This window comes from Manis pentadactyla, chromosome 3 (assembly GCF_030020395.1).
Source record: "Manis pentadactyla isolate mManPen7 chromosome 3, mManPen7.hap1, whole genome shotgun sequence".
Lineage (NCBI taxonomy): Eukaryota > Metazoa > Chordata > Mammalia > Pholidota > Manidae > Manis > Manis pentadactyla.
In genome coordinates, this window is record NC_080021.1 from 156,439,221 (window position 1) to 156,727,578 (window position 288,358).

The 288,358-nt window shown below is 41.4% G+C and overlaps 2 protein-coding genes across 9 annotated transcripts; one reads left to right on the forward strand and one right to left on the reverse strand.

Moving 5' to 3' along the window:
- Window positions 1-818: 818 nt before the first annotated feature.
- LOC118933767 (WAS/WASL-interacting protein family member 2-like) lies at window positions 819-48,457 on the reverse strand. Of its 2 annotated transcripts, none has more exons than XM_057498615.1 (3): window positions 47,878-48,457; window positions 44,023-44,082; window positions 819-1,922 (listed from the first exon to the last, which is right to left on the reverse strand). In XM_057498615.1, exons 1-3 carry the CDS (start codon window positions 48,455-48,457, stop codon window positions 1,903-1,905), a joined length of 660 nt encoding a protein of 219 aa, XP_057354598.1. In that variant the 3' UTR covers window positions 819-1,902. The 2 variants fall into 2 exon arrangements, with proteins under 2 accessions (XP_057354598.1, XP_036784348.1); XM_036928453.2 differs by lacking the exon at window positions 819-1,922 and adding an exon at window positions 33,457-33,908.
- Window positions 46,874-208,619, forward strand: SMARCA2 (SWI/SNF related, matrix associated, actin dependent regulator of chromatin, subfamily a, member 2). 7 transcript variants are annotated; one of them, XM_036928446.2, is made up of 34 exons: window positions 46,874-46,989; window positions 60,524-60,784; window positions 63,888-64,017; window positions 69,675-70,052; window positions 76,856-77,111; window positions 83,376-83,502; window positions 85,431-85,604; window positions 86,719-86,892; window positions 89,145-89,315; window positions 97,275-97,328; window positions 100,016-100,146; window positions 100,372-100,429; window positions 102,538-102,638; window positions 103,843-103,990; window positions 107,534-107,697; window positions 109,070-109,136; window positions 109,918-110,028; window positions 112,696-112,938; window positions 114,276-114,389; window positions 121,559-121,666; window positions 122,242-122,328; window positions 125,337-125,383; window positions 127,726-127,892; window positions 132,701-132,864; window positions 137,589-137,816; window positions 140,863-140,940; window positions 145,440-145,658; window positions 172,229-172,446; window positions 180,314-180,367; window positions 189,137-189,242; window positions 189,686-189,787; window positions 194,207-194,339; window positions 206,344-206,486; window positions 207,767-208,619. In XM_036928446.2, exons 2-34 carry the CDS (start codon window positions 60,560-60,562, stop codon window positions 207,800-207,802), a joined length of 4,716 nt encoding a protein of 1,571 aa, XP_036784341.2. In that variant the 5' UTR covers window positions 46,874-46,989; window positions 60,524-60,559; the 3' UTR covers window positions 207,803-208,619. The 7 variants fall into 7 exon arrangements, with proteins under 7 accessions (XP_036784341.2, XP_036784345.2, XP_036784343.2 ...); XM_036928450.2 differs by lacking the exon at window positions 46,874-46,989 and adding an exon at window positions 47,542-47,733; XM_036928448.2 differs by lacking the exon at window positions 46,874-46,989 and adding an exon at window positions 47,784-47,803.
- The last annotated feature ends 79,739 nt before the right edge of the window (window positions 208,620-288,358 follow it).

The window sequence follows — 288,358 nt, forward strand, 5'->3', positions numbered from 1 at the left end:
TGTACATGCACGCACACCCCACACATCTTTCAAAACTTTCAAAAAACACAGTGTTGGGACTCCGCTGTTTCTTCTAAAATTGAAAAGAGACATTTTAGGTACTCCACTCCTCATTCCACAAGAAAGCCACCCTTTTTCCTGTGATGAAAACAAGCTCATTGAAATCCAGATCCTCGTAAGATCTTAAAGCATGGCCACAATTCATTGACAGGTGCACAGATACTCTGTCTTATGAGCTGGTTGGAAGCTCACATGAAGGACAGCAGGTAGGGTAGAGCATTTCTCCCCTCCTCCTATAGGTCTGCCTTTCAGGGCATACAGGGTCAGCTTCAGATGGAAACCGAGGGGTTCCTGGAGTCTCTCCAACCTTCCTCCTCTCTCTTCTACCCCTCTGTCCTTCCCCCAGCCAGGGCTCCACTTCTCTAGATGGATGCTTTGGAGATGTCTCGTTCCTGGTTCTATCCCGGAAGTGTGTTTTGAAATGTCTGTTCTATACCTTTTTAATTATCCCCAAGAGTAAATAAGATCCTTATGTCTGAAGCATCTACAAGAGGAAACTTTCTCTTGCAAACAGTGATAACTTGGGGGCCTTATTATGCTAAAAGAACCTCTTTCCATCTGCACACATCTCACGCCACCACCTGGACTCCTGCCTCCGCCTCTTTCCCAGAAGCATCAAAAAGGTCATGAGGAGTCTAAAGTCTCGTTTTGCCATACTAACTTTAGGGAATTCTTTTTCCTGATTGGATGATGGGTTTCTTCATTAGTCTGAGTGGTTTCATAAAATATGTTCACTTTTCTTGTTTATAACTAAATTGTCTTAATACTTCTAAACTTCTATTTGGTTATCTATAGCTGCATAAAACTATGCCAAAATGTGGTAGCTTGAAACAGCAGTGTATTCATTTTCCCACATGTATGGGTTGTCTGGGTTCTTCCTGCTTCAGATTTCTCATGTGGTCCTCTGAAGGCTCCGCTGGGCTAGCCAGCCAAGACGGTGATCTCACATGGCAAAATGGCAAGGCACGGGTGCTGGCTGTTGGCTGGGTGATGAGCTGGAGTCCTAATTGGAACACCTGCCTCTGGCCTCGCGCTGTGGCTCCCATTTCTAACAGCACGGCAGCTCGGTTCCGAGAGGGAGTGTCTCAGGGAGAGCCTTCCAGGAGCCCCAGGCAGAGGCTGCAGAACTCTTAGGACCTCGTGTGAGAAGTGTCAGCATGGCACTTCCCACTCCAACCTGCCCCTAAGACCACCCAGACTCAGGGGGAAGGAATTAGCCTCCACCACCTGGTGGAGGTGAGAAGCAGCACACTCCCACCAAGGAATTGACAGGAGACACGTTTGGAGACCAGTGCAAAATTTCATCTCTTCTTTTGTGTTTTGCTAATGAAATTGTAATCATGCATTTATGCTATCATTATTCAACAATCTGCTTAATGTAGCAGAAAGAGCACTGGATTCAGAATGAGAAGGCCAAGCCCACAGTCCCAACCAGGGACCCAGCCCAGCCAAAGTGGCAGCTGGGCTCTGAGGGCCCTGTGCCTCCACGTCTGGCACCGGGACACTGGGCATTTCCATGCCTTATAATCTGACACTGGACAGGTGCAGAGTTAAGAACTAATCTAATCTGCAGGTGTTCATCTCCATTTTAACATGTCCCATACCCTGACAGACCAGGGGAGGGGAACGAAGCTGGCAAATTTACCTCAAGAATTCTGGGAGAATGGAATAGAGCCAAAAAGATGGCCCCATGTCAGCCACAGGAGTAGAATGTAAGTAGGTCTCTTTGATGGCAGAGTAGTTCCCCTCTCCTTTCCAAAGGGCATTGTCTGGAGCATACGAACAGATCAACTTCCAATAATCCCCGCGCAGTCAGGTCCAACCTCTGTGATCTTGGATCAGTCACTTTGTAAATCTCTCATCTGTGAGATTACATGGGGAGAATAGGTGTTTCAGAGGCTAGAGGGTCAAGATAAATAAGGTACATGAAAACATAAACAATAAAGCCCTAGTTTCAGGTAAAATATTTTCCAGAGACTTGCGTTAATGAGGGCAAACTTTCTCTGTAAAGGGCCACATCATTAATATCTTCAGCTTACTGGACTGCATGGTCTCTGTCATAGGTGCTCAACTCCACTGTTGTAGTGAGAGTGAAATTGGCCTTTGACAAAAAATGGTAACAAATGTGTGTGGCCAGATTTGGCCCTCATGCCATATAGTTTGCCAAGCTATGGTCTAATTCATGATTTCACCCTGGAAAAGAATGGGGAGAAAAATCAGGACTAGTAAATTTTTAATATGTTTTATTTATACTTAACATGATTCAGACACTGGGCATGGTATATTACAAATGTATAAAGAAGTGGAAAAACCATTTGATACTAACAGTTGACACCAAGACTTCTTCCTAGAAAGAGAATAGTAAGGAAAATTATTCTCACAAAAAGAAGTGAGATTGTGGGACCTTGGCGTGAGGAGATCTGATGACTGAGAGAGAAGGAGTAGTATTCCATTTATTCCAGACAGGAATTGAAACAACAATGGAAGCCTGCATGATTCTCAATGTGGCCCGACCCTGTGAACCTCCAAATCCTCACTAGGGTCATTTAACTCATGTTTTAGAGTGAATGTTGTTTTGTGTGTTTGTTTCATAGAAATCAGTGAAGAGATTTGGGCCTCACATCTGATTGATTTGGAGCAGACCCTCGGTGTATCATACCAGGATCTTGGAGTATAGAGGCAAAGAAAATCACATAAGTGTAAGTTCTAGAAACACCTAGAAATCACAGGGAGGCCTTTGGGCTGTCACAAGCCATGGAGATGGGGGTACAAAAGCATTTAGCCAGATGTCCAGAGGGCAGGGGCCCCAGATGGAGTCTCTGGCAGAGACATGGAACATATCATGATGTAAATAACAATGATTATAGCAGTCTTATAAAACATGCCAAATACTTTCTATTAAAATGGTAATTAAAGTTTTTTTAAAGGTCACTACCCCCACCCCATTGATGATAATTTTACATGATATTTAATGGAGATTTATCCAAACTTTACCATTCTGGGACACAACTGTTTCCTTAAGTGATCAGTTCTTTTTTGTAATATGGTTTCTGATACATCAGTTCCCTGCAATCACATTTCCAAATGGGCCAGTGCCAATTTTGTTTTAAAAAAAGTTAGAAATTAGCAATTAGTACTAAGCAGTTGAAGAAAGAGTGTTCATCATAATAAAAGACTCCAGATAACCCTTGTGTAGAATAGTGACATGTAAATGTGTGTGTTCACTTCTCTGAGGATAAATGGTATTAAGAGTGCTATAGCTAGCTATGTGTTCACATTTTCTGGCATATACTTGGCACATATATTTAATCCTTGGCTATAGGATTGGAAGAAGCCACTATTAATGATGGCTGAAGAAAATGTCTTTATTTTATAGAGAAGACACTGTGGTAGAGAAGAAAGACATCTCATGAGGAAATGAGGGATCTGAATTTGAGTTTGAATTCTGCTACTTCTTACCTCTGTGTCCAAAGTTCTTACTAGATTTCAAAGAGCTTCAATGTCATCATCTACAACAACATCTGGTAATCGTACCTATCATTTGTACATTATCTGGTTGTTGTGAGAATTAAATTAGAAAAGGTAGGCAGAAAACATTTATAAACTGATACAGAAATATAAGTTCCTTTAAACTGATGATTGAGATGATACTGTAACTGTTAGATATTTTATATATATTTTCAGATTTTACTTAGTAGGATTCAAGCATGAATCTACTTAGAATGTGTGTATTATCAGTATTTCACTAGTGTACATTAAGCGTGATATTGTCTTTGCCCCAGTCTGTGATTTGGTACAGAATGGAATGAAACTAAATAGCAAGTTGTGTGTTGTGTGGTTGATACTGTTACTTGCCTGCCTAAGAACCATCCACCCCCTTTCCCTTCCCTGTTAACAAAGCCCAAGTTTTATCTGTATAGAGATCCATGTCTTTAGCCCCCATTTCAAGGAAAAATACTGAGTTTTCAAAGCCAGTCACAGTAATCTCATTCCCTTCACCAGTGATTGATTAAGGGATGGACATGTAGCTCAATTAGGACTGTTGAATGCATGATAACAAACACTTTCTCAACACTTACTATATGCCAGGCACTTTTCCAGGTACTTTATATATATTAATGCTAGCCTTAACAACCCTGTAAAGTAGGCTGTATGACTGCCTGAGTTTTGCAACTGAGGAAATTGAGAACCAGAGAAACTAAAACTACTTGCCTAAGGAAGTATGTAAATAGAACTAAAATACGAACCCAGACAGTGTAGCTCATTGTCCATGCTCATTGCCACTATTTGGTACTAAGGTAGAAGTCTCCTAAAGGCTTTTGGGAAAGGTCTCCTCACTAATAAAAAAGAGTCAAATAAGATACAGCCTGTTTCCTTCTTCTGGACTTCTGATAATTGCTTGTGATGTCTGGAATAATGGCAGCCATCTTGGGACAATGAGGGGAGCTAAGCTGATATGCTGAGTATAGATGAGTGAAAAAATGGAAAAATCCTGGGTCTTTGATGTCATGTTGAAACACTGACTTTACAGACTCTGAAACTTGCCTACTTCAGCACTTCTTATTAGATGAAATAATGTATTTTCATCTTTGTTTAAACAAGTTTGAATTGGAGTTATTTATTACTTGCAACTAAACATATCCTAGCTGAATTAATACAGACATGTTATTAGGTATGGTATATCCAACCAAATGATTGGCTTCCTTCTGGAGTAGCAATTTACTATCACTAAAATATATCAAGGATACTGAAAGGGGAAGACAACTTTGGGAAAGCAGGATAAACAAAATGATTCAAGATACCTTCCAATTCTAGGTTGCTGATTTTAGTGAAATTCTGGCTTTCCCTATCAGTAGAATCATTAAGATGGAAAGGGTTAAAATACAATTGAACAGCTTTCTGGAGAAAAATGTAAATACTTGAAAGAGAAAGAAAGAAATAGGATATCAGCAATAATCTAGCAGATCCTATGATTTAGTCAAGGAACTGAAACCAAAAATAACTTGGAAATTCAGAATTATCCAAACTTGATCTAGGGACTTGCTTTCTCAGTTTCCTCCTTTAAAATAAAGCAAACAAAATTCACAGTCCCTACGTCAGCTACCTTCATACCTTCCTTTTACCCTTATCTATGACTTCTAGGAGATCACAAGACCTCCTTACTAATTTCTATAAAAATTGTTATTGTGTAGTTTCTATTCCCCAAATGAACTGTGACCCCTCAAGCAAAGGTCACTAAAAACTTAACTTGCAAATCCTACGGCGTGTTTTCAGTCCTTAACCCATCCGGTCTCTTCATGGCATTTGGACTCAGTTTTCACCTCTTGCTCCATCTTTCATCATCTCTCCCTGAATAATCTCATCATCCCCACTTACACAGTCCTGTTTCATGAGCCCAAAGCTTGCTCCTAAACTCCAGACTCCTAGTTAACAACCGTCTTCTAGACACCTTCTTTATACCCTGGGAAAAAGAGAAGTCCTCTTGGCTCCTCCGACTTGCTGTTCCTCTATATTGCTTATGTCTCTTGTCAATTCAAACCCCAAACCATGTCCTTCATTTGTTTTTGATCCATTTCCATGATCCACCTCCAGGTCTTCATCTCTCATCTGGGCCCCCAAATGGCACAGCATCAAATTCCATGCTGGTCACCAACATGATCAGTCTGAAGCACAGCTCTGATGGTTCTGTTTCACTTTTCCACTTGGGATGATTCCTTATTGGTTTCAATGGTTATTGCCTTCAGAATAACACCATTTTTCTTAAGGTATTTCTCTAACTGGCCCCATCCCACCTGCCAGCCTCAGCTCCAGCTATTATTTCCATGCACCCTATGGTTTACCCATGTGAAATTGCCTGCTTTTCCATCTCTGTGCTGTGCACTCATGCTATTTCTTTGAGTGAATTTTTCCCATCTACCATTTTTTTGACCTGGCAAACTTATCATATCTCAAAGCACATCTCAGATTGTGCCTTTTCCCTTTATGTTGCCCATCACCATCCAGACTTTTAGCTCCCCATGTTTCTATAAACATACCTTCATCCAAGCATGCATGGGAAAAGCAAGAACTGCCTGGATAATGCAATCTCTCTCACACACACACACACACACACATACACACACACACACCATAGAAGTGCTCAAGGCCTGAGGACCTAACTGCAGCTGAATGAAAGTGTCCCTTTCTGGACATGTTTTGATTTGAGACCTGGCACTGGAACTCTCTGCACCCTATCAGAAGGGTGGAGGGAAATGATTATCCTATAAAGGAGCAAATTAAACCCAGGCTCAGACTGCTATAAAAGACAGAATCATTATACAAAACTCCAGAATTATTGATTTTTGTCAAAATTGAACACAAATATCAAATTAATTTTAAGTAGAAAAGAGAAATAAACATAATTAAAATATTGATCTGGATGTAAAACTAGAGAAGACAAAATAGAAAATGAAGGTATTCACATTAAATATTATAATTAAGCAGTTTTTGAAGTTCTGGCCAATGCAGTAAGGTAAGAAAAATAAATGAAACACAAATGAGAAAATGATTATCATGATCTTTGGTTGATATTATATTATTTAGGTGAAAAAAGAATCATTTGAAACTAATAAAGTTTATTTAGCTTATTATATGTGAAATGAATGTGCATATTGCATATACAAACTTTAGGAGTTTTTTCTCAGCATCAGCAATAACTGAGTAGAAAATATTGACAAAATGAACTGTAGTAATTACAATACTTTGGGGTAGAGGTAAAAAAAGAGATAGTTCCTAACAAAAGGGTATTTCTCCTAAAAGCAAAAGCAATACTAGGCATATAAAAGTAAGAGTCACCAAAAAATCACTAATTAGAGTAATCAAAAAATATATATAATACCTAAGAAAAAAAATCTGCCCAAAAAAGAAACTTTTTGCAGAAGACAGCAAATTTTTACTAAAAAGCAAATTGACTGTATGTAATGAGTGGAGAAACAGCCACAGGAAGACTAAACATTACAGAAATGTCAATCCCCCATCAGATAATCCTTAAACTTAATGAAATTCACTCAATCGCAATATATTTTTTTCTTGAAACTTAATGATATAATCAAAATAAAACAATAAAGAAACAAAACTTTTTGAGAAATAGAGTAATGAGAGGAGATACCGAAATGTGTTACAAATCTATAAAAATTAAAATACAGCAATGATAGCATTTTCTAACCCTGGTTATTTTCCTTGCCTTCTTTGCCTACCATAATCCTGACCTACTCAAAGGTCAAGATTTTCTACGAGACTTTCTTGGACCACCCCATGTAGAAGTCACTTCTTTTTGGTCATTGAGCCCATACTCTTGGTCATGTAACAAAATGTGTACATGCCTTTTCTCCCACAAAGACTAAGTTTTGTATTTATCATCTTGTTTTAAAAGTTTTTTTCAATATCATCAGTGGTGGAGAACAATGTGAGATTTAATAACATAATGATGCCAAAGCTTCAAAGTTAAATCTGGGGACCACCAGTGACAGCAGCACATGGGAGCTTAGAAATGCAGAATTACAGACCCCGTCCCAAATATATCATTCAGAAGCTGCATTTATATATGATCCTCAGGTGATATGTGTGTACATTAACTTTTAAGAAGCACTGCCCTAAAGAATTTCATGAAATGAAAATATGTCATAACTCTCCTGAAGCAATCAGACTTAGTTGGATATCTTCTTGTGCTATACACTAATAGAATTACTCAAATCTTATGTTTCCTTGATAGACAGAATATGTGGGTTCAGGGCATGAGATAAATCTGATGATAAAGGCAGACTGAGGGGGCATGTGTATGTGGGGATGCAACAGTTTGTAATTTGAAGATTATGTAATATCTGGTTACTTTTCCTACAAGGATTTCTAATTTCTCTTTCTGACTCTGCTCTCCTTATTAAGACATTGTTCTTTACCTGCCTAATCTACATTTTAACCTAACATACCCTAATCTCTCATCCAGCTCATTATCTTCTTAACCAAAACAATTCTCTCTCATCAGGTCCCTTGTTCCTATAACTTAAGCCAAGTCTCAGATCATCCACCAGAATGTATTTCCATGGCAGCACAGAGTGTGACTGTCTGGCTCACTTGCTGTCCCTCCAGAGAACAAAGTAGCATCAAGCACATAGTAGACATTCAACAACTGAACGGTTAAGAAACGAATCTAAGCAAAACAATTTGAACAACCTTTATTATTGCAGGTCCTTCCATCTGGTGTAATATCTGAATTGATTTATAGTCCGTCACCACATCTTGGAAATAGTGCTCATTTTACACTATAAGTTCCTTAAAGTCTATTTTCATCATATCACCACCATCACCATCACCTCATGCCTGGACTATCATAGTAAAATCAGAGATCTCTCTCTGTCTCCTCTGATGCTCTAGTCTATCTCCAAGTAGCTTGTTATAGTATACTGTTAACCAAAGATTTAAATCTAAACACTTTTCCCCAGCACTGCCAACCCAAGCTTCCTATCTGGTCTTATTTCACAACTTCTCAAAGGGAGCCCTTCCTTTGAAACCAAGATGACTGAATCATGCTTCCTTACTATGCATTCCTTGCTAAGATCTATTTCCCCAAAAGGAAATATCTTTCCCTGTCATATCAACCTATTAGAACCTACCCTTTCGTCAAGACTAGGCTCAATGCATTTTCTCAGTGAAGTATGGTACCTGACCACTCTGATCTGACAAGATTCACTTATTCATTTCCAAGGCTCTCTAGTGATCTCTCCTCTGAAGTCTTACTACAGTTATTATCTACAATGCCTATCACTTACAATGTATGTTCCTTTGAACATACATCCTTCTGCCATGTGTTATACATATGGGTAAATGAAGAGGTCAGTCTAGGGTAGCCTGAGATTAAAGCCTCTTTCTACCATGTAGTAATGGTGTAGCATTAGGCAATGATCTTTCCCTCTCTGGGTTCCAGGGTCTTTATCTGTAAAAGATACCTTACAAGATTGAGGTAATTAAAATAAATCACATATCTCAAAAACCTCTTAGCAGGGTGTGGGGAACATAAAGAGTACTCAACAATATTGGTATCTCTTCCCCAGGGCCCCTTCCTTACAGTTGGCACTACTTTACATTCTTAGGTATTTCAGTACATCAAAGTATTTATTTATTCAATTGATAAAGGTCAGTGTTAGGTATCAATACAAACTTTTCACTAAAAGATTTTAAGAGAAAAATGTCTTACTCCTTTTAGACTAAGTAGACAGTCTTCTCTAAAAAGAAATATATTGGGAGAGTATATGAAAGAGAGAGAGAGAGAGAGACAAAAAGATAATGAGATTAGAGTCCTATCTTAGATCACTCACTCTGTCTTTGATTTCATAAGGGAATCTGGTTTTGCCATCAAAACTATCCTAAGAAATGGAATATGGTGTTAAGAAACCTCACTGCAGAGCCTTGGACAAGTAGCTTTACCTCTCTAAGCCTGTCCCCCCATGTAAGAGTGAGATTAGGCCAGAGGAGCCCCAGTGTCCCTTGGAAAGCTATGAAGGTATAGTGGCTTTGCTGTAGAGTACAAGGTTGCATTACCTCCTTTATCACTCATCTGTGCAACAGCCCTAAGAAATATCATTCATGTAAGCAGCAAATCATTACAAGATTTATGTCAAATTATAGAAAAACAGTTCTACCAATTGTAAAATATTAGGTTGTCATTAAATTATTATTAAAGCCAAAAATTTTCATACTTGTTCTGAAAAAGTATCATGCCTTGTTTGTTTTGATTGAAGTATCATTGATATACAATCTTATATTGGTTTCAAGTGCACAACACAGTGGCTCAATAGTTACCCATATTATTAAATCCTCACGCCCACTAGTGCAGTTACAATCTCTTAATATGGAAAGACGTTACAGAATCACCGGCTATATTCTCCATGCTGTACTACTATCCCTGCAGCCAACTTAAATTATGATTGAAATTTTTGTGCCCCTTTATTCCCCTCACGCTCCACATCCAGCCACCCCATCCCCTCCCCCATGGTAACTACCAGTCATTTCTCAGTGTCTATGAGTCTAATGCTGTTTTGTTCATTCTGTCTTGCTTTATTTTTAGTTTCCACAAATAAGTGAAATCATATGGTATTTGTCTTTCTCTGCCCAGCTTATTTCACTGAGCATAATACCCTCTAGCTCCATCCATGTTGCTGCAAATGTGACACCTTGCATTTTAATAAATGATAATAATGCTCACTCTTACTTTACTTTGGAAAAAGGAAGATTATTATGCACAGGTTGGGCAATTTAACCCAAATTCATTAATTTTTATTAATTGGCCAAAATAAAGACAGCCCATGGGTCTCCTAATTTCTACTTCATAATTTTACTGAACACTACACATGCCCTTCAAGTCTGAATTAGAATTACATTTTAATATGGCAACTGTCAAGTATGGCAAAGTTTGAGTAGGATGCTATCCTTGTTTATTCAGTAATACAAAAAACATTTGCTTTTGGGTCTCATGCATGCCCTGACTTGACAGGTGATGTTGTGTTTAAAACTCATATACTCACACATTTCCAGCAAACCAACATCCATGCTCTAGGTGACACAAGATATGAGGGCCTGTCTACACTTGCCTTTGACATAGATTTGTTGGTATGTGGGGGAGGAGAGTCACAAATTGATATTTACTTCCCACCAACCTGATTTCAGCGTTCTCTTGAAGAGTCTGTGGAAAGGCAGCTCAAAGCCCCCCTGTGGCTGCGGTTATGGTGACTCAGTCAGTGGCCCATGAGGTGAGCGCCACAGACAGTTCCCAGCCTCCTCACTAGGGGAACTGCTGAGCACGGAGCCTGGCATGTGTGGGCCTTCAGAGAGTCAGGAGCACTGGACTTAGAAGCTGGGTATCCCATTCACCCCCAAACCTTAGTCATGGTCTTTTCAGCAGCGGCTGGATCTTGTTTTCCCATCTCATCTATCTCCATAGAAGAAGAGTTCGGGTATGACTTCCTCCAGGAGCTCGTGGGAAATACGCTCTGCTTACTAAGGACTTCCTGGGCCAGGATTCCCCTGCAGCAGACCCCACAGTGGCCCCCTTATTATTGTACAAGGTGACAGTGTCCAGGTGACACAGGAACACAGTGGAGTTGGGGGGGCTGCCTGTGTCCTGGTGCTGTGGGGCCATGTAAGATGCCCTGATGAGGAACATGTGGTCTGCCCTGGGAGAGCTGTACCCCTGAAACTGAGGCTGTCAGCAGGCTGCTTGTTGTGGGTTAGACAGGGCTCAGGTGTCGGTGGTTGAGCAGTGAGCGAGCCTGTGACAACAGCAAACCTCCGAATAGCACAGGAGGCCACTCACTGTTAAGCAATCACACTGCCAGGACATCCACTGCATTTTCCAAGGCAAAAATGGCCCCAAACTGCTATCAGAAGCATCTTCGAGGATCCCTCATCTCTGCAGAGGTATGAAGTTTCCTTTTATAGGGAGGCTGTCCCATTGAAAAGTCAGGCCTGGCTCCACCTATGTGGGTTCCGCAGCAAGGAATTTGAGGAGACTTTCCTCCCTTGTCTGCAGAGCACAGGGGCTCCGGGCAGTGTGAAGGTTCTCTGTCAAGTTCATTCGGGAATCAAGGACCACCCCATAGGAACCCTTCTGGGAAAGGTGGGAAAGCTTTGATTTGTCCTTACTAACCTTATTTGTACAATTCTCCCAGCAGCAGAGACATGAAACTCTCACCGAGATAGGGGACCCAGCAAATCCATCTGACTTGAACCATATGCCCTCAGCCCCAGGGACAGAACTGTTTGGTTTGAGTCTAGAAGCACCCCCAACACTCATGAGACCCTCACCTGTAAGTGTAAGTGTATCTCAGAACCAACCAGTGTATGTTTTCAATAGATAAAAATAACTGTCTCTGTCCCTAGAGATTCCTGGATCCGAATGCAGGAAGGAGAGGTGCCATCTTCCTTTGATTTCCCTCTGCAGTCAAAGATCAGATCATCATTTTGCCTGGGAGAACAATGACTTGGCAGACTTCTCTCTCCTTTCCTACCCTGTCCGGGCACAGGGGCCAGTGATGAAAAGGTATTGGGCAACTTCAGTGCCATCACAGACGCTGGCCACCACTGGCCAGCCTTCCCTCTCCCTCACCACCCCTCCTGCTGCCTGAGTTAATGTGCAGGATCCGCAGGACACAAAGCTGTGTGTGACCCTTCCTTGGGCCAGACACCGTCATCTGGCCACACACGCTGACAGGCGGGGAAATCTGGCTGGGCCCAGCATATGGGTCTGTCTCAGCATATGGGTCAATCACTTGAAGTGACTGACAGAGCTCTGAAACTTCACAGTTTCTGTGATGCTCCCACCCCAATACCGCACACACTGTCACATGCTGATGCAAAGACCTTGGTGAGCAGTCTTAGCTTGGTTACAATTCATGGCTTTCATAAGAGGAACATTTTCAAATTGGATTTAAACTCCACAGTTCCCAGGAGAGCAGAGCTGGATGGATCACTTTATCCTGGAAGGAACTGAGGCAGAAAATTTAGTGATCTCCACCCCTCTGCCCCCCAAAAGGAATCATAGGCCCCTTTTGAGGAGCCTTTGGCCCTGACTTTCAACCCAGTGGTTTTCCAGCTTTCCAGTGGATGCCCCTTGTTCAGTTCTACTTCATCTTCAAAATTGGGCCCCTCAGAACCTTTCCTGGAACTGGACTTCTGAGCATAAATGGTTTAATGCACACTTTTGGGAAGGGAGAGTCACAAAGCTTCTTAGTGGTCTTGATCAAGTTTGCCAATATTTACAGCATAAGATAATCTGCATAAACTTCATAAATGATGTAAATTCCTACAAAGTAAGTTAACCATGAGCTTCACGGTCCTTTGAAAATATCCATGTTATGCAATCACCCTGGCAAAGTTAACAACACCGTCAAGTACCCAAGGTAACCACTGATTGCAGTCACCACTATTGACCATTTTAAGTGTGACTATTTTAAAAATACTGTATGCCTCATTAAGCTGTGCTCTGAAAATGAGAAATTTGCTTTAACTGCATTGTTTTGAATTGCTGAGAGAAGAATCTATCAACCACAAGGTGCCCTGCTGCTGAACTCAGCCAAAAAGCTGTTAATAACTCCAGCAGATGTTCCAGCTTTTGGGGCCAATAGACTCCCTCTCTCCCTGCCCGCCCCTTTCCAGAGTCCTGTGCCAAAATGACTAAACTCCAGTTATTGTGATTGCTGCCTCAGCCGCCGCTGCTGGGACCAGGGCTCCTGGTGCTGCTGAGGAATGATTCTTTAAACAACCAGTGGCGACAGTACCTCAGCCCTTTAAGGTCAGAACATTATTGCTTTTACCATCGAAAGTTTAAATCTTCAGGGGAGAAATGAAGGTAAGGACACAGAATCAGTATTTCGTTTGGTTATCTTCATTTCCAGTCATTTTGTTTTGCTTGTTATGGCTTCTCCCAACACTGAAAGTCCACTTCTCAGACCAGTCAGAGTGTCGGCCCTGCAAGGTCAAAGGCCATTCATACACGAGTGCCCCTGTGGGTCAAGGAGAGAGGATGTTGCGCTCACAGCTTTACCAAGGGGGTCTCTGTGTGATCTGCAGTTCTGTGCAGTTGCCTGCCTGACAACAAAAGGCTCAGAATGCCCTGACCTTAGCAGTTCTGCAATATTAGAAGTGTGTATTGTAAATATAGCTGCATCCCTGTGAGACAGGTAGAATATGAGGGCATATGGGGCCACTGCTCTCCTGGATGGGGGTGTGTCAACATCTCTGGATTGGGATGAGCCTGACATCTTAACCTGAAATCAGCTCTGTGTTCCCCACGCTTTCCAGATGAAAAGAAATTAGGAAAAAAGTGGAGAGTGGGGAAATCTACCCCCTTTCCCTACACTCCCGCCCTTGCCTCCTACACACTTATTTTGAGGAAAGTGCTTTAAGGTACCCCAGTAACAGCAGGGTGACCAAGAAAACACAGGTGCACCACATTTATGGAATATCCCATTGGCTAGAAACACATCTGAACTGCACATCTATACATATTATCATGCAGAGAATTGCCATTTCAAAGGGGAAAGAATTGAAAGGCAGAATTAAGTTCATAAATATTTTGTTTCCTTATTTGATGCAACACAAAAAGGCAGACTATCCAAGACTCTGTGTCAGCTTCAACATTTGCCAGCCACAGTAATTCAAGCCCAAAATCTCTGCTTTATGCCACACAGGCTATAAAACATAAGTCCCTTTTCCCCATGCCACTGCCACCATACCATTCATACACAGCACTGCATATTTCCCGTTCTTAGGAAAAGCTCGGGAAAGGGATGCAAGTCTTCTTTTTTTTAACTGGTTAAAGTAATAGATTCCATTCTGACTTGGTCCACATCCTTTTCAGTACCCTTGCAGAGCGCTCATTAAGGCTGATGGAATTTACACGTATGCATTGAAGGGAAGATATGTTGCCCACACCTGCGTATTCTTCACCCTCCTATCAGGGCAAGCACAGCGCTGTACACTTGGGGGAGTTCGATCGCATCTGTTATCTCTAATTCTGAAACATAAGTAACTCAGATTAAAAATTATCCCATTTGTTCTGAAATATGGTGCTCCCACTAGCAAATGGGATGGGCATTTCTACTTAGGTTACTATGATTCTAAGAAGCCAATACCAAATGATAACTCTTAAGTAAACTAAACAACCACATTGTAATAATACAATAGGCTAAAAAAACACAAAATCTCCCTACTGAATCAGTAGAGAATATATTCTCTCATTATTAAAAAATTCCATATTAAATTACCCATATGCATCTCCAGAGAAGTGAAAACACCAGATGAGGAGAAGAGAATTGAAAATACTCATTGTTAAGTTGAAATTCTAGACCTGCCAGCAGTGAATACTGGCCATGGGCATTAATAAACTATGTGGAGGTGTCTGAGGCTCATGTAAATCCAGACCATATACTTCATTAGTTCTTGAACTTTACCTGGAATCTTCTACTGCAAGAGATGATTTCCAAGCTATTTTGTTCTTGATTATTTCCAGTCCAAGTAAAATGGACAATAAAGAAAAGATGCTTCTGTACTATTTCCATGATGGATGTTCACAACCAAAATAACTTCACCAGCTCATGTATTTCACAGTTTTAAGTTAAAACAGACCTAGTATAATATGCTTGTACATCTGGCTCAGGTGCTTCATTTGCCATATGCTTGTGAAATAATCCAAGGAGATGTTACAATTGTACATTCCCCTTGGGACCTGAATAAAATGTGCCCACAAAGAGTTACCTAATTATTCATTCCTGCCAACAACATCCTTGCCTAATAAAAAGGGGTGCGTAAAATGAGACAATAGTGCTTTCAGTCTTGAGAGATGTCCAGTGCCACTTACTGTTTCAGAAACCTAAAGACTTTTGCATTCTTTTAAGTAAGAAAAAGATCCTCGGCCTTTAGAGCAAATAGAATACTCAGCAGGTGGTATAGCTGGCATTCTTGCAGGGGCAAATTCTGCAGCGCTGATCAAGGCCAGCACTCTCTGGAACTCTGTGAACGGAGCCACGCAGCCACAGTGGGAATTAGTGTCCCGAAAGCTGAAGTGGCTGCTCCAGGAAGCACTAGCATTTATGGAGAACTTTATAATTGGCAAATTGCTTCCATATATGTTATCACATTTAATTCTTCTAACAACCTTGTAAAGCAGATAGAAAAGGCATACCTTATTTAGCCTTGCCAGTTGAGGCCCTGATTCTTTATAGCGCTAATTAGCCAGAAGTATGAGCATCGCTTTAAAAATGTTAACTTTTTTTCATCTTGACCAAGGAGCAGCGGTTGCCAGAGTGCACAGGGCTCATTTTCAGCCCCTGACAATTTGCACTGTTATCCTCTTTCCTGCTACATGCATCCTGCTATCTCATGCCTCTCTTTCTATTTTTATGATTCTCTTTTGATTTGAAATGAATTAATTTGATTTTCCCTCAAGGGTTGAAAAAAAATAGGAGGGGAAATTAGTATAATGATTACAATACAGCTGACCATGACAATACAAATTTTAATGAGACTCTAGGCCAGATCAAAGGTCAAACAAAATCATGCTCTCGGCCTAGCTTTATCCACCGTTAAATCATTTAAAAGAATGTAGCAAAGATGGGGATATCAGCCAATAAATCTCTAACAGTGTGTTAATTGTATATTGGCTGAAAGTACAAACAATAGGAGAGTTGCATCTCCAACAGGATTAGGCTAAAAGACCTAAATAGCCAGATTAGATTAGAGGTTCTTTTTCCCAGCACGTAAACCTCAGAGTCAAACCAGGCACAGAGGGTAAGAGAGAAAATAAGAGGACTGCCTCAGGTTACCTCCCCTGTTATGGGTATCCCCCATTTATGGGCATCAACTCCTGGCCATTGGCCTCCACAGTGCTGGTGTAAGACAACATGGAAATACAATCAGCCCTTAGTTCTACTTTTCTAGTAGATCTTACTAGTTTTGGATTGTTCAGTAGATAATATTTTCTGTATATACATTCCCCATATGGAAGAGAGAGGGTTATTATGAGTAAGTTATTGAATATTAGTCTCCTGTTGAGGTAGGAGAAATTTTTTAAAAGTTCATAGAACAACAAGTATGACAAATCACACTGAAAACCAAAACTCCACAGTCTTCCCTATCTGAACACACTGAGACCAGGTGGAGACAGCTGCAGTAGTTTAACGGGGCCTGTGTGTCCTTGGCCTCCTGAGATGTGACAGATCTCAAATGATTGTCTGAAAAATCTATGGGAGTTGAGGAGTCTCTTGCCAGAAATACTGCACCCCGTCTCCTTGAAGGAGAGTGTCGAGGCAGAGTATATGCACTGACTTCACCCAATCCCTCCCCCAACACCTACTTCAGCTAATTCCTTACAGTTGAACTCCATAGTCAAGGACATTAGGCACAATCATAACCATGATCTAGGATTCTAAAAATGTATACACATATGTCCTATAATGTTTTGGAAAACACATTCTTATTATAGCATAAATTGTAGTCAAGATATAGCCCAGTCTGTCTCAGAAGTTATATGTATAGTCAAGAGGGCATTATGATTTTAATTTTGGCAAGGCATGCTTTGAGATTCTCCAGGAAAAATTTTTCCCATTCATTGCCTCTATATATATATTTGAATATATATACATTTCCTTCACTCACTAAATGTTTATTGAGTGCCAAGTAGTACTCTGCGGGCTATGGATGCAAAGTTGAGATAGCAAGGTCCTACTCACGAGGCATTTAAACAAATGGAGAAGCAGACTTGCAAACAAGCAAATACAATGAGATTTACTGAATTGGGTGATCCACAAAGTTGAGTGGCAGATTAGGATAACACATTTAAATCTGTCCTGGAAAACTTTCCAAAGGAAGAAGAAATATGAATAGGTATTTTCCAGGGAGACAAAAGATTTTAAATTGTACTCTGTGAGTCATGAGATGCTGATGATCAATTGTAAGCAAGGGAGTAACATATTAAAATTTTGTATTTGAACTCTGGGGCTCCTAGGAAAGGGGCATTTAGCAATGGGAATTCCTGGAGGCTGGGCACCTTTCAAGGATTGTATTGCAGTAGTTAAGGGAATTGATGGACCTAATCAATTAGAGTGGTGGCTCCATTAAGTATGAGAGATATATAAGGAGAAAAGTAAATAGGATATGTTGTTTGGAATGTGAGAAAGAAATCAAGGGCTCCCAGACTACTGGCTTGAGATACTAGGGGAAGAACTGGTTTAGAACTCAATAACATAAAAAATGTAGGGGAGAAGGCAGGTTTTGTGGAGTAATGGGGGATGGTCATAAAAGCAGAGATGAGCATGTTCAATTCTGACATGCTAAGTTTTCAGTATCTGTAGGACATCTAGGTGGAACTGTTTAGAAAACAGTTGGCCATATGGGATCAGAGCTCAGGATAGAGATTTAGATGTAAAACATTGGTAGGGACAAGATCACCCCAAAAGTGAACAGAGTGGAAAAAGAAAGCCCCAACACTGAAGGAGAGGGCAGAGAAATAGAAACCAATCAAGGTACCAGAATAAGCGTAGCCGTGCAGAAGTGAACCAGGAGAGTGAGAGAGAAGGATCATGGAAGGCAAAGCCGGACCCCCAAGAATGGAAGAATAGTCATCAGGACAAATCATGTAAGATGGGAACCAAAAATGCTTATTCCACTGGATGAGGGCAGTCTCAGTGCAGTGATTTGCAGAGAGTAAGGCTAGAATGACTTAAAGAATGAGAGGGTGATGTGGAACCATAGAGGACGAATCTAGGTTCCCCTTCATAAAAGGAGGGCCATGAAAGAAAGAAACAGGAAGGTGCCAAAACAACTGACCATCACGTGCGTTTTGTTTGTTTGCTTGTTTGTTTTTTAAATGAAAGGCTTAAAAAATGAGCTTTTTAAACATATTTTTGCTAAAGGGACCAACCAATGGAGCACTGAAGGTAAGAAAAGGGCATTCTTGATAAAGCAAATTTCCTAAGGAGGCAAGATTGAATAACACCCATAGCACCAGTGGATGGCATTGCCTTTGACTGGAAAACCATCTTTTGCTAGAGAAGAGGACAAAGAAAGAATGGCTGTAGATGTAGATGGGCTTATGGGCAAAAGGCAGGAAAATGAAGCCACTCCTGATAGCTGCTAGTCTCTAACTCAGAAACAAGGTCATCCCAAAGAGAGAAGATTGAAAGCTTTGAATAGTGGCAAAGGTTTGGATAGCAGCTGGGGGAAATAGGAGAAGCATGCGTAATAGGACTGAAGGCACAACTAGATTAGTTTCACTCCAGATTTATGGTCTCCCCATTCTATATGGTTGTGATTTTTCTTTTTCTTCCAGCAGAGCAGTGCTCAAGGAATGTTTACAGCTAAGGAGGCTCCATGGAGGATTGGTTGAAGGACATGCAGTCTATCCATCTCTCCAGATAGTTCAGATCATATTTCAAGATCAAGGTAAAACATCCAATCAAAATACTTGAATCATACTGTTTTGGCCCCTTTTGCTTTAAGTCACTTTCACAGAATTGTATTTTGGCATTGGGCCTCAGCTTGTACTGAGGGACCCAACCAGAAATAGCCATACACCTGCCAGCATTGTTAATACTGTGGAGGGTGTTAAGAAAGGCACTAGTCTTTGAACCATTTATGTTCCACTCATGAGTGTGCAAAGAACCGTTTCCCTTAGACCCAAAGGCCAGGAAGCAATTGCTTTTTCATTAGTAACAATAACATGTTTACCTGGAGTAAAGCTATGGATGGTCGAGTATGCCCTGGAAACCAGAATGCTTGGATGCAGATCCAGCATCCATCCCATACTAGCTGGTTGACCTTGAGCCTTTTAACTTCTCGTGCTTCATTTCCTCATCTGTAAAATAACCTAAATAATCATACCTATTTTGTAAGGCTGAAGTGTGCATTCAGTGAGACAGCCAATGTAAAGGGGTTTAGCACTATTGTCTGGCAAATCCTAACTTCTCAGGGGATATTAACCATTATTGCTGTTACTATGTTATCTTAAACACCTGCTCTTTCTTGGTGTCAGTTTTGTGTTTTGCCTTCATCTTCACTGTATCATGCATTTACATGTATCAGTTTACTTCCGATCTCCACTAAATCATACTTTTTCCTTTTGTTCTCTACCCACACATCACTTATTTGCTGTCTGATATCCTCCTAGCATGGTTTGGAATGATGCAAAATACAAGAAAGTAAACTAAAGAAGGTCTTACAGCAATCAATAACTATAAAGACTGTTCTGTCTATTTCTGTTTCAGCTTTAAGTCTCAAAGATGGTGAAAAAGACAGAACTTTCTTATCCCACAGTAGTTTGTAGAAATGCAGGTTGCCAGGAAGTCCATTTCCCCTGATAATTTACTTTTCTTATAATCATTCTTGATTGGCCCCTGTAGAGACTTAGCCTTAACTCAATATTTGCTCAAATACTTCTCATTTTTAATAAAATGTGTAATTTTAAGTACAGAGAGGAACAGATTATTGTAGTTTGAGAAACAGCTACAGTTCTGTGGCAGGATGAGGGCTGGAACTGGTAGGCAAAGGACTTGGGTTTGGCACCCAGCTCTGCCACATACTAGCTCTTTGTCACTGGAACACGCTGGCCTCAGTTCTTTTATTGGCTAAGTAGGGCCAACAATTTCACAGAGAGGTTGTCAGAAATAAAGACGGTGCTCAGCAAAAATTAGTTAAATCTGCATTTAGTGCAAGAGGGATCATTTAAGTTGTCCCTCAAACTTGTACTTCAAAAACTGGAACAAATAATTCAATCTCTCTTACGTATGTTGAAAGGCAACCTGAACACACTTACATTCTCCAACTGAACTATTTGAAACACATATCCTAGCCATTTAGGAATATTTCGTCAAAAGCCAGCACATAAAGCTTTAATTCCCTTCTAAGAACATCTGAGAAATTTTATCTTGGTAACAGAATTATCAACTAGGCCTGTAGGAGAAACATGAAAAATGCCCGAGCTCATATTCTCTGCTTTCAACTGAATAGTCAAAAGCCCTGATACACAAGTAAGTCTGCTTTATCGCCTGGTGGGTAATAGCTTCCTAGTTTTGTTTTGTTTTTCTTACTGTTTTTGTTATCGTATTTGCTTCTGCACAGACCAGTAAGTAAGTAGGTGCAGCTGAAAGGCAGGTTTTGTTTTATTTCAACTCAAGGTATGTGTATGTGTGGAATGGTTTATCCCATGTGTTGGTATCAAAAGGGTAGCAAAAGGGTTTGGGTCAATTCTCCAGGGAAATAGGAGGACTTACTTCTCTGACCTCCCTCCCCCTTTCAGACCCAGAGTTAAAACCTAGGGTGTGTGTTGGCTGGCCACTCCCACGCCCACATCCCTGAGAAATTGGAGCCGGATAGCACAAAAAGAGCCCAACTACAATGGTTGGTCTTCAAAGGGGCTCATTTATTATATTGCTCAGTGCCCCACTGACTTGCTCCAAGCTCATAACTGCCACTGATTTCAAAGAGAGCTCTGAACTTGCCCGCGCTTCACAAGGCATGGTGCAGGATGAGAAATAGGCTGAGTGGCTTAAAGCCATGTTCAGACATTTTTTAATGTTCGAAAATGTCTTTGGCACCATCACTTTCACATAGAAACCCACTTACCTCCTGCTGCAAAGTGTGAAATAAAGCCATTTTCAAGCCTGGGTAGGGGATGGTCTAGAAAGGGGACTGAATCTTAAAACTGCAATGAAGACTGAAAATAGGATTCACAGGCTGGAGCTCAGCTCTCACGAAAGCACTTCTAAGGTCAGGTCACCATGACACTCGGCTCTGCTAGATACTATTAGTGTGACCTTTAAAGGGTTAAGACAGTAAAATGTGATAATTTTGTAGCTGCAAACTGAAAGCCCCTAGCTCTAAGGCATCCCAAAAGAGGTGGTCTGTGGGACAGGATGGAAACACTGTTTCAACTGGAGCTCGGTTAGGCTCAGCTGGTACTGCCCTGGGGAAACTCAAGTTAGGAGCTGGCATTTCCTACTACATTTCTCTCCCTCAGGAGATGCTGTGAGTACCCTCTTGGTCCAGGAGGTCTGTGGGAGATAGATTAGGAACCACCAAAGACTTTCTCCTTGACTTCCTGCAGAAAGATGAGCCATCTACCCAATTCTGTTTCTATGGCTCTGTGGTCACCAAGACAAGGAGAAAGAGGCCCCTTAGGGACTCAGAAGTGACTATATATGTTCTAGGAAGCCCAATGGAGGGCCCCATGAGCACCATGCTTTTGGAAAGATGAAGAAAAAAAGCTTCCCTGTTCATGTTCACTGTCCAATAAACATTGATTAAGTCATGGGCAGTGTGTTATATTGGGCATCATCTTTAGTAGGAAACAAAGTTATTTATTTGGGAAATAAAGGGAGTTAAATAATAAGCAGATGGGGTTTCTGGAAACCCAGAGGCGCCCTCTACAAGTTTGAAACCACATAGTCTCTTCTCAGAAATTCTTCAAGAAAATATTTCTAAGCGTTTATCTACTACAAATCCTCACTATTCCTTCAACCAATGAGGAATGCTGAGCGTCTGCTAAGTGCTGATGCAATTCCACTGACTGGGATTCAGCAGTGGCCAAAGCAGACTGAAGTCTCTGCTGTTGAGGGGCTGGTGTCGAGTAGTGAAGACATATGATAACAGAATAAATAAGAAAACTCTCCAGTGTCTCTGGTGGTGATAAGTGGTATGGAGAAAATGAGCACAAGTTGGGGACCAGGGAATGACAGAGTCGGGTGGGGATGTGCCTTGAGATGGGATGGCCGTGTGAGGTGGTGTGGTCATTTGAGCACAACATTTTTAGGGAGACTTGCCTTTAAATGCCTGCCTTTCTTTCCTGTTAGCTCAAATATTAGTAGAAATAACTGAATCGCTTACTAATTTTTTTTAATTAATCTTCTCAAAATTTAAAAGGTAAAGCTAGCTTGCCAAAGATGATCAGGAAAAGCAGCCCTGCTCTCAAGTCCTGGTACCAGATTGGGCTGTGCTGTGGTACAACCATGAAGCAGACGCCATGGAGACAGTCATCGTAGCTGGCATCCTGTTCTGCACAGCGCAAGTGCTCAATAAATGCTGTCATGTAAACATGAGATCCACCATCTTAGAGCAGATCTGAAAGTAATGTTTTTAGACAAAAAGTATTTCTCCATGTTTTTGTCTCACTTCCAGGGGCCTCTGAGTAGATACAGCCATATAGACAGATGAGGCACCACATAGTTTCTAGAAATTTATCAAGCCATAATTCACATGGCATTCCTAAATTTCTTCCTCATCAATGTAAACACCTTTGACTAATATGTCTTCACTTACTGCTATCTTTAAATATTCAATGCAAAATGCCAACAAGCTGCCTCCCTTATTTCTATCACATCTCCTTATCTCTAAGAGGAGACAGCCAGTGGAACCCCTAAAACACAATGCATGTCTATGCTTTGTCCCTTCCATCCCCCTTCTCTGTATCCCTCCTTTTCTTCCTTCAGTATCTATGTTGCACCAGGCATGTTGCATTCCCCTTTGCACACTAAAAAATTAATTCTTAATAAAGGTACTATTAGAAGCACTGAAAAGAGCACTGTAGCATGGAAAGATGTGAAAGTCAGTAGTGTTATTTATTAGAGAAAATTTCTCAGTAGGAAATATGAATATTGCTGCTACTAACGGCACTAATTTCTACCTGTTTTACCACAAGTTTACACGTTCTTTTACGTGTATAATATCTCATACAGTTCTCTTGATTTTTTCTTTTCAAAGTGTGGTCCATGATCAGCAGCAGCAGCATCTCCTGGAAGCTGCTAGAAATGCAGAATCCCAGGCTCTACCCCAAACTACTGTACTTGACTTGGCATTTTAACGAGATCCTCAGGTACTTTGAACACTCATTGAAATTTGAGAAGCTCTACTCGAAATAGTCCTCTGAGAATATCAGACCTTCCCTTGCCTATTTTACAGATTTAAAAAAAATAAATAAATAAAAACTGAATTTCCAAGACGTTCAACCAGCTCTTGGATAACAAGGCTTGGAGTCAAAGACCAGTATGTTTTTCCACTACACTATGCCCACCCCCACCTTTGGATGTTCTTGGAAGAAACTGTTGCATACCTGTTTTGGGGTCTAACATCATCCAGCCCACTACTTCTAAAGGAAAATCTGCACAGTAACAATAGCCTGGTATTGTGCCCTGGTGGTAAGTAGGCAAATTTAACCTCCCACTTGATTATATATTCCTCATGTAGGCTGCTCTTGCTACCTCTTGTCTGAAAGGTCAAAGATTCATTACCTGCAAGAAGTTTCATGTGTAGAAATTTCTCTGGTTTTCTCCAATTCCTTACCAAAGAAGAACATGTTCATGAGTTAACAATTTTTGAGGTTTTGAGGGCAAATTTTCCTTCCTAGCATGCTCTTGCAACACTTAAGCAGGCTCTTAAGTGTTGCATCTGATCATCTCAGCAGGAAAGCAAAAAGCAACTAACACATAGCAAGTACACCTTTGTCCACCAAGCTCAGTGCTCTTCTGTGTATCTCATGATTCCCAGAGAGACCTATGTGGCCTGTGGGCTTTGCTGTGTTTCCTAGGTGTGAATGCTAAGACAGTGGTGGCACCCATGGCCATGCTGGGACTCGAGTCAGATTTTGTCCTACCATGCTGGCTTCCTCTTCGAAGGAAGTCTTGCCTGGATTAGCATGGAGGGTGATGCAAAAGGGAAGGGAAGGAAGTATCATTACCTTCTGACTTCTGTCACCATTGATGATCTGGCAGGTACTATCCATCATATTTCTAAAAGAGAAAAGTGGTCGCCAAACTCTTCCTGGTTGTCAGGGTGTGTAGTTAAGTAACTGGAGTGAAATCAAAACAGGGAGGAGTCAACTAGAGGGATACAAGGTAAATGCATAGAACCTCCTAAAAGGGACTAAAAAATTACTGTTGCTGGGTAATATACTCTGGAAGGTCTACATCAACACTATATAAATAAGCAAAAATCCATACATAGAATCTAAGCAAGGCCCCTAAATGGGCTGCTTTTAAGTTCTTCATGCTTAACTGAGAAGCAAAGAAATATCACCTTACCCTTTAAGAAGGAGGATGAATAGATTTCGCAAGCTGGTGGAGCGAGAAACATATCTCCCAGGCTCTCTAATCTACAACTTCTCAAAACTACAGCTTTCTCCACTCAGTCTACCCAGACACATTGGATGGAATGTCCTCCTGGTTACTCTCTGAAATCTGCAGACAGTCTGTGTGAAAGTCTACTAGTCTTAAGGAATTAAATATAATATAACTTTTCAGATTTTAATATATGCTACAACTGTTTTGCTGGCTTGGCATTTAAGGATGCAAACTTTCCAATCTCTTCTAGAAACACGACACTATAAAAGGAACTCCAGTAATTAGGAATAAAACTGTGCAGTCCTCATTAACCAGAAAAGCACTTTCTAAACCCAGGGAGTCTCTACTTTTATTTCAAGAAAAGTCAGCCAAATGGTGCTGCAAGAACCCAGTAAAGATTTTGGGTCAACTTGCATTTGCTGGCATTGATGGGGGTTGATGGAAAATTATTTTAAAAGGCAAAGAACAACAAATACTTCCAGCAGAAGAGATCTAAGCAGGGAAAAGCCTGAAGAATCAGTGTATGTACGCCTCAATCTTATTTGACATTTCATTATTATTTAAGCCTTCATTGCCCAAGTTCATTCAGTTAGTGCCCTGTGATAGAGCCTGCCTTTATTAGCCAACGATGTTAGGGTAACTGGTGGGAAGGCTACTTACTGCTCTCCCGGTTACAAGGTTCCAACGTGTGACCAGACAAATGCTTTCTGCATTGAGGCTAGGAGTGATAAGTCCCTGGTGACTCAAAATAGCTAAGGAGTGTATATAAAACCAGGCACAAGCTAGTCTCAAAGATGATTGCAGGCTTTACTTTAGTTCTTTAATCCCCACATCCATTTCTGTCCTGCCAGAACTGTCTACACTGGGGCCTCACTATGGCATTAGTCCCAGTAAGAGTCAAACGTGTTGTAAGCCTGTGCCTTTTTTTACCTGTCTAAGGGGATTTGGTCACTTACATCACTGTGAGGCAGTCTCACACATAAGAGGAAGACAAAAGCATTCTGAAGGAATGTGATTTATTTATGTTTTCTACATAGATGTCATGATGTGCCTGCTTCCTGGAAAAGCTACATGGATAGTTTGCAGATAGCAGAATTATCTAGCTCTTATTCTCTTTTAGCTGAAGTTCTTATCACCCATGTTTCAAAACCTAATTAAGCTATGGTTCATTTATAACAAAAGGACACTGGACAGTATCTGGGCTCCTGTCTCTGCTTTATCACTAACCAGCTCTGTGGCTCTAGGCAAATTAGCTCTCTTTGGGGACTCTGTGGCTTTATCTTATAATAATAATAGCTATAGTTATTAAACACTTCCTCCAAATTAGGGTTATACCAAACACTTTAACTACATTATCTCATTTAAACCTCACATAAACCCCGTGTGTCGTTTCTGTTACTACCTCCATTTTGCAGATGAGGAAACAGGTATGGAAGGGCTCAGCTTGTCCAAAGTGACACAAAAGAGCTGGGATTTGATCAAGTTTCCTAAGCCTGTGCTCTAAACCCCTGGGCTACATGTTCCTCTAACTGCCCCACTACCCTAGCCCAGGGGGTTGTTTTCTTGCTCTAGAAATTCCCGGTTGTACTTGGAGATCATTTGGCTTGACTCAGGTAGCACATCTCAGCTGCTGTGTCATTTATTTTTTAAATGTTTTTTACTTTTTCAATCTTGTTTCCCTGACTAAGCAAAATGTCTGAATGAGTCCATGGAAAAACCACTTCCTTTAGATTTTGAGGGAGGTGTTCTGCCCTTTATAGATTCCCCTCTGCATGAAGGAGAGTATAATGCCTGGTTTACAGGTTGCTCTGAAGCACCAAGCAAAATGACCATAAGGCGAAAAGCGCTGTAGGAAGAGAATTTGTTCACTAGTATTTAAAAATAACAGCTCTTTCAGGGAAGACTTACTTACACTATGCATTCTCTATAGCATGGAACACACTATACCCTCAAAGTTGTAAGATGCTAAAGTGGATGTGTTGATCATTACTTTGACTGTGGTTTTCAATTACAACAAGAAGTCTTAAATGTATTCTTATTTACCTTTGCACCATCAATTGATGTAGCAAGAAGAACAGTTTCATTGGTGATGGTGAAGCAGAGATAACTAACATTTATTGAGTGCCTAAATTCATCCTAGGCGTTATCTCACTGAATTCCCACCATCTCTCTCTGAGGGAGAGGTGAGAAAACTGAGATGAAGAGATGTTAGTCAGCTTCCATTGGACGCATAGCTTTTCTCAAGAGCTAGGATTGAAACAGAGGTTTATCTGTCTCCAGAGACCAGGGTTTTCACCGTGTCATACTGAAGATGAATTTTCTTCAAAAATTTTGAGCTTAAAAGTCTGTATAGTGTTCATATATCATTATATTAAAATATCTAACTTAATAGTCAACATTTTCATAACAGATATTATAGTGATAGACCATCATAGCATAAAGCTAAAAATCATAAGGATCATCCCAATCACACATTGGAAAAGATCTTAAAATTAGCAAGTTCAACAGCCAATCTATTGGTTTTCCAGCTTCAGCCCCAACATCTCCTATGATGTGGGACTCACTGTCTCCAGTGACAGCTTCATCTTTGAACACTCTGAAAGTATTATCCCTAGGCAATCCCTGAGGAATCTCAAACTTAAGATGCTCAAAACTTAATTCATAAAGTAGTTTCATAATTTTGTTTACACTTAACTGGGGAGCTGGGCTTACCAGAGCAGAGTGAGCCCTAAGGAAGGAAACATTATCCCGTCAAAAATTAACTAGAGACTATATTTTAAACATCTACTCACTTTTTCATTACTAAGACCAAAGAAAAAGGTTAGTAAAAATTGTCATACCCTATTTCCTTGAGATGTTTCAAGATCATCTTGTCAGAGCTTAGTGTTTCATTTGCATTAGAAGACAATTGTATCAGTCAGGGTTCCCAGCAAGAACTTGAAGCATGTTAACGAAGGGACATTTACAGAGGCATAGGCAGACGTCAGGAAAATCAACTGAGTATGGTGAAGCATCCCCAGGTTAGCAATACTAGAGAACCATTAGTAGCTGTGGCCCTGAGAGGGTGGGCGGAAGGAGCGGGTCCCAGAACCTGGGAAAGTCACCATAGAAGACTACCACCCCAAGAAGAATTGTGACCTGAGGTGGAGGCATGCAGCCAATTGGAAGTGCATCAGGAAATGGGGCATCCTGACCTCACACCCCCACACTCCCAGAGTTTCTGCTGATGACTCAGCATTCCTGCCAAAGACAACTGAAAGACAGAAGACAAGGGAGCTTACAAATGCAGCCCAGGAACAAATGTTAGCCTCTTGCAGGACACAGCACAGATGAGCAGGCAGCGGGCATGGGGAAGCAAATGGAGAGTTGCAGCACTATAATATTCCATGTAATCCTATACGTGCCCTGAACTTTACTTTTCCTTCTTACTTCTCTCTTGCCACTTACCTCCACCATCTCCTCCCGTTTCCATCTGCTTAATCAGCAACAGGAAGGACAACTAATTTCAAAGTAGCCTTAGGTCATGGGAGATAATGATAATCCTGTAGTTCTACTAGATTTTGCCATGAAAGAGGTTAGCATTTATCTCTTATTGTGCAAACTAATTCAAAAAGAAATTGTGTGACCTTCCTTCCATATTTTTATGTCATAATTAAAAGACCAAACCCACTAAGAAATACATAGAGACACACACACACTCAGAGGCTATTTAGCATTCACACATCAAATAAACTTTTTTTCTTTTTCTCTGATTTGTTTCCGAGATTTTATCTAATTGTTCTTCATTAAAGCCTTAACTAAGCTGTAAACACTGGTGATATAAGTCCAAAACTCTGAATTACTAGTCTAATTGCTTTCCCCATCCCCAATATGTTCAAAGCCTTGCCTCTGGGGAATTATGTCTTAACTAAAGTTTCTGAACAACGGGTCTCAGAACAAGATTTTTCCAATGGGATCTTCTTATGGCCTTGAAGATAAGAGGTCTGATGAACAGAATTCATTTCAGACAAGTCAGGTCCAATGGGGGGACAAAAGGAAGTTTTCCAGTTTGTTGTGAATACCTTGAGATGGAGTTGACCTAACAGGAATGGTAAGTTCAAGGAGATTTTTACCATATTACTTGGGTGTTGATGAGATAGTCTCTTTATAGGTGTTTGGAGCCTGAAATAGTTTTATCCAGACTCATATAAATCACATATGAGTCTATCATGCACGAACATCACCAATCAAGACCAAACCCCTCAGTAAAAAAGGTGACAGATTCTTATACAAGCATGAGCACAATAAAGGCAACGGTTTGTCTTAAAAGGTAGCTGAAACTTCAGTAAGTTCACTAGTTGGGGCTTCAGAGTTCCATAATTCTTTAGGGTGTGTGTCTTTTTCCCCTTGATGTTAGTAGTGTGGCACGTGCACTGAGAAATAGACCTTTTTTAATTCACGTACACATTTATTCAAGTATTTATTACACTGCTCCTTTGAGGCAAGTATGGCAATAACCATCCATTCCCCCTGTGCCATGACACTGTGTGGTCCAGACACTCATTACGCCTCATATTGAGCAGTCCAGCAGTCTCCTAACTAGTTTCCTTGTTTATACTTGAATATCTTCCCTTTATTCCCCCTAAATCCATTCTCTAGCACCCCTGTAATGATCTTTGTAAAACACGAATCTGGTAGCCACATTTCTCCCACCAAATGCTTCACATTTTCCCATGTTTGCCAAGATAACATTCAGTCATGCTCTTGAGCACCGCTGTGATCTGATTGCAGCAGACTTTTCAAATTCCTTCCCATGGCTCCTGCATCTACCACTTTTTGTGGATACTGCCATTGTGACCTGATTTGCTATACCCAGCCCCATGCTGCTTCATGCCTTAATGCCGCCATGCTTTCATGCACAGTCTCAGACAGCCTGGGCCACTCTTCCCCTTCCCTGCCTAGGTCAAGCTCCATTTCTCTCCATCTCTGCCTGCACCTCACAATCATCTCTTCCCTGGACAATTGCAATAACTTCCTAAACAAGTCTCCACCTTGCATCCACTCTTGCCCTCTTTCAGTCTGTTCCAGACTGCCAGGATGAAGGTGAAGCATCCTCCATTCCCTCTCTACCCACTTCCTATCACCTTTTAAGATAAAGAACCAAATCTTTACTAGGTCCTGTCTAGGAGACCCCACCAGGCCTGGGTCGTCTCTCCAGCCTGATCTCCCCCATATGCATCTTGCTCCAACCACAGCAAGCTTGTTGCCTGTTCTTGAATGCCCTTGATGTTATGTTTACTCCTGCTATGGGCTCTGCACATGCTGATCCCTCTTCTTAGACAGCTTTCTCACCTTTCCTACCCATTCTACACATCTCAGCTCAAGAATTGCTCTCAGAAGGAAGGCTTCCCTGATCTCTGGCCTAGGTCAAGTTTCTTTATTCTGCTATCTCATTAAAGAATGTTCCTTTTCTTCATAGCATCTACTTCAGTTTGCAGACAATTGTGATTAATGTCTGTCTCTGCCCCAAAAGCAAGTTTCATGAGAGATGGGCACCATCTGTTTTTGTCCATCATGAATTCCTGGCCTGACACAGTATCCCATACAAAAAGGGCACTCAGAAAAATAGTGATCAGTCAATCAGTTCTCCAAGACTCTATTGCTTTATTTGGAAAGCGCTGTCATCATTATTGCTATCATCATAGGTGGGATTGGTCCCCTGTCTGACTGTATATATCTTCATTCAGTATTTGTTTACTTGTCAGTCCCTTCAAGACCTCAGAGTTCAGAAAGAGAAACAATATATTAATCAACCGTACATCCACTATGCCTGACACATAGTGAACAATGTATGCATCAATGAATTTTAATTGAGGTAAAATTCACATTACATTGAATGCACCATTTTAACCATTGTAAAGTGTGTAATTCAATGGTATTTATTATATTTACAGTGCTGTGCAATCAATATTACAATCTAGTTCCAGAACATTTTCATCATCCCAAGAAGAAACCCTGCCCCCATTAAGAAGTCACTCTCCACTCTCTCCTCTCTCTAGCCCCTGTGAATCATTAATGTGCTCTCTGTCTGTATACATTTTCCCATACTGGACAGTTCATATAAATGAAAGATACAATATGTGATCTTTTGTATTGGCTTCTTTCACCTAGTGTAATATTTTCAAGGTTTATCCATGGGATAACATGTATCAATATTTCATTTTTGTGGCTGAATAATACTCCATTGTATAGATACTCCTCATTTTGGTTATCTATTCAGCTGTTGATGGGCATTTGGGTTCCTTCCACCTTTTGGCTACTGTGAAAAGCACTGCTGTGACTTTCATGAACAAGTTTTTCTTAGCATGCCTGCTTTCAGTTGTTTGGGGTATATAACTGGGACTAGGATTGTTGTTGGGTCATATGATAACTAGGTGCTTCACTAATGAATGAACCACTTTAGATTTCACCAGCAGTGAGCGAGGGTTCCAATTATTTCTCCACATCCTCACAAATACTTGTTATTTTCTATTCTTTTTTTTTTTCAGTTATTATTATTGTAGCCATTCTAGTCACTGTGAAGTGATAGCTCATTGTTTGGTTTGCATTTCCCTAATGGCTAATGGTGCTGATCAGCTTTTCATGTGCTTGTTGGCCATTTACATATCTTCTTTGCAGGAACGTCTATTCAGTTCCTTTGCCCATTTTTTGACTGTTTTTTTGGTTTCATTGTTGTTGAGTTATGAGTTCTTTATATAATTCTGGAAACTAGACCCTTATCAGATATATGATTTGCAAACATTTTCTCACATTCTGAGGACTGTCTTTTCAGTTCTTGATAGTGTCCTTTGAAGCACAAAGTTTACATTTTGATGAAGTTCAACTTACTATGTCTTGCTTTTGTTGCTTGTGCTTTTGGTGTCACATCTAAAAAAACATTGCCAAATCCAAGGTCATAAATACTTAGCCCTATGTCTTCTTTTCGTAAGGTTCTTTTGAGTTTTAAAATTCTACAATTTCAAATATTGTTGGGCACCTATTAGAGACAAGGAACTGTTGGGATTTCTGGAGAAACTAGACATTGCAGGCACAATAGAATGGACTTTACTTAAAGAAATCATTTTCATGTTAGAATTAGATCTCCAGATTGAAGCTTCAAAAGTGCCAAGATGGAATTTAGTTGTAAATAGACTGAGAGATTTAGAATAGGGGTCCTTTCAGGGTAGCTGAAAGGACCTCTAATTTAAAAAGTTAAAACAAAATTGCAAAATACGTAAAGGCTGATAATATGCTCTCAGGAAAGCTGGGGGGAAATCTGGCAGATGCCAAGCAGCAGTGCTGGACTAAAGAACACAATGTTAGCTGTGTGGAGGAGGAATGTTAACAAATGCTGCATACAGTTGTAAACTGAATATAAGAAAAGCCATCCTAGATAATAAGACAAGGAAAATCTTGGTTTCTAGTTGAACTCTATGAAATATAAGATGAAGACTTTCCCTATATACAGTAAAGGCTCTGAGTAAGGAGTTTGTTGGATACAAAATGAAATTCCTAGAAGAACAAATGAAAACTGTACAGAGTAAGTGATCAAGAATGTGTTTGTTGAATGAAAAATAAAATTCCTACAAAAAAAGTGAATTTAACGTGGCCAATATAAAAATACCTCCATTGAAAAATGAAATTTCCAAATAGATTATTGATCAGGAAGAAGTAAGAAATCACATTTCAGAAAGTAGCTTATCTGAGAAGAAACAAAAAGAAAAAGGAAAGAAAAGTAAGGAAGAGAGCAGGCAAGTTAACCTATTTACAAGTCTATACGCACAATATAGGGAGAAAAACTTTAATAAAGATAATTATTCACTTCACAGAGATCCAGCCATTTAATACAGGTGGAGGAGAAACTAGCAATCATATGATAATAGTCTATTACTATTCTTATTTAAATATTTCAATTTATTTATTTATTTTTTAATAAAGTATAGTTGATACACAATATTATATTCATTTCAAGTATACAACGTAGTGGCTCACATTATTAAACCCTCACCCCAACTAGTGTAGTTACTATCTGTCAACATAGGAAGATATTACAGTCACTGGCTATATTCTCTATGCTGCACTTCCATTCCCAGCACCAACTTATCTAATGACTGAGATTTTTGTGCACCTTTATCTCCCTTCCCACCCATATAACCCAACCCCTTCCCAATGTTAACCACCAGTCCCTTTCAGTGTCTTTGAATCTACTGCTGTTTTGTTCCTTCTGTTTTGCTTTGTTTTTAGATTCCACATGTAAGTGAAATCTTATGTATTTGTCTTTCTCTGCCTGGCTTGTTTCACTGAGCATAATACCCTCTAGGTTTATCCATATTGTCCCAAATGGCAGGATTTCTTTCTTTTTTATGGCTGAATAATATTCCATTGTGTATATGCACCACATCTTCTTTATCCATTCATCTATTGATGGACACTGGTTGCTTTCTTATCTTGGTTACTGTAAATAATGCAGCAATAAATATTGGGGTGCATATATCTTTTTGAATCAAGGATTTTGTTTTCTTCAGGTAAATTCCTAGAAGTGCAATTACTGGGTCATATGGTACTTCCATTTTCAGTATTTTGAGAAACCTCCACACTGCTTTCCACAGTGGCTGCACTAATTTACATTACCACCAACAGCGTAAGAGGGTCGGTCCCCTTTTCTCCATACCCTCACCAACACCTGTTATTTCTGGTCTTTTGGATAGTGGTCATTTTAACTGGCATGAGGTGAGAAACATACTCTTTTCTTTCTCTTTCTTGTCTTCTCCATTCCTCTTCTCACCTTTCCTATCTCTATTTTGTATTCTAAAGAATCTTTTAGCATCAATAAGAAAGGCCAAGAAGACAAAGATTGTAAGCAAGAATACAGATATGGGAATGATATTGTTCATTATCAATAGAGCTAACAGTAGTATATATACACTACTGTTTTCTGTTTTATTTACTAAAGATAGGGAAGTCAAACAGAAACCCTTAAAATGCTCTATATGATGTTTGTGGTTGTGGTTTCAATACTGTCAAAACTCACTGAACTTTACACGTAAGTATAAATTATACCTTAATAAAGCTGACAAAAAGGAACAGAAATGTCAGCCATAAGCAGGTTAATTGTAGTTCAGGAAGAAGAGGCTACTGATCTCCAGCTAGAGAGAGATGTTTACAAAACTGGAAGGTTCTGCAAGATGGTTTTCACTGTGGAAAAGTAGAGAGAAAGAAACCTATTACAAGCATGTTACAGAATTCAAGTCAATTCTGAAGTCTCTGGTCTCATCCTGGAAACAAAGTCCTATATCTCAGCACAAAAATGAGAGGAACAGCAACAAGCAGAAGTCAAGAGATTTTGAAAACTATGAGCATGGGATCAAGGTAGTGTAACAGAAATTTGACATTCTTAGCTTTTTTAAAATAAAATACAAGTTTTTATTGGAGATTAGTAATAAAAAATGATAGGTAATGCCACCTCACATCCATTATGATAACTACTATTAAAGAATAAAAACCCAGAAAGTAACAAGTGCCTGTGAGGATGTGGAGAAACTGGAATCCTTTCGCACTGTTGGTGGGAATGTAAAATGGTGTACAAAGAAAAACATACTTTTATGGAAAACAGTATGGTGGTTCCAAAATATTAAAAATAAAATTACCATATGATCCAACAATTCTGGTTATACACCCAAAAGAATTGAAAGCAGGGACTGGAACAGACATTTGCACACCCATGTTCATAGCAAAATTATTTGCAATAGCCAATAAGTGGAAGCAACCCAAGTGTGCATCAATGGATGAATGGATAAACAAAATGTAGTATAGTATATATATACAATGGAATATTATCCAGCTTTGAAGAGGAAGGAAATCCTATCACATGCCACAACATGGATAAAGCCTGAGGACATTATGCCAAGTAAAATAAGCCATGCACAAAAAGACAAATGTTGTATGATTCCACTTATAGGAGTAGTCAAATTCATGAAGACAGAAAGTAAAAGGGTAGTTTGTAGGGTCTGAAGGGGAGGAGGGAGAAGTGGTAAGCAAAATGTTGGGACAGACTTCCATGTTCTCAAAATGGTGTTTGGATAGGATTGTAGCCTCAGTGTTTCACTGTTTCCTGTATTCCTCCAACTGTAAAAGGAAGCTCCTCATAATCTGAAGATGCCTTAACAGTTGAAGATGGCTTTAGGCATGGCATTCAGGAAAGAAGTAACAAATTAATAGCAACAGGAGGGAAGGAAAAATGTAGGAAATGGCTGAGAAGGAAGTAAAGTTCACAAAAGTAAAATTAGAAACCATCTCATGAGTGGGAGAAGCAAGTAAGTTCAGAATTTGTCAAAGAGAGGGGTGATGGTGCAGCTGAGCCAGAAAGGAAGATATTCTAGAGAAAGGAGTGAGGGTCTGGTGGCTCCAGCTGATGAACAGAGCTGTGGGCTGATCAACTTTTGATATAAGGATAAAAAAGCACCTTGCTTTCTATAGATAAACAAGTACTGTCTGACTGTCAGTTCTGATGTTACACCCAGCAAATTGCAGATACCTGCTGGTATTTCATAAGTGGAAGGCATGGAAATATCCACAGAAATCAAAAAGCAGAAAGTCACACTGTTCAGAGTCATATATTTTGGGATTCTTTTTTAATAATAAGTGTCGGGAAGAACACCAGGGAATAAAATTTTTTTAAAAAGAAGCTATGTGAAGTATAATTCACATTGCTCCCCCCCCAAAAAAAATAAACAACAAAAAATAACTGGGCATTAAGTAATTGTATCTGAATAAGCTTTCATATGTAGTTTTCAATTAAGTACTTAAAATGATTATTTCTTAAAATGATTATTCAGGGAATATTTTGCAGTTGGGATTATTTATTTTTTATAACCCTTTCTTTCGTGATATGTGGGTTTTTGGTCAGTCCACTTATTCTTAGAATGCTCAAAAAAAAGGTGAATGAAGAAAAGGAAAGGAGATTCAAAGATGCCAATGTGGCTGCTGGGCAGTAGTAAACATAACGAGTGAATTAGAAAAAGGCTGAAATGAACTAAAATCATGGCAACTGCTTTTTTCAATAGTATTTGCTATTGCCATCTTCCATTTCCACAGAAGAAGGCAAACCAAAATAGTATAATAAAAATAGCTAATTTTCATCCAACTCAGCATACGATATGCCAGGGCCAGTTCTAAGTGCTTTGCTCATATTAACTCACTTCATCTTCACAACAGCCCCTTAAGGAAGGTATCCTGTAAGAGTTCATTGTTAAGTTTTCAGAAATTTTGTAAGTCTGTTGGTAGCTTGAAATCAGCCATTGCAGGAGGATTTGTTTACACCATGGAAACAGACATATCTACAAACCAGGGCTGTCAGGGGGAGAGCGGATTGTTAAACACTTTCTAGAGCACCATTGTTATTGTCCTTCTTTCACAGATTGGGGAAACAGGGACACCGAAACATTAGGTCAACTTTCCATGATCCTGCAAATAGTAGCTGATAAAGTTAAGATTATATACGATGCAGCATTACATAAGAGACCAAGCTTCCAACCAACACACTATATGTGAATAATATGACTGAAATGCATTGGCTGTGTTCACAAAGCCTAGAGCTCTAATTTGGACTCCTTTACTATCTACTGTTTAAACTGTCTTGGTCTCAAGACATTTTATAAGAGAGATGTTTACACTAAGAATGGTCCACACTTATCTCTGCTATATCATACGTGAAATAGATGGGGTGAAAACCCAAAATAATCCTTGATTATCGTTTCCCTCCCTCCTTCCTTCCAAACTTTACGCCTTTGCTATTGGAGTAGAATGTATGCAAAACTCTTAGGGTTTGGGCAGCATTTAAGGAGGACTACAGTGAATTACCTCCCTGATGCTCCCACATTGCTTTCCTCATTATCATAGAAAGCGGAACAGCTGTGCTGACAGTGGGTGTCATCGTCATCATTAATAAATATTTATTGAACATGCCCTTTGTGGTGAGCTCTGAGGACACAGAGAGGTAAAAGATATGGTCCTAGACTTGTCCAAGAAGTGGCTCAGGTAACAAGTAAAAATTGCTAAAAAGAGAGAGCAACCACAATGATTGGGGCAGCTGAGGAAGCCTTTCTAGGGGAGAAAATAGCACCTAAGATAAAGGAAGGGTCAAAGGAAAGTGGGCATTATAGGCAGGCAGAATGGTGGGAAGGAATGCACTGGGCAATTATCATTTTTGTGTACAGGATATAAGTTGTGCAGTTTGGCCTAAGAAAATATTCCATAATAGGAGGTGAGGCTGGAATATCCCCTGTTTGAGGAGGGCCTCTGAGACTGACCAAGGAGCCTGGACTTCAGTTTTTAAACAATAAGGAATCACTCAAGGTTCTTGAACACACACAAGATGTGTAAAGCAATGCTACGAAAAATATTGAAGTTAGCCAGGTGTGTACTATGAACTGGGGGACAGTTACTGGAAATAGAGATCACGGTAAAACAATAATCTATTATTAAAACTTTTTCAACATGGAAAATCCTATGGAATAATCAGAATTGTAAGCAAGATACAATTAGAATTGCAGTTGCAGACTGTGGTTACAATGGCTCAAAAACATATGCTGTGGGAAAGGCTAGGGAGAACTATAACTGAATTATCATGGTGATTGAGTTTCATTGGTGGAATTATGGGTGATTTTTTTTTCAATCAAATTTTTGGTAATGTGGTCATAGTTTGTCATTACAAAAATATTCATATGAATAATTTAGAAATTCTTGGCAGAAAAAGATGCTTGAAGAGGACACTAATTTTAGATAAAATGATGAATTATGCTTTAGACACAATAAGATAAAGGAAAGCCATTCAAATATGAATGGCTTTGGGACAGCTGGAGATACAGGACTGAAGTTTTGGAGGTTGGTCAACATTTGATACCCTGTGTTTTGAGTCATAGGAGTGACTGAGAATTTGGAAAGAGAATTCAAAGAAAGAAGACTTTAAGTGTGGGGGTTTGCTCAAGAAGGTATAGAAGAGGGGGCATAAGTCCAGTCCAGAGATGGGATTGAGAACGAGGAGTTAAGACCTTTTAGGACTTAGAGACTGATGCAAGTTAGTACTTTATAAAGTAGTTGACCTCTTCTGAGAATTAGATAAGAATGAAGACTGAGAAAAGTTGCTGGTTCTAACTTCTAACTTCTTGGAACTATGAAAAATAATAGTAGATGTATTTGTTGTTTTCCTCTAGGTTAGCTCCATGTTATATACATTACATCTATTGTCTTTTATAATTCTCATACAATGTCTTGTGTTGGGTGCCATTATTACATCATCCCCATTTTGCAGATGAGGAAACTAAGACACAGAGATTTTAAGATGAAAGGAATCTTAGAGATTATTTGGCACAAATACCTCCATTTTATATGTGAAGTTGAAAGGGCTCACAATTCAAGGTCATATGACTTTTCAGGGTAGAACTTCATTTGAAGAAGAGCTTGTGCTGGAGAGAGGTTATGCACCCAAACTCCCCTCAGTGGTGGCCGACCTAGCTCCCAGGGTTGCTGAGCTCTCCCATAATTGGCTAGGGATTTTCAAAGTTGATACTGAAAGGACTTGAGTCATATTTTCTCATACTTACTTTCCACATTTTCTTAATATGTAAATTGTACAAATTTTGATGCTCATGTCACTTAATGTTTTGGCTGCTCTAAGTAGCTTTCCTATTTCATTATTAGTAGCATTATATTATGTGTTATATATGCAAATGCTTTTAATTAAAGCCTGGTAATAAATCCATCAAAAGCAGGAATTTTGCTCTGGAGCAGGGGCAGGGTGGATGTTCAGCAGAGAAGAAAAGTTGTGATCATTCAGCAGAACACTGTTCTACGTTGATGTTATACATTGATGATCCGATCCTACGATAGAAAGTGTTTAGGTGATAAGTTGCCTACCTGAACTTCTCTTTCAGTGTTTTCCCTAATAGAGTCTTTGATGGAGATAGTTTCTAAATAGTCATGATCATGAGACCTGTGTTTTAATAACCAGACCTAAAAAGAGAACACTTAGGTGAGGGCAAAAACTTTTCAAAATATGTGTCCCCTGTTGGTCCAAAGGGCATTTTTCAAGTTATTGTGAATTAGGAGCCATAGTGGGGCATTTGCAACATAAAAGAAATAGAATAGAAAGTATTAGCTTCAGAGGGCATTGCTCTTAGTAAGGGTGAGAACTGTTTGAAGAAGCTGTTTTAGTTACTGTGTCTGTTGGTCCATTCCTCACTTTTTTGCTCAGCTTTGGAAGACCAGTGTAGGCCAACCCTTGGGAGCACTTCCCAGGCTCCTGGGCCAGCTGCAGTCAGCCCATGGAAGGCATTGGCTAGAGTCAGAACTGCTGGAGGACAGGAGGGAAGGCAAAGGCAGGGTGGTCCCCCCTTCTGCTTCTGCCTCTAGCTGTTTCTCTAGCAACAGCTGTATGTCCAACTGTGAACCATCACGGTCTCAAATTTCACTAGGAGACCCTGATCACAGGCTCTGTGAATTCTGCCTCATCCCTTGGTTCCCTCAGCTCAGGGTGTTATAGTGACTTCTTACTCTTGCTACTCTCAGTTCCCTGTTTGACCTCTCAGCTCTTCCATCACCTGCGTAACCAATTTCCTGAAGTACATGCCTGTTTTCCTTGTTGGACTCTGGAGTGATACAATTCACTATGCACCTAAACTAAGCTTATGTATATTGGGTCATGATATAAAACATTTTGTACTGAGAGAAGCTGTTGAAACAGTTTGAAAGCTACAGTCTATGAAAATGAATTTGACAGCATGCAGTGGGTGGTGCTGGGCCCGTTTCTTCAGTTGGGTGTTGATGGCTATTCCTGAGCTGAAGAACACGAACTTGGAGACTTTGTTTTTCTTTTTTGAAAAGGGAAACCAGTGTGGTACAGGTGTGGGAGTACAAGGCAACTGGGAGACCAAGATTCTAATCCTGGTGGCCTTGGGATAGCCATTCAATCATGTGTCCTAGTACCTTATGCTTACTTTGTGCATGGCACCAGAGGTTCTAAGATTGGTATGCATTTTTAAACCAGAAACTGCTAGAAGTTACAGTGTCACCATTCGAAGTAAGATCTTGATACATATTCTGTGACAGCTCAAAGACCAGTTATATTAGCATTTGTAGGCTGTTTAAAAGAATAATCACTTACCTAAATCATTAAATTATGCTTCTACTATTTAATTATTTTCTTCAACTGGTAAGTAGTTATTTAGTATGTTAGCATTAGAAATAATAGCTCAGCATTCTGGTTTTAAGTTCTTAGGAAAAAATAAACATGGTATGGATCATGGGACCTGTGGAATACCAGGTAATGGTGCTTACAGTCAGTCATTCATGTCAATAAATATCACACCGTAAAGTGAGGTGTCACAAAAAGACAAATGCCCCTGATAGGTGGATATATTCTTTAAGTAGTTCAGAAAAATATAAAGTGAACCTCTTTAGGATTCAGACACACCCCCAAACCCTAAGTCTGAAGTATTAAACAAACAAAAAATGTTGTATGATGATGTTCTTCACCTTTTCAGTGAACCCCTGATTTCCCCCCATATTTAAGGAAAATCTATTACCAAAAGGCCCCACGTAGTTTTCAAAATAGTAAAATTCCAACAGATATCCCAGTGTCTCTGGCAAGATAAGCAATTGAATACGCACAATTCCAGGCCAAATGTGAGCTTTTCCTTTATGACCAACTCTCATTGAACTCAGTGGCTGCTCAGCTGAGTTTATCTGAAGGGGAGATAAAAGCTTCCTGCCCAGCATTAAACCTTGCCCCATACAGAATCCAGACATTTGCAACCCTTTACTTAAACTTTATATACTTGTTTTATACATTCATCACTTACAGTAACACCACTGCAAAACAAAATAAAGTCACATTGTTATGGAATGTATTTTATCCTTACCTGTTGGAGAGACTGACTTTTTCCCCTTGGCAAAGAAGATTATTTATCTCAATTTCTTTAAAGACCCATCTAATGTAATTTAGTGGTTATTTCTATTTTTAGATTTTCCTGGCTTATTTTCTACTCTTCCCTTGAATTTACATAGAACTTCAGGCATAGAGAATTGAGTGAAATAAGACAACAGCAGATTGTACTATTGTATTTTGAACTCGAAGTTAGAATCTGGTTGATGACATAAGGCAAATCAGGCTGGAAAGCGGTTGTATATGAATAAAAGGCAATGAATGGTAGCTGAAAAGAGAAATCCAGTAAAGCTGAAGGTGGTCTAAAAGTATAATGCTGCAATAAAATCAAATAAAATAGCATATTCTACTAGGGCATTTGGTTGAGGGCCTGGAGGTGAGTGTCACATTCATACAGAAGCATACGATCATTCAGAAAAATACCACTCAAATCAAAGCATAGTGGGTACAACAGCCTGCCAAATAAAAGTTAAAATATTTGAACAATTTATGACAATTAACAAATTTTAGAGTCTGAATGCATATTCTAATTACTAATATACAACTTCCCAAGGTTGTGTCAAAACTTCAAAAATATGTTGATGACATTTATCTATAAGATCCCTTCTTGTCTAGCCAACAGTATACAATGGAATATTATAGAGAAAATCCTTCAGGATGAAATTATCCTCAGAAAGCCTATCTCCAGAGACAAATGAAGTCTTCCTTTGGGCATTTAGCATGTTTTTGAATTATCTAGAGAACTATTGAGTTCTATAGGGTGTTTCTAAGGGTAGGCATGTTTGGATGTATAAAATGGGCACCTTTAGCTTTATAAAAGTTGCAGAAAAGACTAATTTCTTATCAGAAAAGTATCCTAGGTCATTAATGCTGCTGAGACCTCTCTATCAGTAATTCTTATCCCCTTTGAGGAAGATCCCATTGAGAATCTGATGAAACGTACAGAATCTTACTGCAGAAAGTACACACTAACATGATCATGGGATTTTGAATACAGTCTCAAGGGTTTCTTAAATTCTCCAAAGATCATTTATATCCCACATTCCCCCTGTCCCATAAAGAACCCTGTATCAGTGACAAATTATTGGGCAGTTTTCACATGAGCAACACAGATCTCTCTGAGTCTGGAGTTTTATCAAACTGGGTTAAAAATTCTGACTTCATCATTTAGTCATTTCCAAGTTATTTTATCACATTCCCTTGCAGTTAAAAGGTGGAGGGTGGGGTGGGGGGAGGGAGGAAAGCATAGACAGAGCATGATTTATATATATTTATTTGTAATATATATATTCATTATTAATACATTAAGTACATTATAGAACATACACAAAAATAGAATTTATAAAAGAATGAGATGAAGATAGAACATTTTTAAATATCTTATTAAACATGATATGATGCTGTCAATATCTAATATCTCAAGGTAAAATATATGCTTAGGTCAGTATGCATCATTTATGATAGTTAATATAAATGCAAAGTCTTGGATAGTTGTGCACGTTTTTTATTTGTTTCTTGTCAGATCTAATTAGACTATCATTATTTTCACTGCTCAATATGGTTGGCAAAGAACTCTTAGAAGTTAAGTGGCAGATTTGATTTTGATTTTCTACTGTTTGCATTATCAGATTTATTTCAATCTTTGATTTCTTTGAAGGATCTTTTTAAGCCACTTGTTTTCCAAATAAGAGGTTTGATAGGTTAAAACCAGATAATATAATGAGTGGACACAGTAAACCTCAAGGTCAATACCCTGAAAGTGGAAGAACTAGAGGGGGTGCCACTGTCATCCCCTGGCAGGTGCCTCTGAAAGTATTCCTCAGTTACAGTACTTGGGGCCATGTAAAGGTCATAGGGAACACGACTTTATTAACATTTATAAGGCTCTTTTTTTTTGGTCATTACAGTTTTTATTAAGCATTTAGGGAAAAATGAAATAGAATTTCTAACATTCCTCCTAAACACACTGAATTGCCTTGCTCCCTCCACTCTGGAGATCCCTGCCTTAGGCAGATTACTGCCTCTCAGTTTCTCCATCTGTAAAATGGACATATCACATATTTCATAGGGTTAAATGGATTAAATGTGACATATTTAAAGGCTCTACAAAAACACTGGCATAGTACTTAAAGGAGAAATAAAAGGGAGCTGCTATTATAATTATTACTACTCTATTACACAATTGCCATGTATGCAGTCATGTTACTCCTAGTCTAATTTAAAAACCAAACAAAACTTCTTCTCAATGCTCTTTATATGACTGCAAGAGTTGTAGCTTCTCCTTACTTCTCATCTTCCCCCAATCCTAAATAAAGCAAAACCAAAAACCCAAAACATATCAGCCTTCTTATCTTGGAAAATAACAAAGATTCTGAACACTTAGTATTCTTTTTCATTACCGTGATGATTACTAATAGCAAAGACCTGCTAAATTCTCTCTGTCAGATAGCTTTAATATATTCTCTCTCATCCTTTCATTCAATAACTTTTGTTTTGTTTTTAAAAACAGCATACAATGTGCTAGACATCCAGCTAATTGCTGAGGCTTCAAAAATGAATTGAACTTGCTCTACACCCCCCAGGCACTACTAACTGGCTAGTGGAGGTTACCAAACAAATAATCGCATCAAAGTGGTAAGTGTGATAATGGAGGTACACCGGTTGCTATGGGAGCAGAGTAGTAAAAGCCGCTTCCTTTGCCTGGGGAGTACAAGAAGGGCCCCTAGGAGGATGCTGGACCATAGCTGAGCTTTGCAGAATGTGGACCAGGAGCATGCATTTCGGTGAGAGGGAAGAATATCCAGGATGGCTCCTTAGGAACCAGCTGATAGACCAGGTTTCATGGCTCCAGCGTTTGGAGGAGGCCAACAAGGCTGGCAGAGATCTGTCAATGCACAGCCTTGGAGGTCATGCCAAAGATCCTGAAATTTATCATAGCATGGATGGGTAATAGACAATGGCTTTTAAACTAGAGAGTGATATGATCACAAAGAGAATTGGGGTACTAATTTGGAGGAATGAGTGTGGAGAAACAAAATCTATTGGGACTGTTGACTGGAAAAAAGGGAGAGGGGTGTGTAATAAGTGTACTTGCAGATTCTAAACTCTTCACTAAATTAAACGTAGGCTGACTCACTTTGTCAAAGGTTAGGTTACATTACTGTAGATAAAGTACTCATTCCCTAATGGTAGCATTACTTGCTCCCGTTTGAACAGCTAGGCATCATTTCAGCCAACAGTTCGCCTGCTGGGACCAGAAGCTTCCTAATTTTGTGCATGGAATTTGTCCTTATGTGCGTGCTGTAACTAGATATCCATTTTCAAGCCCAACATCTACTCTGTACAGAACTTCAACCACAGTTGACTTACCTAACAGGTGAATGTGGCCATCCAGACAGGAAAAAGAGACTTCTATCTCTTGATGCCAAACTAGAAAGAGAAAAGCACGTCAGAGGGCACATTATGACTCATCAAAGTCCAAAAGGAAAAGCTTTGAATGGGTGCAGCATTATGGGCAGCTCTTGGAGTCCTTTTAGCCTCCAACCATATTTGCTTTTGTGTGATTTTCTGCAAAACAAAAGAAACTTATCATCTTCCTCTTTGCGTGAATTGTTAAATATTACTTTACCTTAGAGATGAAGTTCATGCTATGTGTTCTACAGTCTTTTTTTCATACTCAGTGTATGGTGCTGCCTTTTCATTTCTCCCGAGGGTAGGCCTTATTTTATAAAATTCCTGCTTGCTGCAATGCAAACTACAAACACGATGATTCTTCAGAGGAAAGATCTGAAGGGAGAGGTGGTGCTTTCCTAGACCAATATGAGGGGAAAAGGGGAGGTGATATCTATATTTAATCTCCACTCCCAGTGATAGATTTTATTTTTCAATTCCCATAGTTGTGAATATAATACATGGACACCAATCTCTCCAAGTGTGGCACCAAAATTTTATATGGGCTGAATAATATACACATATAACCAAGGGAGTGTTTTCTTCTTTACTTCCCCTCTGACAAAATGCCAGAAGGAACAGCCAGTCTCTTCCTTCAGCATCTGACTAAGATGATTGTTCTCTTAGAAATTTGGTGTGGCAGTTGAAGGTGGACTGTTACAGGGATACAGAACACTTATTCACAGGGGATTAAAGGTGAGGCCATCAATTTCTGACAATTGGCATGTGAGGTTGGCATGCAAGGGAAAGAAATTAGGTCCCCTAAAATTAAAACCTAATATTACCTAATGTAATAAGTAAGCCTTGTCATTAAGTTAAAGCCCTCTTATAGACAACTGGGTTGTCTGGCTATGTTATTAGTGGCAACTTATTAGGCAGTTATACTTTTACTACATTGTTCATTTTGCTTGGGCTTTCTTAGTGGGGTTTTTCCCAGCTGAACCTCAGGCAGAGAATAAGTTCTTATCCTAGATTCTTCAGGGTACACTTTATCTATTTCTCTTAAATGTATTATGCTTTGTTGTCTTAAGGTTCATTTGGGGCTAGAAAATGATGAAGCTGAAGTTAACAAGCAAGTAACAAGGCCTTACCAAACTACAGGGTGGGTGATGGAATGGATACTCATTGCCACCTGCAAATGGTGCCTTTTCCAACTACTTGCATCAGCAGTGGACCAGCAATGCAAACAATTCTTGCCATTTAATGACCACATGTAGTATTTGGTATCCCTTCCATTGTTTCGTGTCTTCAACTTATCCAGTGGATAGTTTTCAGCATCCTAAAACTGCATTTCAGGCCTTGTTGCTCAAAGAGTCAATTTTGCAGCAGTAAAATGGTCTTAAAATAGGATTTAACTCTAGGGGGAAAAAATTCTCAACCAGTCACAGTGCAATTTGAATGACTAATTTAAGCCATTATATTACAAAATAAGGGATAAATCATAGTTTTCATAACACTACCTTATAGGAACAGTTTTAATTTTAAGAGTCAAGCATCTACATTAATCTGAGTCTAAAATAATAGGTCCCTGATTTAAAATCTCCTAACGTTCTTTCACACTTCATAAAACTAAAAATAAAATTGTCTCAGCAAACACTGACCTATTCGTCCAGCCGAAGTACGGTATTTCAAGGAAAATTGGAACAAGAGATCCCAAAATTGCAAAGCGCCCGCAGTTTACTATCTGCAGCTTTAACTGGTCTTAAATGTGAGGTGGGAGTGAAGAGACTACGGACTGTGGAGAATAAGAGATTTATTTCCCTCGGTAAATCAAAAGCAGATTCCATGCTTCAGCTGCCCCCTAACCCACCCGCCCCACCCCCACGGGATTGCTTTTCCATATTTTTTATGTATTTTATATAAAGATGACAGGTGAGGGAAGGTTGAAGAGCTCTGTCTGGTCCACAAAGTAAACAGAGGGGTTAGGGCGGGTTTATTTATTTACAAGACGTTCAGCCTCTCAGCTGTTTTTCCCTCATTGGCATTTGGAAGCTTGCAGTCCTTTAGAAAAGAGACAGATTTGGCAGGAATGTTCTTTGTGCCCGCCTGCCTTTTTTTCTGGGGGAGAATGGGGACAGATTCATAATTACAGCCTTGGTAGGGGGACAAGGAGGGAGGGAGAAAAAGTTTCAGCCGGCACGACAATGCCTGATTTTCTTTTAAGGGTCAGCACTGCCACAAACAGCTTTGGTGCCACTCGGCGCCCTCCCCTGGCTCCTCCCTTTCCCTCTGCAGGATCGCTCTGGCCGGCAGAGGCACAGTTAAATTCCAGCACCTTCCCCATATACCGCCCCCCCACCCCCCACGCCGCCAAACTACTACGCGCTATTACTACGGCTCCTCTCCCTTTCGCTTCGCCGCCTCCGTTTCCCCAGCCCCCGCAGGGGAGCGCCGCAGCGCCCCTGGAAGAAGACTGCCGGGAGAGGGATATCGAGCGCCTAACTTCAGCAGGGCCTGGGGCTTTCTGCGTCCTGCGCAGTTTCTCTGCTCCAGGCACAAACACGGCCCGAGAGCCGGCGCCTTGCAGACACACACGGATCCACGCATACAGTAGAGCTGTCTCGATCCACATTCTTGCACACCGCCCCCTGCTCCCCCCCCCGAGCTCCCGGAGTCGCCGAGCGGGGCGAGTGACAGACGCGTCCCGCCAACCCGCGCCCGGGCGGGCAGGGAGGAGCGGCGCGCGGGGCCAACTGCGGCGCGTCTTCCGGCGCCCGTGGAGGCGGCGAGGGTGGGACGCGGGGCGGAGCCCAAGTTTAGGAAGAGGAGGGGATGGCTGTCATCAATGAAGTCATATTCATAATCTAGTCCGCTCTCTCTCTCTTTCTGTACTCTGGCTGACTCACAGAGGGAAGAGATTCAGCCAGCACACTTCTCGCGAGCAAGGTAAATATAACTTACAACTCCTTTCTCCTCTTTCCCCTCCCTCCGGCCTCCCGGCTGCAGCCGCCGCGCAAACCCCTCCGGCACCTCACCGCCTTCGCCGGGGATTATTCGTTATTATCCTAATTATTATTTATTGAGCATGCACGGAGACCAAAACAAACAGGCTGGCCAACCGCCGCAACCAAAAAACGCCCGCCTCCTCCCTGCGGGCCTCAGGTGGAATGTTCTAACGACAGACAGCTCTGGGGCGGCTGTGGAAGAAACGAGAAAGTTTCAGCCGAACCTTGCTGTTCTAATAATAACAGTAATAATTACTACTTCTAGGAGACAAGGCGGGGAAAACCCCAACAAACCATAGCTTTGACCCCAGGTAGGCAGTCAGCGATGCTCTGCCAACTCAAGGTTGCAACACACACACTCGGCAAGGTTGCCTTCCGACCCCCACCCCGCCCCACTCGCTTAAAAACTGCTGGAGGGGGTAAGGAGGGGGAAGGCAGGAGGACAGGGGAGGAGGATGGAAAAGGCGACAGTTCGCCCCGAGGAGTCCTCCCCGGAAGAGTTGGAAGGGGAACGGGAGAGGCGGGCGAGGAGCCCGGGCTAGCGGCTGGGAGCCAACGAACGCTGCTGCCACCCGCTTCCAGGGGACTTGTTTGAAGGGCTCCGGCTGCAGAGACGCGAGCGGTTCGCGGCGGGAGAAGCCGGAACAGGAGCGCCGAGGTGGCGGCAAGCGCCGCCGCGGGGCCGGTGCGTGCCGGATCGGAGGTGTCACCTCTACTTTGCGCGTTCCCTTGGGCGGGGATGGGGACGCTGACCGGTAGGCAGGCCTTTAGGCAAAGTGGTTGCTGGGGGATGCGCCCGGGGCTCTGCGGACGTCCCTGCCCTTGGTACCTGGCGGCCGCGCGGCTCGGGTGTTGAAGTTCGGTGTGTCCGGCCCGGGCCGCACTGATAGGAGGGAGGGAGGAGACCCCAAAAAAGGAGGTCGGAGGTGCCCGCCGGGCTCAGTCACCCTGCCCTTCCCATTCCCCGGGTTTGTTTTCTTTTGCTTAGCGTCTTCCCTTGGCTTGAGTCGCGGGAACCGCAGGCGTGGGTCGCCCGCGATTGTCCGGGTGATGGGGGCGCTCTGGAGCTCAGGAGAGCCATGGGGGCTGCGGGCCGGGGAGGCCATGATCCGGATAATCCTCTCTGCCTTACTGTCACAAACAGGACTCGCGCGCACCCGGGCAGCGGCGGTGGCGTTCGCCAGAGAAGGGGAAGGGCTGCGGAGGGGAGGGAGTGGGGGTTGGCGAGGGCGGGAGGCGGGGAGACCGGGTGGGAGCCTCCTCCCAACGATGACACGCACCCCTTTTTTCTCGTTCCCTGCTTGCGAGTTTGCTTTATTCCCATCCCACCCTGGTTTGCCCCTTCCTCTGCTCTCCCCCTCCATCCGGCCGTCTTCCCTTCTCCCGCGTGCGTTGCAAAACACGGCCATGCCATCTGCAAAGGTGTCGCGATGCACTTCCCCAAATAACCGGTCCGGCGTGCCAGCCCCTAGGCGCCCTCCTGCTGCGGGCGCACACCGAGCCCGTTGCCCCGCACCAGGCCTCGCAGCCTGGGCCAGGTGCACTGCCCGGGGCCGGACGCAGCAGTGCGGGCTCCAGGGTACACCCGCACCCTGATCCGGGCCCTTGGGCTGGTTTCCGGTACACGCGGGGAAATCGCCTCCTGCCTGTGTCCGCGCGCTCGTCTCTGTCTCCGCCGCCTCGACTGCGTTATTTTATCCGGGTTGCAGTATGCGGCCGATTCTGGTGAGCGCCGGGCTGGCCGGACTGCGGGGGGTCGGGGTGAGGGGGTGGAGGGAAGTTGGACGAGGATCAGGCAGGAAAAAAAAAGTTTGGCAGGGCGGCTAAGCAGGGAGGCGGATGGGAGGGGGCGGCGAGCTCCCACGGCTCGCGGCTCCGCGCCCTCGGGGCCGGCGTGAATGTGTCTGCGCGTGAGTGTGAGTGTGTGTTGTGCGCGCCGGGCCAGCGCGTCGCGAGCAGCGGCGCCGGCAGCCACTCCTGCCGCGCCCTCCCGGGAGGCTCAGAAGGACCAGGCGAGGTTTAGTGGCGGGGGCTGGTGGGGGTGGCGTGTGCGTGTGGCCGTGAGTGTGAGTGTGAGTGTGCGCGAGCGAGCAGCAGAGAATCAGGAAGTCACAACAGCGAAGCGCACAGACATGTTTGATCGCCGTGACATGACGCGCGCGAGAGAGGAAGCGGCGGCGGCGGGGGCCGGGCCGCGGGCTCGGGCGCGGGCCTAGGGCTCCGGTGGGGACACCCGCTCCCGGCCGCCGACCGCGCCGCCACCGCAGTCTCGGCGAGCCCCGCGACTCTTTTTGTTCCGCGTCCCCCAGGTAAGGAGCCTGCGCCGCCGCCGCCGCCTCCCGCTGAGTGCGGAGCTTTCCAGCCGTTTCCCGGCCGGCCCCCTTCGGTCTCCCGGCTCGCCTTCCCTGCAAAGTCAGGCAGGCGGGGGAAACGGGCTCCCTGCCCGCCGATCGATCGCGTGGAAAACTTTACAGCGGGAAGCGCCGTGTGGGGGAAGGAGAAGGCCTTGTGCTGGCTGCTGTCGCTTGTCAGTTTTCTTCTCCGGGTCCGGAGAGAGGAGACTGTGCCCTGGGGCTGTTACACATTCAAACTTAGGGCCTAAACGTGCCTCCAACTCTCGCAGGATTTACTCCAGCCATAAAATAAATATTCAGAGTCGTCCACCTGGTCTTGTCGGGCATTTGGGTTTTTTGAGAGTAAGAAACAAGCTTGGGAATCGAGGGAAGTGGGGGTGTTGTGCAGAATCCATTCCTTTAATGTCTGCATCGGGTGTTACGTAATTTTAGTAGCACATGGGTGCAAAACCCTTACTGGGCTTCTTCCCTCCTTTGTTTATGCAACTTTTGGGAGAGTTTTGCAAGGTTATCCCCTTTTTTTGCTTCCTCCCTAACCTGAAGAAGGGAGGTCGGTGTTTTTGAAACAGTAAAGCCAGCGGGTTAATATTTTAAGGAGAGGTGTCATTGTGCCTTGGTGGTTATGTAGGCTGTATTCCCAAATGTGTGTAATGTTAGAGCTTAAGGTAGACATTAAAGGTACAAGTTTGTGTACTGCATAACTTTATTTTTATCTGTGTGTTACCAACAGCAGAGTTAAATTTTAAACTTCCATTTCAAAGGACTTTTTTTTTTTTATTTACACCTTGTTGTCTCATGCTGGTAGCAACAGATAGTTTGTATGAACAGAGAAATTGTTCCTTGCAGTGGAACAGAAGGAGATTTCTAACCATTTAAGACTCAGAAACCCCTGAGAGCTGTACTAAAAAGCTATACCCAATGTTATGTGTGTGTATATTTTCTGAAGTGTGCACATTCAAATACTTCAGTAATATTTTCCACCAGTTATTTGGGGGACCACTACCTCAGGCTTGGTGTTTGCCAACACCAGACTTGGTAGGCTTCCAGCCTACTTCCAGCACACTGGGGAAGTGTTAAGAGGTGTGGCAGGTTTGAATCCAAGTTGGTGCATTGTTATGCAAATTGAAACACAATTTTTCTGTTAGGAATCTAATTGCCCTTTTATTTTCCTGGACCTTTTTTTTAAGCTCCCTGACAACTCAAAATTTTTGCTACTGGAAAGAGGGGGTCTCAGGTACAAAAGAGATTTATTGAAGTGGACAAGAAAAAAAGACCAAACCTGTAGACCCAGGTGCATCTACTTTGTTGGGGGCATTAAAAAGCAGTGCCGTATTGGTAAAGAACATTGTAAAATAAACGAGGAGTTTGGGGAATGAGAACCCTTGAAGAAGCCTTCCATGCAGCCTTTCTCTTCGGAGTGACATCACTTCCATCCCAGCCTGGGAACTAGCTGCACCGAGGTGTTTCGCAGAACGTACTCACGGAGTGTTCAAAGCAACCTCAGATCTTTTCTTTTGTTTGTTTTTAAAGTGGTTTTGAGCATTTCTCATAAAGTTTCTTGAAAAGTGCTTTGACCAACACACCTGAGGCATGGAATTGACAAAAAAAAAAAAAAGGTTCCTCTGCTTGTATTATACTGTTAGTGCCTGAATTTTGTTTAAAATATTTCTGGCAGTGTAACTACAAAATCACACGATAAATAATTGAAAACTTGTTCTCTTTGATTAAGTTTAAGGTAAATCATTTTATAGACCAGTATAAAAGCACATCCCATTCTTTTCTAGGAAATAATTATGATAGCCTTTATGTTACTGTAATGTTTTGACATTTCACTTTAAAGGCTTATTATATATTGCAATAAGACCATAAAAGAAAAAACTTTCATAAATTATAGAAGTGATGCTGTCTTCCAGTGTTTTTATGGTTCCCCCCCCAACCCCCCTTAGAAGTCTTCCTTTGTAAACAAGGTCTTTGTCAAACTCTCCTAGGTCAGCAGCTTTTTGATACTCCAGAGAAATAATAAATCATGATTTATGACGTCTTGACATGATCCCATGAGCTTAACCTGAATTATCACAAATATAAAGCTATGGAGTGTTTCTCAGCACTGACATATTGAGGGGGTGTAGTTAGGACCAGAAGTTTTGATTCTCATTGGTCTAGGTGATTTTAAGGGAAGTCATGGACGATTTGTTGCTTAATATGAGCAGACTTAGAAAACTTTCTGTAAATGAGTCACATTTCTGTCATATTTCTGGTGAACAGATGAGAAAATTAACCTAATGTGAAAAGCCACGTTTGGGAGCTGCTTCTGATTTTTTCCTTGTCACTTGTTTCTGTGAAAGAATTATCTTCTAAATTTCTCCTTTCCTTAAATGTGTTCTGCAGGTTGTTTTTGACCAATTGAGGATGCTGAATTTTCTGTCCTCTTTGGAAGAGTTCACATTACACAACTTTAATCTCTAGTCCATTAATAAAGTCATGGATCATTCCATAAATAGTTGAGAACAGAAAATACAGATGGTGGTGGTAAGCTATTTGGAAGAGTATTTAGGAAGGCTTGGGCTGTTTGTTTTTTCTACATAGAAAGTCATGATTTCATATTTACCATGGAATATAGGAGTCTAAAACTTAGTTTTGCTGGGGTCACTATGAAAGATTGCATATTTATTTATCTAAGATATCTATCACCAAGTTAAATGGGATCTTGCAATGCAGGGTTTGAAAAAGCTTATATCTTTATTATTGTTTATTATGATTTTTTTTTCTCATTAATATAGCACTTTTTCTTGGACGTGTAGGATAGAGTGAGATTTTAAGTGATACAATTTGTAAAGATACAGTGAAAGATCCTTGAATAATTATACTTTAGCAAAACATACAATGGAGCTGATGAAATTCAGGAGCTAAATAGGTCTTTTGAATTTTGGATGTAAACATTTAATTTTAATTGTGAGTAACTCATTCATTCACTGATTTGGAATGATATTTTGTGGAATACAGGATTTTGACTGAAATATTAATGTAAGTAGTGCCCATCTGGACTTCTGGATTTATAATTCGTTGTGTAACTTAAGACTACTATAAATTGTGATGTTTTATTAGATATTATAAGACTTTCAGAACATTCAGACAGTTATAATCAGGCTATAAGCCTGTATGATTTAAAACTTTTAAAAATATTGTAATAGTCTATTGTAGTTTTAGGAACAACAACTTTATAAGCTGCAACTTATGCGTCAGTTTTATACCAATATATCATCTTCCTCCGTGCAAGCACTAGTGTTTTAGAAACTTTTTAGAAACAAATCTGATTTGAACATGGGCTGACTGATTTGTAAATCAATGAATCCATAGAAGTTGAAGTAAATGTGAAGTTTAAAAAAAATTATTATTGAGTTATAATTACTTAGAAATAGAAAGAAAAGGAAAAAAGAGAGAAAATCTCTGACCAAAAAGAGTTTGTTGGTTTACAGGTAGTCCAAGGGCAATTCTGTATTAGCTTATGTTTAGATTATGTGTTTCTTGTTTAGAATGATCATACATTCTTTACCTACTTGATATTGTGTATTCTGGTTTTTACCATCCCCCTGGGACATACATAAGTTACTGAACTTGGAAATTAAGTATCTGTGAGGAAAGCCCTCTCCCATATTTCCCCTATACTTTTGAACCTGGCATGTAATAGCTTTGTAAATATTTGCAACCCTTTTGTAGTTGGCTGTTGTGCTGTATTCCTGCATACACTAAAATTCTATTAAGCAAAGTCCATAATTCCTAACAAATAAATGATCTGCAATTGAGAATTTGTGTGTTTTGAAGACTGCACCTGAACATGTAGAAAACATGCGAATAGCAAATGGTAAACTGCATAGGCCATGTGACACAGGGAGAGATCAGGGTGAGCTCTCTTGGGTCCCTGGAGGAGATAAAGCTTTGAGATAGGTTAAGGTTGCGCTCAGAGGAGGGCAGGGATGGGGGTGGGAGTGGTGGGGTGCTGATTTCCCAGTATCAGAAAAAAGCCCTGAGATCGCAGGACCAAACCTGAAGTGCCTGTGAGAAGACTGTGTGCCGGTTTTGACCTGGTTGCCCAGGGCAAGAGGTTCCAGTTGGGGAGAATATTTCAGAAGATAAAGTTGGAGATGGTAGACTTGGTTTCCAGGCTAAAACATGAATATTTTACCCAGTGTCTTTCAGAAGTTTTAAACGAGATTTCATGAAGAAAATACATTTTAGATTAATTTGGCAAATGGTGGATTCAAGTCCAGGGTGGGAAATGAAGCCATACAGGAATCCTCGTGGTAATATCCATTTTTATATTGATCACACGGTGTCTTCATATGTGATGCTTTATTTGATTCATATCAAAATTGAGGTTGTAGCTGGCTACTATTATGCCTATTTTGTAGATGAGGAACTTGAAACTTAAGAGGCCATGTGACCTGTGTGGGTGATTTCTTTTAAGGGCGTAACAACATCATAAATGGCCATTATCCATTTTAATTGCAGTGGGCATGGAGGGTTCCTTGAATTTTTGTTGCTCCTGTGAAATTTGGGGCATGTGGGCATATCAAAGCCAGATCATCCCATACCTGGGTTCACTGAGCGTTTAATGGTCGAGTTTTACTGCTATGTCCAAGTGTGCCGTTGCAGCCAGAAGGGTTTTTGAAGTAGGTTTTTCAGACTCTTATATGTTTAGTGTATAAATACCATTATCATAGCAGAAAAGGAAGTGGCTCTCCTGGATTCTTATCAGCGTGCCAGTAGAGGTTGCCTTGCAAAGGGGCCTAATAGAATGTAAGAAGGTCCCGTGTCCGCTGTACGTGTAAGTAACAAACAAAATGTTCCCGCTTTGAAATTAGCTTTTGTGGTTTTGGTTTGGGTTGGTTTGACTTGGACCAACTGCCTAGCAGTTTGGGTTCAGTTGAACTTTAGAAGTGATAGTTATCCTTGATTACCTTAATAACTACCAGTGCGCATGAGTCCTGGACTAGTGGGACGTTCTGCTGAAATGCTTTTTTTGTTGAGGTGCTTTTAGTACTTTGCGTTTTTACGTTTTTACGTAAAACACCCTTTTTCAAAGACTTTTTTCTTTGTGGAAGTAGTGTTGTCCTCATTGAGGAGTTTCATCGCAGGTAGAGTCTTCTAAGACGGCAACTCCTGGTACCTACAGAGCAGTGTATGAAGAGCAGGTTCCCCTTGGGGGTGTGCCAGGGGACCACGGGCAGTAATTAGGCACAGAGTTTGTTACCTTTTGTGTCACACAGAGCTGCCTCAGAGCCTTTGCCGGGCCTGACTCTGGGCAAGGACTGGTCCCAAGGCAGTTTATTTAAAGTGAGGCAGCAGCTCACATCCTGATTTGTTTCCTGGACTAAATGAAGAATTTCCAGAGGCCCAACAAGCAGAGCACAATTTTAATCCAACCACTTTTTAAAGCATATTTGACTTTGAATGGTAAACTGACAGGAATACCTATGAGAAAAGTGTCTTCCAAACTCTTTCCAGAGTTTGGGTCCAGTAACATAGAATGTTAACTTTAAGCCCCGTGTGGTTTTTATCCATGGTACACATCAGATTGGGTCCCGTTTCAACTTGCACATCTCAGACCAACAAGCACAAGGACATCAGTAGTGTTGAATCACTTATCCAGACAACCTTGGCCTCTAAAAAAGAAACATCCTGATTTTCCTTGCTGTTCTTCTTATCCACCCTCCCCTCCCCCATGAAGAAGAGTAGGGCTAGTGTTCCTGTTCTGGAGATGTTGCTACTTCTTGTGGAGAAATTATCAATTCCTTTATAGAGAAAGCTACACAGAAAACAAGAAGCCCCTTCAGGTCAGGAGAGAGGTTCTGAATCAGCAAACAGATATAAAAAGAGCTCTTACCTTAACCGTCTCCTGAGCCTTATTGTTCTCCCCTAACAGCCAGAAAACTTTAGAAAGACAGATATTCTTAGGGATGTGAACTGGGCTTAATATCAGACCTTTGGCCTGTGCCCACAAAGTCGTTTTATACATCAGAAGTGGTGAAAGATGTGCTGGAGATCCAAGATTTCCCCACCCTTCCTTACTACATTTGGGGAAGAGCTGTTTAAAAGGTGTTCTCTGATCAAGATGGTTTACTTTCCCAAACTCTTATTGTGACTAGAAAACAGTTTCTAGGAAATACTCATTCGTTCATTCATTCATACTTAAAGGCCACACTAAAATGCCACCTTCTCCAACAAGCCCTCCCAGATTCCTTTTCCTTCCTCCACCCTCCAAGCCACAAGCAGCCTCTCCCACCCCGTGACTGCATTGGACACTTTAGCTATACCCCTTCTTGCTTGGCAGGAGCTTCCTTTTTTCTTTTTTTTTCTTCGCACTGCTATTTATGGATAAGTCCTGTTTCCCTATCAGACTTGCAAAGCCTTGGGGTAAGCCCTCTGGTCATTTTTATACATCCTACAGGCCTTGTGCCCAGTGGAGATTCAGTACGGTTGGAAGTAGATATGTAAACGGGCTCTCTGGATGTTTGATTAAACATCACTGCCCTTTTAGTTCATGACCTTGTCACCACCTCATATTCTCGCTAGGGCTTCTCTTTACTTCTCTGTCTGTCATAAATGAATCTGTTTTCACTGCCAAACCCCAATCCTTCCAACATACCTCTGCCTTTGTTTCCATCTTTGTTTCCCAGTCCTCTGTGTGCCGCTCCTGTGCATTGTTCCCATCCAGGTGGAAACTTGCCCTGCTGGTGGCCGGCCTCACACTTGCTGGGTGGGCACAGTTAGTCCTGGGCTGGCAGTGAGGAGAGAAGGTACACTTACAGGTGTGACTTTCGGCAAGCCTTACGTGGTCTCCTCCTGACTTCCTGCCTGCATCTTTTAAATGGGGAATTGACAAAATGTACCCTCAATCAGGCCGCTAGAATTACTATGAACTACGCCTGTGAGTGTGTTTAAATATCACTCCATGTGTGGGGGCTTTGGTGTTTCAGCTGACCGCAGTAAGACACCAAGGTGTCTGTCGCCATGGTTGGACTGTGACCTGAAAATTCCACGAAGTGGAAGGACTCTTTTCATATGGTGCTGGGTGTGCAGGGTGTTCAGCAGAGAGAGTGGGGGGGAGGGGAGAGGCTGGGGTCGAGGGGGATGTCTGTGGTGGTTGGAGTTGTGGGAAGCTCTGGCAACTTTTGTTTTTAAGAACATACACTCCCCAGTTGTTAAGGCAGGGTCAGGACGAAAAAAGACAGGGTGTACTGTTGAAAAATTCTCTGCCCAAAACACAGTGGCCTGGCCCTTAGGGAGTGCTGGTGAGGTAGAATGAAGCATTGCAGGGGGAAGAGGGGCACTAGCCCTCCCTCTGTGTTTTACCTGCCCTGCACCCCACCCTGACACATTTTCTGAATTGTATTAGCCACGTAATTGTGAAACAGTTTGTGCTTTTCTATGACATTGTAAAATATTACCCCTTCCTCCCAACACAAGATGAAAACAGATTTTGAGTGTCATCTTGTGGAGAGACCTACCATTACTCCCCTATCAAGGACAGATCCTGTTCCCCATCTCCGCTGTGCCCACCATCACCACCACCAGCCCATCTGCATCATATCATTAGCGCTTTAAAGAAGAAAGAATGGGGTGTGGATTGCTAGGGAGACCTGTAGGGTTGGTGAGCGAGAGGCTGAGTTGGCCAGTACTGGGCTTTAAGCCTTGACCACAGTAACTCCGTGATAACCTGCGCCTCGTCTTGGAACTTGCACCTCTTTGTGATCTAAACCCCCAAGTTGCTTTATGCCATGGGAAAGTATGTACTTGAGCTGCACAATAAAGTTGCCACCAGAAATGGAGAGGAAGGAGTAAGAGGCCAGGACCCCTGGCTTATTTTTAAGAGTATTAACCTTAGAAATAAAATAACCAGTTATTTTATCCCCCAAACTGTGTATATTCGGGAATAGCAGATAATTACAATTTGGGACATGCAAGCTATGGCAAAAACATAGGGAAGTCCAGGGCAACAATGCAGAGGGCTGGTATTTTATGGAGAAGGAGGAAGTGGGGAGGGGTTGTTTTAAAGAAAAGTCTGGTGGAGGAAAGCAAGCATTCAGGGTGATCAACGTTTCCAATAGGCTGAGTTACAAAGGTAGCGGATTTCTGCTGGAAGATTTAATGTACCTGGTTTTTCCCTGTTGGGGCCTGTAATTGATGCTTCCTGTTGAAGATTCTTTTTCTGGGGTCTTTAATTAACAGCTCTTCCTGTATTGGCGAGGAGTGGTACTAGCTTTCCCCTTACAAACTGGGGACTCACTTTAGTGAGGTTTCCCATTATTAATTTGCATAAGAAGCTCCCCCATCCAGTACAGTTGGGTGTTAGTGTCAAGGCACAGACCTGGGACCCCCAGCTTCTACCATGGAGGTTCACAGATGAACAGCACCACACGACAGGATGGGGGACACCTGCGAGGTGCTCAGTGGCAGGCGAACAGATGGAGGGAGCCTTGCTAAGATTTTCCTCCCAAGCCCAGGGGAAGCCAGGAGAACCTGAGGAAGAGCTCTTTGCCCAGGGCTCCAGGGTTGGTCATGGTCTTGCGGTGAAAAGAGGAAAACCCAGGTCCCTGGACTCTGAGTGAGAAGCCAGAGGACCCCATTCCAGCTGTGTGATGATCCCCACCACTCATCAGCTTTGTTCCATGCTCCCCCTTTGTTAAACTGTGCTGTTGCTCTGAGCCCGTTTCTCATTTGTTAACCTGTGTTATTTCATGGACACGCTAAGTCCATGCCTCTGAAGGTTTTCTTCTTATTAAAAACCTTCCGATATGACATGTTCCTGTATTAACATTCCACTTACATGCCCATACTTTTCCATTTCCCTCCTCACGTAGTCTTCCCTTTAAAAAGTTTTTAGTAGTTTACTGAAAAAAAAAAAAAAAAAAAAACGGGGGCAGGGGGCAGGTAATACAAGGAGTCTATGAAATTCCCAGTTGAAAGTGATCATATATGCAGAAAGTAGTATTGTGGGCTAATATATATTGAAATGTAAGACTGTAAGACATAGAAAGTAGGACCACCAGGCTAAATAAGTATTTGGAACTTCATTGTTCAAACTTGTGGTATTTTACTGAAATAGCTATTGAAAGCCCATTCCAAGGTAACCCATAACAGGAAGTAAGCAATTTCCTTTTATTCACTAAAAAATAAAGGGGTGTATCAGTGTGCTAATACACATGAAAGAACATTATAATTCGGAGTACCTCTGAATTGACGTTGGCTTCCTAAATTTAAAATGCTGACTGAACATGTGTGTGCGCATGTGAGGGGGTGGAAGAGCAAAAAAATAGTTACTTCCGCCTGCTTTGTTAATCACAAAGGATAAATAACAACATTTGGCTCTCCAGTGAATTCAAGGCTGTAATTCACCCTTGAAGCTTCCCTGTTGTAGAAGCACTTGAACTGGGTTCTCTGAGTCCCATCTTGTATCAGCGAAAACAGTTTGAATGATCCCCTGCTTATAGTCGCTGCCAAAGTAGCCTTTCATCACGTCCTGTTTTAACCCTAACTCATTGATCAGAATGACCTAAATTCTTGCCTACACTTTAAAGATTTTTTTTATGTGAACACGACTTGAGCACTGATTACTCGCTAATTTTATATTTATAAAATATCTGACTCTGTTCGTGATTTGCCCTCGACCTTTGTCTGCAGTTCATTCAGATCCTCTTTGAGCCCTTACTGCATGCTGGTTGGAGGTGTTGGGGATACAGGAGTGAAGAGGAGTAAGACCTTGTCCTCATGTCACTCATGTGATAGAGAGTCAGTAAGAGGTGACAGTAGGTAGCTAAGAATGGAATTAATGTAGACATTTTGCATTTCTCCTCTAACTTTTCATTTCACATGGAAAGAGCCCTGCTCTGGGTAAGTGGGCCCCTTGGTCTAATTCCATCCCTGCCACTAAGCAGTGGGTAGGCAAACCACTTAGGGTGGCTCATTCTGTATTTTGTGAGGTTGACAGGAGAAACGTTTTTGTGTGTACAGGTGTGCCCCAAGATAGCATATAACCATTATTATTACTAGTGGTATTCAGCTATGTTGTTAGCATCATTGGTCTCCAGCAGAATTGGGAGAATAGCTCATTTACAAGTTTCGGCTCCCCTCCAAGGTCATACCCACCCCATGAGGCAGTTCCCCCGGGGAGCGGCCAAGAAGTGTTGGAGTGTGGGTGATGGACTATTACTTGGCTGAAATTGGAGAACCAGAATTTCCACACCTAGTCTGCAGTGGGTGCCAATCCAGCAGTCATGGGTGACATCTCTCAGGAATCTTGAACCACTCAGAGAGGCTTAGGAGGATTCCCTGGCCTCAACTGTCCAAGGGGTCTCCAATTAATTAGCTGGCAGGAGGACCACATCTTGAACTGTTCCTTCTAATCACTTCTGGTACCATGGAGAGGATGGGGAAAATAATGTGAAGTATGAGTGGCTGCTGATTATGCGAGGCACAGGGATGAGTTTTGACATGGACCATGACATGTGTCAGCTGGGGATTGTGTGTGTGCGTATTTGAACCATGTGTGTGACTCCTATAACCTCTGCTCTTCCCATGTTGGGAATCTCTTTGATTCTCAGTTTATGAAGTTGTACTTTCTCCTCCTTTTACCTGTCTGTGAAGTTTCGGATGCCCATTTACTTACGAAAACAGGTCCTGCTTGGATATTTTTGTAGAGGGTTGATATTTATTTTCTATTTATATATAATGGCTTTGGGGTGGGGGCGGTTAGTGATTTGTAAGGTGCCCAAGCAGTTAGTAATGTAGAGCATCTGTTGACTTCAGTAATAAATTTCAAGCTTGTTTAGAATTTTGTTTACGTGTTAAATTTGAGTTTCTCCAGTGAGTCTTTTTTGTATCTTAGATGATTTATATCATTCTGGGGGAATCATTTAGAGTGTTTTTTTTCCTTCTTTTAAACAAGTGGTCTTCATAAAGACTAGGGCAGATGGATCTGTATCACACTCACTCAAACATCTGGACCAGACAGGGCGGTTCTCTTTGATGTTTGCTACAGAAATGGCACCGTCAAATATTAACAACTGTTTTATTCTGATCTTAACGTGTTTAAAACATTCTGTTTTCTCCTTTCCAACCCAGTATCCCTCTCCTGACTGGCAGAGGCAGGCGGAGTAGATGTCCACGCCCACAGACCCTGGCGCGATGCCCCACCCAGGGCCTTCACCAGGGCCTGGACCCTCTCCTGGACCAATTCTTGGACCGAGTCCAGGACCTGGTCCATCCCCAGGTTCCGTCCACAGCATGATGGGGCCGAGTCCTGGGCCTCCGAGTGTTTCTCACCCTCTGCCAACGATGGGGTCTGCCGACTTCCCGCAGGAAGGCCTGCATCAGGTGCACAAGGTAAGGGCTTATGCTCTGCTCAGGCTCATCATCCCAAGTCACGGGAGGTCATATAACCCTTCTCTTTTCTTGTTCTGTTGTTACCAAGAGAATCAAGCTAGGTTTTTCTTATCTTGTATATTATTAAAAACATATGTTCTGAGGCTCTTTTATTGTTACAGATGTTGTACCTGTTGGGAAGATAAGATCATGGCATTTTTGAAAATAGTAGGTAGAATACAGAGCTCTGACAGTCTGTGATGTATGTGTTATAGGCATCTTGGCATGGTGAATAAGTGTATTAGTGAGTACGTCTTGATTTTGTGCTGACTAGTATGTTAAGTAACCTGTATCACCCACGAATGAACAGATCGAAAATTATTCTTCCCTAAGCATGGTGATATTTATTTAAAAGTCAGATCCCAAACAGAAAATAAGTCCTTTCTTAAAGGATTTATTTTTTTTAAAGGCTTACTGATAATAAAATAGTTTCTAGAGAATTCCTGAAATGCACTTGGCTATCTCACTGTGAAATGGCTTTATTCTGGTTTGGAAGCAGCCCTGATTTTGCAGAGCTCAGGCCCAGTTGTTTGTTTCTGGAGTCAGGTTATAATGATCTTCTGTTTATGGGACTTGGATTGTTGCTTTGGGGATGATTGTATTGTATCATTTTGGCATTAATGCCTTCACATGAGATGCAAAGAAGAGAGAACAGTCTTTTGAGAAAGCAAACAAGATCCTCTGTGAAAACTGGCTTTGAAAGTTAGTAGTGGCCAAAGAAAATCTAGGAGGCCATTGCATATTATCCGCAGATGGTACCTGGTGGGACAGTAGAGGTTTTACGTCACTTTTAGACCACATCCCAGATGGGTAGGGTGACAGGGAGGCTAAGTAGGCAAGCTGTGGAAGATACCGGCTCAAATCAGAAAGATTATTCCAGGAAAGAGCAAGTCTTTCCTCTGATCATGTAGGACCATAGGTCAGTTTTAAGGTATGACATCACAGCCTAAAAGAGAAGATGCATTTTTTACAAATTTCATTACTTGATGGTTTTCAGATCAGGAAAATAATGTATGCTTCCTTTGAAAAGTAAAACCATACCGAGATAGGTAAACAGTTAATCCTGGTTTCAGCTTAGGTAAGAGCTTATTGTATGTACTTTTCACACCTCTTCTCCATGTTCATTAAAAATACTGTGTCAACACAGGTATGCACATACAGGTGTGATTTTTTTTGTTTGTTTTTACCATAATAGAAGCATGTCTTCACTATGAATTCCTCTGAAGCTTCCTCTTCTCGTTAAACAGTATATTGTGGGTCTCCCCCAAATCCCCTGAGTTCTTGCCCCCCTTTTTTGTTTGTGTAAACATATTTTTAGCTTGTCAGGTATCTAAAGAAATAAAGCTCCTTATTTTCCATAACACATTCTTCAGAAGATATATTTGACATAGTAGACATACTCAAGTCATTAAACTGTCCTGTGTTCATATTAAATTAATTTGGGAACCATGTTGTAGATCTGATCTGTCACTTGTAAACCTTAGTCCAAGGAGGTTAAATAATTTCATAGTGGATTGAGGATGTCTCACCTCCCAAACGGAGTAACATTTAAAGGACACATTTACCTAATGTCTATTATTATGTAATTAAGCATTTAAAAGTTTAAATGTATGAGTGAGTGTTGGGTCTGTGACATGTTTTCACACCAGATTGTTTTTATTATATTATCATTAGCCCTTCTGATCCTTTCTGTTTTGTTGTCTTGCATCTTTGATAGTTTTTCTGATGTTCTCTACCCCCACGATGCTCTTTTTTTGGTTTGGTTTGGTTTGCACTCATTCTGCAAGTTCTGCATTTTTTGCCATCCTGCTGTCCTCAACTCCCATCCCTCAGATAATTCCCTGAGCGAGGACATGGTTAAGTGCTGAGAGTTCACACCTGCTGACCAGATGCCTTCGCTTTCTTAGATTCTTTTTATAGGGAGCTTTATTCCTTGTCTTTCTCCCCGTTCTCTCTCTGAGCTTTTTGCTTTTCAACATTACTGGAAATAAATAAACAAGTGGCCTAAATACATCTGCTGTGTTGTTTTGATTTCCTCCCTATTATTACTACTTTACAGACTCAGAGCCACTCTTTATACCAAATTCTGCCCATTTTTCTTCTGAACATCTTCTTTATGGCAAATTTTTCCTCTTTTCAAGTGCAGGCTTTTGACTCTGCAGAAATTAACTTTCCTTTCTCTAAAACTGCAAACACTCATACTTTCTTGCCTGAAGTCATTTGGTTTCTATAAACTTATGGAATATTTCTTTCAGGCTGTTTTGAGAATAGCTATTCCAGTTTGGGGAGGAATAGACTTTTCTTTTTTCAAACACATGCCCCATTGCCCAATTCTGGATTGGATTAAGGTCAACTCCATAGCTGTTTATTGTTTGTCTGCGATGTACAAGGCCCCGAGTCCTGTTTCCAGCCCCTGTGTTCTCTGTTGTTTTCCAAACTCTGCCTTTACCCTTTTTCAGTTTTCTTCTGTCTGTGGAGTAGCATCCTCTGCTTCACCTGCCTTCCCTTGCCCATCATTCCCTGCTCTTATAGGCCTGTTCCTTTCTTCCCAACTGCCATGGAACTTTCTGGTTTCGACTTTTAAACTTTCCATAGTTCCTTCCGCTCTGATGAAGAAGAAAATTACCAAAAAGTAGATCATCATAGACATTTCAAATAGGCTTCCTTCAGACTTTGGACTCATTTCAATATGCAACAGGTTTCAGGGCTTACTGAAAAGGGTGTGTAAGGACAGCTTATATTTGTCTACCTTGAGAACAGGATCTCATTTTTATTGATAGGTTTTGATGTTACAAAAAAAACCCAATTTCAACTGTTTAAAGCCTTACCTTTTGACTTGTAGTGTTGCTGATCTTGTTGGTATTGTCTTTTTTTTTTTTGACCCCACCTATAAAATATATGTAGTACATCATAATATATGTAATGTAAATATAAAAATCTGACTAGAATGTGGGTAATAAAATTGTGCCACAATTTTGAAGACTTTAGGGAGAAGTCTTAAAACTCCAGATGGAAATACTGTACCTTAAAGAGACGGCTAACTGGTGTCCTTTCAATGTTTCAGCCCATAGATGGTATGCACGACAAGGGGATTGTGGAAGATATCCACTGTGGGTCCATGAAGGGCACCAGCATGCGGCCCCCGCACCCTGGAATGGGTCCTCCCCAGAGTCCGATGGACCAGCACAGCCAAGGTTTGTGTCTGCTCCGTGCCTGAATTTGGTTTCCATACCATAGTCTTTGATCCTTCCTATCGGTTATTTTAATTATGATTTCCAGAGAACATGTCTAAGGCAGATTGAAGCCAGCAGTTATTTTTTCCCTGTAGAAATTTCCCCTTACCCTCACCAACACAACTTTATGATTTATATGGGCAATTTTATTTCCAAAATCCTAGTACTTTTACTAAACACCATGTGTCCAAGTACTCTGCAAAGTGCTTTATGTACTTTATGCAGAATCTTTGTTATGATCTTGTAAGACAAGGTATGTTACCCCAGTTTGATAGATGGGGAATCTAAAGGTCAGAGAATTTTGCTTCATTTACCTAAGTTTCCTAAGTTTCCACATCCAGTAAGTGACAGGGGCAGGAGAATTCAGACCTGCCTCTCAATGACAGCATAGATATGATGGTAAGGTTCACATTTTATCTGTGTCCCTTGAGTTCCATGCTCATACATGGTCTGTAAGGTGGCTGTATTAGTCACATAGGGCTGCTGTAACAAATTATCACAAACTGGGTGACTTAAAACAATAGACATTTATTCTCTTGCCGTTCTGGAGGCAAGAAGTCTGAAATCAAGGTACAAGCAGGGCTATGCTCTCTCCGAAAGCTTCAGTGAAGAATCCTGGGCCTCCTAGCTTCTGGCAGTTGCCAGAAATCCTTGGCACTTCTTGGCCTGTAGATCTGTCACTCCAATCTCTGGCTTGGTCTCCACATGACATTTTTCCTTTGCTCCTGTTTCTATGTCCAGATTTCCCTTTTCTTACAAGGGCACCTGTCATTGGATTAGGACCTGCCCTAATCCAGTGTGGCCTTATTTTAACCTGATTACATCTGCAAAGATCCTATTTCTAAATAAGGTCACATTCACAGGTCCTAAGGATGGAGCTTCAGCCTGTCTTTTTAGAGTACACAGTTCAAACCACAACAGTGGTCAGTCAATGAATATACAGTATATTTCTTTTCTCTTATTGTCTCTTTCCCTCACTGTTGAAGGTATATTAAAGAAACCCTCAAGGTCTTTTGAATACAATGTAACCTGTTTCCGTTATCATTGTATAGGCACGTCAGCATGCATGGGGTGTGGGTTAATCTAGCACTAATTAACCCTAGTATGTTGTTATTCCAAGTCAAAGTTTATGGTTTATGTGTTGCTGTGCATACTCTATTATGATTTAATGTACCTGAATTGTTTCCTCTCTCCATGATCAGACAATCCATCCACCTGAGGGAGGATTTTTGACTGTGAGGGTTAGAGAAATGTGTTCAGTTTTTAAAAAATTTGTAAAGCAAGACATGGGAGTGTGTCCTCACTAATACTTAAACAGATTTTTTAAAAATCCCAGACTCTGATTTGAATTTTGATGGCAGGTAGGCGTACATATTGCATACGACTCCTAAAATCTTGGACCATGTCAGAATAGCAGCCTGAATCACTGGGACTTGTTGCAATATAGGAAGAAAAAAATTGACCCATTCAGTGTCAATAAGAATGGATTAAGACAACACTTCCAGATTTATCATTTAAATTCTAAAGAGCCAGCTGTTTTCACAGAGCAAATGTAGATCTCCTTTTTAATACCTGGGAGGTGTACATGATTGTATTCAGCGATTCTCAAGGCCAGGTGCTTGCTCTGTCTGCTCCTGGCTTTGCAATACCTCTAGTAGGATTTCTCTGAGTGGAGTTCTACTTCTCACCAATTGATAAAACAAAACCTACCTTTGCAATACCTAGGAAACCTCCAAACAAAATGCTTTATAATGCATGAATTATAACTGAGCATTTTTACTTTTATATACTGTAAAGTTTCTCTCATTGCTTGGTTCCTTTCATCATTCTTGGTATCTCCAACAGCTGGTGCAGTGTCTAGCACATAACTGGATAGATACTTAGTAAATGTTATTCAATTAGGTAGAGAAATGAACCTGTGCATTCAAAAGTCAACAATTTAAATAGAGCTTAATTTTAATATAGTTTCAGTAAGTTATAATTACTTTGAAATGCAGAAGTTTGCATTAAATGAAGTTGGAATTAGCATGTAATGTTTTCCCCTAAAATAGTAAAGTGCATTGTAGGCTGGGGAATGAGTTATTTAAAAGCATATTTTTGAATAAATAATGTTGGTATAATGTGGTCTTATTCTGTATAATAATCTAAAAAGGATTTAGACTCTGTAATAGCATGTATCTTTAAAAAACCCATTGTAGAAAGCCATTTATAAACACACAGGTACAGAGAGGTGTAGTATTGATCGGAAAGCTGCCAGCTTTTTAACTACCTAGCAACCTATTAGGTTATTTTAAGGTATTGGTTGAGAAGCAAAACCATTTCCTTCAATAAATACTGAATTGTGTACCTTCTGATTCCAATGATAACATCGTTTATTTTTAATCCATTGGAGAGAACAAGTCTTCAAAGGCAAGTATATAATATTTAACACTTGTGTGTGTGTATATGTGTATATGTGTGTGTGAAGAGAACATTCATATAAAATTGGCACTTACAAATTCAAGATTATTAAAAGTAGAGAGGTGATTGCTTCTTTTGGAGGCAAGGTGAAACTGGGGAGATAATGGCCCTTGAAGACTAGGGAAGTAAAACTGACTGCTTTTGAATAAGAAAATCAAACCAGAGTTCAATAAGAGCAGATTCTGCATCAACCCTGTCATCCTGCAGACAAATGTATATTCACTCTCAGGCAATTTCCTCACTCTGTTTTCTCAACTAAAGATAATTACCAAAATATGTTATGTTGTTTCGTCATTTAGATTCTTTTTCCCCCCGAAGTTTTATGGAATGCTCGTCATGTAGAAAAAAAAAAAATCTCTTTTTAGCTGAAACACCGTCACATTTTTAATGCCATACTGTGATAGAATGATTCTATTAACATCCCCTACAAATTTTGGGAAACAATTCTAACCACCCCCAGTTTCTTCTTACCACATTTGAGGTAAAATGTTGCATTGGTTAATTTTGGAAAATGACTTTTATGCCAACTCTTGGTTTCTTTCTTAGCAAATTTGAGGCAAAAGTATTGTGCTTAATGAAACCGCCTCACCTTTGTAATTTGGCCTTGCCCATAGTTCATAGTTTAAAAGAGCAGTTTGAGTTAAACAGTGGAGCTTAGGCTGGATTGGCTACTGTTTTGGTCCACTGTATTAGGCATTCTTTGATTCATTGTAGGTGAGTTGTAGTTGACAAGCTTAGGAAACAGGGGGGACCAGAAGGAGACACAAGACCCATTTTAATGCCTGGTAGTAGTATCCCTTGTACTATGAAAATGTCAGGAGCTTTGGTTGGAAGTTTTTCCCTCTGTGGTAGATAACAGAGTTGGCCAAAAAGATGTCAGCAAGGTATTTTGACAGTGAACATACTACCATTTTGTACCAGCATTACTATTAAGGGGCAAATGTAAGCCTCATTAAGAAGGAAGATTGTTAATGACCAAGTGTATATTATGGATAATCTCTAAATGTTTAGTGTTATAAATAACAACATGCTGGAAATTAAATTTCTCCTAGTCTTGCAGGTGGATTTCAGGGACATTTTCTTGGCTAACTTATGCGACAGCTGGGATCCTAATAGCTGCATGGTTTTTTGTCTCCCCTTACGGAGTAGTGATTTGGGGAATGAGAGTTGCTAGTTCTTCCATTTCTATTCTGGGCAGGATTTCTCGGAGTGGAGTTTTGCTTCTCACCAATTGATTAAACAATACCTACTCTTGTCTTCAGGGATCAGACTAAATTTGTTTCCCTTTTCAAATGGCAATTGAGATAAAAGTAACTGTATCCTTTATTTTCTCTAGTCACGTGAAAGGTGATAGTGAGTCCCCAGCCAGTATGGGTCATATATTCTCGGACCTCTGTGATTCTGCAAAGATGCATGGAGCTGCTTCAGCTAAAAGTTGACAGAGGTTCACACACATAGAAGATGTTTAATAAAAACATATGTGATAACCTTTATGATAACTGTGATGCAAATACATCTCTTAAAGGGCGAAGACCTTTAATATTTTATATTGTGTCTTAGGACACCTTGGACTTGGTTAATTAGCACTTAGCTTGAATTCAGGGCAACCTTTTGGATTGCAGTAAGCCACTTTGTTCTCTCCTTTGTCTTGGGTCTCCTTCCAACAACACTCAGCCACATGCTTTTCTAGGAATTCTTTGGCCAGGCTATACAGTTCATCTCCTGAAGTCAGTTCCTTGAAACTTTTGTGCATTTTAACTTTTCTTCCCCAGGAAAAGTATTCCTGAATTTCCCATTTAGATCTCTTACAACCCAAACAGATTACTCTCATTTTTATGTTACATTGTAAGTGGTTCTAGATTTTTGAAACTTTGAGGTCTTTAACTTACGTTTATAAAACCAAGTTAATGTTAGGCCACGGAAAGAGAAAATACACTGGAGCCAAACAGGTTCGAATCTTGGAGCTGCCAAGATGCAGTTTTGTGACCTTGGGTGACTTGCCTGCTCCCTGAGCCTCAGTTTCCTCATATTAAAAAATGAGGTGACAATACATATCTTCTGTTGTGAGGATTGAAGATGTGTGTGCTCCACTCACACCCATTTAATTCTCTCTACCATCTCTTTGTTTCTACCAGCCTGAGAAGCCAGCCACATCACCGTCTTAGCTTTAGTCTACATGAGTCTACCTTACCCGCACATGGCAAAGTCACTGGGGTTAATGACCCCTGGGTCATAACCAGTGACATAAGCAGTGACTGGTGATCCTAAAAGTACAAAATACCCCAGCTTCTTCATTCCTCCCCTGGCATAATGTAGAAGCAAGTTCCTTGCCTTATGTTCCAGAACTTCTGCATGAGATTAATCTTCAGTCACCTAGTACAGCAGCAGCTTAATAATACACACCTTATTGGCTGCTTTCCCTTCCTTATATTATCTTTCCATGAACCCTGCCAGTGTTCCTGCACCTTCCAAATAAATCTCCTGCACTCAATCCTCCCATCAGGTTCTGTTCCCAGGGAGAACTCAACCAAGATAGTATGTATACTACTTTGTGTAGTGCCTACAACAGTAGAGGCCCTCAGTCATTGTGAACTTTTCATAACATGCATAAGAATAAACCAGGGAAATAGTTGCTGTTCCCAGGAGAGACTCTGCCTTCTCCATTGCAATATAGTAGACACCGTCAGGTTTTGTTCTCTTGGTTGGATCTTCTTTTAATGTATAATATTATCCTCTGGTACCTTTCTTTTAGGTGTACAACAGCCCCTAACCATTTACCCTCTACGATACATGTGGCCATTGATCACTTGAAATGTGGCTTGTCCTAACTGAGATGCACTATAACTTAGTATGGAAAAAAAGAATTTAAAGTAATCTCTTCAATAACTTTTATGTTTTGAAGTGATATTATTTGGAATGGAGTATGTTGGATTAAATATACTAAAATTTTGTCCTTTTTTTTAATGTGACTACTAGAAAATTTTATGTGTATTTGATATATATAAGTTTTAAATTATATAATTATGTAATTATTATATATACTTAGAATTCTGTCAGACAGTGCTGTCCTAGAAAATTATCAAAATATTCAGGAATGCCTCTCTTTGAGGGTCTTTTCCTGGGGGCAGCCTGTGATCTCCTTTTGTATTTTGTTCTAGGTTACATGTCGCCACACCCATCCCCGTTAGGAGCCCCAGAGCACGTCTCCAGTCCTATGTCCGGAGGTGGCCCCACCCCACCCCAGATGCCGCCAAGCCAGCCAGGGCCCCTCATCCCAGGTGATCCGCAGGCCATGAGCCAGCCCAACAGAGGGCCCTCGCCTTTCAGTCCCGTCCAGCTGCATCAGCTGCGAGCTCAAATTTTAGCTTACAAAATGCTGGCCCGGGGCCAGCCCCTCCCCGAAACACTGCAGCTGGCAGTCCAGGGGAAAAGGACGTTGCCTGGCATGCAGCAGCAGCAGCCGCCGCCGCCGCCACAGCCACAGCCACAGCAGCCGCCGCAGCAGCAGGCCCTTGTTAACTACAGCAGACCATCTGGTAGGTTCATATGCAACCAAATGAATAATGTGATGGTCCAACTCTGGTAAGAAAGACTGCTAACTGCACAGAACCGCTGGGCTGCTGTAAGCCCAGGGCTGACTTAGCCTTTTGTTGTATCTCCCTGGCTCCTTTGTCTTGCTTCACTTAGTTGACCAAGATTCTGGGTCTCCTCTGCTGTAGAGTCCTAAGCTCTAGTGCAAGCTGTGGACCTAGTAAAAAAGCATTATCCTCTATGATTTTGCATTCTTTTTCAAGAGGTTTGAGGTTTTTGGAAGCCCATGCACACACCCAGCTTAAGAACCCTGCCTCTGTTGCATTCCATCGCCGAAGCACGCTGCAGGAATTAGCCCTCTTCGAGCCATTTTGCTTGTTCATTTATTTATTTCTACCCCTTTTTGTTGTGAAGAGCATTTGGGGAGGTTTTCAAGATGCATAACTGCAGTAGAATGATTATCAAGTAGAAGAATCTGAAAGGAAGGGAAATAGAAATTGAGGTCAGAGAGGGCAGGAATTGGGGGGCCACAGGCCCCATGGTTGCTGCCTCTGAGTGTCCAGGCTGACTCGAGCAGTGTTTAGGAAGGGAGATGGGGTCAGGTACCTAATTCTCACTGTTCAGAAGGAAGTTGCTGACCAGTTTCTGAGGACACAGGGTTTTTTCCTAACTTGAGAGTATAAAGTAGATTTCCCAGGTAGGATTGTTAAAGTTATTGCTATTATTATTGCAAGAGGCACTGCATGATAACAGTTTTGGTAACATTTGTTCATAATAAATAGAGTAACAGAATCCACATGGCCTATTTCTTATATACTCTGGTATCAAATCTGTAGCTGTTACAATTAGGTAATGGGTCAAGATGAGATAGTCCTCTGTATGGCTTTCTGGTGGTCTGGCATGATACCTATAAAACAATTCAGAGGTGCAACAGGGTATAGAATAACCTTTCATCAATGTTATTTTCTCTGGCAAGTTTTTTGTTAACAAATGGATAAGCAGAGAGTTTATGGTTCTGTTCTAACTAGAGCTTTGAATGCCAGTGTGCTTTCTTGACTTTGACACCATCTCTTGTGAATGGTACCCTCTCATTTGGGCAAGTCCTGACCCACTGATCATTGCAAACAATTAGTCTGGGGTTTGGTAGTCTCCCTAGGTTTGGGGGCAATGGGAGAGTTCAGCTTCTTCTTATTTGTTTAATACTCTACATTTGGACTTGTGTGTATTTCTTTTCTGATAGAGGAGGCTCTAAGAGTGGCCCTCCCTGAAGGATGAACTCACCCTGTTAATTGTAGATGTAGCCTTAGGAATGGGTTTTTAAAGAGCAAGAATATAGTCATGTCATCTCCAGGTCTCTGTGTGGCACCAGCATGATCTGGTAGGTGGAGGACTATATGAGCTAAACACTAGGGACTGAAAAGGTTATATAAGAAAACTGTGTAGAAAATGGTGATTTGAGCACTCAGTGTATTTAGAGGTTTTAAAACTGCAGAACTCCAGCTTTAGGAATGCAGCCAGACAGAAGGAAAAAAAGTGTTTGTCTTGGTATGTGTGTAGCTTGTACGTAGTGAGGGCCTACTAGTTTACTGTAGGCACTGGGCTCAGTAAAGAAGTACCAGGCACATGTGATAGATCTGGAGTATTCTAGAATAGGGAGAGTCAGGATTCAGATGCCACAGTTTGACTTGGGACCCGTGTCCTTACCTACTTCCCTGCCCTGGCTCCTTGATCACAAAACAGTTCATGGTAAAGGAAAGAATCTGTCTCAGAGTCTGTGTACCAAATGCCAGCATTTTCCTCCAGTGTGTAAAAAAAGTAGTTGTCTCATCTCCTTACTTAGAGCCTCATTACTTGTATTCCAAACACAATGTCAACAAAATTGGTAATCTCAATATCCCCATCTCAGTTCATGAGGAGTATGAACAAAAAGAGCCCCCAGCAGAGGTGGAATGGTAGCCATTGGTAGTTTAAGGAGGCAGGAGCAAAACCTGTGTCTCTGAAAAGGTGGTCGTGTGGGACCTTGTCATACAGGCAAACTTTATTGCACGTGGAAACTTGTCCTGGGGCATCATCTCATCGCAGACCTCCATGAGCCTTGGTATTCTGAAAATGACCTAGATTCAGCAGGAAGAGATTCCAAAATATTGTTTAAGAAGACAGGAAGCTGAATGATTCAATTGAAACCCTTTTATTACCCAAAGTCAAAATAATGAGACCAGATGAAGTAGTAAAACTTAAAGGATGAAGTTTCACTTATCTGGACACTTGTAATAAATACTTCACATCCTGATAAACACAATACTGACTGTGTTTTCTGGCTCATTTCCAGAAGAGAGAGCTGCATTTTTTAACCCAGCTGCAGTGCCTACCTCTTCACACACCAGACCCCAGTCATTAGAGGGAATTCATTATATTACCCACTGCTCGTGTCTTTTGTATTTCCAGCAGTCAGGCTTCATTAGAAAGGAAAATATTTGGGCAAATAGTGTTCTATGCCAGAGTGGGAAAGGAGGCCAGGGATAAGAGAGGAAAGGAGATGCCTTCAAACAGAGCAGACCCATTCCTATTACTGGGAAGGAGCTTGCATCTGACAGCATCACGGAACTTATCCCCAAATCTCAGATTTCATAGGAAGATGATAACCTTACTTGGCAGGGTTTTTTCTTGATTTGTTTGGCATTTAGGATAAGGACAAAATTTTCTTAAAGTTAACATTTTATTAATTGCTGTTAACTTTTTGTTTCCTTCCCTTTTGTACATACAAAAGTATAATGACTTACAAATGCCTCTACTAATACTTCTACTAATGCCTCTACTAATATAGGAAAAAATAAGTTTAAATATATCCACTTTTCTTGAGGTAGCTATGATTCCATTTTTCTTTTGTCCCATTTACGAGTGTTACTCATGTGTGAAGAAAATCTTTTGGCTGGGGTGGTGTGTCTCAAACCTACTCCAAAGTTGTGATTCCCCAGAAGTGATGTAGACACCACCAGAGAGGTATACCAAACAGATGACTCTTCAGTCCTTGCCTGCTATGGGCTCCACGCAAATCTAAGCCATCATTTTTCTTTTCATTTTGATTCTTTTTTCCTTTTAGAGACTAACACACAATTAAAAACAGGAACTGAAAAGGTTTTGGGTAGTTTTTGGCGGGGAGGAGGAGGAAAGGACCTTATGGTAGAAAGTAAAAGTTAGATTGCTAATTTTTTTCAGTGTTTGTCCCTTTCCCACTTCTTAAAATTTCCTAAAATGTCTTCATATGCTCCATTTAAATACACTTCATTAAATTTATTTTTCAACCTGTGAAAACCACTTAAACTTTATTTAATGCAGAGAACTGTTTGCATAAGTACCCTTGTGTGCCAGAAGGCACAGTGGGGGCTCTGAATGCACAGAAATTCTGTACATGTGAGACTTAGACATTTTAATACGTTTGTTTCCCTGTTCCTTAGGGAATAGGGATGCATCCAGCAAAGACTCCCTGTTCCCTTTAGCTGCACTGGGATACCCCTCAGGAGTGTCAGGGCGTACATCTACCTTGACTTTTAAAGTTTAAAGATGAGGATTGAAGGGAAAACAGATGCATTTTGTGCCTCTGACAATTAATCCTAAATTGTTTATGTTGGAAAGGGAGTAGGAGATAAGCTGAAGAATGTAATTTGTCTTTCATTTGAAGATATCAGGGAGACATCTTATCATTTAGCAGACCCCGAGTGTGTGTTGTAGAGATAGTTTCTGTTGATAGCAAATTCAGTCAGGCAACTCAACTCCGTAACCACCTGAGGGGCAGGCATAAAGCCCGCTGAAGAGGGAGTTACATTCTGGACATGTCTAATTGCGGCAGTCTGCATTCAGTTCCCTAGCCTCTGTAAATAGAAGTTTTTATATAATCTGTTGGAGGGAGGAGAAGGCAGACCCATACAGTAAATGAATCCGTGGTGTTTAGTTAGGAGAACAGTTTGCTTGTAAGTGACTGTGGTAGCAACAGACAGGGAGCACAAGGCAGGGCTGACTTATCTGGGCCTTTGCGTTGAGTCGCGTCGAACTACAGAAACATTTTGAAGTTTACTATAGAAAAGCATGCTGCCAAAGTTGTTTTTGCCACAGGGTTTTTCTGTAAAGTAATTAAATTAGATTCTCTGTCTTCGTGTCCCTGGTGGCAATAAAATGACAAGGACTAAGGGTTGACTGTGGAGCCACATTGTTTCACTGAATCCTCCTTACTGATGTGAAGTGGCTACTGTCATCAGCCCAGGTCTACAGGTGAGGAGAGTGGGGCACAAGGAGTGAAGTAACTTGCTCAGGCTCAGATAACCACTAGTTGAGAGAGCTGAGGTGAGGCTTACTAGTTCTTTTGGGAAAATACAGGCTGCTTTAAAATTCGTCCATAGTAAGTTGTAGTATTTATTAAGTTGGAGATTTGAATATACAAGTCCATGTTTGGGTCTGTCTCTGCTTCTCAATTTTAAGGGTCAGTTAACCAGATAAGAAAGTCTCTGTATTTATTGATTAAAGGAGACCAGCCATATCTGTATGAGATCTAGCTCAGAGTCATAGGCAAAAACAGCTAGATTTGGAACCAGGGATATCAGATATTCTCTGGGTACATTCCTTTGATTAAATGTGGTTTTAAAAACAGTGACTTGAATATACCTCAAGGAGTCCTCATAGGCTTCTGCATAGGTATTTACAGGCCATAATGCTAAGGAAGAAAGCATTTGGAATAAGTGAAATGCACCTATTGCACCATTATAGCACCATTATAGGTTTTGTTGATGAATTACTTAAACTTTGAAAGGAAGCAAAACACTTTGAGAATTGAATTTGAAGTAATTATTATGATGCTATCTTACAGGTAAGACCCCAATTTTTTTAAGGTGGTTTTTTTTTAGGGCTTAAATTATTGAATTCATTATTTAATAAGTTTATACCAAGTCATCAAATATATTTAATTCTACCAGTTTTTTGAGCTTATTAAGGAGATTTATAGAATCACAGAGAATTCAAATGAAAGTTAAAAATGTCTCCTGTCTTTTGGCTGGATCATACCTATAGCAATCTAAATGAAAAAAATCTACCCTGTTTTAAAGACCTCTAGGAAAAAATATTCTAAAATGTACCCCCACAGCTTATTCTAATATTCTAATGCTCAATAACTCAGTAAGAAATTGGTTTATAATTCTGAGTAAGAAATATGGGTAATAGAAACTCTAAATATAAAATATTATGAAAAACTATACATTCTGTAAAAGACCTCCATTCAGAAAAATGTCAGAAAGTACTTAGCTAAAAATAATCCCTTATTATGACAGTTACCTCTACTATGCCCACAATAAAAAATGAAAAGAAACGCATTTTTCCCCCAAGAATTTTTCATCACCCCCTAGAACCAGGGCTATAGATTACCTCAAGAATCCTAATCTTGAAGATAAGCTAGTTGTGTCTTTTGGAAAGTTCTACCTAATTTCAGAAGGAGGGGAAAAAAAGAACAGTGACACCACACACACCACAGACACACACACACATTTCCAAAGTAATTTGAATTCTTCACATTCCTCCTGTCACAATGTTTGCTTATAGGCATTCTTGCATTGTCATTTAAACCCTTTTCTCAATGGTGTTTGCTGGAAATTGAATAAATGTTTCCAATTTTTCATAAGTGTTGTCTTTGTATGGTTAATTATTAAGTTGCTTTCAAGTACATAGACTATTATTACTTGTTACTATTTAATAATTTTAATTTTTCTTTGAAAATATACAGAAAATAGTTGGAAGAATGCCTATTGGAGGTTTTAATGTCTGCTTATTGAGACTTTTTTTTTAAATTTACTAACTCATCTGGTAGCATCACTAATCTTACTCATAATTTTGAAGTAGGTAAAAATTCACCTAGGATGGAGAGATGGAGTACTTCTTATTTTAGGTCCATACCTTGCAATCAATTTAAATTCCTGAAGTTTAATGTGGAAATTTGCTTTAAATTAACTTATTAAGTGCATTTTGATGAGCTTGATGATTGCATATCCCTTTATTCTGGTAACATGAGAAAAATACTTTCTTGAACCTTAATATTTGTGACTTTTTATTACAGGGGCATGAGCAGAATTTTTTCCCCCTACACTGAATGTTTTTAGAAATACTTTCTAATATATTAGAATTTAGAAATTTCTAACAGTCTCTAAAATTCCCTGATATTAGAAATATTTCTAATAAGAGTAGAACTTGAAAAAACTATTTAAGGTCTTCAGATGCACTGATTAAGCCTGAAATAGGCTTTAAGGGCTTTTAAGGAAAAATGAATAACCTTTCTGTTCACATCGGAGCCCTGGCTAGCTGCTGACTGTATCTGCTCTTCAGCAGCGCGGTTATTCCAGATCAGGATGAAGGTCTGTCGAGAGGGGCTTGTTTTGCACTTTGCCAGATGTGATTTTAGGGCCACACCCAAATTACAAGTTAGGGGACTCCCTTTTTTGAACTCTGAATGCACATGTAATTCTTTTTAAAAACCTACTGTAGACCTCCATTGAGAGCTGGCTGTCCAGTCCTTAGTTCATTACTGAAGAGTCATTTGTTGTGCCATTTCACACAGTTCATTAATGAATGTCATTTCCCTCTGGGGACAGATGCCGGCTTCTTGTCCATTTTCCTCTCTTGCCCCTTCTCACCTCGCCTCCCCGCCCTTCTCATCTTACTGCATTCCCTGCCTGTTTCTTCCCTTGAGACATTCAGTTCCCCATCACTGGGCCTCAGGGGCAGCGGGCAGGGCGTCGTGCCGCCAGCTGCCATGTCGCTCTCGTCCCCGCAGGCCCCGGGCCGGAGCTGAGCGGCCCGAGCCCCCCGCAGAAGCTGCCGGTGCCCGCACCCAGCGGCCGGCCCTCACCCGCGCCCCCCGCAGCAGCGCCGCCGCCCGCGGCCGCCGTGCCCGGGCCCTCCGCGCAGCCACCCGCCCCGGGGCAGCCGTCACCCATCCTTCAGCTGCAGCAGAAGCAGAGCCGGATCAGCCCCATTCAGAAACCCCAAGGCCTGGACCCCGTGGAGATTCTGCAGGAGCGGGAATATAGGTAATGACCCCACCGCAGAAGGGGTTCAACTTCTGTGTTGCGGCAAGTACTCGAAGCCCCGGGGTGTGGTGTCTCCTAGGGCTGTGGGCATTCTTAGCTCTGGGACAGCTGAAGGGAAACTGCAGAAGTCGGGAACTCATGCCATGGGGAATGGGGATGGTATCGGAACCATGTGGCAGAGAGCAAGTTTGTCTGCCCTGAGGGTGGCAGGGTAGGGGTCCCTGATGGCTCCAGTTTGGTGGGACGGCAATTTCCTCCTCACTGAGGCAGAACACCCGCTGTGATATGCCAAGCTCTGTATTGGGTTCTAGGGATGCCGAGACCCAACACCCAGCCGTGAGCTTCTGTGGGTCCCAGAAAACGGTCATTTCACACTGGGATTGTGCAGGGCTTTGCTCTGGTATTAGTTTGTCCTTGAATGATGACTGTGAGCTGCTCGGGTGTTGAGTGTGAGTGCTAGTCTGACCTTCAGGTTAATGACACATCTCATGACACTAAAGCATACTTCAGGAGCTCAGTGTAATAACCTTTGTTTTAATTCATGCATTTGTTAGTCCATGACTTGGTCCAACTTTAGAGGTAAGCGCTATGTAAGTGTCTTCATTTGAAGTCTTTATTTAAACTCTTATTCCAGGATCTTAATTTTCACTTGATTTGGCACATTTATCTAAAGCAGGAGTTAGCGAGCCTTTTCTGTAAAGGGCCAGGTAGTGACCTTTACCCTTGCGGGGCCGTGATGTATCTGTCACAGCTACTCAGCTCTGCCCTTGTAGTATGAGCAGCCGTAGATAATAATAGGCTGGCCATGTTCCAGTGAAACTTTATTTACAAAAAACAGGCTGTGGGCAGGTTTTGGCCCACAGGCTGTGGTTGGCAGACTCCTGATGTTAATGGTTAACGACAACCAAAAAGAGTCTAGTAAGTGTTGAGTCAAGATAAAAGAAAGCTAAGATCATGGTTTCTGGAGTTTAGCTGTGTTACTGTTGACAAGTTACATTTCTTTTCTGTGACTCAGTTTCCTCATGTTAAAAGAGGGGAGTATAGCCCCTCTTGTAGGGGGAAGATAAAATGATAAAAAGGCTTTTATAGACCAGCTCTTACTAGTTCCCAAATATGATTTAAAGAAAATTAGAGTTTAAAAATCACAGAGAATGTTATGTTAGTAAATAATGTGTAGGCTCCCTGTAAAAACACTATCTTAATCTTTATTAAAAATACATGATTTATTATTAGATTACAGTACTACGTTATCAGCTTTGAGAACTACTCTGAAAGAAGTTACTAACTTGCTATTAAGTGGGTGAAGAGTATAACTTCACTGTCATTACTACTACTAATCCTTAATTAAGACCTTTTATGATGCTGTTGCCTGCATTTCTTATATCCCGAGAGATAGATAATCATCATCAATTGATATTTCAATGTTGATAGGCAGATTCTGGTGGATGAATAATTGCTGTGTGGTTTAAAGTCAGATATGAAGTATTCATTTGGGGCAGAAAAACTGTATTCAAATGTAGTCCTTTATGTTGCTATTGAATAAGAAAAGTCAAAAGTATTTTTTTAAAGACTATAGATGGGATAGATGGGTACTGTTTAGTTTATTCCAAAATTCTCACTTCCTAAATGCTAACATTTTTTTTTTAGACCTTGAAGGTATAAAGCTACCAGTATGTTCTTCATTAGATGATGCCGACTACGCTCATAATACTGGCTTTGTACTTAGAAATACCTTCCTTCCGTATTCAGCCTATGTTGTGTTGTGTGTATATTTTACTAATTCCTAAATTTCATTTGTCATTTTTGCCAGAGTTTTATTGGCAGGGATTTCTTGTAATGAGCTCATTTTAGCACCTTTTTTTGAAGTGATTCTTAATGGATAGTCTCCCAAGTATACAGTATAAAGTAGTACTATTTAGCCTATTCTAGTAGGTGAAAAGCTTTTGTTCTTCTGTGCCAATGAAGAAATAATCTATTAGTGTCTTTTAAATATTACACATGACAGAATGTGGTAGAATGGCTGTTTTTCAAATTATTACTTGATAAGTGTTTCCTCTTTTGTAAAGCTACATGGCTTTCGAAATGATTGATGTGAGTGACATCCCTGGGTCCAAAAAGCTGGCGGGACTGTTGGCTTGAATTTTCCCATGGCCATCTTGAGAAGAAGACTAGGTTGGCACCAGCAGTGTTTGTGGAGAAATCTTTCCTCTTCTTTACTTATGGAACAATAACTGGCTTCTGCCCAGATGAAGATACTTTATCCAAGTGCAGAGGTTAGCTAAATGGTTCCCTTAAAAAGGGTTAGATTAAGTCCTATTGGCCCTGGTAAAAGACAGCTAAGAAACACTTTTCCTTTTGCCCCTCTTTGAGGGGATGGCTCACTAGTCTTTAGCACTGATAACTGGGAGGGTCCAATGTAGGATTTGAGCAAGGGCTAAATAACAATCTCTTCTGTAATTTTGGAAACTTAGTTTGAGCAAAAATCATCTGTCAGAAATTCTTTAACAGAGATTCATTTCTTTGACCGTTGTGATACCACTTACCTTGTCAGTGAAAATTGTCTGTCAGAATCATAAATTTTTTTTTAACCTTTAAGTCATTTGGCTGTGTTTCCTTGTTCGTCATGAAATCAGAATTTTGACAAATTGACCTTCTTTATTCAGTAATAGCATAAATAAGTTTTTACATATGAACGCTTCACCTCAGATCTGTACAAGCTTTCCAGTTAGAACATTCTGTTCCCATTTAACTTGGACTTTTTTGACCATCTTTCTCTTACAATAGAACTCACTGCTTTTCTCAGTAGCAAGTGTAGCAGAGAGATACTCCCCTTGCCTTTGGCCTTTCTGGCACACTTTCATTACAACTATCCGTATGCCTAAGTTAAGCACTTCCATTTAGAGTTAGATGTTTGGGCAGAAGTGCCCAGGAATTGTTGTGTTAGCATGTAAACGAATTCTACAAATGTTGGCACGGAAGATGTATTTCACATTCAAGGAAGGTTACCTGAGAAGAGCATCTTTGAGTTTTGTCAGCCCTTGTTGGTATCAGGTCGGCACTTCGCAAGGAAACGGTAGGACATCTACCTTGCCTCAGGGTGCAGGCTGGCTGGAGGTTCCTGCACTGCAGCCCTGAAAATGCCTCCTCAGGAATCACAAAGGGCTGCTTCCTCAGCAGAGTTACAAAAAGTCAGTCTTCCTCTCTCTTTTTTTAAAAGTGTCACCCAGGTCCTTGAAGGAACAAAATGTACCAGTGTCATTTTCTGTTCAAATAACTCTCCTCTAGGAATCATAAACTTCTCCTCTGGACCTGAACAAATATCTGTTACCTTTAATGGAACTCTTTCTTGCCAGAACAGTAACCCCTCTAGATTTACTGTTCAAGCTGTATGAAAAACCTGAGTGACCTAATTCTGCTTCAATTTTCTGTACTCATGTGGACTCGAAATGAGTCTCCTGCAGTTATGCAGTATTACATCTGTTGTTGTTTTGGGAAGTTTAGAATCCTGAATCTCTTTACAGGACTGCCTGCTGAATCCCATTGATGGGAAGATGAAATTGTCTGGAGAAGAGCATTATTTAAAATGAAGTTTTCTATTAACAACAAGCAAAAACAACCATCACAAAAAGATAAAATTTGCTACGTTATGGAAGCCCCTCCTGTACCTTTGCTATGTACCCGCCGTGTGCTGAATCGAGTGCATATAATTTTACTATGGGATCTCCCTTTCCTCTTCTCCTTAGTTTGCACGTTTACACTTTGTACTTCCTGCCTCCCTTTCATAAAAGAAAGATTCTTTTGTGCTGGGGAATCTGAGATTTACTGAGAAATTACAAGGCCCTTTGGAGAAACAGTTATTTTAGGAAGAACTAGCTCCCCGACCCCCATCCCTGCCCCACCAATTCCCGCTGCCACCCAGTGCTCCATCTTCCTCCTCCCCACCTCCCTGCTTTCCTTCTCAACTCCATCCTCCCAGGTCAATGTGGTTTAATCTCACACCTCAGCTCAGTTGTCCCAAGATTGATTATTTGGTCCCAGCTCCAGGGTCCTGTAGCAGATTAGGAAAAAAGCAGCTGTTCCTCTAATTGAGTTCCTGGCCCACTTTGTCAGGGAGTAAACCAGAAAACCAGCGGATGGTTTTTGAGTTCTGGGGGAGTCAAATGAAAACGGTCTGCAGTGAGTCTAGAACCGAGGAGCAAGATAACCTCAGCAGCGGCCCTCATTTTTTAGTGCCATATATAATTTTCCTTTAGCATGTGCCTTAATTCTACAGAAGTAAAATCATTGTAGTTTAATTTCTTTTCCCTTTCAATGATATATTTGAAGAAAATGTATAATAGATTTTTCTCTTAATACCCCAGCTGTTAAGACGTATCATCTGTGGCTGTACCCGGAGATTTTTGGCTCCATTAATATTTAAGAAATTGAATGACGTAAATGTTTGTTTCATACAGTGAAAATAAGAAAATACCATGATAATAATCCTGTGACTATCACTAGTACAAGGAATGTGGAAGAAAGTTGGGAGAGTTTGAACAGTGTGACCAAAAGAGTAAAATAATGGAAGTTTATTTCTGTTGTTTGAATTAACACATTTTAAGTGTGTTGCTTGGGTAAGCCATTTAAAAGTACTGTTTATCTTGGTTTGTGTAGTGGAAATAACAGCATGACTAAGAGTGATAATACTCGTAAAAACACATCATGCTGTTTAATCATTTATTAAGCCAGAATTAATAATATGTATGTACCACATAAAATAGTACATATTTTCAGTGAAATCAATAAATAGTGATGCATTCCCCTTACTGTTGTTTTTAAATGTTTGAAAAAGATTGCATTTGATTTCTCTACCCAAGCAAACAACTAAGTTTTTGTGAAAGCCCTCAGTTTGATATTTGAGCAGTGTGATGTATTAAGGTATCTTGCAGCCTCTAAGTCACAAAAGGTTTTACTTGTTCATATTAATATACAGTATCATAAAGGTTGACAAACCCATATTATTTTTTAATAGAATCTTTAATTGTCAGCTTTTATAGTTGAGGTCAGGAAACTTACAGAAAGTGTGTTTTAGCTACGTACAATGACCCTGCAGTGGCTTCCGGGTCAGGAGAAGGAGGGTTCTGGCCTTGGCTCTGTCCTTTACTTATTCTGTGACATCGGCATGTTTCTTGTTATCTCCAGACTTAAGTTTTCTAATCAGTGAAATGGAACGATTATAGCATTTACCTTGGGTGTGTGTGAGTTTGAGAGAGTGGTAGAATTAACTAAAATTGTGCAATAAGTGAACCTTAGTGCTGTTGATTTTAACTTGTTACTTTTTTCTAATTTTTCTTTGTTGAAATCTCTTCTAAGACAGTTTGCCCACAAATAGATTTAAATGGCATATAATTATTTGTAAGAATAGGTCCAGGTGACCTCTAAAACCGGTTTATACTAATATAAACTAACAGTGCTAGTAAACTATAAGCTAGCAGTACTGGTATCCCAAATGAATAAGGAAAATGTGATGTCTTTGCTTTTTTATGAGAAAGCACCTGCCGATGTATTTTTTATGATGTCTATAACAAGCATCTCCAGCAATCCTTTTCTAGAAATGCCTACCCTTTAAATACTGTTTTCTTTACTACTTACTGCTGCCCCAAACCTGATTTCTTAAAATGCCAGATTTGCCTTTTCTTTTCTCCAGCAGGCACTGCTCGCAGAGGAAGTGGCTGTGGTTGCCAGGGCTCCCTCTGAATGTCTTGGGTTGGCTGATTTCTGTGGTCTCAGCACCTATAACTGCTGTTGTTCACTCAGCCTTAATGGCCATTGTCATCAGCATCTTGGCAAGGAGGGCAAATGGCCCTGTTGCCTAGTACAGAACCAGAAGCTGGAAAGAAAACTGAGTTGTCTGAGCTCAGCACTCTGGCTGGCTGGGCATTTGGGAGCTGTCATATTTTCCTGTCTCTCATGTTCTCTGTCTGTTCAGAGCAAGAGATGGCATTTGACTTTTCTGCTTAGATGTATTGTGAGCTTTCTTTTCTGGGTGTTATGGAGAGGGGTAATGGAGAAGGCCAGTGTTATGCAACGTGTGACACTTGTCTGACTTAATGCAAAGGTAGCTTTTCTCCTGACACCAGAAAATCTCTTTGGGTGTCAGAAATTGGCTGACAGTATCTGGAATATGTTTTGCCATGAACTTAAACCTAGGGTGGTTTATCATTAAAGACTAATTGTAATGTATATGTCCACCTCTGCCCTCCCCCATTTCATTATCTCCTTTAGACTTCAGGCTCGCATAGCTCATAGAATACAAGAACTGGAAAATCTGCCTGGCTCTTTGCCACCAGATTTACGAACCAAAGCAACTGTGGAACTGAAAGCACTTCGGTTACTCAATTTCCAACGTCAGGTAATACCTTTTCTCCAGAGAATCTGAGCTATAGGAAATAAATGTAATTGTAGGAGAGTGTGATCTGTGTGTTTCCTTAAGTCTGTTCAATATTGTTATAAAGATACAAACATAGTAAGTAGTGTATCTTTTAAACCAGCAGCATGGAGCTAAAAGTAATGAGGATGAATTGCTTATTATTCTGTTTTTCTCTTCTGTATATCAGAGGCTTTTCTTTTTCCTCTTGTATTATGGTTTCCAAAGCCAGGGTTACGGCATTTTGTTACCGTGGATGAAACCTTTAGAACAAACGGGATAGCTCCTGTTTGCCTTTATGACTCCAAAGAAACACAAGAAGGTAGTAGGTCAAAGCTTCGTGGTAAATACAAATGTAAAATCCTAGCCACAACTATGAAAATAATTTTAATAAATAGGATAGCCACTCCACTGAATTAATAGTTCATCATTTATAGAAATACATAAAGTTATTTTTTTTTAACTATTGGTTATTCATCAAAACCTAAGTTTGGAGCATTTGATCACATCAGACCCCCATATTGACTACCCAGCAAATTGTTATCCATTGTTCTTGCTGTGGTTCTTAGTAGTCACTGACTAATGAAAGTTAGTATAATGATCTATTTTTTAATTGCTGCATCAGTAGGAGACGAGTAGAATGAAGCAGAGGTAATTTTCACTCTGATGAGTGTGATCTCCTGGTCTGCACACTGCTTCTTTTAGCCAAAGGGGAAGAGGAACGCTTCCTTACCAGTCAGCTGGGTTGGTTTGCTGATGGTCTTGGGCATGCAAAATGAATTATTAATAAATGACAGTAGTTTGGAAGTATTGAATTGCATGACTTGATCTGTTGGAGGCTGTGACTAAAATCACAAGGCCACCCACTTGTTATTGTCATGTGAATTTGGGAGTAGTTTGCTTTATTGGTTATACTATGGTAGGAGGGCAGCAGGGTGCTACTTGGCCATAGCTTTCTGAGAATAGTTTTCAGCCTAAATTCAGAGAGAAAGAAAGAAAAAGCCTCCAAGTCCATTTACTTCTTTGCTGCAGGTAACTTCAGGAAATGCAGTCATGAAGTGTTTGATAAAATTATGTTACATGATTATTAACCAAGTGTATTTTCAGGAATAAAGTGATATTCAGATTAGCTTCACAATGCTGGTCTCTTACTGGTCTCTGATTTTTGCTTGATATTGTTGAAAAATCTGTTATCTATAAAGTTTCCCAATGAAATTAGCTGCAGTTGATGCTGATTTCAGATTCAGAATGATTACTTTAATGTACATTCCCATTCCCCCATGTCCCACCACCACATAACATACAATATGGGTAAGATATTATATTTATGATAACTTAAAAGTTAAGTCCATGATATAGTGTAAAACTGAAATACTTTACAAAGATTATCATTGTTGGGAGTAGAAGGAAGCTAAAACTAAGTATTTCCCATCTTTTATATGAGACTATGAATTAGCATTGTGTTGAGTACCTGCTACTATTGTATATGCATAGGAAATAATTCTATTCTTTTTGCAGAGCATTATTAAAGTTAATCTTTAAACACAAAGAGAATGTTAGTATGATACTTAAGAGAAAGTAAAAAAATTGAAAAAGCTTATTAACTAATTAATATCATTAATTAATTTGTTCTGAATTAATTTATTTAAAAGCCAAGACAATATCTAATTTCTTTAGTGTTATAGTGCTATTATCGCTTTGTATCTGAATTATTTGGAAAGAAAACTTAAACCAACTTGAAAATATTATATAAATTTGGCATGATTTAGTCCTTCATTTACTGAAGGGCCAACCGGGATTGAAAAACTCACAGCAACCCCATTCTGCTCCCCCAAATGGAAGGGAGAGAAGGGCTGAGTTCAGGAGTCTGGCCTCCATTTGGGGCAGGTCTCTAACTGCTCCCTTCTTGACAGCTAAGACAGGAGGTGGTGGCCTGCATGCGACGGGACACAACCCTGGAGACGGCTCTGAACTCCAAAGCCTACAAACGGAGCAAGCGCCAGACCCTGAGGGAAGCACGCATGACGGAGAAACTGGAGAAGCAGCAGAAGATTGAGCAGGAGAGGAAGCGCAGGCAGAAGCACCAGGTAGGCAGGCTAGGGGTCGGGGGTGGGGTGGGGGGGGCACGCCCTTCTGTTGGCAGGATGTCCTGCTAGAACTGGATGGAGTCCAGATGACTGAAAAATGTGCCTTTCTGGTGGGAGGGACATCACAGAACAGAAAGGTTCCTTGGAGCTTACACAGTCTGACCATGGGATGGCCTAAATGGAAACTTAGGCCAAGCCAGCTGAGGGGGGAGACCTGCTAAGGGCTGTAGTGGAATGAGGTGAGGAGCCTGGCTTCTTAATTCCAGCCAGGCACCATCTTCATGATCACGTGGGAAGCTGCTGGCTGGGTGGGCACAGGTGGATTTCCTAGAGCAAAATCCTGGGGAGAGGGAACTTGGAAACGGAAAGAAAAGAGCAAACAGTTATTTTTAAAACAAATATAAATATAGTCTCCTGGGCTTTTCAAGGGCCCAGTTCGAGGTTTCACAGGGGCAAATATTTTACAACATTCCTTTCTAGGAGTTTGGAAATATTTTGATGTAGGATTTGATTTTGTCATAATCCTATAAATTGTGTTTGTTTTTCTGTGCTTAATTTGGTGCCTAGCTTCATTTTGTTTTGAAAAATGTTGGATTTCAATGTAAATAAGGGTGCACATTTTCCCTGCTTTATTTAAAAAGTGGATACAAATTATGTATGGCAGTTTTGGCTTCCTATAAACTTAATCCAAGTTATAATCCTAAGGTATTTAAGCTAAAGCAGAAAGAACATCACTTTTGTAAATGGTACTCCCTGGAAATAGCTGTCTCCCTCAGATTTATTTGGGAGTGATTTGCTTTTCATTTATCATCGCTGTTCCACTGTTTTCTCTCGATCTCTGATCTTTCCATTTCATTGTGGCCATACCCCCAAGGCCATGGAGGCTTCTCTTCCACAGGCTGGCACCAAAGCAAACTTTGAGAGGCCATCACCCCACCAGTCCTGTAGCCCACACCTCAGCTATGGGGACACCAGGGCACCTGTCCCACACTAGATTCTAGTCTTTTGCTGTTGTTAAATACACACTGAGAGTCTTCTGGACTACGCTGAAACCTCACATGACATTGGGAAATGGATTGTAAGTATCGCTTTCTCCCTCCTTTGGATCCTGTAGGAATACCTGAACAGTATTTTACAACATGCAAAAGATTTTAAGGAGTACCATCGGTCTGTGGCCGGGAAGATCCAGAAGCTCTCCAAAGCTGTGGCGACTTGGCACGCTAACACTGAAAGGGAGCAGAAGAAGGAGACAGAGCGGATCGAGAAGGAGAGAATGCGGCGCCTGATGGTAAGGGGCCCGCCTGCAGGAACCTGGGAAGATGCTGCCCTCGCATCCGTCTGCATGGAGTGTGTTACATATGCCGTAGGAGCAGGAGGGAGTAAGAATTGCTCATCAAGTATATAAACATGTTCCCTTGAACTTCAGAAGGGATGTAGTGAAAACATCTCTTCCCTAGACAATGCATGCCACAAATCTTGGGCTACAAATGATGAGTACGGTATTTCCATGTCTGGGGTAGCATTGCTGTTTGGATTAGAACTCACATAAAGGCAGGTACTATATTTTGCAGGAATTTTAATAACCAGATCTGGAAGATCTGGATATGTCAATTCTTTTTGAAATATTACCTCTTTGAGATAGATGACACACATTGTTTTGAATAAATCTCACTAGATTGTGTCTTGGAATCCAAGAAGGTCTTTTTGTTGAAGCTTCTGGTGCTTATCTTTATCTTTTTTTTTAATGACAGAATTTTTTCTCTAACATTATAAGTGATTTTTAAGTTAATTTTGAAATGTTTTTGCTTTTTTTGGTTATAGCCATGTTATTGTCAAAGGCTATTCATGGATCATTACATTTGCATGATCATTTTTTAATGGATATATAAATACAGAAGGGATTGGTTTATCATTAGCCTGCATATTTGGTCTTATTGACCACTTATTTTTGGAATTAGATCTCAGAGAACACCATGGATTTTAGGAAAGTGTGTGTGATCTATAACAGTAAGAGACCTACAGATTCTATCTGGGATATATGCTGAAGGACTCGATGAAGATAACAAAATCATTAGCCTCAGTCCACAATGGTATCCCTGGAAAATTCCAAGTGACACTGTCTTCCTTGATGGTGTTGTGGCTTGCATTTTGTTTTCATTAATTTTTTTGGATTCCAGAGAGTAAACATTTAAAAGTCTCTGTGTCCAGGTGCTACTAAATCTTAGCATCTTTTCCTACCTCCTCCTTTTCTGGGTGGGAAGGAGAACTGTCCAAGATTTCTGACTAGTTAGGGAGACCATTTTATAGTAATTTGAGCAGTAAGTGGTCAAATTTGTCTGATTCATCTGAAGTGAAACTATATTAGAACCTCAATAACAGATTGGTTTGACACTAATGATTAGGCGTTTGCAAATCATTAATTTTTGCAATTAAATGATGGAATATACAGATAACAGAGAAACTGAAGTTTTTTTATCACTCTTTCTTCAAGTGAGATCAACCATAACCAAAAGCAATTAGAGTTATAATAGCATTTGAGGTTCATGCTCATCCATGGGGCAGACAGCAGCCTGAGTGATGGGACTTCTGTCACTCGGGCCATGCTGGAGTGACATCCCTGGACTGAAGGTCCTAAGCTCTTCTCTGATGTAGTTGCCTCTTGATAATTTTGTGGCATGTTCTATTTATCCAGCATCACATGAGAGCAGCATTTTTGAGATGTCCTTTTATTGGGATGTATAAAAAATATTTCTCTTGAAATGGCTCAGAGTTCATCAGGGTTTTTATTCCATTTAGGCTCATAAGGTTGCTTAATGGGAGGTGGAGGTGGAAATCACTGTATCTGTTTTATTGCTCAGCAGTATCAGACTACAGGTGGCAAATGACTTGTCTGCCATCACCTCGGCCCATACTTCAGTGCCAGTCTGTGAAAAAAATCCCCCAAATTTGACCTTTCCTATCAAACACCGTGTTTGTAATGCTTTGAAGTATGAAAGTTCAAGCCCATTGGATTCCTTGCCTTTAGAAGTATTTACTGAAATATTTATGAATGAAAGGATATGTTATGTCTGGAATTTGCTCAAAACAATCCAGTTTGGAATTGGGAAGGAGGAGTTGGAAGAAGGGTGGCACTGAAATGGGTATCCCATTTTTGTTCATTTTTGTTGCCTGATATTGGTTTTATGAGAGACTAGACCGTTCTTGTCCTTTTTGATTGTATCTGCCAGTTTCCAAAATACAAAGTTAAGAATAAACTTCACATAGTGAGTCGTCACATTTTAACATTTCTGTGTGCCATGAAAGAAACACAGCAGAGTCAAGAGCCGACTCAGAGCGCCTGATCACACCGCACAGCAGCGTGGCCGCGTGGCCTGCGCCTGCCACGGGCCCCATGCCCTGGGACACGGCAGGCAAGGCCCTTCCACAGGCGCCTGCCCCGCCTGGCTCGCTGCCCTTGCCACAGTCACAGGGGGCACACTGTCGGGGAGGGGACACCCTGCCGCTGTTTGTCAGACCCTTACGCCCTTCTCTCCTTCCTAGGCTGAAGATGAAGAGGGCTACCGGAAACTGATCGATCAAAAGAAGGACAGGCGTCTAGCTTACCTTCTGCAGCAGACCGATGAATACGTGGCCAACCTCACCAGCCTGGTGTGGGAGCACAAGCAGGCCCAGGCGGCCAAAGAGAAGAAGAAGCGGAGGAGGAGGAGGAAGGTGAGCCCCAGCCCGAGGCGCGCGCCGCCCTCTCGCGCCAGCTCCCGACTGCACCGGCGGGAGTTCGAGTCACTAGGGCACAGACATGCCTCACGCCAGTGGGCGCGGCGCGAAAGAGCTGGCCAGGCGTGCTAGGCACCGCATTGGAGATGAGGGCGTACTGGCAGGATGCACTGAACAGAAGCAGTTGGGCCCGTTTTCCCTTTGTTTCACACGGTATTTAAAAATGAAGTGAACACAGTCAAAAGGAAAAGCCGTGGGCACAGGTAAGTGCTTTGGTTTAACGCCAGTGTGGCAGGGGGCACCTGAGGTAAACTGGAATGAAAAGAAGAAAATTTGGAGTACAGATCGAAAGACACCTGAGGAAGATGTGAGAGAGAGCTTTGGGATACTTGGGGAGCCTATTTCAGCCTGTTTGTTCTGACTGACAATAATGCCAAAGTTGTTCATTCAGTTCAGCTGTCCTGGTGTCCCACGAAGGTAAGTGCGCGGGTCAGGCTTTTAGAGAATTACAGAAAACAGTACAGAGTCCTATGTAAAACATAGCCTAATTACCACGAGAAATGGACACGGATAAGATTCAAGCATAATCTGCTCGTGCTGCCCTGTGCATCCCGATCCTCTTTGAAGCTTAAATGGTTTGGTAATTTAGTTCTCCTTTAACATTTTGTTTTCATGGTAAATTCTGATTGGCCTGGGCACAGACATCAACAGAAGGTCATAAAATTTGTGAAGATTGAGGACTGGTAGCATTTCATCATTTAGTCTCTGCACTGCATAATTGAGCAAAATGTTTCTCAAAAAGTAATTAATTTCATGGCTCCTGAATTCTCATACCTGTTTCATAATTAAGGAGGAGGAATAAATGATTGAGAAGGTGCCTTCTTGCACCTGATTTCTTTAGTATAAGTTAGCTTCCCTTATTGTGAAGATGAACGTGGTATGACTCAGGGCTTGGATTTAGACATTTCGTTGGTGAAGAATACCTCATTTTCTTGTCAAAGTAGCATTATAGACTTTGCAAAACCCCAGCTCCCAATTTCTGACTAAAAAGATGTTTTCAGAGTTAGTGAAGAGCACATAGGCAAAGAGATACAATTCTATAATATTCCGTAAGTACACCCCATGGAGTGGCAATTTTAGTCTTCTCTAATCCAGAGGTGTATTTTGCAGAGGCTGCCACTAAAAGGTCACCCTGTTAGTGTTTTTAGCACTAAAATTCATATTCCACATTTCTTTATGATTAAAAACTAACGGCCCAGATTTGAGCTTCTGAGTTATACTTAATAGATTGCTGCCATAGTATTAGATCATTATGTCACCATAGGCGAAGAAAGATACATAATTGAGTGATAATGATTATCCCTTTATTTTTGTGTTCAGAGCAGGGACCTGTCACAATATTTTTTTTGGTGCTGCCAACTCTACACAATCTATAGTTTGGCTTTCTACTTCCAAACTCTTGCCTTCAAGTTTGCTAGTGGCATTTATTCTTTGTATTTTGTGCATTCTGTGAACAAATATTAACTCAACGCTTACTATGAGCTAGGCAGTGTGCTAGATGCCAGGGGAGAGCATGTGCAATGGTGAGGAAAAGCACACGTGCCTTCTCTCTCAGTTTCATCAGAGAGACAGACAGACTGGTGCGCATTAATCCAGTATGCACCGAAATGTATAAACCATGAAGAATGCTGCGAAGGAAGCCCGGGAGTACAGCTGGGGATGGGGCTGCTTTCCTGGCAGACAAGCAATAGCTATCAAGACTCTCCAGGCTGCCGGGTGGATATGTCGAGGTGCCTCCTGTTGGTCATCTCACATGACTGAATGTGCAGGGGCATTACTTTATTATCGGCCCTCTACCTCCTCCCTAGTGTGCTCTGAGGATGCCTAGCATTTGAACACTCCTGGCACTCAGTGGAACTAAGGAGGACAGGCTGTCTGTCCTTCCTGGGCTGTCTTGCTGGGAGAAATGGGATAATGAAGGAAGAGAAGGAACTCGGCCCCTTCCTAGTGCTTCCTGAAAACCATGTCTTTCAGGAGCTTTGAGACTTTAGTTCAGAATGACTCACACAATTCCAGATGCACCTTTATTCAAGTGCAAAGAAAATGGATGCTTTCAAAAGCTGATTATTTGACAGTTTGGATTATCTATGGTTCTTCTTCCCTCCATTAGAGTGAATGATTGAGAGCGGCTTGTTCCAGCTCCTCTGTCAGAGGAAAACTGTGTCCAGAAACTTAAAAATTATGTGCTGCCCCTTTCAGCATTTTCCCACAGAATTGAGTATTATGCTGTACCTATCTGCAGCTTTTTTTTTTAATTTAGTGAGGCATCAATAAGCCTTTGTTTTGAGAAAACCTAACAGCACTGAGCTGGTAGCAACACTTGTAGGATCGTTAAGATACAGACATCTCTAAGAACCGTGCTGTTAAAGATGAGTAATTTAATTGGAATTTAATTTTAATGTAATTGGAAAAGGATTACTTTTTACTTTAGTGTTAAACTAGTGTATAATATTTTTTAAATTTCTCCAGTGCAGCAGAGCAGGCTTTTTTGTGCTCACCTGTTAGTGTTAGTAGAGTGGCCTCCTTAACCTGTCATGCCCTTGTTTGGTTTCCTCTTCTCACCATTAAAGTCTCTTCTGTAACGTGTATTTATAAATCCTTCTGGAACGTCTCAAATGCAGCCCGATCTTCCATTACTGCCCTTGAAATGGAAGAAAAAGAAGTTAACTACTGCTTAAGTATTAGGAGGGATACTGAGCTACTTAATTGTGTGAAGCCAGATTCTGCCATGTGAAATGCTGAGTGCATGATTATGTAGATTATGCACGACCTTGAGGTTTCCATTCTCTGCCATGATTGTCTCTAATATCTACTATGTGACTACAGATTAAGAAAAGGGTATGGGGCTCCATAAAGCCACCACAGTGTGTACAAATAGTATTGGACATGCTAAGTTAGGACATTGGACCACTGTTTGAATCATGTTAGGAAGAAGTCTTTTGAATTCATCACTGCATAAGAAAACATATCATACTTTACTGTTGTACGGGAGTTCCTTAAAGGGGCAGTCACCTAGTTCTTCAGTCTCTTGATCTGTAAGGTGATAGGAACAGTACCTACACCATAGATTTGTTGTGAGGATTACATGAGAGAGTTTATCTAAAGCATTTAGAATGCTCCCTAGACATAGTAAGTGCTCAGTTAAGTATTACTTTACTTTATCAAGCAATTCTGTGCTATAAATGTAGAATCATGATTGTTGTTCCTTTGTTTCACGTGATGGTGATAGTGGCTTTTTTTTTTCGGAAATAAAATCTTTTTTCCCCCTTTCTTGTGTATTCTCTGTAGTATTGAGAAAATAAGTGGCCAGTGCTTTCTTCTAGTTGTGAATCAATTGGATTATAGTAGGTAGGGTATCTATGCGACAGTGCCCATGTCTTTGGCTACTGAGGCGTGTGGGAGTTGGTGAGAGGGTTTGTCATTTTGCGCGAGGCCTGTGCTTACTCCTCCCTCCCCAGGTCCTGCAAAGAGAATCCTCTTATTCTGTGGCCTCTAACTTGAAGTGGTTCCTAGTGCCAATAAAATATTTCTTGCAGGGCTTTAGGGTGCATTTCTCCATGAGCCGTGGTAGGAGCCCATGTCAGCCTCCTTCCCCCTCTTCCCAGCCTACTGCTTGGAAGTTGAGTCATTTCAGGAGTTCAGCTTCCCAAGCTGTTGACTTCAGGTCAAAATTAAGTATTTATTTCTTCTTCTCAATCTTTCAGTGGTGTCTATAGCAGTGCAACTATGCCCTTGTTACTTATTTGTGACATTTCTTGGAAACCCATGAGGTTAAAGGGAACATACTCAGAGCCCGAACATTGTGCTGAATAACCTTTTTATCGTGGTGTTTGATTTTCTTTCTGAAAAATCTCTTCTTCCTCTCCTCAAACACTGTCGCTGTCGTAAGTGAATCTCAGGACTGTGACGTTTTAGAGGGGAATCTTTCTGGCATAGTATAACGATCAATATACTGATAGGAAATGTGTTTTTATCCTTTTTAGATCATCAGAAAATCAGGAAAACCTGTTGGTACAGTTTTCAGTGAAAAGAACATCAAATGCAAAAGTAGTAATGTTGTTGAGACACATGTTTAAATTCAAATCACTCCCATTCTTTTATTTATTAATGCTGTCTCCAGAGGTGATTATCCTCGATAAGGAGATTTTCATAGGTAAAAGAAAGGCTCTTGGGTATTCTGGGCATTTGAGTGTAGTGACTGTTTTAACGATATATGAACACAATGCCACCATGATTAGATTTATTTGATTAGTCCATTGTCTAAATGGGCGAAACCAGAAGTTTGGATCAAAGTCCTGCTTAACTGGATTGACCAGTCGCTTGAGTCAAAATGTTGGCATCAGTTTTCTCTACAAGGCACAACCAAAGTAATGTGCATTGCCTGTTCATTTGATATTCTTAGGTATTTTTTATTGCCTGGCCACCGATCTTAATACTCAGAAGTCCACTTAAAGGATAGTAAAAGTAGACCAAGTAGTTTCTGAAAGCTTAGGTTCCTGTCGAGGCAGAATGAGCCTTTAAAATGCCATCACATTTGAATGTTGCTTCAGCATATTGTAACACCTGCTGGGTGATAAAATGCATTTGCTTTATAATATAGATTGTAAAATATTTGGTATAAAACTGTTTCTTTACAAAATGAGGCTGTTTGTGGCCTGTATTGTGGTAATCTAAATAAAATGCTCCATTGAAATCTCTTTTCTTGAGTTCAGCTTACATGGGATTTTCCTGTTTAGAGCTCCCCTCCTTCCTCACTCCTGTCGTTGATTTCTTTACATAGCTTCTGCAAGGAAGATGGGTAACCATGCACATAGCTTTGTTTGTGATCATTCCTAAATGGAAGGTGTGAATTGCCATTGGCCTTGGAAATTGGGAAGCCAGATTGTCCTTAGTTATGAGTAATCTGTTTCATAACCCCATCCACGACTAGGTTAATCACCCTCCTCCTTCCTTCCCCGCTGAGCATAATTAGTTCCCAATTTTTTGCAGGTAGGAAGAAGCCAGTACCAAGTTCCTTTAGTTCTAGTCAGTGGAGGGACTGCAGTGTTCTTTGTTTTGTTCTTGTTTTTGTTTTATTCAATGGAAGTAAGCTCAGGCGTCAGCTGGTAGTATTGACAGGATGTGTTTGCCACCACATGATACAGATAACAGTATGTTGGTGGGAGACAGTGGCAGCTGCCACATCGGCGCCAGGTCATTTCAGCAGGTGCTCAGAGTCTGTCCAAGATCAGCTCAAACAGTAGCACCGACCATAATCTGTTTGGAGTTTACCTTGAACCAAAGAGTCTCAGGTTTTGGGGTGGTGGGGGAATAAAGCAGCAGTTTGATGTGAGAGTGTGGGTATTATGAAGGCACACCAACCAGTCATTACCAAACTGACAGAACTCAAAGCATGATGGGAGAAGTTGACATCTCTTGCCAGAGAGTAGACTGCCACCTGGCTGCCACCTCATATAATAACGGTAGAATCGTGTGTAAGTACAGGGCGTGCAAGAGAAGGCTCATAAAGTGCCTGTTAAGTGAGGGCTCGTGTATGTGTTCTGAACTATTTTATGACTTGCAAACATATTAGCACCCAATTAGAGTAATAGAGTCCATTGAGTGTACACTAAGTGAAAATCATTGTTCTTGCTGCTCTCGTTCATTTATTCTTCAAGTATTTGTTTGGTACCTTGTAAGTGCCAGGACCCCGTATAGGTGTGGGGGTAGGATGTGAGTGAACAAAACAGAGACCCTGACTTCATCATCTTATGAAGCAGTTTTCAGACGGTGCTATGGCCAGTCTTACATGGATGTAGGAGATCAGCCCTCGGACGATCATTCTTTTAATAGTGGAGATTGACACTCACATCACATAGTACATGTACATTGGATTGTACATACTGAAACAGTGTTCCATGCCTACAGCAGCCCTGGGAGGTAGGGGCTGTTCCTGTCCCTGTTTTACAGAAGATGGGATCAAGACACAGAAATTTGTCCCAAGATCACACAGCTAAAGCCTCTTGCACTGAGTGATGGATCTGGGATTCAAACGCAGGTCATCTAATTCCAGAACCACGTTTCTTAAATCTAATATTACACTACTGTCAAATTTGATGCAGAATGGAATTTTTGAAATTAGTTTAGGGGGTTTTAAGTAATGCAAGGGCCTGATGATTGAGGCCGTTTTTAGATAATGCTCTAGCTAGTCTATAGCATATTCATAGAAGAGCAGTATCCTTTAGAACAGCTTTAATTCTATTATTTGTAGTCCTTCAAGCTTCTTAATGTACTTTTCATTGAAATGGTGATCCAGTTCCACTAGCTAGATATTGGAAATTGGTTTATTCATTGTCTCATTTGATTTCCTTTGTTGGCCACATTTGTAGCTTATTTCTAATTTGTATGAAAAGAATGATGGGATTAATTGACTTTCCACCATTAATTAAAACAGTCGCCTGAGTATAGTGCCTGAGAATTTCAAAAGTGGAGCCCTCAGTGGTGAGCAGCAGGATGGTCTCGCTTGTGACCTTCCCTGCCATTGTTCTGTCTTTCCCCGGCTAGACATAGGGCCCAGCGCTTTTTCATTCTGATAATTCTTTCGGAGCTTGTAAACATTTTCACTTTGGGGTGGCATAAATAGAAAATCACATTCTTGGGAAATCATACCCAAAGGGAGCATTTCATTTCCTACTATTTGGTAGAAGCACTACATTTTCTATTTTTTGTGCCTGTGCTTTGGCATACCTACATACATGTATTTTGGGGTTTTTTTTGGTAAGAAAGTTTTTAAAGAACTTAAAATTTCAAACACTTACCAAACTACTTTTTTTCAGTATAGACACGAAGGTGGATTTTTAAACATTAAACATTTTCTATAAAAGCTGTTTTGTGAAGAGACAGTTATTTTCATGGAAAGCAAAAAAGGTATTATACAATCAATGCCGTAAGTAAACCAAGTGGAGTTAATATTGATTCTGTATCATTATATATTTTTTAATTTACTAAAGGGCCCAGGGGAGGAAAGTTCATTTTCCTAAGTGTCTTGATAAGGGAAATGACTAAAGGTTATTATGTTTTTGTTTTTCTCATTGTATCTCCTATAGATAGAGTAGCTTTCCAGTGATGATGTTCAAATAAGGATTCTGTAAAGATGATGTTAAAGATTTCACTTGTCAAAGAGGTTGTTATAAATGTAAGAGATTTTAGACTATTTTGTGTTTATTGCAGATGAGACTCTCTCGGGTATGTACAAAATGTGACATAATCTTAGCTTTTCATTTAGGCTGCCTTTGAAGCACATAGAGGTTAATGGACTAAGATATTGGAATATTTAAGAAATGGTAGATGACAGTTTTTTTCATGAGATCACAGTATCTCCATATACCCACTGTGGAAATGCTATATATTATGAAAGCCAATTAGGTAGAATGAAAAATGTTCAGAGAACTCAATCAAATTTTGTATGATTTTGTATTTTTATGACCCCAGAGCAATTTGGAGTTTTTTCTTGGTAGACATTTCTAGAATTGCTAAGAGGATAGGAAAGTTGAGCCCATAATATCAGGATTTGTCTTCATAGCATCAAACACGAGAAGAACATTTCAGATTCTGACCTCTGTCTTGATACTGCCCTGTCTTAAGCTATTTGGGTCCCAGAAGAGACAATCCACAAATCTCCACAGTGTGCCAGTCTTGAATCACACCTGGCTTTCAATTACATTCTGCGAGTTACCAATAAAATACACACTTTATCTCCAATTGTGAAGAGAATTGCAAATAAAGGCTTTAATACTTGAGCTTTGTTAGGAGATGATGATGTGTAGTGATCAGATGCTGTTTCGCACACAGTTATCATGATGTCCCTCTTGTGCCCATCATTTTGGTTCACATGTAACATTCGATATTGTTTTGCAGAAGGCTGAAGAGAATGCGGAGGGAGGAGAGCTGGCCCTGGGACCAGACGGAGAGGTGAGGGGCCTTCACCCGTTTCCATTGCATTCTGTTGGCCGAGTCCCTGCCATACCTTGCAGCTCCATTTTCTGTGTGTACGAATTTTATTTTTACTCAGCAATCCATTTTTAAGTAAAAATAGTACCTTAGCATAGTAGAAAATTAGAATAATGTAGATTACTGAAAAGTAATCTGCTTCCATCTGAGACTGCCAGTCAATTGGTATTTTTGTAGAATTTTCTGTGAACATATAAGCATATGTTTATGAATTCATAGTGTAAAAAATCTTCAGTGATTCTATAATTACATTTTCCCAGTAAATGATACAGAAGCATAAAATATGACCCAGTTTCCTTAGTTCATTATTGATTTGAAATTATAAAACTCCTTAAGCCAAATAGTTTACATATTTGGTTAACTTACTTCTGGACATTGTTCTACAGGCTTACGGTATAGCTTCTATTTGTAGATGTGTCAACATATTCTTAAATTTTATTTCCTAATATTCTCCTGAATCATGAGAATACAATTATTTATTGGATTTTTCTTCCTAAAGTTCTCTTCCCATGCCTCACGTGAGGAGACCTTCCCCCGGAACAGGATGGGGAGGGGGTTTATTTCAGACTGCCCTCTCCTGTCACAGATTCTGATAAACTTGCTTGGAGGATTGGGACAGGTGGAGGGTTGCCTCTTCCCATTCTAGGTCACTGTGCATGGGAGACGTGTGGTGTATGTGAACAGCCTAGATGCAGAAAAAAGGTTGAAACCACTGTTCTATTCAGAAACATCTTGAACAATAAATGTTGCTTAACCACTGTAATCCATCACAAGGAAAGAAAAGATCGGAATAAATATCTAATGTGTGAGACACTCTCAGTGGGCCATTATGGGGGAAGAATACTATATATTAGAGCACTTAGAAACAACTCTAATTTGTAAAAGCCCCCAGCCTTACCTCCACATGCTGCACTTGGGTCTGTAATTAACAAGCACACAGGGAGAGATTTAACTTGTTAGTGTGATAGCACTCTTACCTTTTATTATCTCTTGGGAGAATTAGCTGCTGATCTTGGGCTTGTGACATACACGTTTTTTTCCCCCTTTAATCTTAACACATGTGTGGTTGGTTTACTGAAGTTGGCAAAGTGGACATCTTGCTCAGTGTATTTTAAAATATTGTTCTTATTACACTCTACTGTGCTCATTCAGTGCTTCTGCCAAAGTTCTAATTCCAGCTACAGTGATTGCCAGTTTTCTTTGAGGCATGACATAAGCAATAAAACAAGCTATATTATAATAGTTTAAGATAATGGGATATGTTTTTTTCCAAGGGAGATGATAGCAAATGGTGGATTTCCTCCTTTATCATGTGGGTGTATAGATGACCTTTCACTGTAATGAGGAAGCGTCATCTTGGCATGCAAAGTAATGGGGTTCACAACCACTGCTTTGGCACACGTTAAAGGAAAAAAAAAAGACAGTCTGGAGTAGGCCTTTTCTTTTTAAAAGGTTATTTTTGTGGATAATCACTAATATATCGTTTCTTATTCAGATAGTTCTTTGTTGAAGGAGAGGGGGGAAGAATGATTTTGGGAGGTGGGTCATTTCCTATAAGATAAAGAAAATAACCTACAATATACTGTTTTCCTATCATTTTTATTTGACTCCAATTAAGAGCAATATAGGAAAAAAATTCTTTGCAATTAGTGAATTGTCTAAACATTGAATTTCGTTACTTTTAACAAGTTAGATAACTTGGCTACTAGCAAATCAAGCATTTCCAAACAAACAGCTTGCCTGGGGGTCTGCTGCTGGAAGTATAGCTACCCTGTAATCAGTAGCATTCATTTGCATAGGATTACTCCATTTTTAGGCCTTTTAAAACAATTTGTTCTCTGAAGTAGGTTAAACATGGCCTCTGCAATTTCAGTTATTCTCTTAATTTTCTGAGCAAGCCACTTTTCATTAAGAGTCTAATAATGAACTTCTGTCCACTTCTGGTCAGTTCACTAAGTTTCAAATGAGCTGAGCCTTTTGCTTTATCACACTGACAGGTACCAATGGTTGGACTCGATACCTAGTGGTTTGGTTTTGCCGAAGCCAAACTGGCCACAAGTGAGATGATATAACTCAGAATACCTTTTCCTTTCCCCATTCTCTCTGAAACCATGACTTTTCAATAGTTATCAGGGAGGTGTGGGAGGGGGTAATATTACTGCGTGTTGAAGAGTATCAGTTGCAAAGGACAGAAATTAGCTCTGCCTGATTTAAGTAAGAAGGATACCAGGTAATTCATCAGCTCTTCAGGATGACTGGAGACCCTGACAGCAGGCCATACCCTGTTATATTGTACAATTGGTCAGCAAGGCTCTGCTGACAACAGGGAGCAGGCAAGTATTGGCGTAGCCAGTGCCACCATGCCAGCACGTAGTCTCCCTCCTGTCAGTGTGCCCCTTGATTCCTGCTTCCTTGGACTTAAAGCTCCAAATTCAGAGCCTTGGTGAATGTCCAGCTGTTGGAGTTAAAGGCTTGTACCAGTGCCTTAGCTGCAAGAGAGGCTGGTGTTTTCTTTCTTTAGTAGGAGGTGGCTTCCCACTTCCACAGATAAAAAGATGCTGGGTAGCAAAAGGCTAAGAAACATCCAGTGTAGAATGGGTAGAACATCTTAATACCAAGCAGTGATGTGTTTGTTTCCTCCTTTCTAGCCAATAGATGAGAGCAGTCAGATGAGCGACCTGCCAGTCAAAGTGACTCACACAGAAACTGGCAAGGTCCTTTTCGGACCAGAAGCACCCAAAGCGAGTCAGCTGGACGCCTGGCTGGAAATGAATCCGGGGTATGGCCTGAAATTCAAATTATTGGTGTTCTTTGGCTTTTTAGATTTTTGTGGTCCTTGTAAAGTCTTGGAACTAAAACAACATGACCTTTTCCTGAAATGGTTAAAGTTAATACCTGCATCTGTCATTAGCACATACAATATGCTGATTAAGTCATGTGCGTATATATTGTTTTGTAATTTAAAGAACTAAGACCCCTCTTGTTCTCTGCTCTTTTCCTGTAGTTATGAAGTTGCCCCTAGATCTGACAGTGAAGAGAGTGATTCTGATTATGAGGAGGAGGTATGTGTGTATCTCTGTTTGGAGTTTATTCGTTGGGAAGCACCTGTGTCCTTCTAGACCTCGTCCTCCGGTGTTGGCCATCGGGCAACAACAGGGCAGAGAGTTTACCAAAGCTTTGATGTGCATGCCGTGTGGTACAGTGACCTCTGGGGGAGGCTCTTGGCCAACGGGGAACCTTGGTGGATTCTAAATTTATTTGGAACCAAGCAAAGAGAAGCTGTATTAAATTGGAGATGGTGGAAAGATCTTTTGGGGAGACTTGAAGATGGATTACTTTGGGCAGGGCCATACTGAGTCTCCAAGTGGTTCACACTGAGGCTTAGCAGCCCACAACTTTCTGAAGTCCTATAAGGCCGTAGAGTTTGAAGTTGTTTAAGTCTGGAAACTTAGATGCAAAGGGGCAACATGGGCTTGGTTTAATGAGTTTATTACTGATCCTCTTGGTTTCTCTTTAAATGTGATTCTTTTTGAATTCCTTAATATACTTGTTACCCAAACAGAAGCACATTTCTCAGGCTCTTGGAAGGAATAATCCGTATATCCAGAATGTAAAACAGTGATCTTGGATACATTTAATGGAAATTAAGACATAATAAAGGTATTTTTTTTAGATCAACTATGAAATGCTTAATAATTACGAATGGAAGGATTAAAAGATTTTTACCTCCTTTATTGGAGCCTTGTTACTGTGTGGTCACTAAATATGTTTACCAGTGTAGAGGGATCTTGGTTCAAAGAGTGCTGTGGCACAGATGCCATAGACCTGGTAAAGCAGCCTTACCAATAATCACCCACCAGGATTTTAAGGCAATTGTTATTTTCCTCTCTTTTGTGGATCTGTGTTTTCTAAAATTAATCTACTATGAACACTTAAGACTTTTGCAAGGAGGAAATATAATAAAAGTTATGGTTTTAAGAAAGCATGCCATTAAAAAGCAACTACTTTTGGGAGCATGCGATTTATTTTTTCACAAGGTACTTTTTCTGAGATATTTGAAGCTTACAAAATAAATTTAATAAATGTTTCTCATTTCCTTGGATGAATGGGCCCATAAATGATCCCTTGGAAGAATCTTCCCATTGAGTAAGAGAGCCAGAGAGGGACAAAGACGAGACAAAGTAGGCTGCTTAAAGCCGCGGATGCCAGCCTGAGACTGACACGCATGGATAGCACTAGGCAGCCTGGGACAGAGTGAACTCTGACCTAGGGTTCCTGAGGCCCTGGTGCGGTGAGTCGCATTGCTTCCCAGTGCTTCATCCCATGAAGGAGCTGTGTGGATTTCCTTAGCTTAGTCCTGGCAGCTCAATGATCTGATACCATAGGTTTGAGTTTTAGCATTAATACCATGTCAGTTTGTATTTTTTTCACTCAGAAGCTATGGGAAAGCATTCTTCTTTTTAAATCTACTTTTAAAGGAAATTCTGCTGAATTACCTGAAAAGATTTAGCCTTTGGTTAGCAGTAGACATGATTGATATTTAGCGAAGCTTTCAAACAGGCCAACAGAATGTAGTACACAGTGCAGAGGTAGGAGGTAATGAATCTTTGCCAAGTTATTGACAGTTTTAATCTAAATATTCTTGAATGTGTGATGTAAAGTAGCCACAGAAAGCAGTGTGAGAAAAAAAAAGTGACAAGCTGCAGTCCCTCTACTGTGAATGCACAGGGGACCATCAAAGTCCCACTGGCATTATCAGAGAGAGCATTTTTATGAGAAGGATAATCCTAAGATCTTTAAAGTCTGTCTTTGGAGAGAAGGATATAGAGTGTTGCTAAGTAAGTGAGAGCAGAGAAGGTCTACAGGACTCTGAGAACCAAGCAGTAATATATATCCATCCTTCTGGCATGACTTTTGCATATTTATTCTTGGTAGCAAGGGTTCCAGGGGATCTTCAGAGGGTTCCTTTCGTCCTGTCACTCAGTGATTTAAAAAGAAATGGAATGGTGGGTTGCCTGGTGTAGGAAGGTATTCCAAACCTACTTCTTCCCTTACTTGTATGTATTCCCTTTGTGAAGGTGAATACTATTTCTCTCTTTCCTGAAAATGCCACTACATGGAGATCCCTTTGCTAAGTGGGCTCTGCCCTGTATCTTTGTTCCTGCCATAGGATGAGGAAGAAGAGTCCAGTCGGCAAGAAACTGAAGAGAAAATACTTCTGGATCCAAACAGCGAAGAAGTTTCTGAGAAGGATGCTAAGCAGATCATTGAGTGTGTATCTACAGACGTTTCTTTTTTGCAAATGCATTTCATGAGGATTATAATTCATCGATTCATTTTCAGAAAATATTGTTTAAGGAAGAAAGCTGACTTCATACCCACCCTCCACTTGAAACGCAACTGTAGAAGGTCACCCCTGAGCTCCCTGCCCCCAGGCTGCTCACCTCCCTTCCGTCCACCTGAGTCCCCACCTCCATCTCGGGCTCCCTCCTGGGCGCTGTCCTGTTGTTTGCACTACTGTTCAGGGTTGAACTGACCAAATGTGTTCTCTCCCTGGCTGCTTTGCCACCTTTTCTACACCGTTACTGGCACCCGCAGTACCCAGACATTAAAATGAGAAAGGCCGTTCACTCTCTGCCCTCGTTGCCGTAACCATTCAGCCACCAGCTTCCCAAACCCCCGGACACCCTCGGAACCTCTCCTCTTTTCCTATTCTCAGTGCCCAGCTCCCTTCTGCAACCCATCCATCCTGTCTGTGGACAGCTTTTTGCTTGTATAGATGTAATATTAAAGGAAAATTGTTGGGAAATTATAATCAAAATAGGACATTTTAAAGTGATGAGATTAAAGAAAATAAACCAGAAGTAGACCTTCTAATATTTTCTCCTTTTATTCCAGGGCTGTACACCCCATTTTAGGGAAATTTGTTTTATTGATCTGCCCCTCCTCCTTCACTGAGGGTTTAAGAACCCTTCAGTGGCTCCTCACTGACTGTAGAATAAAACACTAGCTCATTAACAAGGCATAGGAAATGCAAGTGCTGTCTCTTTAGTGTCGTGTTTGGCCCTCTCCCACCTGCCCTCCACACCTTTGGCAATGTTCTTGAATATGATCTGTTTTTGCATCCTAAGCACCCAGGACATGTTCACTGGCCACGTGTTAGTCTGCAGGCACACAGGTGCATGCTCATAGCATTCATTGGAGGTCAAGCAGACCTGTGTCCAGATCCCAAATCTACTACCTTTTATGTGACCCTGGGAAATTAACTAACCTCTCTGAGCCTGAAGTTCTCCACATACATACAGTGGGGATGATACAATGTTTACCTTGCTTATTTTTTGTAAGGATTACAGATATGTGTATCTTAACTGCAAGGCATGAAGTAGGTAATAAATAAGCCATAATTATTGCAGCTGTTTTGAGCACTCCATGTACCGAATGATCTGTGCACGATTCTCTACTTTCTCTATCTCAGGACAGCTAAGCAAGACGTGGATGATGAATACAGCATGCAGTACAGTGCCAGAGGCTCCCAGTCCTACTACACAGTGGCTCATGCCATCTCTGAGAGGGTGGAGAAGCAGTCTGCCCTTCTCATTAATGGAACCCTGAAGCATTATCAGGTATTTGGCGTGGTTTGTGTTTTCTTGGCAAAGCCACAATCTTTAACTTAAGTTTGATTGGAGTATGTCTTGTGTATGCTGACTGTTAAAGGGGTTTGATGATGGTTGACACAAGGTGTTGGGCTCACATTGCTTACGATGTGGTGATTCTCTCCCTTGTGCCTATAATGCTTGCTGTAGGGTACTTTGATTTTGCCATCTGTACCAGGGCATACCCATTTTCTCTTCCATTGTGCTCAAAGAAATACCAGCCTAACATTTGGAACAGTTTTATTGTGGATCTCTTCAAAATGGAAAACCTTGCCACATTCTGTGAGTGTAGGGAACATCTGAGCCTCATCTGGAAGTGAAGCAAGTATTTCTTTAAAAATTTAAGTAGAGTCTGTAGTTTAATGCTGTTGATCCAGCCACCTAGGAATTGCTATCCACTGCATTTATGGGGTTTTCTTTTTAAGGCACAGTAAAGAGGTGAGCATCATGCTTTGAAGAAAACCAAGCTGTAAACATAACAGATGCTTCATTTGACTTGTCTGGAATGAGATCAGCTCCTCTTCTACTGGCTACCACTTTATATTCCCCAAAGTATGTTCCATTTGTGCCATGAGATGTACCTCAAAAAGAAAAAGAATAATAGGTTCTGAGTTCAAATAAATATGGGAAATGCCATCAGCTATAATGCAGATTACCATATAATTTACTATTCCAAGTTTGGATGCTTATGAGAATGAAAGGGGCCCTTGTTGTTGATGATAGGCATAACCTAGGACTGTTTTGAGCCAACCAGACATGGGCACCCTGGCAATGACCCCTCTTGGTGGTCCATGATGTGCAACAGCCACATTCATGACTCTGCAAAAATGAATGTGTAATCCGAAGTTGCTTATCAACATCCTGCAGTGAAATGACTAACTTAATTAATATTTCCCAAATTTCTTTGACCACTCATTTTTATTTTCACGTTATCACCTATTAACATCCTGTAAACTTAGCATCTTTTGGAATGTACTTAAGGAGGCATATGTGTTACGCCAACAGTTCTCAAACTTTCTGGACTCAGCTCACCTAAACTCTTAAAGCTCGGCACCATATCTGCAGCCGTCCATGGATGGGAGTGAGGGCTCCAGTGACTGCTAGTATGGTACCGCCTTGGCTAGTGTTTGTTACAATGCCTGCAGCTTAGACCCACAACTGCTTTTGCATCATCAGTGCAAATACCAAACAGTATGGGAGGCACGTAATGCCTTAGTGTTAGTCTGAAAATCGTTTTGACCTTGTGGATCTCCCTAAAAGGTCCCCCTCAGGAGCCCTTGGAGCACACTTAGAACTACTGTTCTGGCTATAGTCAGGTCACATTTTCTCCAAAGACCATGCTACTTCCGTATTTTAAGTTGTTTTCATCTTCTGTGACCTGCCTGCCCTACATGTTGACTTGGGATTTGTGCCAGTAAACTCTTGCATGTCTGTCTATAGAAGGTGCATTCTTTCTTTGGATTGCTCTAAAGTGGCTTTTAATGCCACATGGCTTTCCTCCTGCAAGCCACCATCTATTTAAGCACTCTTCATCCCTAGCTGTTCAAACCCATCTTCCCCTACTTCCTTCTGCATGTGGATTACATGTCGCTCTTCCTCTGCTGGGCTGCTGTGAATTTCCTGGGCATGCCTTGCTCTGTCCCGCTCGGGGCTTTTGTTTCATGAAGTCCTTCTTCCTGGATTCTGACCACCCATGTCTGCCTGATAACATCCTTTCCATTTCTCACAAACCGGTTCAGACTGTGGCTCAAAGCCTTCCTGGATCACTCTGTCCATGCATCAACTTCTATCATCTTATTCCTTGACATGTTTTTCTGCCATTGATAGTTATTTAGCCTTGACATAGCTGAGGCCTTCCCGCTGCTTCTTGGGGAGCCACATAAGCTTGATTCAATACCCAACCCCTCCAGCTCCATGGTCTAGGAAGGTCCAAATCACTTCCCATGATTTTTGTGAATTTCTAGCCTCCTCTGCTGCCAGTTTCTGCTTCTGTTTTATCTGGAATTAACACAGATGCAAAATTCAGCCCCTTTGCCAATTCTTATTAAAGAAAAATCGACTGCTGTTGAGTGTCCACTTGTTGCTGGCATTTGTTGACTTTCCTAAAGGTCTGGTGGTCTCGGGGTTATGTCCCCAGCATGCAGCTCCTCCTGCCTGCCACTGGTTTCTAGTCGCTTCCCCTCTTGCCCTCCCCATCTTTTGCCCATTCCTTCAGAGGCTCTTCCTGTTTCTTTGATCTCTTGGTGTAACTGTCACTCTGCAGAAACCTATATAATGCTTTTTTGGAGTCTTGTGGTACAAAGTTCCCCAAGTGGCTTATGAAAATATTTCTTCCAACCATGGCAGTGCTCTTCCTAAGAAAACCTCGGCTCAGTACAATTTTATATGTATGACATTGGCACTCGCAACCCCTTCTTGGTGCATATTTATATGTGGATGGCTTATTATCTTCCCTTTGACTGCAAGCTGCTCAAGGGAGGCATGCATCTTCCACACTTAGGAATCCATCTGCTGTAGCTCCTTCCATGCTCCTTTACACAGAGTCATCTTTCAATAAATATTTAAAGTAAATGAATCACTCAGTTTGTTCTTATATAAAATGAATTAAAATTAGCATTTCCCTAAGTAAAACTTCATTAGCAAGCTAAATGGACTTAGCAAATAAATATAATTGATCCTACCTATATAATATAGATATATAATTGATACTGCTATCTAAACCAGCATCTGTCATGTGGTGGTGAAGGATTGGTGGTAGGGAGAGGGAAGTGGAACAGTTTTGTATTTTCATGCAACCTTTCTTGTGCTTGACGTGGGAAATCCAAAGCTGCATCTCTGGTGCAATGCTTTTATACCTGGAAAATGTGAACATGTTTCCTGGCAGAGGGCCTCCCATGCGTGGCCTTTGGGGAACGCCCACGGTGCAGAGTTTCCATGCGATGCCTGGACGCGCTCTCTCTGCCAGGAAATGTACTCCTGTGGGCCCAGCAGTGGATCCCTGGCTCCCTGGTCACCCCCGATTCCTCACTGAGGGGACCCCACCCTGAGGGAGAGGTTTTTCATTCCCAGGAAGGCTGTTTGTAATGATCCGTGATCTGCGTGCCAAACCTGCCTTCTGGTTTGTTTGCCTTTAATCCTCACATTGGCTTTTTGTTCTTGGAGTGGTTGGAATGGAGTTTAGTTGGAGTTTTCTTCATTTGTAATAATTCTAGAATGTCATATACTGTGAAATGCTAAGTAGGGATGAGCAGCAAAGCTGCTTAGACTCCCAGCAGTATGCTCCAGCCCGTCATCGCTAAATCTGATTAACACTCAGCACCCGCCAAGCAGCAGGGATGATTACAGGCTCATATTTTAAATTCTTTTTGTGTTGGTGCTTCCCCCACTTTCCTACTGTGGGAGATCCAACATATAGCACTAAGGAGTTCGGAAGTCGCAGCCTCACTTGAGCTGTATTAGTATTAATTACCTGTGCAGATCGTGGGTAATTGAAGCAATTACTCTTCATTTCAGCTCCAGGGCTTGGAATGGATGGTTTCCCTGTATAATAACAATTTGAACGGAATCTTAGCTGATGAAATGGGGCTAGGAAAGACCATACAGACCATCGCACTCATCACTTACCTGATGGAGCACAAAAGACTCAATGGCCCCTATCTCATCATTGTTCCCCTTTCGTAAGTAAAGCCATTTGTTCCCCTGTTATCTTTCTGTATGTTGTGGATTGCCCTCTTAGTAACTTGTCCTTGTTTTTCATTTACGGGAGAGTGTTAGCATATAGTGGGATTGCCAGGAGCCTGTAATCTGGATTTAGATTTTCCTCTCCCACCACTCCCCAACCCTACCCCCAGCCTCTGATTGGCTATGGTGAGCAAGGGAAGCCAGGATTTGATCAGATGTGAGCCTTGCTGTCTGCGCAGCCTGCATGCACACACAGTGGGCTTATTCGTCATCATTCCTTAAACTGACCTAGGAAGCAGAAAGGTTTTGGTATTTTTTGGTAAAGATGCCTTTGATCTTTTTCTTTCTTCCATTTCTAAAAGTTTGTATTCATATATTCAAAAACTATATATCCTTAAGTCTTCCTTTATTGTATCTTTTAAAGCAGAATCCAGATCACAGTCTAAACTATGGGTATGCATCAAACTGCCCTCAGTATGTGCAATTTAACTTCACTGATTTTGATCCTTTGTAAGGACAGGTCTCTGCTGTTCTCCATTAAATTCCCAGTGCCTCACCCACTGTGAGGTTCTTTGTGTGTCTTCTGTGGACATTTCTGAGGAGGAATACCTGTTCAAAACCACCCTCCTTGGTATATAGTGTCTTGGCTGTGGATGTTAGGTTGCAGTTTTATTTACTGAGATCTTTTGATAGGTCTCAGTGCTAATGGAACCTTAGACCTTGAGAAAAAAATACGGATTCTGTTTTAGGATTTTCCTTCAAATTTTGTTTAAAGGAGAATTATGTGTAGACCTTTGTAATCTGTATGTGAATCCATAGTATTTAGACACCCTTTGTATGTTATCTGCACTTTGAATGTATATATATTTTGCTTTTTATCTGTGTTTTATGTGTTCTGTCTCATATATTAGGTGATGTTTTCAGAAATTTTTTTTAAAGGCATTCAGTATTTCTTCCCCTGCTCCTGCTTGACAGATTTATTTAATATTTTCATGTGCTTTTGTAATTTCTTTTTCCTGACTCAACTTTTCTGTGAACTAAATGGCTGTTTCTAAAGAGTCCCCAAATCACTCTGGCAATTGCTGTTTCCAGTATTAAAATTAAGTGTTTTTGCCCTCTGTGTGTACGCATTCTTTACTTTCTTCTTACGAGATTCCTTATGAACCCACAAACTTGTCTTGCTTTGCAGCAGCTTATTTCTAACTGTCCTCTTATTTCCACACCTTTAATATAAGTATGTAGCTCAGATATTTTATATTCTCTAGCCCCTTTCAAGATGAGGCCTGAAAATGAGTAAGAACCTATTTTTAACCACTGATTTATAAACAAATGTCTTTTTTCCTGTATGTTTTCTTTTTTATTCTATAGGACTCTATCTAACTGGACATATGAGTTTGACAAATGGGCTCCTTCTGTGGTGAAAATCTCTTACAAGGTTTGGAATGCTGTATTTATATATAAATGTGGAAAAGCAAAAAATAGACCCCACTTTGTTCACCCCATATGCACATCTGTGAACTGTATTTGGTTGTAAAGTTTTGTCATGTACATCATGTACTAAACAGTGAGAGTTAATCATCCCAAGAAGATGACTGTAATAAACCATAATTACTTTCAGATAGTGAAATGCAGAAGAAAATTGTTAATTATCATATTGCACGGTTTCTGATGAGAATAATACAAATGACAAATACCGCATATTCTGCATGCTGCTGCCTGACTCTCTGTCGGCTGCTGCCATGCTCAGGTTTCCTATAAAGTTGGGCAATTACCCGGGCACGGGCTGCCTGCTGTGCACTCCTGCACAAGTGGAGCCTTTCAGCAGAGCAGCGGGCTCTGTGCTGCCTCGAGGTCACCATCATTTCCTTTTCTCCCTTTCCCCTCCTTTAGTTTTCAGTGGGGGAGCCTCTCTGTAGGGTTTGAAAAGTGTCCAGATGTGTGCAATTTTGCCAAACACTTCATGGATAATAGATCCGTATATGATAATGCATCTGTGTGCAATCCTCAGTCACCTGTCTGGGCTCCATTAAGCCAGGAATAATGAGAAATAACACATACCTATTTCCACTGGGTGATATATATATATGTGTGTGTGTGTGTGTGTGTGTGTGTGTGTGTGTGTGTGTGTGTGTGTGTGTGTGTGTGTGTGTGTGTGTGTGTGTGTATATATATATATATATATATATATGTGGTTTTTTTTTTTCCTTTCTGTTCAGGGCACTCCTGCCATGCGTCGCTCTCTTGTCCCCCAGCTACGGAGTGGCAAATTCAATGTCCTTCTGACTACTTATGAGTACATTATAAAAGATAAGCACATTCTTGCAAAGGTATGTTTAAAAGAAATTCTTTTATCTCTAATTATCAACTGGAGTGCAACATATTCCCCAAATTACACTCACTAGTATAATTTGATCATGAGATGGCTTCTCTGTCTCTCTCTCTCTCTCTTTTTTTTTTTTCAAGGAGTCAGATATATCTTGGTCATGGGTTTTAATTTCAGGCATGCTTTTTGTAATAGTTGTTGAATGTCAAATGATTCTGGGACTCTCACCTATCCTCTCATGGTTAATGAGTTCACATCTCTTAAAAAATTCTCCAGGGATCCTTCTGCAACTCTTTCTCTCCAACAGCCCTGAATGTGTCTGTGGAAAAAATAATTGTTTTTGTTGCCCTGGGTTATTGTCAGCAGTGTTACTTCATCCCTCTTGTGCCTTTATCTCTTTAAAGATGAGTAGGCACCTCTCCATATGGCCTTCTCCATATGAACATTTATCTGAGCTGTGGCTTTTGAGCTATGCCTATTTTGGGTTTTTCCTGGTAAAATAAAGGACTGTTATTGTTCAGATTACTCTGGGCCGTTCTGCGACTGTTTAGAGCTGAGAAAGAGTTGTTCCTGTGACCTATATGTCTCCTAATTTGTATGCCCAAAGTTGTCCTTTAGCCGTAAAGTTGAAATTTTTTTCCTATTTAAATCATCTTTCCTCCAAATACATTCCTATATAATGATGGGAGCCGTTTTCCTTCATGGGGCAAATAGGAAACTTTTTTTTCCCTCTGGTAATTTCTTTTAATCCTGTGGTGTTTTGAAAGCACTATACTCTGAAACTAAGATATGGCCAAAAGCAAACAGAATCCCTATTTCTGGGGTCTGTTGTATGCCTGCATTAGACCTTTGCTCTGGGAATGGAGAGCTCCCTTCATGTCATCAGAGGAAGTAGCATAAGGGAACTGCGGTCTCCAGGGAGGTTTAATAATTGAGACAGCACTGGCGACAGTGCTGTGCTCCTGGTCCTCATGAGCAGAGATGAATTTGGCAGTGTCAGACAGGACGTGTTTCCAATATTACTGTGGGAATGTGTTTGTTCGTTTGAGATCTTTTAAAAAAATTCATATTGTGTCTCCTGCATATATATTTGTAAACTCATTGGCAATGCTTGGTATAACAAGATACATTGCTTGTATTTGTTACTGGAGAAGTGAAGCTATTGGATGGGGATCACATTTTTCCAAGTGGAAGACCTAATTAGTAGTGGAACTGTCAACAACAAAATCAAAGGCCTCTGATTCCTTGTTTATTGTTTTATAAGCTAGAGTAGGCAGGAAAGTAGATTAAGAATACTTATTTAAATATGGTTTTATTGGCTGCCCTCTTTTCATGCTATTGGTTAGTTTGGGACAGTTGATCCTGCAACTTTAATTATTCGAAAAAGTCTTTTCTTAGAGGTGGTATAGAGAAAAAAAACCCCAAACAACTCTGGTAGTTAAAGAAACTGGTAGTTAAAGAACAGTAAAAGATACTTGAACATCCCAGTCTGGCTGATGACTTTATACCTTTTCCCCCTGACTTTACTGGTGCTTATCATGAGGAAGGCAAGGACTATGCAGAAGACTGTGCTAGTCTCCCCCCTCTTTCTAGGAGCTTTGCAGCAGGATTCAGGGACATCTGAGCACCAGATGCTTTTCTTGGCCATTGCTACTGTTTTTGTAGGGAATGAATAGGCTTTGTGGAACATTCCTCATTGTTCTGACTTAAAGAAACTGAGAACAATGACCTTGAAGAGGGCTGAAGGTAAGAGGGAGGATGGGGACTGTGTATAAGCTTAGGAAGGAAGACCATGTCATAGGCCACTCTTTGCTTTTGAAGTAATAGTCATGCTGGGGGAGTATGCTGTATTTAATTCTGAAGTTTTGGCCAAAATAGAGGAATGCTATTTTAGCACTGCCTTGTCTACCAGTGAGTATATCCTTTCCTTTTCGCTATCTTAAAACAGGAGTTCTAGACCTGGCAGGTTAAGGTATATATGACTGAGAGTCCAGGATGTCAGATCTTCTAGTTTTTTTTGTTTTTTGTTTTTGTTTTTCAGAAAGCTGGGTGTCCAGATTTTTATGTGCAATATTCTAACTTTTAAATGTTAGCAACTAGTTGAAATTAAAAAAAAAAATACTGAGCTGAGTCAAGCCCATAGAGGTAGTAGTAGTCAGCCAATGTAGTGGTGAAGAAGGTGTGAAGCCAGAGCGGCTCAGTGGTAGGTACCTGCTGACGCCATCTGGGAAAATCATTCATTAACTTCTGCTTCAAGTGGGGAGCTCTGGTCTCCACCTACCATGAGCAGAGGTAGCGTGGCCGCTCAGTGTGGGATAGCTGCTGTGAGATAGCATGAGGAGGAGGGGTATTGGGTGGGAGACACAGGAGCTAGTCCTGGCCCGACCGTTTCATTCTGGGCCCAGATCTTCTTGTTTGTGAAAGAGTGGTTTGAAATCTTTTGGCCCATAAGAAGCATTTTTGTGTTAGCATTCCATTACTTCATGGTGTAGTACATGATCTTTTAGGTATGAAAAATAGACTGCTTGTTGAGATTCTTTTATCCTAAGGAGAGCTACACCACATCATGCAACAAGTATGGACTCTTTGGTTTCCCATAGCAGTCTGTGCCTGTTGGAAGGCGAATTTGTCCCTGGCTCACCACACATTGGTCTTTCCTCTTGTGTTACAGATTCGGTGGAAATACATGATAGTGGATGAAGGCCACCGAATGAAGAATCACCACTGCAAGCTGACTCAGGTCCTGAACACTCACTATGTGGCCCCCAGAAGGATCCTCTTGACCGGGACCCCACTGCAGAATAAGCTTCCGGAACTCTGGGCCTTGCTCAACTTCCTCCTACCCACAATTTTTAAGAGCTGCAGCACCTTTGAGCAGTGGTTTAATGCTCCATTTGCCATGACTGGAGAAAGGGTACTGGTCTAACATTTGTCTTTTCCACTGCATGGCAATGAAATGAAATCAAAGAACCCAGAGCTGAGAGAACATTAAAGCCACAGAAAACCCATGAGGTGGTTGACAATGGCACTTACTTTATGAAGCTCATAAGTGGGTAGTTAGGTTCTTATTCCAGGGTGAGTTTCCAGTGGCAAGAAAATGGATCTAATGACTAGGTCTAGGATCTATGATCCGGGTGGTTCTAGGATCTAGGCCATCTTAAACCTTTGTCTTTTGCCAGCATGTTAACCAGCCCATCAGAGAATATTCCTGATGGGTGGAATATTTAACTGCTATGGGAGGATGAACATAGACATGGGTTTCCCTTTAAACTGGTTCTCATAAAGAGTCTGTATGTAAAACTGAACTAGTTTACACTGATTTTCTGTACACAATTTTTTAGACTTTAGCGTGAGCTTCATTTTGTATGCACATAAATACTCCTTAAATCCCACAGTAGCTATTTTCAAATTTTTTACTAGTCATTCCACTATCTATCTTAGAGCCCATTTATGAAGAAAGATATGAGCCATTGCAAGAAAAGAAGCAGGTACCTGTCCTTTGATTAGTGGTGTCCTAACTCTAGGAATGAAAAGTGACTTAGAATGCTTTAGGCATATTTATGTTGGAACTATTTGGCCCTTTAATTTTGAGGGACATTATAGGTACATTTGCCTTTCATCAGTAATTAATTGGCTTACCCATTTATAGGAAGTACTGTGAGCTAACTGTGCTCCCTGGAGGGTGATAGAGAAGGGTGAAAGAGAAAGCAGAGGATTTAGGAATATGACTGAACTTCAACAAGATCCGGGGAGAAATATGGAAGAGTAAGGTAGAAACCCTCCAATGTAAACTGGATCTCGTCTTGTTCTTCTTGTCACATCCAAGCCTCGTTCCCTTGGTTGTTTCTGTACCTGAGACAACCAAAGTGAAGAGCATAATGAAATGCTTCAACTTTAAGAAAAACACATCAACTACTGCCTCTTCCTATCTCCGTTTTCGGTCAGCCTTTTTTGCAGTCATAGCCCATAACTTGTGAACTGTTAACACTACTGATTCAAAACTGGTGACTCTAGGCCCTTTTCCACAGGCTCAAGAGTGAAGACAAAGACACCCATTTAGAGGCTGTTTTATTACCACATGGTAGGCAGGCGGGATGAGAATTCCGAGGTGTACTTGATGGGTATAAACCTGGCCTTAGTGCAGATAAAATATCAAACATAACATTGCAATGAATAAACATACCATAAAGTGTTATTACATGAAACACCCTTTTAAAAAGATGAATCATACTCACCTACAGTTTCTTGTAGGTGGACTTAAATGAAGAAGAAACTATATTGATCATCAGGCGTCTACATAAGGTGTTGAGACCATTTTTACTGAGGAGACTGAAGAAAGAAGTTGAATCCCAGCTTCCAGAAAAAGTATGTTGCAAACTCACATTGTGGTTTCTTCATCTGCAGATATATTTGAAGTACCTGCACCTGAAATCGTGTTTCCAAAACAGCAGGCTTATATTTTAGTGACAGGTATTCACAAACATTTTAAAGTACTTTTTTGCTTGATAGAAAGAAGCCAGAGGATTTAATGTAGAAAGAGACAGGAAATTTTAGCATTTTCAGCTTGGTTTCCAAAAGCTTTGGAGGTAGATTTTATAAAATTTCCCAATTCATTGAGTACCATTATATTGTAACTTTAACTTATATTAAATTAACATTACATTAATTAACATGATATTTTAACTACAGATTTTTTTTTAAGTTAGTCACCTTGTTGCGCCACTCTTGCAGGTACTACAGAGTTATTCTGCTTGTGACCCAAAAAAGGATATGAATTTGGGACTTGTACCATCTTCGAAGAGTCTAGTGAACACTTGCCAGCTTTCCTGAAAATTTCTTTAATATTTGATGCTTGTGATGGCACCATTCTGATACTAAATGAAAAATATCAAGTTCCTGCAAATTATAGACAGATAATCTAATTATTCTTAGACTTAGTTTTTGTCCTGCACCATTAAAAATCAAGTCCCTGTGAACATTTTAAGTGAATATCTTTCAGATTGCTGCCTTGAGTTACTTCCTAGTATATTGTTATTGGGACCCTGCAAGTTACAGAGATGGACTGTCACCAAGGTTTTAATTTGTCCCATACTTCTTTTTGTTTCCTTAGGAGAAGTATAAAATGAAAGGTAGTTAATAGAAGTTCTTCATTTATTCATCCATAAAACTTCTCAATCTTTTTTACTTATTTCTGTAAGTAATAAGACTGGCTAATACAGATAGATTTTAAAAACACATTCATTACAAGTTGAAAGCATGCTGTCTTTTCAGAAAGTCCATTGTATAAATACCTAAACTTCTGCAGCATAAGGATTATGAGGTGATTGGTTATATCACAAAGGAATTCTTTGCTTTACTGTAATATGTATTTCACTGTTTTTCCATAAGAGAGTTTCCTGAGTACTAATAAACTTTAAAAAATGAAGATTTGGTTTTCAAGAGCATAATCTCTTGTACTCTTATGCCCAGAGTAATATATTAATGTGGTATGTTATATACCCTGTATGTGATATAATATCTGTGGATAAGCTACCTTTTCCTGGGGCAGCTTGGTGGAGTGGGAATCATGGGCTCTGTCCCGCAGAGTAGCCAGGGGTCCCTGCTGCATTCTGTGTCTTGCTAACTGTGTGAATTCAGTCAGTTACCCTGGTGGGTCTCAGTGTTCCCATCAGTGAGCTGGGAAATAAACGATACCTGCTTCATAGATTATTGAGAGGACTAAATTGATGTTAGTACCCACAATACTGTGTCTGATGCGTGCTAAGCACTCAGCTAGTGATAGCTTGCTTCTGCATAGTCCTTATTTTATCCTTGTGCTGCTGTTTCTCCTATGAGTTCTAGTTCTTCTTTCCTGTTCACATCAAGTTCCTTCTCTTCTCTCAGCCCTATGCTTTTTGTGGCCCTCATCCATCTCTGTCCCCATTAACCTTTCAAGGTAATAGGGAAACTAATCATTTTGCATGTGTAGGTAGCTGGCAGGAATGTGGTTGGGCCAGGATTCATTCTTTACTTTCCGTATGCCTTGTTGGGACTTTTCACCTGGGGAAAATTGGCCATTTAAGTGCCATCCTGGGGGTAGGGAGTTTTCTTGTGCCACCATCTGCTGACAGCCACAAATGATGTGTGTGTCTTTCTCAGCCTACGTAAAGAATCTAGAAAGGAATTATAGCTGACAGCAGGAAAAGGCTCAGTATTCCATAGCAATAATTCTCAAACGAGTTCGTGAAAAAGAATCACTTAGGTGTTTTTTTAATTTCATTTTTTAGATGACATATATAAAATCCACTTTTTCTGAGTTTTGACAAATTCATAGTTATGTTAACCACAGTCAAAATCAGAACAATTCTATTTCCTTGTCCTTCCCCCCACCAAGTTTCCTGGTGCTCCCACTTTTTAGTCAAACACTATCTCTGTCTAGCCTCATGCAACCACTGATCCATTCTCCATCCCTATAGCTTTGCCTTTTCCACAGTGTCACGTGAATGGACTCAGACAATATGGCTCATCAGAACTTTTGCACCTTGTTTCTTTCGCTCAGAGTGATGTATTTGGATTCATCCACGTTGTTGCATGTATGAATAGTTGGTTCATGTTTATTGATGTACAGTATTTTATTATATGGATGCACCCTAGTTTGCGTATCCATTTAGATGAGGGACATCATCAAAAAATTTTTTGATGATTATGGACAAATTTGCTATTAACCTTGTGTACAGGTTTTCATGTGAACATAGGTTTTCATGGCACTTGAGTAAATATCTGGAAGTAGGATCGCTTGGTCATAGGGTGAATGTATGCCTAACTTCGTAAGAAGTTTCCAAATTATTTTCCAAACCTCCTGAATCATTTTATAGTCTCACTACCAATGTCTGAGCATTCCCTCCCTCCACATCCTCATCAGTACTTATTGAGGATTGTCAGTTTTTAATATTTTTAGCCATTTCAATAAGTGTGTACTGGTGTCTCATAACTTCAATTTGTATTTCTCTAATGTGTTGGACATCTTTTCATACACTTATTTGGCATTCATATGTCTTCTTTGATGAAGTGGTACTCAAGACTTTTGTCTGTTTTTTTTTTATTGGGTCGTTTCTTATGGTTGAGTTTTAAGATAGAAAAACTATTAAAAATGTAGAATACCAGCCCTGAGCCCTAGGAGTTCTGTTTAGGATAGCTGGAGTGACCTCAGGAATCTATGTTCCTCACTTGAAACTAGAGCAGGCATATAAGGGCTAAGGTTTGATAAGTACCACTGTACTTCATAGAAAAATTAGTTTCAATGAATGAGTAGATAACAAAAATTAGTTTTAATCAATTAAATAATAATTTAATGAGTCTAATGAAACACCTAATGAGTGAGGGAATGTACCATCCCCCCAGACCCTCCTCCCCACCAAGCTTCTGGCATAAAGCCCATTACTGATACACAGAAAACCATGATAATTCATAGTAAAAGGATTATATGAAACCTAATCTAAACTAAACAAAAATTGATTTTTTGATTTAACTCCCATTTGAGTTGTCTGTGTTGACTCTCCCCTTTGTTAATTCATATAATCAAGAATGAGCTATATTTGCAATTGCTTGTATATATATAAAACAATGTCTGAATATGCTAAAATATGTATACAATGTCTGAGGTTAACTCAAGGTCGACTTATGGAAAATAGATCCTGATTTTGATACAATCTGTATAAAACAACAGAAACTTTGTTCAGATGGCCAACTTGTATATTCATTCATAAAAACTTGGAATACTTGATATAATAATCATTACTTCCTCTCTAGTGACAGAACCTGGCACCTTCCAAAATTTAGTCTTATTATTTAGAAATCTCAATTCATAAAGTGGTAATAGATCACACACATAGTCACACAGTTGTCTAGATTAATTATACCAATAATACATCCTTTTGGAGGAGAAATTAGAATAGTGATGGATAGTGCTCAGGCAGAAACTATGAATAAAGCTCTGTTACTTCTACTGGGTTATATGGGAGGAGACTGGGCCAATATAATCACCTGCTTTGGGTCCTCGTAGGGACCAGTTTGATCACTTACTAATATAAGAACTCTTAGGAGATAATTATCATGTACTTGAGGTTGGCACCTCAGTTTGACATGTAATTGAACAAAAATGGCCCCAGTGGTGCTCACAAGCCTGTTGGAGGGGATCATCCCTATCAGAGTCACAGACTTCACTTGGTACAGCACCAGCCCATTCTGAGGGACTTTGACCTTCATGCTCTCATCAGGTGCCCTCCCATCTCTCAGGCGTGAACTCAGACCCAGCAGAGTTTCAGGTTATTATGGAACCTTCTCCCACACCATCACTGTTGCTCTGTGTGTCTACTTTAGAATTGTTCAGTCTGTCCTTTTCTTAACACATGACTCTGATTGCCTGCCCTGTACACTGTACCGCACTCCAGCCGGGGTGGAAGGTGCAGGAGCTACCCCAGAAACAGAGGCATAGTGTGTGAGGTCAGCAGACTTGGTGTGGAAACAAGGCCTACTTGCCCTGAACAATGGCACGATAATGAAAGGCAACCTTACCCGACCGACCAGGGTGAATGATCAGGGCGTTCATGCATTTGGGGCAGGGGTTTCCAGAGTATGCTCAGGTGTGTGTGCGTCTGGGGATGAGGGGGGGGGGGCTTGCTAGTAACCCATTGGGTGCAGAAAGATTTTAGGACTTCGATGTATATTAATTTGTCTCTTGAAAATAATTATACCTTATTGATATTTAATGTACAAATTGAGACTGGTACCCATGTGGCATATGCACATCAGAAAGTCAGTCATGTGCCCCGGTTAGAGCAGGAAGGGTGTTTGGGGGAGTGTGAGTGGGCGTGCCTCCACCCGGGGCCTGTGACAGTCGCTCACCCTCACTCACCTCCTGGTGCATGTACCCCCGCCTAGTGTGAGCCATTGTGGGTTTCCCTCCACCCAGGTGAAAGGACTTGGGTTGATCTGATTGTAACTAAATGAACACCCCCAGTCCTCAGAATGGACAAAGGGCTTAAAAAGATTCTACAAAGGATTGTAGGTTGAAAACAACAGGAATAATAAAAGTTTAGGTGGATAATAAAAGCAGCCTGTCTCTTTGTCCTCTTCCTAATGCGAGTTTTTAATTAGCCATATCATAGGGTAATCAGGCTGGAACTGGCCAAAAAAATTTGGTGTCTTCAAATTGGCCCCTTGAAATATGGATATAAATCAGTTGCCTTTAACATTGACCCATATCCTAGAAGTAACTTGTATGTTGAGATGTTAACATTAGCACATACATACAATTCTTAAGTAAATATGTGGGCATGTATTGGGAAGAGGTGCTCCTTGATAAGGGGATGCCATCAAAGGCTTAATAATCACTTTGAGGGAAATGGGCTTTGGCATAAGGGGTACTGGGGAATATGTTAAAAGGAGCCCTTAAGGCAGAGAAGGATTTAGAAAGGAGGCACTGGGACTAGGGACCCCATCCCCTCATCCCAACCTGGGGAAAAGGATAAAAATCAAACAAGATACCTTGAAGTTTGAGAAGGTGTGGGGAGCAAATGTAACATGAAGCTTATGACGGTGGTTCTGATCATATGTATCAGACCAGCCTCAGGTATCCCCAAACGGTGTGAGGGCAGAGGGTCTGGAGAGACTTCTCCTTCCCAGAGCACTGGTTGGGTCATCAGAACGGGCCTCCCCACTCACTTGACTATGGTGAGATGTTCGGCGTCCCTGTATGCGCAGTGTCATCATGCACACGTCGTGCTTGCCGGACTCCCTCGTCTCCAGCGCTGAGCAGTAGCTGATTAGGAAGGAAGCGGGGTAAGGGTTCTGCCCCTAGTTCTGCATTTCCCCAGTGCACGTAAAAGCAAGCATCAGCCAGGCTCTTGCATCAGGGAGGCCCAGGTGAAGGTGAACGCCAGGGCAGAACTGGGAAGCCTTGGTTCTGCAACTGCCTACAATCATCCTTAACATGGGGCTGGGAGAGTGGACTATGTCCAGTCTTAACAGCACCATTGATTACTATATCATTTTGAGCCTGTCTGTTAACCTTTCTGCTGTTCAGGTTCCTTAGCTGTAGAAAATGCAGACACTAACTGTAACCCTTTCCTACAGCACTTCTGTGGTGAAATGAGAGGAGGCACTGGAAGCACTTTGTACAGGGCCTGGACCACGGAAAAACCCTGTAACATTAGCCCTCGGTGTCGTTTTTATCTTTATACTTGTTACAGTCTGTCATTGTTTAACGTTTTTCTTCACCGTGATCAAATGTCATTGAGAATTAACAGCCCTTGAAAAAATCAAAGTACTTTAGAAATACGACATGATCTGGTATCAAAAACAGAGCCACTATTAAGTGCATCCTATTTATTAAATTTGGACTTTTTTTTTCCTTCTTGGCCAAAAATGTCATTAAAAACTAAAACAAGTTTATGGTAGGTCACTTGCTTTTCTTAACTTCTCTGCAGCAGAATTGGCCTTCCTCAAATCTGATTTGGTGCATCAAAGCGAGTGGCAAACGATTATTACTTGCAGTCCCATGTGGCCTGACAGGCTCCTTCTAAAGCAACAAATGAATGAATATTCAACTTCTTTTCATCTGTGACCTCCTTGCCCTGGCCCTCAGAGCTGAAAATAACCTGATCATTTTTAATCAGTTTATTAAACATTAGGCAGCTTGCTGATTTACTTTTAATCACATTCTGTGGATTTCTAGGCATTTATCTGATGTTTATTATGAAAATTGCACATTTGTATTCTGGGGATTTTTTTTAATAAAGAAAAACAATAATAGGAAATAATCAAGGCAGACTGTACACATTAGAAGCATGCTAAAGTATTGCAGGTGTATGGGCACAGGAATTCTCTTTAACTGTTTAAATTGGATTTTTGCAATATTCCAACTGGAAACACATACAAGGCTTAGCCTTCTTTAGACGGTCATAAAGTTGCATCCAGTTGTGAATTAATTCCTCTCCTACCCTCACTAATTAGTATCCTCTTATCACTGAACTGCAGAAATTAATGGCAGTCAACCTAAGGCTATTATAATTCTCACTTTAGGACTAGTATTGGTAGCTACATATGACCATTTAAAAGTTGTCTTACAAAGAAAATCATAGGCTACTGGTTAGTCTATGCTTTTCCTAAAACTGTTCTGTTGATATGAAAGGAGGTTATTATTGGAAAGTAGAAGAAATACTAAAAAAATACTCCATAGTGAACATCTCTGAATTTGGGCAGTTTTCAAGCCACTCTCTAACATATGTGGAACAAGTCAAGAATTTTTGGAAAACGTGACCCTGGCCTCACTTATATATAACCTTTTGAAGGTCCCTCTATACTGGTACTTTTAGCACTGATGACCACAGTCTCCATCACTATCCTGGTACACACCCCACTCCATGAATCCAAGAAGGGGTAACGGGTACCTTCTGGTTTCGAGAGTGCTACCCGCAGCCATGTCTCAGCCATCTTCTTACAACAGTAACCTTCTCTCTCCTGCTCTTACCTACTTACTGTTCTTTTCTCCCCAGGTTGAATATGTGATCAAGTGTGACATGTCTGCTCTGCAGAAGATTCTGTATCGCCATATGCAAGCCAAAGGGATCCTCCTCACAGATGGTTCTGAGAAAGATAAGAAGGTACGTTGCAGAAGATGGTGAGTCTCAGCCTGCTGGCCTGTATCTCTGCATGAATTTGACACTGAGTATTCATTTGCAGAAAGCAACCCCACTAATGATTTGTTAAAGCAAATTATAGGGTCTTGTTGGTTGTTATTGTAGCTACCAAAGGAAATCTTTTACTCTCTTACCTGCAAACTGCATTGGGGCAAGAAGAAAGAAGCATGTTCCTATCTCCAAAACAGCTCTGCTCATGTCAGTTCTTCCTAAATATAGGGTGCCATTTCAGAAGGTTTCAAAATGCAGTTTCACTCGTCAGGTATCTGCTCCATGCTTCTAGCTTCCCAGAATCCTAGGGAATAGATAGTCATGTCACAAAACCATCAACTTGACATAATTTCCTCCTACAGGATAAATTAGTCACAAGAAAGAATTTATATCTAACATACTATGTAGTAACAGGAGCTTGGGACCACAAGAGGGATAGGTTATTGAGAAGACCTACATCCCTTCCTATAGAAACCAACTTTTTAAAAGTTGGAAATACTCGATCAATCATAATTTGTTCTATTTTTACCCTCTCCACTTGTCCTTAGGGGAAAGGAGGTGCTAAAACACTTATGAACACTATCATGCAGTTGAGAAAAATCTGCAATCATCCATATATGTTCCAACACATTGAGGTAAGTCTGCATTATCTGTTTTGATCCTGATCCTGGTTGTGCTTTACTTACCAATGCTACTTAATGGGAAAAAAAACAAACAGGGTTAAAATGTGCGTGGAAGTTGAAACAACATGCTCTGATAGCTTAATGAACAGAATTAACAAACATAAATTTTCTGGTTATGGATTCTCATTGGCACCAAACACTTGAGCATCTGGAATTTTACAACCAAGAGTTTAAAGGAGTGAGAAAATTTTGTAAGCTCTGGCTCATTATGTGGGTTTGGGTAAGTACCGTGAATTGCCTTGTTATGGTAGGAGTTCTAAAATTGAAGATAATGATAAATACATCCAGCTTCCTTAGAAAGATGCAGTGAAAAATATTACGATAATGTATTTATATCTGCTGAAGAGAAAGATGTTCTTGAAATATTTTCTTTGTTGAAAAACTGTGATTTTAGTCTGTATTGGATTTGTATTTTTCCTTTCTGGCTTCTGTCACAACCATGTAAATCCAGGCTTTTATTCCAATGCCGTGGTCTCTAGAAAGCTATTTTTAGGGGCGAGGACATGTTCTGCCCCCTTCAGCACAGGTGAATAGTTTCCTGGACTGACAGAGTTTCACCACGGTAGGAGCAATTGACTTGGCGCAGGAAGGAAAAGGAGCCACGATTGTCTCCATTTTTCAATGTTGCTGCAGATGCAGATGGTCCTGGTGGCAATTACTTGCCAGCCTCATGCCCGCTTTCCACGGCACATGAGCAGGAGGCACAGGGGAGGTCACTGCAGGGCCCCAGTGTCTGCACTAGTTTATTACAAAATAAATAAATAGAAGGTTCTGGGAACTTAAACTTAAGTAATCACAATATAAAAATGGAGTTGAAATACTTTGAATATCCTCGAACTTAACGGTTCTTTTTTTCTCCCTTGGTTTTGGCAGTCACACTTGCTTGATAAGAGTGTTTATTACAGACCCTCTGCCTGTCTTGGAGTCCTGTCCCAACTGCACTGGGCACTTAGATGACCCCTGACCACTGCTGTTGCCTGCATGTCTTGGGCAGAGTATCTGTAGACTAAGAGGCCTATAGGTCTAAGTAAAATGATAGTGGCAATAGCAGTGCAAAGAAAGAAGCAGATCTCACCAAGCCACAGTCATGTAGTGGAAGGAGAACATAGTGTGCACTGAGTCTAGGTCCCAGGCCCTTTGTTAACTGACCTGGTGGGAATCACTCAGCATCTCCAAGCTTTGTGTGCTTGATGTGTCATCACATGGATTAATTACCAGCTTATAGGACTGGCAGGAAGATAAACTTAAAAAAAAAAAAGCAAGAAGCATCTTGGAAGCTGATAACATGTTAAATGGATGTAAGGTATCAATGAATTAGTGGTGCGGGTGTGTTGAGTTGGGGGGAGCCAAAAAAATATGTCTAAGGATGAAAATCATGGGGGTCATGTCAGGTTAACCTGATGTCCCATTTTTCCTAAAAACAATTTAAGATAGGCATTCTGTTATATGGAGGGAATGGAGGGGCTAGAAGCTATGAAAACTTAGTGTCAGTCTTACTTCATTGTGGTCATTGTACAAAAATTAGCCGTTGAAACATGCTAGGCCATGTCAGCAAGGGGGACAGAGGACGGCTTCTGTCTGGAGCACCCGGAAGGGCGTAGGGGGAAGGTGACTGTCAGAGGAGCTAAGTCTAAGTAACTTGCTCTCCTTTGCCTGCATATTTACATTTTAAGTAGAAGTCAGTAGAAAGACAGACCCTGATTTGCATTTTCTTTAACATAAAGAAACTTCCAGGAGCATATTCCTAGAAATGGGACACCCACAGTCATTGGCAAATGCATTACCCTTACGGATCAGAGGTGATGTGTGCATTTTGCCTTTGTCTTTATTTGGTTTTACACGACCTTTGTTCATGATCATACCAGAAGCCCAGTCTCTTGGTGGGGGCTCACTGCTGCCCCAGAGGACCTCCAACCCAGAGAAGTGGAAACAGGATTTTTTTTAAATGATACTGATACCTAATCCTATCACTGTCCACTGACCCTGTTCTTTGGTTTAGCAGTGGGGAGGGAACCGAGAAATCTAGTCAGGAATGGCCGCCTGCGGAGAGGAGAGCTGTGGTTCTTGGAGTGGGAGTGGGGTTTTGGCCGCTGTCTGTTGGTGTTTATTTTGCTGGCAGTGCAGTGTCCTGAGGGGCAGGAGCCTACTCTGAATGATGAGTGTTATCTGAGAGGAGAGCTCAGCGTGAAAGATCTGGTTCCTTTGGAGGAAAACTTACGGCTCAGGGAGGGAAAGGAAGCTGGTGGCTGTGGTGAAGGTGTGACATGCTCTCCTTCCCCACAGCTGGTCTCCCTTTCCTTCAAGTGGGAAGGGAGACATCACATGGGGAGCATTCAGGTATTTCTTCCATGGAATCAGTGAGGAGGGAATTATGGGTGTACTTTAAAAGTGGAAGCCTAATCCCCAGGGGAGTGGTCTCCATTTAGGGCCTTACTTGTAATAGCAGTGCAAAGAAAGAAACAGGGCAAAGAAAAGCACAGTATGGAAGGGCGGTTACAATTGCACTAAACTCTTAAACAATATAATGTATAATCCCCATTACTTTTACTGTTAAGTATTTCTCCAGTGTATTTGTGTGTACATATTAATCCTGATTTGCTTATACTGAGCTCTTCTTCTAATCGAGACTCTAAGCTCCTTGGGAGTAAATACTTTGGTTGTTTCTGGATCCCTAGTATCTACCTAGGCTCAATAGATGCCTAAACACTATTTGATGACGGAACTTATCCTTCTCAGCATGAGAGTCTAAAGACTTGCAGAAACTCACAGGATACATCCCTGTCAGAACGGAACTCTGAATTCAAAGACACTGAGTTTCTGGTTTATCCTATAACAAGTATTATTTACTATTTTGTTTAACTATACTCTAGAAATAGGATACTCTCCCTAAGAGTGTAATCATTAAGGTAATCATTACATATCTTTTTTTTAATCATTTTCTTCTTCTCTCTCTTTTAAAGGAATCCTTTGCTGAACACCTAGGCTATTCAAATGGGGTCATCAATGGGTAAATCTTAAAAAATTTTTTTCTTTCAAACAATAGTTTGTTGTTCTTAACCTAATTTTCTTCCTATAGTGTTTCCTATCACACAAATATATGCCTCTAGACTCCTCCACCTTCGCTTCTCCTCAGCAGAGGTTATGGAAGTTGTTAACCAAAATGATATCGGCATTCTCTTTTACTTTACTGGCATAAATTACTACATGCCTTGAGCAAGTGTCTATTCAAAGGACATAGATCTCATTTAATAGACTTTAGAGTGTCCCAGTGTTCTAAAAATGTTGAAGCTTCACAGGGTTGTTACTTATAACCAGTAGTGCAGCTTGGGCTCAGAGAATTTATCATATGAAATTCCAAGTTGATATTTAACATGAGCGTCTGTGAGAGGAAATGTCTCATCTGCTATAAATATGTACGACTTTACAGTAATTTGTTAAAATATAGTCTGTATTAGAAACATTTTTCACTAGCAGTGGACATTGTGGAGAATTGTGCCTTACAACAACAAAAAAAGAGCTTTGCATTAACAGAAAGTCTCTGTTCTGTTTGTTTCGCACCAGGGAAAATTTATTATTAGGGTATAGGGGTTATTCTTGGATCCCGCTGTCATGGAATTCAAAGACATTGAGTTTTTGTTTTATCTTTCAAAACTATTTCCTTACTTACTATTTTGTTTAACTCTACTCGAGAAGTAGGCTAAGAACTGGGTTGGAATCCATCCAAAACTAGTGCTGCAAGCTCTGTTCAGCCGCCTTTCCTGTGGCCCTTATGGTTACTTCTGGTGCCGTCCAGTTGGCCACAATTTCATAGTGAAAGCCTGGTGACGGCGAGTGTTTGGAGGACAGGTCTCAGAGTGGGGGATGGATGTTGGGAAGACACATAATTGAAAATGCGTCCGTTAGAGATAATGCATAAAATCAGCTACCAAACGATACAGTTCAGTGTTATAGATTGCTTGTATCCTGGGGAGTTTTCCCAACAATATCAATCCTACAGTGAAGTTTTAATAATATAACACATCCCTGTTGATAAAAGAGAAAAGTGGCTTTTTGTGGAGAAAAAAAGGCCCTGACAGCAGTAGACACCACCGTCATATTGTTGACCTGAATTCCACTGTGAGCCAGGATTTCTTGCCTCCTCCCCAGTCTATTCTCACATGGTGTACATGATGGTATTTTAAAAAGATATGTCAGATCTTATCACTTGGCTGTTTAAAACCCAACAATGGCTTCTATGGCACTTAAAACTAAAACGTTCAGTGTGGCTAATGGAGTCCTCCAGCACCTGTCCCCACTCCACCCGCTACCTCTCTGCCGTCATCTCCTCGTAGTCTCTGCTCACTTAAGTTTATTCCACAAACACTGTTTTTTTGATTCCTCAGACTCCCTAGGCTCTTGTACACCTCAAGGCCTTTGTATGTACTCTCTCCACTTCCTGGCATTACCTCTCCACTCCCAAGGCCCCATTCTTCACCTGGCTACCTTTTGCTCATTATGTCAGGTTTTTCGCTAAACCATTGTTTCTTCGTGAGGTCGGTTACCCCAACACTCTAAATCAATGCCTGGAAAATTTCTTACTATAAAAGGCCAGATCTCAAATACTTTCACCTTTTTGGACCAAAAAGTCTCTCTTTGGTACCTACTCACCTTTGCCATTGCAGCGTGAAAGCAGCCAGGGGCAAAACAGAAATGAGTGAGCCTGGCTCTACTCCAGTAAAACTTTATTCACAAAACCAGGCTGCAGGCCAGGGCTGATGTGTGCCAAAATCTGCTCTAAAGAAGATATCACATGTTGCTATGACTTCTCTCATAGCAACTTGCTGTTTTTCTTTTTAGTACTTAAAATTTGTAATTACCCGTTTGAAGGCAAGGATTCCTTTGCCCAGCACTCTTCACATGCCTAGCACTGTGCTTGGTACAGAGAGGTGCTTCATAAGTATTAGAATGAATCCTAATGATTGGCCTAAATTAGTGGTTTTATATACTTACTAGTAGGATTTAGGGAAATAGAACATATGTGCATGTGTGTGTGTGCATATGAGAGAGAGAGAGGAAAAGAGGGGGAGGCAAGAAAGAGAGACAGAGTGAAAGTGTTAGGGACGTGAAGGGGTTTCCTTTTCTTTCTAGAATCTGTTGTCATACCTCACATGTGTAATGCACTCTTTATAAGGTTTATGTAATTTTCCATTAAATACTCTCATTGCTTTGAAGTGGATATTCATTTATTCATTCCACAGTTATTTGCTGAATGTTCACTGTGCAAGGCACTGTATGAAAAGCGAAGCTCTCCCGGGTCCTTCAAGAAGACAGCAGTAATACGGTCTTCTTGTTTTGCATTTTTGGGTTCAGGGCTGAGCTGTATCGGGCCTCGGGAAAGTTTGAGCTACTTGATCGTATTCTGCCAAAATTGAGAGCGACTAATCACCGCGTGCTGCTTTTCTGCCAGATGACGTCTCTCATGACCATCATGGAGGATTACTTTGCTTTTCGGAACTTCCTTTACCTGCGCCTCGATGGTGAGTACCCAAGGCCTTGGGCTGGGGATCCGTGGTGCTGAGAGAGCAGGAGGACGGGCACTTCCAGCCATTGGCAGCTGAGAAGGAGGGATCAGACTGTTGGAGAAGGGTGGGGGGCAGCTTTCCTAGATAGAAATTTTTGTACCCAGCTATTTATCCCACATACAACACACGTGAACTTAGAGGCATTTATAAGTACCACAATTAAATAAACTAAAATTTTAAGACTGTCCTTGCTATTAGGGTTGCTTATTACCTATGCACTAAATAGAGTATTTTGGTAAGTCTTTAGCTTTTTCTGTTAAGACGTATTTAAGGGTATAAAGGCTATGTCTCCTTTCTTCAGTATCACTGTAATTGCTTATTAAAATTATATTTTATCATTGAAGTGTGTCTCATTTCCTAAATAGAAAATGTCTACAGATTAACAGGTCTATAAGTTAAGAGGTTTCCTAGATTTTGCAAAATCTGTGTAATATAATTGCCTGATTTTAAGAGTGATTAAAATTCAAATACTGTGTCATAAAATATCTATAAGAAAATATGAATGGAAGCAAATATGAACTTAGAGATGCTACCTAAATTATTGTATGGTTTGGTCACCAGCCCTAAAACTGTAGAGGTTAAAGATGTCAAAATTTTTATACTGTGACAGGGAATAACATATCATAGAGTGGTGAGTAGGAACAAGAGCTGATTCACAGCCAGAATGGCGTTGAATCCATGGATACAAAAGACCACATACGGTATTACAAATACCAATGTTTATCTAATGCAATATCCAAATTATTTTTAGATGGAAATTTTAAATTTTATGTTCCATTAAAAGGTTTTATTTTGTTTTCCAGCCAATATTTTGTCTGCCTTTTGCCATTAATTAGCTGTCACTGGATCTGTGCCTCCCTCAGACTTGCTGTAGCTTCTCTTACTTGAGTTTTTAAGTGAATTCTCCTTATGGGCAACTCTTAGGGTATTCTTGATTTTTAAGTTAATTATGCCTTGTGACAGACTTGATTTTTTTGAAAAATCTTTTTCTCTCCCCACTCCTTCTGTCCCAAAGTCCCTGAAAATGGATGAATAGTTAAGTAAATGTTCGCTTTGAATTCATGACACCATTAGATCATCCAGTCTGTCTCTCTCGACAGATCTGCTCTGTGACTTGTCTGTTGACCTGATCCTTCCCTCATCCTCTCTGGGAGGGGGAGTTCAGAGCTGCGTCAGGGCTCCTAGTCAGCGCTCCTCACATGAAGGGCAAGCCCTCTTTCACTCCTGCTCAGGCGAGGGGCCACCCAGCTCTGTTTTCCCCAGGACTTACAGCCCCAGGCAGGTGTCCTACATTAACTGTTGTTTACTATTCTGTGGCATTTCATTTTGAATCTCATGCCTCTGAGGACTGCGGCCTTAAAATATTCTAGTCTATGAAGCTGGCAAGAAGAGGCTTCCTTGAAACAAATCTCTAATGTTTTCTCGCCAGCTTGAGAGAGTATCTTTAATAATTTGTTGGTTGCTATCTTTATCGTTCATGTTTATGGAATGCCTACTACATGGGGGATACTAGGCTAAGCACTTCATGTGCATTTTAGCTCCATTTTCTCCATGGACAAAGCTCCTGTTATCCCTTTTACCAACGTACGACTATGATCTCTATTTAAGAGAGGAGAACACAGATTTAGAGAGATGATTTAATTTACTAAAGTTTATGCAAGAAGCAAATGGTGAAACCAGGTTCTAACTTAGTCTTCTGATTTCACATTAGTTTAGAATCCGTTTTAGCAGATAAAATGCAATACATCCCATCTCTGGAAATTGCAGGCTACTTTCCTAGTGACAGCATTTTAAGATAGATTTTGAACTTAATTCAGTATTTTTTAATGGGTTAATTGAAAATGACCAAGCACAAGATACAAGGTGAATGAGCCACTTGCTGTTCTTGCCATCAAAGCTCTTACAATATGGTTGTAGCAGACAAGTTAGCAAGTTCGTTCCGTAAAGTGTTAGGGATGGAATTGAGAAGGCTGCATAGACTTCTACCCACAAGAAACAGCAGCCGTTTGTTTTGGGGTTCAAGAGAATTGATGGGCAGGTAATCAGTGTACCCTTGGATAAGTTAGTACACACACTTCCAACCGAACCACGCTCTGGCCACCTTAACTCAATTATTACAGTGACTCCAGATTCTCAGTGCTGAATTTGATGTCTCAGATACTTGACCGCAGGGAAAAAAACCACTGATGACGGCTAAGCAAATTTTTTTCGGCAAAGATGATGGTTGCATAAATAGATTTAGCTACTATTCCATTATAGTCTTTGTTTTCACTGCAGATGATTTTTGAGTGAGAGCAAGTAGAGAAGTTACATCCCAGAGGACAAAATTTTCCAAAAGCAGCTGAAACTAAGTTAAAATTAGTAAGCATGAAAGCCTGGCAGTGTATTCCTTTCTGGCACATTCTGCAGTTTTCAACACAATTGCCCTTTCTGTTAATTGTGATCTTGGTAATGTTCTACATCAATGTCTCAAAGAACATGGAAATGATACTCTCCTACTGAGCATGTTAAATCCTGCACCACCTGCAAAGAGCATTTATTTGCCTGTGGGTTAAACCCTGACATGGTAGTTTGGACCTTCCTGAGCAATATCCCAAAGATTGCTGAATGATCAGCAAAGATCTTGACTTGGGGAACCTTTGATTAATGGAAATGGTAATTCAGCAAAATTTGAACTTTGTAATAAGAAATGCCATAGCTTTGCATGAAAAGTGATTTTATCATTTTTTCCCCTGGCTTTAAAAATTTGTCATGTCCCCAGCTACTTATGCAGCTTAAATCCACACCAAATATATGATCGGTCTGTTTGCTTGAGGTGTCTGGCATAGGGCCTGAAAATTACTTTGATTAAATAATTTTGAGATGCCTTTTTTTTTCATTTCTTTATGTTGCCTTTAGGGTTTTATCATGCCAAGCAGGCATATCCACTGATTAGTTTTATTCATATCTTAATGCATGTAATCATTAACTGATTATTTTTCAGTGGATCAAAACTGAACTTATACCCTCAGAGTATATAGATGGACAGTTTTTGTACCCTGCTGTCAGAAAACAGATTTCATGATCTCTGGGAACTGCTGCTTTCCCCATTTGAGAAAATTTTTTTTTCCTATGGCTTTTCATTCAGTTTAAGGCAGAGGGTAAATATGTGAACCATGACTCCTTGTGAGTAATGTCTTAGAAATTATTGCAACTGGAAGGATAACAAAGGGAAAAGGTTTCATGTCAGAACATGTCTTCCGTTAGCGTCCTGAACGAATGGCTCACCATGATCTCAAAAGGCCAATTCTGAAAGTAACAGAAGAAAGAGCCCCCACATGTTTGAAATCTCACTCCACGAAGCACCTTTGGTATCCCTTCCCAAAAAATCCTTACGGTTCTTTGTTGCAGTATTTAACCAGGTCGTTAAACTTGAGATCTAATTTAGAAAGTAAGATGAGCTCTAAAGAATGTTGCTTCATTAAATGAGAACCCCCAAAGCCCCTTGTTCCTAATCCCCATTTGCAGAACGCAGAGAATTTTTTTTTTCCTCTCCTGAGGAGGGTACTTACTTACTATTTTTGTTAACATGAAAAACAGATTCCACCCCCCCATGTTTGGAAATTTGACCCTAATAGTAATTTGATTCCATTAGCTGTAGTCACTTAAATATTTTAATCCTCTGAAGTAGATTTCTGGTATATTTTCATCCTTAAGAAAAAGAAACACCATGTAGAAATAATATTGGTATAGCAGTTAGGGACTATCACATAACGTGCATATGTATTTCCCACCAGCCTAAGGCCTTTTAAAAAATTCTGTAGCTACACTTCTCTGGTGAAATATGTTCAGATGGAATGTAGTAGGATTTTTCCCTTCCACAGTGCAGTTCATGAAATGGCTGGGTGAATATATTGCAATTATGTATCTGTATGTGATCAAGTGGCTGATTTAGGAAACCATTATAGGTGCTTTCATACCCAAAAAGCAAGCACCATACTCTAGGATTTGGTGCTTTCCACTTATTCACATTTTGGAGTCTCTTCAGGCTCTCTTGGGTGTACCATCACCACAGTGTCTCGTGCCACTGTTTCATTTTTAGTTTAGCATCCTTTGAACCAAACAGAGCTGAATATCAGTGTGAGAAGCAGACTATGAGATTCCACATATATTTTAATATTTCGGCTCCAAGTCTTGCTAACAAGGATAAAAATAACTCACATTTTATGATTTTACCAGCCAGATCATGCTCAGCTGCACTCCAAATAATAGTAAAATGCAGTAGAAATCAATTTCCTTTTTGTTTCTATTCTCTTGGTGTAAAGTCCTCACTCTAATGCCTGTCAGCAAAGTTGCTTTAAGCCATTAAAATAATCTTTACAGGTGCCTGCATGTGCATGTGTGTAGGTGGATTTTTAAATTGTTTGGTGTTTTAAAGCACAGTAATAAATCCAGAAGATGTTTCCATTAAGTTTTAGGTTAGCGTAAGAACATTGTAGAATTTGTAAAGTTGCAAAAGTGCCTCATTGGAAATGTTTAAACTCTTTAAGCATTTGGAATGTTGGGTAGTAGACAAAAGCGTTCCTTCATGATTTGAGAAAAGTCTCTTTCTCTCTGTTTAATTGCCAAATGTTCAAAGTTCCTTTCGAAAGTATAAAAACCTCTGGGGGATAACCTCACCAGTGCAAAGAATCTCTTTCTCAAGGAAGCAGGCATTTTCGTCTGGCTCTGCACCATTTTCAGACAGGAGTTAATTGGCAAATTTATTTTTCTTATCCCCTCAGGCACCACCAAGTCTGAAGATCGTGCTGCTCTGCTGAAGAAATTCAACGAACCTGGGTCCCAGTATTTCATTTTCCTGCTGAGCACAAGAGCTGGAGGCCTGGGCTTAAATCTTCAGGCGGCTGATACCGTGGTCATCTTTGACAGCGACTGGAATCCTCACCAGGTCTGCATGTCTCGGTCTTAGGGCCCCCTCTGGAGAGGACCTAAAATGATAGGAGTTTTATCCTTCACAGTTATGGGGCAGAGCAAATGTCTAAATGAGGAGTCCATTTCTCCACAGGGTAGTAGCCACCAGCACGTTGTTACGGCTATTTTCTTATCTCCCTGAACACATAGATACCAAGATGTCTTACACTTGCCTTTGATATGCCCTGCAGAGCTCGAGCTTGTGGTACAAAAACTCAGTTTCTGCTTAGTTTTAATCCCCTCTCCTGAAACTGCCACTCAGTAAGGTATAGGAGATGAAGGATAAATCGAAAATGTTCCAAAATAAAGACAACAACTAACATGTATTGGACCCTTACTCTCTGCCAGCTTTTTTTATGTGCTTTGCTTCCCTCAGTTTTCACAGCAGCCCTGTGAGGTTGTTAATAGTTCTGTTTGCATCTTTATAGTCAAGGAAAATGAGTACCAGGAAGTGTTAGGTAACTTCCCCAAGGTCAAACAATTGGTATTTGGTAGTCAGTCTTTTATTCTGTGTGTTTTGTTTAAAATCATCATCAAAAAATATTCTGTGGAGCATCTACTACCAGATTCTTTGAGCCAGGTAAGGTTAGAGTTATCCCTTTAAAGGAATGCATCGATGATTCAGAAAACACAGTAGAACAAGGTGCCTGTGGCAGTGGTTTTCTAAATGACCTGGAGGTGGGCCACCAACCTGTGGGGTCCTGGGCAGAGTGATCTGATCAGGGTTTGATTTGCACTGGAGCAAGTGTGAATTCACATAGTAAAAAGGAAAGCTGCAGCTCTCGCAGAGGACTGTGAATTCTCCACCAGCTTAACTGGGGCTCCTCCTGCATCTTGGTTCCCTCAGTTGTAAGTACATGGAGTAATACTTTCAGCTCCTGGGTTGTTGTGAAGATTGGATGGGAAAGGCTTATAGCAGTTGTTTCTGGCAGGAAGTGGGGATCAGGGGTGCCTTACAATTAAGATGGGGCTTTTAAAAAATCATACAAGCTTGCTTCCCATGCCACCCTGCCCCCAATTTTGTAGGCACCTTCCAGACTTCTCTATATGTTGGAAAGCCCCCAGGAGATGCCAACATAGCTTCTCTCATGTGGCCAGGGAGCATGAAAGAAAATGCACCAGTGGTTCCAAACCTTTGGGGAGCCTCCCTTGGACACATATGCCCACCGGTCAGTCTCACTAGGTGATTACTTTAAAGTAAGTCACTATCGGGGAAATTTGCTGAGCTTGAGGAGGGTTTTGGGAGCCTCCAGCACAGAGTATGTTAGTTCCAAGTCGTCAGGGAACACATCTGCTGACTCAGTTGTTCATCTTCACTGGCATAGGGCGAATTCTAAGACCCATAGGAAATCACTGTCTCTGGAAATGGTAATTGACCTTGGGAAAGGATCCTGGGACATCTATGCCTGCCTCCTTCCGTCTATTCCCATCACACACACCCACAAACTTCTATGACCAGTAGCTAGAGAAGGAACTCCAGGAACAAGGAAATTGCATGCCCATTGGACAATTCACTTGTAACTGGATATGAACTAAAACTCAGGCAACAAAACACAGGACCCAAAACTTTCTCTGGCCCAATTTACCACAGATCGCTCACCCTGAACCCTATATTCCTGCAGGTGCTCATGTCTGCCACAGTGGAGTCACTTTCACCTGATTCAGTGAGCTGCACTGACCAGATTTTTCATCTCTGGTCATTAGTTCAGGCAAACTTTTTTTTTGTTGTCATTTTCAGAAATCAGTGATCTCAGGGTGATAGAGATGAGTACTGATTTTTCATTCACAAGGTAAGAGAACTAATGTTTATTGAGCAACAACACTGCCAGATACTACGGGGTGCTTTGCATAAATTATTTCAGGTAGTCCTCAAAAAAGAGTTTACGTGTAAGGAAGCCAGTCGATATTAACTTGCACAGGGGCACAGCCAGGAATCAAACCCATGTGTGTCTGGGTTTGGGTTTGTATCCTGGCTTTGAGCTTTTTCTACCTAGTTTCTCTGCCACATGATATCTAGCAGTATTGTTGCTTAATAAAAGTTAGTTCTCTTACCTTTTGAATGAAAAAATTAGTACTCACCTGTATCGCTTTAAGGTCACTGATTTGTGAAAATGTAAAAATAGTTTACCTAAACTAACGGTCATGCTCAGGGAAAGATTGAGGCCTTGAAGTCACTCACTGGAGGGCCTAGATAGAAGCAAAGGTAGAACGTACAAGTGTGGAATTAGCAGTCAAGCTCCTCCGGATTACCAGAACTCCGTTTCCCAAACGGTAGGTCAGAATCACAGGCCGGGCTTGTACCTCTGACCCGCTCACCCAGAGCTGCATCGCTGCAGCCAATGGCCCACCACAGTCTCCTTGGGTGCCTTCTGAGGTGGTGCTCTCCTCCTCAGGTGTGATCACACTTAAGCAGTGTGATGATGCTTCAGGCCACTAAGGTCGCAGAAATACTGAATAATCCATGCAAACAAGCATTACAGCCCTTATTATTTATGTATTTTTTTTGTCATGGTATTCTGCCACTACCCCCAGTTTTGCTCTGGGACTCAGAGGCTTACATTCTGTGACCTTATTCAGCCTACACATAGTAATTCTTGCTATTTTCCAAGTAGATAGTGGTCTTAAACACTCACAAATTCAAGAACGCGTTATCCTGTTCGTAGATGATCCATGCCCTCTGCTTCCTCACCTTCATCGTCTGCTGTCACTTGTGTCTTAGTATTTTTGTGGCTTATAAGCATCTTCCAGGACAGGGGTCAACAAATGAAGACACATGGGTTGAGTCTGGCCTACCAGCTGTTTTTGTAAGACGTGCAAGCAAAGAATGGCTTTCACATTTTTAAGTATAAAATGAGTAATGATAAAAAGGATACGAACCTTTTGGCAAGAAAAGTTGCTCAACATTTGCTCTTAGTGCCCTAGAATACACACTCTTGGGCCCATTATGGAAGCAGCTGCTGACCCCCATTTCAGGAGATTAGACGTTGCTGTCTTGGCAGCTGCCATTCTGGTAAAGATGTATTGAGAGAGATGGTTGAATGAAGAACTTAAAAATGAAGTTTTTAAGGGATTTCCCCCCTGAAGTTTGGATTTTAATTATCCACCTCACTTTCTCCTCTTTGGAAAATAATATAATTTGGATGGGTCCCAGCTGTGTTCATGATTCAGTCTCCAACATCTATATTACTCAAATATTTTCTGAAGAAAAATCTTTGCCAAATTAGCCATTTAGCTATACAGGTTCCTGCAGCAAAGATGGATTTCCTGGGCAGACTTTGGCCTGTTATCTCCTTGTGCTATGTGGGTGACCAGGAAACTCCTCTGGTTAAGAGGATGGACTTAAACAGCTGTGGAGCATCATGTTTTGCTCTATGCAAAACAGGGTGCAGGATACAGGGCACAGATATTTACCCCCAAAATGTATTCGGGTCTCATGGGGGACACACAGAAACAGCTAAATAGCATTGGCCTGCAGACCATCACCAGGACTAGAAAGAATAAAAGGTGACATACTGAAAAGTTTTTTTTTGTGTAGCCTTAAAATTAAGTAACTCTGTTCCGTAGGTTTATGAAGGCTTTTTTTTTTAAAGATTTCATTAAAACCTTTTTTCTTACAAGAGTAGAAAAGCAGAAGAAAAATTGCTAAGCCACTTGAAAATACAATGACAAAAATTTAGTAACAACTTTCATCTTACTACCTGGAAATACAGACTCTATTGGTGTGTGCATCCTCGCTGCTGTTTTCTTGGTATCGGTAAAGGTGCACATAGAAGACCATAATGTACAAACTCATATATAACTTGCAGTCTTCTATAACTTCTATAACTTCTAATAGCTTTGTCATTAAATCTTGCACATTGTAATTTTTATGGTGCAATGTTGGTACATACATGCAGTAGAAAGCTAATTTGCTTAACCAGTCTGTTATTGTTGAATGTTTACTTAATTCTGCTTGCTAAAAAAACATTATAAATAATACATAATGCAAAGAGGTACATCCATTTTGTAAATCTTTGTGCATATCCATGATTATTTCCTTAGGATAAACTACTAGAAATGAAATTTCTGAGTCAGGGGCCATACCCAAATTCTAATATTTGTTAACCATTGTGCCAAAATTCTTTCCTCCATAATCTACTACTTCACTAGCAATCCTTTTCATTCCCAAACAAAAGGCAGAGTGTCTGATGAAATTAGACACTAGGAAATTTGCTGCCTGAGCAATCACTGTATGTACGATGTGTGTGTATAATTAATTGAGTGATGTTCTAAAAGTTGTCTTTAACACTTCACACCAGTGGGAAGGTGCTTCTTGCAACTAAAGGTTAGTTGTAGGTAATATCAAAGTCATTCTGACATGAGATTTACTGGGATTTTTTGTTGCTGTTGTTCTATCTCTTAGGGACACACTCTGATGGTGTGCCTAGGGACAGATGAAATCATCTTGAGACCTGGATTTCAAAACCTGAGATATATTTCACTTGTCTTGGCTAATTTTAACCCAGCTTCCCTCAGCTAGTAATGACCTTGAATTTTTTTCCCAAAGAAGGTAGCTTGTGTATTTTTTCAAGTGTAAGCAAAATCTTACATTTAGTAAAAGCGAGTTAGCTCACCCTCCCGTGTTTTCCTTCTGGGTATGCGATTGGCTCGCGAGGCTTATTTGGGCACGTGGGCCCTCGTGGCATCTTGTTCCGCACACAGGATCTGCAGGCCCAAGACCGCGCTCACCGCATAGGCCAGCAGAACGAGGTCCGGGTACTGAGACTCTGCACCGTGAACAGCGTGGAGGAAAAGATCCTGGCAGCCGCAAAGTACAAGCTGAACGTGGATCAGAAGGTGATCCAGGCAGGCATGTTTGATCAGAAGTCTTCAAGCCACGAGCGGAGAGCATTCCTGCAGGCCATTTTGGAGCATGAAGAGGAAAATGAGGTATTACAGAGAGCCAAGTTTACAAAATCAAACAGTGACCCTCTTGTCTCAGAAGGTTTGAGAATTACCTCTTTGTTCTTAAAATAATTTCCTGGGCTGGTGTTAATTAAAATGAATAAATCGGCTGCTATCCCCAGCATAGAAAGCTTCTGAAAGTTATCCAAACGAGTTATCTCAAAAGCAGTTGCTAGAGGGCCTTCAAGGTTTGGCCAGTGGATGCCTCCCTCATTTCTTGTTTCTTCCAAGGAGGTGCAAGCAGCCTGCTTCACTGGGTTTTAAGTGCTGCCTTCTGTAGGGGAGATGCACAACTGCCGAGAAGCCACTTGGCAGGGACAAAAGCAGCTAGATGAGTGAGACCAGACAAACTTGGAAGGGTCCCTCCTTGCCTTTTCTCTGCCATCCCCCAGAGCACTGTCTCTTTTGCCCTTGGATCAGGGATCACACTTCCGTACATTCGTAGGACAAGCCTTCACAGCTGTCTTTAGCTCCTGTAATTGTACTTGTACTTGAAAAGTGTGACCTTCACCTCCTCTTCAAATTTGTAAGAGCTGACCAAACGCCAAAAAAATTACTGGTCAAAAAAACTCTCTCTTTCCTTGCCAAGATTGTTCAAAGAATGCATTAATTGTGTTTCTTTTAAGGGATCTTTCGGTACTTGCTTGTACTTTTTTAGATTACCAATCTTAGCAATTCTGTACTAAATTTTCAATCCAAAATGGGTTGAAATAGATTAAAAGACATAGTTCTTATGTAGTCTAGAAAACTGTGCAAAATATCAGGACCTTATCTTAAAATTGGCTTGGGATGGACAGATTTGGTTTGGTATACCTGTATTTCTAAATTGAAGGGTGGGTTTACCTTACATATTCATATGGGATATGATTTTCATTTCATATATGAAGTATAGTTTGATTTTGACTTAAGAGGATATGTTTTGAAATCTCTAAGCTATAAAACAAATTTTTTAAAACTCATGTGCTTGTGTTTTCTGAAATGAATCTAACTGCGTAATAGATCTTGATATTTAAAGCAATCCTGAAATGAATGTTTTTGCAAGACCACTTTTCTCTTATGCCTACTAACTTGTCAGTCTTATATATTTGATTAGTTATCTACTAGATCTCATTAAAATGATGAAAAATGTATATGCACATACATTCACACATATTTCTAAAATTTTGATCGCAAATAATTCCCCACTTCTGATTCTTGAAATTGAATAGACTTGATACTTGAAATGGAATATCTGATAAAAATTTATATTCAGATTGTCAATGTGGTTTTTTAAATTATTTATTCACTTTAAAATTTCAAAACATTTCAAAACAATAAAATAATACAGTGAGTCTTACATATTGTCACAAAATAGAAGAGATCTGATACTCAGCCAGTAGTTTCCACAACATTTTTCTTAGTTTGTTTTGTTGTAGGCCTGGTGAAAATAGCACCTGATCTGGTTCAGACAGGAGATAGCTTTCCAACCTTATCAGGCCACAGGGAGATGTTGAACTCTGCCAGCCCTGGGGGCTGCCAGGGGAGGCTTGGGGTGGAGTTCCACGCCAACTGCTTCTAGTTGTGAGCAGCCTTGCTGGGGCTTCACACATTAACCATTTTCTGAGTGATCTGTGTCCTGATTTGAAGATGTTTGGGGACACTGATCTTTTCATCTGGCACATTGGGAAGTCCAAGCCCCCCATTGTACAGGTGATAAAGGAGTAACAGGGTTCTAGGTATGGAGCTGACAAAACAGGGCATCAGTTCAAGGGATACGTTAACCATGCCCTTTGAACTGTGGAGTCTCAGCCCAATCCCAGCTAGTCTGTGTCTTTGTCAGATGAAATGTCATATTGAGACAAATTGACTTTATAATCAATCTAGAGATTAACTGGAATGGAAGCCTTTTCACAAGTAGTTATTATCTTGAATCATCAGGTGTTTTTCATTAAAATGCATTCATTTCTAACAGTATGTAAGATGTTATCTTGGGAACTGACATACGTGGCCACCTTATTTACGCTGCTTGTACACTGATGCTCTTTCCAGAACACATGTTATTTTGAACGTGTGATTTGGAAAATTGGGTGTTTGAAGTCCTGGGTATTCTTCTTACTTCCTTCTGCTGATACACTGAAATCCCCCCATTTGATTTTTAATATGCTCACTTAGCATATGATAAAAATAATTTTGAAAGGTAAGTATATACCCAACTTTTTAAATCATTTTTTTAAAGTGTGGAATTCATAGCATGACATTTCTAAAACTGTTGCTTTCTAAGGAATTTGCAGAGATAATGTGCCTCAGTCTAACGTAATTTAAAATGAAATTTTTAGCCTTTATGGAATTGCTCTCTCTACTTCATTTAAATTATTTTAGTTAAGTATAGTTTTGTGGGAGTTTTGTTATTCATCCCTTTTGAGTTGTCAAATTCACAGCTCTAACCATCAGCCTAATAATGTCTATTGAAAGGCATTGATTAAACATATCTTTTTTCTCATCCATAATGAATGATAAAACATATCTTAAAGGCTATATATCAGACATGTGTATGTGATTTTTTGGTCTTGCTCTGTGCCTAGTCACAAAGTTTCACATAGCTCATGTTTTTTGTAAGCCTTTGCAAATAAGCATTTCTATTTGGGATAAAGTTAATAGAATTTAAAGAATTAATGTAAGGCACTTCTTCATGTAGATTCCCTTATTTAAATCTTACAACTTCTCTGTCAAGTAAATGTCACACCCATTTTGCAGATGTCATTGAGGCGAGGTGGGGAGAGATTGAGTAACTTGTTCTAAAAATAACAGAACCAAGATACACACCCAAGAGAACCACCTTTCCTCCCTCAACAGGTTTTCTCTGGGAAGATGGTTTGAGTAGCTTGCAGAATAGTAATGGCAAGTACTAAACCCAGTGCCTCTTTAATGTTTGGCTTGAGAAATGGGATCCCTGTGGTCTGGAGGACAGACTGACTGTACTCGTCTGTAATTTACCCCGGTTGTCCCAAGCTTTCTACTAAAGCCTGTTAAATCACTCTGTTCTTAACCCCAGGAAGAAGATGAAGTACCGGACGATGAGACTCTGAACCAAATGATTGCTCGACGAGAAGAAGAATTTGATCTTTTTATGGTAATATTTCAGAAAATCATGGAAACAAATGCTTTATTTCTCTGCTCCTTTTTCTACTAATGCAAGATGTCTGGAGCCTGCATGCCCTGGCAGAATTTTATCTGTGAAGCCTGTGTCTTTCCTTTAGTTCAGAGACTGCAAACTGGCTGGATTTAGCCTGCAGACATATTTTGTTTGGCCCACTCAATGTTTTTAAAATTTCGAATTTGTTGCCAACATAAAACGAATTCTGATTTCTGGCTTCTCATGAAAAATGAGAGTGGGCATTACCAGGCCCACATGTCTATAAGGAAACAGTTGGCTGGGCCTGAGTAGCAGTTGTACCCTCTGGACAGGCCGCACGGTCTACAGCTTACCACAGACCTCCCCTTAACCCTCTTCCCAGCTCATTTCTCATCCCAGGCCAGTATCATTCAGGAAACCTGGCCAGCTCCTGTAGGCAGAGTTTACAACTACTCCCTAGCTGTCTTCTTACTGGATCTAAACAAATATGTTCCCTGTGGGGTTGTTGAATGGACAGCAACTAAAACAATACAGTCATGCTTCTTGTTGAAGAGAGTCTGCTATTTTAAGAAGCAAGTAGAGGGCTTCCAGATGGCCAACAGAGTATAGCCTTCATTTAAAGATCAAAATTGGTTTTCACTGATACAAGTATATCTAAAAGAACCTTGACATTCGAGGATTTCACATCTGTAGTTTCAACCTTGACGTCCCATGATACAGTCATCTGTAATTTTTGTGAAACCCTAATTTGATTTATGTGTCCGGCCTGTCTTGAGGTCAGTACGTATAGGAGCAAGTCCCTGGGCTAGTGAGGGAGGCTCTCAGAAGTGATATTTTAGCACATTCATTTATCTCTGTATCCCAAATGCTCAGAACAGTTTTTGGCACATAGTTGTAGTTTATTAAATATTTATTGAATGAATGGTGGCATTTGCAAAATTTCAGGCCTTGTGAAGATGCCAGCATGGACCAGGGTATATAAAGTTATGAGGCTCCCTCAGTGCTTTTAATTCAGTTTGATGATTCTCACATTTGGCCTGATTGTGGGATGAGTCAATAAATGTAGACTGTAATAACTCTGGTGGTGGAATGCTGTAGAACCCCAAAACCAGAGGTGCCAAATTTGAAGGTCTCAGGCAAGGAATTTGCATTAGTGAAGCAAGTGGACAGCGGGGTGGGTGGCTGGTGGTAGCCTGGAGCTGTGTTGGAAAGGGAGTCAGAGCTGCAAGCCCCCTTTAACCAAAAATTCCGAATTTTCAAGAGAAGCTAGAAATTGCATGCAATCTCTGGGTTTCAAAATGTTGGCAACTAAATTTAATTTTTTATTATTATGTAGCACTGCAGGCCAAACAAAACACTATGAGCCAGATATAACCCATAGGATTTGCAATCTCTCCCTTTTTTGCCTTAGACAATCTGACACGGAGCTCCAGCCATGTGAAGGCTTATGTGAATTTTGTGATTTTGTGATTTTGTCTAGGGAACTAGTGTGTCCACACATAATGATGCAGGATAAAAGGCATTTAATTCTTTCTCAGGAAACTTTTAGGTAGCCATGGGAATAACACCTAACCTGGGATGTGCACTTCTTTCCTTCTAAATGAGCTACCTTACCCAGCCAGGTAAGGCCCTTTTCGAGAGAAATGACAGACACAACCATTTAGCAACATTGTCAACACAGGATGTTCTTAAAACCTAAATTTCTTAACTCATCCTGGCTACCACCTCTCTAGGTTATACTCTATTTATTCAGGGAGATTAGAGACACACATAGGAAGCAGACATCTTCTCTCTCCTTGAGGAACTTATTAAAATGTAGAGGACTGGGGACACCAACTCAAGAGGTCCTCAGCTTCCCTGGCAGATCACTGATTGGCAGTAATTCAGTACTGCTACAGCCTAAGATACTCTTGAGACCTGGAAAGGATAAGCTGCCTGCCGTTATACAAATTAGATTAGGCCCAGAGATGGAGATTTCCATCAGCAACCCTGAAATCAGGCAAAAAGAGTACTTCTCTTTTCTTTTAGGGTTGGGTATTTGTAGGAATCGAAAGCCTCAGAAAAAAATGTTGAATGTCTGGCCAAGGCACAGCCTTCTTTTAATTTGGGAATATTTTGTCCTGCAAAGAACAGGCTTGGAAGAGGTGGAGCTGGTTAAGGAGCACTTTTTTGTAGGTATTTTGATTTTATGAATGTTCTGCTTACTTCTTGAAAGTTGACTTCTTGTTTTTGGATTATACAGATTTTTGGTTTGGTTTTTTAAAACCTGACCTGGCTAATTGACTCTTCATTAACACCTCCACCAGGGGGCAGGAAATCAAATTTGAGTCCTTGCCAGATACTCAAGAATGGAATGTGAGCTAGATTTAGATTTCAAATATTTAAAACACTTTATCCATTATTATAAAAAAAAAGCTATGTAAAATTAGGACACTTATTATTTGATTTTATATCACAGACACTATAGGTAAATAACATATAAAGCAGGTAGTCTCTTTAAAGTAAAACCTTTCTGTTAAATGTTTCTGTTACTTTCTCCTTTAAACTGTGACTTCAGAAAAAAGTTGTCTCTCATACTGATAACCTAAGGATTTTACCTGAAAAGATCTTGACAGGTCAAAATGTGTCTCTGAAACATTTTACTAGCATACAAACATTAAGCTTTTGGCTGCTGTGTTTCCTCTAAAGGTGAGAAGTACTTTAAAAAATAGCTGTATTTATTAGCATAAGGTTTGTTTTTGCATCTTAAGACAAAACATATTCATGTAGTAACTGAATAATAAATTAGACTTAACTTGAATATCAACTTGAGGATTTTGTTCTAGTATTTTGCAAGTAGAAACCTCTGGGAAGAGATGCAATCATCAGAACTTTAATATTCAAAATTGCATGCACCCTTCCTTAAAGAGAAAAAAAGTGCAATTTCTTTTCCTTTATAACAGAAGAGTTTATTTTCCCAATTGTGGAAAAATGCAGAGGATAAATCATTCCTCAGGGCTTGGTGTAGGTACTGGTAGTGGTCTAGCCAAAAAATGAAGTGGCAATAATTTTTCATCTCAGTATGTAGTGCATCAACACAACATTTTTTTCTTACTAGTTACCTAATAACTATTAGGACATTACTTCCAAAAGCTCCTCTTCAGATTATATGTTAATAAGGCATCCTGTGTGAGCTAATTATGAAGGTTGGGTGGACTCCACGTCTGATCCCAGAGCATTAGAAGGCAGGATTAAGAACAGCCTTTCCAGCTAACTATACAGCACACAACAGAGCTGGATGGCCACTGTTACCTACCAAGGGACCCCACCATGCTCCAAGTCTACCCCATCTGGGGAATACAGTGATTTCTAAAAATGTTTAAGCATAGTTTAAGGGACATTGGCCTTTAATTTTTAAATAGAGTCTATAGGTCAACTTTGGATTTGCATAGAAATTTTATTTATATTTTGTTACAGTTTTAGCTGTAAGGAGAAAACTTACATTGAATCTGTATTTCAATATGGTAGAATTGAAGGAAAAAAGAGAAAAGTAAATCATTTAATTGTTAATGGTCTATTTGATTGCAGAAATGGTAAATCTATCTAGTGATATATATATATATATATATATATATATATGCATATAGCAATTCAGTGGAGGTTTACCCACTTTTTCTAGCTATGAGATTGTTTAGTTATAGGTCATAGACAAGTGTGTGGTGTTTAATTTATTCACAAGTACACGGGATTTTAAAAAAAGAAAGCAGGAGGTGGGGAAATAGGCACTTTGAAGGCTGTGAAAGGATGTGAAGGCCATTTATTTCACTTACAACTTGATCAGTTGAGATTACCTCTGAGGTCTGTCTTTTAATATTTTCATGAGATAGAAACTGTTTCAAATCTGAAGAGTTGAGGGCCATTCCTCTCTTGGAATTCAGTGCATGCATAGCCAGCTTGCAAGCAGAGTGTCTGCATGCCTACATGTGTGCAGCCCACCAAGAGTGGCTACTCTGCAGTGACACTGGTGTTGCTGATTTTTTTTCTTTTTCCTGGGTGTTTTAAAGCATGAGCCCTATTGAGTAAAAATAAATTTTCCTGATGAACTTTCTCTATTATATACTTGAAGAATACTTTTGTACCAGGGCAGCATGGACTGTATCACCAGGGCTTACATTTTTGCAACTACATCCCCAATTTGAATGCTCTCACTATTACTTAAGGTAAAACTTTGCACACGGACTAAGAAAAGGGATTTTTAAAGAGCGTTTTTTAAAAGGATAAATAAATTTCAAAGATGGTTCCAAAAGATAGGAAGGGATTTTATCTTACTGAGCCTCTGCCCAGACACTGTACTTTAGGGCTGAGCTAGAACAAGTCAGCCAGGATCAGAGGCTCATGGGAGAAGCAGAAAGGGTCCTGTGGCCCTGGGAGCTGCCTTGTGGCGGTGTTATGTGCTGTAAAGTCTGTACTGTCCAGAATGCCCTTCCTGTTGATGAAACTTTTGTTAAAACCTCCAGCGCATGGACATGGACCGGCGAAGGGAAGATGCCCGGAACCCGAAGCGCAAGCCTCGCTTAATGGAGGAAGACGAACTGCCCTCCTGGATTATTAAGGATGATGCCGAAGTAGAGAGGCTTACATGTGAAGAAGAGGAGGAAAAAATATTTGGCAGGGGGTCTCGCCAGCGCCGGGACGTGGACTACAGCGACGCCCTCACAGAGAAGCAGTGGCTGAGGGTAGGTGTGGCGTTCTGAACCGGTCTTGCTTGGTGAAGTGACCGCGCTGGCTCCGAGAAATGGGGGCAATGCTGGAATTCTTTGGCAGGGGCAGGTTGCCCGTAAGAGGGGAGAGGCTCTTGTGGACTCACTGTACATTTCCTGGCAGTGTGCCTTGGACCTTGATGAATTTTTTGCTAGAGCAGAATTGGCCATTGGAAGCACAGAGTTATTAGGGCTATGAGACCCACTAATGTTTTATGACCAATTAATTGCCTGGTCATGCCTCACTCTATTTGAGATAGAATCAAAACATGGAAGGGAGCCTTAGAGATCTTTTTAATTGTCTGCCCACATTTCATGATCTTTAATCAGAGTTTGACTTTTCCAAGGCCTGCAGAGATAGTTCAGGGACAGTGGCATTTCCTAGCAGCATTGTCTTTCCTAGACCTAAAGAACATTAGAGCTGGAAGCTGTCCTTGTACTCCCCTTGGTTTTACAGACAAAGCAACTGTGGCCCAGAGAGGTTAGGTGACTGCAGGATCACACAACTGGCTAGAAATAATCTGTGAGTGCTGACGCATTTGTGTGCTCAATTTCAGCTTGATCTGATCTGTCTGTTGCAAACACAGACTGGGGCCTGGGACACAGGTCATTGAAGTTTGGAAATGTTGTTCTACAGGTTGGGAATCCCCCCCTTGGAAAATGTTGATTTATCATTTTGACTGGGGAATGAAATCTCACAGCTCTCCCAGGGGAGCACAGAAATATCAAAACATGTCTACAGGCCACATGTATGAATGCCAAGGCCAATGTGACTCTTTCTTTTGAAGCCCTCCTTTCGGTTATTGGGAGCAGACTTAGTGCCTAGCAAGAGCAATTTGTGTCAGGCTTGCCAAACAGGGCCAGTAAATGTGTGCTGGAAATAGTAAGTGCAGTTGGGTGAAAACCACACAAAATAGAAACTGTTGTTGTGAGTTGTTCATTTTATCAAAAGGGAATGCAATTCCCAATGTTGGTAAAAGATGGATTTTAGAACATAGGTCTTAAGTACATGGCTGGGTAGAAAGGCTGTAGGAAGTATTCTGAGACTAGATATCAAAGACAGACAGGTCTTGGCACCATTTGAGATGTGATTTACTCAGGAGTTGTATGATGACAGAGATGTGACCTGAATTTTGAAAAGATTGAAAAAGGAAGAGACTAAGAAAGCATTGTTCATATTTGGGGTTGAACAATGGTGTATAAAATGTAACTTTTGTGTGATTGTTTTACTGTGATATCCAAATATTCCAGTGGCCTCAGAATACAGTTTTGTGGATTTCTTTTGTCTCACTATTATGAGGTTGTAGCTGTATAATTAAGATTCATTGTGTAATGTGAAGTTTTATGTTTGTTTGACAGCCATTTCTGTGCTCAGGAAAATTCTATTCCCTTTCTCTATTTAAGTAATAAATTAAGTACCTTGAGTACAAATACAGGAGATGAAACAACAATCTAGCCCAACATTTTGAAGTCTACCTTTTTATATATAGTCTTCATATATGACAAGCCAAATAACCTTGGTTGTTGGGCAGGAATGTAGCTGAGCTTACCACTTTTTTTATCATCATTAGAAATGTTTTTAAGAAAATAACATTATGAATCTTAGGAAGTTTTCAAGTTCAGAATATCTCCTTTTTTCTCTTTTTCATTTAGGTAATATCACCAGCGATGAGCACAGTGCCTAGCACGAAGTAGAGACTTGATGAATGTTTGTGAAATGAAATTGTAATAACCTTGTAAAAGAAAAGAGGGAAGTTACTAATTTACTAGTAATGTTAGAACAACATTTTTCTTTCTAGTGTATCTAGTAGATTTCCTTTTATCTGTAACCTTCACATCTAAACATGGAAACTAGTTGTTTTTCAAAACTACTATGGTGCCTTGCAAGATACCAAGTCACCCGAGAAGGACAAAACTGTTAGCAGTACAGCTTTATTGAAATCATTGAAAGATTGGATTTTAAAATGTCCCTTTTGGTATGAGCTGATAATTTGCTGTTGACCAGGGCTTGCCATTAATGCAGAATGCCCCGAGGCCCAAATATTTAAAAGAGATACTTACTGCCTTTTGTTTTCTTGTTCATCAGCAGCAATCGTGTGGATCAGCCTATTAAGCCGTTTCGATAAAAAAACTACATTCACGGGGCTCTCATGGGCCTGGGTGTGAAGAGATGTTCTCTACTGGCTTATGACTGAGGCCTTTGAAAGAACCTAGCTGGCGCAGCCTTGAGAGGGAATAGGGCAAGGACTGTCATGTCAGAAGTGCCGTGACAGGGCTGCAATCATTCTCTCTTCTGCCAGTGTTGTAGAAGGCTTGCTTGGCAGAGGCATCGAAGACATGTAGAATCCCAGAGTCGGAAGGCAGATGAACGGAGCAGCTTCCCACCCCACGTTTAAATCACATTCTCTGCAGTACCCATGCCAAGAGCCTGGTTGTTCCTAAAGGAGACACCCTGCTTTTTGTCTGTGTGCCACTGTAGTTCGTTGTCAGCTCTGATGGCTAGTTCTTCCTGCCTTTGATTGGAATCTCTTTCCTTGTAGCTGTTCCTCATTGGCCTTTATTCTATTCTCTGGGGTGAACCGAACAATATTTTCTCTATCTTTAGCATCACGTCCCACTCAATAGAATGTCTGAGGATTCATGTCCAGTCTGGAATAAACTTGCCTACCCTCTTCCTTTGGAACTTTGCTCATCCTTCAAGGATGATTCTGACTCCATGCATGGCTCCTGGGACGCCCTCACACACACACACAGTGACCGCACTTCCTGTGTGCGCTGTGCACCACAGCTCATCCTTCTGGCACAGCTCCTGTCTGATTTCCTGGCATTCTTGGTACTTACTGACATGCCTGTGCTCCTGACTAGTTGACATGCCGGACCCTGTTAGAACTTAGGACTTCTGTGTGCAAATGCTAAGTGTCCATTGATTGCCAAGTTGAAATAGCCCTGGATTAATGTGTAGGAATCACCTAACATAATGTTCACTGCTGCAGCAGATGGACCTAAACGTTCCCTACTCATGGGCCTATCCAGAATAAACAAGTAGAATTTTCTTCCTCACATGAAAAGTCCAAGGCAAGTGTTTCTGGTTGGTGGGGGCAGCTGTTCTCCATCCAGGGGTTCAGGCTGACAGAGCCTCTTCCAGCTTAGTCATCTTCATCCCAGTGAGCTGGAGTGGGGAGAGCAACATAGTGTGGTGGGTGTGGAGTTCTAATGTTCTAAATGGACCCAGATCACTTCCACTCACATTCCATTGGCTGGGACACTAGCTACACAGGAGACTGGGAAGTGTGGTCTGGCTGTGAGCCCAGGGGAATAAGGCTTTGGTGACAAGCTGGCAGTCTCTGTCTCAGATCACTTAGCTTAAATGTAAGTGGTATGGCCACTTTCTTTGAAAATTTATTATGGTTTCATCATAAAGAGGTTTTATTTTTTAATTATTATACTGAACCCCCCCCACAGTGTACGTCATAGACAATCTGGTTGGTTAGAGATTTTTTTTTTAATTTCTCTGTATTTGTCATGTTGTTATAAATGAGGAGGAGCACAATTTCAAACACAGCTCAGTTTAAGTGGTTTAGGAATCCCCATTTTCATTGAAGAAACTTAAATTTCTTGGGTGTTAACAAGTCTCAAGTTAATTTTATCTTTTTGGAGTAGGGAGTTAACATTCTTGTCCCCTATGGTCTGTTTTTCTCTTCTTCTGGTCTGTTTTTTCTCTTTTCTTTTCTTCTTCTGCCTGCCCCATCTTCTTTCCTCCTTTCCTATCCAGGCATCTGGGTAAAGGCAGCAGCTCTTGTTCATCAGGGCACAGTGGGCAGGTGTGCTGGTTCCCCCACTATCCCTGGGTCCCTTCTGGACTCAGTGCAGGGCTACTGGTCTGTGCTGGCCCTGGAGGAGTTGATGTGCATCTAGGCCCATCTCATTCTTTTGGAGGTTTTGATGACATGTGCTGTTGAAGTCTGGGGTCCTAGCCACAGTCTCCAGTTAGCAGCTTTCCTGCAGCCTGAAGTCATGCGAAGACCCCCAGCTTCTCATCTCATAGTGCTCATGTCTCATAGTTTCACAGTAAATCTACCTTTGGGTATTTTTTGGGCCTCGTTCTTCTTGTTCCCTGTACCTTCCTACCTAACATACCAGGTTTGGACCCTGAAGGGTGAGTATTCTCTTTCAACCCTAATTAGATACGTATGCTACAATACAAGTCTGGCACTAACTACCCGGAGCTAGCACAAACCCTGCATGTTAAAGGGCTCAGTCCCCAACAGGACTATATTTACTCCAGATGCTAGCCACATTTTGGGGTCCTCTGGCCACCCACACTTCCTGACTGGCTGTTAATTCGGGGTTCTCATGACCCCCTCTGGTTTGCTGTAATGACTCACAGAACTCAGGAAAGCACTGCTTGTGATTCCACTTTTGTTACGAAGGATGCAAACCAGGAAAACCAGCTAACCAAAGAGATGTACAGGGTGAGGCGTGGGAGGGGACAGAGCTTCTGTCCTCACCTCGTGGAATCAGGTTTGGTCAGCCTCCTGGCACATCGGTGTGTTCACCAACCAGCAAGCGCCACTGAGCTGCAGTGTCTAGAGTTTTTATTGGGGTCTTGTTACATAGGCATAATGATTAAATCATTGGTCATTTGACTGAACTCACTCTAGCCCCCCACCAGTCCCGGTAGGTCAGACTGGCTCAGTGGCCCAGCCCTCTAACCAGGCAGTTGGTCTTTCTGGTGACAGGCCCCCACCCTAACACTATCTAGGGAACCGTAAGTCACCTCATTAGCATAATACATCGCTCTCAGGCAATTCAAGGGTTTTAGAAACTCTATGCCAGGAATGGAGGCAGAATAGACAGACCAGACAAATTCTTTATTATATAATAGGTAGCAATTTTCTTAGGCTTGACCTCTTACTTCTCTTCCTCTTTACTCCCTTTCTCTCCAGGGAAGAAGGCTCGTTACCCTGCCTTCCTGTCATATATAGCAACTTCCCGTTCACACGTGGCCTGGCCATAGCACCAGCCACTGTGGCTTCTAGTGCAGCTCCGAGCAAGCCCATCTATCAGGCTTAGCTCTTGATTGCAAAGAGCCTTTGGAATTGAGGAAACTCCTCTCCATCAACAAAGCCTGATTTAAATGGCTGTCTCATGGTGGACTCAAAAATCCTATTTTAGGAGTCAATGATGTCATTTGTCTTTTTTGCCTTTGTATAACACCTTTATCCTAATCTTTCAGGGTGGCTCACCTCAACAGGGAATGGTCCCTTTATAAACTGGAAGAGAATACTAATGTGGTTTAAAAACTATGTTATCTGTTACCATTTTTTAGCTTCCACATGGTGTACCCAAGGTGGTGCTGTTTCATGTATTTGGGGGAGGAGGGGATGTGCACTCATCCATGGACACAATAATTGGCTAACATTGGTAATTTCTTGGAAAAATATCTTTGTTTCTTTTATGCATGAAAGCAGGAATTCTATCGACCTAAATTGGCAGACATCTGATGAGCCCAAGTGAGCCAGGATTTTTCTGTTTAACTTCAGCCATGGGTTCACTCTCTGTGGTGTTTCTAGCATTGTAATCATTATTGAGGCAGGGACTCCATAAAATCAGGGTGACTGCAAAGCTGAAAAGTGGACTGAGGGTGAATTTTGGAATGCCTGGTTTTTCTATTATCCCTGTTCCTTGGTTGTTCTGCCAGTTTCAGAATCCTTCCCTTCCTCAAAACATTTAGTGACATCCCAGAATTTATTCAATTGCTGAGTGAGTGATTTGTGCCCTACAGCACTTGAACATAATTGGAATGCAATCTAAATTATGTGCTCTGGATAATATTTAATTGCCAGCCTGATGGAGGGAACAAACTTTGGAGAAGACGCTTTTGTTACACAATGGATCTGATGTCTCAAAACTGTAATTTGGAAAGGTCCTTCTTACTTGCTGGTGTCTCCCTCTGTGATCCCTATGCATGGATGTGAGGCTGCCTCCTTTGGTCCACTGTATTAGCTCCTGGTGATGAAGGAAGGTACCTCTATGTTTTTGCAATGCCCTATACACTTGGCTCTGGACCATGTTATATAAATTGATGGTGATAAGACTCACTTCATCAGATCTTTAAATATGGCAATAGATACGGTAGCTTTAGAAGCCATAGGGTTTCAAAACAGACCTCAAGGAATGGCAGCACAGAATACCCTCATTTTCCTGACCAGCCTGTTACCAGTTAGGAGGAGCTCAAGCTCCCACAGACTCTGTGCCTAAATGGCAACCTCATAATCCTATCTACTGACCACTGAAAGTGTTTGGGGGTATTTTGCCTTCTCACAGCTCAAAGTAGAGAAAATAGAGTGAGAGACTAAAAATGTAATAGGAGGGGTAGTCAATATAAGTAAAATGTGACACCTCTGGAGGGTACTAACCTGTGTCTCAAAAAGCTGCCTGTAACACCAGGGTGCAGAAACAAGCTAAGACTCCTTAGTTGGCTTTCTGTCACAAGCAACCTATGCTGAACCCTGCCCAGGAAACCTGCAGAGAGATCATGGAGAGTTAGTCACAAAGAACTGGAAAAAGTACCAAGAAAGTTGAAAGAAATTGGGATTTCAAACAAAATAGTTGAGATTCTGTTGAAATAAATAATAAGTAACAAAATCGCCCTCACCTATGCGGAGAGGATTTTGGTCTCTGGTAACCAGGATGACGTCTCCGCTGACTGTGCTGCGTGGAGTATGATTCAACCTAGAATCAGAGACGGGCTGGAATCTCCTGCCTGTAATCACAGCTTGAGAGTGTCGGTGGTTCCACGAGGCATATATTTCTCTTAAAATAATCTCGTTTTATACAGCAAGGTGTTTTTGGGGGGTGGGGGAGTCCATCAAAAGCCTAATTGCCATAATACCTTTACTGTTTTGCTGCTGCTTATTGTTTTTTCACCTTAATTAACCTTTCCTGACTTTTTGTTATGACATAAAAATTTATTTTTGTTTTTCCTTTCATCAGATGGCATTTTTAGCTTGTGAAATTGGGTCATCAGATTTACTGGGGCAAAATTTCTAGCAAGCTGCATTTCCGTTTTTATACACAAGGGAGAGCTAAGGCCCTAGAAAATAGTTTGGGTTTTGCCAAATTGCTGGTCTTCAGTACTTTAGGAAGGAAGTCCTGAAGTAATTAATGGTGGTAAGACTTGTGAATCATGTCTGGGGAAATAATTTGACAGTAGTAGAACAATTTTGATAACTTTCTACAATTTTTATTTTATTCTTAAATTGTTAACTAATATTGTTTTCACAGCGATTGGACCTTAACGTCCCTTTTGTCAAAATTCAGTAGGGTAGTCCAGTAGAAGGAATAGTCCTCAGAGTGCCAACTAAAATAAATACTAAAGGTTGAGAAGCGGAGAGACTTGTTTCACTTGATTTTTAAAACTGTGATGCCTAGAATTTCCGGTCTCAAGTGTGATCCTCTGAATCAGGATTCAGCCCTGAAATCTAACTCAGGCATTGAAAATAACCATGGAAAATTGCATCTGGCTTGCGGATATGAGCAAGCCCAAATAAGTTCACATTATCTTTACATGGTGCAAATGCCTGCAGAGAAATGAATGGTTTTAGAAATATGCCTGTTTTTTTGAATCAAGGTTTGGTGTTTCTCCTGTACTTTTTTGCTCTTACTTATTTAAGCAATAAAGCTACATGAAGAAAACCCTTTTTAAACATTTTACTTTGGTCAAATTAAATGTATACATATTTAAGGTGTCCATGAAATGTTTTAATATAGGTATGCACTGTGACCCTGAGTACCTAGTGTGACCTCTCATAGCCCCGTTGTAAAATGTGGGAAATAATAGCATATTCTTCATAGAGTTTTCTAAGATTTAAATATGTGTAGCATAGAACCTGGCATATAAGATGGATTCCAAAAAAATCAGTTATTAAGAAAAATGTATTAAATTATTTCAGCAAAAAACTTAGGTGTTAAGAAAAGAAGAAAAAAAATTTCTGTGTCTTGAACACAAGGTTTGGGGTGACAGAAAAGTAATGGGGGGTGGATAAAGAGGCTCCATACCCATTCATTAATGACTTAAGGAGGATGGTATGTTCAGTTGCTGAATATGTCATGGGACATGCCCACAGGCTTATGCACCTCAAGCCTGCCAACTCAGGCATTGAAAGTAACCATGGAAAATTGCATCTGGCTTGCGGAACTCACAGTTGCAACTAAGTGTTCACTGGTTTTCTACTTAATCCTTCATGCCTGCAAGAAGAACATTGTTGCTAGCAGTCAGGAACCTGGCATGTGGGTGCTGTCCCTGCTGCCAGCTAAGTATGTGGTCTTGGACAGGTCTCACGGCCCTCCTGGGTTGGGGGAGTTGCATTATCTTTGATTTGCCGAGTCCCTTCCACCTATCTAAAGACAACTTCCAAAATCACATGAAGCTGCTTTTATTTTTCTTTTTTAGTGTGGTCAGAATAGTGATCATTCCCTGCTTTCTTGTTAAGGTTCCAGTCATGGAGACCATTTAAGAGCAAATTCAATGCAATGCCCACTTACACAATGTTAGGAAGACTGAACTGCACACTGTGCTGGGACTGGGGGCGGCGGTGTTAATTGTTGAGCTTCTGTTCCTTTCCGTGGCGGCTGGCCCGCCTTATTAGTGCAATTAAGAGCCAGATTTGAGAGATGCTATTAGAGATAATAGTGCACACTTAGCCACCTTAAAGAGCTTGTCAAGAGCAGGTCTCCAAGTGTACACAGATGGGAATTAATAGAGATTAAAATAGATTGTGAGATGCTCTAACTTGTAGGGTTTTTAACTGTTCAGGAAATCAGCCGAGTTTAAAACAGCATGTATCCTATTCCATATTTGAGTTCTGGTATCATACCTCCAGGGACATTATTTATGATTTTCCTTCCCCCATCCTCAGACCCCAAGGGAAGGGAGGACAGATGCTCCTTTGGCTGAAAAATATGGCCTCCAACCCAGGACAGTGAGGGGGTTTGCCTCCTGGCTGCTGCTGGGAGACCCGAGCCTCTCTGACAGCCACACCTGTGTTCCTGGGCTTCCTACCGACCCTGCTTGGCCCCCAATGGAAGGGAAATACAACACAGCACATTTCCCTCCACCTTTGACCAAAGAAAAGAGATTCAGGGATTTGGGTGCCACAATAATGAGCCAAAGCATGTGACATTTGCGGGTTCCTGGTGTTCGGATAGCTTTTCCTCTTCGATTATAATAACGGTCCAGTGGCTCCCCAGAGAGATTAGATGCTAACTTCCAAAGTAAATACCAACTGCGATCACCACCTGCCCACTACCCCCACCACCCCTTCCACCCGCCCCACCGTGGAAACCTCCAGTGGCCTCCCATGGTGAGTGGACTAAAGCCCAGCACTTTAACATGGTCTGGCTCAGTCTGGCCCCTGAATCTCAGCCTCTCTCCTTGCTTCCTGGGTGGATGCCACACTGGGCTGTCTTTCTGGTCCTTTGTATTTCCAGGAAGGCTCCTTCCCAGATCGTCACATGAATCCCTCTTTGCCTTAATGGTCTCTTTCCAGAGAACCCTCCTGACCACTCCCACTGAAATAGCCAAGGCCTGCCAGTAACTGTCAGGTAACTTAGGCCCGTTTCCAGCATGACCTGTGTCACTGTCTGACTGCCACCGTATTGTTACTTCACCGGTGTTAAGCTCCAAGAAGGACAGTGCCCTTACCTGCTTTGCCTACTGCCAAATGCCCACACTGGAGCTCCTCACGCATAGTAGGCACTCAATAAATACTTGTGCATCTGTGAGTGTACCAGCCAAAAGGGAGGGCTCCGTAAGGAGGTTGGCTTGCAGCCTGTAGTCCGTGTCCTTTTGGCCGAGTTGGTAGAATCCTCTGTTGTTTTGACTAAAGTGGGTCGAGATAGAAATTATTGGCATTCTTTCCCATTGGTTTCCAGTGTGTCTTCATGTAAAGATTTCTTACTTAAAAAAATTCTAAAGGCCTGGGGTTTTGACATAAGTGCTCTTGAGGTTTTCAAGAACTTGAAGGCTCTGTTCTAATTTTAGAACACACTGATGAAGATGACTTAAATGTGCATGAAAAAAATACAGCCATTGCTTCAACTCAGCTATTTCTTGGAAATTCTCATAGATCTTAGAACCAGCTGTCGTCTAGCTTGAACCCTCTTCTTTTTCAGCAAAAACTGGGATATATCTAATCTAATGCAAAAGTAAGAGACAAAAAGAAAGTACTAAATTGATTGAGTTTTCATTTCTAGTTTTGTACAAGAAAGTCTCCAGTAGAGAATGTTGATTTTTAAGTGTAAGGCCATTTTCCTTTGAGATGGCTTCCTTCCTTATTTTCTCTTAAAGAATGTTGAATTGTCAGAATCGTAAATTATTGATAACGCCATGAAGCTTTGCTCTAGATAAAGCTTGATTCTTGTTCTGCCACTCCAACTGAAATACGTATTTAAGGTCACTGCGCTCATAGTCCATTGTAGAAATCATATTCCTAATGCATGATGCCGTTCTTAATAATATCTTTCCCTTTGACCTTGTAGAGCATTTTCCAAAGATTATTTAAAATGATATCCTCAAAATTCCAGCCTTATTGAGACTGCCAGTGGTCCTATTATATTCTTCCACTTCCTCTGATAACTTTGTGGAAGGAGCAGGGACCCAGGTGTCAGGATGTCAGGGCTTGGTTCCAGATCTGACACTGTTTTGCTGTATGACGTCTTGTATGAGTCCCTCACCTACCCAGGCCTCAGTTTCCTTGTCTAATAAACATGGGGTTCCTGAAGCAAGGGACCTGTTGGTTGTTTGGAGCTTGTAGAGCATTGAGCTAAATCGTGTGTGCCCATAGCATGTGGCAGACTGACTCCAACATGGTAGAGCCAGTGAAGGGAGCACCTACCTGCCACCAGGGGTCCACTCTCCCTACATGTAGTGAAGGCTTCAGCAGTTCTATCTAGACCAAGACCAAGAATTTTCTACCACTTTTGATGACATTTTTTTTTAATCCCTTGTACACTTCTGGGCAGAGTACATAACAGCTGCTAAATGCATCCATTTTGTTCACTGAAGCATATCACCTCCTCCAAATTATCAAGACCGAGTCCATTTGCATTCACTTTAATTTAAAAAAAATCAATACACTAAATGTCTTATTATATTAATTAGAAGGCATGAGAAGGATATTGTGGCATCCGAGAGACCACAGTGTTGACATTCCAGGGCTATCCCTAATACGAACGTTTGTTCTGCCAGAGAATCACTAAACCCAGTTCAGGGGTTTTGTTAGCCACCATTTTGTCTTGATCACAGATCTGATGATTGACTGTTTTACTAGTTGTATCTTCCTGCGTTTTTATAATCAGCACTCAAAACACCTGGAGCTTTGGGGTTCTTTCTCAGTTTAAGGTTTACTTGGAGGCATTTTCCCTGTCATAAAAGCATACTGAGAAGTACAGAAGGGGAAGGGAGGAAAGTGGAATCACCTGTCATTTCATTGACATTCACGTAGCCAGGTTGGGGAAGGAGCCAAGTAAAATCACAGACGGGGGTTATTTTGGTGCCATTACGTTCAGAATTATTTTTGACCCTTTACGAGGCTCAGCTCTTCTGTAGCAGCTTCAGTACATCCCGGCCCAGGATGCCCATCAAGCCCCAGCCCGGTGTTAATGGCGTTTGCATATCCTTCCATTTGGTCTCTGGAACACCCCGTTTCACAGGACGCCCAGTGCAAAGGACTGGCTTTTTTAGGGCCATTAGTGGGTTAGGCGGGCACATGCCTTCCCACAGTGGGATGGCGATATTTGCTGCTTTTCCGTAAACAGGGCTTTGATGTCTCCACTTCAGGTTTCAAAAGCTGGCCCCACCCCGTCTGTTAAAGATTGAGATATGATTGACATATAACGCTGTGTTCCTTTTAGCTGCCAGGTCTGAATTCTTAGTCCAAATTCATTCCCATAGCATTTTTCAATACTTCTGTTCCTATACTATCCCCTCCCTTCTCTTTACCAGACAGTGCTTGGCTGGGTGCTATAGATAGACATCATGTTTTAAGCCCCTTATAGACTTGGAATAGGTATAATTTCTCCCATTTTACAGGTGAGGAACTAACGGCTCGCAGACATGGAGCAGGTGTTTGGATTTAGCATTTAGTAACCTGGCGGGTATATTCGTGTAATGTATGTTGAATGCTGAGGTCATTGCCTTTTATATTTTGAAAATGCACATCAACACAAGTCTGCAGGACTCTGAGGGTCTGGTAAAAGACAAAGCACATCCCACTTTACAGCCCCTTTGCCCCCTGAGACGACCCCTCCTGGCTGCCTCTTGGAAAGGGTTAGGAGCTCAGGTCAGATCAGCAACAGGTGAGTCTCTTGATGACCCCGGAAGGACGTGCTGCTGGAGCATCTAAAGCCAGCCCCCTCGAGGGAACGTGAGACAAGCCTCACGCAGGGCTAGCTCCACCACTCCTCCAGAGGGGCTCCTGGGTGGACTTCCTTCTGCCCAGCAGGACGCGGGGCCCTCAGGACTCAGGTCAGCTCACTCGCCTCCTTTGCTTTGCTCCCAGGGAGGCCCGCGCCCTCCCGATCACCGGGTGCAGTGGTGCAGTGGTGCAGTGGTGTTGCTCACATTGCTCTGCCTTCCAGCTGGGTAAGGGGTGTTGATCTTCCTGGCTCCTCCCGGTTACATGGTCTCTTTTGCCAATGGGGTTGAATATCTTATTTAAGCCATTTAACTCTGTAAGCTAGAGCAAGCCAGAAGATTGCATAATTACCAGTTAAAATAAAGGCAGTTTAAAGAGGTAGGCTGGAGCAGGACAAACGAAAAACAACTCTTCATTTTGCCCCATTTATCTGGCTTACTTTAATTCACTGAGTAATCAGTAGCCCTCCCTTGAATAGTAATCATTTAAGCCAGGCCTTAGAATGGGCTACCTTGGGAAGCCTTGTCATTTTGAGAAAGCAGAAGCACAAAAAATGAAGATTTAATTTTATTTCAGCAAGATTTTTGGGTCTTATTGGTAAGCAAGGCATCGATTTAAATGCCTTTACATTTTAAGATGACTTTTTTTTATTTCAGAAGAGATTTCAGGCTGACAGGAGATTCAGACATGTTTCAAGACAAAAAACCCATACAAAGTAGAATTAAATAAACAGTGATGACTAAAAGTACCTGTAATATATACTGAAAATGCAGGGGAATCATGTGTGGTATTGTGAAAGAAGTGGCATTTTAACTTTTGCTTTATAAAAATGAGCATGATTTGCCTTGCAAAGGGGGATCAGGAGAAGCAGAATTCAAGGCTAAGGGAACCACATAGAGGCATGGGAATGTGTGACATGTAAGTCCTGTGACCTGTGTGTTGGGGACATGAGTTTTTATAGGGAAAGGGGTAGAGGAGAAAAACTGGGGTGGAGACACACCCTGGGAGGCTATGCATGATCAAAGAACCTGAGCTTTATTCTATTCTACAGGAGGAATGGAGAGTCTGAAATGGGAGAGCAGGTAACCATTTGCATTGTAAAGGATGAATTAAAAGGGTGCAAGAGAGAGGGCAAGAAAAACTGTAAAGGAAGCCATAAAGGTTTTGAGGCTGGATGCTGGGGTGGTGTGGGGTGCCCTTAGATAAAGATATAAAGATCCAGAAGAAATATTGGTCCTGTTGGAAGAAAAGTGATGGGTTTGATTTGGAACATTTCATAGGACATTGAAAATCCAGATTGGTATCTCCAAAAAGTCCATGCTAGGGAGAGAATTTTTAAAGCCACATGCATTGAAGTCATGTAGAAGCCAGGGACAGTTTGGATCTCCATGGAAGATTTCACATCCAGAATGGGGGTTTAGACTCCTCCCAAGTACTTCCTACCAAGAGCTAGGGGCTGCTTACAGGCACCCACCACACTGAGGACTGACTGTGTGTCCAGGCTGCTCCACAAAAGGAAGTCCACGGGGAGCCCCACAGCCAGCCCTCAGGAGACATGGAAGGGTGGTTCTGAAGTTCTCCAGCAGCAAGTCCTCCAGGGGTCATTAAGAGACATCTCACCTGTCGCTGATCAAGTCAAACTTAGTAGTGATATCTGCAGTGGATTCTCAAGGGGCAGTGGGTTGCCTTTGAGTATGTATTTACTACTGATGAGAATGAAAAAAAGAAGGGGCCAAAGAAAAACTTGGGGAATCTGCATTTAAGGGGAGAAAAATGTGGCAAGAAAAGGTAGACTAACCTGACTGTAGCATTATAGGATGGAGAGATTTTTAAACAAGAAGCAATGGAGAAAGTAAGTAAAACAGGTGGTAGTTAAGACTAGTAGATAATGGAAATTTGGAAGGTTTGAGCAACTTCTGAAAAATCTTAATGTCCTGGTTGCAAAGGAATTTTACTTTGTCAATTCCTGTCAATCAGGAAGTAGATTGACCAGTACAGGTAACTCTAGAGGTAGACAGTAAAGGTGAGGTGAGAAATGGGTTGATCACTAAAGGGTGATGTAGGGAAGAAACAGAAATTTTGATGCTCAAGTCTATAATTTTGTACTTGAAGATTAACATAGAAATATCTAAATGGACACACTTGAATTCACGACTGGTGTTGAGTAGATAGGTAGTTACATACCTATGACAATTTCCCAGGGAACCCTAAGAGTTGAATTTGTATTCACTGGTATTTATAATACCTAACTTTTCCTCCCCCAGTACTCTGCTAGATACTGTAGGGGAATTGAGAAAAATAAAGCATTGTCTCTGTAAGAAAAACAAAAACTGGTCTGTTACAGCTGGGGAAGACTCTAAGCAGAGAAATGAGAGTTGATCATTGAAGCATGCCACACCATGCACAGGTACAAGGGATTGGGAAGGACACTCCAGGTGAGGAGAGTGAGAGAAATTGCAAGGGTGGGAATAAATATGGCATTGCTGTGGTGAGGTACTGGATTTGTGTCCCTGTTACTCATGAAATGTTCACATGTGGTAAACAGGGTAAGTCACACTGGTTAAGATCAGATTGTGGGGATCTCTGGGTTCCAGGCAGGGAGACTTGGAATTACTATACTGAGGATAATTTAAGAACTTGAGTAGGGCAGTAATCTGATGAAGGAAGTATTTAAGATCTGACCACTGGGGTGTAACTACTTAGAAGAAAAATTCAGAATCAAGCTAGGAATTCTGATTGCGGGGGAGAGAAGGCTGGATGATGAAAAAGAACAAGCAAGGTAGTATGACTTCCCTTGAGCCTCTCATTCCAAAAAGAAAGAACAGCAGAAGCCTTCTTAACCCAAACCATCAGAACAAGTAGTGGGTCAGTCGATGACAGTATCAGTTGTGAAGATACCACTTTTAAGTAGATGAAAGTGTTAATGAAAAATAAAATGTATGTCTGTTTGAAGTTGCCTCTCTGAGTCTGCTGACCAAAAACCTATAGTGTTTTTTGCATAACTAATACCCATTATGTGTAATTTAGGATTTCCAGTTTTGGTGTTTTCAGAGAATTTTTTAATTTCAGCTTCAAAGCCCGCTCACTGCACACTCCCTGCCAAGTTCTAGGAGTCTGTAGCCCCTGCCGAATCCAAGTGTGTTTTCTTTTTAAGCAACTCACCTTTTATGGGGTCTTTCCTCGCACTCATTGTTTGTAAAAGTAAGAACTCTATTTCTTTTCACAATTATATTTCATTTTATGTAGTATCCTACAGAATTATGTCATTCCAGTAACAAGCGTAGCTGGCATCAAGATCTTTGAGAACACAACAACTGTTAGTATGTGAGCCAGGTGGAGGGAGCAGACGGTCCGTGCTGTGAGCAGTCAAGTGGAGCCATTTAACTTCCTTCAGATTTAGTGACTGTCAGGTGTGCCCCCTCAGATCTTCTCTAGGTGCTGTGTTTCTGGAACATATTTTATGGGATGTTTTTCTGTGTCTGAGCACCACTGCTAGATAGAGCCAGTCTCTGTATTTGTTCCTTGCAAATCACTGGCCACCTCTCAGATGGCCCCATCTCTTGGTGCTGTCTCCTCTGCCACCCTTCTCTGCCCATGTTCATGTCTGTCATGGATTCCCAGCAAAACTGCCAGTACCAGGAAGCTGTGGGGGCCACGCAAGGCCAGAAGTGTGCTAAGTGGGTTGATTACTAAAACCTAGTATTTACCTCTGTTTTTATTTCTTTGTGCTTTAAAATTCGAGACTTGTTTTAAATTTTATGCATAGCAGAATATGTTTGCAACATACATACAGCTCTTAGCTAACCAGGGCTCAAAATTCTGTTTTGAATTTTTAGCTACCTTAAGTCAGGACAGTCATCCCCAACAAATAACCTTGTGTATGCTTAGAACCACTATATAGACATAATTTGGGCACATCTAAATCGGAAATTATATGTTTCCAGATTGGCTTTTCAACTTTAACTGGAGCCAGACCCTCCTCTACTGACACTGTGATGATATACATGTGTGTGTATGTATGCACGTATCTGTGTATAGCCTTTGTGCTTATACATGTAGAATTACAGGTCCCGTACTCTCTCCTTCACACAGTTTCCTCTTCACATCGCACCTGTTGGCCTCTGTTTATTCATGGTTCCTACACCTTACATCCTGGCTCAGGTACTACCTCATGGCCTTCATCCAGGTGCAACCCCCAAACTAGCTAGGCACATTGCTTCCCTTAGATTATAGGATGGCATGAAAATAGAGGCTTATTCAAAAGGATGTTTTATATACATATATGCCATCTTTGCTTTGCATCATTCCAATGGATACAAATTTCTATTGCTGTGTCGTACTTAAACATCTGTCCCCCAGTAACAAATTTCAGTTACTAATATGAATTGGTTTGCTTGGGCTGCCATAACAAAATGCCATAGACTGGGTGGCTTAAACAACAAATTAATTTTCTCACAGTTCTGGAGGCTGGAAGTCTAAGATAAAGGTGTGGACAGGGTTGGTTTCTTCTGCAGCTTCCCTCCTTGGCTTGTAGATCGTCGTCCTCTCCCTGTGCCTTCACATGGTCTTCCTTCTGTGTTTCTGTGTCCTAATCTGTTCTTAGAAGGACAGCAGATACTGGATGTGTGTGGGTTTACCCTAATGACCACTTTTTTTTTTTTTACCTTTATTAGCTGTATAAAGGCTCTTTCTCCAAAGACAGTCACATTCAGAGGTACTGGGAGTTAGGACTTCAATATACAAATTTGGGAGAGGACACACCTCAGCATGCTCTTAAGGCCACAGCATACTCACTGTCACTGTATAAAGTACAGACTTTACTGCTGCCTTTCAGTCTGCAAATCACAGTGTAAATAACAGATGTGCATTATGATCAGTGGCCCCACACATCACTTCTTTGCAAGTGTCTTGGTGATGGGCCACTGTGTGTGTGTTACTCACTCCCTGCACAGACAGCAAAGCTATAGTTGTGGTGCCTCCTTGTCTCTCCCAGTGATGAGCCCACACGACATTCTACAAAGGTAGATAATTAGGAGATATAGTTGGCCGGCGAAGGTGAAAGTGCAGCAAAGAAACAAAAAAGTAAAAATGCAGGAAATGTAATTGGATATGATGAGATTTGAAAATGGCTATGTCCAAATGCAGCTAGGATGAGTCCTGCATGAAGCTTAGTACAAACCATATTGAAAGTCTGAGGAATATAAAAGATAAACTGAAGTCTCTCATCGTATTGTAGTTTAAATTGCACTAGGAACATAAAACATTATGGTCAAATTTGAGCATTCACTTCAGATTAAAGACTATAATAATAATAATAATAACAAAGAGCAATTGATTTGACTAGTAGAATGAAAAGAGCAGATGTATAAAAGTGCTGAGCACCTGGCAACATAGTAAGCGACGTGTGTTAGCTGCTGTGGCAGTCATAGCAGGAGTAACCATGGTGGCTTGTATCTTAAGACTTCCTGAAGCTGAGGCTCTTTCCTCTATCAGTGGCCTCAGATTACTATGCTTTTGATTTCTTGTGTTATTCTACTAATGTGTTATCCTCCCTTGTAATCTGTTAGTGGCCTTCTTTGCATCTGCCTCCAGGAAAGCAAGTGCCCTATTCTGAGCCACCCTCTCATCTGAACTTGATGCTTTTAACCACACCAGATTTATAGGCCAGAGAATTTTTTCTGTTGTAGCAGCATATATAGCTGGATGAAGGCTCAGCTCCTCGTGGCGGGCCTGTCACAGGGAAGCCCAGAGGAGAACCATTGATTTGGCTCAATAGCCTCCAGTTTGCCACCTGAGGGCATCTTCTGATGAGATTATACGCAGTCACTGTGCCACATCTCCCTACCTCAAAGACATTAAACCATTCTTTGTAAGCACAGAAATTATACCATGATCTGTTACCTTCTTTTGGCATTTCTTCATTTTTTAAAAATACATCGAGAACCTTGAAGTACAGCTGTGACTGTGGCCTCCCTGGGAAGCCCTGCTCTAGCGTCGAGTGGGTGAAGTTTCTCACTGTTAGGAGTCAGTAGTCACCGGAAAAATGGTCTCAGGTTAAGAAAGCAGAGTTGTGTTCTTTTAAATTCTCCTTGTTTCTGTAGCCTCTTGCAGGCTCACAGATTATCTCAGGTTCTTTATTCCGGCCAAGGGAACTGGAGCATGCTTGTGCCTGCCTTGTAAGAACAAAGGTTTATGTCTATAATGTGGTAGAGTCTTCAGGGCCAGCTGTTTCTGGGTTGCCAATCTAAAAGTCATGCTCTGAGAAAAGAGAAAAAGGTTTTAAAAAAAAGTACAATTCTAAAAAAGAAATTTGGCAGTGTATACAAGATTTTCCTTTAAAAGAAATGTTTATACCTCATCACAAGAAGAGACAACAGGAGCAACTTTATTATAATCATGGCATGAGGCTGGAAATAAAGGTGCTTGTCATTCTGCTGAGATTTGCAATGCAGAAGTTCTTAAGTCTCCACTGAGGGTTGGTAAAACCAGATAAGCCATGTACTCCACCAAGACCTCTGCCTTGTAAAGAAAAAGGAAGAAATAATGCAACCATGAAGGTTACCTTCAGGGCATGACAGTAATTATTGTTAGAGTGGCAGAGAATAGGGAATTTGTTTCCAGCTATTATATATTCAGAAAATATTTACTGAGCATCTACTCTGTCCTCAATACAGTTCTAGACTTTGAGGACACAGCACTGAATAGAGCAAACAAAATATCTCTCACAGACCTATATTCTAGTGGGAGTAACTGACAATAAACAAAGTGACGGACATATATCAGGAGATAATAAGTTCTATTAATAAAAAGCAGACAAGGGGACTATAAGAGAATAGATCCTCAGTGAGGGAGGGGAGTGTGCCCATAGAGATTAGGAGATCTCTGATAAATGAACATTTACATTATTTCCAAAAACAAAAGTATGCTTTGTTTTCTTTTAAAACACAAACATTGTTTTTATAAAAGCTCAGCAGTTGAGACCCTACCTTTACTTCCGTAATTCCCATCTCCATTCTATTTCTCCACTGAAATCTGCTGGCACACAGCACCAAGGTTCCCAGAGGATGAGACTTCCTTCCTCTAACCCCTTCTTTATCTGAATTTTCCTACTGGGCCAGCAATTCCCAGCCTGTAACATGACAAGCATAAGAGCACAGCTCTTTTTGACTGTGAACATCTTTGAGGACATTATGAAATTTCTTATATTTAATTTATCAACACATTGGACACACTTTAAAGCATACCTTGAAACTTAAAACCAGTAGCAATGCATAAATAGTCCTGCAATCAAGTCAGATCAATAGAAAAGGATTTAGGCTCTTTGTTTTCCCACCTGTAAGGATAACCTTTAAGGTACAGGACTTGGCATTAAGTATTTTGAGTATAAAGCTATACAATACCCCAGTCTAATAATGACTCAATACCCTGTTTGTATAAGTGAGGATTTGGGGGTCCAGAAAAGTTTAATAGTAACTGCTCATATTAATAGAGACCTATGTGTCTGAGAGTGTGCCCAGTGCTTTTTTTCTGTGTATTAGTCAAGGTTCTCTGGAGAAGTACAGCCAATAGGGAGTTCATATATAAATGTAGAGGGTTGTATCTGAAAGACTCTATCAGAAGCTCTGCACCAAGGCTAGAAACCAGACTGCTGCTCGGTTTCAAAGTGACTCAGATCTTCCAGACAAGAATGAGTTAGATGTTCCATTCTTTGGGATGATTTCTCATCATTACGCTTTTTTTTTTTTTAAGTTAACAAAAGCAGTGTTCACAGGTCTACAGTCCTAAGCACCAGCATTAGGCGAGGTGCTGGGTAGACAAAGCTGATAAAACATTCTGGAATTATAGTGGGGAAGAAAGGCATGTCCACCAGGTAACCACAGGGCAGAGCAGGAGACAAGTCAGCCTGGGGAACCCCAAGAGGTCACAGCAGAGATGGTGTGAATTGGAATGGGTGAATCCACAGGAGGAGTGGTCCGCTGTGTGAGGAAACAAAGATTTATGGCCAAACAACTATAAGGTAGTTGATAGGTAATAAAATGAAGAACGAAGTGCTTAGAGCTCAACTCATTCTTCCTGAGAAGTCAAGGAAGACAGACTCTTTCCATATGTATTAAGCTCTTTAAGGCCCTGAGGCCACTCTATATTCTGTCTCTTCTGGAAAGTCCTTTCCACCTGCATCCCAGACACTCACTGCTCTTGCATCTCTGGAGCCTGATGACCATGACTTACCATTACACAACTCAACTGAAATATGTCCTCTGGAAAGCCTTATTCTTTTTAAAAATAATGATAGCAAAATAATAAAAATGAAAAGTCATGCTCTGAACAGAGTATTGTGCTTAATACTGCCCAGAAGGTACCCTGTGGGCTCTGGGTTGATTTTGTGGCTGAAATGTTTATACGCTTTATATACTTTTTTTCCTCTTCCCACACGCCCCCGCAAATTGCTTTGACCAGAAATAGGGTACTGATTTGCCTTGTCTCCATTGTATAAGCTTCCTTAGCTAGTTTTCCTGTGCTATTAAGGGAAAGAGAGAGCCTTGGTTTATTTTTGCAAAAGTGATCTAAAGTTGTTGAGCAAGAAACTGAAAAGCTCACGGTACCAGAAATTGACTTCAATTGAGGTACCATTCTCTTGCCCCTAATGGCCAGCACTATACATTTCAGTCCCCAGCTCCAGGAGAGCTGAGGGTATAGCTGCCATCTCAGTTGCCTGACCAATGAGTTAAATAAGAAATGAGGGTTTGTGGAATTAATGTCATCAGTTAATTGCACCACTGTGGGGGAAAAAAAAAAACCCTTAAAAAATAGCCGTTAGCCTTCCAATCACCCTCTCTCTTTTCTTGAATATTTGAGGCATTTGTTAAAAAAAACTGTTGAGCTTGTGAATAGGTGCATCCTTTAGACAGGTATTTCCTTACATCATGGACAATTCCTTGATAACATTTGGAAGACTAAAATAAAGATTTTGAAAAAAAGGGCTTCTCGTCATTGGCCAGGGCAGGACTGAACGTGCCACCTGTTCAAACACTGTAAGGTTTGAGTTGGGAAGGAAAGCTAGCAAAATTTCAATAGTATTGTGTACTGTGTGTCAGGGTGGTAGGAATGTGCATGAACTTGCAGTTGTTGGGGTGTTATCTTAGTATTAGGGGATTGGATATTTTTCCCACAAGGGACTTTTATTGTGGTAAAATACATGCAAAAATTCAGTCTTTTAACTATACTACAAGTTCAGCACGTTGTCCAGCCATCACCAATCTCCACTCCAAAACTTATCATCCCAACTGAAATTCTGTACTCCTTATACAGTCATTCCCCATTCCCCCCTCCATTCAACCCCTGGTAAGCTTTGTTCTCCCTTCTCCTGTAAGCGGAATCATACAATATTTGTCCTTCAGTATGTGCCTTATTTTACCTTAGGGAACTTGATTTTATGTATACTTTCTGAAGAGTTTGCTCTTGCAGATGATGATAATCTTAAACTTGTAATTGTCCAAAGCCCCAAACCTGCAGTTGTGTCCAAAAGTTTATTAAACCAAGTGACTAAAATGAAGTGGCATTTTGAGCAGGTCTCCGCCTTCAATTTGTTGTTGCTCTTAGCTATCTCTATATTTAGAAATTTTCTCCCTCACGAAATCTTAAATTTTCTTAACTCCCCCCTCCTTTTTTTTGTTGGTGCGGTTGCTGCACTGGTGGTTTTGGGGGTCATGACCTGTACTACTGGCTTCCAAGGTCTCAGCAGGGCTGGAGGGAGGTTTAGCCCCCTCAAATACCAGAATCAAGTTTAGCTGTTGTGCGAGTGGTGTTCTGGAGGCACCAGTACTGCCCTGTAACACTCGTCTAAACCCCGTTCTCAGTGCTTAGCCCTCAACTTGGTACCCCCACCCCTGCCCACCCCCGGGCATCCTCCGGACCTCTTCTGGAATCCAGTTGGAGTTCCTAAGGGAGGAGGATCCCCCAGAGAGAGAGAGAGAGAGAGACCTTGTCAGCGCGCAGAAATGTGCCATTGAAGTTCCAGAGTTAAATACTAGAATACTGGATTTCCCGTTTCATACCCAAGAACTCCCCCATGCGTGGCCTGGATGTCCCTAGCCATTGCTCCTGACCATTTTCCTAGGATGGTCTGTTCCGCCGTTGGGGCTGTGCCCCACTGCTTGGCGGACTTGGAGATGCTGAGGTAGAAAGGCAGCCACAGTGAAACAATGCGCCAGAGGTGGCTTGTGGCTTTTGTTTGCTGCTTGTTTGCCCGCTGGGTGGTCGCAGTCCGGGCTGCCGTGCGGTGGGGTGCGGTCGTGCAGGGTAGCACCCTGTTACACCGGGCGTGGAGGAGAGCACGGAGAATGCCGGCTGCCTGGACTGTCCAGTCACCAAGAGCCGGTGTGTCCAGATGATAGGGAGGGGCACGACTGGACCCACGTGTGGCCGATTCCCGCGTCTGCCATGTGTTCTGCAAGCTGCAAAGTGTTTCTCTAAAACAGCTTAGCCTGCATGACAGTCTCCTGCGTTTTATCAGAAACCTGCACACAGCCTGCTTAGGAACTAATCGAAGAAGGAGCCACTCTGTATCTCGTTCTTGCACATCCTGTGTCATGAATTCTTTAAAAAAAAAAAAAAATGAAAGAAAGAGAAAAAGAGGGGTTGGGAGGAAGGTTGCCATCCAGTGGAGGAAGGAGTAATTCCCGGCTTCATTCAGGAAAAACGCAGGCTGAAATATACTTAACTCTTTTAACTTGGCTGGGGATTTTTATCACCAAAAGGTTTTTTTTAGTGACATCCGGAGCCAAATGGGAGCAGTGTGCCTTTAAGGAAAGACGTGCCTCCCCAAACTTCGCTGTAGTTGTGTCTCACCGTTTGGGTAGGAAAGGAAAGTGTTAATTTCTTATTTGTACACTTTTTTTCCCTGACTTCCTTCCTATTCACTTCATTAAGTCTAGTGGCAGTTCAGCATGGGAGCCGTCTGTATGTTGAATTAGGGCTCGCACTCTTGCGCAACACGTCACCAGTCGGAAACTGGGGGTTTGCTTCTGTGATTTATTTCATTATTGTGCTGGTAAAAGGTTTGGAAGGGAATTCTTTCTGGGGTAGTACTTTAGCGTTGTGTAGCAAGTTTTTTTTTTTTTTTTTTTAGTGTGCTCCCCCCCAACCCCCACCACCTTTAGCACTGAGTTGAGCCAGTTTTAAAAAATACATTTTTAAAAATAAAAGAACAGTTTTAAATTTCCTTGAATAATTTTACTTAACATGCAGGAGTAATCTTACTCTACTCTTTAAGTGCGAAAAGCACTGGGAAGTATTTAGTGAATTGATTTCCATTAGAAAAAGACCCTTCAAAATCCCTGAGCAGAAAGCCCTGCGTATGGATGGATTTGGGGTCTTTGGGGAGGAGGGAAGATGTTTTGTAGATTCTGCATTCCTGCATAAAACCTTAATTTAAGGGGATTTATGGTCAGTAATTTGTGTGTTTCCTTGTGATTCCAAAACCTAAATTTAGTAAGAATCTGCACGTATTAGCAATTGTAATAAAAATTGTTTCACTAGTTCTTTCTGCAATTTGTTTTTGCTTCTTAGCTACTTACAGATTTAGAGATTTAAAAGTCCAAATATCACAAACTTATGCTTTGTTCCTTTTTTTCAAAATTCAGGGGAGGGGGTGAGAGTATAAGTACCCTTTTCACAACTTCCCCCCTCTTCATTTATCCCACTGTAAAGAAAAACAATGAAAAATTTTACAGCATGAAACTGAAAGTGAAGTGTCACAGTTGTTCGGGATTTTCTTTAAAGAAAAGAATAACATATTGTATTGAAATATATGAACTTGAGAACATGCACATTGCTTTTACTGACATGCATTTAATGAAAAAAATTCTTTTATTAAGAAAAATCCTAGGCTGCATGGTTTTGGAGCAATCTGTTTTTTTTTTTAAAGCACTAAAATGATGTTTAAAATGCCCCCCAAAGCATACCTTGTTTTAATTTTTAAAAGTAATTTTGAATATTAATTTGTTTTCTTATCAGCTTAATTGTTAAAATGCGAGTAAGAATCAGAAACCAGCTGAACTAAAATCTCTTATTCTGCCGCCTGGAATAATAAGGGGAAAAAAATATGATAAGTAGTTGTCAATATTAAAACAGGCTGAAGGAGGAAGGCTTCGGGCCTTGTAGTAGGTAGAATGAAACAGCAGATTTGAGTATCCACAATCCTTTCAGTATTAAATTTTCAGTAAAATAAAATTACTTGTATATGAAAACATAGCCTTTCCCCAGCTCTCTTTTTTTTCCTGATCAGCTGATGAAGAGACTAGCAGCTCGCTGCTTTGCTGGCTTGTTAATTTTATCCCCACTAACTGTGATTTCCGATAGCCGGCCTGCTGATAGTGGTAAGGTAAATATCTTTTTTCGTTGCCGTCTTGAAGATTCAGTAGAACTACATCCCAGGCATGTGTAGGTGTGTGACACATCAAAAGCCGGTGTTCTCCGTATTTCTGTGTGCAACTGGGTGCTTGAGGAGAGCAATACCATTAACTGTTGACAGCCTTGCATGCTGTATTTATTATTAGCATGTTCAGTCTCCAAGATTTGCGGGACAATTTCCTTTTCTTAATCTTCGTTTAGCTGCAGTGTGTTTAGCTGTATAGTGGGTGTCCTGCTTTTAGGCAAATGAATATTAATGAAATAATGTGAAGCTTTTTTTTTCTTTTTCTTTTTTCCTTATAACTCATCAGATCTTGCCTCCTTCATAGTGGTTATCTGAACATTGTAGGATTGTGATGGAAATTGTCTTTTGATTATTAAGGCCTAGGCTCAGACTGTCCCTTAGGATTGTGTCTGTGTGCATGTTGCTTCTATGGGTTTGCACATTGGAAGATGCATAGAAAACATTTTTTTTTAATCCCACTGGCATTTTTAACATGCAGGTTGTTTTGTGTTCTGTACCAGGTTTTTTTCACAAAACCTTTCTTTTTCAGGAGGCATTGTGCACAAGTGAAAGAAATTATGTCTGAGCTGTAATCACTCTTTATATTGATTGTTATACTCACATGATCATAAATATTAGCCATGTTTGGTGCTGTGGAGAAATGAAGGTAATTGCCTTATGATTAGAGCTCTTTCAGCTACGAGCAAGAATTGATTAGCATTTGCATACTGGAAGCAATATTGAGAGGCTGGAGGAACAAATAAACATCAGTTATTTTGTGTGAGAAAGCAATCTTGAAATATAATTTAAAGGTTTTTAAAATTTTTTATTTTTTATGGTCAAATTTTCTTTTATCTATTGTTTTTTTTTTTCTATGCAGTTTTTTTTTTCCCTTTATTTTTCTTAAGTTTTGAGATCTACAGGGGCGGGGAGAGAGAAAAAAGTTTAAACTTCTGGGTCTGTCACATGGATCTTTTAGCCATTTATGAACAGGTTTCTTTTATATCTGGTTGTTTTTATAGCTATTTTATTATCTCTCTGCATTAGTGCTGCTGGCTCTGGTTTAAAGCAAGCGTTTGCAGGTAACTGGAAAAAAGTGTTTGTTGTTTGTGAGTGTGTGTGTTCTTTATCAGATGATTTAAGTTCATTTACCCAGGAATGTGGCTTTTTGTACTTCCTGTTTCCTTGTTTACTAGTTGCTATGTTAGAACAAAATCTGGATGGCATTTTGATTTATGTTGTGAATCATAAGTAAATTGCTGTAAAACCTCAAAGAAGGAAAGGTCAGAGCTTAGATGATTGTAAGGGTGTATTCCTAAGGAAGTTTTTTTTCTGCCCCCACCCCCTTTCGTTTGTTTTACCTTTTCCCCCTTACAGGAATGAGACAGTTAAGGTATCTTTCTTACATTGCACTAAAAATATATTTGGATTCAGTTATCTTCAAACTCAAACACTTCCATGTATAGATCTCATATTTGTCATTTCTTCTCACTATTAGGGTTTCGGGCCTTCAGCATACTTTGCTTATGAAAGAGACTTGGATTAAGATGCATTTATCCAATATGGTGGTCTTCCTTGTTTCTTCTTACTCCACTGGTTACTGTTAACTTTTTTTGTTGTGTTCCATTTTATTTTAATTCAAAAAAATTTTTCTTTCTTCTCTTTGGTTTTTCTCTTGTCTTGAGTTGTTCTCCTTCATTCCCTACTAACAGGCCATTGAGGACGGCAATTTGGAAGAAATGGAAGAAGAAGTACGGCTTAAGAAGCGAAAAAGACGAAGAAATGTGGATAAGGACCCTGCAAAAGAAGATGTGGAAAAGGCTAAGAAGAGAAGAGGCCGCCCTCCAGCTGAGAAGCTATCACCAAATCCCCCAAAACTGACAAAGCAGATGAATGCTATCATCGACACTGTGATCAACTACAAAGACAGGTGAGTGGCCCATTCCTTCACCTTGATCATCTGCCCCCAGACTTTGGGGGTAAATGATGCTCCCCAAAGAGCAAGACTACACGCTGGGGATTTCAGTTTCTTTTCTACTTTGTGTTATATGGCTTTCTCTCCAAAGGTTATCAGAAACCTTGTGCAGTGTTCAAAAGGTCTGGTATTGCTATTTTGTATGATGTTCTACCAATGTTAAAATATACTTGGAAATAGGAGTTTACAGAATTAAAAAAAAATCTAAAGTAGACAAAGATTCTTATGGATCTCTGATATACCATCATTTATGTGGAAGGTTTGGGATGATAGAGTGAAATTACACTTTTGGGTTGAGTTGTGAGAGAAATGAAAGTCCTAGCATATTTAAGGTCAGTACTTCACATTAAGACTGTTTAAATTCAAACAGATGCTTCATCAAAAATGCTCCTACTCCCTTACTTCCAGCACACTTGAATTTCTGAGCACTTGTTTGAGTCATCTTCTTGCTAGTAACACTACATAGACAGCCTGGTATTTCAGCACATTTATTTCTTTTTCACAGACCTTCTGAATGTCAGGTTTGAGAACTCTCTACTGGACACTATCCCCAGACCTTGTGTTAGTCACCCCCACACAGTAGATAAACTAGTTAGGCCACATTTTGGTTAGTTGTTTTGGTTTCTACTTCATAATCATGTGATGCAGTCTTAAAGGAAGATGACATCTCCTTCCAGTTGCAAAATTGATAGGAAACAAAACATTTTATTTCTCTAAATTCCATAGTGGTGTTAATCAGCTTATAGTTACCAGTTTTTTTGTCTGTTTTTTACACTAACCAGGGTTGCTCTGTGTACCTGGAAATGTTTCACACCAATAACTAAGTTGTGATTTTAGTTTTTCACTGTGACTTCAGGGCATGCTTTATATCCAGAAGGAAAAGCCCATTGTAAAGATTGAATAAGTAGAAAAGGAAGAAACTTTCCACCTTGTCGTTCTTTATTGTTGAGTTTTTATTATCTGTAAGGAGTTTACAGATGAAAGCTGTATAGGAGGAGATGTGTGTGAAATTCTCCAAATTTCTTTCCCCTCTTTACCTAGCAGGTCTCTTAAGTTCTCTGCTTACTATTTTTACTATTTTCCTTTTTACAAAAAAAAAAAAAAATAGTGCATCTCCTTTCAGAATTCTGAAGTGGCTGCAAAGGGCAGGCATGTTACCTGAATCTGGATAAGCTGTTTCCTGACACGGAGGACTGACGGTGATCCAGGAAGGAAAATTTGGCCACAAGTCTGTTCTTTGATCAGACTGAGCATGTGAACTTCCTTGTCAACCAAGAATCAGTAACTCTCTCTGTCATGTCTCTGTTCACCCCCAGCCCTGCTGGTGGATACTCCGCAGGCAAGGAGAGTCTCCAGGAAGCTGGCTTGGACAATTGCACCTTATTTTATCAGCCCTTGGTGTAAAGAAAAATAAGTAGAGGCTATCACTCTGAGTTTACCTCCAACTTTTTCTCCTTTGTCTTAGGGGAGTAAAGTGTCTGTTTCTTTGGCCAGGTGTGTCTTGATGTTTGACAGGTCTTTTGTTCATTACCTGCTGAGTGAGTCTGGGGCCACAGTAATACTGAGAAGAGCCAGAAAAGTCCTTGGAGGGCTAGAAGCAAGGCCTTTTATTATAGGTGATGGCTGTGTCCTCCTTTAATGGTATAAAAGAGGTTGCCAGCCAGTGGACCATATATTGCCAACAGATTGTTTTAGTTCATGTTTCATGTTTGTTCAAAAAAAAGTGCAAACTTATGAAACTGGAGAGATTTCTTATCAGACTTTAAGGTTTTCCCCCCTTTTGTTGAAAAACTAAAAAATTTGACCGCCTTCTCCCCAGTTTTTCCTAAGGTAACAATTGCTAGGAGTGAAAAAGTAGCTGTCCCTGTGTGGGACTTCATGCTCTAGCGTGTCACAGTCCCCATCACCTACTATCGTCCCTCCAGTATGGAGTGTCAGTTGCCATTTTTCATCTGCTTTTCACCCCTGGCCTACTTATTTATATTACATGCTGGATGCATGGCCTTTGGAGTTTGTGACTTCCTGGTGTACACAGCTGTGGGCTGATCACTTTCCTAGAAACCACTGCAAAATACAGGGTAGTATGAGGTGATATCCCTTAAACCTCAGCTAAGCATAGCACAGTAGTTTAGAGCACAAGCTCTTATGTTGGTTTAACTACCAACATTTGAATCCTAAGTCCAGCATTTACTACCTGGGCACTTTAATTCCCTGGGCCTCAGTTTCCTCATCCACAGAATGGAAGGATGACTATCCTTGCCTCTAGAGTCATTAGGAGAGATGGATGAGCTAATACACCCCAAGTTCTTCAGTTTAATTATTAATAATCATCCTTTCCAACTACTTGCAGCTCATCAGGCCGGTGAATGGTGCTCTGAGCACTGTAAAGTAAGTGTCCTTGCTGATACTGTTTCCATCTTTTTGTTTCCAAAACCAGATAGCACAGTTTCACTGGGATGATTATTGAACACATCTTTAGTTTTGTACTGCAGGGAAAAGATACTTAAATATTTCAGCATGCAAACATTTGGGTAATTTTCCCCCATTTCTCTCATTTAATTTGTATATTCAATGTCTCCTTGAAAAGTACCCTCCGAGACCTGATCTGTTAGCTCCCACATTTAGGGACAGTTTGGGGAGTATGTACCAAGTTTCCCACCACTGCATGTTTCGTGTATACTTCATGTCAGTAATCCTCTGGAAAAAGCACTTAATCTATTTATATTTTTTATTTCTCTTACCAAACTTGGTACCCAAGTAGGAGGCACTCAAATTAGGAGGGCCTTAATTAGATACATTGTCATTTTTTTTGGTTGGTTTTAGAAAATGCTGCTAGGAAGTGTACCTCTCCATGTGGTGAGATTTTTGTACCATTAAAGTCAGCTACTAATATAGTAACTCAACCTACCTGTGAAAGAAATACCACCTGTACTAACCTCCCTCCCATTACCTCAGTCAAGTGTTAGGGCTCTGACAGTCATACAGATTAGCAGTGTATTAAATAAGAGCTGCCATCTATATTTAACTGATACAGAAGAATTAATTAGCTCTCATGAGGCAGTTTTTTCAAAGTCCTTGCATGATTCTGGGACAGATGTATCTTTATTTTTTAAAAAGAACTAGGATAATTTAAGTGTCTATTTATTGCCTTTATTTTCAGTGCCAGGCCTCATTTTTCTGTTTTGTTTGTTTTAAAGGAGGGTGCTTTTTAAGATGTGACCCCAAAGAGCCAATAATTTTGTGTGATACATAATCTTTATAAATGTGATACAACCTTTTTGGTGTAATTTTACAGTCATTGCTACTAGAGGGAGTACCGGTCAGCTGCTACTCATCCTCACTGTTTTATTTCCCCACATAGAAAACTTACTATCAAAAAGTGTTAGATGGCTTTGTTTTGACTTGTTAAGTATGCTTTGTTTTCTGCTTATACAGAAAGCTCTTTAAAATGATATTCTCAGTTTATGTAATTTAACGAAGACTTTCCCTTTCTCGGAAAAGGGATTCATTCCTAATTTAATTTGTACCCTTTAAATTGCCCTGGGGGTGAGATCCAGAATAAGATGGTGTAGAAGAGTAGAGTCTGGTCGAGCTACCCCAAGGCCGGGGACTCGGCTTATGGTCACTTGGATAGAGGAGAGAGAGACTCCTAAAGGGATTCTTGATGCTGGAAGGGGCTTAACTCCACCTGGTCCAACTTCCCGCAACCCAAATGTATCCGCCGCAGCCCCTCTGACACCCTGTCCCCAGCTCCCTGTGGACACTCCCAAGTGTGAGCTCACTGTAGGAGGCGGCTCACCACACTGAAGGATAGCTCTAAACACAACGGTTATTTCTTATATTAAAATGGACTCATCCCCCTGATTTCTAGCTATTCCACTTGGACCTTTAGAGAGTAAATCTGTTCTCATCCCAAGAAATGTCCATAAAAATATTTGTAAGCATATCCCCCCTCCAGGTTCAAGTGCCTCACTTTGCTGGGAATCTGAGGGATTCCCAGGCTGCGCTCCATCCTGTTCCCTTAGGAACATTCTACTTTCTTAGTATCCCATTGGAGCATGACCCCTGAAACACCAACAGTGGTATTCCGATGGGTACTTGCAGGCTGGTTAGCTTCCTTTTTCTGGACACCACAGTTCTGTTAACACAACTCAGGAGTGTGTTAACTTTTTCTAGCAACTTTGACACAGCATTAACTCACATTGAACGTGTGACTTGTGGAAAAACTCTCACTCCCCAAAGCATGCAGACAGCTCTCTTCTCACTTGACTGCTGCCAAGGTTAGCTTTCAACTAAGCGTTTGATTTTTTGAATCTCTATCTACTGATTTGACTCTTTCCCCTAGACAGTTCCGTTTAATTGATTATTGTCCCATGATTCTAGTCTACTGATATAGCCAGATTTTTATGCCTTTTTAAAAATTTGTTTACTTGTCCAAGTTTTTTTTTGTCATCCAGAGATTTGCTATAAGCTATTGCTGAGAAACATCTAAAGGGCAAAGGGCAGGTCCCTATAATGTGCCCCTGAAAATCACTGCAGGTTGATGTGAATTTATGAACCAGTAATCCTCCAAGTTGACTGGCCATCTGTGAACTCACATGACCGTGCTATCATGTCACCCACATTTATCCTTTCTCAAGGTTATCAAGAAAGGCTAAACCCAAGATATACCACGTTTGTGGTCTCTCCAATATATCAACCTAGAAACCCTGCCGAAAGAATGAAATGAGGTTAGCCTTGCCATGGCTTTTTCTAAGAGACCCCCTACTGGTACTTAATGATGTTATTTATCTTCTCCAAATAGCCCCGTGGCATCTGACTAATTCCTTCTCAAGTTTTCTGAGGGTCTACATCAAGCATACCAGGCTTGAGTGTCTTTTCTCATCTTGAAATTGGAACAGTTGCTTATCTCTAGTCTTCTGATTCCATTTCTAGTCTCTGTGATTTCTTAAACATTGTTAGCAAAAGCAGTCTCCACACTTTGACAATGTAGTTTGAAACTGGACCCTTGAACTCATTAGAAGTGTCTTGATGTGCTCTTTCTATTGACTCTCCTATCAGTAGCTTTTGTTCAACATTTATTATGCTCTGCTTTTCAAATCTGAGCATTGTTCTCCTTCCTGAAGAATCTGGAAGCAGAATAGGTTTATTGTCACCTTCTCCGTAACATTTGCTTAAGATTGTGGCAGGAGTATCACACAAGGACGACTCTTCTGGCTGCAGAGGGTTTGGACTTGAGGTCCTGCTCTGCGGACCTGTCTGCCTAGTGGGCACAGCCCTGGCATGCAGTGGGGTGACGGGTAGTGGCTGCAGACCTCCTGCCCTGACACCCTGCAGGCTCTGCTCTCTTTCCGGAATAAGGCATGTCATCTTCTTGCCCCAAATTTTAATAAGCCCTGACCATATTGGTAAGAATGGTGGAAAGCCTCAGCTTGTTCTGAATTTTAGCTCCCCTGATGTTGCAGAAAGCCACTCATTCAGCCTGGAAGGGTTTTTCCTCCCTTTTTTCCAGGCTGGTACTGATGAAAAGGGCCGGAGGGTAAAAAGCTCACAGGATTTGTCCCCCCTCACCCCCACCGCAACTCATGAAGTGGTGCAGGAGACAGCTCTCCTACATGACGTTACTGAATAGGCTGCAGCCTGGAGAACCCAGGGCAGGAGGGGTCACAGGAGCCTTTTCTGTGAGGGCACAGGGATGTTGTGTTCATGGTCATTTTTAAGAAAAATTCCATCATTATATGTATATATTGACATATATATAATGACATTTACCTGGGAAGAGAGCCATCATTTCACTCCACTGTATTCTAGCAACTTTCCAGGGATTTGGTGTACTACAAACCTAGGGACTCTGTGCACTTAATTCCTGTACACACTGAAAAGTCATTTGTAGCATTTCCCTCATTTTGAGTTAAGACTGAGCTACTGTTTGAAGGTCCACATTTTGTCAACCCCATTCTCCAGAAGGGAAGGCCTTTTATTAAAGCACGTCGGCTTGTTCCAAGGCTTTCTCTCCAACGTGCTTTGCCTGAAATACAGTTAAGCATTTACTTACTCAGTGTTGAAGGCCTTCCCACATTGTTCATCATCCTGAGACTTTGATCCGAGGTAGATTATTCACACCAGTGTTCATGCTGCCTTTCCAAAACAGAGTTGTAGTAACATACATTTTTAAACCAAATCCATGTCATTACTTAGTATTCTTTTTTGTTGTTCCTACTTTTTTTTTTCCTAAGCTGATCCAATTCCTGACCTGTATAGGTCTGCCCCCATGTACTCCTTATCAAAATCATTTGAAGTCTGCTGGAATCTCTTCTCTTCAGTCTCACATCGCCTGTGAATTGTAATCTCCGGTAGTCTCAGATGGTAGAACCGTGCCCATATTTCTCTGAATTATTTACAGTGTATTCTGTAAAATGTCTAAGATGGCACATGTCACTTCTCTTCCTTCGCGTGCACAGACCCTCAGATGGCACAGTCTATCTCCAGTTTCTGCCTTGGTTAACCTGATCATCAGCCCGAGGTCCCCAAACTACAGTGGTGAAAGTATTCCCAGTTCTGTGCCGCATTCCTGACACACCCTCAAATACATGCTCTCCACACCCTCCCAAGCATCTCTTCCAGGTGCCTGCCTTCTGTCACCTCACTGTCCCCAGCCTGGCCTGGGACAGCTGCGGCTGCCTGAGGTCCTGCCTGTCATCTCCTCATCCCCTGCCTTCTTTCTGGGGCGTGTATCTGATCACGTCATACTATTACCTAAAAACTTGCAAGAGCTTCCTGTCGCCTGCTCAATGACGATGAAACTTCCTACCATGCAAAAAACAGTCTTCCACAATCCAGCCCTCACAACCTTCCCAACTCAGTCTTCCAACATGTCTGTCTCTGCTGCCCCTTATTTCAGGCCTTCCAGCTCATTCCCTCTGTTTCAGATACAGTGTGCATTCCTCCCCTCCACTTCTCGATTTCAGAGTTTTAATTCAGGCTGTGATTCCATAGCGTACTGTCTTCACCTCCAGAAAGACCTGGAAGGGATGGAGGGTTTCCCTAGGATGCGTCACCACTGGCAGCTGCTTCTCTGCCACCACACAAAGGGACCTCCATGTAGCAGTTCCAAAATCCTCAACCGAAGAGGCTTCCCTGAAGGCCTGAAGAAGGGTCAAAGATCTCAGGCAATGGTTTATGGTCATTTCCAATGGAAGGTCATTAACTCAGTGATCTATTCAAAAAGGATAGAGTTCTGGGCAGTGGAACCAGCTGCCGAGGTGGTGGTCAGAAACCAAGTTTGGCTGTTGTTTGGAGTGTCCTCCATCTGCTGGCTGCCACAACAAAGTACAGTATCCTATTTAATTTTCACTGCAACTTTCTGAGGTAAGTATTGTCCCCATTTTACAAATGAGGAGCTAGCTAGACTCACGCTACTTTGCTAAGATCACACACCCACCTAGCAAATGCTGCCGTCTGATGCTTCTGGAACCATGGAATCTGCATCCTAACACTCACATGGAATATGTGGGGATGGAAATTGGACCAGAGGACTAGGCATTTACGTGTTTGAGAGAAGCCAGAGAAGTCCCAGAGAGGTTAGGAAATCTTTTTTTTTTTTTTCATTTCTGGAGAACTGTATATTTTTTCAGAATGAGGTTCTAAACATAACCCGCTGCGATTCCCAGCAATCCCATGAGGTGGGCGAGGCAGGTAGGTGAGGAGTCTGAGGCTTGGAGAGTGAAATGAAACATCAAGGCCACCCAACCTAGGAGGTAGAGCCGGGCGGGGACGAGAACCCAGGTCTTCTGACTCTAGTGTTCTTTCTACTCTACCACAGGTGTAACGTGGAGAAGGTGCCCGGTAATTCTCAGTTGGAAATAGAAGGAAACAGGTCAGGATCTGTCTTGTATTCCTGTGTCTCTAAATACAGATTTCCCTTGGTTCACCAAACAGGCCGATTCCTAAAGAATTGGAAGCACGTTTCTCCAGTCGCCTCCAAATCATCCCTACTTGGAGTGGGACACGAAGGCACAGATACGCTAAAACACTTGTCCTGGCTTTTGAAGTTATTTGTGTTGTGTTCCAGTTTGGGTGTGTCAGTCCTGTAAACCCACGCGTCACAAAGGCGCTGGGAGCCTCCAGCAGGCCTGCCCTCCGCTGTGTGCAGCACCTCAGCAGTGGGTGTCTGTGGCTCCCCACTTCCCTTGAGAACAGCTTCCTGCTCACCTCTCCTGGCTCTTAACCTTGTGTTGTCTTGGTCATGAAGCTTAATGGAAAGCACCTGTGGCACCTGTGCCTCCCGCAGTAGATGAAGATGCATGCATTTGCACACTGTGTCTGATGTTCCACAGTCGGTCACATTGTGCAAAGGGTCTGCCGCTGGCTTGGGTTTGGGGTGAGACTTCTGGGCCTCCCTGTCCCGTAAAGTCCTGAGTGTCCTAGGCCAGTCCAATTAACCTTTGTGTGTCTTTGCCTCCATTGGATGGAAAGCAAAAATGCTTTTCTCATAGAGGATTTGTGGGCATGATGTTAGTTGAGAGAAAGAGAGGGATGTGTATGATTTCCCAGAGTTAGGAGTTGTTACTAATATATTGCAAATTTCTTTCCCCCTTTCAGTCAGCCTTTACTCCTAAAAAGCATGGATAGAGTATCTAACCATCCATATTCCACCATTGTCAGTCAGCCCAATAACATCCTTTATGGCTTTTTTTCCCCACTAGTGTAAGATCCAGCCCAGTGCCAGGAAGAAAAAGAGTTGAAGCTGTATCCTGTATTTCAGAATGAATACTGGTCACCAGCTGTGACAGTCTCCCTTTATAGGGAGATGAAAAGTGGGAGTGATTTGTACCAGCCATATCTGCATAGATGAAACTATTGGGCAGTATTCCCAATTTTTGGTTTTCCCTTATTGGTGTTCAATAAACAGTTATCAATCCTGGAAGCTTGACATGCAAACCATAGTGTATACAAAGATGTCAAGAATTTTGTTCTGTTTTTGCCATTATGAGAAAGAACTCAGTCTGAATTCAAATTCCTAATTGAAACAATAAATATATGACTTTATTAATCTGGGCGGTTTAAATAATGAACCAACGTGGGTAAATGCTTCTACCCCCATGACATAGAAAGGAGGCTTATAGTCTAAATGGTGTGAAGTAGGCTACCAAAGACAGATATAAGCTCCTTTTTCCCTCTTCCAGGAAAATGATCATGTGACCATGAAAAGTGGCCTTAAAGGGTGTTGCAAGCGTCCATTGGCTTGCCTAGAACTTTTGAAGAGATGATATGACCGTAGGTAGTTGGGACCTAGGTGATCCATTTTTACAGAAGACAGATGTAATCCAGAGCCATAGCAAGGGGCTTGACATTTGCTTCCTAAGAGCCTGGAGTCTGACCTGTCCCTTACTGTCATGTATGCTTCCTTTGCCTGAGTTTATGACTTCTTTTTGAGAGGCTGCATTGTGACAGGTTTTAAAAAATCCTTATAAAAATCCTTTCTGCATGTGTTCAGAGGCACTAAGAATTGAAATACAAATAAAAACAGAATGTAATGCCTTAAAGCATAGCTAGAAAGAGCTATCTATATAAAGGAATCATGCATACATGGCATGAATGAAGTGCATGTACAGGGTGGGCAGGGAGGAATGGGGCAGGAGTGGGGGAAGGCTCCACAGCTTGTGGGCCGGGGTCAGGGGGGATGCCCCAAGTAGACCATGGCAGGGCTGGGTAGGGGGCCGTGGACCAGGCAAAGGTACTCAGTCTTCGTATAGGCAGCCCTCAAGGAATGGAAAAGCCAGTCCCCCTGTAGAGACCACGTGTATCTTGGTGTGACTAGGTCATCAGGGACAAGGAAAAGGGGCATAGCACATGGCAGCAGATATTAAGAGAATGATCACTCAAAGGTGTGACTGACAAGACTTAGGGGGCAGACAAGGAGAACTTACAGATAACTCTTGGATCTTGATCCCGAGTGGTGAGTGTCTTTGGTAGCATTTAAAGAAATGCAGTGAAAGAAAAGGTGGCGTATATGGGGGAGTAGGGGGTTAGGGGTGTGCATACATGTAGCTACCCAGCTCCATGTACTCCGTCCCAGGAATTTAAATTCTGTCTGCAGCTATTAACAGCCCTTGACGTTGTGATTTTGTTGCCAGTATTGACTATCCCTTCAGAACCAGCCAAGAAGCTCTTTTACACAAAATTTATTTTTAGCAGTGTTGGCAACAGACATTCTTTATTTCTTTAAATGAGGGAGGGAGGCTGTGACTGTGGATCTTGGGCCAAACACCTCTGCATTTAATAGTTCTCATTAGATTATTGAGATAGAGCTGTGAAATAGTGGTGTGACCAAGTGGATGCACTTTTAGGGTATCGTAAGTTCTAGGTGAGGAACCTTTCTTCATTTGTTCTCTGTACGGCATACTTTGGGCTCTGCATCAAAGCTGACAGTGGATCCTGTGCGGTTGCAGCCTGGTGAGGTCAGAGCCTCATGCATTGTCTGGAATGGTGCTTCCCAGAGTGTGGTCCTCAAACTCTAATCCTAAGTTTCTTGGAGAATTTCCACTGCAGCTAGAGGCTCTGGGAAGTCTGGAGGTATGGAAAAGCCAGACCCCCTCTAGAGACCATGTGTATTTCAGTGTGACAGGGTCACTGAGGACAAGGAAAGGGGGCATAGCACATGGCAGCAGACAGGAAGACAAGAGAATGACATGTTATTGTGTGTGTGTGTGTGTGTGTGTGTATACACAAAGACATATATACATGTTATTGTATATTCATGAGAAAAAAATGTGCCATCTTCCTTGGAATCCACTTCATATGTCTTCCTTAAGAATTTACTCAAACAGCAATCGTATGAGAAAGCGCTCCGGTGCCTGCTGTGATCCACCACTTTGACAAAGTGACGTCTGGGACTTGTGGCTCTGGTCGGGGAAACATTTGATTTTGTTTGCAAAATCTTTGTGCTTTTGAGTCTGGTCACAGTTTGGCCGAAAACTTTGAGATACAAGGACAGATCAAACAGGAAAATATCCAGTGGAAGGGAAGGTCGGTGTTTTGCTTTTGAAAGGAAAGCATTCTGAGTCATGTCCAGATCAGCAAGACAAGATAGCCAAGGAAGCGGGTGGCCTGTTAGCTGACACATTTAGGCAGACAGACAGGTAGGGTTCTGGGCCCATACCTGCTATTACAAAATCTCAAATGAGAAAAAGAGGAGAAGCAACTAGATTCCTGAGTCAGTATTTCTAAAAGTCAGGTGATAGATGATAAATCTTCCCACACTTCTCCTAAGAATGCTTGTCTAAATAAAAAGCAAATAATACTATCTGAAGCCCATGTCTTGATGAGTGCCTCTGATTTGTAGTAAGAAATTCAACAGGAGAATTCTGAAGAAAAGTGGAAACTTCTCATACTACCTTCTGATGGTTACAATATATTAAAAATATTAATGGAATTATTATTTTATTATTCTACTTATTTATTTGGCTTTACATGGTAGAGTTAAAAGGTGTCAACTGGTAAGATGTGCTCTTTTAGTGATTATAAATAAAGGTTGGTCATTGCCCCTTAGACAACACTTCTCTGAGGAAAGTCAGATTAGATTTTGACTTACAGCATGTTTTCAAAGATGACAACCCATAGAAGTGTTTGAGGCCTACTTTATTTATGGATGATAATATGGCTCCAAATTACATTAGATAGTAAATTTTCATTTTGTTGAATAAAAGTACATTATTATTAATGCTTACTTATACTCTGGCTTATATCCTTCTGACCCTTAGTTTATGTGTTTAAAAAACATTGTTGAAGTTGTACTGCACTTAAAATCTGATATCCTTTGCTGTTTTTCACTAGTGTAACAAGCACCTTCCCATTCTTTGAGGAATTCTTTATGTATTTTTGAAATACATAATTTTACATTCTCTAGCATTACATTATTTGTCCTTTCTCCAACTGTTAAACATATTGGCTGCTTTTAAATTACTTACTTTTTTGAAATAATTCTATGATGAACATCTTACATATATATATACACACACATATGTATAAAAAATATATAAATACATATATAACTATAATATATAGATATAAAATTACAGTACATAATTATATATAGAATATATATTCTATGTATAATTTTAATCTCCATATTTTAACCTAGAGTAAATTATCAAAAGTAAAACCGAGCATCTACGTGTGATTATGTTTAAGACTTAATAAATCTTGGTGCTTTTCTTACTGAGCTGAGTGAACCGTTAATAGTCTCCCTACATCCAGGCATTTGTATTAACATGATATAAACTTATTTTTGCTGATAACAAAAGTTTGTTGATAAAAGATTTTTGTTGTTTCTGTGGGTAACTCAGGCACATTAGATATCTACAGTCCTTAATGCAACCCTTGGGGCTGTGTTTAACAGCTACCAATCTCCTGTACCACAAGCAAGTCTACTCCAGTCCCGTTCTGTTTTGCTGTTACCTCATGTATGTTTCAGGAGGCTTGGAGGTCACATTCCCAAGCTGGTTAGGAATTCTTACCTATCAGGCCTCAATAAGGCTTGGGTGGGAGATCTCAGGAGTGAACACAGTGTAGCGGCTTGTGACGCCTTTTGCAGAGGTGACTCAGGTTTCTGGGGGCTCCCCGAATAAGTGGGGTGCTACTGTGGTCTAAGTGCATTTTTAACGGTATTTATTAAAATTCCCCTGGCAGTCTGACCCTGAAAAGCAGCAGCATGCTTTCTTCCACTGCCCTCCAATGTTGACCCAAGTTGTTTTGTTTTCTTGCCCCCAAATTCCTTGAGTTTGATTCCTTTACGACTGTAATGACTTTTCTATAAAACCCTTCCCGCTCCAAGTGGGTATTCTAAATCATGACATCATCTTCTTATGGGGAAAGATGGGTTTTTTTTAGCTACTAGATGTAAAAATGTGGCTATTTTATTTTAGTTAAAGTATCTTTTTCAGAGGTGCCCTGTAGAAATGCTGTTCCACTGATCAGCCTGGGCAGGTGAAAAGGAAAACCCTAAAGTAGCTAAATCTAAACGAAATTCTCACCCAGTGTCCTGTCTCCTGGCTTCCCCTCGGTGGGAAGGCATAATCGCCAGCATTTTAAAGGAGTATGTTGTCTTAGCTAGTATTTGAGTCTCTGTGCTCGTTCAGCTATGCCTAAAATGTCATCAAAGGTAAAGCTGATATTTACGTAGTGTTTATAAAATATGCAGCTACCATTGCAGAATTTTAGTAGTAAGACGTGAAATTATTGCCATTTGGTTTGTGGAGGTAATGGGAGAAAAACTGGTTCCCAGATGAAGTGTAGCACAGTAAATCTCAATAGTGTGCATGTGCACATACAAGCTATACATGCAGGGTTTGCAAACCAGCATCTACACAGCAGCATACAGGGCCTTTCCATCTCACACACCCTGATGCCATGGCCATGGATCCCTGTGCTCATTCACCTCTGTGCAGAGAGAAGGTGCTCGCCCACCAGCACCTTGAACTCAAAGTGCAGTGCGCTCCTTACCACTTGTGTTTTAGGTACTCCTCCCCCCACACTGTGCAAAATATAGACCTGAAATCGCAGACTATCAGTGGAATCCTTTTTTTGGAGTAGGGTTGCAGGAGTCAATTTTGCCATGGGAAGCAGCACGCTCCGAGCTAACAACTTATACTCAGGCCTTTGGTAGTGTAAAATGACACAATGGAAAATACCTTGGGGATAGGATAAGCATTTCAACAGAAACAGGACACCTTCAGCAAACCATTGTACAATTAGTCCATTGTTCTGTACTTAAAAAAAAAAAAAAAAAAACTTTCCAGAACTGAAAAAAAAAAAATTGAGAAGGTATATTGAAAAAAGCCTTTGCCCAGCTTAAGTCTGAGAAAGAAATGCCAAGAATAACTCGGTTGGGCTATTTCACTTCCTTTTTTTTTAATCTGCTTGTTTTTAAACTTTGACACTAGGAAAAAACCAGTTCCTGTAGCAGTCCATTAGCAAGTGGTCCTACTAATACCTCAGTGCATCCTGCAGGTCCACCTGACATACCCTGCCCTAGCCAGCCATCACACCATTGCTTCTGCTAGGGATGGGGAAGGGCTGTGATAGCTTGTTCCTGCCCTCTGTGAAGAGAGAAAACACAGTAAACAGAGAGGAGTTAAGTTCAGAGTAGCCTGGTACCAAGAGTTAGTTTAATATTGAGCATTCCTTCCATTTTTATGGAGAATGAATTCTTGATACTGGATGGATAGTGAAGTATTAGGGGAAGGGAAAAGGATAGAAAACCTTCAGCCATGGCATAAGAGGTAGGTCTGAGGACTTGGAATCAGTCATAAATGGGGGATTGGCCCTGGTACTTGGGGTGTACAGGAAAAAGACTATGCCAACCAGCAGAGTCGGGGCAACGGTTACAAAGCTGGGTTTGCAGAGAATGGGCCTGGGAGGGCTTCGAAAGCAAGAGTGAGGCATATCTAAATGGTGATGGGACCAGCAGAGCCACAGTATGTCTCCCTTAGCCAGCTTCCAGGTCCTCCTTCTGCCCATGTCTGCGTTCTTAGGAGGAGGAAAGGAGGAAGGCGGGATAGGAATATTAAGTCAAGTGAGCTTTTATTTTTGAAACAGATGGATTTTTCTCACTTCATCATTTTGGCCCCGAGTCCCAGAACATTTCAGCTCTCCCCTTTATGAACACATAACTCTTTTCACCTATAGGGCCTAGGATTTGTACAACCAGACTGAGGACAGACATCAGTCTAAGACTGTTTTAGCCATTTTGCCCATTAGAAAGAGCTTTATCACATTCTTGGTGCAAACCACTGATTTCTCATTTCACCAGTAACACAGCTGAAATTAAGGGTGTGTCCATCACAGGTGTACAAAGCAAAGATGTCCTTGTAATCCGTCAATAGAAAAATGACACCATCTGTTGGCAATGTAGAAAATGACACCGTGAAGATGTCATTGAGGGCCAGGTACTAAATCCAAGATTACAAAGAACTCTTTTTGATTGTTGCTAGGTTATGAAGAATGCTAATTAAAAATAAGCCACTGATAGAAATAGAAAACTAATATCTATTAATTGCCTTCTGGATTATTCCTTTTCACTCAGTGAAATGTGAATATAAATTTCAGAATGTTAGAAAAAGAATAGGCCAGAAACTGTGGCCTTATGTTAAAAGAGATGGTAAATAGTGTTTGTCATATAGTATGTGGTATAATTTACGGAGGTACAGATGCATTTCTCAGCCTGGAAGGGGGTAGGGGTGGGTATGGGAACACCTTGGTTCTTGCCGCATGATCTGAAAATTCAATTCCCTGTTAAACTGCAGTCTTCTTAAACCTCTTGTGTTCACCCCTATTTTAGTATTCATGAGGCCCATATATGCATTAAAAAATAAAGCAAAACAGGGACCCAGTGTAACAGGAAAAATTCACCCATCCCTTTGACAGAGGATTTTTGGTTAATTTATGCAGGCCCCTTTGCACTTCAGCATTTTCCCTGCTGGTTGCTAGGCAACCATTTGAGTTACTGCGCATGCCTTTTTTATGATAACTGTCATTATGAATATTTTTTAATTATACAACTGGGACCATGGATTAAAACAGCACATTGTCACTCATTCTTTGCCACTGCTCCTAGCATTTTCAAACACTCCCAGAATCACCTTCCAAGATTGACATGGCTGTGATTTATGTTGTTTTTTTTTTTTTTTAATATTTCTGGCTCCACAAAGGAAGTAGAAATGGCATCATAAGGAAAGCGAGATTTCTATGAAAAGTGACTGTACCATACATACCTCACAAGCTACTATGGATCTGGATAGGCCAAGCCAGATATTAGCATTTTGAACCTAGAATCACGAATATCTTTGTTCCTCTATGTCCACTTCTAATATTAAGTGATGTTAAAAGCTTATATTGCTTTATAGCCTCTTTCTCAAGTTTAGAAAATGCTAAGCATTTGTCTCTTTCAAATAATGAAATATGCTTTCAAGTAAAGCTACCATGAATTTGAGGGAGGGTGCAGCACTAATCCCAGAACTGTGGGGCATCAGGCTTGCTAAATATGTTTGTTCTTTTCTGCCCAAATGGCTCCATACACACAGAAGTGCAGTTAGGTGGGATGAAGGGGTTCCGCTGGCAAATAATAACAAAAGTATGTGTGGATCACAGTGTGTGAAATACTCTAAAAGGAGTAAGACTGGAAAGAAAGATGGTCCTACCAAAGCTTTTTATTTGAGCTGCCAGAGGGTATTCTAACATACTATTTTCTAAATACACAGTGAATTTGAAGATGAAGTATGGAAATAAACTTGTGCATTTGTTTTTTCCTAACTCAATTATTATTCATTTAAAAATGGAATTTTTAATTGAATAGGGTATCTTAAATATTTCTACCAAAATGAAGAGAGATATTCACTCTGAAAGAGAAACCCACAGTGGACTCCCCATATCATCTGTGCAACAGAAGTGGGGACCTAATAGCATTTTAATGTGATTTTTGAAACTAACACAAGGGGCGTTAATCTCTAATATACTTGGCGGGATTTTCCTTGATTTAAAGAACCCCCATGCAGTTTGCTTTTTTGACATTTTCTGAAAGAAGTAAAATAAATGCTTTCCTCAGTAACATATGATCTGTTACGTTTTTGTTTCGCCCACCCTACAGTTCAGGGCGACAGCTCAGTGAAGTCTTCATTCAGTTACCTTCAAGGAAAGAATTACCAGAATACTATGAATTAATTAGGAAGCCGGTGGATTTCAAAAAAATTAAGGTAGATATTTTGTTTACAAACTTTATTTTTTGAGTACATAAAGAAGTGTAAATTCACTGAAATGAATGTCGGGACTTGGCAATGGCATCCTGTGTGATCACCACTGACCCCCATCCTGGCTTGTCACAAGAATTATGGGGATATCTGTATGCCTTTACATGTATGTAGTTTAATCATTGTGTTGCGAACTCCAGTTCTGTTATACTGCATTTTATTTCAGAAGCTTCAGACTCCTGACCCCATCACTCCTCCTGTTCCCCTTACAAGAAGGAACCCTGGTGGGAGGGGTCTCTGTGAATGGTGCCCCTAGGGTTGTGCTGTCCCACATCCCCCACAGGCTGTTTGCTGTAGAGACAAAGGGAGAATCAGGCTCTGTTAACCAAGTAGTGATTGGTGTTTTCTCTTCCTCTTCTTTCCTCTGTTTTATCCAAAATTTCCATTAGGAAAGAATTCGTAATCACAAATACCGGAGCCTGGGAGATCTGGAGAAAGATGTCATGCTTCTCTGTCACAATGCTCAGACGTTCAACTTGGAAGGATCCCAGGTTTGTCTTCAGTTACCAGAAAAACATTTAAATATGCTTATGTTAAATAATATATTTCATTTTCTACCATTTGAACCATTGCTACTATGCAGCAGAAGAGAAAACTTAAAAGCCTATATTCTGTGCACCCTATGTAAATAAATGGAGGCTTTGGCAATTTCAAATTAATGCCAGCAGCTTTGTACTATCGCTGTGCTAGCCCCCTGCTCACGCATCCCTTCCCTTAAAGGTTTGGCTTCTAATTGGAGGAGGAATTCATAAATCACTTCATGTAATGCTTAAAAGCTAGAGGTACAGTCTTTGCTTTTATAGAGATTACATCTTGTTTATGCCTACCTTCCTTCTGATTGTAACCTTACGTCAGAAGTTGAAACTACTATGATTTAAAACATAGAAAAACTAACCAGTGCCTGTAATTGTCACAAAAAATTGTTCTCATTAGGCCTTTACTGCTCTTTTCCATAGTTACCAAGTCTAAGGGTATATAAGTTAGTGACACTGAATTTATTAAAATAGGGGGAGAGCAGTTTCACTCTTAAGTACACCTCAATAGCCCTCATCTTTTATAGAAGCTCTCTTTTTCCTATCTGTATTTCTGGCCTAATGCTGTCATAGCATGAAGAAGAACGAATAAGGGGAGAGCTCAGTGTGTCTGACAGCCAGGGTGTGCCACCATTCAGTTTCTTAAGCCTCTTTCCTGATCTTGCTTTCCTACCTTCATGTCAGTTCCTGTCACAGAATGAGAGAGCATGGGGAAAACGTGCCTCAGAATCTGCATTGAAGAGACTGTGCATTTCCAGGTCAACAGCAGTTGACAGCAGTATTCTGAGCAGAACAGTAGGTCTTGAAAGCAAGCCTTCTGTCTTCAAGACACTCTTCAAGAAGGTTAAGATGGAAACCAGCACATAGACAGTAAATACAAGGGTCAACAGGAAGTGTTTTGTGAATGACATTGAGCATCTCTGGGTAGGTTTTCAGGTTCTTCAAGCCACTGTGGCAGCACTGTGATGTGCATCTGCTCCTTTTCCAGTCCTGCCACCTCCTTGTCTGCCCACACTCGCTGTCTCCCAGCTGAAATGGGGCGACAGATGGCCTCTTGACTGGCTTCCCTCCCAGTCCATCCTAGATACTAGTTTATCTCTCTCCAGCTACCTTCTTAACCTGTCCATCTACTACCCACCCCAAGTACTATTATATTCTGGAATGAATTTACTCTCCATAGGCTGCTTTCTAAAGCCATATGCTACCCTAACTCTTTACCCTCTTTTTCTGCTGTTCCTCAACCTAAATAAACAGTTCCTAGTCCAGTCAGACTGGTCTCATGAACACTTGCACATGTAAAGAAATAATAGACTGTGTACCCTTCACAGCCTCACAAAATAGTAGCATCTTGCATAACAATAGTCCAGTATCATATCTAGGAAATGGACATTGGGCCAATCCCAGATGGGTCTTTTTTATTCTTGCCTCCCCACCTTTTTCACATATGCTTTCCCTTCCTAAACAGCCCGCCACTCCTTTCTCACCCCTGATAGAACTGCCTCACCTTTAAGATCCAGCTGAGCTCTGATTTCTGGGGTATTCTACCCCAGTGGCCCCAACTAGGCGTGCACTACCTGCCTCTGTCCTCCTGTTGTGCCGTATTGATTGGTTCTCACCATGAGTTCCCCAGGCACTTTCCTGAGTGTGTGGCTCCTCCTTGCCATAAAGGAATATGTACTTAGAGCAAGGTCTGATTTTCTCTGTGTTTTTTATTTAACTGCTATAAAACATAAAATTTATTTTCTGCACCATTTTTAAATGTACGTTCAGTAGTGTTAAGTATACTCTCATTGTGCAACAGATCTCCAGAACTCTTTCATCTTGTACAACTGAAACTCTATCCCCATTCCCCTGGCAACCACTGTTCTGTTTTCCACCTGTATGAATTTGACTCCCTGGATACCTCTTACAAGGGAATCCTGCAGTATTTGTCTTCATGTGACTGGCTTATTATCTCACTTAGCACAATGTCCTTAAGGTTCATCCATGTTGTAGCATGTGACAGGATTCCCTTCCTTTTTAAGGCTGAATAATGTTCCACTGTATGTATCTACCACATTTTATCAATCCACGCATCCGTGGACACTGGTCTGCCTCCGCCTCCTGGCTATTGTGAATAATGCTGCTATAAACATGGGTGTGCAAATATCTCTTTAGGACTCTGCTTTAAATTCTTTTGGGTCTGTAGGCAGAAGTGGGATTCCTGGATCATATGGTACTTCTGCTTTTTGTTGTTGTTTTCTTTCATTTTTGTTTTGAAATTTTCTTCATACCCATGTACATACAATAAAATGCACCGATCTTAGTGTACAGTTTGATGAATTGTGATATATGTATACTCTGATGTAACCATCACCCAGATCAAAATATCATTCTCACTAAATTTTCCCCATCATCTCTTTCACCCATACTCCATCCCCCACCCCCTATCGCAACGTCCAGTCTGTTCTCTTGTATTTATGAGTCTGTTTCAGTTTTGTTTGTTCATTTGTTTTTTAGAAGCAAACATCTAAGTGTAATGGCAATTGTCTTTCTCTGACATTTCACTTAGCATGATACCTCCCACATCTGCCCATATTGTCACTAATAGCAACAGTTCATTATTTTATGAATTATATTCCATTGTGTATATGTACCATATCTTTATCCATTCACCTATTGATGGACACTTAGGTTGCTTCCATATCTTGCCTACTGTAAATAGCACTGCAATAAACATAGAGGTGCATAAATCTTTTTGGATTAGTGACTTTCTTTCCTTCAGGTAAATTCCCAGAAGTGGAATTGCTCAGTCTTACAGTATTTCTATTTTTGGTTTTTGAGAAACCTCCATATTGCTTTCCATGAATTGGTTGTACCGATTTGCAATCCCAAGAGCAGTGTTCAAGAGTTCCCTTTTCTCTACATCCTTGCCAACATTTGTTATTTCTTGTGTTTTGGATAGTAGCTATTCTGACTGGTGTGAGGTGGTATGTCACTGTAGTTTTGATTTTCATTTCCCTGAAGATTAACAATGTGGAGCATCTTTTCACATGTCTGTTGGTCATCTGTATGTCTTCTTTGCAAAACTGTTTATTTAGGTTCTCTGCCCATTTTTTAATCAGATTATCTGTGTTTTTTTGGTGTTGTGTTATATGAGTTCTTTATTTTGGATATTAGCTCCTTATCAGATATAACATTTGCAAATATATCCTCCCATGTAGGTTATATTTTTCTTTTGCTGATGGTTTCCTTTACTGTATAGAAGCTTTTAGTCTGATATATCCCCACTTATTTATATTTGCTCATTTTCCTTGCCTGGGGAGACATATCGAGAAAAAAATTACTAATGCTAATATTCAAGAGTTTACTGCCTATGTTTTCTTCTAGGAATTTTATGGTTTCATGTCTTATATTTAGGTCTTTAATCCATTTTGAGTTTACTTATACTTTTGTATATGAAGTTAGACAGTAATTCTTATGCATGTAGCTGTCCAGTTTTTGGCAATAAATGCCATTTATTGAAGAGACTGTCTTTTCCCCCCTCCTTTGTCATATATTAATTGACCGTGTATGTGGGGGTGTATGTCTGGGTTCTCTATTCTATTCTGTTCCATTGTCTTATATATGTTCTTCTTGCCAGTACTATACTGTTTTGATTACTGTTGCTTTGAAAAGTATAGTTTGAAGTCAGGGAGTGTGATACCCCCAGCTTTGGTCTTTTTCAAGATTGCTTGGGCTATTGCAGCTTTTTTGTGAACCATAAAAATTTTAGGATCATTTGCTCTATGTCAGTGAAAAATGCTGTTGGTATTTTGACAGGGACTGCATTGCATTGAATTAATTTTTGGAAAAAAATAACCATTTTTGAACTTCATATATCTCAGCAGCCATACAGGGCTATGCTCAGGATGGGTATACACTAAAAAAATTGATTAGAATAGTATTGGCTGGCACTGAAACTCAGTAATGAAGAACAGCCTCATTTTGTTAGGGGAATTACATTTTAAAGAAGGTTACTTTATTACAGTATTTAATTGAACAATTCAAGTAAGAAGTGGAGTTTTTTAAAGACTATTTTTGTAGTAAAAAATGGGAGGGTATCTTATAGAAGTCCACTTTTCTCTTCCAAGCATGGATGTGTGCATGTGCATACAGTCACACCTGAAATCATTTCAACTGCATTTGGACTTTTTCCTGTAAGAACATGTGTGTCTATATATGAGTTTGGGTTTTTCCTACAGGTGCCTATAGGCCTAAAAACTAACATTGATGTTTCTGCTAAAATTGCTGTAAAATAAAGCTGGTGTGTTGCATAAGGAAGAGAAGAGCCTGCTGAGATTGTGAATCTCGGCCCGCAGCTTGCACTTCCTAACAGTTGCCACTTGGACCCTTTAGATTTACGAAGACTCCATCGTCTTGCAGTCAGTGTTCAAGAGTGCTCGGCAGAAGATTGCTAAAGAGGAGGAGAGTGAGGATGAAAGCAACGAAGAGGAGGAAGAGGAAGAGGAGGAGGAGTCGGAGTCAGAGGGTAAGCCCGCGCATGCGGTTCTTCCACCTCCTTGACCCTTGCCGCCCGTGTAGTTGTTACTGCAGATGCTTAACAGGACAGATGTTAGTGTCAGGCACACCTGGGGTCCAGTCCTTGGTCTCCTGTGTCCTTTCTGGGCAATGTTGGGCAGTGTCCTTAACCCTTCACGAGCTGAGCTGCCTCCTCTGTGAAATTGGGGTACCAAAAATACACCCCAGGAATGCAGAGCTTAGCATATGGCCAGGCTCATGACAAATGCTTACTGGATGTTGCCTTTGGAGATGAGTGTAATAGACATTTTCTTCCAATACTGCTATTAATAACACCTGTGTGTTACTTAGCACAGTGGTTGTCTAACCTGGAGGGTTTGACAGAGCGTTGATTGCTGGGCTCCATACACAGAGTTTCTGATTCAGTAGCCTGCAGTGAGGCCTGAATGTCTTAAGTTCTTGGGATACTGATGCCGCTGGGCCCAGGACCACACTTTGAGAATCACTGCTTTAGAAAATAATCATCAAACTGAGTTGGAACTGTGGTCCATGTTGTCCATCATGGGTCAGATACTGATCCTATCTTTATTTAAGATTTTGATAATTTGTTCATCATGGAATTTTTTGTATGAATTTCAAGTTTTTTAAATATTGCATTAGCATATTACTTACCTTGGGGACTGAGTTTTGGTGTCCTCTTATATTTTGCACCCAAAGCAAAATACATGCCTTGTCCTATCCTAGTCTCAGCCCTGGTCGATAACCCTAACATTGAAAGGTTAAGACTGCCATCAAAAGTCTAAAATTTCTTTGTATGTTTTCACCCCATCTCCTTCTCAAAGTAATTAGCCTCGGTAGTTTATAGTCTCTATAAAACAGTACAGATACACTTTTAAAAATTTTATTAGATTTTCTCCTAATTACAGACAACATGAAAAATGGTTTTTAAGGGCAGAAAATTTGTAAAATCCCATCATTCTGTATACTTTTAACATTTTGAGAAGTTGCCTTCCAATTTAGTTCTATGCATAAATATTTTGTTTATAAAAGTATGGTACATTGTTACTGCAACATGATTTTTCTATTTACTATGAACATTTTCCCATAGCAATGAGTGTTATACAGTAATATATATTAATGTTCATTAATAATTTACCAAAATGTATTAATTTCACTCTAAATAATGCTGTCCTGAAAAGTATTACCCATAAATCATTGCAAACATTTGTAAATCATCTGATGCATACATATGGTCACACGGAATGGAGTTCATACTTTTTCAGCAATGTACAATGTACATAGGTCTGTTTCTCCACACCAACACCTGCTCTCAGTTTTGTTCTTTTTGGTGCTTTTGCCTTTATTTATTTATAATCTTTTTCAATTTCATATGGTTATCCCCTAGTTCCAGTATCCTAGAATTTGATTACTAAGTCTACACAATCTATCTTGAGACTTGGTGTATTAACTAGTGTTGCAAAAACAAATTATCACAAATTCTGAGACTTAATGCAACACAAATTTACAGTTCCACAGTCCTGTAGGTCACAAGTGTGCTCTGGGTCTCTCAGGGCCAAAATCAAGGGGTTTGCAGCCTTCTTTGCTTCTTGGGAGCTCTAGGAAGAATCCATTTCTTTGTGTATCTGTTTCATATTGCAACTCTGTGACCCTCTCTTCTGCCTCCTCTTCTTCCACTTTTTTTTTAAGGTATAATTGACATGATTAATACTTGTATATATGGTAAAATGATCAGCATAGGGAGTCAACATCCATCACCACACAATTTTGTTTTCTTTTGATGAGCACTTTTAACATCTATTCTCTTAGCAACTTTCAAATATGCAATACAGTATTGTTAACTATAGTTACCATGCTGTACCTTGAACCCCAAGACTTGCTTATTTTATAAATGGAAGGTTGTACCTTTTGACCCTCTTTACCCATTTGGCCCAGCCCTCACCTCTGGCAATCATCAATCTGTTCTCTATATCTAGGAGATCTTTTGTTTGGTTTTTATTTTTTAGAGTCTATATATGTATGAGGTCATATTATATTCGCCTTTCTCTACTTATTTCACTTAGCACAGTGCCCTCAAGGTCCATCCATGCTGTCACAAAGGGTAACATTTCCTTCATTTTTTGTGGCTGAATAATATTCCATTTACATTTTTATGGGATAGTTGTTGGCACCAGGGCTGCAGTACTTATGGTGAATTTAATTTAGATTGTGTGTAACAGCTGGGTATGTATACTTGTCCCTACATGATTTCTCCTTGGATGTTATCTAGAAAGAATGATGAAAAGCTAACAAGAGTGTGTTATTTGAGAGCCAGTGTAGAAATCAACTGGACGTAAACACTGTGGAGAGATATATATTACATTTTCTGGATTCATGCATCCATCAATGGACCCTTGTTTCCATGTCTTGGCTATCATAAATAATGCTGCATTGAATATAGGGGTGTGTGGTTCTGGGAGAAAGGGGGTTCCCCGCCTAGGGCAAGTTCCCTGTGATCATATCCAGTGAGACTAAAGGAAAATAAGGGTGAGAGGTTGGGGAACGGTTATTATTTCTCATGGCCCAGTCTCTCTCCTGACCTACTCTGGCTGCCGTGCTCTCTCTCCCAGCATGCCCCCAAGTCCTCCCTCCAGCCAGGGTGCGTTTTCTCCCCTCTCATTTGGCTTCGCTAGCAATCTCTTCCTCCAACTGTGAGGCACGCTCTGCTCCCCCCTATCCCTTCCTCCAGGAGGAGCTCTGTGAGCAGTCCCTGGTGACTGGTGAGCACCTGACCAATTACCTACCAGGAACGGAGGGGAGGAGAGAATGGCTGCTACTCTCCACCCCTTACCCCAGACTGGCAATCCCATGACAGACCTGTGGCTCTGCAGTAAACATCACATTGATGTGCAAACAGGCCATTATATCACTTACCAAGTCCAGGGGAGAAATTCTGGTTGAAAACTTCCATTTACCCCACACGGTGCATGTATCTTTTTAAATTGGTGTTTTCATTTTCTTTGGATAAATACTCAGAGGTGTAATTGCTTTTTTATGGTAGTTCTATTTTTAATTGTTAGAGCTTCCCCAATACTGTTTTCTGTATTGGCTGTATCAGTCAGCTTACCAGCAACAGTGTAGGAGGGTTCCCTATTCTCCATATCCTCACCAACACTTGTCTTTTTGATAATAGCTCTTCTGCCTGATATGAGGTGGTATCATTGTGGTTTTGGTTGCTGTTCCCTGATGATCAGTGATGCTGAGCACCTTTTCATGTGTCTGTTGGCCATCTATCTTCACTAGAAAAATGTCTGTTCAGCTCCTTACCGATTTTTTAATCAGATTATTTGCTTTTTTTTTCTATTGAGTTTTATAAGTTCTTTTAGATATTAACCCTTTATCAGATATAATTTGCAAATATTTTCCCATTCAGTAGGCTGCCTTTTCATTCTGTGTTGTTGCCTTTGCTATGCAGAAGCTTTTTAGTTTAATGTAGTCCCACTTGTTTATTTTTGCTTTTGTTGCCTTTGCATTTGGTATATAATCCAAAAAAATCATCTCCAAGACCTACATCAAGGAGATGTCCTTTTTCTTTCTTCTAGGAGTTTTCTGGTTTCAGGTCTTTTTTGTGTGAGATGTAAGAGAGTTATCCAGTTTCATTCTTTTGCATGTGGCTATTCAGTTTTCCTGACACTATTTATTGAGGAAATTCTCCTTTCCATGTTGTGGATTCTTAGATCCTTTGTCATAATTTAATTAACCATGTATGTGTGTGTTTAACTCTGCACTCTCTGTTCTGTACCATTGACCTATGTGTTTTTATGCCAACTCCATAGTGTTTTGATTACCATAGTTTTGTAGTGTAGTTCAAAGTCAGGGTGCATTGTGCCTCCAGTATTGTTCTTCAGTTTTGTTCTTTCTTGAGATTTCGATGGCTGTTTCGGCTATTCTATTGCATGGAACCATGTAAAATGTGTTATAAAATAGGATTTATAAATATAGGGTTATTCTATTTCAGTGAAAAAAATGCCATTGGAATTTTGTTAGGGATTACATTAAATTTTTAGATTGTTTTGAGTGATATAGACATTTTAACAATGTTAATTCTTTGAATCTCTGAGCATGTAATATATTTCCATTTCTTTGTGTTGCCTTCAATTTCTTTCATTAATGTGTTATAGTTTTCAGTGTATAGGTCTTTCACCTCCTTGGTTAAATTTACTCCTAGGTATTTTATTGTTTTTTATGCAGTTGTAAAAGGGATTATTTTCTTAATTTCTTTTCTGATAACTCATTATTTGTGTATAGAAATGCAACACATTCTTGTGTATTGATTTTGTGTCCTGCAACTTTACCTAATTTGTAATTCTTAGGGGGAGTCTTCAGGGTTTTCTATATATAATATAAAATACCATGTCATCTTCAAATAGTGACAGTTTTACTTCTTCCTTTCCAATTTGGTTGCCTTTTATTTGTTTATTTTGCCTGATTGCTGTGACTAGGACTTCTAACACAATATTGAATAAAAGTGGTGAGAGTGGGCATCCTTGTCTTATGACTGATCTTAGAGGGAAAGCTTTCAGCTTCTCACCATTGAATACCATGTTTACTGTGACCCTGTCATATATGAACTTCATTAAGTTCCCTCTATATACACTTTGTTGAATGTTCTTACCATAAATGGATGTTGAAATTTGTTAAATGCTTTTCTGCATTTATTATGAGCATATGATTTTTATTCTTCATTTTGTTAATGTGGTGTATCACATTGGTTTACACATGTTGAACCATACTTGCATCTGTGGAATAAATCCCACTCTACCATGTTGTGTGATCCTTGTTATGTATTTTTTAATTTGGTTTGTTAAAATTTTGTTGAACATTTTTGCATCTATATTCACCAGGGATATTGGTCTGTAATTTTCTTAGCAGTGTCCTTGTCTGGTTTTGGTATTGGGGTGATGCTGACCTGATAAAATGAGTTGGGAAGTGTTCCCTCCTCTTTAATTTTTTGGAGAAGTTTGAAGGAGATAGGTATTAAGTCTTCTTTGAATGCCTTATATACTTCACCAGTGATGCTGTCTGGTCCTAAGCACTCTGTGGGTTGGGAATTTTAGATTACTGATTCAGGGTCCTTACTAGTAATTGGTCTATTGAGATTTTCTTCTTCATGACACTTACAGCAGTTTACCCATTTCTTCTAGGTTGTCCAATTTGTTGGTATAGAATTGCTCACATAATCTACTCTGATTCTTTGTATTTCTTTGGTATCCATATTGCTCCTCTCTCATTTCTGATTTTCAGTCCTCTTTTTTCTTAGTTTAGCTGACAGTTTGTCACTTTCATTAATCATTTCAAAGAACTAGCTCTAAGTTTCATTGATCTTTTCTGTTGTCTTTTTAGTCTCTATTTCTGATCTGAAGTTATTTCCTTCCTTTTACTAATTTTAGGTTTGCTTGTTCTTTCTCTAGTTTCTTTAGGTGTAAAGTTAGATTGTTTGAGATACTTTTGTTTCTTGATGTAGGCATTTATTGCTATGAACTTTCCTTTTAGAACTGCTTTTGCTGCCTCCATAAATTCTAATGTATTCTGTTTCCATTTTTAGTTGTCTCAAGTTGATTTCTCTTTGATTTCCTCATTGACCCATTGGTTGTTCCAGTAGCATACTGTTTAGTCTCTATACGTGTGGATTTTCAAATTGTTTTCTAGTGTCACACCCGTGTAGCTGGAAAACATGCTCAGTGTTTCAGATTTATTAAGACCTGTTGTGATGCCCTCACCTGATCTATCCTGGCGAATGTTTCTTTTGTATTTGAGATGAATATGTGCTCTGCAGCTATTGGATGGAATGCTGTGAATATATATCTATTAAGTCCATCTGGTCTAATGTGCCATTTAAGGTTAATGTTTCTTTATTGATTTTCTGTCTGGATGATCTATCCATTGATGAAGTGGGTTATTAAAGTCCCCTATTATTGTATTGTATTGTATATATATATATTTAGGTGCTCCCATAATGGATGCATAAATATTTATGATTGTTATATCCTCCTGTTGGACTCACCCCTTTCTTTAGGGATATGCTTAGATTCCTTTCTCTTGATTTGAAGTTTTACAACTTAAATTTGAGCATATTCTAAAGCTCTATATTTTTACTCTCTCCCCATGTTTTGTGTTTTTGGTATCACATTCTACAACTATACATCTCATGTATCCCTTACATAATTATTGTAGTTCTAGTTATTTTTACTACTTTTAAGTGATCAACAGAACTACCTGTTCTATAGAGAACTACCTTTACCAGTGCAATGTTGTACTTTCATCATTTTCTGTTGGTTTGGTTTTACTAATTAGTTCCCTTTCTTTTCAGCTTAAAGAAGCCTCTTGAACATTTCTCTTAAGGATAGTTTGGTGATCAACACCTTTAGCTTTTGCCTGTCTGGAAAACTCTCTCCTTCAGTTGTGAATTTAACTCTGCCAGGCAGCATATTCTTGATTGGAAGTTTTTCTCTTCCCACAACTTTGGGTTGCACCACTCTCTTCTGGCCTACAAAGTTTCTGCTGAGAAATCTACTAATAGTCTTATGCAGGTTCCCTGTACATAACTTTTTTTTTTCTCCTGCTGCATCTAAGATTCTCTTCTTGTACTTAACTTTTCTTTTTAATCATGATGTGTCTTAGTGTGGGTCCCTGTGGATTCCTCTTACTTGCAGCTCTGGACTTCTTGGATCTGGATGTCTGTATTCTTCCCCAGGTCAAGGAAGTTTTCACCCAGTAATACTTCAAATAAGCTTTCTGCCCTTTTCCCCTCTCTTCACTTTCTGGGACACAGCCCTGAGAATCTATTGGTCTGCTTCGAGTTGTACCTTAGCTGTCTCTTCATTTTGCTGCTCTGTCTGGGTGAATTTCCACTGTTCTCTCTCCCAGCTTGCTGGTGAACCCCTCTGTTGTGTTTTTAAGTTCAGTCATTGTATTCTTCAGCTCTGTGATGTCTATTTGGTACCTTCCCATAGTTTCCATCTCTGGAGAAGTTCTCACTTTGTTTATTCATTCTTCTCCTGCATCTGGTAAGCATCTTAATGAACATTGTTTTGAACTCTTCATCAGGTAAGTCACTTATCTGTGTTTCATTAAGCATCATTTCTGAGGTTTTTTTCTTGTTCTTTTATTTGGAACATCTTCCTCTGTTTCTTCATTTTCCTTGATTCTCAGTGTTAGTTTGTATATGTCCCTTTACAAACTAACACTGAGATAAAAGTCTACGTCTCCCAGTCTTGAGCAAGTGACCTGGTGTGGCACATAAACTTTATCATTCAACCATGCCCTTGGTGGTCTCTCACTTTTTAGGGGTTGTGTACATAGCCTATTTTATTTTAGTGGCTTCTAGTAATTGAGGACATGCCAGTACCAGTCAGTGTCCTAAAGGGGAGGGACTCAGCCTTTACAGTATACAAATATTTACAGTCTTGTGGGACCACAAGCATAAACCCCATGGCCACCAGTGCCAGGTGATCTAGGTTGGAAGTCACAAAAACCAAGGTACCAAATGTGTAAAAGCTCCCTTCCAGAAGATACTGGCGCTCAGGAACACAGCTGAGAGAGAGCATGAAGATAGAACTCACCCTCCCAGTTGCTGCAAAGGCTTGAGTCAACCATTTAGACATGTGTTTAATTAGAAGCCTGCCCATCGGGCCACATCTGTGAGGAGAAGCTAATAGCCTCTTTCACCAAAAGACTCGACTGGTTGAGCGGTTACCTTCCTGTGCCCTGGGAGGGGATGAGGGGGGGTAACTGCAAAATGCGGGGGACACAAGATAAGGTTACAAGCACCTTTCCATGAGATATTGGTGAGCTGGAGGGAGGCAGCATGAAGGTGTAGATACGGTGCCTGCCAGCCTCCCTCCTGGAGAATGACCCAGCAGGCCCTTAGATGTGTGTTGAATTGCATGCCTGCTCCTCAGAGGCTGACACTTTAAGGTAAGCACATAGTCTCTTTTCCGTGAAGCCTGGATGCCTCTTGATCAGTCGCCTCCGTCCTGGGACAAGTGAGTCCGAACACTTGAAGCCCTTTAAGAGCCATTTCTCATTTCATGCCAGCCTTGCCCGTCTTGTGGACTTGAGCCCCACTGACATAGAGGCTTTGGGGGTTCCCGCAGGTGAAGGTCTTCAGAGGTGGGGTGTCTGCTGCAGGCTTTAAGCCCTTCCCTCCTCAGGAAGAAGCTCCAGTTTTGACCCTCCTGATTGCAGGTGACTGACCACACTGGGGTGGGATTTATGGGGAGATTGTGTCTTAGTGTCTCCTACCTGCTTCTACATAGTTTTCTTCTCATTTACCTGGTGTGTAAGTCACTCAGCTAGCTTTTAGTTGTTAGTTTTTCAGAAGAGATTGTCCCAGATGTAGAAGAGGTGAGTTCACAATCTCCTTTCATTGCCATCTTGAATTGAACCTCCTCCTTTCGCACTTTTAAGAACTCAGGGCCTAGCTGGTTCATCCAAGGTAATATTCCCTTCTCAAGGTCAGCTGATTAGTAATCATTATCTCTTTTGCCATCTAGTGTAACATTTCCACAGGCACTGGGGTTAGGACATGAACAACTACAAGGGGCCATTATTCTGCCTGCCACCCTTGGAAATGAGGACCTTTCATTGGTTCATACGGTGGTATCACAAAGCCCTAGGATGCTGTTTGTAGGGCTTGCCTGGTGTTCGGTTTATTAGCCTAGCTCTCCATGGCGGCCTGTCAGGGGCTTTTTGTAGGTATGTGGACACATACACACAAAGCCTGATAGCTTCAGATTGTTTCACAGTCTAAGGTGTATTTATATTATTTTCCTGAGGATAGACTTTCTTACCTTTAGTCTTCTGCTCTTTCATACTTTGTGTGGATTTCCTGTAGTACCCCCACATCAGGAAGAGCTGTACCTGTGTAAATATGTTTTACTTTTTCTTTACAAATTATTTAGAGGCCTGCACACCTTCATGAATTTATATTAATAGGTAGACCTTTTCATCCGAGTCTTTTTATTTTTTTGTACTAAATTACTATACCCAGAGCAACAGGTGCTCACCTTATTATAGCCTATTAAGAGGTAGACATTTGCATATGATAGATAGGATTGACTGGGAATTCTATTTTGTGTACTAGGATTTGCTAGACTTTGCTCCATTTGGGATGGGGGAGGGGCATGTTCTGTAGCATGCAGTGCTGTTTGTTAAACACAGTAGAACTTTTTTCAAAATTGGAGCCAATCCTCATACCCTGCTGCTGCCTTATCAACTAAGTTTATGTAATTGTTGAAGTGACAACCTTCACTAGGAATACAGTTCCAGACGGCTCTGCTCTCATCTTTTTTGTTAGCCTATATTTCCATGTACAGTTCTGTGGAAGATTTCACTATTATAAATATTTTGTGAATTTCTTGATCAAAGAAGTCTGAAAAATTCTCATCTCTAAGGTCCTTTCTGGAGCTATGATTTCCTTCATCTATGTATTTCTAGGTGCATTGAAGCCACCAAACATGATATTCTAGTAAAACTGGTTTGAATGAAGACCCACTTCATCATCAAATCCTAAAAATGGTATTTTGTGGACACCTAGCCCACAGTGATGCCATGGAACAGATATTCTTTGTACCTTGGGCATACACACCTACCTCTATGTAGCACTTTGAACTTTACCGAGGATTTTTATTCGGAGCTTCAGAATAGTGAAAGTGAAAATGGGTACCATCTTTCTGAAGGCTAATTTGGCAGAACACTGAGAAATTTACCATATGGATATATCCACTACACCTCCCCCAGATGCTGCCATAGTATGTCAACAAATATGTTGTCAGCAGCTTTGTTTGTGCAGCCATACAACGGGGATGTTGGGGTTTGGGTCCAGGCCACCATATAAAGCAAATATCGCAATAGTCAAATGAATTTTTTGGTTTATGCTTCTACTATACTGTAGTCTATTAAGTGTCCAGTAGCATTATTGTTGGAAAAAATCCTGTCACCTGAGCTTTCAGCAAGTTGTAATCTTTTTGATGGTGGAGGTCCTCGCCTTGATGTTGAGGCTGCTGAAGGCCGGGGTGGCTGTGGCGGTTCGTTACAGTAAGACAACAGTGAAGCTACTCATTTTTTCACAAACTGTTCCTCTGTAGCATGCAGTGCTGTTTGTTAAACACAGTAGAACTTTTTTCAAAATTGGAGCCAACCCTCGTACCCTGTTGCTGCTGCTTTATCAACTAAGTTTATGTAATTGTTGAAGTGACAACCTTCACTAGGAGTAGATTCCATCTCAAGGAACCACTTTCTTTGCTCATCCATAAGAAGCAATTCCTCCTCCATTAAAGTTTTTGTCATGAGATGGCAGCAGTTGAGTCACATCTTCAGGCTCAACTGCTAATTCTAATTCTCTTGCTGTTTGCACCCCATCTGCAGTTACTTCCTCCACTGAAGGAAAGTCACCAGCTGCATTAACCCCTAATAAGAGAGGCAGGCTGTCTTTTGAAGCCAGGCATTGACTTCTCTCCAGCCATGAAAGTCCTAGATGGTCTCTTCTTCCATTAGAAGGCTATTTCACCTGTGTTGAAAATGTGTTTAATGTAACCACCTTCCTGAATTATCTTTGCTAGATCTTCTGGATAGCTTGCTCCACCTTCTAGACTAGCACTTGCTGCTTCACCTTGAACTTTTATGGCATAGAGACAGCAACTTAAAACTTCAGCTTTCATAGAATTGAAGAGAGATAGGACCTTGCTGTGCGCTGGGCTTTGGCTTCCGGGAATGTTGTGACTTGTCTGATTTTCTACGCAGACCACTGAAACTTGATCCATATTAGCAGCGAGGCCGTCTCACTTTCTTATGCTCTGTGTGTTCACTGGAGTAGTACTTTCAATTTCCTTTGAGAACTTTTCCTTCATATTCACAACTCTGCTAATTCTTGGGCACCAAAGGCCTAGCTTTCAGCCTGTCTCAGTTTTGGACGTGCCTTCCTCAGTCACCTTAATCATTTCTATCCTTTGATTGAAAGTGAGAGACGAGGGTACTTCTGGGTCCTTGGAACAGTCCAGGTACATACATCATTGATCAATTAAGTTTACCAATTACACGGGCATGACTCATGGCACCCCAAAATAATTACAGTTGTAACATCAAAGACCACTAATAACAGATCAGCCTAACAGGGGTTAATAGTAGTGAAATGTGTGAAAGATGAGAATTACCATAATGTGACACAAGAACATAAAGTAAGCAAACGCTATTGGACAAATGATGCTTATAGACTTTGATTAATGCAGAGTTCCACAAGCCTGCACTTTGTTTTTTTTTTTTTTTTTAAAAAGCAGTATCTGCAAAGTGAAATAAAGTGAAACACAATAAAATAAGGTATACCCATGCTGGCAAAAAAAGCTGGGAACTTATGCGCCCGTCATTAAGGTGCTGCTTAATTGTAGTGTACCTGTAAGATGGAAATTTTTCAGATGTCAAGAAGAATTAGGCAGATACATCTTAGCTGATGCATAGAAATATACTACATCTGTGAGAAAAAAGGCAAGGTGTGGAATGTATATATACTTGAGCCCTTTATAGTCTCTCTGTAAGATTATATAGAGAGAATTGTCTACACAGTAAAATTACCGGCTTTTTAAATGCTTTACACTTATCTGTACTTTTTAACATATTAGATAAATGCCTACATCCCTCCTCAAAGTAGGAAAGGCAGCCTTCATTATCCCGTTTAAGACGATCCCTGCCCTGTAATGGGGGGCAGAAATGCACCCAGCCCTGCTGGCCTCTGGGGGGGCTCATTCCCTGACTGATTAGGGTGACTGTGTAATTTATTGTCCAGACCAAACATACGCTGTGAGTAAAAGGAGGATGGACGGGACGTCAGAGAATAGGCATCAATTGTGAGCATGTTCTGGGCAAAATGGGACAACTGGTTTGTCACCTGCACGATACCTATCTTCTTCTACCTGTGCAGAGATTTCCTTATCATTCCTCACTGCTGTTTTGATTTGTTGTAGCAAAATCTGTTAAGGTGAAAATCAAGCTCAATAAAAAAGACGAGAAAGGCCGGGACAAAGGAAAAGGCAAGAAAAGGCCGAATCGAGGAAAAGCCAAACCTGTAGTGAGTGATTTCGACAGCGATGAAGAGCAGGATGAAAACGTAAGTGGAACCAGCTTCTGCTGAAGCCAGGAAGCCCTCTACACCTGTTCCCCTCCCGTGTTCCCATGCCTCTTCTAACGTCTTTACTTTATTACCTTGATAGGAAGAGATAAAGATTTGGTGAGATTTACATTATTCAGGGATGTCAGCTGAGCTTCATGATTGATAACAAAGAATTTGGGGCTTTGTTTATTGGCTTTCTAATAGTCTTCAAAAAGGAGAAACTCAAATCAAGTTCCCTTTTCCCCTTTCATATCCTCCTACCACTTACTTACAAATAGAGTTTTGTCCACAGCCAGTGAATATTTTTATCCATAACACCCAGCAGAGTGCCCCAAAGACGGCAATGTAAAATGATTAGATGGAAAAATGAGAAATGTTAGGATGGAAGAGTTTTTGGGTTGAGTTGCTATTTCAGGGGCCATACCAAAAACCCAGATAAATTTTTCAGAAGCATTTTGGAAGCCAGGCCCTGAAATAATACTTCCCCATATGGTGCCATATTTAATGCCTTTCATGAGATAGATGTCACTGTCAGCATATCATGGAACTCAGTGCTTACGTTATGTATGTTTTGCTCCAGGCTATGCAAGGAAATAGCAGAGGCTGAATTCAGCCCCAAATAGCACAACTTAATGGCATACGTGATCCCTGACTGTGGAGGTGGTGGCAGAAACTTCTAACACCTTACCTTTTGTACCTTCCATTTCATCCACTTTCCAAATGACCTCAGGCTTTTTTCTTTCTGAGAAGATAAATTTTCCATTTTAGTATGTATGCTAGTTTGATTTTTCCTTCAACACATTGCCATGTAGGTCTGATGAAAAAGTGTTAGAATTGTTATCCCCCTCCACCCAGCCTTAACCTTTGGCACATGCTTTTCAAATACTTTATAAAATACTGTGTCTTCTTTAGAAGACTTAGCAGTGAGTAGACATCAAATGCATGGTATACTTTTCTCCCATGAATTTTCTAAAATATAGCACTAGAAATAGAAATTATTTGCCCTGAACTTTTCATGCCAAAGTGACAGAGAGCAAAACACTGCTACAGAAAGTGAAGATTGCTTTGAGGCTTCCCAGTAGGAGTGCTCCCCTACATACAGCTCAAGGGCTGTGGGTGCCTCTGTAGTGCATCCTTCTTCCTAGAGCATGTAGAGACTTGGAGGGTTAACCATTTTCTGGATGTCATTTCCTTTCTGTTTCGCATCTGGATGGCTTATTAGGTCTTCTTTCTCTTACCTGTACTCTGTTTCCATTTTATCTTATTTTTACCTTTAGGAACAGTCAGAAGCAAGTGGGACTGATGATGAGTGATTGATACGGACCTTTTCTCCTTGGTGGAGCTGAATTCCTTCCTCCCTTCTCTCCACCCAGTGAGTTCATTTGTCATATAGGCACTGGGTCGTTTCTATATCATCATCATTTATAAACTAGCGTTAGGGTAGTGCGAGACAAACATATGATATCATGGTGTAAAAAAACACACACACAAATATTTGTAACATATTGTGACTAAATGGGCCTCAAAGATTCAAACAAAGCTTTTGATGGAAAATACGTGGGTGGATAGTATATTTCTATGGGTGGGTCTAATTTGGTAACAGTTTAATTGTGCCTGGTTTTATCACCTGTGCAGATGAGATTTTTGTCCTTTTGTAGCACTGATAACCAGGAGAAGCCATTAAAAGCCACTGGTTATTTTATTTTTCATCAGGCAATTTTCAAGGTTTTTATTTGTTTGGTATTGTTTTTTTTTTTACACTGTGGTACATATAAGCAACTTTAATAGGTGATAATGTACAGTAGTTAGACTTCACCTGCATAGACATTTTTTCCATTTTCTGCTCTGAAAAAAATGCTTTTTGAATTGTATAAGATTTATGTCTACTGTAAACATTGCTTAATTTTTTTGCTCTTGATTTTAAAAAACAAGTTTTCTTGAAAATGCTATTGAATATTGCAATCTATATAGTGTATTGGATGGCTTCTTTTGTCAACCTGATCTCCTATGTTACCAATGTGTATCGTCTCCTGCTCCCTAAAGTGTACTTAATCTTTGCTTTCTTTGCACAATGTCTTTGGTTGCAAGTCATAAGCCTGAGGCAAATAAAATTCCAGTAATTTCCAAGAATGTGGTGTTGGTGCTTTTCCTAATAAACAGATAATTTAGCTCAACAAATGTTGACTCTTGTTTTTGAGTTCTAGGGGATTGAAACCCTGCTGCCTGAGTAAGTCAGTCTCCGGCAACGGGCTGGGCAATCTCTTACTACAGAATGCTTGGGGGGCCGGGGGTGGGGATATGAAAGGAGCCAGTCTCCTGAAATAAACCAGGTGTGTTGCAAGGGAGGGTGTATTGCTTCCATGACTTTAAACACACCAGGAGAGATGCTGCCATGGACCAAGCCCCACTGAGCACCTGCTCAACCTTTTCCAGTGTTTTAAATTCTGTTTACTAGCCAGAAAATCTATATCGTACTACAGATTTATAGTATGCTATTCTATAGTATGTGATCCGTATTATCTTGATTTTGAAAGATTGCACAAGTGCTCGATTGAAAGATGCATATACTCTCATACCAAGACTCAAAAATGGTTACTATTTTGTTACCAACCACCCCCCAACTAAACCATTTGAAAGTAAGAACCATTGTGACACTTCATCCCTAAATACTTCAGCGCAAATCTCCTAAGAATAAGACCATCTCCTGGCTAACCACAGTCTTACTTTCGCACCGAAGGGAATTAACGGTACTTCCCTGGTATCTCATACATAATTCCTAATCACATCGCCCCAGCTGTCCCCAAATTGTCTTACATTGGTTTGTTTTTAAAAGTTTTCAAAAAAGGTTAGCCAAAGCTTGGCATATTCTTTGTTATGGACTTGATGGGGCCTAAATGGAAGCATTTTCCCTCATCTCTGTTGGGTTGGTGAAAACTTCATATCTTCTAATTGTCTGAGAACTCCAGCATTCTTGCTTTCATAATACAAGGAATTGTCATTCATACTTTGAATGTTGAGGGAAGTGTGACCTGCACAAACTGCAGTCTTCCTGAGAAGCTTCGTCGTCCCAAGTGCTGACTTGGAGTTTCCCTTCGGTTTGTAGACTTTGTTGGCCGCGACAGGACCGAGAACTCATGTAAAAGACTCACTGCGTTCGTTTTTCTCACTGAGATGATCTGGTATCAGTTCAAAGAGAACAGTCCTATTTCAGTGCTTATTTACTTCCATTTCTGTTTTCTATACCTTCTGTACTCCTTGGAATCTCTTCTGGGCCCCAGAGGCATTGCTGTTTTAATGCCATCCGAGCCATTGTCCCAGTGGTGCAGGAGTTCTGTCGTGGGTCACTGTTCTCTGATTCTCACTCTGCCATCTCTGCTGTGTCTGTCTCCCTGGCTGGAGGCTGTGGTAGCCGTGAGCGGAGGCAGGGAAGGTGGCCCTCCCGCAGTGCTGAGTGAGCGTGCATTGGCAGGAGGGGCTGTCCTACCCACCTGCATCCACCTGGTCACAGTGGCCCTTTTGGTCAGCTTGAGTAGCTGAGCCCCTCAGGCTTTTACTGCAGGGTCCGCCCTTTACTGGGAATGAGGGGAGCAAGCTAAGGGTGTCGGGAAATGTACTGGATACTTTTATGGTATTACTTAATTACAAGAACTCTATGAAGAAGGCATAGTTCTTAATGCCTTTTTACAAATAAGGATAATGCAAAGAAGAGCCTGAATAGCTATGGCCCGTGCACCAAAGTGGAGTTTGGAAGTGAGATTGTTTGGCTCCAAAACCCACATTCCACACAGCTTCCCCACCTACCCAGTGAGCCTGGAACGGATCTTGCTGATGTGCCCCAGGCAGCATTTGCCCGGCCCTTCCCACACACATCAGGGCTACAAACACTGATGTTGGCTCAGTCCCTGGTTTCCCTGGCTGAAAGGGGCCCTTCCTCTGAAAGGCAGTTTCTCAGCGGGGCTCCTCTGCCACTCTCTCTCTTCCCTCTCAGTGACAGGCCACTCTGCGAGGACACGGACCTCGTCCCTTACACCCCAGCTGCACGTGGACCCTAACTGCGACTGAGACCCAGCTGCTGAGGTAACGCTACTGCCCTCCAGGTGCTTTCAAGTCACTACTAAATCCATCAGATTCTTCATTTCATTCCCGGGCAACACCATGAAGCCATGTTGACCCTGTCCTTGACTTAGATTCTCTGCAGCAGGCACACACATCCACCACACAACTGTCACTCTGGGGAACTCAACCTCGGTAGGCAGGACTGAAAAGGCTGACCACTGCCTCTCTGCCACAGCTCTTCTGTCCTACAGGTTACTAGGAAGCAGTCTTCATTAGTGTTTGACTCAGACCTCATTCAGACTGATACGGTCTAATTCTTGGGGGAAATATTTTTGATCTACTTAGCAGAAGTATAGAGACATTGTCCTATGAATAAATGTTCCCATGAGAATTCTGTATTAGCAGTCTTACTATACAGATATCTTGGAGGGATGGCCAAGTCTCTTGTTATTCTTAAAATTTACTAAATTAGAGCTGCTGCATCAAACTGGATAAGGTAAATTTCTGTCCTTATTTGTATATGCTGTCATATAGTATACGAAGCTCAGAGTTTCAATCCCTGTTGTACTTGGGGAGAGGTAATCAAAAATGATGGGGTGGAGAGTTAGAAATGTAACTGATAGGTCTAGAATTGTTAGATCTATGTCCAGATGATCTGTTTTCATCATTGGTGTGGTTTAGAACACTGTAGAACACTGACCTTCAGGGGGATGGAAGCGACATGTTCTAAGTAACTGAGCCCTTTATGCAAGAAGGTGTCTGTATTCAGCATCACTTTCGGTAAGGATTTTCCCAAGGGATTTTTCCAAGTTGAATAAAGCAAGACAACTAAGTCCAGAATATGGGAAACCAGTTTCTTGTTCATAAACACTGGGTTTTATCATATGCAAAAAAGGAGGCCTCTAAGTAAACTCAAAAGCTGCTACAAAGCAAGGCTCATTGTGGGATTATAAACCTCAAAGAGAATGGACTCAGAGTCCTTTAAGGGAACTATGTGTATTTTTGAAATTCTCTTGTAAAAACTTTAATTAAATTCCTCTTCTAGGATTATAACGTGGACATGTGTACACCATAACCAATGAAATAATACAAAGTAAATTAATTTAGAACTCGTCCCTCACCAGGCATTTGGCTTTAAGAACCTGACGTGGTTACTTCTGCCTCTTTCTTCCTGTTCACACAAACACAACAATCACAAATATTGGCAAATGCCAGCTCCAGCTGTCTCCAGCATGACGCCGTTAGTAAGTTGAGGCTGAATGTCTTGCTTACGGTAAGGGAGACCACATTGATGGAGCTTTCATGGCTCCAGAAGAAAGTTCAAGGTTGGACTGTAGGGCAGTTTGAAGGTGTGTCTGTCAAGGTGGGAATCTGGTTAGGTGTAGGCAAAGATCACAAGATAATAGTTTAGGATTAGTGGAATTCGTAAGGCAAGAATTTTGAGGGGAGAATCAAAGAGCCTTAGGGCATAACTGTCAGTTGTATTGCTTTCCGCTGAATAGTAACTTTCAGCAAGCTCACGAGTCTCCCGAAATACTACGGTGTGCTAAGGAAAGCCATGGGAGAGTGAGGCCTTGTTAATGTAGACAGTGGGCTGTGCAAGGGTAAATGTGCAGGTTTTTTTTTTAAGTACCATACTACTCTGTGCAACTTACTTTCCTCTAAGTCAACACAGATTAAATTCATTTAAACCCTTTTTCACTATTAAAAGAATTTTTTTCCATTATAAAATGAATATATGTACATTGTTGAATATGTGGGGAGTAAGAAACGCACAAGGAAAATATCGTTTATTACCACCCAGACAAAAGGAAGTTGGAACCCATCACAACAACTGCCTCCAAACTGAAGAGACAGACAAGCAGATGCATAAAATCACAACCTATGGGAGCAGAACGCCAGGAGAACATTCATGGTAACCGACAACAGGCCAGGGAAAATGAAAATGAATCTATAATTAATGAATGGCAGGAGGCTCAGCGTGGACAAGTTCGAGAGTTAAAAACACAAGATGGTCCATCCTAGCAGGTCCTGTATATGCTTGCATGAGTTTTACCTCCAGGAGCCCTCTGGTTCTTTCAACAAAGGAGAAAAATCCCCTCATGTTTGGAGCAGAGGAAGGGGAAAAGTAGCCATTTAAAAATATACCCAGAGTATTCTGTTCTTAAGGAGGCCTGCCCTCAACAGAAACTAGTTTACCAGAGCCTGTCCAGCCTGGAAAAAGGGAAATATCCAACTCCAATACCCACTAGCCTTCCCATCTCTTCTAAAGAGGAAAAAAAATCTGAGAAGCACTTGTGAAGGTCAGAGCCCCAGGGGCACAGGCTCACTAAAGACTGAGACCTAATCAAGGACCACAGAGCAGGCCCCTCTCCCAACACCTCACCACCACATCAGCAGGCTCCTGTGTAAGAACAGGAAAGAACTATGCATCTCCAGTGATATTGTTAGAGCCTCCGGGGAAACCCAAAGACAACAAAGGAGACAAAAACACCACCAGAGGAAAGTTTAGCCCTTGATATCTAAAGCGTACAGCACACAGTGAACACAGTGTAACCCCAGGCCAGACAAAAATTAAACCTCACTCAAAGACCTATCTACCCAGTAGATTACTTAAAACCTCACACAAAGGCCTATTTTACCAAGTACCTCATTTTTTACCTAGTCCATATAATCCACTTGCAACAAAAAATTAGAAGGTACACTAAAGGACAACTCATTTTGGAGAGACAGAAGATGCATGAGAACTATATGGCAAAGATGTTGGAATTATCAGTTGGGAATTTAAAACAACTTTGATTAATATGCTAAGGGCTCTAATGGAAAACATGGGCAACATGCAAGAACAGATGGATAATGTAAGAGATGAAAACTCAAAGAATGGAAGTGGTAGAAATCAAAAACACAGTAACAGAAATGAAAATCACCCTTTGACGGGCTCATCACTGCACCAGGCCCAGCCAAGAAAGAATCACTGAGCTTGAAGAAGTGTCAGTAGAAACTTCCCAATCTGAAATTCAAAGAAGAAAAAGAAAGGATTCAGGGAAGATGGCAGGTTAGGAGGATCCTGCCATCACCTCCCACGCACACACCGAGGCAGCAGCTAGATGTGGAAGAACTCTAAAAACAACTGGAAGCCTGGCAGAGCAGATCTCCCACCAATGGTGAGTAAGAGAAGGCCGCCTTGAGAAGGGTGAAGAGCTGCGGCCAGGACCCAAACCCTTCCCCAGCCCCAGCTCAAAGGCAAGAGGGAGTGAAGCATGGAGGAGCAAAGGCATGAAGCCCCACAGGCCACTCACCCAGCCCCGGGGACCTGCGCTAGGAAGACAAGCTCCTATAATGTCCAGCTTTGAAAAATCACTGGGGCTTAACTATAGGAGGCTGAGTCTCCACTCTGGAGGACTGACATGCTGTGTCAGTCAATCTTTGAGAACGAGCACAGAAGCAGAAGTTTGAAAAATGCCTGGGTTATACATGAAGGAAGTTCATTGACTAACTTTGGGACCTGTGCCAGAGGGGTGAGTATGGACAGGAGCTTTCTCCAGTGTATTGGGGGTTGAAGTACCATTTTTTATGCCCTCCCTCAGCCTAGCTGGCTGGATATGTGTGGAACCAGTTCTGACACTCTATCTACTGTGCCAGCACCACTTGCCCTGCCCTGGCATTCCTCTGCAAACTTCACCCATCCAACCCACCTGCTCTGGTAGACACCCCTAAAAAGGGACTCCCACACTACCACACCCAGTACATAGAGCCAGCTGTGTCTCCTGTCCAAGGTAGGGGAGAAGACCCCACCAGCACACCCACAGTAAATACAGGTGGGTCTCAAGGCAGCTGCCCCAAGGATAAGCCCTCCCCACCAGTGCATCCACAATAGTCTGGCTAGCCATTGCAAAGGCAGGCAGAAGGCTGGCACTGCCCACCAGTGTACCTGCAGGGGCAGCAGCCCAGCCTTTCAGCCAGAGGCATGGAAATGAGCCTTGCAAACCAGCATGCCCATAGTAGTTGCTCTAGTCATTGCTGATAGCCAGTAGATGGCTGGCCTCACCCACCAGCCTGCCTGCAGCAGTCAGGGCTCAGCCACTCAGGAGGGTGCATGCCCCCCACACACGGGACACCCCTAGTCAGGGGTTATAGTGCACCACAAGATGCCTACTACATAAGATCACTGCTTTCAAGACCAGGACACATAGCTGATCTACCTAATACATAGAAACACACAGAGAACCAGACTAAAGGAGACAAAGGAATATGTTCCAAATGAAAGAACAAAATGCCAGAAAAATAACTAAATGAAATGGAGATAAGCAATCTACCCGATAAAGAGTTCAAAGTAATGGTCATAAAGATACTCCATGGACTAGAGACAAGTGTATAAACTTTACCAAAGAGGTACAAATTTCCAATTATAAAATAAATAAGTCACAGTATGAAAGTACAGCATAGGGAATACAGCCAGTAATATTGTAATAACTTTATATGGTGACAGATTATAACCACACTTATCATGGTGAGCATTTAGTAATGTGTATCATTGTCAAATCACTTTGTTGTATATCTGAAACTAATATATGTCAACTATACTTCAATAAAAAATAAAAAAAGAGACAGACAATAACCAAGAACTATTGGACAATTACAAAAGGAATAACATGCATAATTGGAACACCAGGAAGAAAAGAAAGAGAAAAAGGAACAAAATACCTCAGGCAATTCTGAAAATTTGCTGAAACTAAAAATAGATCTCAAAGTGCAGATCCAGGAAGGTTAGAGGATAAATATCCAAGCAGGATAAATACACAAAAAGTCTACACTTACGTATATCATATTCAAATTGCAGAAGAAGACACTGAAAAAAATATCAAAAAAATCCAAAAAGTAGGGGGTGGGAAGGAGGGAATACAATAAAATTGTAAAGAATAGAGGAGCAACAATAGGAATTATGTCACTTTTCAGAAACCATGCAAGAGTGGAAATACTGAAAATCTTAAAAGAATTACCTACCTAGAATCTATACCCATCTAAATTATCCTTCAAAAGTGGAGGGGAAATAAATACTTTCTCAGACAAGCAAAAATTGAAGGAGTAGACCTACCTTGCAAAAGATGTTAAAAGAAACTCTTTAAAGGAAAAAATGACATAAGTCAGAAACTTGGGTTTATATAAAGGAAGGAAAAGCATTGGAGAAGGAATAAAAAGGTAAAATAAAACTCATTTCTCTTATTCTTAATTGAACAGGTAAAGAGTTTGTTCAGTATAATGATAGCAACAATGTATTCCATGATTACTGAATTATTCCATGAATTATTGGATTGAATGACAACAATGTTATTAAGAGATGGGAGGGGATTGGGAATACTTTGTTATAAAGTACTTGTACTCCCCATACAGTGGTATTGTGTTATGTGAACATGGACCTGCATTAGTTGTAAATGTATTTGGCAAACTCTGGGGCAATCACTAAAAAAAAGTAAAAAAAAAAAAAGTGATATGCTAGGATAAGAAAAATATGGATTTAAAATAATTAAAACATGAGCAGGTAGAAAAAGAGTAGAAGACAAAAAAGAAGAACAAGGGCAGCAAATAGAAACAGTAACAAGGATGGTAGTTGTTGATCCAGTTATATCAATAACCACTTTAAATCTAGATGGTTGAAAGATACCAATTAAAAGACAGATATTGTGAATGGGCCTAAAAACAAGACCTAACTCAATGTTGTCTCCAAGAAATCCATTTTAAATGTAGAGAGACATAAAGATTAAAAGTAAAGGGATGGAGAAAGATACTGTGCTAACACTAATCAAAAGGAAGATGGAGTAGCCACAATAATATCAGACAAAGCAGACTTCAGAGCAAGCAAAATTATAAGGGATAAAGAGGGTCATTACACAATGGCAAAGTGTCAATTTTCCAGAGAGAATCACTCTTAAAATCTTAATTGTCTTCCTTTCTCTGTCCTCCTGTTGATGTACTTTCCCCCCATTTATAATGATACAGTTTCCATACAATAAAATTCGCCTGTTTTCAAAGTAGAGTTTTGGCAATTATATTCAGTTGTATTGATTCCTCCACAATCAAGATCTAGAGCATTTTCATTCTCCTACAAACTTTTCTCAGACCTCTTTGCAATCAATATTTTCCCTGAATCCCTCAGGCAACCACTGAACTGCTTTCTGTCATTAGTGTTGCCTTTTTAAGAATCTCATATAAATGAAATTATACACTATAGTCTTTTGTGTTTGTTTTCTTTCAATTACCATTATATTTTTGAGATTGATGTTGCATGTGTATTTTGTGCCTTTTTGTTGCTGAGTAGTATTCCATAATATGACTATGCCACAATTTGTTTATCCATTCACTACTTGATGAACATTTGGGTTGTTTCCAATTCTTGACTAGTATAAATAAGACTTCTATAAATATTGATGTACAAATCATTGTGTAGATGTGTTTTCAATTTCTTAGGTGAATACTGAGGAAAGAGATTGCTGGGTTATATGGTAAGGATTTAACTTTCCAAGGTAATAGCAATGGGATATCTGTATGTGGGGGGAAAAAAAAGAACCTTACTTCATACCATACACAAAAATTAAGTCAAAATGAATCAAAATGGATCTGGAACTGAAAAACTAAAATATTGTATTTCTAAAAGAAAACATAGGAGAAAATCTTTGTGATCCTGGGATACACAAAAATTTCTTAAAACAGCACACAAAAAGCATGAAAAATGGCAGAAGAGATTGATAAAATGGACTTCTTCAAAATTAAAAACCTTTTTCCTTTGAAAAACACAGTTAAGAAAAATGACAAGGCAAGCCACAGAGTAGGAGGAAATATTTACAAGCAGGTATCTGAAAAAAAGCTTGTTCCCAGAACTCATATAAAGATACCTTACAATTCAACAAAAAGACAAACTATCCAGCAAAAAAACACAAAAATAAATGGGCAAAAGATTTGAACAGAAACACTTGACAAAAGAAGATATATGAATGGCCAATAAACACATGAAACGATGCACAATATCCCTCATCACCAAAAAAAAGTAAAATAAAACTGCAATAAAACATCACTAGAATAGCTAAAATTAAAAAGATTGACAACGGGATGTATTTACAAGGATACAGAGCAACAGGAACTTGGGCTTTGCTGGTGGAAATGAAAATGGTATAACCACTTTGAAACTCATCTTTTCGATAGTTGTATGATGTTCCAATATGTATGTGTGTCATAATTTAGATAACATTTTCTCTTCTAATAGATATTTCAGCTGATACCAGCTGGGTAGGGGGTTGCCATTATAAATAATTCTAGAAAATCATTAAGCCCACTCTATAATTTTTGTCTCTATTTTTTAAAACAAATTAGAAGAGGTAGCTTAAATCACTGCTCTAAAAATTTCTCTTCCCATTACATTGGATTTTAATAAAAAACAAAAACCGAGTTGATTGCTTTTCTTTCTCAGTCATGTTTATGCATGATTAAACCTTCCAGGAACTTATTTTCGTAACACTTCCATGTTCTTTTTAAAAGGCCCTGCAAGATTACTTTACCTTGGCTTTTTTCCCTCAAGCCCTTCATTTTTTTTAAAGGAGATTCTGAGTTCAGAGGAGAAAGCAAAGCACCCATATTTGTGCCATCACTGAATTTTGTAAATCATTTAGCACTGCTCCGGATCTACCGAGCAGGCCAAGTCGGGGCCCTCAGGGCTCTCAGGCCCAATTCTTTGCCAGCCCCCTGAGCAGGTAGGAATCTCAGCGCAAGATCATTCTCTACCCCTGGGCTCCTCAAGAAAATTTTCTCAGGCTGGTAGATCTTGGGGAAACTGGCTCATGAAGGTGTGATAGTAGCTATAAATTACCTCTCTGTGGAGAGCTTATGAGTTTATTATTTGCTGAAGTTTAATAAAAATACCATAATTTCTCTCTTTTTAAGTAGGTTTGACATGTGGAGTACTTGGAGCGTGTGTGACCTGAAGGGTAAAATCCATAAGGAAGGGACAGCCTGAAAGTGTTCATTCACATTTAAACAATTCCAGAGAATTCATATTCATTCCAGTACTTTTTTAGGCTGGTTGATTAGAGAAATGGTAGAATTACATTTAAGAGCTTTCGGTATTACACAGATTCAAGCATGAGCTCTATATTTCAATAACTGCTGCTTCCAGGCAAGAAGCAACCTAATAGGATGTCATGAGGCACACTGCGGTTTGTCTTATTGTTAAGAAAGGACTGTAATAGATTTGCAGGGCATGAAGTACTTGAGGTGTCTAATTCTGAGCACACTTTCCTTCAGTTTGAATTAGTCCATACGCCTTCCAGAATTTCTATGGACTCCCTAGGAGCATTTCTTGAGAATCCAAGCCCTTAATAAACAAATAGGGAGAATTTCCCTACGGTCAAATACCAGTTTTCATTATTTTCAAAGTCTATTCCCAGTCTTCAGCCTGCAACTCTCCTTTAATGATCTTCCTTTACAAAACATTGAAGGTATCCCCTGCCAGGTCCCATGGCTCAGTGCTGGGGAAAACACCACGGTGGGTAAACTCCAGTACCTGTTTGCCTCTCCCCTACACCCAGGAGCACTCCCTCTTACTCTGCCACCCGCCACTCCCTCCTCCACAGCCAATGATCCTACTGAAAGGGGACCACCCAGCTGAACATTCCTGCAGTGGTGTCTCATCACCCTCGGACCAGATTCCTTGGCCGACCTTACAAGGCTGCGAGCAAGTGCCAATGACCACATCTTTTCTTGGTTCCAGGATGGATGGGAATCATAACTTGGACTTGGTACTAAGTTGTGTCACTGTTTATTCCCAAACCAGCAAGCAAGCAGTGCAAAGGATGTACACCAGATAAAGAAACAAGTAAATGAACACACCAGATAAGGATACCAGCATATGAACACACAGTCTTCAGCCTCCCTCCATGGCTCACAGAGGTGTATCCAAAGTTCCATGGTCAGTGCAGCCTCTATGGAGTGAGGGGCCCCCGGAGTAGCACAGCTCCAGTTCCCAGAGCTCCTCCAGGATGTGACAAAAACTAAAGAACATCCCAGGGGCATACAAGGAAATACAGATTTGTCATATTTTATCAGTTCTGAAACGTACATATCTTTGCATCTTTGAAAGATGTAAATGTCTTCCAACCTAGGATACCATCATTTTGATTGGCAGCAATTTTTCTTTCTTAGTGATAAATAAAATGAGAATGCATTCACACTGATGGTATCTTAAAATCAACAAAATATTGTGCATTTTCTTTTGCTTAACACACATTGCATGTAGCAAAGTTATATATACTCCTCTGCATCTTTTTGACTTAATTTATCTTGGACAGCATTCATACCAGTGCATACATAGCTGCCTCATTCTTTCTAACCATTGCATGTGTTCTGTGAAGTTGATATCATAACTTATCTAAACAATTCCATATTGGTGGGACATTCTGGTTGTTTCTAGGTCATGTTTATTTATTGTTGCCAAAAATGATTAATGCTATGAGCAGGGGGATAGCCAAGTGCTTTTGAGGGAGCTTGAAGGTTTTGTGGAAGATATAAAATTACATTTGAGATAGCAGACAGGTCAAATTACTCTTGGAATTTTCATCCAAAGAGGCCATGAGAAATCCACTCACTACCTCCCATTGATAGAGTGTGTTTAGTTAGAACATGTAGATTTCAAGTAACTCACAAGCAATGTGTGCCCTGGAGCTTCTTTTACTTGTTCAAAGCCCACTTGGTCATCATGGAAGATTAATGCCCACCCCACTATCCTGAAAGAGCATTGGAAATAGTCATTACTCACTTCCTTCTTCAGGCTGACATACTGCACACAGAAATAGATGTGTAGGAGGCGATATGGAAGGTCTTTAACTGTTTGGTGAGGATGGTTTGGATGAGACTGAGAAACGTGCAGCAGGGCTCGGAGAGAAGTGACAGCGTGAATGCTGGAGAGCTGGGCCAGAGTGAGAGAGATGAACAACAGGAGGAAAGGGAAACCAAAGCGGCCCCAGGCATCAGAAACTCCATCCATCTTATTCTCCTTTATTCAGTCTTGGAAATACCCTGATTTTAAAGCAGTACTGAAACACCAGAATGCCAGTTCAGAGTAGGGGCTGGCTGATTCCTTAACTTGCGCCTTCTTCCCCACTCTGGTCTCCCTTGCACAGTGATAATTACAGTATGGCTTACCATGTGCCCTGCTCTCACAGACAGACAGAAAGCTATAAATACAATACGGGCTCATTTAAGTCTTTGCAGCAATAGTATGAAGTGGACACTACTATTCCTACTTTGGAGGTGAGAAAACAGAGGCTTAGAGTGGTGGCCAGCCCAGGGTCAGTCACCTAGTAAGTAGTGAAGGTGGGATCCAATCTCTAGGCAGACCAGCTCCAGAGTCCTTGCCCTTAATCAGCACTCCTGCTAGAACTCCGACCTGCCTCTCAAGGCCTCTTTTCTGTACTGGACTGTACACTCCTTAGAGGGCACGGATTATATTATCCATCTTCGGGTGAGCCCTCCTTCTTGACCCAGCTAAGTAATACACACTGAATAAATATATTGATGTATTTAAATCTATACACACATAATGTCAGTGCCAGCCAGCATTTTTCCACTGGATCACTACTCGATCTGTTTCGTGTCTGTGTATATACCCTCCACTACATGAGCGCCTCTTCAGTTGGCGTTTGTCGAAAACACCAATCCAATCATACTTCTCAACAGCCTAGACCATTGCAAGATTTCCTAGGGACAGTGTATATTTCTTTAGCATTGGTGACAAAGTCCTACCAGGCTAGTCTCCACTTAACTGCTTCAGCCTAGCACTTCTTGTCCCATAAATGATATTCTAAGACTAGTACTAAGCAATGCAAATACTGCACATGCATAATTTTGAATTTTCTAGTAGCTACTTTTTATGTGAAAAGAAACAGAAGTTAATTTTAATTATATATTTTATTTAACCTAATATATTCCAAGATGATATTTCAATACATATAATCTATACACACAATGTCTATACACATAGTGTATAGATGATATTTCAATCAATATAAAAATCAATGTTTTTTTAATACAAACTCTTTGAAAACCAGCATGTATTTTACACATGGAGCATGTCTCAGTGTGGACTAGCCACACTGAGAGCGCTCATTGACCACCTGTGGCCACCTCATTGGACAATGTAGTTCTAAACCTCTGGTTCTCAAAATTTAGCTACATCGGAATTACCTGGAGGGCTTGTCAAATCATAGATCGCTGGCTCTTCCCCAGAGTTATTTTTACTAAGTCTGAGCAGGCCTGAGAATTTGCACTTCTGACCAGTTGACTGGTGAGCCTGGCGCTGGTCTCTGGACCACACTTTGAGAGCCATTATTCTGAATCCGAGGTTATAAACTGCTAGTCACAGGTTGGATCCAGCGGGCTGATCACTCACTGTACTTGGACTTTACAGTGTTTCAAATATTTTTAAAGTAATTACCGACATTTAAAAATAGCTAGATTTCTCATAAATATCTGGATTCCAAGCTTCTGTTGAATATTTTATACATGTAATTATATAAGGCTGTATTTCTGCCCAGCAATAAGCAGCAGAAGCCAAAACACAAGTGCCGTCTCTTCAAAGGGCATGATGGCCACTTCACTCTCACAACACCCCCACCCTGCTGTGACTGAGTCAGCACCCACAGACCTATATCTTGACTTCTCCCGGCACCTAAATACACAAAGCTGTCTTTTGCTTCTACGACTTCAGACATGTGGTCTTCTCTGTCTGAAGACATTCTTACCTATACCACAGTAGTAACCTGGCTAAGTCCCACTTGCCCGTCAGACCCCAGATGAATGCCACTGTCTCCAGAAAGCCTGCTCTGCTCTGCCCACAAACGAGTGTAAGTGCCTCTTCTGCATGCTTTCAGGCAAAGCTGTCTTATGTTACTGTCATTTCCTACTAGCTTTCCTATCTTGCCCATCAAAATTCTACGAGTATTCTGAAGGAAAGAAACCACTTCTTTCCCATTTATTGCTGTGCCTACAGGGCCTAGTTCAATATCAGACAGGCACATGGCTGGTACGTAATAAATCTCTTGACCAAATGACTAAATGAAGACATAAGACTAGAAAAGGTCTTTTCAATAATATTACCCAACTTTATACTTTCTCCTAGGCTACTGCCTTATGGAATCTTAGCTTTACTCCTAATTCTCAAGGCAACAACGACAAAACAGAAAATTATAAATTTCAGTTAAATTTCTCTTAAAACTGCAATGCAAAAAGAAAAATAAATTTAAACTCCTAAATTATTTAAAATATCCTACTAGTGTGAGCTTTATTTCACTTGGCTCAATTTATGAAGACAGAATCATGAAATTAAGCACAGTTACTATTACATTGTCAACTTACAGCCTCCTACTCAATTTTCCTCATATTATCTGCACTGTAGCATCACTTTACTGATTTAAAACAAACTGAAAATTTTTCCCTCAGACTGAAAGAATCAATATTATTTTAGAGATTCTTGGGGTTTGGCACTAAAAGTTTACAGGAGAGAGAAGAGAGAGAGATTGGTATTACAAATTCAAACCAGCCAGTGTACTAGGCACTTAAGGAACCACAAAGATATAAAAGGCAGTAATTTTGTTCTTAAGGAACTCATCATCTAGTAGAGAAAATAAGTAATGGACACAAGTAAATGTAGTAGAAGATGGGAATAGTCAACCGTCCTATGACAGGTGAAGAAAGTCATCTGACAATTCAGAATGAAAAAAGGTGTGGCAGCTCAGGGTGAGTTCTGGAAATCTTACCTGGTGTTAGGTAGCCTTATTTGGCCTGATCTTGCAATAAGATTTAACAGATCTGTGTCCTGCAAATTTTTTCTCAAGTACTTTCAAAAGTACATTTCAGGCTCTTTTTCAAAATGCACAACATATGAGAAAGTAGGTTAAGTAAGAGAAAAAAGTGTGAAAGACACTGAGAAGAAGGATTTTAGAGCCGGCTTGGTTAGGAGCTGGTTTGCGACCTTCAGAAGCTTCTTAATCTCTCTGGCCTTGAGTTTTCTCATCTGTAAGCTGAGCTGATAATAAATGATCTCTCAGGTCCGTTCTGGCACTAGCATTCAATGAGTGTCTATATTCTAATTTTTTATGCTGATTAGACTTGGGTGCTTAAATGCAATTAGTTTTGCTATGTGCTTCACAATAAATTCAGACTTTGCAATTCTTCATTATGCACAGAGGCAGTAATGTCTTACTGCTTAGGAGACAAATGAATTGTCAACTTTATATGAAGAAAATGATTAGAGATTATGTGTCTGGAGGGGAAAAGTAACTCTCACATTCAAAAGTGAAATAATAACTTCAGAAAGTCTTGAAAAGACTATTGAAAATGTATTTTGGTGTCAGATAATTAAAGAAGGAAGACTGCATGACGAGGTTCCCACAAGCAGTGGAAGCAGGCAATACACATCCTTAAATAAGTGGTATTTCATTAGTCCTGACCAGGTAAATGGGGAAAATGAAGGAAGAACACATTGATATATTTGTCTGATTTGTGAAATCCTTAGAAATGGCATTCAGTCTATTGTAAGAAAAGCTGTTGCTTAAAAAAAAAAAAAGAAAGAAAAGCCCTTGCTAATGAGCATAACCAGACTTTTCATCCTGCCTTGTTTACTGAACACCTGTTTGTCACTAGTGAGGATATTTGTTTTGAAGCAATGCTCAAACAAATGAAATTGAACAGCCCAGGAACAGCTAGATGGAAACTTAATTGGAAATACCCTACATAATTTCCCTCACCAGTGATATTTCACTTACCCTGGCTATATGCCAGGTAGTACTGTGACACTTGATGGACGAAGATGGAGTTACTCCAGACATATCAAGACGACTCTGCAAGAAGCAAGCCTGTGCACACAAGAAACCTCAAAGTATGTATTTTAAGAGTTGGTTGCTTTGCTGAAATTTGAGAACACAGGAAAGATTCCCAAATAGTGGGATGCCTAAAGCAGCATCTGAAGTTTCACGGTCTTTCCTTTGGGGCTGCGGTAAAAATACAGTCTTCACTTTGATCCATGGAATGAAAACATGTCAAAAGCAAGAGGAAGTGTACAGCTCAAGGAACACCCAGGGCCTTGGCTTCTTGCTCATTTAAGCTCAGACTCCAGCTCGACTTTCTGACACAGTGTTTGGGAGTTAGAGCAGCCGTGGCCAAGAGGGCAGAGGCCCAGTGGCAAACAGGGCCTGGGAATTTGGAGAAACAGGGCCAAGGCCCTGAAGGGCTTGAGTTATCTGGAGCTGATCTTAGGTTGATTTTGCCCACACAGGAAGCAAAGCAAGCTAAGGTGGGAGATGGGAGGCATGGGATTCAGAGGTCAGCCAAGGTCATAGAACCAGTGAATGACTGGAGGTGGATTCAAACCCATTGTCCCACCTTCCTCCTTAGTCCACTGGATAAAGATGGGCAGGGATTTTATTTTACTTGGATGGGAGAATGGCATGGCAAGAGCTAGAGCCACACGAATCTGGATTGAACCCCAGCAAACTGTGTGAGCTAATGAGGTAATCCATGTAAAGTGCCTGGCAGGTACACGACACCCAATAGAAGAATGTTCATTTTCTTCTTTCTTACCACCATCCTCAAACTGTCTAATGGCAAACCTTACTGATAAATGTCTTCTATTTTCACTGTAAGTTTCAAGAATAATCTTTCTTGACAATATGCAAGAATAAGTGAGGTATTATCTTTTAAGCTTTTCACTCACTTTTAATAAATAAAGACAATACTTGCTAACTTTACTGTGGCTGGCTAATACAAAGCTCAGGGCCAAGTGCTCTTCTAGAAACAATCATCAATATGAGTCTACAAGGCAAAGACTATTATGATTTCTATTTTACACATGAGGATTGCAGGCACGGAGGGTTAAGCAGCTTGTCCAAGGTCACTCAGTAAGTGGCAGAGCCAGGATTCAAGCTGACAGGACGGTGCCAGAGCCCTGCCCTGTTCTTAGTCCCTTGAAGGGCTGCCTCCCAGCAGGCACATGTTACTCCTTATTAAGTTCATAAAATGTAGATCTAAGACATTACTAATCAGGCTAGAATCAACAGAAACACAACACCTAAGCTTATTATCAATTTAGTCACAAATTCAAATTTATCCTGGGGAAAGACTGTTTCAGAATGATAACAAATCTTCAATGATACAATAAATTAATTGGCCTGTGGCAGTCAGTGCCTTCCTTCACCTATTCCCCAGACATGTATGTTTCCACAATCGAGCCTCAAAGAAAGCCACAATTTAGTGTATCACTTTATCCCACATATCATGCATTCAACAAAGTTATTAAGCTTGTAATACGAGCAGAGTATTGTGTACGGAATGCTAGCAAACGTAGGGAATGTAAACAAATAGGAACTATGACTCCCATACTGAGAAATTTGTGACACAAATACTGAGAAATTTGTGAAAATTATTATAGCCAATGTGATTAATGAAATAAAGTTAAATATCATTAACTCACTATTATTTTTGGTTCAGTTCAGCACAGCAAATGTTTATCAATGAAGAAATAGAAGGGAAGTTTATTCTACTTAAGAAAACAAACTTAAAGCAGCCTCAAAGCCCTTAGAGGTATCATTCAATCATAACAATAGGTATTCTGGTTACTAATAGATTTTCAATATTAATACCGCAATTGTTATGTTTTTGGGTGTCTTTTCAGCCTGTCCTCTTTAGTGCAGAGGTGAGCCCATGCAGTCATCCTTCCGGCCACTGCTAACTGGATCAATGCATAGGCTCAGCAGAGACAATAAAATTCTTCTTCCCTTGGAAAGTCAAAATAAAGACACAAGACCGCAGATAGGTATTCTAGGAGTTGGGCCAATGTCAGAACCAAAAACTGAGAAAACAGAGATTCTAAAGTCGGGGAAAGGAGCAGATGCCCAGAGAGTTTCAGAGACAAGAGATGAGACAGAGTCTAGAGAAAACCCAGAATTCTGACCTCGTAGTTTCAGTCCCAGTGTGACCTGTTTGTGGAAATAAAGACCTCAGACTCACAATTTAAAAAAATAATACTTGGTTAATTATAAGGGCTGCATTGCCCAAAGATGGCAGGGAACTATTCTCACATCATGCAGGCAGCAGGAGGAAGGCCTTTGAGATGCTCAGGTTGCAGAGAGAACTTCTGTTATCCTGCCTAGATGGGGAAGGCAAGCCTTGAGCTCCTATTTTAAATGGGCCACTCAGAAAAGATTGCAATGTTTGTCATTCAAATATTATAGATCTATCATTGTGTGCAGAATTTCAGTTGCTTTCTCTACTGACATCAAGTACAAACTTATTATGGAAGGGTGAATCCCTTTATCTGGCTCTCCTTGGCTCCTGGTCATTGTATGTTCAATGAGATAATCTCTTGAAGACTTTTATTACTTTCATTGCAGCCTTGGGTTGGATTCTCCCAGAAGAGGACCTGAAACAAAGATTTGAGGGCAAGTAGTCTGGGCAGTGATCTTAAGAAGCACCAGCAGGGGAGAGGGAAATTGAAACAAGGAAGGGAAGGAAGCCAATGCCATGTGTGTCAATGAGAAGGTCACTGCTGCAGGCCAATGGGGTGCAGTCCCACTGGGGCCTCTAGGAAACTATGTAGACTGTGCGACCAGAGTTGTCCTACCAGAACACTAACGAGCAGAAGTATTTACCACCAACTCCTGCCTGCAACTCTCTGAGGCTCCTGTGCAGGCATGGTCAACTTCCCAACATTCTGTCCAGTCCAGCATGGGCCCCAATGCCCTTGCAGCCAGAGAAAACCTTTAGGTGGACTTAAAGTAGGAAGCTGTCAACATGTAAGGATCAGTGAGTTCTAAGGAATGTGCAAGGGGCACCAAGATGATCTACTATGTCACCCATATCCCTTTACTTAAGCTAGAGTAAGTTCCCCCTCTGGGCAACCAAGAAGTCTGTTACTAGAATATTCCACTAGAAAAGCCTTTGGTTGCAGAATTTAATTCACAGTGTTTCTTTAAAGAAATAAATGTTCACTTCAAAAAACATATATTTCATTCATTCTAACTGGCCTCCCCTCTCTGAAGCCCCCACTGTCTGAATTAGTGTCATTTTATTGCATAACTAAAAATTGGTTCTACGTTGTTAAAATTTCAATAGAAAGTTACAGGAAGGGAACTGAACTGGACTTATATCTTACTGGCCTGACAATTTCCTTCACTAGCAAAATCTCCTTTCATTAATTATTTATCGGCTGGTAGCAGTAGTATGCTATGAACTAGGAAAGCTGCACAGGCCATCTATGTCCTATACTAAGAATTAATCATAAGACAAAACCAGGCAGAGATGACTAGACATGTGATATGCAAAATCTCTTAATGTTTACTGCAAAAAGATAACAAGAAAGATATTGAAGTCGATGAGAAAAAGTTCAGTTCCTGTACTGAAAAATGGAACTGATTCAAATACCCCAGCCTCAAACGTCGATAACTTATAGACCTACCTCAGCAATAGTCTTGCCACTTGAATGAGAATCATCACTTAACACTGCCATGTATTATTAAAGAAGCATGTTAACTCAACTATTGTATCAGGGGATGGATTTTATAAGTTACAGAATCATGACATAACTCAAGACCAGACAGGGGAAGGTTAGGAATTACCAAGGTGTGGCCTATTACTTGGAACTGAGGGCCCAATGATGTGCTTGTTGACTGACTGAAAGAATGAATGACACATGCTGGACTTCCAGTCTAGGGAATTTCAGTTGTAGCAAAAATAACAATGCTAAAAAAATGACTCTTCTATAATATCTTTAGGAAACTAATTATGTTACACTATTTTAAGTTACTTACCTAGAACCTTCAAGAACCTGGGGATTGAAAAGGACCTCAGAGTACAGTGATTACAGTGGTAAAGTACTATTCCCTCAATTTTTGTTTTCCTGAGAACGTCTATTTCTCCTTCATTTTTGAAGGATAATTTTACAAGATGCAAAATTCTAGGTTGGGGGGGTGTTTTCTCTTAACATTTTCAGTATTTCACTCTGCTTGTTTGCGTGGTTTCTGAGGAGAAGTCCAATGTGATTCTTATCCTTACACCTCCAAAGGTAAGGTTTTTCTTCCCCCAACCACGCTTCTTTCAAGATTTTTTCTTTACCTTTGATTTTTTTTTTTGCCATTTAACTATAAAATGCTTGGGTGCGGGGTTTTTTGTTTTTTGTTTTTCGCATTTATTCCACTTGGGGTTCTCCAAGTCTTCTGCACCAGTGGTTTGGCGTCTGACATTAATTCAGTAAATTTTTAGTCATTATTGCTTCAAATATTACTTCTGTTCCTTTTTCTCTTATTCTCTGGTATTCCTATTACATGTACGTTAATGCCTTTTGTAATTCTAACATTTTGTGGATATTCTATTCTGGTTTTTTGCTTTCAGTCTCTTTTTAATTTTTACTTTAAGAAGTTTCTAGTCTCACACTCCATTATTCTTTCTCTAGCCATGTCCAGTTATTAATAAGCCCATCAAGGCACTCTTCTTTTCTGTTTTAGTTTTTTTTTAAATATCTGCCATTTATTTAGATTTTTTTCTTAGAATTTCCATCTCCTTACATTGTTCATCTGTCCTTGCATGCTGTCTATTTTATCTATTAGGGTCCTTAGCATATTAATCATAGCTGTTTTAAATTCCTGGTCTGATAATTCCAACATCCCTGCTATATGTGAATCTATTTCTGATGCGTGCTTTCAAACTGTTTTGTTTTGTTTTGTTTTGTTTTTTGCCTAAGTATTCCTTGCTTGAGAATGGACATGATATGCTACATAAAAGGAACTTCTATAAACAGTCCTTCAGTAATGTAGTGATAAGACACAGGGTGAGGGAAAGCGGTTGACAGTGCCATGATGAACTTAGTCTTTTAGTGAGCCTCTGCCTCTGGACTCCACAGGTGCTTCTCAGTCCCAGGCCTTAGGTGGAACAGGGTGGTGAGAGGGGGGTGGAGAAGGGTGTTTCCCTTCCCCCAGGGAAGTTAAGTTCTGATAATACCCCAGCAGGTCAGGATCTGGTTAAACAGTCTCTCTTAAGGGCAGGCCTTGCTACCAAGAACAGAAAGCTATGCCATATTTAAAAATAGTTCCTCTTCCCCTCCTTTCTCTGATACTCGCTGTGAGAATCTACTTAAGCTCCTAGAGGTTAATCTCACAGACATGTGGGGACCAGCCTATGACTGGGTCCCCTTGGATTTTTTAACTCTCAGACTTGTCTGCACTGACTGAATCTTCACAGATATTTCAAACATAGTTCAGGTTTCCCTACACCAGTAACTGGTTTCCATGGAGTTTTTGCCAATAGGTTTTTGTTACTTTGAGTTTCATTCTCTGTACTTGCCTATCTGTCTCTTCAGTTTGGGGGGGCAGAAATTTTGCCTATGACCACACTTTTCTTTCAGATCTAAGAAAAGCTGTTGATTTTTTTCAGCTTGTTCGGATTTTTACCTGTTGGGATGGAGTAGTGACATCCAAGCTCTTTACATGCTGTACCAGAAACCAGAAGTCTCCTTCCGTTACTTTTTATTCCTCTATCTGTAGAACTCAGAGATTTGGGTGCAGGGAGGGAGGCACCCCTGTGGGGGGGAGATGAGCTGGCCTCTGCACCATGGTAGCCTGCCAGGCTTTATTTTACACAGAGGGAATCCTGTGGCAAGGACCCTAGACCTAGCGCATACTGTGTCCAGGTTGAAGTTTTCCTTTCCACTTGTGAGTCTTTCAGTTATTCCCTAGCCTTCAGCAGACTTTTCTAAACATTACAGTCCAGTACTTCCTATGCTTTGGAGAAATACAGAATGTGCTAAGGAGCACTGAAGCAGAGGTTTGGGAAAAGGACACTGCATATAGCCAAGTAGCTGAGCACTACTTGAGCTCAGGCAGGAGATGACATTCTATGGTTAGTGGGGAGGGCAGTCCTTGAATCTGCATAAATTAAGCCTGCAACCACAGTCCTGGAAGAAGCCACAGGCTTGGGCAATAGGCAACCAGCACGGGTGTATGCTACTGGGGTGCATTAGCGCAAAGTCACCAAAATGCTTTGGGTAAGGAATCTGGTGGGGAACTGGACTTCTAAAGGTCACATGGAATGAGGTTTCAGACTCAAGCATTTGGGCATGACAGGGGAGGATGTGTGATCATCAAAGGCTGGAGAATTTAGGCACATTTAGCTGACGTGTGTGTCCACTCTCCTCAGCCAGCCCCTTGCTCCCAGTTCTCCTCACAACAGCCATTCTCACACTCCCTGCAGGCTGGCGGCCCCCGCACCCCTGGCTCCTTCTGCTCAGACCAGCTCTCCAAGACACTGAGATCTCCTAGTGAGAGCCAGGAAAAATTCTCAGCCAGCGTCTCTTCCTCATCCTGAGAATCCCATCAGCCACACCTTGTTTGCTTCTACTTTGATGCAGAAGTGGGAGTTAAGAGTACCAAACCAGAAAGAAATAAAATTCAGAGGTGTGATCTCATTCTGCAGCTTTGTATTCCAATTTAATATGGGCTTTAGTCTTTGACAAAAACCCTATTAACCTATATATCAAACATTCCAGAGTGAAAGCAATGTCATTTTTCCCAAAGGAGCTCTTTTGGATGAAGTGATGAACTGCTAAGTACATTCAAGAGCTACCTTCCCAGCTCCAGAGCAGCATGTGGGATTGAGCAGCAAGGGCCAGGAACCCCAGGGGTTTCAGTGACATGCCATGCACATTCAGCATGTGCCAGCTCTACTCCAGCACTGTCACCAGTCACTAGAAATCATCCTCACCAGCTGTCTCCCTTACCTCTCATTTATGGTCCATCACTAAGTCCTAATGATGTTACTACTGTATACCTCCTGAATCTCTTCACTTGAATTTGCTTTAACTTCTTATCTACAACCAACACCTTAGTCTTCTATATTAGCTTCTTAATGGTTCTCCACCATTCACACTTGTCCTATGATCCATCCTTCTAACAGAAGCCAGAAAGATCATTTTTCAACACAAACCTGATCATGGCATTTCAGTGGCTGACCACAGTTCTTAAGACTAACATCAAAATTCTTAACACAGATAACAGCACCTTGCATGATCTGGCCTCACCCATTTCTCCAACCTCTTTTCATCTAACATTGCTCATGCTTTCTACATTCCTGTCTGACCCACATTATTTCAGTTCCTCATTTACACCATGTGCCCTTCTGCCACAGGGCACTTGCATGTGCTGTTGCTCTCCCTATTTGGAATGCTATCTCTCCCCTCTTCACAAAGAACCTCCTGTTCATCCTTAAGCTCTCAGTTCAAAACTCACATCATCAGGAAGCTTTCCCTGATTCCCCTGACAAGGTGAGACCCCACTGCTGACCTATGACCTATGCTCATCGTACTATATACCTTCTTTGCAGCATTTCACATGGTATTGTAAATTAAAATCATTTATTAAAAATAAATTTTTATTAACATCAAAATAATACATAAGTACACTTTGGGTAAAACTTTTGGGGAAATGTAACACAAACAGAAAAACCATACTTGAAATTTCAGCTTCATGATTTTAACACAATGAAACACCCATGTGTGCTCAAGTTGAGGAACAGATTATTCCCAGCATTATTCCCAGGGACTATACCTCCTCCCAAGGGTAATGACCACTATTTTGTTTTCTAACACCTAAGTGTAGTTTTGTTTTTAAAAATTCCTACAATTTATATAAAGCATGAGGATCCCAGTCCCCTTCCTGCAATATTTGGTACATGTAGTCTCTTACTCCTTTTTTGATACATGTGCATACATGTAAATAACATATGCATAGATGTATTTTTACATTTATCTGTGTGACAGTTCTCATTGTTTGTCTCTGCCTTGAAACTGCCATCTCCACAAGGACTACGCCACTGGCAATATCTGCTCCGCTCTTCATTTTCTCTCCAGCACCTGATGCAGGCTTGGCACATGGTGCAAACTCCATAAATGTGGCAAATGAATGAATGCCTATGCCGGGCACTGGGGCTACAGGAATGAACAGGACAAACAAGTTTACTGCCCCCACTCTCTTCTGGTTTATAGAGTGTAACAATCAGAAATTTGCCTTAAACCCTCCCAGAAGTGATGTTCTAAGGACAGATGTCTCTGTCCTTCCTCCCAGAGATGGCCTGTACCTCAGAGAGCTCTTCCCTCCGGCTGATAGAGCTGCCAGGACTCATACAGGGCCTCTCCTTAACTCCCCTGTGCTTCCATCATCCATCACTGGGCTCAGCCCCCACTCCCGCTCTCCTGTGGGGGTGCTCCTGGCTGCGATCTTCCTTCCCCTTCACCATGCAAAGCTCCACACATCCCTTGGAATTGGCTAGTAAGACACTGTAGGGCAAAGGTCTGCATGCTTGGGAGTCAGAAGACATGGGCTCAGCTCCTCCTGCTTTCACTTTCTGGCGGCCCTGGGCAAATCACACCACTCGCCTGGGCCTGACTCTCCACGTCTGTAGAATAACGGGGCTGAATGGACAAATGCCCTAGAGCTCCTTTTAATTCTAACAGTCCATGATTTTTATGATGGAAGCTACCTATGCCTGAGAATACACAGCTCATTTCCCTACAGATGGCCCTTGGTCTCAGAGACTATTTCACTCCCCCAAGGGAGGCTTAAAGCTCCTGAAGCCCTGTGGTCACTCTCACCCCAGCCCCTCACTTTGATAAGACACACTGCAAATGACTAGAGCAGAAGGTAGCCAAACAGTTCTTTATGCAGGTTCACATGGGGGTCAATAATATCCTTGTGAAAATGCCAGCAAGTTTGGGCATTTTCTTTTAAAAACCTCTTTCTTTAGAAAATTGTCTTTGGAAACACCATGGGCTGATTTTCAGGGAGGACCGATTATAAAGCCTGGGCTTTTTGCCAAAGTCTAATGACTAAAGACTAAGAGAAAAGCCAAACAATAAGAGCCTTACATCCTTACCTGATTTTACGGGGCTGGACCGCGGTCCATGGGAACCAGCCTGCTGCTTGGAGATTAGGCTGGCCCGTCCGCATCACTGGGGATCAACAGACCGTGGGGATCCCAGACTTCATATTCAAACTGCTTGACACCTGGCAACCTGACCCTCTTCCTCCCCTGCCTCCTGAGTCACTCCAGTGTGTCTGGGGCTGCTCCAGTTCTCAGGATGAGGAACAACTCCCTAGGACGAGGTGTGGCTTATTCTCGACTCTTCACCTCCTGAGACGCCAAGGACCCTCCAGGCTTTGGAGAATAGAAACTTGGGTCTTAAATAGTTCTGTGAGCCATTCTGAAGCTCATATCTAAGTCATCACCTAATTTCACTCAAACAGAAGCCTTTAAATTAGGTATTATTGGCCCCATTTTACAGATGAGGAAATTTAGACTCACCTATCCAATGTCGTGAGACAAGGGCAGAGCAGAATTAGGTTTCAACTCATGTCTTAGGACTCTGAGCCTCAGGATGTCAGTTATGCCAGGGAGCACTTTTAGGGGCTTCAGCCCTCCCTTGCCCTGACCCCTTATTATGAGCAAATCCCTATTACCAGAGTCCCTAAGTTCTCTATATGTGTTCCTGCTCCCCCACACAAGCACTAACCACCCTAACTTTGCCGTCTCCTCGGTACTGCTGTCTCTGGTAAAGTCTGGTTAAAGCCCTAGGTACAGGGTTAGGCCTAAAAAGCACATGGTAAAGTCTGTCGTTTGCATTAGCTGAGTAACTGGCCAGCCTTACTCTGCCCCTTGGGGGGCCCCTTATCTGCCACTGAACAGGAATGGGTTGATTTGGTACCTCTGGGGGACGCCAGATCATCAGGCTCTTGTGGGCTTTGCCCCAGACAGGAAACTTGCTGCAGAAGCAGTTTTTCTGACCTTTCCGCAAAATAAAGAAAGAGATGGAGTGGGAAACACATGGCTTTGAGTGAAGGCAAGATAATGCAAAAGCACATCTATGGCTGGTTCAGGGAGAAGGAATTCAGGGAAGAAGGGAGAAGTGGATATTTCTTTCCACATTATTTTTTTCCAGAGCCTAGCACCAAGCCTGATACATAGAAAGGTGTATGGAAGAAACCAATAAGTCAATGTGTAAATGCATGAACAAATCTCATGAGGAGAAGCCCCTTAAAAGACATCATTTATTGGCTCTGACATTTATTAACATGCTCTGGCATCCTTTATCCTCAAACATACATTAGAAATGAATCCTTAAAGAGCTCACATGCCTCAACAAACAAAAAGCAAATAATCCAATTAAAAAATGGGCAGAGGAACCGAATAGACAGTTCTCTAAAGAAGAAATCCAGATGGCCAAGAGGCACATGGAAAGATGTTCCACATGGCTAATCATCAGAGAAATGCAAATTAAAACCACAATGAGATATCACCTCACACCAATAAGGATCACCATCATCGAAAACACAAACAACAACAAATGTTGGCGAGGTTGTGGAGAAAGGGGAACCCTCCTACACTGCTGGTGGGAATGTAATCTAGTTCAACCATTGTGGAAAGCCGTATGAAGGCTCCTCAGAATGCTCAAAATAGAAATACCATTTGACCCAGGAATTCCACTTCTAGGAATTTACCCTAAGAATGCAGCACTCCAGTTTGAAAAAGACAGATGCACCCCTATGTTTATCGCTGCACTGTTAAATAGCCAAGATATGGAAGCAACCTAAATGTCCATCAGTAGATGAATGGATAAAGATGATGTGGTACATATACACAATGGAATATTACACAGCCATAAGAAAAAAACAGATCCTACCATTCGCAACAACATGGATGGAGCTAGAGGGTATTATACTCAGTGAAATAAGCCAGGCAGAGAAGGACAAGTACCAAATGATTTCACTCATATGTGGAGTATAAGAACAAAGGAAAACTGAAGGAACAAAACAGCAGCAGAATCACAGAACCCAAGAATGGAGTAATAGTTACCAAAGGGAAAGGGACTGGGGAGGGTGGGTGGGAAGGGAGGGATTAGGGCGGGGAAAAAGAAAGGGGGCATTATGATTAGCACGTATAGTGCGTGGGGGGCACTGGTAGGGCCTTGCAACACAGAGAAGACCAGTAGTGATTTTACAGCATCTTACTACGCAGATGGACAGTGACTGTGAAGGGGTATGTGGGGGGATTTGGTGAAGGGGGGGAGGCTAGTAAACATAATGTTCTTTCTGTAATTGTAGATTAATGATACCAAAATAAAAAAAAAAAAAAGAAATGACTCCTTCCCCCAAACTGCTCTGTGACTTCCCCCACACTATTATGTGACTTACTCCTCTTAACCGTCAAATGTTTGGAGAAGGATGGCTTACAATCACCACCGGTACTTCCCCCTCATCAAGCTCTTACTCTTGAATCGCGTGAAGTATGACTCACTCCATTAGAACAACACTGGATCTTACTCTTTCATTCCTAGCACCTAGCACACATCTGATGACGTGGAGGGTCCCCGTTTTGAGGAGAGTCCCTACATTCTCAAATGTGTTCCTCCCACCCCACACAGCACCAACACCCTACCTTTGCTTTCTCCTCTGCACTGCTGCCTCCAGTAAAAGCAGTTTAAAGCCCGAGGTACAGGGTAGACCTAAAAAAGTACATTCTGTTTCACGTGAAGCCTGCTCTTGCTCTGTCCCATGCTTCCACCTGAATTAACTTCTTTGGACTTGATATTGGCAAATGTTCCAAGATCAAGGTAAGGGAAGACAGATACTAGCCGATGAGGTAGCCTGGATGAAAAACTTCTGCCCAGATAGGAACCAGGTAGTCCGATTAAGTTGTCTCTATTTAATGCATTTGAATTGAAAAATATGGAAAGAACCAGATGAGCACAAACAGAAGCTGGAAGGTTCTGAGAGACAGTTGGGATCATGAACAAGCTAAAGTTTTGAATAAGCCAATGACATGGGAAATGAGAAACGTAAGTGGAAGCTCTAAATGGAGATAGAGGAAGGTAAAGAAGCATAATTAATAAACAGAAGAATTGAGAAATCATGGTAAGAGAACTAGCTAGTGAAAGAACAGCCAAGTTCCACATATGCTGGAATGCTAGTGAAGATGTGTAAACTCCTAAGCCAACAAGATCTTACTTAGTGCAAATAGACTTGGATCTGGAATGGATTGTAGCCCATCACAGCTTTAGGGGGCTCAGCCATAGGATGGTCCTGTGGATTATCAGGGAGATTCAAGCTCCCCTCTGGGTCAATTTTTTCAAAGGGAAACACTTTCAACCAAACCTTCTGGGGAGATTGTTACTTGCACACACACAGACCAAACCCAAGTGGGTTATGCAGAAGTTGATGATGATTTAGTCCTTCTACAGCAGTCTGAGAGAAAAATTAATACCCTAGAGTACTCAAACTATTGTAACTGGTCCTCCAACAACTCTCCATAGGACATAAGGTAAGATGGGTTTCCCCTGTTTTTATAGGAACACGGGAAAGTGACTTACCCATATTCAAAAGACCCAGTGACAGTAAGTGTCATGAGTCCTCAGCCCAATGTTCTCTTCACTAAACTCTGTAAACTTTATTGATCTCAATGATATCTGCCATTTCCCTGCCTAGTTCTTCCCTTTTCCATCATTTATGTGGGAAAGCTCGAAGTTTCAAAAATGGGCTCAATTACCATAGTATCAGGGAAATGACACTAAGAAGAACTGGAAGGTCTGCTAGGGACTCACTGTAACCAAAGTGTTATTTTGAGCCACTAGGGTATAATGAAGATGGTGGTACCTGCAGGTATTGAAACAATTTACCTCAAGGAAACAAGCATTTAGTGACTGCTATATTGGCATATTCTATGGTTTATGAACCTGAATACCAAACAAAGCAGACTTTAAGGGCATGGCTGCCCTGCTAGACCACCTCCACCTTGCTTGGACCACCAAATTTGAAAAACCACACATGCTTTACATTGCTGTACCTTCTCTAGTTGGGGTAGAAGGTGCTCATCTTAGTGAATCGAATCCAGAGCAACAGTCAATCATTTAAGTAACTGTTCTTTACAGAGAATTCTATTTTCTCTTGTAAGACCTGGTAAGGCGAAGGTGGCATAACCTATAGAAGAGAGAGATTTGAGATTCCACTCAAAGGAGAAACATTCTGATTAAAATAAAATCCAAAATCTTACTACAAGTGGAAAATGCCTTTAGCTAAACAACTGAGATCCAGGGCTGAAGCATGGGTACGTTGTTATGTACAGATTCACTGCCAGCCTGTTCTGGGCTTATCTGGAGGATGAGATGACCTCCAAAGTTTAGGAAGACCCAAATCCCTCAATATCAGACCAAATCCAAAGCAGGTTTTCCAAGAGCAGTAGTTTCTTCCCTTCCCACACCCTTGAGACAATGGGTGTCCCCACAGCTATATGTGGAGACACCAGGTTGTACCTACCAGGAGAGGACATAATAATTTCCACTAACCTCCAACTTCTAAAATATACTAGGAATAAACACATAATCCAAATACATACAGCATGCTAGCCATATAACTAGAGTTTCAAGTTTCCTAATTTTGTGTTCTAAGCAGGTTGCCGCTTTTGAAACCCCAGGAGTCCTGAAAAAAACACATTAAAATAATCCATATCCTATCTATTTAGAATATAGCCAAAAGAAACTTTGGAGATCACTGATTTTAGTCCCCATTTTACTGGTGAGGACCCTAACCTAGAACATGTTAAGTTCACCAACCTGAGACAGCTCCAAAAGGAGATCGATCATTTGTCTTACCTCCAGACAATTTGCTCACCTGTACTGGTACCTTGTAGGTATATTTAGCTGTGGTTAAGGGAACAATCTGTGTTCCATTGCCAGGGTTTTGAAGGTCCTCCCTGCTGCTTACTAATTATGTCACTCTTGTACCAGATTGGGAGAATAAAATGAATTTATGTATGTTGAGTGCTTAAAGCAGGTCTGGGATATAGCAAGTGTTCAGAGGATGCTAGTTAACATAACATAACCAGCCTCTAGAAGTATGAGATGATACCTACCAAAGTTTGAGCACAGTACTTGGCACATTGTGCTAAATATATTCTTAGAGTTTTACAGCAAGGGTGGGAGAACAGCTTTCTGGAGTCCAGACCATTCATTGATCAGGGAGGAAACAGTACTGAAGATTTTCATTTCAAAGTGAAAATATTTTGGTATTTAGAAGTACATTTGTAGTTTATACAATCTTGGACATAAAATAATTAACAAGAAAAGCCTTGAACTATTGCTTCCTTTCTAGAGTATGTTTAAGGGAATGCCACAGCAACATCTGTCAACCACACTTCCTCGTGGTGGTGAAGTCCAGACCAGAACTAGCACCTTGGCCGTCTTGGTTAAGAATTATGATGCAAGAAGAATTGGAAGATTCCCAGTGGAGTCCACATTTTGACCTTAAGCACTCAAAGAATATCATCGTATTTAGTAAACTCCCTATAACCCTCAAGCCAGAGAGAGGGGACACATTATTGGCAAATCTGCTATAATAAAATACTGAGTTAATCTTCCCTGAGTGCTGTTTAAGTAGTACCTGGTCTAACTGGGGTCTAACTGACAGTTCAGATCAAGGTCACGGAGCTCAGAGTAAGGCGAAGGCGAAGCAGGCCAGAGGCACCTTCCTGATGACGCTCCTGTTTGCACAGGCTTCATGGGACACAGGCCACTCACACCTGGTCCATAGTGGAAAGTGAGTTACCAGTCTCAGTGGAAAGAAAGCTCTTTCCCAAAATTCCAATAACCTGTTCTCACTGGCCTGGCTTGAGTTATGTGCCCAGCCCGAAGCCATGCATCTGTAGCCAGCTTGGTATTACTCGGTTTGGCCAAATTGGGTAAGGTACTCACCTTGACATCTGGGAGCGTGGGGCTAGTCCCACCCAAAGCACATGAACGAGAAGGAGATGAGAAGGGGTACTGAGATGAAAATCTGGGGACTCTGACTAAAACAAACGGCTATGAATGTTGGGCAGGTAAAACCAAGTTATCCACTCCACCTGGCTCTACTACTACTCACTCTGTAAGGGCCTTGGTAAATCACCTGAGCTCTACAGCAGGGCAGCATAGACTCATGACAGAAATACAAGAATGACAGACCCAAATTCTTAACCCATCCCCCCTCACTGGAGATACTGACCAAGTTAGACGTGTCACTTAGGCAGTCACTCAATTCCAGAACTCCCTGGGGACAACTTGTCTTCCTGATCCATATCAGAACTCACTCACCTCTCTGCCAAGGCAGGCCAAGGACACAGAGCTTTCACAGGGTAGCAGCAGAGCTTTCAGGTTAAGGACACAGACCTGGATTCAGGACTGTATTCGTTCTTCCCCCCATTATAAAGACTGTGTGACCTCGGGATGATTACTTAATCTCTCTGTTCCTTACTAATAAAATTGGATGTGTAGGATCTACCTTGTGGGGTTGTTGTGAGGATTAAAATAAACAAGGTTATCCCTAGGTAAAGGATTTACCATGGGGAATTTACCATGCTGGGACATGCAAACCCAGTAACTGCCAGCTGTGAGACCCTTCAAGTTCAGGTCCCCCGGATGCCCCTGCACACACTATAGCTGAGCTCCACTTACCAAGCTATATTCACACCAATCTCCAGATATTAACTCTTCTAAGTCTGGATGACCTATTCCTCTACCCTCTAGTTTGTTTTTCTTTTTTCCACAGGGTATGTGGGTAAAAGGTGTTTGGGGTCAAATGTATTTAGTAAATGCTGGGCAAAGGAACTTTTCTTTACTGTGGGTCTTCTTAGAATCTTTACCATAGTCATTTGCATCAAGAATCTCCAAGTGGGACATTTTATATTCATCGGTTCCCAAACCTACTGCACCATGGAACCCTTTATTTCAAGGAACTCTTATTAACCCATATCAACATATTTTGACACTCTGCTCTGCAGAACGCAGGCTGGACAATGCTGTTCTGGAGCTAAAAACTCTACCCAAAGGCTCCATGCTCTGATGGGCAGGTATGTTCAGAGATGTTACAGAGTCAGTGTGAATCAATGCTGTGAATGTCAGGATAACATCTGTGTTGTGATTATTAATGGTATAGTTTCCATACATTCCACTCTATCTGAGATAGAGGAGCAAGGTTATATTTTGGCAACAATTTAGATCACTTTCAACCAGAAGAAGTTAATTAAAAACTGAGGTGTTACTATTTCAGACTCTGCTGTGGTTTGCAACAAGGAGGAAGAGTGGGGGAAGTGGTGTGAATGTCCTCATTCTCAGTGGGAAGGGAGGGGAGAAAACCAGTTCTGAGAATGTGGAAGGAAGCTAGTGGGAGCAGGTAACACCATGCATAGCAGTAGGAAGGGGGTGGTGGTACCTCAAATGGGCATAGGTAGCAGCTATCCTGTATTGCTGATCCCTGTTGGTAGGTATTTGCAACATCACCAGGAGGTTTTTAATCTCCTATAAAATAAAAAGAGTGTTCTAGGTCAATAGCCAACCTGAAATGCACTAAAAATTATACCAAATTTATCAAAGTATAAAAATGCGATACTGATGATTTAATTGGGAGAGAACGTGGCTGCCCTTTCCAGAAGAGTACCTAATGCTCTGGTATCTCTGAAAAATGAAACATGGAGGACAGATGGGCCATCACTCTAACCCGAAGAGCCTCTGAGCTCAGTGAAACTGCTCGGTCAGTGTACTTTCCCTGGGATTGGTGTCATTTGCTGAACTCTCTCAAGAACATAAAATCAGTTAGATTAAAATAACTGTGGCACCGCCACAGGATTCTTGCTCATACTGTACGGGTCTGCCTGTCACACCCAATTAAGGCAGGCTGAACACTAAGGAGGCCTAGAGAGTAGCAAGCAGGCTGCTCGTGTTGAACTACTCATCATTTAAAAATGACATACTGGCCTTACTGTCAGTAGCAAGGCCATGAGCCCCCTCCTAACCACCCACCTGTCCGCACTTCTCAAGGCTCCAACTCAAACCAGTTGGCCTGTGTCATTTCTCCATTAGTGCTGGGCTTGAAAACCTCTGCCACGGATGGACTCAGATGGACTCGAGATTGGGAGAAAGGCCCCTTATATTACTGAAATGTACTGCTTGCATTTTGAGTGTGTGGGACATGGGATGGGGTTTTTTGATTGCAAGGAGTGGAAGGTGTCTTTAAGGCAATGGACATGCCTCCTGGGAGTCCTTGCTAAAGGAGCCTCCTACTGCGAACTCCACTCACCCCAGGGCTGAGGTGATGTGTGTGGCTCTTTATTAAGCCACTCTGTCAGCTGCCTGCTTCCCTGTGTTTGGCTCTCTTTTCTCAGTCTCCCAGCTGCACTCTACAGGCTGTAAATGCTGAGCCCAGCTGGGCACCAACTGGCTTTTGCTGCCGTGATGGTAGGGCTGCCGGTAACTGGATCACTGCAGCAGATTGTCCTAAGCAGCTGGGAAATGCTCAGCTTTCTTGGCCTAATGTGCTCGGATAGTAGGTTGGGCCTAATGGCTTCTCATTTCACTGCTGGATGTCACTCAATAGGAGTCCTAAAGGCCGCTGCCACAAGGCTTCTGAGAAGTAAAGGGAGGAGTGAAGGCAGGAGAGCAAGGAAATACTGGGGCATCCAAAAGAACGGTGTCAGCTTGGCACCTCCAGATCATGGCAGGAATCGCTTGAGATGGACCAGAGAGAAGTCAGGACCTGGACATCTCAGATGAGGGCTTAAGGTGATTCCTCTGTGAAAGAATGACATTGGCATTAAGGGGACACCAGGTCTGTGATCCCTCTGCCTGAAAACCTGTCATTCAGCCTGCTTTCCTCCAGTGTGTGACTGGGGGCAGAGATGGGGGGACTCGGGGGCCCGCCTCGGGCCCCAGTTTGCCTGCCTGCCAGGGGCTTAGGCTTTTGTAAAGGACAGAGCACTCGTCAACACGCTGCTGGCGGACAAATGCAAAGCCCAGCTGTGGTAAAACTGAGACGCTGAGGCAGCCCTGATTATGTATCGTAGCACCTAGAGTAAGTCAGTGATTCACAAACCAAGAAGATGGTTCTAAATGGCCATCCTCAAACTGCAATGATATACAACTCAGTGGGCCTGAATATTTCTTTCTGGGTGGCCCTCTGATGGCTTGCCCACCTCTTCTCTTTTTTGGTACAGAAGCCACACGTGGTGAAAGAAACCAGTAAGATTTGTCGGCAGGAAGGCTGTGTGAGCAAAGTGAGGGCAGAATCACCTCTCATTTGTCCTTGGGCGCCAGAGGTTACAGTCAGCACCTGGGACATAGGTGACTAATAAATGCTCACTGAATGACACTGGATCATGGCTACCTTTCGTTTGGGTAGCACCTTACTACTTTTACAAAACAGCTTTACCTGTGCATACTTACTGGAAGCCTGTGTAGTAGAGCGGGTATTTTTTAATTCTTTAGAAGGGAGAAGAAAGCATGGCACAGATGGGCTAAGTGACTTGCTGGCCATGACAGCGTGCGTGTCAGGGTGGCACGAGCCGATGCCCAGGTAGGGTGAGAGGGGGGCACTTAAGGATATGGAAGAGAAAAATGAGACTGCCCGGGCCCTTCATGGGCCCCGTCTCTTACTTTTAATTCTTTAAACTTGTGTTTATTTGGAGCATCTGAAGAAATATGAAGGTTTCTTCAGTTGTAGAGTTAAAAATACATAATGGTAAAGACCACTGTAGGTTACAGATGAATAAATGCCCCCCGCCCAGATTAAAGTTCATGCTAAGACTTTTATTAAGCTGGTCAGCAACAGCAAAGTGATCAGATGCCATCAGGAAAAAAAAGTATCCATTTCTGTTAATGATGAAAATAGAAATAATCACTGTGTATCAGGAATTATTTACTATAGAAGCAGTTTCTTTTGCTAGAAAAAATAAAGATTCCCACTTCTCAATACTTTCCTTGCAGTAGGGGGTCATCCCATCTGCTAGCACCCTGCTCAGTTAGCACTGTCCCTTAATTATTTCTGAAAACTATCAACAACGTAACCAAGTGCATCAGTGGCTACAATGCTTAATTTTGTACTTCCACTCTTACCCTTACAGTGGTATTTTTGCTTTCACATAGTAAATTAACATTCCTGAATTGCAAATGGTATCAAGTCATATTTTTGTCATTATAAACAATTCTCCAAAAGTGGATTCTTATTCTCTGGATCATGCATTCTCAACAGCTGATATTGCTGCCACCGGGGCAAAAATTCAGTCTTGGGGGTGGGAGAGGTGACAAAAGTCTTACCCTTTTTATGTATAAAGCACAGATACACATACATGTATACAGAATATCTGTGGTATTAAAATTCCCTGGAAGGAAGGGCAATTAGGAAAACAAATCTATTTTTAAAAGGCTCCTTCTGTGGAGGGAAATAATGAAAAGAAAAAGGTTGAGAAACACTGTTCTAGCTCCTTGCTTCTCAAGCCCAGCTGCGCCCTGGAGTCTCCCTGGGAGTCTGAGAGATCCTGACACCTAGGCACCCAGGGCCTCTGGTGTGACTGGTCTGGGATGGGACCTGAAGGGCAGGCAGGCTAGAGAACTGCCGCTCTAGCCTGCAGGTGACAGAAGTCCTGCCACTTTCTACCCCAAACTATGGCAGATGTGACTGAACCATCCCAGCGTTCTTCCCCACAGACCCACGTGTGACTGAGGGATTTTGTCCATCAGTTACTGCAGTAACTGGAGTTGACATATAAAATGAAACCCTTTCGCCATCTTTGTTGAGATGATCACCTGGGCTAGAATAGATTCCACAACCATAGTCTAGCGTTTTAGCACCCAGAAGCTTCTTACTGTCATTGTGTCTTATAGTCCCTCATTATCTTCTTATTGATTAAGGAGAAGGAGAGAACCAAAACTGGTAGTGAGTGAGGAGAGAGGATTGAATACCTAAGTAGAATTGTGTAAAGGAACGTTTGGTTGTCCCTGGGTAGGGCTGGCCACTAGCCTATTTTCATTATAAAGTAAAAGAAGCAAATTTCCTCTTTTGGATATGGAGAGACACATCTACCAGGTCAAGGAATAATCCCAACAGGTGTCACTTCATCGCAGGCCTCTCCTGGACCTTAGTTGTTCAGTCTCATGCTAGGATCTGTGGTTAACACTGTTACCACTGAGTAGGCATAAAGCGAATAGTCATTAACCCGAGCAGGGATCAATACCAGGTTTTCAAAGTTAGATCATCAAGTGGAAAGTCAAATGAAATCATTTCAAAAAGGAGAGTTTGAGTAGCTTCTCAAATTTAAAAAATGATGTGTTTTGAGGTAAATATAAACAAACACATTCCATAAGAAATTTGGACACCAGAAAATCGACAGTTTTCTTTGAATTTGATGGTTGAATAGAAACATAAAACCTGATATAATCTGAGGAATTTGAACTATTCATATACACACATCTATACATGTGTGCGTGTGTGTGCATGTGTATAGGAAACTAATCAGTTTTTGGAAATAAAATGGCCAATGAAGAGCTGGAAAGGTGCCTACCTCATCAGTCATCAGAGATTTACAATAAAAATAAAGCTATTAAATGGGCAGAAGTTTAAAATAGCTGAAAATACCAAGTTTGGTGAGGATGTGGTATAACAGGGTCTCTCATCTAGCGCTGGTGGGAATGCAAACGTGGTTCAATGACTTTGGAAAACACAATGCAATGACCTGGCAATTCCACTCCTCGGGATTTCCTCTAGAGAAAGTGCCCACACACTGTTGGGAGACAAACAAGGATGCTCCTAGCAGCACTGTTGTAATAGTCCCAGAGGAAAGCATGCAAATGGTCATCAGGATAGACTGGATAGCAATCATGGTATGCTCACAAAGGTACTGCTCGCAGCAGTAACACTGATAAACTATTCCTGCGCATAATGCCAGGATGACTCTCACTGGCATACTGGTGACCAAAGACCAAAAGACTCTTTTCACATAAATTTCAAGAACAGACATTAAACAACACTGTATTGGGATGCGTATTTAAGTAATAAAACTATTAAGCAAAGCAAGGACATGATTATCAAGAATAATGGTTAGGGAAGTGGTTAAAGGAGAGCATGGTGGTTGTCTTCGTTAAGGAGGGACACCCAATGGGAGAGGTGAGGCCTTCCAGGCATGCTGGAAATATTGTTTCCTGACTGAGGTGGTAATCACATACACTTTATAATTATTTGTGATACATTTTTATGTACCTTTCTGGATGTATGTTATATGTCATAAGAAAAAATAATTGGTTCCTAAAAGTGCTGTTTTCTGTATGATTTGTGTATCAATGACTTAAGTTAAGCAATTAAAAAACAGGTTTTTGAAGGGAAGTAGAGCAGCCTCAGAATGGCGAAGAGCTGAACAGGACTTGGAAAATACCAGCCACACAACAGCTCTTGGGGTCATGCCCTGAGGGACCCTTTCTATAGGGTGTACTCAGAAGATACCTTGTCCAGTTTCCTATGTCCTGGGTCTTCGCCTGAATATTCCAGTTCCAGAAAGAAAGAACTGGCCTGTGTGCCTCAGCGGTCATGTTACCTGCCCTACTAGAGCCCCCCGGAAGTTAGGAACACAGAGAGGACAGAGATGGTGCAGTTGAAACCACCTATGCCCACCACAAGCTGGGCACTGTCAAAGCCACCAGCCAGAAAACACCAAGACCCAAGGTGTGCAGACAAGAATCACACGCAAAGACAAGGTTGATTAGTTTCTTTGAGAATAATCAAACTGTTCCTGAAGAATTTATTCCACCAAAGGAAAGCAGTGAATTTGCTTCATTCTGTTGGACATTGGACTCCAGGATGGGAGAACAGAACTGACGGGAAAACAGCAGAGAGCACACAGAGGGAGATTCTCCCTACTGACAGGTCACCCCATCCCTTCCCTCTGAGAAATGTGTGACCCAAAATGGCCACTCAGAACACCTGACTCAACCACCCTTCGTGCTTTCCTGTCCAGTGAGCCCTGTGGTGGTCAGAGTAACCAGGAAGAGGTCAGAGTTGGTTAAGAAACACCAAGGATCAGTGTTCTATTTGCTGGAACCTGTGGCAGAGGATTCACCTGTCACGGGTCTTCAAGTCCTAACAGAGTGGTGTGAGGCTTGTAAATTGGGGACAGGTGAGGGGAGGGTGGGGGCAAACATTACCAGCAGGAATCCTGACCACCGTGCTACTCTGTGTCAAAGCACGAATTTTTTTAAAAAATAAAAATGTACGTGTTCATGTATTCTCCCTACAGCCCTACCTGAACACTGAAAAGCTCCTAGCTAAGTGGTGAGAGATTACTCAGGGAAAATGTGCATTTCTGAAGTAGAATGAGTTGCCTCAGCTATAGAGACTGTAGAACCTGAAGAATCAAAAGTTAGCATAAGCACAGCCATCTTAAAGGCTCAAACACTATTTTCTAACTTAGAAGGAGAAAAATTACTAGAACTTTGAAAAACAAGTTAGTCAGCCAGTGTTAATTGTAGTGACCTTTAGTTAGCCAACTTTAATCAGTTAAGCTTATCTTGCTAGAATTACTTTAAACATTCCGAAAGTGATTTTATCTAACTAGACCCCTAGGATGAGGCGTCAGCCGAAAATTTATGTATCTATGAAAAAAAAAACACTGTATTGTGACTGTAGAAAATATTGCCCCTTTGAAAATGCTATAAAAACTTCTGGCTTTGTGAGTTCGGGGTCCTCGTTGAGACCCGCTGCGTCGGGCTAACACATGGACCCCAGCTAGCTGGCCTCTGAATAAATTCCTCTTGCTTGTTACATCAAGAGACGCCTTCCGTGAGTGATTTGGGGCGGCGTCCTCCTCTGGGAGAATCCAACATTTGGGGGCTCGTCCGGGATCGTGCGCTCACCCCGCTTCACTCCCAAAGCCGTTCTTAGAGGAAGAGGTAAGATTAGTGGCGCCTTGAGTTGTCTGTGTTCTGTGTTCTGCTTTTCAGTGAGACTGGTCGGAGTTCTGAAAAGGGTACCCTCTGTCTGGCAGCCGTCCCGGTCCTGTAAGGGGTCGCGACTGCGGTCGGTAGACGTACTTGGAGCACCGCAGGCTGCAACCCTGGGGGACTCCCCGGGGAGTTTGGAGGGCCAGGGACGCCTGGTGGCCTCCCACCTGTTTTTCCGCAAAAGTGAACCGGATGAGATAGGGTTGGTTTTTGGGCGCCGAGAGTATCAGCCCACTGATTCCTTCCAGTTCTTGGTCAGAAATCTGAGGAAGACAAAAAGCGGCCGCTGTGTGTTTAATCTCTGTGTGTCTCTGTTTTATGTGTCCCTTACGTGTCTAATAATTGTTATACTGGCAATGGGACAGACCGTGACGACCCCCCTTAGCCTGACGTTAGGTCATTGGACAGAAGTGAGAGCAAGGGCGCATGACTTGTCGGTAGAAGTTAAAAAAGGGCTGTGGCAGACTTTCTGTACCTCCGAGTGGCCCACTTTTAACGTTGGATGGCCCCCGGAGGGGACTTTTGACCTCTCCACTCTGCTTGCAGTAAAAGCTGTTGTTTTCCAGAATTCAACTCGGGGACATCTGGATCAGCAGCCCTACATTGTGGTCTGGCAAGAATTGGTGGAAAATCCACCGCCCTGGGTAAAGCCCTGAGTGTGAAAGAAAGCGAACTCTCGAGTCTTATTAGCTCAGGCTCAACCTCGGGGAAAAGGGAAAGAGACCACCAAAATACACCCTGACACTCAAGACTTGCTCATGGTTGATGATCCCCCTCCTTACCCTCCTGCCTCTGCCCCGGCGCCCAAGGCCCCGGCGCCCGAGGCCCCAGTGCCTCCGGCCCCGGCACCTCCGATGCCTCTAGCCTCTGGTACCGAGGCATCGGGGCCAGCTCCGGGACCGGCCCAGGGAACTCGGCGGCACCGAGGGGCCGCATTGGACCCATCAGGTATTTTTCTCCTCAGGTCTTATGGGGCCCCCATTCTCGGGGAGGAAGGAGACCCGCCTTTCCAACCTCTGCAATACTGGCCATTCTCCTCTGCCGATTTATATAATTAGAAAGCTAACCACCCTCCTTTTTCAGAGGAACCGCAGAGACTAATGAGACTGATAGAGTCCCTGATGTTCTCTCACCAGCCCACTTGAGATGATTGTCAGCAGCTCTTACAGGTACTCTTCACCATGAAAGAAAAAGAAAAGATCCTCCTGGAAGCGCGAAAGAATGTGCCTGGAGCTGACGGACGACCGTCGCAACTCCCTCATGATATAGAAAGGGGGTTCCCGCTGACCAGACCCAACTGGGACTTTAATTCTCCAGAAGGTAGGGAGCGACTAACCATCTATCGCCAGGCTCTGGTGGCAGGTCTTCGCGGGGCTGCAAGGCGCCCCACCAATTTGGCCAAGGTAAGAGAGGTTAGTCAGGGAGCCGCTGAGGCACCCGCAGTGTTCTTAGAACGCCTGATGGAAGCCTTCAGGCGGTATACTCCTTTTGACCCCACTTCTGAGGAACACAGTGCTTCAGTGGCTCTTGCCTTTATTGGGCAATCAGCGCCTGATATTAGAAAGAAGCTTCAGAGACTAGAAGGCTTACAAGATTTGTCGTTGAGAGATTTAGTGAAAGAAGCTGAGAAAGTTTATCATAAGAGAGAGACTGAGGAAGAGAAATAATTAAGGAAGGAAAAAGAAAAAGAAAGTAAAGAGGAAAAGAGGGATAGGAAGCATGAGAGAAATTTAACAAAAATCTTGGCCGCAGTAGTAGAAGGTAAGAGACGCCCGCCCTCTAGTAGTAGAACTAGTCAGGCAGGGCACCTGGGCAACCAGCCTCCTTTAGATAAAAATCAATGTGCATACTGCAAAGAGAAAGGACATTGGGTGAAAGAATGCCCTAAAAAGCCACTGCAGAAGCCTCCAAAAAAAGTGTTGTCTCTGCTGGAAGACGAAGATTAGAGAGGACGGGGCTCGGAACCCCTCCCCGAGCCCAGGGTAACTCTGAAAGTGGAGGGGCAACCCGCTGAGTTCCTAGTAGACACCGGTGCTCAACATTCTGTATTAACTAAAGACAAGGGCCCTCTCTCTGGCAAAAAGTCTTGGGTGATTGGAGCTACAGGCCAGAAACAATATGCATGGACCACCCGAAGAGCAGTAGACTTAGGAGTAGGACGAGTAAGTCACTCGTTCCTCATTATACCGGAATGCCCTACGCCCCTGTTAGGAAGGGACATCTTGACCAAAGTAAGAGCCCAAATATCTTTTCAAGCTGAAAAACCTCTAGTGACTAATCAGGAAAATAAGCCTTTGAACTTGAGTATTCTGACCATAAGATTAGAAGACGAATACTGTCTTTTTATGGAACCAGAGCCCTCCCGAATTAGTCAGGAGTGGCTCGACCGATTCCCAGGAGCCTGGGCGGAGACGGCGGGCATGGGGCTCGCCAAGAACCAGCCCCCTGTAATCATAGAACTAAAAGCTTCAGCCTTGCCAGTGACTGTGAGGCAATATCCAATAAGTAAAGAAGCCAGGGATGGAATTAGGCCACATATCCAGAAGCTTATGGAACAGGGAATATTAGTAAAATGTCAATCCCCATAGAACACCCCCTTGCTGCCTGTAAAAAAGGCAAGAACGGGAGATTACCGACCAGTACAAGATTTAAGAGAAGTTAACAAAAAGACACAGGACATTCACCCCACCGTGCCAAATCCCTATAACCTACTAAGCTCCCTGGCCCCAAAAAACATCTAGTATTCAGTTTTAGATCTAAAGGATTCTTTCTTTTGTCTGCGCTTGCACCAGAACAGCCAACCGCTGTTTGCCTTTGAGTAGAAAGATCCCACCACAGGAACTACTGGGCAATTGACCTGGACTCGTTTGCCACAAGGATTCAAGAACTCATCCACCCTCTTCGATGAAGCTTTACATCAGGACTTGGCTTTCTACCGAGCTTCAAACCCACAGGTAACTTTGCTGCAATATGTTGATGACTTATTGATAGCCGCTCCCACCCGGGAGACCTGCCAAGAGGCCACTGAAGCCCTTTTGACTGAACTTGCCAAATTAGAGTATAGAGCATCTGCTAAGAAAGCACAGATCTGCCAACAACAAGTGATTTATTTAAAATATTCCCTGAGAAAAGGGAAAAAGTGGCTTACTGAAGCCCGGAAGCAGACTGTGACGCAGATTCCGGTCCCCACTACAGCACGCCAGGTTCACGAGTTTCTGGGGACAGCGGAGTTTTGTAGATTGTAGATATCCAGATATGCTTCCTTGGCCGCCCCTCTGTACCCCCTTACCAAGGGGACAGCCCCGTTTGTTTGAAGATCTGAGCAACAACAAGCCTTTGATGATATCAAGAAAGCCCTCCTCTCAGCACCCGCTCTAGCATTGCCAGACGTAACTAAGCCATTTGTCCTTTTCGTAGACGAACGGAGCGGAGTAGCTCGAAGAGTGTTGACCCAACAATGGGGACCTTAGAGGAGACCTGTCGCCTATCTGTCAAAAAAATTAGACCCCGTGAGTAGTGGGTGGCCTGCCTGCCTGAGAGTAGTAGCAGCTGTAGCCCTCCTAGTTAAAGATTCTGACAAACTAACACTGGGACAAAAACTCACTGTGGTTGCTTCACATGCGTTAGAGAGCATAATCCAGCCACCACCCGAAAGATAGATGTCAAATGCCAGAATGACTCACTACCAGACCTTACTCCTGAATCGTGATCGTGTGAAATTTGCCCCACCAGCCATCCTAAACCCAGCTACTCTGCTCCCCGATTTGGAAAAAGAAGTACTTCATACCTGCCAGGAAATCCTGGCTGAGGAGGCGGGGACCCGCCAGGACTTACAAGATCAGCCTTTAGAAAGACCAGGACTCCTGACTTGGTATACAGACGAGAGCAGTTACATTATAGATGGTAAGAGAATGGCGGGAGCTGCAGTAGTAGATGATAACCGAATCGTGTGGGCCAGTGGACTTCCAACGGGCACTTCTGCACAGCGAGCAGAGCTCGTCGCTCTGACTCAGGCTCTAAAGATGGCAGAAAGTAAGAGACTTAACGTCTATACCGACAGCCGATACGCTTTTGCCACCGCTCACATACACGGGGCTATTTATAGACAGAGAGGGTTATTGACTTCTGCCGGGAAAAATGTTAAAAACAAACAAGAAATTTTAAATTTATTAGAAGCCATCCATAGACCTAGAGAAGTGGCAATAATACATTGCCCTGGGCATCAAAAAAGTGACTCTCTAATAGCTCAAAGAAACAGAAGGGCGGACCAAGCTGCAAAACAAGCAGCCCAGAGAATGAATATCTTACCCCTCCAAGTGTACCCGGAGGCCACTTGTATTAAGAGCTTCCAGTATACACCCGAAGACCTCGCTTGTATAAACAAATTAGAGTTTAAAAATTCCTCACCCCACGAGATATACAAGTCTGAAAAAGGGAGAGTTGTCCTGCCTAAGAGAGAGGCAGAAGAATACTTTAGGCAATTGCATCAATTGACACATTTGAGAGCAAAAAACCTAAAGACCTTAGTTCAAGACTCCCCTTATCATGTTATTAAATTAAGAAAACTGGCTGACGAAGTTGTAAGAAATTGTGTTCCCTGCCAATTAGTAAATGTGAGTAAAAATCCGGTAACATCCGGGAAAAGACTTTGAGGGGATCGCCCAGGAGCTTACTGAGAAGTTGACTTCACTGAGATCAAGCCTGTTAAGTATAGATATAAGTACCTTCTAGTTTTCCTAGACACATTTTCAAAATGGACAGAGGCGTTCCCCACCAAAACTGAGACAGCTCAGACGGTGTCTAAAAAGATCCTTGAAGAAATATTTCCCAGGTTTAGAATCCCAAAGGTAATCGGCTCCGACAATGGCCCTGCCTTTGTTGCCCAGGTAAGTCAGGGATTGGCCAAGATTTTAGAGACGGATTAAAAATTGCATTGTGCATACAGGCCCCAGAGCTCAAGACAGGTAGAAAAGATGAATAGAACTCTAAAAGAGACCCTGACTAAATTATCCATAGAGACTAGTTTATATAATTAGTTAGTCCTCCTTCCCTTCGCCTTATTCCGAGTTAGAAACACCCCCAGCCGTTTTAGACTAACACCCTTTGAAATAATGTTTAGAGCCCCGGCTCCACTAAATGCAGCTCACCTCCACGTATTCCCTGAATCTGTGACTAATAAGTTTCTGCTTGAAAAGTTACGGGCTCTGGAAGTTGTGCAGAAAGAAGTGTGGGCCTCTATCCGAGAAGCCTATCGGCCAGAGGACATTTCAGTACCTCACCCGTTCCAAGTGGGAGACTCTGTCTATGTAAGGCGACATCGAACGGACAATCTTGAGCCTTGGTAGAAAAGACCCTTCATTGTCCTTTTGACCACACCTACAGCTGTGAAAGTAGATGGCATCTCTTCCTGGATACATGCTTCACATCTGAAAAAAGCGCCTCAACCAGACCCGGACTGGCGAGTAATTCGAACTGATAACCCTCTTAAATTTCGCTTGTGTAAAAATGATTGTGTCACTAACAATTCTAATTCTAATGACCCAGTTACTTCCCACCTTCCAGATCCCTAACCCCCATGAACCCAGGTTACTCACATGGCAAATCATTACCCCAGCTTCCCAACAAGTAGTAGTCCAGTTAACAGGACAACACCCTAGGGGAACTTGGTGGCCTACCCTCACTGTAGATTTGTGCACTCTCTTCAAACAAGACCCATGGTACGAAGATAAAGTTGGGGTACCCGGATGTGGTACTCGGGATTATACAGTGCATTGGGGCTCTGAGACCGTGAAAGAGCTCCAGAATACCTGCTTCTATGTATGCCCAGCCCCCTCAGCCGATAGTGCCAAGGCCTCACAGTGTAGTGAGAAGACAGATTTTTTCTGCAAAAATTAAAGTTGTGAACAAACAAAGACATGCCATTGGCTAACAGGAAGCACAGGGAGATCTCCTCTAAGCCTCATAAAAATCCAGTAGAATACCGCTCGTGCCCAATGCACGACTAATCCCACCTGCAACCCTATTGACATCTCTTTCACAGATGCAAGAAAAAGAGCAACAAACTGAGAAAAAAGGCTTATGTAGAGACTAAGACTCTACCAGAGTAGCTATGATAATAGAGTCTTGTTTATGCTCAGGCTTAAAGTAGAGACTCTTCCGGCTGTCCCAGTAGGACCCAACGCTGTCTTGCGGGATCAACCGCGTCCCCCAGCCCCAGCCCCAAAACAGGCCCTAGCCCCACCTATGGACTCTGCCACCACTCCCTCGGCCTCCACTCTTGGCCGAGTCACCTCCTTTCCTAGCACCGGACAACGCCTTCTCAACCTCCTTGAAGGGGCTTTTCAGGTCTTAAATACCACCAACCCTAACACTACTAAATCCTGTTAGCTGTGTTTCTCTTCTAGGCCGCCTTATTATAAAAAATTAAGATTGTTAGGCAGTTTTAACAGGACAACCCGTCATGAGATCTGTAGCTAGAGAAGCCACAAGAAGCTAACTCTGACTGAAGTAACTAGAAGAAGAAAATGTTTAAGTTCAGTCCCCCCCACCCATAAAGCTTTGTGTAATGAAACCATAGCTGTGACCTCCTCAAGTAAAAATAAGTATCTAGTCCCTCCTCCTGAAGAGTAGTAGGCTTGTAACACTAAAGTGACCCCATGTGTCTCTACTTCTGCCTTCAACTCCTCCCGTGATTTCTGTATCATAGTTCAGCTGGTGCCCAGGTTGATGTATCATAATGACCTCTCATTCGTAGCTGAATTTGAACCTAGGCATAGATATAAGAGGGAGCCGGTCTCGCTGACCTTAGCTGTGTTGTTAGAGATAAGAGTCGCAGCCGGAGTAGGAACAGGGACAGCTGCTATTATCCAAGAGAACCAACATTATGAAAGACTAAAGATAGCTATTAATAAAGACCTAAAAACCATAGAGCAATCCATTACTAAACTTAAAGAATCTCTGACTTCCCTCTCTGAAGTAGTCTTGCAGAACAGACGAGGGCTAGATCTGCTGTTTCTAAAAGAAGGAGGATTGTGTGCAGCTTTAAAAGAAGAATGCTGCTTTTATGCAGACCATTCAGGAATAGTAAGTGATTCAATGTCAAAGCTTAGGGAGAGGCTAGACCAGAGAAAGAGAGAACGAGAAGCCGGCCAAGGGCTATTTGAATCTTAGTTCACTAGGTCCCCGTGGTTTAGACCTTGATATCCACTCTGGCTAGGCCCTTACTCATCCTTGTGTTGCTCCTCACTTTAAGACCCTGCATATTGAATCGGCTGATAACTTTTGTTAGAGAAAGAGTGAGTGCCGTTCATGTACTAATGTTGAAGCAACAATATTATTCACTCACCCAACAAGAAGATACAAACATTCCATGATTGGAATGCCCTTAAAGAGAAGTGGGGAAATGTAGAACCTGAAGAATCAAAAGTTAGCATAAGCACAGCCATCTTAAAGGCTCAAACACCATTTTCTAACCTAGAAGGAGAAAAATTACTAGAACTTTGAAAAACAAGTTAGTCAGCCAGTGTTAATTGTAGTGACCTTTAGTTAGCCAACCTCAATCAGTTAAGCTTATCTTGCTAGAACCACCCTAAACATTCCGAAAGTGATTTTATCTAACCAGACCCCCAGGATGAGGTGTCAGCCGAAAATTTATGTGTCTATGAAAAAAAAAACACTGTATTGTGACTGTAGAAAATACTGCCCCTTTGAAAATGCTATAAAAACTTCTGGCTTTGTGAGTTCGGGGTCCTCGTTGAGACCCGCTGCGTCGGGCTAACGCATAGACCCCAGCTAGCTAGCCTCTGAATAAATTCCTCTTGCTTGTTGCATCAAGAGACGCCTTCCGTGAGTGATTTAGGGCAGCGTCCTCCTCTGAGAGAATCCAGCAAGACCAGTTTGGAAACTGCATCATAATAACATTTAACTTTAGCAGGAGTAACTTTATTCATAAGTCTGGAGTCCTAAGAAAGGGTGTGGGTGCCTGTATTGTTATTTCATTCAGCAGCCACGTTAATCACAAAACACTCAAACATATATTTGGTCTGCAGTTGGTACCTATTCCTCTGGAGTCTAGAGTCCTTTATAAACATTAGCTCATTAGCATTAATAGAAAATGCCTCTTATCACATCCCCTCCCGTTAGCACCGGGAGCTCTCTAAAAACCAGCGATCTGCCTTGCCCGTGCAAAGCCTTTTATTGATGGCTTCGGTAGGTGGAGCTGACATCCGGCCGCCCCCATCCCTCTCTTTATTTCAGAGCCATACATCCCGGCTGGGTTTGGCTGTTCTCGGCCCTCAGTCCTCCTGCCACATAAATGCCAGTGTTTCGTTGCTTCCTTTCTGAAAGCCGGGGCTTGGCTCAGCAGGCGTTAAACCGGAGGAACACCTAGGCCCCCCAGTGAGGATCTGAGGTTCCGGCAGCCCCTCACAGGGTGACCTCCTCCTGTAGAGGCTATTTTTCCTGAGGGCTTCTGTTGGGGGCCCTGAACAGGACTCTCCAAGTTGGGCCCCAGTGTTTGGCAGGCACTTGGCTGACAAGCCCCTCGATTGTTGTAGGAGACCCCAGGTCGCTTCGGGGTGGAGAGCGCCTTTCACTGATCGTGGGGGCTGGGACCTGCATTCTGACGAGAGGGGAAACGTGCTGGGGAGAAGGTTGGCCTTGATGTGTGCCCCAGTGGACAAAAGCTGCTAGTGTCAGCTTGATTTGCAAGATCAACATTCATGAGTTCTACCGCTTAGAAAGGGGGATTATCTGCAGACCCGGGCCTGAATGGAAGCCATAAATAAGTGATTTCACACTAGCAAGCAGGAAGAATATTCCCCCTCCTAAATTATTCCAAGCAGCATGTTCGGCCCCTCCCAGGTTCCCACCGCTGGTGAGCCCTCGGGGGTGGTGCGCTCAAGTGGTGTGCCTCTCAGAGCCTGGAGACGAGTTTATGAAGGGGGAGAGGGTGCAGAGCTCCCAAGCAGCGACCGCTTCGCGTCCTAGGATCCACTCCAGGTTTTGTTTGGTGCTGCTCCTGCGGCCCATTCCAGGCCCGGCGTATACCAGGCAAGGTTTTCCCCTTCACCCACGGACAGCCGCGGCTCCTCTAGGTTCCCGGGCAGAACTCAGTACAGATGCACAGTTAAAAACGTGCTCCTCTGTGCATCCCGCATCAAAGGCGTTGGGAGGGTCTTTCATCAGCTGCCTGAACAGCGAAACGCTCCCAGCTACCCTCATTTGTAGCTGGGCTTACTCTGAAATGCAAATGTACCCCCTGATGCAGAAAGAAAGGCTAGAAGGTGTTTTTTTCCACTGTTAGCAGCGGATTCTCATTTGCCTCGCCCTCATCCATCCTTTGTGTACGCCCGGCTGTGTTAACCCTGTGAGGGGCCCCACGCTGGTGCTTTCCTTTCTCCCTTGTGGTTCTCATTGGTTTGCAGCCTGACTGACTTCTTGAGTCCATCAGTAGAACGCCCACGCCAGTTCCTGGAGGTAGTTCTGTTGTAGGACAGATGTTGGATGCCACCGAAGCTTTGGGATGAAGGGGTAGTGGTGCGAAGGCAAAGGCTGGGTGTACTCCCACGGCCGCCTGGATGCCGAGCAGCCCCCGTGGCTGCGGTCTTTGTCCAGCCTCCCAGAACCTCTGCGTAGCGCGCCTGACCCTCCACCCCACCCCCCACCCACTAGCGTTGCTGGGATGTTGAATGCCATGAGTTACCCAGCAGGCAACTGAGCGGAAGGTTTAGAAATGACTCCATTTTAAAAACCTCCGCCCGCCCTGCCAACCCATTCCCCTTTCCTTAGAAGCCCCCCTCACTGTTAGGGCAGGATATAAGCCTTTCAAAGAGAGAGAGAGTGTCTGTCTTGGCAGCGTGGGACAGTATAAAGATCGAGCTTTGCAGTAATTTGTTAGGCAGCAGTATATAATACACTGCGCTAGTTGACAAACTGGAATGTGGACAGTAGGTTATGTAAAAGTAGTGTATCTGCAGAAAGGACAGTCTCTTCAATGAAAGGTGCTGGGAAAACTGGACAGCCACATGTACAAGAATAAAACTGGACCACTGTCTTATGCCATACACAAGACACTCAAAATGGATGAGAGATTTGAATGGAAGACCTGAAACCATAAAACTCCTAGAAGAAAACACTACTTGGTATTGGTTTTGGTGATTTTTTGGACTCGACACCAAAAGCAAAGGCAATAAAAGCAGAAATAAACAAGTACAGCTACATCAAACTAACATGCAGATGACCAGCAGGTACATGAAAAGGTGCTTAATGCCACTAATCGTCAGGGAAATGCAAATCAAAAACACAGTGAGATACCACCTCATACCCATTAGAATGGCTATTATCAAAAAGACAAGAAATATTGTCAAGAATGTGGAGAAAAGGGAAAGGGGAACACTTATTCACTCTTGGTGGGAATGTCAATTGATGCAGCCACTGTGGAGAACAGTACAGAGGTTCTTACAAAAATTAAAAATAGAAATACCATGTGATCCAGCAGTTCCACTTTTGGGTTTATCTGAAGGAAATTGAAGAGATACCTGCACCATTAGAGATTGCTGCAGCATTATTACAATAGCCAATACATGGAAACAACCTAAGTGTCCATTGATGGATGAATCAATTTAAGAAATGTCATACACACACACAGTAGAATATTATTTGGCTATAATAAAGAAGGAAATTCTGCTATTTGTGACAACATGGATGGACCTCGAGGGTATCATGTTAAGTGAAATAAGTCAGAGAGAGAAAGACAGTGTATGATCTCACTTATATGTAGAATATATAAAAGGCAAACTCACAGAAACTGAACAGACTGGTGGTTCCCAGAGGTGGAGGAAATGGGTGAAGGTAGTCAAAAGATACAAACTTCAGTTATAAAAAAAATTAATTAAGCCCTGGGGATATAATGTATAACATGGTAACTACAGTTAATACAGATTTGAAAATGGCAGATCTTAAAAATTCTTATCACAAGAAAAAAAATTTTTTGTAACTTTGTGGGGATGCATCTTCACTTAATATAGTGATTATTTAAGAATATATATATCAAATCATTATACTGTATGCCTAAAATGATTACAATGCTATATGTTAATTATAGCTCAATGAAAAATGGTATGACATCTCTTCCTACTGTTAATCAGCTGTGTGATCTTGGATAAGTGACTTTATCTTTCTAATCTTGTATCATCTTCTAAAAAATGTGGAAAATAAACATAATATCCTCACAGAGCAATTATTACAAGCAAATGAAAAATATAAGGAAAGCACGAACATTTAAGATCCTCTGTAAGTGCTCTAATATGATGATTGTGGTAGATTGCATGTGGCCTCAGTTCTACCCTTCCCTCATCCCTGTACCTTTCACTGGGGGCAGAGTATATTTTCTTGCCTCTGGACTGGGCCTGGCCACATGACTTGCCTTTGCCAATAGGAAGTCAGAACATGTAACACAATAGATGTTTGGAAATTATAGTTGATCCTTGAACTGCACAGTCCACTTATACATGGACTTTTTTCAATAAATATACCAGAAATTTTTTTGGCAATTTGCAACAACTTGAAAAAACATTTTATTTCCTCTAGTTTATTTTAAGAATATGTATATAATACATATAACATACAAAATATGTGTTAGTCTACTGTTTATGTTATCAGTAAAGCTTCCAGTCAAGAGTAGGCAATTAGTAGTTAAGTTTTTGGGGAGTCAAAGTTATACAAGGATTTTTGACTGCAAGAGAGTTCGGCACTCCTAATTTGTTCAAGGGCCAACTGTACATATCCAAGTAGGTTCGTCCTTTTGCTTCTCTGCCATAGCTATGGCCAGGCTAGCAAAGAAGAACCATCCCAGCTGAGCCTAGCTTACATCAGCTAATTCCCAGCCAACTGCTCACTAGTGTACTAAATAAAGCTGCATGCCACTGAGCATTCATGGTGGCTGTCGTATGGCATAAACCAACTGGTACAATCATGATTTCCCTGGAAGTCACTGGAAAAATAAACGAAAGTTTCAAAAAGAGTAAACAAGATAAGATCTTGTCTTTCTTTCAGAAGTGAATGAAAGTGGCTGAAAAATTTTTAATTGACTTTTTATACAATACTTTTTATTACAAATTCCATATAGCCAATTGATTCGCACAGAATGCTTCTGTTGAGTTTTGCCAAGTCTTATATCTACAGCCAACCTATGGTGGTGATTTGATCACAATTTGGCAAAATCAAGCTATAAATAAGTGCTTGATTACTATCTGATTTAGCAAAGAAGTTGCTTATGTCATTGACATAAGGGGAATTCTGACCTGAGTGTCCCTGGTTCTTTTCTTTTACAATTAAGACCAAAATGAAACAACAAATATTTTTGTTGGAAATTTGCTTGTTCATCAATGAAGGTAGTGAATTCTTTGCTCAATCTGATGACAGACTGGAAGAATATGTCCTCCCTCAGTTTTTGGTGCTATTTACAATGTACAGATACACATATGATACACTTTTAAGTTTATTCAGCTTGTGTTTGTGTGTAATGCTCCCACTTGGACCATTTCAAGCTATCTACATGATGTCACTGAATATAAAGCTTGGAAGAGAGGTGCACCATTATATTGTATTTCCACCATATACATACAATAGACATAAATAACTTCAAGGACACATAAATAAAGTATTATGTCAATGTTAAATTTACTGAAGTTGTTAATTATATTCTGGTATGTAAGGCAGTATATTCTAAGAAATATACACTGTACACTGATACATGAGCTAAAGGGCCATGGCATTTACAAAAAAAGTATATATCTATCATCTATCTATCTATAAATGAGATGAGAGAGAGAAAGAGAGAGTGAGAATGAAGACAATGAAGAAATAAGAGTGTATAAGCACAAGTGATAAAGCAAACGGGGCAAAATGTTAATAAGTGTATCTGAGTAAAGTAGTTATAGGATATATACAGATGTTCTCTGTATTATTGTAACTTTTCTGTATGTTTGAAGTTATTTCTAAATAATAATTTTAAAATCAGATTACTCTAACACATCTTTAGCAAAATATGTACAAATGATTCCATGACTTTAAGTTAACAATGTAAATGACATATAACATCCCATTTTTTTTCTTACTTCAGATACATTTTATAGGGTTTTTTTCTTTTAATTTCCCATGACGCTATAAGAGAGTCAAAGTTCTAGACAGACTCTTGTTTCTGGACAGAATCCCCTGTTTTGTCCATCCCTTTTCTTAAGACGTCTGTTTCATAATTTCCCTCCTAGCAGCCAGTTTTCTTAGCAACTTTATAAGAGTTATTCTTCCCCAATTTCACTTTCCCTTTTCCTAACAGCTTTATTGAGACATAATTCACATATTACAAAATTCACCCTTTTATAATGAATGATTCAATGATTTCTGGTATACTCGTAAGTTCTGCAACCATCACTATTATCTAATTTTGGAATAATTTCGTCATTCCCAAAAGCAACCCCATCTGTACCTATTAAGCAGTCAGCCCCCACTCCCTGCTTCCTTCAGCCCCTTGAGGCCACTGGTTTGTTTTCTGTCTCTACGGATTTGCCTAATCTGCGTATTTTATGGAACTGGATCATACAATATGTCACTTTTTGTGCATGTCTTCTTTCATTTATTATAATGTTATCAGGGTTCATCCCTGTTATAGCATGTATCAGTAATTAATTCCCTTTTATTGTTAAATAATATTCCATTGTATGGATATAACAGTTTATTTATCCATTCAGTTGATGGACATTTGAGTTTTTTCCACTTCTTGGCTATGATAAATAATACTTCTATGAACATTTGTGTACAATTTTTTGCCTGGACATAAATTTCCAATTTGGGGGGTTGTATACCTAGAATTCGAATTTCTGGGTCATATGGCAACTCTGTGTTCAACATTTGAAGTTTCTTTCTAGGTTTTAATATGCTTTCAAACTATGTTATCTTTTCCAGCAGTGCCTTGACCCATCTTACAGCACTGCAGTCCTACGCATGTGTTTTTGCCTGAATTTCTCTTTATGGCCTTATGATAGGCATACTTCCTCATGAATTAAAGTGGTTTATGAGCAAAGACCCCAAAGGCACAAGCTAAGGATTTCTTCACCAGTGGATCCCACTAAAGGCCGTCTTTGTCTCCCCTCCCAGTGAAGGGCTATTTAGACCCTATGTAAACCAGTGTGCCACCTACCATTTTCTGCCTAAGATCACATTTTAAGTATTTCAAGTGCATCCCTTGTCTTTCCCACAAATCCATGAGCAACTGGAAAGCAGAGGTCATGCATTCTCATTCTTTCCCACCTTTCACCATGTTTAAGCCTAGAATGTAAGCTAATTAAACGCTAAACGCTAAGCAGAGCCTATGTCTTTTATGTCCTTCCCTGCATTTAGTTGTGTGTTGGATATACAGAAGGTGTTTATTTAATGCTAAATAAATTGATTTTAGTTTCCTAAGACATTGCTCTAAAATTAGTTATAATTTGGGACTTCTTAGCACGACTCCCACTTGACAAATATTGTTATGGCAACCAGCATGTTCATTTCCCCACAGTGCCCAGAAGGATTTCCATTTCTCTACAAAGATGCTGCAAGCATGTTCAGTACCAGTCTTCTAGTGTGTTTTGGGGGAAAAAAGAGAATCGGGCAAGGCATTTCTCTTTTCTCCTGTTTCATAGCAACTTCTCTGAACCAAATCTGCCTCCTTTTCTCAACTTTTCCTCCTGGTACCACTTCTCATCAATACTCTCACCACACTGGTGGGAAATTAAGGAAGAGAGAACAAAAATATTCCGTAAGTGTGGTATTCTGCAGACTTTGGACTCAGCTCTAAAAATGTCTGGATGGGCTCTCACACAATCCTTTCCCACCCTTTCCAAACCAAAGCATCCTGTCTTTAAATAAAGAAATAGGAAGAGTGCAAAAAAACTTATCTGAATAGTTCTTTGTTCTACAGCGTAGTCGGGGGAATAGTGTATTCTGGTTAATGATTATTCTGATTGGTCAAGACTTCCTATACACACACTACCTGGACTGCCATTTTTTTAAAGAACTAGAATCCACCGACACACTCAGCTCTGCAGTTGCCCTGACATAATTTAATCCACTTTTGAGGATTCAAAATGCTTTTTAGAATTTCTGTGACATGTAATTTATTCTCCTACATATGTACAAGAATGCAAGAGACCGGAGCATTGTGGAGAGTGGAATTCGAGATCATGGAAGGATCACCATATCCAAGTATGAGGAGGCCCTTAGCACTCCTTGCTCACCTCGAGGTAGCAGAGCAATGCCAGCGACCGAATGAAATCAGAAAGACTTGGAACAGCCCTTGTAATTACCATTTGTAAAAGGCACACCTTCTTTCAGAGCTACTTTCAGAGCTACCCAGTTCTACTTTAAATAATAGTTTGTCTTTTTTTTTTTAACATGAGAACATGAACTTTCTTGAAACTAAATACAGTGAAAAAGGTACAAGAAAGTTTTCCCTGGATCTTATAGCTTATATTTACACACTATATAAGCTGTAAGATAAGCTTATCTTTTATCCTTATCTTTGCTCAGATCCTTTTATTTGAATCACTCAGTTCTTCTCTCTTGAATTGGGTGGCATCATGTCAAGCTTCCACAGCACATTCCTTAGTCTAAAGAAGGATGTTATCAGAAAAATTTCTTTTAAGGATTCTTCCCTAGTGGGATGATTATTTAGACAGAACTTGTCTGCCTTGGTGTTCCCTCAAGAAATTTGGAACATAAAGATCATTAAGAGGTTGAACTTTGTCTTCATTCACCTAGAAATGAATCTTTTGCTCATCTAAACTGTTTACATGTCAGTAATTTTTTCTGTCTTTTTAAAGAGACTATGAGGATGTATCTTGGTGTCATGATTGGAGTAGAATTCTTCATTCATGAAAACATTTTTTTTTTAAAGAAACAATCATCTGCGGTTCAAGAAATCAGATGGACACATTCTTAAACCAATTTGGCCACTGAAGTCATTAGGCAATTGGAATATTTGGACCAACTTTACAATCCTATCTGCATGGCTCACTCCCTTGCTTCACTCAGGTGTCTGCTGAAACATCACCTCCTCTAAGAGCCTTCCCTTGATCACTTTACTAAACCAGTTATCTTCATCACACTATTTTCTTATCCTGCTTGATTATTCTTTCCACCACTTACTACCAATTTCTGCACATTTGTATGTGTTGATTTGTTCTCTTTACCCCACCACCCAATGGAAGCTCTCTGAAAGCAGAGACTTACTTTACTGCTTGTTACTAAGACCTGGAATCTAGCACATAGTAGGCACTCAATAAATATTTGTTGACTGCATGAGTTATTTAACCTTCATTAATAATGCAAAGGTAACTTAAATTTTAGAACTTGCTAGTTGACCTTTGAGATGGCAAACCTTTTGTTGAACACTACAGTGTTTAGTATAAAAACAATGCTACTGGAAGTAGGAAGGGTATGGGGAGAAAGCTAAGTCCTCAAGGAACTAAAATCTAGTACAGGACAAATGATAGGTATACTTGATCAACAGCAAAGCCAGAAACATTTTCTAGGTGTTGTAAGAGAGTTACAGGTGAACCCTATGAGCTCTAAGAATTCAAAGGAATTTTTCTTGAGAATTGGGGTGGCCAGGGTGGCTTGCTGGAGGCAGGTTTGAATTATATTTCAAAGGAAAGTAGGAAAGCTAACTTCAAAGTTACAGGAAGGATCCACATGGGACTTCCCTCACTTCTGACACCAGCTGCAAATTCAGGAGGTTCCCAGGACCACCTTCAGTTTTGGTATTTCTCTAGAGGGGCTCACAGAACTCACTGAAAGCTATTATATACTCACAGTTATGGTTGGTTTATTACAGGGAAAGAATACAGATTACAGTGAGTGAAGGTAAGTAACAGACAGGGGCAATGTCTAGGCAAAGTTGTGTCTAGGAAAAGTACTGAATGCAGAACTTCTTATTCTCTCCCCATGGGGCAAGGAAAGCGTTATTTCCCTAGGATTGATGTGTGAGATGACATGCACCAAGCATTACCAACCAGCAAGCTCACACAAGCCCTAGTGTCCAGGAAACCTGGGGGTTCCATCACATAGGCAGAGCTGACTGCCCGCTTGGCCGATCTCAGTTTCCAGTCCCTCAGGAGGTCGAGCTGACAATACACTGACCCAAAGACCCCACTGTCGCCATATTGGTAGTGTGCCCCCAAATCTTAACCCTAATTCACATTGTTACTTTCTGGAAGACCCAAGACCTCCAAACAAAGCCACTCCTACCAGGCATGACACCCCAAGGGCTTAACGATCATGCCCCAATAAGCCCTCTCTTTAGGCTAAGTCCTTTACTACACAGATGGAGAGAATTTAGATAAGCCTAAGGTAACAACAACAGTTGTTACCCAGTAATGGATGATCAACTAACCTATGACCGTATTTTTCCTGAAAGAGTAGGAATGTGTTAGTTTTTCCAATAATACTTATAAAAATACCAGCTTTGGAGAAATAGAGGTGGATATTCAGGTGAGCATATATGGGGAGTCAGTTTGTTCAACATGAATAATGCAGATTGTTTACATTTTCTAAAAAATGTCTTCAAGTCTTCTAACAATGTCCATGAGATTTAGTCAGTGTGACTACTCCGCTGATGGGACAGTTTCCGTAACTGCATGTGATTGTGCTGATTTCCCAAATAAATCAGGTGCTAAACCAGAAATGAATCCTGTGGCTGTTCACTGTGTAACAAACCACTCCAACATTTAATGGCTTACAAGAACCAGCTGTCTTATTTGCTGGCGATTCTGTAGGTCAGTCATTTGGACTGGGCTCAGGCTGGAGCTTCTGCTGCTTGGGCTCGGAGTCCCTCGTGCGCCTGCAGCCATGTGTGGTTGACAGGGCTGGGGAGTCTGGAATGCACTCACAACCAGGTGGTTGGCCGGCTGCTGGTTAGGGTGCCTCCGCTCTCTCCTTGTGCCCTCTCCAGCAGAGCAGCTCAGACTGGTTCACTTACAGGCAACATCCCTGAGGGCAAGAGCACAAGCCACAGGCCTCTTGAGGCCAAAACAAAGAAGACTCCGAACTTCCTTTCCAAGGCACTCTACTGGGTAAAGCAACCCTCCAGACCAGCCCAGGTTGAAGAAGAAGGGAAAGACTCTGCCTCTCGATAGGAGCAGCTGCAAAGAACGTGTGGCCATTTAAAATACAGCACAAACCCTAACCACAATTTTTTTATTTCAATCTGTCATATAGCTTTATAAATTGATGGCCATCCCCCAACTTCCCTAGAGAAAGAGAGTTTTATGCTGCATAAGTAAGAAACAACACTGGTTTAACTTTTCCAGGTTGTCATGTACAAGCATTTTCAAAAGCATTTGAATGACTGGACAGTGTGAAGTAATACTTTATGAGTTGTCAATAATTGGTAGAAGATTCAGTGTGTGTGTGTGTGTGTGTGTGTGTGTGTGTGTGTGTGTGTGTGTGTGTTTTGCTAAGTTAGGCAGAGTCCCTTTATAATGGAGAAACTTGCATCTTTTAGATAGCTTAGACAATGATTTTCCCAGCCTGCTCATGATGAACACACCCAATTTCGGAGTCCGGCTAATGGGGGTACCCTGGAATGCAGAACACTCTGGGGGAGAATGTTTCCCCGGAGAGAACAGGCTCTGAATGTAATCCCCTGCCTTCTGGGAGAGGCTTCCAGAAACAACTTGAGCCACTCTATAAAGGAAAATGTTTAATCGATATTGTAGCTGGGCTGCCAGACTGGTTTAATTTCAAAGGATTGAGCATTGATTTGAGGATGAAAACACAGGTGGGGTCTGGAGGCAGGTGGGCAATGAGTTAGGTTGGGTAGTGAGCTCTGTTGTGGGCTTTTACTAAAGCTTTGTGCACTGCATTTTTCCCAACACCCTTGGGCTTGAATTTCCAGGGAAGTTAAAATGAGTCACTCAGAGAACAGAACTAAAATCTCAAATAGTGCAAGTCGTCCTTGGTGATCTTTATCAATGCAGACCTGAGTCTTATAAGAAAACACTTTATTCCCCCTGTGGTTATTAAAATTCCATTTCTCCAAGATATACTTCCCTACTCTGCCTCCCCTGGGAAATCAGCTCTATTTGCCTTCATGGTCAGTGGTCAGCGGTAGTGCTGTGTTTTCCTGATTTCTACTTATTCAGATTTCTCTTTCCTGATGCCCTGCCTAAAAGCAGTACTCAGTTTTGGAGCACGCTGCCCTGGCGCAGAGGAAAGGATTAGGAACAGAAAGGACTCAGCCTGCTCCTATCAGCAGTGAAACATTTTCAAGAAATTGACCTTGGAGTTCCTGCCAGTTGGAAACCACAGCGACCCCTGCTTGCCTTTGGGAAATCATTTCTCCTTACAGCATCCCTGTCAATCAACTCACACATCTTCCAGCTATGATCCTTAGGATACGACAGCCAAAAATCTGCTGCCATTATACAGGTGTGGCTTGGTGTTTGGAGACCCAGGGAGACATCAGCCTCTCATGCTCCAGCCCAGAATGCCTAGGCAAATAATAATAGCTAGTATTTATATGGCACTTCTAAGGCATTTTACACTACAGTATTAGCTCATTGAATGTTTGCAACAATCCCATAAATGAGGTAATTTTATCCTTATTTAACACATGAGGAAACAAGGTACATGGAGATCAAGAAACTTGCATGGCATCAAGAATACAGTCGATAGTTCTATGACATCTTTGTTGACAGACAATAACTATACTAGCTGGGGTGAGCATTTAATCATGTGTCTAACTGTCGAATCACTAGGTTGTATACTTGAAACCAATATGTATACTTGAAACCCCAGAATGTCTCTTATATTCTAATGTCTCTGAACTGCATCTCAACTACAGTACAATAAAAATTTTTGTATTTTTTAAAAAGAAACTTGCATGGGACCACTGAGTCAGGCTTCCCAGCCTGGGCAGCCTGCCCCAGAATCCATCCAAGAACAGTGCACTGGTTGGCCCCTCATTCAGACGGCAGCAGCTTTCTAGCTGGAGGGGAGACTGCGGCCCTTTGCCAGCAAGCTTTCCCCCTTAGAGTACATCACTCCTTGCCATCTCGTTGTCTTGGCTTAATAAGACACTTGTAGCTGCCTGAGTCTAACCAGAAAAGCAGAAAACACTTCAAATATTTATAAACAAGGGAATTTACTACAGGTCACTCATTGCTCAGGTAATAGAGATGCTGAGAGCCACATGGGGGATGGCAAGGAACACCAAACTAGCAACAGCAGGCTGGAAAGCCAGAGGAATGGGGTCATGTTCCAGGAGCCCAGTAGCTGATGTACCAAACAAAACCTGGACCCACAGCAACGTTGGCTGGAGGCAGCTCGAGCTGCAGGGAGTCACAGCTCCGGACCCTGGTCTGCTTAAGTCTCTCTGGTTCCCAGTTCATTCGCCATGCCACTGCCAGCCTGCTGTTTGGAAACTCAGATCTAATCCTGTCATGCCCTAATTTACAAAGTTTTGGTGGTTCTCCTGCCCTCTGTCCCCCAGAATGTCTCTTATATTCTAACGTCTCTGAACCATATGCTGACTTCTAAGGATACAGTAGTTTTTACACTCTTTTTGTCTGTGCACTCAGCCTTGAGGCTGTGCCAGTCAGGGTCCCAGCTGGGAAGAGGCTGCACACTCAAATAGATGTACAAAGGGGAGATTGTACAGCAGGGGGGAGGAAAGGGAAGAGAACCTCAATGACAAATGCAGGAAGGTCAGTGAGCCACGGTGGAAATGTGCTACCCCCACGCTCATCTCTTCTAAGGGACAGTGTTTACTGGGATACAAAAATAGAAGGTCTTACAAAGGCCACCTTAGTAGGAGCAGTGACCTCTGGTTTAACTTTAGACTGAGCAACAACTAGCTTAAAGCTACTTCTCAGGAATGAAATCAGGAGAATAAAATATCCTGACCTCACCCTCGCCCTCCAACCTCCTGATGGCACTAGCCATCGAGTGATCACAACTTAAAGTGAAAGGGCATGAAGCAGGCCAGCTGGTCTCCTTACCCCAGCAGAGAGCAGAGGGGAGGACGGTGGGATCTGGAGGGGCTCTCAGAATATATCCAGCACACATACCCTCTCCTGACATTTCTGCTGCAAATTTCTACCATTCATTCTTGAAGACAAGCCCACCTGTACTTCTCACTTATGCCCCCAGATCTCCCAAGCTGGGATGCTTACTGTGGCCCCCAGTGTCTCTTCATCCCTGGTGTCTGCACTGTGGATGGTGCATCCCCAGGGCATGATAGTCTCCCTCTCAGACAATCAATCCCTTGAACACATGCATCATCTCTATTTACAACATCTGCACCTAGTGCCAGATATATTTTGCACTGAAAAAAATCTGTGGTGGAAGAAATGAAGGAATGCACCAGCTAAGTTCATGCCTGTTCTGCACAGATGACACTTCCAATTAGCTCTGAGACACCATCTTGCATGCAGAAATGTTGCCTCTTTCTACAGGCGTTTATGTCATTAATTAAAAAATATTTAAGAATCATCTGAATAAAATCTTTCTTGTATAAAAACAGCCAGACTTGCTTAACCATGAACATTATCCACCACAACTGGCTATTGTATTTGCAAAAGGCAGGCTCCAATAAAAACTCCAATTTATACCCTTCATCATCCTAAGGACAAGATAGAAGACAATATTTTCAGGATTGTAGATTATAACATCTCTTCTAGGAGTCTCAGTAACTGGGGTATACAGATGAGGTTAATATGATTCTAAAAGTCAAGACTATTTGTAAACAGCTGTGCATTCAGTTCTGGTGAATTCAGCACTAGCTCACTGATTTTTCATTTGACTAAAAAATAAATAAATAAATAAATAAAAACCAGCAAGCCAGCAATGTAGGAGCAAGGGGATTTGTGGTCATACAGCACACGGAAAATAATTTCTGGAAAAGGGCACTGGGGTCAAGAGAGAATCTGGGTTTTCCTAGTGGCTACAGATCAAATAAAAGCTCTGTTCTCTCCTTTCAAGAGGCTGATTAGGACCAATTGCTAATGAGGCAAAATTACGAGTGTAATTCTGAAGTGAGGCAAGTGGCTTTGTGTTCATAGATTTGAAGTCTGAGCTTGAAAGGGTCTTAGAGGTCATCTAATTCAATTCCTCCATTTTATAAATTGGAAAAAACCAACAAAACAACAATAACAAAAGCCAGAAGGTTAAGTGACTAGCTCCTTGTCATAATTATGTCTGTGGCCTGCTTTTAACCCCGGATCATCACACACCCCTTCCCTTCTGGAGAAAAAAAAATCAAAGCCCTTTCTCTAACAGGGCATACCCCATGTTCGGCCACTCAGGAGGAACAGCAGCTCACCGCCCTGGGGGAAGATTTTCAGGACCTGCGTACAACAGGAAGGCGGGCTGAGGCAGTCCTGGCCACTGCAATTTCCTTTTGACTCTCTTCAGTCTTGCTTCTTCAGTATGGCTGCTAATAAAGTGGCTCATAGACCCAGCACATTGTCTTCCTTTAATGCTTTGAGAGCACAATTATGAATAACAACAAAGAAACATGTGAGGCCACTGCTGTTTGCTCTGAGAATGCACTGGACTGAGAGATGTTCTACTCTCAGTGAGTCTCTCCCCTTCTAGACGTGCAGATGAGCCCCTGGGAGCCTGCTGGTGGATACGAAGACCCGCAAATCATACCTTAATTTTGTTTGAGTTATGAGGTGACATAACTAGCTATGTGTCACTTATTTTATCCATACTTATTTTCTCAAGGTGATTTTAATGAGGGAGAGAGTGGGGAGGGGAGAGATTTGTACAGAGTATCAGAACGGGTGATAAGAACTGGGTATTTTACTGTCCTAGTTCTGTCAGCTCTGTAATTGTGGGAATTTATTGAAGTCATTTGTGTTGCAGATTCCCTAGGTATAAAGTGGGGCAGGCTGGACTAGGTGATGTTATACCCTCAGTCAATTTCAAAACATTCCATCTTCTTTAAGAAAAGACTAGCAGCAGTACTAAGCCTGTGAGCTGTAGGAGGAGGAGAGACTTCCGCCTACTTCGCATTTTCATGGAGTGCACTGCTGCTATTCTGCAGTCCTTCTTTACCTCTTTCAATCCAGCACTGTATACATAGCTTTACTTGTTTTTGTTATTTTACTGTTATTCGTGTTCCCACTAGAGTGGTGACCTAGCCAATAGCGAGGGTTTACCAGGTGATGAAGAAAACTATGGGGGACCAGCAAAAAGAATGGAACCTGGGCTCTGCAGACACCACGTCTGCAACACACGCTTCAAAAATAAATGTCATGCCCCATCTTCTGGGCTGCTCTGTCTTCTACATCATTTTGCACACCATGCACTTTTTAGCAATTAAAATTAATTTGTCTTTTCTGTGAAATATCTACATTTCTTTATCTGTTATCATGGAAGGCCTGAAGTACTTCTGGCAAATAGAACTAGTTATCTTTTCCTCCATAACAATTTGTTTCTACTCATACCACAGAGACTTGGGGTCTTTGGGTAAAGAAGCATTTGCTATGTTAAGCCATTGAGATTTTGGAGTTTGTTACTACAGCATATGCAAGATATTCAACTGACAATTAGAGCCAGAAGCTAGGTGTGTAAAGAGAACACCTTCTTCTCTTTGGAATATAAGTCTGGCTCGGTATGTCAGCAAGACCCAAGTCCACCAATCCTACCCCTCCAGTCTCCATTCCCACCCACCATGTTATATTAGGTGTTTCTTACAATAACCTAACTGTTCTCCCTATCTCTAATCTTCCCCCACCTCTAAGTCATTCATTACCCCATCACTGGAATTAATCTTTGTACAGCATTACCTGTAACATAAAACACAAGCTTATTAGGCATTTACACTCATCTAAGGAGGAGTCCAGGAACCAGGCCAGCAAACAGGTTGAACAGGATGGTGCCCCCGGCCCCCCAGCACGCGTCACCAAGCTCCCTGCGGCTGCTGCGGGCCAACCCACTTGATGGTGAAGTGACTTCTCTTGTCAGCCACTGCAAATAACAACTTCCTTGAATTCAGAAATAGGGAGCTCAAATTCCAGTGAAGTCAATCAGGGTTATCTTACGCTCTAAATTGATTAAATATTAAAAAAATATTTTTAAGTCCCTGCCTTTTATGAGTATTGTCTACCTGAAGCAAATTATATTTGCACATGATATTTACACCTTCTAAGAAAGGTGTTTTTTAATATTAATTTTTAGTTTTTAACACACTGGTCAAGAGCTTTCATGCATTTGCATAAGATCAGTCAGTATGCAGATGGGGAGGGCAACAAGCAGGGTTTTTATTAAATAGATGTATATGTGTATTTATGTACATAGATATGAATGTGTATACATGTATATATATGTAATATATAATAGATGTATATATATTACATATTATATATTATACATTTATACATATTATATATACACACAATATGTATAAACATTTTAAATAAACTTTAAATATATATAAATTTTTCCTTAGTTATTGCTTAAAATGAGGGTCAAGTTTTACGCCATCTTATCTCACCTCATGGGGAATCAGCTTGCTGGGTGTGGCGTGTCGCTCCTCTTGGTATAACCTACTGTCCTACCACAGAGCTCATCCTACGCAGGACAGTATTTCCTGAGTATTTGTTTAACAGACTAGAATGACTCGCTGTGCTTCTCCTCATCCTGCACACGTGCGTGATGTGCCTCTGTTCATGCCCCTGGCCTGTATCCACGGGCAGTCATCAAGACTTGCGGCTCTGCCTTTTTGTTCCCTGGGGCTTCTGATGCTTGCTCAAAATGGCTGCAGGCCAGCTCAGCCAGTCCACTATTGCCCCTCCTCAGCTGTCTGCAGCCACAACCGCTTATCATGCTGCTTAGTGTTCTACTTCAGTGCATCCTTGGACTATCCATTCACCCCTTTGGCTTGGTGGTAACTGGCTGTATTTTATCAATTAAATGTGCAGGGCTTTCTCAGCTCTTTACCCCCTCCAAGTCATCCTGCATGGAGAGAAAAGGATGAATCAGCGATGACAACACAGTTTAAGGCAGTAGCTGACTGCCACAGAACAAAAGGATATGCTACACTTTAGGAAGGGCTTTCCTGCCTGGGGACTTTGTCCTTGGGGACAGGCGGTATCTTGTTTCTGAGTCAGGGACAGATATTTTTGTTGAACTAGAGGTGCTCTGTTCAGTCTCTGATGATATGAAATTAGTGCATCTCAAGATTTGGGGCAGGCTCTGGGGCCTGCCACCTTAGAGGAAAGCATTCATGAAGGGATAGTATGGTCTGGGAATACCCAAATCCAAACAATGGCACTGACCTAGTTAGTGCCAATATCCCAGCAGCATTCCAGGATCCACTGAGCTGAGGCTCTTTGATTCCTAACCTTTGGGCAGGGGAGAAAAGATTTTCTAGAAGGCCTTGATGTGTGCTGTGGTGGTGGTAGTAAGTTCAGGATCAAATGGCCACTTCATCTTCAAAGACTCCTGAGGCCTCACAGCACTGAAGGAGACAAGGGGAGGGAGTGTTATTTTAATAGTCATTTGATCGAGGGCTTCAGTAACTTTAAGTGCTTTGCACCAAGTGGATAGTGGACCTGTCTTCTCTGTGGAGACCCTCAAAACTATACTGTTGGAGAAACTCCGACCCAGTTTACAGAAACTGTCCTAAGACGCAACAGAGAAGTTTCCCCCGTCAGCTACGGCCCTCTCTGTGGAGACCCTGGTGAGTGTGCAAAAAGCCTGTCGCTGTGCTGAAGATGCATGCTCACTCATCAGGCGCCCTCATGTCTTCCTTCCAGGTGCCCTCAAGGTGGCGCTATATCCATTGAAACTCCATGTTTTTCTTTAACTTTTGAGCAACTTAATGTAGGCCACAGAAGTCTTGGAAATGGTCCTGACATGGTACCTATGACCCCCTGTCATTCTGAGGAGCCTTCCCTGGAAGACAATTTTATTGACGTAATCGTCTTCTGATAAGTTGCCCACATTTTTTACAAACATCTCTCGATGCTTTTGTAATTCTTGATATTGTGCCAGGAAGAAAACATCACATGACTTTTGACTTTTAACAGCTCTCTTTGATCACCCACTAATCTCCTTGCTCATCTCTGTGTAGATCAAAAACTAAGAAATAGCAAAGACTAGGATCTGGTAATCCTGACTCCCGGGCACCAGGAGGTCCTGTGCAGAGTTTGGAAGAGATTTGCAGGATGTCCTTTTCCCCCTTTGTCTAATTCTATTACTTTAGGATAGTAACTTCACTTCTTTAGCTAGCTTCCAGTCCGTTTATCTCTTCTGAAATATAAAAGGGTCCAGTTACCAGGTCCCTGAGTATCCTTCCAGTTCTGACCATGCTTAGCTTCCTCCCCATGCTTTACGTATCAGTTGTTACAGTTTGCAGTATGTGCAGTGTACTTGAGGCAAATAACGAAAGTTGAGATTGCTCTCAGGACTCTTCCATTTAAAAAGTATATTTACACATGTTATTTCATTTGCTCTTCCCCATAATCATGTCAACTAGCTTGGGTAGGATTACTGTCTTTATCACTATAGATGGAAAACCTGAGGCTCAGAGAGGCTAAGTGGTTGGTTTGTGATCTGTCCCTGAAGCACAAAAAGGACTGGAAGCCAGCTGTCTGACTACCAAACCCAAGGCCTTTCTTCTCTACCCAGCAGCCTACTTGAATGTTTTGTAGTGAACCAAAACTTGGTTGTGACGGGCCTGGGAAATTAAAAGGCTGCTAAAATTTTGCATATCACAAAGTCACTGCACAGTCTGTTAATCATTCCCATATTGCATATTCCACACCAGATCTTTTTTGTTTTGTTAGAAGAGAGAAAGAAGGTGGTAAGAAAGCTAAAGCTCTCATCTTATTTGCTCCCTTTTAGGAACCCCCTGCAGGCTCTAGGGCTTTCCCTTTAAAAACAAAATCATTGACAAGGCAGAAGCAGTTTGTCATCCTAAGGTCTTTGGAAGAATTGCTTGGAAAATGAACTCTGACAGCTCCACAGACATGCTCCTGAAACAGGCTGCTGCCCTGTTCTCCCCCATCTACCTCGCATTCTTCCAGAACAAAGCCTCAACAGTTGGAGAAAAAGGGAGGCGTAAGCCAATATAAATAACTACAACCTAAATCCAGGCCTCAGAGGTTACTTCAGGTTTCTCAGCATTTTGCCACTTAGGGAAGGATAGTTAGGAAAGAGGACAGAAAAGTGGTTACACCATGATTCCGATTAGAGGTGAGCCCCAAGCGGGTGAGTCCCAAGAGGGTGAGCAAGCAGAGAACTGCCCTGGGTCACACGCTCTTGTAATGGGGAAAAGGGGGGTTCTCAGGCACACTTGTGAAATGGGAAACAGTCTAAAATGTCACCAGTCTTGAAGTGGGCTGAGTGCAAGGTTAGACTAGACTGTGAAGCCTGGCCCAGAGGAACACTGCTCTGGGAAAAAGACCTGGGTGCTGGGCATGGCTGTGACAGTGAACTTCTTTCTCTGGTGTTCCTTTTCTCCCTCATCTGCAAAAGGAGGGTTTTCAAGTAGCATTCAGCTGACATCTATATGGCGTGAACTGCATGCCTCCCACCGTGCCAGATGTTGATACAGAGCTGGACAAGAGGAAATTAATGCATATGTTGGTTTTTAAAACTTTGGCCCTGCACTTTGATTCTACATGTGTTTTAAAGCCCACCATCATTATTGTTTTATACAGTCTTTCTGAACTTAAAATTATTCACATATCTTTTCTCCTCTCATTGTTTCCTGCATTTCTCAAATTCCTTTTGAGCTCTACCTTCCTGAAGAAACCTCTCTTCTTCCCTCTTTTCTCCTTTGCCCCCTTTTGTAAGTGCAGTTCAGCAAAGGAGGAAATTTTCCCAGTTTTTGTTTGACTGGAAAAGTCTATTTTACTTTCATTTTTAAGGCTAGTTTCACAGGTTATAGATTCCAGAGAGGCAGGATTTCTCTCTCCAAACTTAAAAGAAGTCATTGTTTTGTCTTTTAGCTTCTATTGTTTCTTTTGGGAAGTCTTTGTCCATCTAATTCTTGCTTTTATGAAAGTAATGTGTCTTTGCATCTGAGAACTTTTAAAATTTTCCTTTGCCCTTAGAGTTTGGTGGTCTCATTATACATTTAGTTTTTCTGGGGTTTTTTTTTTTGGCCTGCTTGTATTTAGTTTACAGAACTTGAAGTTGCGACTTGATATCTCTCAAGAGTTTTGGAATACATCAGACATTTTCTCTTCCGATGTTGCTTTTTCCTGTTCTCTCTCCTCCTCCTGGGATTTCAAGTATGTTAGACCTTTTCCCATTGTCTCACACTCTTTTCTATATCTTACATTCTTTTTTCTGTGATGTAGTTTTGATATTTTTAGGGACTTAACTTTCAGTTAACTAACCTTCAGCTGTAACAGTAATCTGTTACAAATGCACTTACTGGTAACTTAATGTCACCTACAGAATTCTCATTTGATCCTTTTAAAAAACAGATTCCAATTCTTGGTCAATTTGCCATCTTGTTTCCTATTTTCCTGAACACAGGCCAATGTCTGATAATTCCAGTTATCTGATTCACCTATGGATCTCTTTCTCTTTTTGGTTTTCATTTCTTTGTCCTTTTGTTTTTCTGTATTCTTCTGTATTTTTGATTGCTTGTTAGATACACTGCATAGGAAAAACGCTGAAGAGGTTCTACACAACCTTATCTTCTTCTAGAGGGAACACACATTGCCTTCTGCAGGCAGCTCCATTCGGGGCAGTTCAACTCAATCCAGTTAGGGACTAAGAAAGCCTCAGTTCACTTCCAATTCTTTCCCCCAGCTCCCAGGGTGTAAGCCTTTGGCATTCTCAGATGAAATCCTGGGGTAATTTCACACGCCTATCCTTAATTTGAATTTTTTTCTCTTCAGGATTAAGAGACTGTTAAAACAAACAAAAAAATGCCACTTTGATTTTTAGATATTAACTTGGTTTTTAAGCCTTTCATCAAATCATCAAATACCGTAAGGGGGAAAAGAACCTCCAAGCATCAGGCTCACTCTCTGCTTATCCCTTCCTTCAGAGATCAGGATTACACGAGTCCTATGTGCCCCAAACTCAGATTTTTTTTTTGCCTTAGTCCCAGGAGATTTTTGAAAGCTCCGCTGGCTTCCTACCTTGGAGATGTTGCTCTTTGCCTGGCTTTTCAGCATCTCAAACCATGCCAAAAATTCAGCCATTATACCCTGAGGGAAATGCACAGTGCAGAGTGCTGGAGTCACATCAGTGACGCCCCTTCTTCCTGAGATCTTGGCCCCTCAAATCTTGATATTCTTAGTCACTCTCTGATGCCTGAAATAGATGAATTTTTTAAAAATACAGCCTTTCTTGAATCATTGGCCTGTCACGAGTTACTTCACAGTAGGAAAAGAAATGAAAAGCTTCCTAGAAGCTTCCAACATAAGGAAAGGATCAGGTGTGCAAGAGAAAAAAACGAGTATTTCAGTACATTTTTCTGGAAAAGAAAAATAGACTGGATTTTAAGATCATTCATGAAACAGAATCATAAGGGAAGTGTATAAGCATATAAATAAATCCTTTTCATTTAGTCATTTCTTCCAAGAAATATTTATCACAATTCTTGCGATGTGTCATCCACTGAGATATGTGCTCCTGATGAAACTATTTCTAGGAGCTTCTAGGACATGAGGAATATGGAGACAAGCAGGAATTACAATATATTATGACTAAATACATAAGATAAGGATCTGTTTGGTTGGGGCAATGGATCTAGGTAGAGAACAACACAAAGAATGACAGCTAAGGTTGATAACATGCGACAGCGCAAAAGGAGATAAAGATGGAAGAAAGGTGGTAGGAGCCCATTCCCCGGGGGAGAGGCTGGGTTTGCTTGGCTGGTAGTTGAGTTTCATCGCATGCTGAGTTGGGGAGGGTCAAGTACCAGTCTGGGCAAGGCCGGCTCTCCCAGCTGCGGAATATTCAGGTGGATTGGAAACCAAACTAGAAAACCATAGGAATGGAGACCTTCGGATTATCAGAGCACAGAAAAGGCACATTCAGTATCAGAACTTCCCCTGACTAGACTGGCATCAGTCTAATGCTTTGAATAACCATATTCAGTTTTCAAGTGATGCTAAAAGATCCAGAAGCAATCAGGCCTCTGTTCCCACTTAGCTACCAACTGCTCCCTCCCAGTCCTCCCTGCGCTCCTTTCTCTTCTACTCTCTTTCCCAGTCCTTTCCTTTTTTTGACTGTCCTCTCTTGTTCTTCCCTCTTTCCTCCACAGTCCTCCTTCATTTTCAATTTTGTCTTGTTTTCTAGCTTTCATTAGCAGCGGCATCATGTGAATGGTTTGGAATCTGCTAAGAAAACAAATTCTGGAGAACCTCATGGCGTTACTGGATCTTTACAAACCAACACAGTTCTTTCGGTTGCAGCCCTCGGGATCTGTCTGCCTTTTGCACTCACTGTGGTGTCTGGCTAAAAGAACACTTCTGTGAGGCATGTTTCTCCTGGTTTCCTTATTTTGTATCCCTGAAGAGGCACCAAAGATGGGAGAACCAACGCCATGCACCACGACTGGAGCTGGGTTCTGGGAATGCATCCTCCTGGGTCTGTGTCAGCAGCTCAGTCAGTTTTGCTGGAGAAAGAATGCCAGGGTCACTCTCTGTGCATTAGCCTCAGTGCTCACTCTCTCCATCTCTCATCTGCTGTTTCTTTCCCATCGAAAGCACACACAGTTAGGATAATTAGACCCTTGTGAGGCATTTTACATTTTCATAAATCAATCAGCAGTGAATTATTTTTGAATATGTGCATGCAACATACTCCAACTTTCTTGCTCATATCTTGCAGATGGACAGGGGTGGATTTATCATGAAGTACATGAGGCTGTAGCTAGCCTCTGACTTAGGGTGGCCCCCTCCAAGGCCCCATGGGGAGCCCTGGCAGTTTTGTATTTGTAGTTTATATTCTTTTTCTTAATGATAATCTCTCCCATCTTCAACATCCAATTTTAGAAGCTTGAGATCCCACAATAATGGAATCTACCCCCTGAAATGAAACATTTTTATCTGGGGATTTCTAAAACAAGAAGTAGCAAGACTTTTTCTTTTATCAGGCTAAGTCTATGGCCATTTGCATCAGATACAGTCTGCCTTTAGCCCTCAGTTCAGATGTATAACTATGGGTTTCTAGGTAGTTTGTTCCTCATCCGCAGGTTACCTTATTTTTGAGGATTTGTCTCTCGGGTATGGTCATGAGAATGTGTCTTTCAGAATTCCAACTACGGGGAGCTTCATTGATCGAGGGGCCAGAAGCTGAGCTCTGAAACCTGTTGCCCCGTCTGCCAGAGCCATGCTTCCCAGGGGCTGCACCCAGCTGGGAACCGAGTGCCGCAGGAATGTCCGGGCTGAGCGAGTCCCAGGAGATGCAGGCCTCTGACGACGGCTGACTTTGGTACAAGGGCCCCAGACAGTATCGCTGAACCTTCCTCAGACTGCACGGCAGCTGAAGATGCTTCTACCCCACTTTCCTTCTCTGTCTCCTTCACTTAACAATCTAATGGCTTTCCCCGCTCTCCCGGGTTCTTCCCGTTTTCTGTCACACGGGCATTTCTCTTAAAATCCTTGTACTTTGAATTCTGTTTTAGTATCTGCTTCAGAGGAAGTAAACTAGCACTGAATTAATAGGGAAAAATAGGACTGGATATTGGAACCATTAATCAAAGTCCCATTGACTTTTCAGGGATCTCGGGAAATTCTGAAAATAAGAAGAGTCTTTGCCATGCATACCTTCCTGTCTTTTACTCTCACCCATGCTTGAGATTTCCTTTTCTTCTCCTCTATCTAAATCTGGTTTATTGCTTGAAACCCAGTTCCATCCTGCCTCTTCCATTAAACCTTCTTAGTTCCCCCTTCTCTGAATTCTTATGGCCTGGTTCTATATCATGGTAATTTCCTATCAATTGGTGGTGATCAACCAATCCATCTTTGGACCCCAAAAGGCCTAGCTCAGGCTAACCACCCTATGTGCCCTTCTCCTGCAAGGATTGGAGGCCAATGTTTCCTAAATTATGTTTCAAAGGCAGAAAGAGATAATATGCATTTTAGGAGAGAAAGCTTGTGTAATCAAATAAACTTGAAGGAAATACCCATTGTGCACTATGACGCTTTCTCAGATACTTAAATGTATACCAGTACACTGAAGGCTTTAAGAAAAGCAATGGGGATGTTTTCAATTAACTGTACTCCCCACACCTGTTTGACTATGAGACCATTTTCCCATGAAACAATGTGCTTCTATTAAATAGCCAAAAGATTTACTTCACTTTCTGCAACACAAGTTGAGAAATATGGTTGAAGAGATCTCTTTCAGGAAGGCATTTGTATCAAGCCACCCTCTGAACATATTTAATGGGGAAAGGAAGGGAGCAAACCATTTAGTAACACCGGCATGTGAGGGACCCTCTGCACCTCAGTCAGGAGATCAAAAGAAAAAGGGGTCAGGAAAAGAGTAAGAAAGAGTGTTCAAAGCAGAACGGGGAGAAGTAAGTACAAGGGCGGGGTGAGCTGATTCTTAGACTGCTTCAAGTTTCAAGGGAAATCCAACTGATCCTTTTTCCTCCTGCTCAGGAAGCAGAGAGTCATCACTTGTAGGGAATACCCTCCAAAGAGAAGCCAAGAGCTTCTGACGAGCTGCCTTTCCCTACAGGCTCTCTGAGTATTGGTCCGTGCCGTGACCCCAAAGACAGTTTGCTTTCCAGTAGATTGTAAAGTACGGTCAGGAAAAAGTCTTCCCATTCCTTAATTTTCTTCAGCACTTAGCATTCTCTCACTCATTTATTCTCCCCTTCATTCATCCAATAAATATTTATTATGTCTCTGCTATGTGCCAGGCACTGTTCTTGGTGCTGGAATGCAGCAATGAATGGAAGCCAATAAGAATCCTGTCCTCAGGGAACCATTATAACTCAGTTATAATTTATAACTCATTTACCATTATATCTGGATAAACAGATAATAAAGCAGATAAACTGAAGCATAACAATATTAATAGCAAGTGCTATGAAGAAAATAAAGGATTAGAGGGTGTACTAGGCAGAGGGGATACCCAATAAATACTGATTGATTAGGTATGGACTTTTGATAGCTTGAATGACTCTGCTGCCTTCAAAGAGAAAGAAAGAATGTGCTCACTTGGCTTACACTGGTGTGGTCATTTTCTAGAACGTGAGAAAGCCTCAGAGTGGGCAATACTTCCATGCCCTAGGTAATCCTGTTCCTGCTATTCATCGGCAGGCAAAGATTCAAATGTTTGCATCTGCAGCTGTCAAAGCTATATATTCAGCACATCTCCTCTTAGTACAAGCATCCTGAAACTGCTGGTACCTTTCCCACCTCCTACGCATTACTTCCTTATAATTACTGCACTGATTTCAGACGAACATGTTGAAGTCCAAACGTCTGTGAAAAAAACTGGCCAATGGTCGCTTCTGAATACCCAGATGAACTGTCAAATGAATAATTATGCAAAAATGCTTCCTGAAAGAATAATAAATAAAAGCTCATTGTTGTGTCATAAATCCTCTTCAGTAAAACACCACCAAGGGACTGGGTCTGGGTTTATCACATTTCCCTCCAATAATTCAGGCATTTTATATAACTTCTCTCTGTGCTTTCTTTCTGTGCTCCAGAGCTCGTGTATGGACATACCCTATTATTCCTCGTGAAATATTAATGTACAGGAGCATATGGGGAGAGATGTCAGCTACATGGCTGCTGATAGGAGCCACCACTGACTAGAATAAGTGATGATTTCAGAAAGTGGCAGCCAAAGGGAAGCACGCACTGTGGGCAGAGACAATTACTTTATTATCTTTTAGCCCAAAGAAAGGTCTCTATCTATTATTTATTTTGAGCCTAAAGACCTGGACTTAAAGGTGTCTATTGTGTCCATAGCAAGGCAGCTCTACTCATGTCAGGGAAGGACACTGGCTGCGATCCCTTCTCTTTACCACACTCTGGCTGGGTATGGAACTCTTTGGAAGGCTCCACATGAGCCCTTATGCTTGGGGCAGACCTTCAGCTACATTGTGAACCAGAGGTCATTGTTACACCTGAGGAACTGGCAAGACGTGTCAGATAATTAGGCAATAACTCCTATTCTATAAATTCTACTTTGCCTATATGTGTAGAATTCGTACATATACTGTCATCTCATTTGATGTCCCAAATGATCCTGGGAAATAAGGTAATTTTGCCTATTTTGAAGATTAAGCCGTTGAAATTCAGAGAACTGAAGTCATTTGGCCAAGGCCACACAACCAGCAATAAGCAGAGCTAGGACTCAAAGCGAAACTCCCTCGTCTGGGATTTAGCTGCACTTTTAGGGTATCTGCTTTTCTTATCCAGGATCAGAGGAGCAATGGAAAATATACATCCCCCGCCCCTTACACCATCCCCCACTAATGGCTCATTACTGTTTGTTAAGTCAAGCTTCCCAATGAGTTTTCATTTCTCTTTAAACAGAAGATTGTTAAATGAAAGTAGTGCCTTCCTGATAGTGGGATGATGGAAGTTTTTTGAGAGTATAGTGGTAGGCAGGAGCTACGGTGTAAGTGGGGACTCCTGAGCTGTCTAGTCTACTTGATCAGATTTAGATTCAGCATGTACTTACTGAGGCTTTACTGAGAGCCAAGCCTCAGGCCACTTGTCTCCTTTCCCACCACCACCAAGATCTGGAGGATAGAGGGAGCTGTTTGAAAGTGCAAAAATGTTTAAGTCACACTGTTTGTAACAAGACCAAATTAGGAAAAAAAAGAAATCTTTATATTCTGTTCAGTAATTTCTATGGTGTTGGGAATTGCATACATTTTATGCCCTTGGCCTCTTTGTAGAGGCTGCCTACTCATTCCTGTAGCACTGTGTTTGCTAATCAAGCATCTTGAAAGCAAAGAAATTAAATCATTTGCTAAAGGTTGAAGTTTTCCTACATATCAAGAAAAATACAAACCTGAGACTGCAATTTCAACCTAATGTAAACTCTTGTTTGCCTTTAGGATTAAAATCAGTATGTGTCTGGTTTGCTAGTATCCACAACATTAATGACATCACAATGACAATAAAGATGATCGTGATGCTCATGGCTTATGTTACAACTTCTTAGGTTTTATCATTGTTTCCAAAATTTGTCAAAATTTTTAGAAATATTTTTTTGAATGATCTGAAGCACTGCAGTTTCTGATCAAACAGTACTACTGCTGAGAGGGACATACACTGCCCTCTGCGAAAGACAGAGAAGTAGGAAAAAAGTGAATATAGATAAGAACCTAGTAAATTAAAGACGAGATGCTTTTTAATTGAGAAAAGAACTGGAAAACTTCTCATTTGGTGCACATCTGTTCTCAAATCTATTTACCATATTTATCATCGCCTTTTCTTTTTTCATCTCTTCCTCCTATTTTTCTATTTATTTATGCTTTTTGGTCTCTCATTCTTTCTCCTTTTTAGCAAACAGTAAAAGCAACAGCCTCCTAGTTAATGAATTGCATTATTAATTTGGTTTGTTTAGAGATTATGGTTCTGACTTTACATATTAAATGAAGTTCTAGGATTTAATCAAGAAATGAAGCCTGTCAGGAAAAAGAAAATCAACTCTGCAGGTGAGTAAGCAAAAATAAGCTGCATTTGGAGTTGTGCTTTAGGGATGTTGGGTCCACGCTCGTTCATGAGGAAATAAAATGAAAATCATTTGCTTTGTTAGTTCAAAAGGCATCTCCTTATAATAACAGGGATAGTAGGAAGCCTTTCTGATTTATTCTGTTGAACCATCAAGATCTGGAGTCATCTGCACTCATGGACCATTGGGAGAACATGAACTGAATAAAGGAGGGAGTACTTATTGCCTAGATAGTATTGTGCATCCTTCTGAAATGGCTTATCCTGACCTGGGTTCTTCTTCTTGTCCGCTCGCAACCCAAGCTTTTATGAGACAGGATGAATCTCCACACCAGAGGTCAAACGATGCCAGCCTGAAAAGCTTTATAAATTCCAGAACCTCCCTGAGGACCTCCTACTAGGAAATTTGAATGTGGGCACCTTGGCTAGCATCTCAAATGCATACTTGTGAGATCCTGCCATACTTGTGTAATTCAAAGCCAACAGAAAAAAATACATTCCTACTGTGTTGTAAGAATTGAAATATAAAAAGAACTGTTGATTCTAATTCCTCAACCCAGGATTTCAGATGCCAATAATGACTGCCAGCAATAAACACCTGCAGAGCACATCCCAGAAACTTAATTGTTTTCTTGTTATTTAATATTTACAGTCGTCAGTGCACTGGCACTGCTGGGCTCATTGAAAGAGCCCTGCCTGTAGTACTCACGGCTCCCAAATGACAGGTACATATGTGAAAGGTTAGGAAATGCTAATATGTAGCGTCAACTGTTTTTCCTTTTCCTTCTTTTCTGTGCAACCCTAAAACCCCTCCTGGCCTTCAGGTAAGGGTACGGGTTCCCATTCTTTGGGGTTCATGTCTATGCGGCCATGAACCTCTGCCATGAAAACAGAAAGGGGTTTTGAGGAAGTAGTAAAATGAAGGAGGGCATATTCAGAGGAGGAAGTACCTCAAAATTGGGGGTGGGGGTCAGAAATTTCCTTAAAATAGGGGCAGGTGGGTGGACTTTCAGCAGGCTACCAGGGTGCTAAATAATCACTGCTCTCCTTACTTCACTTTTGCAAGAATGGGCACATGTACACCGTGACTGCATTGCCTGTGCCCAGGAACTATGTAGTGAAGGCCTCCAGTCCATTAACACCCTGTTCCACACCTGAGGTTTCATAGCAGGCCTGACCCCTCTGTGTCTAGGACTTCTTTCTGCTGAACTCCTTCTAATTTATCCCCCAAGGATATTATCCACTCATCCCACCCCTAGTTTTGCAGCATATGTAAAAAACCAAGGAAAGGAGAGAGGCCCTAAGCACCAGCGGTCTGTACGTACACAGGACAAATTGGGGGTGGAGGGAAGCTCCACCTCTTCCCTATTTGGGGGCTGCCAAGCACTCATCACACTCTCAGAGAAGGGTCAGTAATCAATGTTATCCTGACCAAAACAGCAACGGAAACCAGGACAAAACAAACCCTGGATTGTCAGCCTGTGACTTGCTTTATCCACCCCCTCTATTCAGAAGGGTTTTAATTCCGCTTGAATTAAAGCAAATGGCAACCACACAACCTGCCATGTTCTCTGACCCTTTGGTCAGTTCACCATCTTATATCCACAAGTCACTTCCCTGCTGCCTTAGGCTTTGGTCCTATTGGCAGCCGGTGGCCAGACTAAGGAGTGCTGTGGGCTGCTGGGAAAGCACGGCAACCAGAGGGGCATGTATGTTTTGGGGGAGACGGGGCTGGTTGAGACCCCTAGCTGGCTTATAGCATCTTAGAAAGTTATAGAATCAGTGATTTATTTCTTCAGGTTAGTTTGAAAGTGGAGAAAGAGGCTATAAAGTAGGAAATCAGCAAAGTGCTTTTTTTATAGTGATATTTGCAGACCATTTTTAGGTTTAGGTTTATAAGACTAGGGTTCATGAGATTTTTTATTTCCTCCCAGATACTCTGCCTTTAAACAGTACCTGGGGTATGGCTTCATCAGCAGATGCAGCCAATCCCTGCATGCAGTCTGAGACAAAGATAAATTTCCAATGCCTGATGTTACCTGCCCTGCTTTCAGCCCTCAGCCTGTAGGTGGGATTTGACAACTGTCCAAATAGTCCCTTGCCCTGGAGCTAATATACCTGCTGTGGGGATGGAGATCGGCAAGCCAGGGTCTGCCCTCTTCCTGCACATGAACCCCTGCAAGCGTCACCAGGCAACTGAGAATGTGTGGGTGAGGGATAAATGTTTTGACCCTTGATTTCAAACAGAGCAGAAATTGAGGACTCATAGCAACAGCCAATCGCAAGCATCTGTTATCTTATTTGAGACTGATAGTCATGCTTTTTCTTAACCTTGAAAAAAAAGTATTTCAAAGAGCAAACATACAAAATTCTCAAAGCTAGAGTTTTAACAAAGAAACTCCAGAAATAGTATAATTATCCAAAAGAAACTTTCATTGCAGGAGCTTTAACCAGTGAGTGGTTTTCTTTCTTTAATCAGATAGGCAGGGTGGTACCTGGCATGAGCTCACAGCTGCAAAGTCACTCTGGATCCCAACTGCTTCCATTGGGAGAGTAAAATTCTCACATGGTGGAGTCAAGAGCAGAGGACGGAGGGCTCCCTAGAACTTCCAAGTTGGGGACAGGCCACTTAGTGCTAGAGGAGCCACTTCACGGTCTCCTTTCCACCCAGGGTTCAGGTATATAATCTCTCATAAAATAATCCAGATCAAGTATAGATTCACTGATAGTCTTTAACCAGACAGCCAAATTTAATATAAGGATTCAAGGCTTTCATTGCCAGAGCTCAAATGCTAAAGTCACATTCCAAATTTTCATTCACTTGGGGGCAAAAGAGATGAGACCCTGGGAATTCCTAAAGAGTAGGAAGAAGGAAATATTAATTACGGCCTGAGGAGATTTGATCAAATATGAGTAGTGTCCACTACACACAGTAGAAAAATTCAAAGTTAAGGGCTTTGTCTTTCTCTTAAAAAAAAAAAGATCTTGTCAGGCAGGATGACTCTAAGTTAAAAGGGTTCCACACCCAATTCCACCATGGTTGGAGGGGGCTCCCCCATATCAACAAGTTCACAGACACCAGCTGGTCCTACAATTAAGTCAATTCTGACACCTTCTACCTGAGACAGCATCTGGGTCCAGAGGTTAAGAGCTCAGTCCTCCAGGACTGCTCCCCAGCTCCCTATCTGACACCACCAGCAAGCCCGGGTTACCACCTGTGCTTCTGAGAGACCAGTACAGATTGGAGGTACCAACCATCCACCCCTTGGGTCCGAATAATTTGCTAGAGAGGCTTACAGGATGCACTGAAACATTTTACTTAGTGGTTGATTACAGAGGTTCTCAGAAGTTATAACTCAATGGCCAAATGGAAGAGAGGCACGGGGCACGGTGTGGGGCAAGGGCCTGGAGCTTCCTTGCACTCTCTGCAGATCTCCATGTTCTCCAGCCCCAAGCTCGCTGAACCCTGTCCTTTCGGGTTGGAGATTTCATTATATACCCAAGATTGATTAAGCCATTGGCTATGTCCCTGGAGGTGGTGCTGGTGGGCTGAGAGTTCTAGCCTCCCAGTCACATACTGGCTTCCCTGGCACCCAGGCCCTGTCCTTAGGTGAACTGGGGCTTTCCAAAAGTCACCTCATTAACATAACAGAAGACACTATTATTTCTCACTGCTTAGGAAATTCCAAGCATTTTAGACACTCCCTGTACTAGAAACTGGACAAAGACCAAACATGTATTTATTATAAATAGCAGTATCACAAAGTTAATGTCAGAAACCCAGGTTCCTTCTATCTATATGCTCCAGTCCTTAGAACTCAGCTTCTATCTTTAAGATCACCTTTTGTTCACAAAACATCCACTGCGGCTACAGCTACAGGGCATTACTTCTCAACGGGCAGTCTCCAGACCCTCAGTGTCAGCATCACCTGGGAACTTGTTAAAAATGCAAATACTTGGATCCAGCCCAGACCAGCTGCATCAGAAACTCTGTGGGTAGGGTCCAGCGATTGGAATTTTTAACAAGCCCTCCAGGTGATTTGGATACATGCTCGTATATGGTATCCACAGATTCAGGAAGGAAGAAGACAGGGGGATGGCAGAAGGGTGCACGTCAGCAGGGTCAGGTCCTGATAGAGAGGTTTTCTGGAAATGCCACCAAGCTACTGTGGCTACTTCTCCCTGCGCCCCTACATCCCCACTATTCGCTCCTTCCCACACCCAGACAGCAGGGCTGCCTGGGAAATTGTAGGTTTTAGCTGGCTACATCAACACTCCCCACAATATAAAGGGGAGCTAGATAACTAAGTAGGTAACTAGCAGGAGAATAATATCAGTAAAGCACAGGGGCTGGGCACATTTTGATTATTGTTTTGAGTCCAGCATGTTGGTGGTCAAACGAATTATTTCTGTGGATAAATGATGATCCGTCATCATTTGCAATTTTCTACGGCAGTAATATCCAACACCTGCACAGATGGTAACATTCACTCCATCTCAGTGCACGTACTCACGGGACTATTAGTAATAAGAAAATTTTAAGTTTAGCAGCATGTTCTCTATTTTGCGACCTTTAAGAGTTTTCAAAAGTCAGAAAAACAGGTAGTCAAAGTGACAGAACCTTCTAAGTTACTTTTAGATGTCTCTTCACACTTAAATATTGTTACTATGCTTTCCCTTTCCTTGAAAGAGATAATTGTTTGGCTCATGAGAATGAAAGATAACCAAAACAGAGCAAAACCAGATTCCAACTCATCAGAACAGTTTCCACCTCGTCCCGTTCTTAGCAGTAGTCTACATTCAAAGAGCCAAATGACAGAGGCCAGCCAAATCTGCAAAAAATAAAAAAATTAACTCACCTGTTACGTTACCTTTTTAGACTACACTCGTTGTCACCTTCTCCATCTACAGCTACAGATCTGCACAGTGTCCTGCGTTGTTCAGAAATGCCTTCAGTAGAGTTCCCCAGAGGGAGATTGTGAGATTTGCGTGCCAGAGATTCATTGGGTAGTGTTCTCGGGATCAACACCTGTGCGGGGTGAGGCACGCAGGTCACACTGCGGGAGATGCTGGGCTTGAGGGGAACTGTAGCAGAGGCCTCATCCCCCCCTAAACGGGCTCGGAAGCTAGTCTGACCCCTACTATTTCTCCACGTCAGGCGAGGGGGCGTAGCCTCCGTGCACCCACGCTGCGCAGTCATTGGCTGCCATTGCAGGGTGGGGGCGTCTCCCGTAAAGCTGCAGTTCCTGGAGAGAGACGTGGTCTGCAGCTAA

What these genes read in the sequence shown, in the direction of transcription:
- LOC118933767 (XM_036928453.2), bottom strand. Translation starts at nt 48,457, where the DNA reads ATGGCCGTGTTTTGCAACGCACGCGGGAGAAGGGAAGACGGCCGGATG. An exon ending in CCGAGCCGCGCGGCCGCCAG is followed by an intron (nt 44,083 to 47,877) that starts GTACCAAGGGCA and finishes TTCTCTTTCTAG; the next exon opens with TTTGGCATCAAGAGATAGAA. An exon ending in TGGCCACATTCACCTGTTAG is followed by an intron (nt 33,909 to 44,022) that starts GTAAGTCAACTG and finishes ACTTTTCCACAG; the next exon opens with TGAAAACCATCTTGCAGAAC.
- SMARCA2 (XM_036928446.2), top strand. Translation starts at nt 60,560, where the DNA reads ATGTCCACGCCCACAGACCCTGGCGCGATGCCCCACCCAGGGCCTTCA. An exon ending in CTCATCATTGTTCCCCTTTC is followed by an intron (nt 107,698 to 109,069) that starts GTAAGTAAAGCC and finishes TTTATTCTATAG; the next exon opens with GACTCTATCTAACTGGACAT. An exon ending in AGCATGAAGAGGAAAATGAG is followed by an intron (nt 137,817 to 140,862) that starts GTATTACAGAGA and finishes TCTTAACCCCAG; the next exon opens with GAAGAAGATGAAGTACCGGA.